This window comes from Puntigrus tetrazona, chromosome 14, assembly GCF_018831695.1.
Source record: "Puntigrus tetrazona isolate hp1 chromosome 14, ASM1883169v1, whole genome shotgun sequence".
Taxonomy (NCBI): domain Eukaryota; kingdom Metazoa; phylum Chordata; class Actinopteri; order Cypriniformes; family Cyprinidae; genus Puntigrus; species Puntigrus tetrazona.
Window position 1 is genome coordinate 11837080 of NC_056712.1, and position 288358 is coordinate 12125437.

Below are 288358 nucleotides of genomic sequence, written 5' to 3' on the forward strand. Positions count from 1 at the left end.
ATTTTATAGCTGTTAGAAATGAAGTAGATAAATAATGTTACCATAACACTGTATAAAAGATATGATTCATTTCAATAAAGTGTCTATAAAATTTCAATGGTAGCCTAAAAACACCTTCTTGACCTTGTTAAAATCAGCCGTTTTCATCAAACCATTCTAGTCCATGTTGCTTTAATGTTAATGAGCTCTGTGACCCCGCCCCTCTGTTCCGTGGAGTGACGAGGAGACTGTAAACTAGCTATCAAAGGTGATTTGCAAAGAATCATACAAAACCCTTTTACTCACTTCTCCTGTAGACACATTTATGTAGATCAGGGGCATCTAAGGTGGATTCCCATAAAAATAAAATTAATCCTCTGCATCTTCAGTGGCTCAGATGTTAGGAGTAAATGACGACTGGTATATTCATTATTACATCCAACTAAACTTTTCAATTTCTTAATTCAAGACAATTTCTTCCCCCCGTGCCGGAGTCAACACAAAAATGGAAAAATTCCAAATGGCTTTTTTTCTCCTTTCAAGGGCACTTCAGGAAGATGATGCCATTTGTAGGGATGTTTCAATTGAAAGTGAGCACCGGAATCCTAATTCTATATATCAATAAATGATTCATAACTTAATAGATTCTTCTTAATTCCTCTTTTTCATCTTTTACAAACTCCCTTGCATGTACTGAAACTCTTCCAGTTTTGAGGACGTTCACACAAAGACTTTTAGAAATGCATTGGTAATTAAGTACATTTGCATGTTAGAGGCTCCGACGTGGTCACATGACATGCAGGTAAAGACGAAAACATGACATTTTTCTGTAAAAATAATGTTATTTAATATTTATTCTTCTCAGGTAATGCTGGAATCAGTAACAGACTACAATACGTAAGTAATCAACACAGCTCAGTCAACAACAATTTCGACCGTTTTCCATGGATTTCCCCATGAAGATAATCTCTTTCTCTAATTTCTTTAGCTTACGGCCTGAAACAAAAAAAAAAGCTTAGCTCCGGCACTGTGATGACTGACTGTTTAAAGTCAACATGACAACCTTCACAAGCCATTCTTCTTCTGTAACCTGATGCATTTCTAAGTGAAAATAAAATAGGTTACTGACATCCAAAGAGGCTTATAATGCTAGAGAAAGCTATAACCATAATAAAGTTTTAGCAATTTACAATACATACGTTTCTTTTGAATAATGTGGACTGACTGACTGACTAGGAACATGTATCTTGTTGACTAACAAATCTTGCCGAGTTTAGTATTGCATTGCATTTAAATCTAATGATCTATAAACTGACATTCATTTTAATGTTGACATATTAAGAATAGATGAATGTTCAGTAATGTTGCTGGAAAGCGCATTAGCTGGAACTGTGGGTCACTTTGCTTTGAATACAAATAAAGAAGGAGAAATTAACACCACCCTCTATTCCGGATACTTCATTAGACTGCAGTTTTTCAAACGGTCAGAAGCGAAATGAGAAGGAATGAGGATATTACAGGCTCATTACCTCTGTATTTGAAACTCTGACCGCCACCTTACCAAATCTGTGGTGCTCTATTCTGTTCGTGCCGTGCATCTTGAGGCAGTAGGGTCGCCTCGTCACAGTTTCTTTAACATGGTAAAAAGGCCTCATTTCAATGAGTGTTCGCTTGGGAATTTACAAACAAAGAGTAAGGCAAAGCCATTATATTTGGTCACACCTCCGGGATTTCGGAACCGGTAGCTTTGTTGTTAATATCCTTTGTTGCTTTCCTTCATTCATTCAGAACAGCTTTATGGCATAAAATGGCAGAATAGAACTAAAGTCTAACCCACAAGATGTTGAATTGGAATCTGGATAGTAAATGACAGAATAGAAATGTACAGAAAAATAAAAAGTATAAAATATAAAAACTTCATGCACTATTTAGGACGATAGTAAATATGGTTTGTACAGTATAAAAACCATTACGACTATGGAGAGACCCGTAAACCACAAGTGTGTGCGTGTGTGTGTGTGCGTGCATTAAGCATATTACAGAGACATTACAAGACAGTTCATTCATATAATCATTCAATATGGCAGTTTTAAAATCTGTCAAAAAAAATTTGACCATTCATACATAGTACATAGAAGGAATACTTGCCTGGAATATTTAAACTCCTTAAAAAAGGACTCTAATTCTAATTTACCGTACTCCAATCTTTTCCTAACGTCACAAGCAGAAGACAAACGGACACACTTCTTTTTAAGGCATTTATTCATGAAATACACACTTTCAAAATTTCAACAAAAGCTTCCATAAAATTGTAAGAAACTCCAGCCCAGTTTAAACAAAACTCCTTTGTGTGACTATGGAAACCATGTGCAATAAATAATCATTATGCCAGAAAAATAAAAAAACAGACAAGGAAAAGGACACTATTAAATGTCAATATTTTACCACTAAAAGAAACATAGCTGTTACAAAAAGAAAAAAAAAAGTTGAGGAAAACAATGTGCTATGTATGGAACATTAGTGTGAATTGAGCCAAGCAGGCACCCGTAGAATCAGAGGGATGAGAACTGTATGGACTCTATCTGTGACCTGAGCACCTAACGAACAGATATAAATCGAATGAAGCTTCCAGAGCTGAAACCAAGAACCATCTGAGAGACATATATTGCACTTTTTTTTTTTCACGACCCAGTCTGAATGCTTTTTCCCAGTCCCACCACAACCTTAAAATGAATTTACAGCTTCTTTATACACAAAGCGCATACATGGATAAGACTATATGCTGAATGACAGGGAAGGAAAAGGGATATAATGCTTAAGTGACATGTTCAAATCCTGTATATATCAATCAGTCAATGTACAGATAAAGATATTGATGAGAGGCGGCAAATCTTGACACGTTATATATTTCAGATCACTTCAGTCTTTACAGTATAAATAAATAACATTTAAAGAGGGGGGGGGGGTGAGAAGTGTGATAAATATATATGGCTCATTTGGAGTTGCCACCTTGAAGGTTGGTTTCTTCAAATAAACCATATAAATACAATACACAGACTGCAAATAATATCGAAAAACGGCTGCCAAAACAAGCTCCTGCTGCCAATTAAGACAGTTATCTTACAGGGATGTTGCAATGCTTTTTACTGACAGCAAACAATACTTACAGTGACATACCTGGCAACCACTGGCCAAATCAAGCTCATAATCAATGGAACCCAAAAACTGACCAATCATAGTAGCTCAAATCAACACAACCTTAGAAAAGCCGAAACCCTATTAGGACAGGATTGCGGTTTCTGTGTGTCGGCCTCATAGTCTGATTTTACAGACTCTCAGACCTTAACGCAGAGTGCTCTTTAAACACACTGCTCTAGTGAGAATACAATCACGGCAGATGACTCAGAGGACAGGCAATCCAGAGAGTGACTGGAGAGAGATGATATACAGAATGAGAAATAAACCGAAATGGTGCCCTTTTAGGGCTGCTGTAAGCTTTTCAAAAGTCAATAAATAAGAAGTGCTTTCCAGCGCAGCTGAAATCTTGCACAATGAAGAAATGGGTAGTTTTTGTTTCATTGAAATATTTTCTGTTGTCACAAAAAGGTGAATCGTAAAAACTACATGTCTAGGTCACATTTCACCTCCAAAAAAAAAATGAACCCTATTCTTTGACCAAGGGATAGTTCACTAATTCACTAGAGTTTTTATTGGGGGGGGGGGGTGGGGGTGAACTCGGCTTAGCAAAACAATTAAGCAAATTTTTTTATTTAGGGTGAAATACAACACCGATGTGTTACAGATAATTTCCTGAGATTCACCCAAGAATCATTCTCCGATATCATCTACCAGATTTGTAGCTCAGTTTCGAATTTCAAAGTCAGTCATGGAGCACCATTGTCGCAGGGCCACACACAAAAAAAAAAACTAGCAAACGGAAATGATAAGACCACCAGCCTCCAGTCTTGGCAACTTCAGTCCGGACACAGTCCACAGCTTCAAAAGCAGTAAAGCAGGTCTCTAGTAAGCTTCTTACAACCTGCCTGTCAAGTGAAATAGCGCTGATGTCTCAATGCAAGCCTGATAACATGGCCCGAGCATCGATCCATCCAAATACTGCACAGTATAGCGAATCTAGCGCTAACACACCTCTCATACACAGTAAGGCCCTTGGAGAGTGGAACTGCGTGCCAATTTAAAAAATACTACAGCAAAACAAAATCAAACAAAAAACCTGTCTTCTGACTTTCCTTCTTTGCCAAAAATGGAACAACCGCATAGAGATTTGTGATAGAGGTTTACAGAGTACAGAGTAATGGCAAAACAATGTTCAAATGTTCCAATCCTGGGATGATCGAGCAAAGCTGTGGAAATGATGTACGGCAGGTCTTTACTCTAAATGCCAGTGTTCTTTAATCACAACGATGGTGTTATTTTGCCATTTGAGTAAAAGAAAATCCATGCATCTATAACCAACTTTCCTCAAAGACAAGTCTGTAAAAACAAGTTTTACAAGACCTGAGAGCACCAAACATTTTTTTAAAAAAAAGCTATACAGGTATTTTAAAACTCGGCCCGGGTCTGCACCATGTTAAGTTCGGTTTATTTTTAAAAGGTACAAAACATTAGCACCAGTTATTGGCTCAAATGGGAGAAACACCAGCGAACACCAGCCTTCAGCATGGCAATGACCTCAAAAAATGCATTAAACGCATTAAATTAAAAAAATAATAATAATTAAAAAAAAAAAAAAATCATGCATTTGTTGCATTTTCATTACTAGGAATAAACCTGCAGTCTGTGTTTGGAACGCTAGCCATTTCAATGTTTGCATGAAATGGCTGATACGTACAAGAATGCAATATCTAAACCATCATGACATCATCCTCTTTACAAGAGCGTATCGGTGATGCAATAAAGCCAAACAATATGCAGTGAAGCTGAAAACAGAACGCATACTGAGATAATTCACATTATAAGACAGCGAAACTCATGGGTAAAAATCTGTTGTGGAATAACTTCAAAATAAAATCCAGAGAGATTTGGTCAAGCTAGTCTGGCATTTACCCGTGTAAAAGTTGACCGCTATAGTGGATTGTTTTAAAGTAAAAACAGACCTTTTAAGTAAATATTTGGATATAAAAAGTCAATTCGCTCTTTAAGAAAGATTTCAAACACATTTACATTAGAAATCTAATAAGAGCCCTTTAATGTTTGATCTACTAGAAGCAGTTTGCCTGCCACAATGGAAATAAAAACGACCTTCATTGAGGGTTCACTAAAAAAATAAATTAATTCAACAATCGATTTCAAAAACCAGCCAATTTTTTACCAACCTATCCCAAAAAAATCATACTCTGATTTAAATTTGCCGTAATCCTCTATATTAAATCAGTTAAGGTCAAACGCTTTTCGTATTCTGCCATTCATGCAGCTTGCCATCCGTAGCAGAGTGAAGTCAGGAGGGAGTATGAAGCCTTTGGCACTAAAGACAGTGATAAAACAAATACCTGTACAATACATATGGACGGTTACTTCTGGGTTACATTCGTACTGCGGAGGAGCAGAGAACTGACATCACGTCATTGTAAGGACTGAATGTTTCATCTTCAATTAAATGGTAATGCATTGCATATATGACATTGAGGCTGTGGGATTATATGATGGGACGTACGTGTATAATAGGGGTTGGCTGTTTATGAGAGTAAGTTATGATATTAACATACTAAGGATTCATCCTCACGCATCCCTAATGATTCTAGAGCTGCAAATTAAAATTTGGGAGGATCAAATGATAAAAAGCACCTTTCCTGTTCGAAAAATCGATTTTAATCACCGATGCATTTAATTAGACACTTAAAAATCATCCTTAATTAAAGAGAACCGAAATATAAGCTTTTGCATCATAAAAAGTCTGCACCACTAAAAAGAGATGTACTGATTGAGTGAATTTCATAACTCTTGTCAAATTGCTTGGGTCATATTTTACCCCAAAATCTCATGGAAAAAAGAAGAAAAACTAAATGTATATATTGTTTGTAAAATAATTTAGAAAATAATAATTATAAAATTATTATAATTAATTTATTAAATTATTTTTTAAGAAAAAGTAGATTGCTTTCATGACAATTAAGACTTTTTTGCGTTGTGACATTATTTTCTTAATCTATAAAACTGCTCATATAGGAAAAAAAAAATGTATACATCAAAGATGTATATATTGTTCTGACTTAATGTTGTGCTGTAAATTATAAAAAGCTGTATTTATATATATTTATTTTTTTACTGTAATACACTTAATGTTTACTGTAATATACTTTTTACTGTATTGCAGTAATGCAAATCCGTATTAAGGAAAAAAACAAACAAAACAAACATAGAGATGCATTATGATAATGTCTGAATTCAGGCAGGTTATTTGAGTAAATGTCCAGAAAATCGTGGCAAAAACAAATCTTAATAGTCCCAAATCCAAGCTTCATTTCCTTAAGGCAAAATACAATTTCTTTTTTTTTTCCTTTTGATTTTGGGGTGGAAATATTAAGTGAGATTCACCCAATATGGAATCTGCCTTGAATTTAGCTGAATATTTAGGTCTTTTCCATGTATCCACATAAACACAGGCCAAAATACAGCATTTTTGGAAAACCACTCTAATCGTCTCTATTTTTCTAGCCTTTTAATCTTTCACACACACACACACACACACTTTCATTACATCTTTCATCCCTTCTCTCCACCAACAACTTTTATATACAATATTGGTAAATAGAACATAAATACTACACATAAATTTGCCTATTCACAATTCCACTTGTAGCGACGCCGAAAAGTAAAGAAAGAAACTGCTCTGAAATAATACACTCATATAAACTGCTTTATATAAGCTTAGAAAGGCTCTGCGCTCCCGAGAAGTGTTGGGTAAGACCTGAGAGAGAGCGGTCAGTTTGAGACGCCTCCTCTCTTCTGGTTAGCAGTGTAAAAGTAGACACTTCCACGGAGGACGGCAGACACCGAGCACCATCTTTTTGCCCATAATTGAAGCGGGAACAAAGTCCAATGGTACAAAAAAAAATGTTAAACCTTTTCTCATGGCCTTTTTTTTTTTTTTTTTTTTTTTTTTGTCTTTTTTTGTTTTAATAGTGTAAACAGCGCACCAATAGGGTCTTGGTTCCACTTCTCTCATCTATACAAAAGTATAAATATATGCTTTCTCTCAATTTTTCACATATCTAGGACATATAGCGGACGAACAAACAGAGAAAAGCGGTTGTTCCCAAAAGCCGCCAGTGTCGCAGTGGCTGTGCTGGTTTTGTTGTTTGCTGGCTCGTATTGTGTTGACGGGTGTTTGTTTGGTGTGGGCGTTGATGGTCTCTGCATATATAGCATGTAGCACAGTCCTCAGCCACTGGGCCAAAACAACCAAGCGTTTTTGTCCAACTACAGCAGATCCATTTTGGGTCTGTAATGAAGGAGGAGGGGGGATTTCTGGAACGCACACAAAACACACAAGCATTCATGTGACTGAAAGTCATAGAGCCACTAGAATGGGGACAAAGGCACAGAAAATCAAGTGCATCTATTGTTTTGCAATGGCAGAATTAGATTCAACTTCTAAAAAAAAACAACAAGAACATCTCTGCATCAACATGTCAATTTCTGTCTTGCTGGTGAATGAACATTACTTCAGATGGAAGAGATGAATATATAATACCGCTCAAGACAACACAAGGACAATTTCATATCTTCACATACAAAGTTTGATTCATGCATGCAAATTATGCAAATTACCCATGTATGTATAGAAATCAGTACTGCAAATGGGAAGAGTAAACCCAAGCTAATCTAAGACAAGCATACGTTCATACATGTTCATCTTTAATTACCTTAAATCTCCATCTTGTTACCACAACAAATTTCAAAGTATGGTCCTTGCCCAAGATTTCTTCATTGCATAAGATGTCCAGCTGAAAATAAGCACACAAATATAGCAAACAGGCCCCAAAAATACAGCACACGAGAAAAGACACAGGCTACACAGCTTACACAGGTTGCCAGAGGTTATAAGGAACAGGTCAACTAGCTAACGAGCCTTACGGTTTAATTTGATTATTTATTTTTATCTGCGTTTAATATTCTTTTTTTGCAATGGATGCAGAGGCTTTTTAGGTCAGGTGCAATCTGTGATCTCTGACCCAGTTCATTTGCTGGCTTCAATGGGTGCGATATGCTGAGTTTTTCACCAACTGGCAACCCGGGCTATCAAAACACTACTGGTTAAACTGGCAGTAGATTTCAAAGCAGTATAAAATCAATGCTGTTTTACGAACAAACAAATATGTGAACTGAGCATTTTTATTCATTATCTACAAACATTTTTATCGATTTATTTATTTGTTTTGTTTTTTTTACATGCAGCACCTTAAAATAAGTGAGCTGCTCATTGTTGCACAATAAAGTGAATGGGACTCTTATTGGGAATGGGCCAGGAATAGACTGCTGCTCGATGACTACTTAGCCATCTAAATGATTCCTAATGAGTTTATCTTGATTCATTTTAACATTTTTAGCAACCTCATACTTCATGGAGAAGGTTTCAGCATGCATGCAACTTCAGCACAACATTACGGCACTCAAATTGAATTGACATTTAGGCAATTACTCAATTTCTCTCTATACACATTATTTGTTACTCGCGAGTTTGTCGATTCAATATAAATATATTTAATTAACAGCTGTGTAGAACATAGTTAGGGCATTGCTCAAATGTACAGTTAATCGGCCATTATACAAAAATAGAACCAGAGAACGCTGCAACTGACCAATCAGAATAAAGTACTCCAGAGAGCCGCACAATCAAACGTGTACGAATGTCTCTGGGGACAGGTGGGATTTCATGGCGCTTTAAAGAAAAGTGACAGTCCTTTGTACACTCAAAACATTCAGTTCCACCTATTATCCAAGCCAAAACAAAGGACGCAAAACCTTTAATGCACAAGAGCAGCCATAATCGGCCGAAGGATTATACGTATCACAGTATAAGGGATGCCGCTCTCTCTGGAATAGTGTGCAGTGAAACACCAGTGCCGGTGTCTGTGTGTTTTAGCTCGCTGCGAGCCGAATAAGAGCAGCACGACCACAGCAACACCTGCTGGAGGCCATGAGCTCTCGGCTCTATTCAGCGTTTAAAGTCATCTCGGATGCGAGCCAGGGATGTTCAGAGACAGAAACGTCTGACAGTGAAACAATGAAACTTTTGATGCTTATTAGGATTTAGTTCTTCAAAGATTTTGCTTTCCTCCTGCACTTCAAAGCAGAGCCGCTACACAAACCGGTGCCATTTCGGAGTCATATTTTTTTATCTGGCTCGAAGCGGTATTGTGCTGTTGGCAGCTATAACTCTCGATACTCGCCGAGAACAACAGGCATCTGACAGTATTATTACGGGGGAAAGTTTTTGATGGATGTGTGCGGTGGACTAGCCCACACATTTCTAACACAAAGGAGGGAAAAAAGGGTGATGGAGCAGCAATAATTAGTCAAGTTTTGTGTTAAATTGTACTATGAGATGTTGGCAGGCTGCGAGATACATGACAGAGAGCAAATGATATTACAGGCTATTATTTGTCTCTGAAAATATGAGGCACGCTGAAAGCTTTGTGGGAATCGTGACAGCGCGGAGGAGCTTTGTCAAACGCTCGTGGTGACTCACGCAAGAGCCATTGTCGTGAAGGGAACGCCGATGCAGGCCGGCGCGGTGGCAAAGGTCTCAAACGAGTTAACTTCAACCGAGGGGGAAAAAAAAGAAGATAATGGCTTTCGCGCTTAGCATGAGGGAGCTGCAGGTCTGGCAGATCACATACCTCATTGAAAGATGTCAGGTTTAGCTTCTTCGCGATGAACTTCTTGAGATGGAGAACGGTCGCCTGAGCCGAACAACGAATCCACTTCCGCTTCAGTCCTCTGAGTTTACTGCTGTTACACTCCAGACAGATACTCACCTGAACAGACAAAAGCAAGAGGGACCATGATTTAGCTAACTACATAGTTTGAGCAAGAAAAGTACAAATTAACTTCAAGGCTCAAACTAAATATCAGATACCATGCAGAGCCTCACCAAATACTTGCACGTGTCAAAACACGATATTTAACTTACATACCATTGAAGAAAGTTTACATTTTGCATTATTCGTGAATATTTTTCTCTTTTTTAATCACTTTTCCTAGCATGTTTGAGAGAACACTGCTGGTCATTGTGCCAGTCACAACATCATATGCAAGATGAGTCATTCTCAGTCTCTGACAGCGCCTGTCGCAATAACAGCGCTTTTAGCTTGGTGGGTTATTGAGAGGAATACACAAGCAAACCAAGCTTTCTTGACGAACAGGGCATCCAAAATAAATGATCATGAGAGAAAATGTGAGCGAGGCATTTCTGTCTTTGATTTGAATCATTTTACAGTGCCATTCAAAGGTTTGGGGTTAAAATGAGATTCAGAAAGGAAACTAAAAATGACAGTAAAGAAGCTACTTTTAATAAATGCTGTACTTTTGAATTTTATAATGAAAGATACTTGAGGGGGGAAAAAGTATCTTTTTTGGCACAAAATATTAAAGCAGCACAGCAGTGTTTAACATTAACAACATTAAGAAATATTTCTTAAAATCAGTATATTAAAATTATTCTAAAGGAACATATTCTAAAGGGCTAATGATGCTGAATATTCAGCTTTGCCACCACATGAATAGAAAGTTATTACCGTACATTGTAAAAAGGTTTTAACAATATTACTGTATTTCTGTTCAAATAAATGCAGACTTGTTCATCTTAAGAAATGTCTTTGAAAAACTTTGAACTGTGCAATATAAAATTGTCACAAGTGTTACATTTAGGTCCTGGCTGTCAAGCAAGCAATTTTATGCTACTTTTTCCTCTGGATGCGTCACTCCTGTTAAAAGCATCTGCTAAATTAAATAATGTCACCACAAACCCAGACAGGTTGTCAAGAACAGAATAAAAGTTAAGCAACATAATTCGTATTCGAAAAAATGCATGGCCACCAACACAATTTCCACAACAAAGCAGCAGATGCCACTGAGAGCTCCGCCATCTTTCAAAACTGAGCTGAGGGTTGAGTCGCCAGTCGACTGCGGTGGCCTCGGGCTGCCCGGCAGGTGCAGTGGCAGAGTGAGGGCTTCAGAGAGTCAAGACGCATTAAGGATTTCATGCCTCTCTCTCTCCCCGTCCCTCTGTCCTTCTGCCGATAAGTGACTGAGCAGTGCAGAGTGGCACAGCGGCCCATTTGGACCAGGCCTCTCCAAGAACAGACAGTAATGGAGAAGGATGAGGAGGGGCAGCTGCGCCTGGCGGCTAAATGCTGGCCCATTTCAAGGGCAAACGGTGTTGGGAGAAAACTGAGGGTTTCTGAGGGCCACGTACAACCGCATTCTTTACAAGAACAGTTTGCTGTAAATCTGAGATTTCCTCGGTTATAGGCAGGTGGCGGTGAGCTGCAAGACAAACATGGGCGTACTATTAAACACAAGGAAGGAACTTCGCCATTAGCTGTGCCTGTGTGTGTGTGTGTGTGTGTGTGTGTGTGTGCGTGATTACTGGGTCATTACTGCACGGCCGGGGCTGCTACTCATACCGCAAACAGTCACACAAATGACTAATGGTGAACTCACTCAACCAATTAAACCTCCAGAACCCAGAACACCACATAAGAGGCCTTTTATTTGCTGCAGCCTTCCTCAAGATGCCATGAGCTGCTGATTATGGTGATTTAAAATCTAATTCTACATGGATAAATATTCTGGTTTGTGTGGGGAATCACCACAGGCTTGTATCTATCACATTCACGCCATGTTATTATAAAGAACATATTCAGGAACATATTTTTCCAACAGAGCTAATCAAGGTGCCTTGCACCAAAATTTTATTTTTAAACGTCCATTTTCTACACTTTCTCAAGGATTAAATTGGCTTTTTGTAATGTATTTTACAGGCAATTGGTGATCTTCAATGTGAACGAATCATTCTTATGAGTCCTATCTTTTCAGTGATTCCTGTAGTCTGAATTATACAAATTGTACTGATTTGGTCCTAGTGGTCCTTCAGAGACTCACTAGAATAATTTGAATATGTCAGACTTGCAGTGATTTGGCTTAGCAACCTGCAACATGTGGCGATGATTATGTGAGGACCAAATTTTTGATTTCGATTTTCTCTAAAACAAACTGCTTGACCCAGTTTGACTCCATTTGCAGAAACAAACTGATTTCTCATTCTGAAAAGTAATTTGATGAATGTAATGCAAGATAAATATGCCCCCCCAAAAATTAACAATAACTTTTATATAAATCTTTACTGTGAATTATTTGGTCTTAATGATTCTTTCACAGATTGGTCCCAGTGCTTCCGAACAACTTAGAATCACTAAACTGAATCTTTTGGACCATTCAGAATGAACCATGTGAAGATGATTGTCTGATGGCACAACTGAACCACCATGTTATCGATGTTAACAAAGCGCTGCTCAAAAGATTCAGTTTGCAAATTTCCCAATTACTGTACATAAAATCAATTGAGAATAATGTATTAAGCAAGATAAATATGCTTATAATTAATTAAAAGGAGAAAATAAGAACCGGTTTAATTTAAACCAGATGCAGACTGAATTTCACCCAACCATCAAATTGTATATTAGCAGAAGAGTTCAAATTTTCTGCACAAGTGCTACTAAATAAATTCATTTGCATTACCCACTTTTGGCATAAGCTGCTTCTTTTTGGCCTCATTTCTTCTCACAAAGTCACGTCGGACAGGTCTGACCACCAGACTCAGAAGTGTTTATCAGCCATCCGGGCGTAGCTGAACAAGCACTGTTGAAATTTTCATTTACTTTTTACATTATATATTAGGCCAAAGTGCCTGTCTCAGCTTTACTACAGCAGGCCGTATGAACAGGCAATCTGTCCTCACACTTTTGCAAGAAAGCTCATGACCACAGGACATCAGTAATTCTGAAATCTCCATCGATCTCTTCCTTCGACAAACAAGAACACACCCACACTTAAGCCATTTACACCATACCATCTCCATGCCTTGTTCTTTGTGCTTTCCGCTCTATAAATCTCGCTCACACATGCACGCACACACTGCACTTGGGAATCTTATATCACAGCGGGAGTTATTTTATGAGTTGCTTTTGCTGGAAATGCAATCATTGCAAAAAATGGTATACATTTTAATACTGCCAACCACGCAAATGTATCCAAGATGGTATATATGCAGCATAACAGACCTACACTCCACTTGGCATCAGAATCTATATAAGAAAGAGAATCTGTATTCCTAACACATAAGCAGGGAGTAGACAGCAGCCGCACAACCTTCTGTTATTACATTATTAAGAAGCTCAGAGGAGAGCGGGAAAACAAACTCTACCATATAGGAGTCTTTAATGAAACTACCAACCCTCTAAAACACTGAAATGGCTCTGCATTAATATCTGAACACGGACTGGATATTACAGACAGGAAGGGGCAGAGCATTTGACATATTGACATTTTTAAATGGAATACTAGAGTACTGCACTCTAGACTTTATTGCAGCATATTTTAATGCATTATGCAATGCTAACAGTAGACAGCATTATGCTACACTTGACCTCAATGCGTGCATGTTTAATTTAATATGGATCGGAAAAAAATAAATGTTAAGTTTATACAACATGGTACTATTTTAAATAAATATTTAATACAATATATTTAAAAATAAGACATCTTTATTTTCTTATAATATTTCACAATATTACTGCTTTGTATGATAGTTTTGGTTTTCCAGCTTTGGTGAACCATGTCTTAAATGAAAAAAGTAAAAGTTGACATAATTGGTTCATTCATCACTCTAAAAATAGAAACGGTTCATGTTGAGCACACTGCATTATGGGATTTGCTATTCTGTGCTGGGTCTGCTCTTGTAGAATGGGAAATGTGTGTCACCCATGTACTCCAAAGTACTGTACACTGCAGAAATAGACTAGTACAGTAGTATGATATTCCAAACATAGCCCTTACGTGTTCTTACTAACTAGGACACACTAACAGAATGTGAGGCTCCCTTCTGGGACATTAGTAAGGTCAGATGGGTATGGGGAAACCTACCTGCTCATCACTGCGATGGTAGTCATTGTCCTCCTCTGCTTTCTCATCTCCTGCTTCCTTATTGGCTGGATCTTCTGATTTTAGGTCACCTGGTGGGGTAAAATGTAAAAAAAAAAAAAATAAATAAACAAACAAGAGAGTCCCCAGACAACCATAAGAACCACGTTTTTGTTCGCATCCATCTCTCAACTATTCTTCTTTCAAAATACTGTAGCGCATGCATTTATCTTCCCAAACATCATCTTTGCATTATAAAACAATCAATGTTTAATCATAATTCGTATTAAGACTCCAAGAATTTGTAATTCATGGCTTCTCAGAGCTAGAATTATACTGAGAACAAGTTTGTGACTCTAGGAAGAGTTTCTTCATTACACAGTGAAGAGACATTTATCAAACACACACACACAAAAAAAGCAATTATCTCAACCTGCTCCCCCACGCATTTGCCAGTCTCCAAAACAAAGTCTGCACTTCATCAATGGAAACAGACTAATTTGTGATTCAACCTGCCCAAAAAACACTTCACACCTCAGACAGGCAGACAGCTGCCCACTGATCAGGTCAGAAACTAGGGCTACATCTCATTACGGTTTTATGGAAGCCTAAAAATACTCCCCTTTATTAATATTTATGAGAGGGATCCAGTGTAACCTACACTACCATTCAAAACGTTTGGGTCAATAAGATTTCTGGAATATAATATTAAAATAAAATCAATACTTTTAATGCAAAATACATTATTCAAAAGTGACAAAATAGAGATGTTTATAATGTTAAAAATAATTTATATTTCAGGCGCTTTTCATTCAGCAGAGAATCCTTTAAAAATGTATAAAAGTTTCTACAAAGGTATTATCAGCACATCTGTATTCAACACTGACTATAATAAAAATGTTTCTTGAGCACCAAATCAACATATTAGAATAATTTCTAAAAGATCATGTAAAAAAAAGACTTATATAGGCTTTATATTTTATATTTTACAATATTTATTTATAATATTTTACAATATTTATAAATTGTATAATATTATACAATATTTATAATAATAATATTTATTGTTTAGCAAAAACCAAAAAAGTTGACCAAAATATATTTTTTCTAAATTATATATAAAATCATACTGTAATTTTTTTTCTGTGGCTTTTTACAGCAAGCCACAGATGTTTAAGTTACATTTAACTATTAACACCCTCCGTTTAAAACCTTAAAACCAAATTTCATTAAATATCACCAAAACTGGATAAAGCAGGGAATTTGATACATGGGAGCAGTCCTGTCGAGTGTGGTTGACTTATTTTATTGAATTTCAAATGAACAACTGTCCACACACCCTCATGATTTTGTATGAGGGGCTGTCAAACATCACTATGACATTGTCATTGCATCACCAGAAATCTCAACCGCGGTAATGGGAAAGGGAAAGAGATTTCGTGCATCTGGACGAAATGCAGTCGTTCATAAGCCTCGACTGCTACAGCCATGACTTCTTCCCAGGACACTCAGAATATCCTTTTTCGATAGTTAAAATGTTCCCTGACTGGGAAAAAGTTCACGGACTCTGAGCTAATCTGCAGCAAGCAGACTGTGAAGGAGAGGAAAAAGCAGGACTTCCAGCGAAATAAGTTTCGTTAGGGTGTTTAATAGATGGGGTGTCTTCTATAAAGCTGTTCGAGAATGAGGTGCACAAGCTCAGGTAGCACTTTTACCATGCTTTCCGGAAGGGTGACTTCTTTTTCAAGCTCGGCAACAGTCTGGTTAATATCCACTGTGATGGGATTTGAAAAGCACCGTCAGGTACCCTACTGCGTAGATTCAGAGAAGGCCTCTCAAAAACCACCCTTATAAAAGCACACCTGTGACACCAGGTCAGAAAAGCAGTTTCAGTGCTCATAACACTCGTAAATAAAAGACCGCCGTGCTTATTTGTGGGCGGGTAATGTAATAATGCAGCCGGTTACGTCACTATTTCACCGCATGCTTCTCCCCTTGGTTCAGTTTGATGGTTCTGTGCTGTGCTTGAACACTGAAGACTTCAAATGAAGATTTATTCAGAAAAAAAACAGCTCCGTTAAACTAGCTGATAAAATTTGGAACAAGAGACCACTTACGTCTGAGCCTTGTTTACTACAATGCATGAATCCAGCCATTATGACTGCTGACTCAACCCGCCCGAGGGCCAGTATTTGCACAGGCTATCACTGAACATGCTACTGAAAGATGAAAAGAGCACGATACTGCCCGAGTTTAGATTACCGTTTCCTCAAACACAAGATAAAGGCCCGTTTACCACCGAATAAACCACGCTTTAGAGTCTAGAGGGTTTCAAACATTTTTTCCTTATTCTTCAGCTCCTTTAAACAATAATAATAAAAAGAAAAATACTGTGAAAACCATTATACATTTTTTTAAATTTCGCTGATGAAACATCAGAAGAACAGCATTCATTTGAAATAGAAGTGCATAATATTACCGCATAAATAAAATGATTCATATATTTTATATTTTAAGTGCAGCACTAAAAAATGAGGGGGAAATATGTTTAACTACCATGAAAAAATACCATGAAAAATTCAAATGGTCCTTTAATGTGCTTTTTTTGTCTTTATGCAAATTGTAAATTTTTTCAGGAATTTTTTCAATTTCTTAGGAAAAGAGTGCTGAAATGAAATAGACATTTTTTTTTTTTGAAAAGGCACACTGTCCCACTTCCACTGTGATTGAAGATGGACTGTTCCACCTACAACCGTTAACGAGAGCTGGGACGTACCATTGCGCTGCGAGTCCAGGTGGGTTTTCAGAGTACACAGCTCTCCTTTGATGTCTCCAGGCACCTCCATGCCTAACTTCTGATAAAATTCTCTCTGTTTCTTCATCTCCGCTGCACACAAGAAAGCAAAGAGGAAAAATTAAAGCATTTGCTTTTAAATCTTACATATCATTAGCTGCTTCATAAAATGTGCTTTACATAATAAAAACATAATCAGATAATGAGTTTTTTTTTGTCACCAGTTCACATAGATCTTATGGATTGTATTTTTAAAATGTTTAAAAAAAAATAAAATAAAAAAAATACGACAAACCTTCTTGCAGTCCTGGCACCAACTTATAGACAATATCTTGCATTGTTCGATCATGGCTGAGGGAATGGGAAAAACGGAAATTAATATAATTTATTCAAACACTATGCATTATTACACCAAGAAACACAGCTGAAGGACAAGAAAGAAATGCATAAAAATGAACACCAAGAAAATTGCAATTCCCATTTGCATTCAGCATGCACGTTCCCTCATAACTATGATTGTTAATTAGCATATAGTGTAGTTCTTCCTCATGTCTCTAATTCTCCTGTGACTGGCGGTTCCCAGGGCTCAGAGGTAAAACCTATTAAGCGTGTGTTGACATGTTCATCTCTGTGGCGCCTCCGGTACAGCTGCCCGCCTCAGAGAACATGTTACCATGCCACAAAACCCACGAGTGCCGGTTCCAAGCAGCCAACAGCCAAAACAGGCAGTTGCTTTGAGATTCCAAGCTTTTGTTGTGTAGCTTATACTTTCTGTGACACCGTAAATGAACTCTGAAAAAAAAGTGTGACACTTTACAGGCATTTAACTCATTTGAACCTTGTGAACTGTGTCAAAAAGATTTACATAAATACACATTTAAGTGAAAGTTCACCCTGAAGTGAGAATTCTGTCATTATTCACCCTCGTGCTGTTATTAATCTGCAAGACCTTTGTCCTTCTTCGGGACACAAATTAGGATGTTTTTGATAAAAACCAAGAGCTTTCTGACCCTTCATAGACAGCAACACAACTGACACATTCAAGTCAAAGAAACAAAAGTAAGGACATTGTTAAAATAGTTCATGTGACATTACTGGTTCAAGTGTAATTTTATGACGCAATGGGAATACATTTTGTGCGCAAAAAGCTCTCAGATTTCATCAAGAATATCATAATTTGTGTTGAGAGGATTAATGAGGGTCCTTGAGTGCCATGAAGGTGTGTAATTGATGACATGATTTTCATTTTTAGGTGAACTATCCCTTTAAATGAATTTGCCTGCAGTGTGACATTGTTTTAAACCTAAATCTCGGCAGTCATTACTCCAGTCTTCATCCAGAAATCATTCGAATATGCTGATTCGATGCTCAAGAAACATTTCTAATTATTATCGATGTTAAAAACTAATGCTAATAACTATTATTTTTTGGGATTCTTTGATTAAAAGCAAGTACAGTTAAAAACAGTAAAATGAATAAATGATGCGATGAAAATAAATGTCACAATGCAACAACAACAAATGTTTTCCTCAAGGTCTAGTTTAGTATGAGCCCCTGTGGCAGGTTGGTTCCTCTTAATAGTGCATAATGACTCAGACCAGTAGGAAAATAATCTTAGATATGCCCTCGTGCCACTTTGAGAATACAGGCCACATTCTGTGTCAGAGTCCAGCTCGTTGTTAGCTGATCTGCTCCCTGAGGGCACGATGAGAGAGCGAGAGAGAGAAAGAGAGAGAGAGGGAGATCAGGATTGGGAGGCAGCGGAGCACCTGTGTCCCTGGTGCACAGCCAGAGCCGCCACCTGTTCCCAAATCCCAGCAGCCTGGCGGGGAAGGTAGAGGTCCAATTAGCCGCCACCGAGCCTCCACACAGGGGGCCGGAAGGCCTGGTGGTGAGGGGGTGACTGGCATTTAGCTAGCTGATCAACAAAAGCTCCGTTTTGTGTGTGTGTGTGTGTGTGTGTGGGTGTATGTTTGCGCAAGTGCGAGAGAGAGCCGAGGATCAATGAGCTGCCACTGTTAATACAGACAAATCCAGTTTTCATTCACGATCAAACAGTGTGCCTCGTAAACACCAGGGTGTTAAACTAAGGTCAGATTAATCATGCGGAGAGGGAGGCGAGCTGGTTTGATGGCGTACGACGTAATGTAACTGACCCCGAACTCTTATATTGTCTCTTCCTCTCGTATCCCACACGGCTTTCATCTACCAGCAAGGCTGGGGCGACTCTTTTCTGCCCCATTCAGAAGGAAGCACTGGGACCGTGGTGAATATTTAATGTGTTTGGAAATTGTTTCTCATCAGCGAGCAACTGCAAGCTTCTACGCAGCTAAATGACAATTATGAAAGAGCTGGCATCCGGCCGAGAGCAACAGCGGATCCATCAGACGCAGAGGCACCGATGCTCAGGGGGCAGATGGACTCCACACCCAGACCGTTTACACACACCTACACACTGAGCACATCTGCGCTCGTCTCTCATCAGCGCTTTCTGCTCGCCGCATAAAAAGGTGAAGGCCTTTTCCTGTTGAAACAGGCTTGTTTGGTCAACTCTTAAGAGTACACATGCATACAGAGGACCTCAAAGCTTACATACGCTAAACAGACATGGGCTTTAGTTAACTTCCAGAATAACAAAAAAAGATCTTGACAATTTACTCGCCTCCATGTCACCCAAAATTATTCATGCATTTCTTTCTTTCGGCTGAAAAAAATATACGTTTTTGAGGAAAATTTTCTCCGTATAGTGTTCGGCTGCAAAGGGCCCTACATGATCCAATCTGAGGAATAAGTGTGGAAGAACATACACGGGGATCCAAAATGACTGGATCTTTAACTAAAAAAAGAAAAATGTATATACTTTTTAGCCACTAGCTTGACTTTACAATGTAATGTAGTCACATTTTAGGAAAGAGTAACAATGGCAGAAGTACCAACCCAGTTCACAAAGAGAACATGCAAAGAAAGTCAAAGAAATGCAAAAAATATCTTAATTTGTCCTACAGTTTGGAATAAGGCATTAATGACAGAAATTTCAGTTTTGAGGGAATTATCCCTTTGAAGAAATTTGTCTGCAGTGTGATATTATTTTCATGAAAACTGAGAATATAAAATGTTAAATCTCAGCAGTCATTACACGATCCTACAGAAATCCAAAAAGTAAGACCTTCGTTCATCTTTCGACTACAAATTAAGAAATTTTTAATACAATCTGAGAGCTGCATCTTCAAAATCATCTGATATTGCCGTTTTACCTTTTTTATAAATGGCATTTGATTTTATTTGATGTTTTTACTTCTACCTACATCACATGTGACCTTTCCAAGGTGACTATGTAATGCGTGAAGTCAAGCTTGTGTAAAACATGCATTCATTTTTTTACAGAGCAAACATGCAAAAAAAAAAAAAAAAAAAAAAATGTATCAGATGAAGTTGGACGAGAAACTAAGATGGAGTTTTTCCACCCTACTCTGTGTAGTACATAAAGGCACACGTGTGCATCGCAGTACAAGACAGGAACTTGTGGTTGAACAATTTTTTGGGTCCACCATTGACATTTATTCCTGAGCTGGGAGCATGTAGAGCCCTTTGAAGCTGAACTGAAACTGCAATTTGGACCTTCAAGCAGACGGATTCCTTTAAAGCCCACTATAGGAACAAAAATCCTGGAATGTTTTCCTCAAAAACCTTTTGTTTCAACTGAGGAAAGAAAGGCAAGAACATCTAGGATCACAAGATGTCTACCAGGCAAAAATCATCACTCATTAAAAGCCCAATAAAGTAAAAACTATCCTCAACAAGCGGTTTCAAAAAGTCAAAATTATGCTTTTGACTTCTGTTTTTGAAACAGAGTCTTCAAGACTATTTGATGCACCTCCATAATATTGGCTTCTTCACAACGTTTGGGGTCAGTGAGATTTTTACAGTCAGGGAAGTTTTTACAGCATTTTTAAACACACTGTGCTCCCAAGTGTGCATTTTCTATAATGTGCCCTCTTTAAAATTGCCTTGCATGCTTCAACTTCTTTTGCGTAGCGCTCCTAGAGGTCACTTCCTTTAAAACCAGAACAAAATGGTGCAAAATTCTACGCTGTTGTGGTAAATAAACACCCTGCAGTTTTAATCATGACTTTCCGTGTGGCAGTTCTACCCTGATTCTCAGCGTGGATTTGTAGTAAACCTGAAGCCGACGGTTTAGCACAGCTGCTGCCCTTAAAATGACATCATGTGGAGCGATTCAGTTCCAGAAGTGCGTAAAACTTTCAGGTCACATCAGCAGATGTTTTCTCTGGCATGCGTGTGCTGGAGAGCAACGCTCCACCCTGGACATCAATAATTCACCCTCCGACAAAGACTGCTGGAGGGAGCCATGTCGTCTTCAAATACCCATGTGGTTGCACGACACACAACGAACATAGCAAAGACTACGCTATTCACCGGCGTGCCTTGATGGACCCCTACTGGGCAGCACTGGGGTTTACATTGATCAAGACGTGTTTGTCTACTGCGGTAAACTCTTACCCGATGTACTGCAGTGGATGGCTCTGGTGAATGACAATCCGACATGTGGGACACGTGTTGTTCTCTTCTAGGTACTTCACCAAACAGCTCCTGCAGACTATATATACACACACACACACACAATTTATACACCTTTAGTATAACATTAGGCATCACATTATATGTCACAACGGTAATTCTATTGATTACCAATAGACTAGAATGACAAATTGAGGTGAATTTGTTCAAATGACTCAGCACAAACCTAGAGTCAAAACATAAAACTAATAATGCTTCTAGTTTTATGACTCAAACTACTGAAGTCCAATTTCAAAGGCTCTTGATCTGTGACACAATGACTCCCTCTTGTGTTCAATTCAAACACTACCTTGACATGCTGTACTTCATCTGAAAATCCTCGTTTATCTTTTTGCTGTTTAAACCACAGCGTTTTCAAAATCAGATTCTGAGTCAGATACTTTTAATAAATCAGCCAATCTGGTTCACAAAACATGTTGAACGTGAAACAGTCTGATTCATCAACGAATCATTGGGACTTGGTTTTGTGAACTGGAGAAGATCCGATTCCAGTGAGCAAATTTTTAACATCCCTACTTCTCATCTGAATGTGTCACTGAGACGCATCATGGAATCATGGCTTCATTACGCAGAAATATGGGTCTGTTGGTCACAAACTTCTCATTTGGTTTCAATGGAATTGGAATATAGTCGTTGGGACCACTTTTATGATACATTTCATGTCACTTCATGCTCTTTATAATGACAAGAGCGCACAGGATATTCTTTAAAATTTACCATTTATGGTCCCTAAAAATAACCCCCCCTCTTTTCACAAACAAGACTTTAGCCTAAAATGTACGTCCGAGCAGTTTCAGCTGAAAGAACTTGCACTAACTGATCTAAAAATACATTAGTGTTTTTTTTTTGTCTCAAGATGCACTTGTAGTATTTAATAAGGCACGTTTCTAAAAATAATACTTAAATGTCCTAATTCAACTATGGCATAATCCTGGCTCAGTCTAAGCTTTGTCTATGAAAGCAGGCCAAAGTGTCTAAAAAGTAAATATATATTTTTTCGGTAAAGCACCACTTCTGTACACAAGAGTATCTGTGAAAAAATATGGATTCAAAATGTCGTTCATAACTGAAATGAAGACTAGGTATTGGTATAATGACACTTACAGGTGTGTAAGCACTCAGTGACGGTGGTGGCGTCGATCAGGTACCCCTCGCACAGACGACAGGTGATGTGGGCGTTGATGTCCCACAGTTTAATCTTCCTGGTTAACATCTCGGGGTTCTGGATGAGGAAGAAAGTGAGGAAAAAGAGGTTAAAGTATTAAAGCCACAATCCAAACTTTAGGCTTGAAGAACAGGGGTCACTAGGGTCAACCTAGGTTGCCTTCATCCATCAAACAACAAGTATTAGTTTATTTTCATGTCTAAAGTGTAGTCATGTTTATCGTCTGGCTAAATCCTAGTTCCAATTTAAAAGACAATGCTGTTTGTTTAGGGACGCCCCACGTGAAGCAGCCAGACGACTGTATTGACTAGACATGTTATCCACTGAATTACAATCCGTGTCAGGACACATGCTGCTCATATTCAATACGCATTAAACACATTATTCACCACTCCAGCGGCCCACAGGAAAGAAAATAATTAGATCCGTTGCTTCAATATTTATGATTCAGCTTTTAAGAAGAATTTGTGTTAGAACCAAGTGGGAATTTGCACAGTATCATCCATTAAAATGTAATGTGGCGAACGGTCAGAGATTGTCTGAAACCCCTGTTTTAATATATGAAAGACTAGATATTACACAAATTTCCGCATTAAAAGGCAGCATACTCTATTTACCCAACATACCCCCGTCTCATACATTATACAGTGTACGTTATTCCAGGTTAATTTATATATTATATATATATATATATATATATATATATATATATATATATATATATATATATATATATATATATATATATATATATATATATATATATATATATATATAAAATTTTTGATAAAAACATTTATATTTTAAGTAGCAAAAATTACAAAGACTTTGTATAAAGTTCTAATTTAGATAATTACAAAACTCTGAATGGTATCTGCATGTTGGAGCTGATTGGTACTGAAGCAACTGCAAGAAAATGTGTAGAAGATGAACTGCAAGCATGTTTCCATCCACTTATTAGATATAATGCGGAATATATGCGCATCAAGTCATGTGACTTTGTACAACAGGACTGGAATTACTTGACTAACCAGTGGGCCGGTCTTGTTGCACAGCATCTGATTTGTTTTTTTGAAATGCCTAAGCAAAGTCTGTCATCAAAGTATTTCTGCGTAATTATCTTACATGACGGTGTTCCCAAGCAGCAGCCATCCACCAAAAGCAATGGCAGCATTTATTTTTGTGTCTGCAAGTGAAGATTTTGTTCTCTTCGACTCATTGGATAGAAACGGTGCAGCATTCGCAAATGTTTTATGCGATATACTCATTTTGTGCATAAGTTAAATTTGAATCTTTGGATGGAAACATGGCTAATGAGGCTAAATGCGATCAGTAAGGCATAACCACAGGTGTTTTATGTTATGGAACTTCCTAATAAAAGATTTTCAAGCCCCAGTCATGAATTCAGCCAACCAGCCAAGCTGCAATAACATCATCAGTACAGTCAAATGAGGACAGAGAACTGCCACGGGCTGCAGTGAATATTACACTCTCACATTAGTGGGCTTCAATAAAAGTTGGAGCTTCAAGCCATTAATTTACCCATGATTCTAAATGCATTATTCGGAGCGATGAAAAAAAAAAAAAAAAAAAAAAAAAGTTAAATCCAAGTATTAAGAAAGAATTACAAGGATCGTGGCTATCACATGGATATCAGATGTCACAACAGATCTTTTTGTTAACTTGCTTAGAATAGACAAATTGCTTTGAGCGCTGCACTTTTTGAATTAAACAAGCACAAATTAAGTTTGTGAGCTCAAGCATTTATTTTTATTTAGTGAATAAAGCCATACATTTCTAAATATAAAAGAATACGATCTTCACAACAAAAAAAACATATGATGAGTCATATGGATTACTATTAATGGAACATGAGAAGTAGAATAAATGTTTACTTTTGCTGTAAATAATAAGCTTAGACGTTCCGACAACAAAAATATGTGACCCTGGAACTGAAAAAGTCACAGGTGTCACTTTTTCGAAATTGAGTGAATAAATGAATAAATGATCTTTCTATCGATGCATGGTTTGGTAGGATAGGACGACATTTGTCCAGAGAACTATTTCAAAATAGAACCTGCGGGTGCAAAAAAAAATCTAAATACTGAGAAAATCACTTTTAAAGTTGTCCAAAGTTCTTAGCAATGCATATTACTAATCAAAAATGAGGTTTTAATATATTTACAATAGAACATTTACAAAATATCTTTATGGAACATGAGCTTTACTTAATATACTATTGGTTTTTTGCATTATTTTGACCCATACAATGCATTTTTGGCTATTGGTAAGGCCAGGACACATCACTTGTCGGTTTGATGTGTTCCACTCGTCGGCTCTCGTCTCGTGAGAACTCTGATTGAACGCATAGTTTCACAAATGTGTTAGTACCAGAGAATTAAAGAGAAAGCTATGAAAACAAGTAAATAAATGAAGGCAGCACAAACAGAAGACTGTTCTAATGTTAAGCGGTCTTACCCAAGCATGTATGAACATTATCGTAACAGCGTGAGCTACACGAAACAAAGAAAGTTACCAACATCACTGATACTCAAAATGGTACGTATGGGCCGCTTTGTTTGCGTTTCATATATCTGCATTTTTCTCGTATAACAACTATGTCAGTGAAGTCTGATGTGAGAGGACAACAGGGGATGATGGACTTAACGTGTATTACCCATTTAGATCAGAAGCATCAGTTTTAAGACAAAATATCTTAATAATGGACGTTTTTTATAAAAACAGCTTGTCACTTCACAAGACTTCAATTGATGGACTAGAGTCATGTAAATTACTTGTGGATTATTTGATGATTATCAGCCGCTCGCACTCTCATTCTGAAGACACCCATTCACTGCAGAGGATCCACTGATAAGGAAGTGATGTAATGCCACATTTCTTCAAATCTGCTCAATCAGTCCAATTAATCTACATTTTGGATGGCCTGAGGGTAAGTAAATTTTCAGCAAATTTGAATCTTTTTAAAACTATTTCTTCTAAGTGAGATTAAACATTGTGCAGAACAAGAGGACGTGATTCGCTTACCCCTAATGCCGCCATGTGTCTACTGCTGAGGGTCTGGCAGCCGGGCTTCTTCTGCGAGACACAGGGTGGTGTTAACTCTGCATCCTGTGCTCCACTTCACACAGCTGCAGAAAAAAAAAAACAACAACAACACAGGAATTTATTTATTTACACACATTTATACACAAAATGTTAGCAAGGAAATAGGCAATTTTCCCGTTTGCCTTTTCAGAACCTATTCAGTAAATGATATTTTCCGTTTTCAAGATTAAGCCAAACTGCAAATAGTACGGAGCGCCCCCACCCGCCCATCCCCCATGACTTTCCTACAACTGTACTATGAAGAGGGCAAAAAATGTATGCGGCAGCTTCAAGATAAAACTGTTTGTTGATTACACTAGAACTAGATATGCATGGTTATGTGGTTGGCTAATAGTAAATGTTTAATTGGATTGGCTGACGCTTCTCTAAGATGCCTGCACATAAGGTTGTTGCTGGCCTGCTTGAGTCCAGACAGAGAGACTCCCAATCTGGGGAGTTTCTGTCTGTTCACTAGCCTGTGAAATTAGTGCACTTAAACCAAAGACATGAATGTAGGCCATTTAAGGATATGAGTAAGTGTGTATCATCAGATTCACAGCAGAACATGTTAGAGTGTCAACTAACATTTTTCAATAACCAAACCATTCCCAATGGATCAAAGCTTGGCCCACATTTTTTTCAATGAATATCCTGTTTCACTCAGAAACACGTCGCATTATGAAAGTAAAAACGGCTTTGAATGTTTTTTTTTTTTTTTTTTTTGGAAACTTAGAATCTAGGCTTCCCAAATTCCAGTTTACGAACTAAACTTCCTGAACAAATCAACTGCAATTTAATCTACCATTGCTAAGGGCGCCACTTCACTTTCTTGTGGTAGTATAGTGACATAAAAGAAAACAGATCTCTTTACAGTACAGGAAACGGTGCCTATCAGAGCCTGCAGACTGGAGCCATGCGAATCTCAGTGGGTTTTAAAATAACATGACCAACAGTTAGATCATTGCCACACAGAGTGTCCAACATTTGCTTCCCACTTTTAAAGGATCAAATTGACATTGGTGTAAATTGAATCAGTTGTTGGTTTGCATTTGGAGCGAAACCATCATGCTGGGGGTTGTACAGCGCCTGAGCCGTGACTGAAAACTGTCTTATCACAGCTGTAGCACAAAATCAAACTGAATATACACAGACACACACAGACAGACACACACACACACACAAACACACACAGTAGAATGTGAAACACTTTTGAGACTTTGACCAGGGATGGTATGTTTTGTCATGTTCTTATCAGTATCACTGTACACAGACAACAAAAAGAACAAAACCAAACATGTGTTATCATGACAAACAAGAATTCCAGATAAGAAATTTCTATTAATTTGCAGTAAAGATGCAAATATTTCAAGAGGAAAAACTAGACCCAAGCTCTTCATTTAAAACACTCATTTAATCACAGGGCTATCAGTATGAATTTAAACATAAATATAGCACAAATTAAATTAAACATTTTTTGACAATTGTAATTTCACACTAATTGTATATTTTTCTGTGTAAATCGTTAGTAAAACATTGTAAAATTCCATGTAAAAAAAATACAGTGACAATATTACAGGTAACAACACAAAATTAGTGCAATAAACCTTCGAATAGAATATATTACGAAGCTCACTAGCTTCTGAAAACAAAAATATAGCAACGTAAATTATGTGTGATGTGCACTAGAATTTAAAAAAACATTTTTTTTTTAAATCATAAGCCAATTTATGTGGCAATTCATGTGTTTCTCCACCCCCCTCTCACAAAATCCATAGAGTAATAATAAAATTACATAATTTACTATATACGCTATGGTAACTTACAGTTGAGCAATTACAAGCTTTTACGGCATTTTCCTTTTTAAAAAGGTCAATTTAAAAGGGCAGTTCACCCAAAACAATTTAACACGCATGCCATTTCAAATGCATATTCTAATATTTTGAATACAAAAGGACAAATTTCGCACTTCTCTTTTTCTGTTCAACGACACTAACTGGACAAGGTCAGCATGTCTTGTGTTCTTATCATGATGAAAAACATTACGAAGCATTTTAAAGTAGCGTGACTAAAAACTAACTCGGGTTTACGCCAAAAAAATGTGTAATATAACTCAAGTAAAACACACACACACACACACACACACACACACCCAAATACAGTGCTGCAGAATAAACCTGTGGACAGTTAAGAACCTCTCCTACTCCAGACACAGCTCTCCATTACATATTCAGTCAAAGATTATCACAAATTCAATCTCAGCTCGAGCTTTCTAGAAAATAAAACCAAAATCCATGTTCGGGCCAGAAGCCCAGTTGGGTTTACGGAGAGAAAATGCCTTGACGAATGGACAGCACTCAAGCTAGTGGTCATATAGGCGATGCCATAATCTGACGCTATGAAAAGGTGTCTCATATGCCACAGGTGAATATGGTTTTCGTAACAGGGTGTGTCAATCGATTTTATAGAAAGCGTCCAGCAGTAACACCTTTCGCCCGGTTTCTCACACATTTGCTGCCACAAAGGATCCGCTGTTATCCGTCAGCGGCTATTGAAGTGCTCTGGGAGACGGCCGGGCACACAGACGCTGCCAGCTGTATGAAGCGCTCTGTGAGGAGCTAATGAGGCGCCACAGTATGACAGACTTACTAAGCGGAGCAGTTTTGTCTCTGGAAAAATAGGTTTGTGGGCGACCCCAACGCTTAAATGAACACGGTCCGGCAATCAGACAAAAATAGTGCTTCACGCTTGTTACAAACAGTCTTTTATGGCCTGGTGTAGAAAAAGAAAATCACCAATTGAGGAGTGCTGGGTCTGTTTGAGGAGCTGGGAGTGACTCTACGCCTATACAGGGCCGCGCTATAAGATTGCTGAACAATTGAGATTTACTGATGTCATTCAGCAACCTGATAATACTGCTTTTCAGAGTGCAGGAGCACCTGGCCTAATGAATTATTAAATGACAAATTCAATAAACCCTTACAGAAAAAAAACAACAAAGTATAATGTTGGTACCATGGAACAGCAATGATATCAGACTGAAAAAGCGTGGTATTTTGAAATGGTGAGTTACAGAATGCCTAAATTTGCACTGTAGTCCGAGGTGCATCCAAAAAATAGAGTTAAATGGACTTTTGTCTGTAAAGCATGAAGATTAAATTATTACCTAGTTTAAGTTCCTAGTGTTAAATAGTACACCTAATATATGCATCATTTGTAATAAAGTCACCTTACAGAGTTTTTGGAGCATCAGACACAAAAAATTGGAAACCACACCAAACATGTATATAAGATTAGAACTGACCCAAAGAGGCTTGTTGCATATCTCCGCCATCTTGGATTTCAGTAGAGAGCGTGTGCACTGATACTTCCGGTTGTGCTAAAAGCCAGTACAGAGAACCTGGAGAAATCCATTTATTACCTTCTATATCCGTTTAAAGTATTTATAATAACACTCCACAGCACTATTATTACATACTATGAATGCTAACTGAGCCAGTACATTTGAAACGCATGTTTGGGTCTGGTCAATTCATTAAATGCTAACGAACTCAGGCACAGCTAAACAATTATTTTCCTTATGAATTATGTACAATACTTTTTCCAAAAAAAAAAAAAAAAAAAAAAAAAAATGTTGTATTACATTGACTTGTTTTTATTTATGAAATAAGCTATTTACCTGCAAACTGATCTTTTACATTTCCATGTATTCATTGCACAAACGTCAGGTTTTTCACATATTTTACACATAGTTAACTAGGATCAAACATTTATTTGAAATTTAAAAAAATTTAAGGGTTGTAAAAAGGACACAACTAATAAATTACTAATTCAAAGATTTGTTTTATCTGAAAATGAATGCACAAGAAATCTAAAAATACATCCGCTGCTTATAGACACAATGCAACAGATATTTCACAAAACAGGAAAATATAATAAAAACACAGGTAATGCAAACACCGATAGTTTATTTAATGCCAACCTAACAATTACATTAGGTTCAATTTTACAGTTAGTTATGACTTGTTATCAGAGAATACATCAACGCAGAAATCTCTAAACATATCGTCTGACTGTCGCAAACCTTGCGATCTTATAAATACCAGTCAGAACCAAGATAACTCTATGAAAATGTACAGTATTGCAGATTTGAGTGGTTTGTGTTTGAAAGAAGAGATCCCTGTGTACTGGACTTAATTAATTTCCACATAGAGGTACGTCATAATATAAGAAGATTGTTTTCTATGTTTTAATATACAACTACGCGATTTTAATCTGAAAAATGGGCAAGTTTCCTATTAATTTTGTTTTTTTATGCAAAAAGACTCAAGACCGGAAGTAAGCGTGCACACACTCGCGCGCCATCTTGTGCACCGAGCCCATGACTTTATTGATACATTCCCGGTCTCATTCACATTACAGTAGTGTTGTCAGAAAACATGGTACTTCGGTAACAAGTCGGTACTGAAAACAATTAAAATGTCTCGGTTCTTGACGAGTACGGCCCCATTGTTTACGTGATACAGAAAACAATCTCTGAATACAGTTTAAAAACGGTGGATTAGTATCGGGAAATATTAAGCCGCAAAATCAATTCAATTATGAAGTAAGTGAATGAATGGCAAAGACGTTTTGTTTACTACATTGTTTACTTGCGTAAGGTATAGCGCAAGAATAGCGTAAGGTATTCACGGCAACCCGTCAAAATAAAAGTTCAGCTTAGACATTGTGCCAGAAATACATTACTATAATTTAGAATAATATGTGATAGGCTATTACTACCACTATAGTTTAGACAAATTACTTTTTAATAAATAAATCATGCAATATTTATTTTAAAATGACATTTATTTACCAAAAAATTTACGGTGTTTACATTTTCATTTAATTAAAAGACATTACATTTAGGTAAAACTTGTTTACCGTTTCTCATATTTTTATTACTTGTGGAAAAACTAAATATAACTAAAAACTTAAATATAGTAACAAAGTAATGAATTTTTGAATTTGTTTTTGTTAATTATTGTGTTTTTGTTTTCTTTCAGTACCAAAAGTGGTACAGAACACAGAAATGATGGTGCTGTGACAACACTACATTACAAATCAGTTTCCAAAGTTTATACAAAATTCATTTCATAACAAAAAAAAAAATGAGAAAAGGACAAAAAGACGATGGTCAAAGTTGAGTCAGACTGACAATTTTAAATATCTCCACAAACAGTATTTTTAAACTGCTTGATGAAAGTCCAGCTGAATATACTGTAAAAATGTATGTCTTATATAAACAAGACAGGAGGAGCCCAAGCCACAATCAGAATCCCACTACTTCATCAGAATCAATTTAATGGTGTGGAATGCATTTCAACACACAATTAAATTTATAAAAAAATAAATCAGTGTAGGCCTAGATGTTGTAACCATTTCATAAAAGCAATAACTGATGTGGCCCGTAACCACACATCAAGATGTGCATTAATTTTAAATAATTCAATAGTCTGTCAATTCTTTCTTAGCAGACAGTTTCTTATCAGGCTTATCTAGCTGTACATCTACTAAAGAAAAGTGACCTTTGTAATACTGACCCAGATCTGAAAGCACCACCACTGAAAAATTAATAAGTTCATCAGACAAGAAGGCACGACTTTATTAGTAAAATCCCGTATCTCTTAAATTCCAGTAGTTAACCTCATTAAAAACATCAAAATCACACTTAATCTGGGTTCATCGGCTTATTGGATGAAATCCTTTAACAAGGAATGCATTGTTCAGCTCTCTAAAAACCTTCAGCAGTTTTACAGGCTATAGGAGGAACTTTTACATCAACATGAATCGTGTTTGTTTCAGAATCTGTAATCACACAGAGAGAGAGAGAGAGACAGAGAGAAAGAGTTTGAAGGTTGTCTCCTTGAGATAAAAACACACACAATGCACCCAAGTAGCATGTTGATTCTTGTGTAATTCAGAGACTGCATCCTGAAAAACTGACAACATCATACAGGGGAACTTTGAGCCAATACTGAGATTCACTTCCCCCCACAGCGAGAAACAAAAAAACCAAGTGAGTTGTCACTTAAGGTTCATCCTTATGTCGTGGCAGTAGCACAACATTTACATGCCACTTTTTAAATCAGCTCTTGTTTAAAAAAAAAAGAAGAAAAAAAACACCCAAATCTGTTATCACTTACTATCATTTCTTTCTTTAAACAAAAAAAATAATAATCATTTCAGCATATTATTTATATGACACTTGTTTTCAGGACAATAAAAACGATCACGGATGTGCACCGTGACATAAAAGTGCTAAAAACACAGCCCATATGGCTTACATTTTAGTCCGTTTCTCAAACAAATGCAAGCATGTGGCTTCTGGAGACTTTTATGGCGCGTTTTTGTCATTTTTGGAACTTGACAGCATCCACCCATGCACACTTGCAGCAGCATAAACGTTATGTCTGTGATCTCACACAAGGAAGAAAACAAAAAAAAAAACCTCCAGCTAAGATGTATACAGAAAACATCACAAGCTCCGACACGACCCACATTTAACAGAAGTGGGGCTGAAGTGTATCAGCAAAATCCATCCACTACAACCCTGGATGCTTACGAAAGAGGAGTAGAAATTGCCGTTTACTTAGGTTATCTTAAGATCCATTGTTTTGGCCTGACAGCTTCAACAGCTAGATGACTTTAACGGAGTTATTAAGTACAGCTGCAATAAAAAAAAAAAAACTTGAAATAAACAACCCTAAAAACGACAAGGCCAATTAATCTGCCAATATCTGTACATTTTAATAATTGGATGATAACACCTGGCAGTTTCAAAATCTTCTGACGTTCCAAATTATGCCAAATATATATTTATTTAACCTCGCACGTGCCATTATTAAATGATATACGGTTTCCTCGCATCGCAAAGCACTGGACAAAAACAATCCAGCTTCACTGTAAAACGAGCATTTCTGTAAAATATAACATTGCTTCTTGCGCTCTCTCAAAGTGCAATGTCCTACGAGTGGAGTAAAAAAACAGGTTTTATCTGATCTAGACAAATTTGAAATTGGCCAAATGTTATTATGTTGGTTGCTATAGAAAGCAGTTCAGAAATTAAATGTACAGCGTTTGGAGCTAAAAAAAAAGGTCAAAACGTATCGCAATTTACCGGCAACACATCACTAAACCCCACCCTACATGTTTCATTTGACAACAGCATTGGTGTACTACAGCAAGTTTACTACAACCGTATGGAGCTGGTTATTTGTCGAAAAAGTATTAATTTCACAGTGTGACAACACATCTTCATCAATCAATAATCTGCCCCAACAATCATAATGTGCAAGAAAATTGCGTGCCAAATTAATTTTTTTGCAAACATTCTACATTTTAGCAGGAACAAAACAAGCTATACCAAGCAAAACTGAAGTACGGCATATTTTAACGGCGTACAAAGAGCTAAACCAACGCACTTGAGTCACATGCTACCTAGAACTGAAAGATCTTTTTGATATGATCCGCCTGATCTAATCTACATAATTGTAAACGCGCACCTACACCTCAGCAAAACCCGGGTTTACATTTCACCGCTCAATATTAAACTCATTTTGTTTAACGCGAGATAACTTCACATCAGTGTGAATAACTACCTGCACTGCTTAATGCCAGACCGCAAGCTTGACCGGTTTTAGAACTCGCTTTTCTGGGTATGCACTAAAAACACGGACAAACCGAAAGCCATTGTTTTCACCGAAAACCACTTAACTGTTGCTGGCACATTAGAGATGACCGTGCGAGAGCCATTGGCCACATGCTTTAGCTACTACTACAAAAAGACATAAAAGTGGTTTAAACTTATTAACATAGCACTCGTCTTGCGATGTTGTGTGTAGGCTTCCACGGCCTATCACACTGTTTTAACACTCACAAGAAAGCATCAGACGTGATATTGACTAAGCAATTAATCACGCGTTAATGAAACATCACATGAACGTTTGACTCACTAGTTATGTCAGTGACTATGGTTAGTGTCATAAAACCTGTCAAAAACAAGAAAATCAAAAAGTGGTTGATAGAATTATTTTTTTAGCTATAGCATAATGGCATTTTTATGAGTTTACTTGTCACTACTACAATGCATCTTTCTTTCTTTTCTTTAGATTACTCTCAGTGATGAATGTAAATATAAAATTGTGACAAGTTAAAAAAAGAAAAGAAAAGCGGTCTTCAAAATCAAGTTTATAAAACGATCATCTCTTACTTCATCGTTTGTATTGAAATGCAACCTGGACTCATTCTTGAAAGATTTTACCATAGTAAAAATGCTGAATTGTAAAAGGCCTCGCATTGCGATACTGTAAACACCATCACACGAAGGTGGTGTCTTCAGATCGGAAACACTGCGACACGTATTTAAGACAGCGCTCTAAAATCAACACACCGTACATAAGGACAAGTCCATTTTCTGGGGTCAGCATGGTTATTAGTAAGCCAGAACGTAAAAATTTAAAAGCAGATACTCAGGAGAAACTCGATCAATGTGATAATCAAGCAGTGCCCAGACCTGACAACTCAATACGTCCATCATGTAGGGGTGTAGCAGATCCCCATGGGACATAAGGGGGACACGACCCCCCAAACTTTAGGACAAGACTAAATTCTCTACGGTGCAATTAATGCTGTAACAATATCCTGTTCGCTGTGCCCCTAACTATAACGGAAAGCGCTCACAAAAGTGAATGTGTCCAGACACACGAAGCAGGACTTGTTGGTTGTTCCTGCTCCAGGAGTCTGGGGTGCAGGTTTGCACATGCTTCCCCAATAAACCCTCTGGGCTTTAACTTTTTCTCCGGCCCAGATTGCATTTTAGCTCGCGTGCAAACCTGCCAAAGCATCAAACCCCCCAACTTTCAACACACAAAACGGGCAGATGATGATTGTGATGGACAGGAAGCTCTCAAGAACATTCCAGGCAGGAGGAAGAAGAGGAGAACTGACCAGCACGAGAACTGTAACCAGACGCAGGAGCGCAGGCTTACGAAACTCCAGCTACACTAAATTACACTTTTTCCTTTCTTACAAAAGATGACCCCGGTTAGGAGCTGCAGGGCCCGGCGTCGCCGTACACACACACACACATTCACACACGTATACACACACATACAGCACGACCGCACATATAACAGCACGTATAGCCATGCAGAGCTGCCATCAAGCGGAAAAAACACAGCGAGAATAAATGAAAACTCCCCGTTTGCCGTCCGAAAGAAAGCTCGGGAAACGCATACGTGCAATGATCAGGGGGAATTGGTTCAAGTTTAAAGGAACAAACCTGTTTATGGCCGGAGCGGTCCGCTGGATATTGGGTTGAATCCGAGTTAAATCCACTATCAGTAAAACAAAGAGGCGAAAATGTCCGGCCAGTGCCGAAACAGGCCGAAACAGCGCACTGAAGAGCCCCGCTGCGCATGCGCAGATTTTGTGGAGGGGAGGAGGGGTGGATGAGAGATTAAAGCCATTGGATTATTCTTCATTTAACGTTTCATTCATTTGAAAAAAAAGTTACATGGATCTTGGTGAATTACATTTAGCGATTATGCTTAATAACGACTATTAAATTGTATTAGATGTGATTACGCATTTATGTATCGTAATAGATATTACCTACGCGACTTAATTAAAAATAAAATACGATAAAAACACATTCGCAGTACAACTAGCATGGTAGCCTACTTTTTTTAAAATTAGTTGTACGCTTTTAAAACACACATATCTTTTTTTAAATAATAAAGTCATAAATATCACATTTAATGACGTTAAAAGATGCGAGTAACTGATTGTCATACCAAACGTCTCATTATTTTGATCCGTCAGGTTTATATTTATTTGGTTATAAAATATTGTAATTATAAACAACATTATTATTAACTGCCCGTTTACAAAAAAAAGCCCAAAAAGATGTTTTCCTGAATTAAAACGTGCTTGCAAACCAGCCGACGGTGTTGATGATGATGGAGCGCCCCGCTTCTCTAACAATAGCCTTGCGTTTGTGTGACACGCAAAGGGATGTTGACATTTTGAAACGCTTTAAAGTGTTTGGAGCCGATGCTTGCCAAACTTATTGAGACGGAGAAGAGCGTGGGCTCTGCGGAAACCGGCCGGCGCTATGACAGCGCGTCCCGGGCTGAAGGGAGTGGTGGTGTGACTGTGGATTGGAGGAGTGCTGCGAGCTCGAAACCACTCATTCACCGGCATACGCGTGAAGTCAAAACCAAAACAATGGCATTTCGCGAAGACGCTGACAACCGTGCTCGCCATTTCTAGTCGTTCGCTTGTTTGGCGTTTTTCTGGAAATAGGGTTTTTTTTGCGTGCATCACTGGCAGATTTGTTGTTGGAGCTGAATGGATGCACCGCTGACGACGGGTTGAGTTTTTAAAACTCTTTAGAGGTGACCGTGTGATCCCGGTGGTGATGGTGGTTATGGATGATGGACGCGCGGAGACCGAAGCGCTCGTCCCGAGCTCCAGAGAAGATGTTCGGTCTCAGCGGGACTCGACAATCACGGACACAAAGTTCAAAGTTTACAAAAGGAGATGGTTCATCCTATTTGTGCTATGCCTGCTAAACTGTTCTAACGCGATGGTAGGATGCTGATTATATATAATACTCGCTCGTTTACGTGAATGCCGGGGGAGTGTCGCTATTTGAAGAAAAACGATACTTTTTTAATTTCTCAACCTGTACAATGACTTTTGTTTTCATTGACGTCACGAATCCGTCTTCCCAAGCCTGGGTTATGTTTACTTTACACATGCAGTTAACTCAAAATCAGCGTTTTATCGACTTAAAATGATAGTTCACCTTCAACTGGTTCTCGTTGACTTGCATAGAGATTTTATTTTTCTCCATAATATGGAAGTCAATGGGGACCGGCACGTGAGGGTGAACTGTCCCTTTAATAGTGACCTATGCCTGTTGGCTTTCAATAGCATGTCACACAAATTGACAAATTCTGTTGCAATTAATAGGCTAGGCCATATACAGCTATACAAGCTCAAAACGACTAAAAATGACTTGCGTGTTCATATTTTGTGTACTCCGCAGCATTTTACGAAGCGAAACAAGCTCATTGAAGGCCAGGGACAAGCTCTTGGATATGGATCCACGAACAATTATATTTGCGATTAACTGAATAATCAATCAGCACATAATGTATCGTGTGAATTAAAACATCTGTACTGATTTATTATTTGACTCAAAAACAAATCATTGGGTTAAAATGTGGGTTATTTTGGTAATATTGGGTTAAATATTTCGTCAGAGGGAGGGGGGTGTAGTTTTAATGGTCAGTGAGATAACCCGGCCACTAACCCAACAGCTGGGTAACACAAAAACTACCCAACAGTGGGAAAGTGACCCAACAGGCCATTTTTAGAGTGTCCTTTTGCTGACCAAGTCTATCCAGTGTTGAACAGATTTTTTTTTTTTTCACACTTTCTCTAGTGATGAGTCCGCTAGGGGCTTCAGTCTACAGGGTCATAGCAGGGTCTTCCTAATAGCCCAGCTGTAGCAGGACATGGATACGTCCCCCCGAGGCTATTATATGTGAAGAGGGCGTGTGCCAGAAAGGGGCTTGTCAATCTTAATTACGCACCCGTGCCTCCCGCGGGACCTGTCATTTGCACTGACACTATTGTATACGTGCTACGAGGCCGAGACGTCCAAAGCTGTTCATCTGAAACACGAGAAATCTACATCGTGTCTTGGCACACTGTGTTAAAGCTTAGCAGATGGTGTAATTCAGGGCTTATTTAAAGATTACAATCTCGAGGAAATCTGATGACGGCCCAAACCTGTCTGTGTGATTATGGATTGCAGGCGTGTGCTAGGAATTTTTAGGTGCAAAAATAATTTTAATAAGTGCAGTGCAACAACGTCTGTGAATCTGAATTAATGTGAAACGGCGTCCCAGTAAGTTGTGCAGCGGTGCATAAAAGGACTTGTATTGTGTTTTGGGATCAGCTGACTGCCATCTGTCACACTGCTGCATACATATAATATTCTTCATAGCAAACAAGTAAATGCTGTTTTGTGCAACACTGCAAATGGCCACTTCACTGTGAATGACGCTCAGAAGGGATATAGCTGTTCTTCGTCTCCGAGTGTTTGCTCTAATACCGCTGACATGAAATAATCACATTCCAGAGGAAAATAAAGTCATATATTTGCTTGACTCGTATAATTGCACACCCAGTTTAAATTCAAGCAATTTCTTAGTACGAACTTGCTGTTTATAAACTTGCATGTCACTCTGATTGTCATATTTAGCTCATGTGAGGGGCCTTCTGACCTGTGGTTTCTGTTTTTTGCAGCCTCAGCAGTTAAATGTTGAACTGAGACTCTGACTGTGTCACAGAGCAACTTCATGCACTTCGTGTATTTAATAAATGCCATATGACTAGATATCATAATGACGAAGCTTCATCTTCATTTTCATGTGTTCAATTCCTCCACAGTCGTGGCTGACTTTTGCTCCTGTGGCCGACCAGACAGCACAATATCTGCGAGTCTCTCTAAATCTGGTCAACTGGCTGTCCCTAGTCTATGTAGTGGTTGCTATCTTCTTCAGTCTGGTCACAACATGGGTGCTGGACACGCTGGGTCTGCGCTTCTCGGTATACACAAACATACTCTCAAATCTACCATATGCCAGCTGTTGTGAAAAAAGGAATAATTATGTTTTTTGCCTAATAATTGCCTAATATATATAAATATACATATACATACATACATTATATATATTAATTAATAATACATTAATCATTGATGCAATTTTTTGGCAATGATACTTTTATTGTAAACATAACTAACATTTGAGTTCATGGAGCCTACATAAAGGCCTATGTAAATGGAGAAGGTTTATATAGACTAAAGGTCAAATATCATCAACTGAAGTAACTGTACTTTTAGTTAAATTATAGCGTGTTTGTTGCAAATAACGTGAATGCCTACCAACCTGCAAACTCACATACTCCACTTAGTTCTTGACCTGCGAACCCTGTCGTTTGTAACGTTTTGTATTTATGGTAATTAGATTGACTTGTTGTAGACTGCCACCTAGTGGGAACCTCACTTCAGCTCGTTTGATTTATAGTAACGTAAACAATAAAAGACGACGAAACACATAAACCAAGTGGGAAAATAAATTAGGCTATGTATTACATTATACACATCATAAACATAACGTATGCACGCAAAAAAAAAACGTGCATCCAAACAAACCGTTTTGCCACAAATTCTTTATAAAAAATGAACGTACTTGTCATTTGCAATCAATAATAAAAAATTACCACAAATTACAAATAACAAGTACGTTAACTTTTGATATGTACTTAATATCATTTTAGATATAATTTGCGGTATTTAAAACGCTCGGCAAAAGAGTTACTAATTTTATTTTGTTTATTTACTTAACACATTTATCATTATTAAATGTTTGATAATAATTAATTCCTCAATAGTAATAAGTGAAATGTCGCTCACCACAGAAATGATCGAACGCAATGCACGACTTTGGTGAATATGTTTCAGTCCAAAGGTTCAAAAGAAACACTTACGCACTTTTCTTTCTTACTGTCTTCTGAAACAGCTTATCATGGGCTCGTGGCTGAACATGCTGGGTGCTATCCTGCGCGCCATTGGCCCGTTGAACTGCATCCCAGAGTGGGCCATGTTCCCTGTGGTCATGGGGGGACAGACACTGTGCGCCTTCGCCCAGCCTTTGGTCATCTTTGCCCCCACCAAGCTGGCAGCTCTCTGGTTCCCTGATCACCAGAGGGCCACGGCTAACATGATGGCTTCCATGGGTAACCTTTTTCGCTGCTCATATCGTATTCGAATGCCTTTAGCCTAACTTACTGTAAAATAGTAATATCCTTCTCTTTTGTTTTCCAGCAAATACTGTCGGGCTGCTCTTAGCCAATATCTTCTCTCCGATGATTATTAGTTACTCCAGTACTCTTTTCATGCTGGTAAGAAGTGAGTGACAAAATAATTGTATTTTTTTTGAACGATGCACACCCCAACAGTCCCGTTGTCTCTCTGTCTGTCTTGTAGCTCTTGATATACGCCATACCTGCCATCGTAGCCTGTTTCCTAGCAACAGTGGGGATCCGTGAACGCGTGCCCCGGACACCCCCCTCTGCCAGCGTGCTGACCTCCAGCACTGAACCTTTCCTACAGGGGGTGAAACTGGTACCGCACGATTTTAAACAAACCGACACGACAACTTATTGTGCCGTTAAGTGTGCCGTTTTTGAGAATTTCTGAAATACAGCAAAGCGTTCTGTCCCTCTTTCGTTTACAGCTGCTGACAAACAAAGCTTACATGGTCCTGCTGGTGTGTTTTGGTTCAGGAATAGGGATCTTCACTTGCTTCTCCACTTTGCTGGAGCAGATACTTTGCGTTAAGGGCTACTCAAATGTAAGAACCCTAAAATAACTTACCCACTTTTTTTGATCACTCACTTCTCAAACCAACCTGTGCCATGTGTTAAATAACTAGTAAAAAGTCAAGGCTAAAAGTTTAAACTCGGCTAACTCGAAAAACAGAGCTTGATTGCTTGAAATGCTGGATCGACAAACTCTTAAACATTAAAAAAAACCAAAAAAACGTGAGTGTAGCGCTAGATGATAGATAGAAGATTATATAAACAAATGTGTTGAGTTTGAGTTTTGTTAGCTTTGTCAAGTGAAAGTAACTTTGTCTCTACATGCTTAATGCGGCAGGACTTTGCAGGACTGTGCGGTGCTGTTGCTATTGTATTCGGTGTCCTGGGTGCTTTTCTCCTCGGCCTGTACGTGGATAAGACCAAGAAGTTTACAGAAGTCACTAAGATAAACATGTGTCTGACATCCCTGGGCTGCTCTGTTTTCGCTGTGGTGAGTAGAGTCGTGGTTTCTTGTTACTCGTGTGTGTTTGACCCGAGACGTTGTCCTCCTGCTGTCCTCAGGTCTCCCTGTTAAGCGAGCAGAAGGTCGTGATTGGCGCCGTATGTGCGTGGTTTGGGTTTTTTGGGTACTCTGTGTATCCCGTCGCAATGGAGCTTGGAGTTGAGTGCTCGTACCCTGTGGGTGAAGCAACGTCTTCTGGGTTGATCTTCGTGTCTGGGTAAGTGTTTTTAAACTAATTCTGTGTTCAGAGTCGCTTAAAGTCTTCTCTTAAAGGAAAATTTGACTCACCCTCGGGCCGTCCTTCATCGGTTTGCTTCTTCATCGAAACACATTTGGAGAAATGTAGCATTTCATCACTTCCTCACAAACGCGTCCTCTGCAGTGAACGGGGTCCAAACTGCTGATAAAATATAAATAAGTGATAAATGATAAATAAGTAAGACACATGGCTCATTATTTGTCATGTGAAAGAAAAAATCGTTCTGATGAAGTAACTCGTATACATCTCACATTGCCCGAGGGCGAGCGCATTCCTAGCTCATTTTCAGTTTTGGGTTTAATATTAATTTAAACTTACCAACATCATTTTCACGTGAAAATCATCACGTTTTTCATGCGATGTTAAATCAGACAAATTCAGGCCGCCCTTTATCTGCTCCTGCTGCAAGCTCTGGCTAAACCGATGGCAGATTCTCCATTATCTGTATGTGCTTCTGGAACAGATGCCAGTCTGAACTGGACAGGTTAGTGTTGCACTTATTTGAAATATTTATACATTATAGGTGTTAACTGGAAGATAGCGTGTAGTGCATGTGGTGAAAAGCATGGCTTTATTCTAGCGGCAATTAGTTTCCTCCTTTCACTGTGTCATGACTTCCACCATGCTTTGAAAATGTGACTGCTTATTTTCACATCCTCTTTCCACATAAACTGAATCCAATGTGGTTAGTGAAAATGTTTAAAATGGGAACACGTCCAAATTAATCCAGCCTTCCGGCTTTTCCTGGTCGCTTGATGGCTTGATGAGTTAATGATAGAGTTGGGCTGAGCTCCAGGCATTCATTTCTTTCTCTCTCTCTCTTGCTCTTTATCCTAAACGCACACACATACACACACAGTGCCAGTGCTGGTGATGGCAGGCCTGTGTACTCTGGGCACCTGCTGCTTTGTTGGCTTTTTCCACACGGATTACCGGAGACTCCGTGCGGAAGCCACAGCCTCACCAGATACGGTGACAGACCAGTCAACAGGAGGAGACACCTGGGCAAACAGCACTGATGCATAAAAGGAAGGACTGATCTAACAGCAAGAGAAACCACTGATGACCGTGTTTACACACACTTTAAGAAGCCTTTTACCTCATTAACATTGAAGATACGTGCCTTAAATGCTCAGAAGTGGTACTTAACCGCAATTAAATGCAATCTTGATCTCAAATTCTAAATGTTTTGATTGTAATACAGGGTACATGGATTTTTAGCTGTTGAACCTAATGCATATTTTTTTTTTTTTTTTTTTTTTTACAATGTCGTTTTTTATATGATGTTTATGTTTTTGGGTGTTCAAAGTTAGAAACTAACTTTAACTTTTTGAAATTATGAAAGAGAGATTTTAGTGCAATAAAATGATCACACGACTAACTTTCTACCTTAAAAAGGTACATAAAGAGTTGCTGGGTTAGAATGACTGGCGGTGGTTAAAAAACGTTTTACTTTTTTGCAAATCTTTTAGAGAATTTGCAAAAACAAATAAAATTGTGTTATTTTTTTAACCTAGTTAAAATAATCTTACTGCAGTTTGAGATTGGAATGCACAATGAAATCAATTTTTGAGAATTGTTAAAAACAGTTAAAAAAAACGAGTAAAAAAAACTAAATAAAATTTGCACAATTTACTTTATTCCTTACAGGTTTAAATGTAATTGTTTTTTTCCTCAGAGAATTGTGACTGTAAAAGTGACCATTAGTTTGTTTTATCGTGAAAAAAGCTTCCATACTCTATATAGCTATACTAGGATTTAAACTGTGGTATTGATTCAAAATATTGCAGTTTTGTGCAATACTTAATTCTGATCATTCACTGTGTGCTCAAAATGTTTTGAATGAGGGCTAAACTGTACTTTGAACTCTAAGAACTCTTATGGTCTCTTTCCTTTCATTTAATTGAAGTTCTGATCAGCATTTAATTTCCAGCTTTTTATTTATTTATTTAGCAAAGTAGCCATGCGATAAGTATGACTATATTCATATTGGCATTTACATTAACCCCAGGAGTACTCAGGGGCCATATGTATCACTATCTATACCTATTCCTAACTCGACCAAAACTTTTTATATGGTAATAAAATCAAATATACACTCAAAAACATTGTTTTTGGAAAGTCATTTTTCACTCAATATGTTCATCATCTACACATCTCATAAATTTTAATTGTATGAACAAATCAAAAGGAAAATTGTCAGTAATCCATAAATGATTGTGTTAGTCCAAATCCTCTTAAATGCATGCAAGAACAAGACATAAGCAGGGTGATTTTTTTTTTTTTTTTTTTTTTTTGGTTTTGTATTTTTGTAAAAAAAAAAAAAAAAAAAAAAGGAAGACATATCATCCCAAACATGGCATTACAGTGGCAAAAGAGCTCGGTCTGCTTTACATTAGGCACACCATTGAGAATGCAGAATTACCTGTAACCGAACTCTAAGTCGTTTTTTTTAATCAAAATGACATAAAACGCATAAAAACAAGTAGATTCACACCATGGTTGTTTGAGCAAAACAAAGCTCTTCATCATGGTTTGCTAAACACCAAGTATTTTAAAAAGACCTACACTTACCACAGAGCCTATGACAATGGGTTAAAAAAAAAAAAAAAAAAAAAAAAAAAAAAAAAAAACACTACACAAACATATCAAGGGCCCAAAAAAGGTCTGACATTTCCCAATATCACTACTTTGGATCCGGATGGATGTCACTAAACCTTGAAATGCCACATAAACAGGCAGGTGTGACAGTCTGAAGTGATGCATTGTGGGATTTCAGAGCTGAAGGGCACAGAACTGCTGATAAACAGCCAGGATATGATGGTCGAGCTCAGCAGTAAACAGCAGGTTCTCAAGAGTGCCCATATACTGCTGGATGATCACATGATGCTGTGGACGACAATGAAGATAATTAATAAGATGTTAAATGACCAACAAAACACAGTACAAACGTGGATCAGGACTACCATGAGGAAGATCTGCTGTAGCCTCTCGATGCAGTTCTTGTACCAGCTGGTGTTGATGTCTACTCCACTCGTTTCACAGCGAACCAGGTGCTCCGTCAGTAACATAATGAAGCGCTGAAAGAAAGAGAGAGATAACAACAGTTCTTTTGTCATCTCTTAGCTTCAGGCACTGTCTTCAAATATCATAATGAAACACAAAAGACACGGAGAGAGACAAAAAGACATGAAAAGAATGTAATGTTTATTCTTTCCTGACAAATAGGAACTAGGTGTAAAAAGGGTTGTGACAATAACAGGGGCACATCTTTTGCAGCTTTATTTTTTAGTCATAAACCCTGTATAAAATAAAAAAAACTCTTTATATTAGGATCTGCATTGTCATAGACGCACCTGAAATATAACAAGGAAAAGGTTCTTCTGTTCGCTCTGGGCTGACTCCACTTTCTCCTGCAGCCTCTCAATCTGTTCCTCCAACTGACCCTCCTCATCCTCACTGTTCTTCTCCATGTCTTCTTCATCACCACTGTCCCGCTGCTACAGGAAGAGAGAAACTTGTCAGATCTCAAACACATAAGGCCCGACACTCTTGGTAACTAATGGACAATACCCTGTATCATGCTTTATAATAATGGTTTAAAGTAAAGGTTTTAAAAGAACGTACATTACAACCAAATATTCTTTAAAAAAATATAAAAATAAATAAAATAATAATAAATAGTTATTTATAAGTTATTGGTTCAAAATTATGTCGCAATAATTATTGCATCATTAATTAATTGAAGACCTAGGGCCTCTTCCAAAAAACTTTAGCAAAACAAGGTTTACCAAATCAGCCAGGTTTATAACTTGTTTTCTGAAACAGGCCTTTGGAGAAAGCCAGTGTTTTCATTGACACATTAAAATAATCTTAATCTTAATAATCTTAAAGTTAATGTGCTTAACTGTGCTCATAGAGTGTATATATATTAGTGTAGAATATATATATATATATATATATATATATATATATATATAAACCACAATTTAAACTGTGTGTGTCAGATCTGCTTCATGTTAAACAGTGACAGCTCTTAAAGTAATAGCGGCCAAATAACCAAATCTCAAAGAACAAAAACAATTTCACTTTTGTAGCGTTAAGGATTAATCTATATTCAGTTTAGAATTCAGTGTTTGATAGCTTTTCATTTCATTAACATTTTTAGTGGATTAAGTTATTTTTAGTCTAATGAAAGCTAAAATTGATCTCTTTACACGGTAAATGTTAGTATAGTCAACATTACATTTAGAAAATAATTTCCTCCCTGACCCAATGATAGCAATTTTTGGTTGGTCAGATTTGCTTGAGTCACTCAGTCCAAAGGTACGGCCACCTATCCAATATGGCATTATTGTAGCTAAGAAAATTATTTTGCTTTTTTGGAAGAAAAATGTTAGGCCTCTCTTCTCCGACTGGTTAACCGGACTTACTTCTACTCTACATCTTGAAAGAATCTGATATTCTATCTCTGGGAATGCTGAAAAATTTGATAAAATGTGGGACCCAGTGTTTACTTTTCTTTTGAGCTACAAGGACCAATGATGTTTTCATTTTTTTAATTTTATGATTATTATTTTTTTAATATATGATTATTGTAATTTATTTTTGGTAGGATATGCTGGTCTTGTACACCGCCCATTCTCCCTTTTTGTCTTATTTTTGTGCTTCATTTTACATATTGCACCAATATTTCTCTTGTTTTGAAGCGTTTGTCTGTTTGTTATTCTTGTCTGCAAAAACCATAATAAAAATAATAATCTACAGAAAATAATTTCCTAGAGACATCTCTAGTATTGGCATCAGTGACATTGAGTCATAAAAAAAAAAAAAAAAAAAAAAAAAACCCAGGTCATTAAACACACTAAAAATTACATTGTATTTATGTTTTTTCCACATGAATTTCAAGACTGAATGCAAAATTATTGCAACAAAAGTATCATGATTATTTCACCAAAAAACTGTTTTTTTTAATCAATTGACAGTCCTACTTAAAAAAACAAAAAACAACAACAACAACAACAACAACAATAGGGAAAAGCTTTGCTCAGTAATTTAGATGAGTTTTTTTGTAGTAATCTGAATCACAATAAAGATACTGTGTGGTTTGAAATATATTTACTCTGTATAAGGAATCTATTCTCATCTGAATGAGAGTAGTTTTTGTAGTGTCTGGCTCTGGGCGGGATGTAAAAAAAGAATTCAGTAATCCCTCCTCAACAGAATATGTTGTCTCAGGCACCAATTCAACGCTCTGGCTAGACACTGACCAACCAGAAGCCAAATTTCCAGTTGTCCGTCTGGTCTATCCTCACTAGTTGCTGGATGAGAAAGTGTATTGGCGAAGGGCCGGCGTCTACATTATTACTACAGCAACCAATGTTGACATTTCAGATACTAACTGTCTACACTGCACAAACAAATGATGCAATGTAAGGCCCTACTAAAGTAACAGTGAAGAACAAGCAATCCCAAAGATCAGAACAGCAGAAAGAAAAAAAAAAAAAAAAAAAAAAAAAAAGTGTGCTGTGTGGTTTCAACAAAAGCCCACATGCAAATGTCTTAGCAGTCAAATGTTTTTGCTCTACCTTTTTGTTGTGTTGCTTCTCCAGCTTTTCTTTTGCCTCGTCCAGCTCTTTCTGAATCTTCTGCACGTGTTTGTTCATCTTCCGGATGGTGGAATGTAGAATCTCCCACACATAAAATCTGCATAGACCCGTTGAACCTAAATCAGTTACAGCTGCGGTGACCTCACCTTTACAAGCGAGTGTTTTCTAATGGTTTACCTGGTGAAATCATGAGCCATTTCCGGAGAAAATACCCAGTTGGCCACAGCTGCACAGTCCACAATCTGGGTCCGTATTAGCTTGTCCACTAACACCGAGATCATCTGAAAAAGTACATTGGCAGAAGGAGCTCTCATACACGCCGCGGCTGGCGTGCAATCGGATAAAAACATAAAATGACATCTGAATGATCTCACCTGAGGATGGTTTCTCCAGAACTCGTACAGAACCCTGAGGATGTGGAGTTTCCCCTCATCGCTGTCTGTAAGTGTCTTCAGAACCTCGTGGAACCTGACAGAGTAAAAGAACCGCACCTGAGCATTTTACAAGCTTTGATACGTTCTCAATGATCTGTGCTTTTAGCGATTAAAGGCGGTGTTTGTGAGCAGAAGGAGAGGGAGCACAGAGCCAGCCGCTGGCAGGCCTGTGTGGGGTTTGGCAGGAGATACTCACTTGGCCAGGGCACTGAAGGAATGACTGAAAGACTTTGCAGCCAAATGGAGCAGCGTCTGCAGGAACACTTCAATCTTTAGAGGGTTGAAGCCATCGCCCTCGTCTGGAGAGAAAGTAGAAGTGTAATTACAAACAGAAAACCACACATTTACATTCACTCACTTATGAGATGCTTTTATCCAAAGCGATATACAAATGAGGAACATCAAGCAATCTGTAATAAGATCCAAATATACTCAATACACAATGCCAAGCTATGATGTTAAACATTTACTTCTACCAGTTAATAATTTTTTTTTCCTAGTGCACTTTCCGATAATTGAGTATTTTAAGAAGGCCAACAATTTAGAAATATTAAAATGAATACAACTGAACATAAATCAATGGAAGCTAAATGCAAATTTTAAAACTTTAAAAGCTTTTGAAAAGAAAAGTTTCATGCTCATCAAGGCTGTTTATTTGCTCAAAAACAGTGTAGTTTACATTTTATGAACCATAACTACAGTTTTAAAGAACTGTTCACGTTTTTTTAGAAATACAAATCTATCCCGTCATGAAAAAGCTTTCAGAAATTATTCTGTGTCAATTTGCTGCTTGGGTTGTTTTTTTGTTTTTTCCACGATTACATAATGAAATGTATATACACATATATTATAAATTACGTAAATAATGTGTAGTTTGGTAATTATCTGAGTATTTCTGTATTTAAAACCAATAAAACATCCTTAATTGATAAGTTACTTTAAAATGGCATATCAGACCAAAAGGCAGACCCACCATCATCATCATCCTGGTTTGGATTAGGGACATCTTTCAGAACAATAAGAATTTCCTCATTAGACGCCCGGTTTTTGATAGCATTGCCCACTGTAGTTGCCATAGCTAATCCTGGTAATGTACCTGAAACAAATTTAGACAACAACAAGGCACATTACACATTTACACAAAAATACTAGTGTACTCGTCGAATCACAGATGTGTTCTTGAGCCTGAACATACTGTCAGCCTCGTCTCCGTATTTATAGGTGCACACAGGGTTAGCTGGGATCAGGGCAGAGAAACTCGGAGGAACAATGTCCACTATCCGCTGATGATACGACAACCTGCAGGTTTGTAATCAGGGCTCAGTGTAAATAAACCGAAAATAATCAACTGGGTACGATTAGCTATTATAAAAAAAAAAGAGATGTGAATTCTACCTCATACACTTTTCCAAAACCTCTTTAACAAACTTGGGTTTGGGCTTTTCAATGTCCTGAGTCAAGCAGTCAGCCCTGACGAGAAAATTCAATACTTTAAACATAAAAAACTATTTTTTTTTTAATACACAAGCAGACAATACATAGCCTGTACAAATGATTTCCAAAAGAAACCGCTCATCCTCACCAGTCATCCCAGCTCCATCTGAACTGGAAGTTACTTAGATGATGAGAGAACCAGTTGAGGAGCCTGAAACACAGAAAAATCCACCACATTAAAGAAACATTAAAGGGACAAAGCTTTGAAGACTCTAAAGCCTCTTTGAAGTCAATGCTGATAACATTTTATTACTGCAGTAAGAAAAGTTTTAATGAGGATTAAATTGAAAGTCTGTTATCAGAATTCAGCTGGGTAACTTTACATTTTCAGAATGAGATATATTATTTAAACCAATGCAGTTCACCCAAAAACTATAAAGAAAGTTTCTTTCTTATGCCGAACAGAAAACAAGATACTCTGAAGAATTTTGCTGATCCAAACAGTCGTTGGTCCCTACTAGCGTCTATGGTAATGCTGAGAAAGCAATACTGTTCAAGTCAACAGGGACAAATCAACTACCCCTTTTAACAAAAGAGAATGGCTTAGCAAACTACTCAACTTCAAATTGAAGACTCACCGGTCTATGCAGGTTGTGTTCATTGTGTCCAGCCTCATATACATCATTTCTGTAGCTTGAGCAAGCTGAATAACAGCAGGTTAAAGAAAACCACAACAGTAAAGGATGTTTATTTTAACTCTTATATTGTGGCACAAATGCTTAAGAGGACTCATCTAAAAACACATTCACATGGCTTTCAGTGGGTATGAAGGATACAACTTGTGGTAAAGAGCCTGGTTGCAGTTTGCAGAGCTCAATGAGTAATGCGGTATACATGACGTCAATGTGAGGAGGATTCGGCAGCTGGAATAACTCACCAAATATCACCTACAGATATAAAGACACAGCACTTCACTGAAATAACATATTTAAAGCCTTATTTGGACAGGAATAGTTTTTCAAATTACATTTGAGTTTTGATTCTTGTCACCTGATGTCTATGATTTTCGTGTACTAATTCAAAGGGGACCCATATCTTTGTATAATCAATTTTTTTTTTTTTTTTAAAAATAGGAGGGTCTGTTTACATCTAGGTGTTGCAGAGTATGAAGTACATTGCATATAGCTATTTGGATTGATTACTATTAGTTACTATAACCACAGTTTTACTAAAAAAGCCATGATGGTTCAGCTACAGCTATTATAGCTAAACCATGGTAAATTTGAGGCTAGTTCATCTATTCAATTTTATCTAGTAAACCCATGTTTCAGTTTCGTAAAAGTGCATACAGTATGTAATTAAAACATTATGTAACTGAATGCAGAAATGAAGGCAAGTAATCTTACCTGACCATGGTATTACAGTAGTGAGTCTAAGCAGTTACATGATTTAGCTCTTGATTTTATTTATTTATTTTTAATTCTTTACCAGGAGACAAACATATCAAAAATGTACACAGTAGTAAGAGCGGAGTAAATTTGTTGTAAAAAAATAACTTTTGGCAAATCAAACTTTTGCATTCGGACGGTTCGGATAGTATTTTGTTTTCTCAGAGGATCAAAGAGTTTGCCGGAAAAAAAATAATAATAATAATTTGCTCATAAATTATTAGAGGTTGTGAGAGAAAAACAGACGTGGCAGACTCAGAGGAAATTTAAACAGCAAAGTACATCCAAGAAACACAAATTTCTAAAACTAGTCATGTTTGAATAGAGCTTAACTGCCCATTTACTGCAATAACAGTAGCTAACATATTTTACCATATATTAAAAAAAAAAAAAAATGCTCACCTCCACAATATGGTAGTTAAGAGGAATTTTGTTTTTTCCAGGGTAGCTGAGCAATTGGGCAGCACTGTGAAAAAACAACAGAAAGAAAAAAAAGAAAGAAAAAAAAAAACACCACTGTTAAAGACCAAATATGTAAGCCAAGTTAAAAAAATAATAATACTAAAAGCAAAAAGGTAATGCTATAAGCATATGCAAAGGACTGACCAGGTCTTCCTCTCCCTCCAGTGGGACTTGATTATGCAGTGCAGGTTCTCCTCAATCACAAAACGCTCAACTGAATGACTTCCAGGCATCACTGGCCCCTGACAACAGACAGGAGAAACACACACACTTGCATTTATAAGCAGCATCCACAAGAACATGGACAACAAATTAAAAATCTAATAAACCTGAATACAATTACAGTTCAAATTTGTTTTTACAGAAAGGAATGGATTCATTTGAAGCGTCAGGAAAAGCATGTATACTGCAACAAATATTTTTATTTCAAATGTTTTTAAACTTTATGCTTATTATTTTTGTTTTTTTAGAATTCCTTGATAAGCAGAAACTTTTGATGCTGAAGAACTTTTACACGCTTTTGAACATTCTACTAATCTAAAGAATTTGTAAACTATGTGACTTTTTTTTGTTTGTTTTATTTTCAAAAAAATATGCAGCAAAACTATTGCCAACGTTGATGCTAAATAACTTAAAGATCATTAAAAGAATGCAGTTTCATGTTTTAAAGGATGATGCATTTTCCTCCAATGTCCCATTATAGATCCAGCTGAAAAATTAGGACTGGATTAGAAACATTGCTGCACCTCTGGGGCGTCAGTGTAGTCGAACATGCGGAAGACGACGTGGGGCATGGGATAGATGGCGTCATCAGAGTGGGCTGGAGGTGTGAAAGGGGGCAGGTTGTGCTGCAGGGCTTCACACAGCACGCTGTCAAATGCAATATAAGGCCGTAGGATGTGACGCTCCTGCCAGCGGTCCTTCTTCAGCTTCTGCACCTGAGCCCAAAGACAGTCCAGATACTACAGAGAGAGACACAGGAAATTAATTACAGTGAAGGGGGATTACGCAAATAAATATTTAGATATTACCACACATACATAGGAGGAATCAAATGTGAAAAGAAAGCACCTCCCATATAATTTCTTTGTTAATGTCGGGAAATATGTATCAATTAGTTGAAGAATCTAATCAAATTAGTGGGCATCCAAAATGGACCGGTTCCAAAACAAACCCATCCTAAAAAACTAATTCTAGAAAATACAACCCAAACTGCATTAACCACAGGTTATGGGTTTCTATTTGTTGTTTTTCCGTTTGCTGTCTGAAATTCTACAGCAAAGCAGTTGAGAACACTGATTGACATTTTGTCTAGATAAGGTGAGCCTGTCTGACTCTGACCTCTTCCTGTGGGTGGGGCTTCTCTGCGGTCCACACCTGCAGCATAGGAACATGAGTCTTCTGACGCCGCCTGCAACAAAACATCCTCTGTATTTTTGCTGTTTCTAATCTACTGGCGTAACAACATTTGAGCTGTAAAACACCATCATTTCAACATGATGAAATATTGTGTACAAGTTGTCGTTTTTAAACATTATCAAAAAACAAAACAAAGGGATATAGTTTTTTTTTTAACCATATAATGCTTACTGTGCAAGATTCAATTATTCGAAATACAAATGCCTATATATTTATAATTCTAAATGCGTCCAAATCAGGTTGTGGTTCACATGTCTTTTTGCTCTACAAATCTAAGATTTTTTTTATGTACAAAATATAGGAATAACTCTTAAGCTATTTCTGATTATATTGTCAGTAACTTTTCAAGACAAACATTGAGTACTTTATTATCCTTGTATAATTTTTTAGAAACCATGTAAAAAAAAATAAAAAAAAATATCTAATTTGATAGATCGTACATTTGATGAATATTTATTTGTGCATCCAAAATCCTCATTATATTGCATTGCATTTTACTGATCTTTAAAATATGAAATTAATAAGACATTGTTCCGAGAAATAGATTGACAACCAATATTTTATATGCATTTCATGAAGTTTTTTTTTTACGCTATCACTAACTTTTACATTAAATCTTGAAATTAAATTCTATAAATTTATTACACACCACATAAATTACATCTTATCTTTTGGTTATAAACATTAGAATAATTACAATATTAGAATAACGGCGCTTCATGTCAGGTTTTTGTGCAAATGATAGTAATTTCACAGCAGAAAGAGGAACCTACTTTAAATATCCCTCAACTTGGCTGAGCAAGCGATCCATTTCCACATCCTTCTTCTCATACAGTTCTTTGCCAACCCAAGGCAGGCTGGAGAGCACAGCGTACACGTACCAGTCAGACCGCACCTGTACAGACACACCTGTCAGCCTCACATCTAGGGACATAATCTGCTAGAGATGTTCGAGGTCATGTTTACCTGTGGTATGTCTTCTTCCTGCGTAACACTGACAAAGTTCTCAAACATAGCAACCATGGATGGAGCCGCAATCACGTGACAGTTCACCAGGTCACTGAGAAAGCGCACCTGCCGTTGACATGATGCATTAAACATCAGCAAAACGTACAATAAAGCCGCGATGCTTTGTTTCAAATAAATGCTAAAAAGCACAAACCAAGTACACAGCCTCAGAGTAAAGGTTTGATTTTAACGTCTCCTTAAGCTGTCGGATCATGGCCTCCACAAACTCCCCTCCAAAGTTGTAGTTGCGAGCGTTGAGAAGTCCCACCAGCGTTGTGTACACCGTTAACTTCTCCGGCAAAAGCCTTGCACTGCGCAAAAATAAACAAAGTGTTAAATGCAACATCCATTGCATAGCGAGACTCATTTTTAAAGCAAAAGGAAACGCTGCACGTTCGTTTATTTAAAGTGCAGGTCGCTTACACAGCACATAAGATGCGCAGGATTTTGCTTTTATAATTAGGAAGATCTGCCTCCAGGACACCAGCAAGACCCTCCAAATTGCTCTCTAAGGAGGACGTACTCTGCAAGAATATACATTAATCAGTTACGTCTGAAATTAAAAAAAACTACTTCTACATGAGCAGTAAGATGTGCGAGACTATACCTTCTCTCCCACTCGACATATCAGCGACTCCAAGCGGTCTTCGATCTCAATGGGTTCAGACGTTCTCCTCCGTTTGTGAGGCTGGGAACCGGCTGGAGTGAAAAAGTAAGTCTTAAGTAAGGTAAACTTTTAACTATCCATGTATATTATCCTTTAACAAGGCCGCATGTAGATTGTGATACTGACACAAAGGAGAACACTTCTTTTAATCAAAGTGGACAGTGTTATCAGCCAAAGTTGACAGCACAAAAACAGCCATACAATTAAAATAACTAAAAAAAACAAGCATAAAATTTGCCATCTCTAACATGAATTAACAATTAGCTGGATTCTGAAGTGTAACTGTGAAACAATAAAAGACAAATACTTAATGCTAAATAAAAGTACAATAATAGTTTAAAGAAAATGCAATTAAATATTATTAAATAGTGCAAATAGACAAAATCAAATTCAAAGCGTTTTATTCATCTGAAAGCGTCCTATTTCTTCGAAAAGTAACATTTAATTGGTTACTTAGATTTTTTTTTGATGATGCAAATGCATTTAATGTAAATGAACAGACTTCATATCCCAAAAACTGCACACTTCGGCTGTCATATTGTCGGAAAGTCTTTAATTCGCAACCTAAAGAGTAAACAATCACTCAATATGAAAATTACATAAACACATCTCTGTCAACGTGCATGCTAACATGCTAACTCACTCACCATCACTCTCATCGCTGTGCCTTCGCCTCGACATTTCTCAAGTAAAATATTCAGACCGCTAAAATAATACGGAAAAACCGTTGCGCATACACTTTTTGGAACTGTTTTATACCCGCTGAATTGCGTTCAGTAGAGCTTGCAGCTTTGAATGGTAGCAGCCCTTAGCCACACTAGAAAAATAAAAGCGGTTGATTTAAGGAGAGCACATCCGGGGTAGCAGCTGCGTCAACGGAAACACGTGTATTGTTGCGACTCGTGGTGAGAAGTCTGATTCATCACTGAGAGTCGGTTCTTTCGGTTCTTCCAAACAATACGAGAAAACCAATTCAGTGATTCTTTTACGCCGCTATTGTAGGCTATGCTCATTTATATGTTGTAAAATGTGTATTACTCAGCATCTTTTTGTTTATTTTACTTTTGTAGTTATTTTTACCTCCTTGTTTACTGTTTTACAAGTACATTACATTTAATGTTTGCATTTAAACACAAAGTGTATCACATTAATTGTTCTTGCAGCGTAAAAATACGCTTTAAACTTTTGTTTTAATAAGTGTGTTTAGTGCTCGTCTCAGTTCAGTGTTTGCAGCTATAAGTAACCCGATACACAGTCACTTAGAAACAATGAGCATTTAGATTCATTGTAAAGATTCGAGTCAGAATAATGATTCACTCGCGAATCGGTCACCGGTAGACTCGTTTTATCTGTAGTCATGAATGCACGTTTAGTTTTCATCTGTGTTTAGTTTTATTAACCTAGCTTTAGTATTTAATAAACCGGTCAAGGGTTACCGACACAAATTGCATTAAAAGAGGTTACGTTTCTTTTTATACCGGTTTTTAGGATGGTGTATTATTATTGTATTAGATTGTGAACTTAGGTAATAGTTGGTTTTCTCTCAGTACCACAATTATAATGGCAAGTATGCTGGTTGATTTGGACGTTGAAGGTCTTAGTGCAGAGGTCAACAAAGTGTACAAACCTGACTTCTCAACGACAAGAAAATTGTACTATCATGTGAAGAAAGTGGTGAGTACAGCGATCACGTTCAGTCACCCGTGTTGATGTGATGACTGTAGTGTTTAACAGCAGTACTTTCCCGTGCTGTTTAGACATTTGCAAAATTTGTGGCATCCAAGAAAGTTCCTCCAGCCTGTGAAAACAGCTCGCCGGCTCTTTGGCACTGCTGCGGACAGTCATTCAAAGAGTCAGCGTCGATCCACAGACACACCGCCAACAGCCATGCCGCTGAGATCCACCAGCTGACCACCGAGACCCTGGACGAGATGCTCCAGCAGGATCACAGCGAGGAAGCGTCCATCAACGAGGGATCAGCAGATGTATCATCCTGGATCCCTGATACCAGACACATCCCAGAGGATGATCTCGTCAAGTACGTGGGTTCATTTCTTCATCTGCTTTGCTGATTTGAAGATTTGTGGTTTTCATGGAGCTCCTCTGTTTTAGGGGTCCAGGTGAAGTTCTGCTGTATTACTGCTACTGTCGGTTAAATGACCCTCGGGTCATTTGTGAGTGGCAGAAAGAGCTTTGTTTAAAGCTTCAACTAACAGGCAAGGTAAATAAAAGCTACTGCGTGTCATTAGTGTTTCAGAAGTTATTGCCGCTTTACTGGATTGAGGTTCTTCTTCAGGTACGAGTGGCTACTGAAGGTATCAACGGGACAGTTGGTGGCACCAAAACAGCCACTGAACTTTACATCAAGGCAATGCTGTCACATCCAACCTTCAAAATAATGCAAGTTCAGGATTTCAAGGTAAAGCACCTGTGTCGCTGTGCAGAATAACAATAAGATGCACAAAATGAATTTAATCAAGGCTCATAGAGATGTCATCATATCGGTGCTTGGAGGTTATTGGGCAGACTGACAATTAAAGTGGCATATGTTTGTCAGGAAAAAAGAAATAATACAACTTTTGGCACTTCAGAAAAGCGAAGGAGGTGCAGCATGCTTTTCTGATATGAAGGTTGGCGCTTACAAAGAAATTGTCCCTATGGGTGTGGATCCAGACATCGTTTCCTACAGGCTGGCTGGTAAGAGAAACGCTACTTGATTGATATGTAGTGCAATTGTTCATTCAGTGTGCCTATTATGTGTTGTTTCAATTTCGAAAGCTGAAGGTTATGTGTTTCTTTGAAGAAGAAATTAATATTTAATAAAGATTCATGAAATGATGTAAAGGAGAATACATGCCATTTTCAAATGCTGTTCATTTGAACTTAAAGTCATATCAGCACAACTGTTTTAAACACTGATGATGATAATAAGAAATGTTTCTCGAGCACCACATCCACATATTATGACGATCATCTCAATAACAAATTATTTAGTCAAATGCATTCTAACAGAAAATATATATATATTAAATTGTAATAATATTTCACGACATTACAGTTTTACTTTTGATTTAAAAAATGCAGTCCTGGTGAGCAGTATTTCTTACAGACCCCAGACTTTTGAATGGTTGCGTATATTAATCTATCGTACTCATGCAAATTTTGTAATTCAAAAAGGAATACACTTGGAACCAGAGGAATTTCACAAAGAAGTGGAGGCCTTTGTGGAAAATCAGTCCTCGGGCAATGATACAATACTTCTGGACTGCAGAAACTTCTATGAGAGCAAAATTGTAAGCAGTTTAAAAGTCTATGATTTGAGAACGGCATGTGTGGCGCTAATAGTTCAGTGTGTTCTCAGGGTCAGTTCAGTCAGTGTTTGGCCCCCGACATCCGCAAATTCAGCTACTTCCCAGACTACGTGGATAAAAATCTGGATCTCTTCCGGGACAAAAAGGTTCTGATGTACTGTACAGGAGGCATCCGCTGTGAGCGAGGCTCGGCTTATCTCAAATCAAAAGTACGTCTGAAAGGGAAAAAAAAAGACTTTTCTTTGTAATGCAGTTCTCAAACATGAATATTGTTCTTCAGAACGTATGCAAGGAGGTGTACCAGCTGAAAGGAGGCATTCACAAGTACTTGGAGAAGTTCCCCGATGGCTTCTACCGTGGTAAACTCTTTGTGTTCGATGACCGTTATGCCATCGCTTTTAATCAGGACGTCATTTCAGGTACGTACTCGTGCAGGCTTTTCGAAAGCGATTGCGTGGAGTGACAAAACGTAACATTTACTTCTCCTTTCCCCAGAGTGCAGATACTGTAGTCGTCCGTGGGATCGATATCAGCTGTGCTCTACAGACGTCTGCTGCCAGCTGGTTCTGTCGTGCACCGCCTGCAGGGAGCGTGGCCTGACGGCCTGCTGTCACGCGTGCCAAGCCAAAGAGCAAAACCACAGCGACGTCTCCTTCGGTGGTCTTTCTCGCCGAGAGGAATGCGAATGCACAATGTCCCGTCCCAGAATCCCCAAAGACACGCTATGACCTTCTCAGACGGATCCTGCAACTTTGTGTGATTTTAAGACTTCTACAAAATGACTTTTAAAAACGGCTGTAGATATTCAGTCCTGATTTTAAGAAAACTGGACACAATGCGAGTCTTCATTCTCACTCTTAATTTTATTTGACATTCGAAATCATACATTTGAATGGGACTAGTTAATTTGTTCAACAATACTAGGTCATTCAACTCAAACTATACATAGGCAAAGATGATATACATACACACACACACAAAGACAAAAACACTATTTAATTGCATTTTTCCACAAAGATGAGATCAAATTAATAAAAACAACACAAACAGTCACTGTGGTCATTCTTTGAGTAAGAGAACAGCATGTAAAGCTTTAAATAGGGTTTCTTGAGGGTTTTGGCAATTTACAAATTTCCGGCATCTGCAAAGAAGTGAACAGAAAAACAAAAAAAAATTTAGATCATGTACAAAATGAAAGATGTCAGTGGGTTTTGCTTATCCACTTTATTCTATAACAAGAAACAATGCACAGTAAAAGTGTTAGCACTACAAACGTGTTTTTAATTAAAATAATACACTGAAGAATATGGTAAGACAAGCAGCAAGGCGACCTGTTAAGTACAGCTAAAAACATGGATGAGACCCATTAAATGAGACCCACACCTGCTCTTATGGGACAAATAAGGTGGAAATTTAAAAATGGATGATCTGCCAACCTGCTTTGTTCAACAATCGGACCCTACTGCCAGTGTTGGTTGAGGTACCAGATGGTATCGTTGGTCAGTATTGGTCCAAACAACGGATTCAGCTGTGACAGAATAGCAATCAGCCAGCTGAAACAAAAGCACAAAGTCAAGAGCATGACAGTCAAAAATACATATTGCCAAGGGAGACTGAACGCAAGAACAAATGTGGAAGCAAAAATATGGTCTGCACTGCCTCCTAGTGGCTGCTAGAGAACAAACACTATCGTGTTTCTTCAAAATAATAAATAATTCACATCAGAGTGGAACAGTTCAGACCTATTATGTGCTTAGTTTACACATTAGTAAAGTATTTTTTGTAAGTTTACTGTCTGAAACTGAAGTATGTTGCAAATGAAATGGCCTGGGTGTGCTTCTAATCAATAGTGGAGTTGCCCAAAGGCTGTGTTTGACTTTCAGCTGATGCACAATAGAACAGAACAAACTCTACATTTTACCATATTAAAAAAAACAGCTTTTACTCTCTTTAAACGAGTAACAAAGATAATTTAGGGACAATGTACTTACAAAAGGTAGCAACAGACTGCGGTTAGCACCAGCATTGTCACAATGACTCTGAAAATGGTGGAAAGAGATATTTAACACTTCCTATTAAAAGACATATTATAGATATGAACAACACGTATTATGAATGAAATAATTAAAATATCCATAAACATGTCAGATCACCGTTGAACGCTGGGCACGGTCACATGATCCACACATTCATATATTCATTGTGCAACTTAAATTGAACATATTTGCTTTTATTTGTACTGGATACGTTACGCTTTATTTTTAAGTGTGTCCTGTTGTCACACGAGTAAAATCACAAACTTTATTTTGATGTGAGGCTCACTTGTTGTCTTTGGTAATGTCTTCCTGAACGACAAAAACACGATAAACCGTATAAACCACTTTCGTTTTTGGGTTTTTTAACATAGAAGTCTTTGGGGTTTAACATTTTAAATATATCGACACACATGTCTCGCGCATATGTTTAAGTAAGTTACAGTAAACTTTAGTTTAAGGAAATGCTAATGTTGCTCACCCTCGATTCGGTCCTTTAGGGATAAACCAGGGAATAACTCCACCAATAAGACCCCAAAACAGAGTCATAACCGACACGGCTATCACAAACGATGTGGCCGCCATGATATTTCTTTGTAGGCCGAGGTTTAATAACTTATTTTCTATAAAACAAACTTCGTAGACTCCGCAGCGCTCGCGCTCCGCACTGCGTGGACGGCGGTGGTCATGTGACTCCTCGGGCGCTGAGCTGAACATATGACTGATGTCTCACCTCTTCCTCTGCGCTCACATCAAACTAAATATACCCTCGTTTGAGATCGCAAAACCTTACACGAAGTACACGAAGCGCATTTTGTAGGGTACGCGCCCTGCATGTGTTTAACCTAAAGTCCCATGACACCTTTTCACCAGCATTAATTATTTAAAATGTTATCCGCCGATTTCTTGCGTTGTTAAAATTTATGTAGCAATGCGATGCGAGGTTATTAGTTAACTAAAACCATAAAAACACTCGAGTTACCTAAAAATAAAAACTTAAAGCTCAAGTAAATTTTATTGCTGCATTATAAAAACGTTTAACCATTTAAACAGCTAATCATATTGAATTTTATTTTTTTACTTAAATTTAACAAAAATATAACAAAACACTCCCGTGAAACACTCAGAATATCCACTCTTTGGCACATGACCAGTCATTTTCAATTTTTTTTGGAAGTCACTATAAAACATATGCATGACTATATATACACTATATACGACACACACTGCTTTTTCTTCCCATGGCAAAAACACAACTGACAACACACTCCGTTAAACAAGTGGTTATATAGGAAGTAGTTTTGTCTTGTGTGCCTGCAAAACATAAGAATTTCCCCAGATCTCATTTTTCTGTTTAGAAACCAGTTATTGCTTAAACTCAGATTTTTAGATGTTACATAAATGAAAACACAGATACCACTAAAGCCGTGATTAAATTAAAATGTTTTCATTTCAGGTCTAATTTGGTAACAACACTGCTATTTCAAACCAAAGCATATATTTTTTTATATATAAAAAGAAAAACAAGTGTCAGATTTTTTACAGTCTTTTATTTTTAGCAAAAGAATCATTTCACTCCTGCATTTTCTCAATGGTCTCCTCCTTGTATTTGCCCTTCTCCTTTCCGTCCTGTCGGGACTTGGCCTTGCGCTCAAGGATCTTCTTGCGATCCTTGTCGAGCTTTAGCCTGGTGATCACCACCTGAACAACAAAAAGAAATTCATTAACATTTCCATCAACATGAAATGGCACAACATTTACCACTAATCGAAAATAAAAGTATCCTCTGCAGCAACATTTTAAATGTCTAAAAGCATTTAATTATTCAACGTCTAACTATTTCTTGGTCATTTAAAGCTAATAAGATTTAATTAGTGCTACACGACTAAGGAAAACAAAGGACTGTGGCATTCTCTGCCATTAAGCACTTTTGATTTTGGCAAGAATGAAGTTGCAGAGATTTAATAAAGTTTTCAAATCCTGAAAAGCACATAATCTGGCAGAGATTTGCTGAAAAACAGGGATATCTGCATGCAGTGGCGAAAGAGGACACTGTTCATTTACATTTACTACTGATACTGTAACAGTACAAAGCTAGTTGAAGAGCCTTTAACTACAAGTAACAAAATCCTTTATACACTTGCAAATAGGTGACACTGGCAAATCAAGATCAACAATGAAACCATTAATCTCAGACAAACGTCAAGAGTGTAGTCAATCCCAGAGAGGCATAATGCAGCGGCACAAAGTTTGTGATGCAATAAAATTAGATCCAGACGCCAAGGTCTACCTTCAAATTGGATTTACCTAAAGCTACATTGCTACCAATGTAAAGGTCAAGAGTTAAGTTTCCAGGGAGCATCTTACAATGCAAAAAAAAAAAAAAAAGCGCTTTAAAAAGCAGCACTATTGACAATGGACTATATATATATATATATATATATATATATATATATATATATATATATATATATAGTGATATATAAGTGACCAACATATTAAGTACTACTGACAACATACCTTATGCCTAGCTGGCGTAAAGTCTTTCCAAACAAAAACAGCACATCCACTAAAAACCTATTAAACTGCATCAAGATAAAGATTAGCCATTCTGCTTTCTAGATGTAGAACATCCACTAGTTATTTTTCCAGTGACACCAATCTCTCATGCTTTGCACGCAAGCAAAAAAAAAAAAAAAAAAAAAAAAAAAACTGTATATAAAGCATACCTTGCTGGGGTGGATGCCAACATGGACTGTGGTGCCGTTAGCCTTCTCACGCTGAACGCGCTCGATGTAAATAACATACTTCTTCCTGTAGACCTGGACAACTTTGCCGATCTGCTGGCCTTTGTAGTGTCCCCGGACAACCTGGGGATGAGAGGAAATAAAACAACGAATGTTATGCAAAGGTGACCGGTATTATACCGAACGTTTCTTTACACCAGACTGTAATAACCAGGTAGGAAAAACCAGGAATGTCCTCACCTGGACCTCATCGTCCTTACGGATGGGCATGGATCTCACATTGTACTTCTGGCGGAGCTCTTTGGACAGAGGAGAGGACATGATCTTCCTGCGGATGTGTGAAGGGGCATTGAAGTGCCTCTTGCGGTTCTTGCGCCGGGAGGAGGTCACAAATTTATTGAGCTTCATGATGGCTATTAAAGAGAGGAGAGTAACAGACCGTTATTAAAAATAAAGGCTTGTCACCTGCTAAATAAGTATAAAAGCAGCTGGGTTGCAAAAAGCCACATTCGACACACGACTAAGTTTGTAGAAGCGTGAGCCTGTCTCGAGCTTTCCTGGCACTTACTTTTAGTTTGATACACTTCGACAGGTCTCTCAACGAACAATTCTGCAGCGATTACAATATTACAAACAATACGCTCAAAGCTGTCTATATACGTCTGAATAACACACGGCGTACGTTATTTGAAAAGCATGTTCAAAAGCTCGTGGTAGTGCTGTAGCTAGTCATTTCATCTTGACATGCTAATATACGCGCGCAGAGCTTAAGTTTTCATATTTATAGTCTTTGGAGAGCGTTTATACGCAAGGCGATTGAAACAACATATAAACGCGCACATACAGAAAGCATGGCCTTATGTTTTGCTAAATTAGTTTTCCACACGGGAGGGAGCATAGCTCATATAGCAGCCACTGGCTGAGCTTTAGCGACCAAATCCACCGAGACGTCGCACCGTAAATATAAAATAACACATATAAAGTGAAAATAGGGATGTTATGTAACGATAATGTGTGTTTTAGACTTTGAGGACCTAAACTCCACGAGGATGGCAAAGGATGTTTAAGAAATGCCTTAGCAATCTTGGCTTACCCTGCCGACTTGTCGCTATGGCCGCCGGAAAAGAGACTCTAGAACTACTTCCGCCAGAATTAGTTGAAGCGCAAATCTCGCGAGATCATGAGTAGAACGGGACTTTAAAGTAGCTGTCAGTTTTACTGCAGGGTCACAGAGCAGCTTCAGACGACTGAACGTTTCGTTTATTGAATGAAGTAGGCTACAGTAGTTAGAAATACCCTCGAAAATAAAGGTTTACAATAGGATTCGCTTTAAACAATTATGTGAACGCGTTAATCTTTTACTTCAGGTTTTGAGTAAGTTCGTGTGCTGAAAAAATTCCTATCTTTAAAATGGGATTTAATCAAAAGAAAAGTATTAGTCGGTTACTATTCCTTTCTTGAATTATTTAGCAGGTTGCATGCTAACAAAAATAGCAAATATGTTAAATTCTCAGTATTTAAGCTGTGTTTTGGAAGGTAGCTGGGTAATCACTGGTCCAAACTGGATAATATCTAGTGTAAATATATTTATTTAGTTGATTAACTGGTTGACCACCATGCAAAAACCATGGTTCAAGATGATACCAGCTAGAAACCAGTTACCGTATTCCAAACAGAGCTTAAAGATGACTTTGTAGCACTTAACAATCTGAAGCTAGTCGCACACCGGACGCGGCGCTTTACGTTGTTTTGAGCCGTTGCTAGGCGACGCGGCACTTTCGTCCGGTGTGCGATGGACTTAAGAATTTCAGCGAGCAAAAAAATAAAACTCGTCATGAATTTCTATGCGCCAATAATATTGCAAACAAATAGTAGCATTTGACTCCTGACATTATTTACACTCACCCTCGTGTAATTTTAAACCTGTATGCATTTCATTCTTCTGGGAAACACAAAAGAATATATTGAAGAATGTTGGTTACCAAACAGTTTCGGTTCCCATTGACTTCCATTGTATTTTTTTCCCATACAATGAAAGTCAGTGGGAACCGAAACTTAATTACATTCCACTACATAATATTCCACTGCATAATATATATATATATATATATATATATATATATATATATATATATATATATATATATATATATATATATATATATATATATATGTGTGTGTGTGTATATATATATATATATATATATATATATATATATATATATATATATATATATATATATATACATATATATATATATATATATATATATATACACACACATATATACATACATATACATATATGTGTGTGTGTGTGTGTGTTTCAACGAAAAAGAAAGTTGTACAAGTTTGAAGTTGAGTAAATGACTGAATTTTCATTTTTTGTTTGGACAATCCATTTTTATAAACTTGCTGGCTTTTATTCACTCCAGTGCATCATAATTTCTTGTGAAGTTTCACAGGTGCTTTAGTTAAAAGAAAAATCCGTGGAACTTCCTTTGTCAAAAGGTTACACAGAAAAAGAAAGAAGGCACATCTGAGTCACTAATCATTTTATTAGAATGATATAATTGACAATGAATTTGAAAACAGTTTTTATTCAACACAATATTATGTGTCTGTTATTTTGGCTTTTATCCAACCAACCTTCAAAAATAGCAAAACACGGTTTGCCACAACTGTTCTCTTTGAAACTGCAGGTCTACTCCACTGCCCTGACATGTCATGCAAGCAGGTGTTCTTTTACACAACTCAATGGCGTCCATTGTGAAAATGAATATAGCATTGAATGAGCCAGATCAGGGGAAAACATGGATTGACCAAATCTGTAGCTGTAGACAGTGTTCTTTAGCCTGAAGTTTGGTTCACAGAATGGGTCTAAGGCGCATAAAGCTCTGTCTGGTCGTTTGTTCTCTCTGGGCTTTGGGACTTAAGAATAAAAAGGGTCTTTTGAGTGCATACATTGAATAGACACACATGCAAACAACAAAGGTACAAAGGTTAGTGTTCTGTGAAATTGGACAAAATTCTATTGAGAACCTCTCATGCACCTGTAAATTTGTAAAAATACACTCTTTTTAAACTAATGATTAACTTACTACCATTCTATCTATCTATCTATCTATCTATCTATCTATCTGTCTGTCCGTCTTGATTAGTTTTTCTCAGTCACTTTGGTGCATTTCTCAGATCAGAAATGAATTTTTTTACATCATCTAGTCACTTGTGCACATCATAAAAGACGTTTTGTTTAGTTTTTGTAACAAATTGCAATTGCTTTGCTACATCCCTTCAGCTAATTATGTGTGTTTGTCTGCGGTTTCCTGCATTTTCAGTTGCTGATATCACGTCGCTCAAAATCTATTATACAGTTCTCTGTGCGATAGCTGTACTCCTCAAAACATCTAGCCATTAGTTCAGCGTATGAGTCCTTAAATGCAAAATGGTTGATCTAGTTGTTATAAATTGTCAAGCATATTTACTACACATTTCTATTAGACTTTTTGTTAATTTGCAAGCAAGTTGTTTTTGTAAGGATTGACTTTCAATAAATAAGAGAATCTAAATCGACCAGTTTTCTGAAATAGCTCAAAGGTGCCTCTCATCACCGCAAAAAAAAAAAAAGTTTTTCAAGCCTAGATTTCTTGCTCAGAAAATCTTAATTTAAGAAATTTTGACCAAAATAACTTAACATCCAGAAAATGATCAGGTCACAGCCGAGAGCAAGAAGAGGAGTATGGATGCTTGGTGGAGGGTACGGAGGCGAAACAGCAAGAGAAGAAGAGGCCAAGGACAGAGGCACGTATCAGATTAGATAAGGGCTATTGTGGAGCATGCTGTCCATCATGGCTTACAATGGCTGAAGGGTGCAGCTAAACATTGGGGTATCCTCAATTCAAACATTTTGAATCATTTCAGCTCTTTCAATCAATATCCTACATACAGTAATGTGTAAATGTGTACTTTTAAAAGTACGTATGGCGTACATAAGAAGCAGTACAGTAACTCAGTGCCATAGTTAACATCAGGTAATACAAACAGTGTTATATTGACAACATGATTAAGCATCCTGTCGACACAATGACTTGTGACCGATATGTTCATTGACATAAATATTTCTGAGAGATGAACTAAAGATTCTGAGTACGTTACAGGTAGGAAATCCATTGTTGAGTTTTGAGAAAAGCACACGCTTCTTTGCTAATATTAAGGATGTATCAAGAAATGCATCAAAGCGACTGAGAAAACTGTAACTGTCTGTCTATTGTGTCAGAGAGGGCAACCGAATAGGATTATTTCTGTGTATAGTTATATGTCTTGATGTGGCCCCACCTTGAACTGTTTGGTTCAGGTGTGTTCCTGTAGGCTACTGTGTCAGTGTGAGGCGTGACACTTCAGTATGAGTAATCCCACGCTCCTTCCATTCAATACACACACAGCGAGGAGACAAATGTGACAACTTATTGCAGTCTTACTGAAAACAATGTGGAAAAACATATGGAATAAGGTGAGTCTCAGAACATGTAAATATTTGATTCATCAAAAAAAAAGCATTAAGAGAATATTCATTAAAACCAATGCTTGATGCTTCGTATTGCAGGTGTTCATGGTCCTGATGGTTGGGAATCTGTTTATGCCCACTGACACGAAGAACAATAGAGAAGGAAAGTCTCGGAGACGGAAACTGGAGTCTCATCCTCGCCGGAATGCCTCGTCTATCAGAATCTCCCCAGATCCCATGATGACAGGTCCGGAATCGGGAGTGATGCCCGGTGCGGTTGAAATTGACTTTGACAAGAGTATCGAGGACATGGTGTCTCAGGTCCGAAACAATCCCAACTTATCCATAAGCAAATGTGTGGTGGATCGCAAACTTTGGATGTCAAACAGTCGCAGCCTTTCTCCCTGGTCCTACAGGTGAGTGTATTATGAAGTTCAAGTTCAGTTTATAAATGAAAAAACATGCTTTGGTCTAATAGCTTAAAGAACAGCGTTTATTTGAACATTAAACGTTTTTATGCATTCTTTCTATTACTTTTTAAAAAAATACTGCTTCAATTTTTTTTTTAAATGGTTAGAATTTATTTTAATAGTCCACTTTAGACATTTTACTAACTATAAGTATTTCTGTAACTACATGTCAACTAGTTCTCATTCATTTGTAGCTAAATGTCTACTAACTCTCAGAGTTGACTGTTAGGGTAGGTTTAGGGTAAGTAGAAAAAGTTGACATTTGCTTGCAAAGTTTCTCATAGTCATTATGTTGTAGGCTATGTTGTGGACCCATCAAAATATAGATATTAAACACACAGTCTACTAATGCTCTAATGACTGCTGGTTGACATGTAGTTGCAAAGCTACTCACCCTTAGGAGAATGTTTAAAGTGGACTACCGAAATAAAGTGTTTTAATTGCAACAATGTTTAGTTCTACGTTGATTAAATAAATGCAGCAAAATAAGTGAGCAAATAAGAAAAAAGACAATCTCACCAAGACCAAACTTCCAAGCAGCGTGTACACAGGCCTCTTTTTTCAATGGCTTTTTATCGGATTTTGTTTGGACAGAATCAACCACGACGAGACCCGCAAGCCCGTGGATATCCCGGAGGCCGTGTGTTCGTGCGTGGGCTGCATCAATCCTTTCACCATGCAGGAGGACCGCACCATGACCAGCGCCCTCATCTACGCCAAGATCCCCGTGCGCAGGCTGCTGTGCCACCGGCCAACCCGCAAACCGACGAAGCAGAAGAAATGCGTTCCCCGTTACCGTTCGGTGGTGGAGAGCATCGCCGTGGGGTGCACGTGCATCGTGGGCTAGCCGCGCGGGACCGACGCATTTTAGCTGCTTTGCTGTAAATAAACCCGGATCCTAATTGTGCATATGCACTTCTGTAGGGCGAGCTGTGCAGGCGCGTTTTATATGATCATTTTTAAGATTCTGAACATTTCGTGTTAAGTATTAATATCCTGCATTGTGCATCCCAAATTAAAATATGTATAGTAGCAGGCTAGGTATAAGTCTATAATGGGGTTAACGCTGTGCTTTCAAAAACAGGTCGTTTTTAGTTGCTATACGTTATGGAACTAAAGTTTTTCATGAAAGAAAGAGAACTTAATGCTGATGATATGTGTTTTGATAAAAAATTCGTGGTAGTCATCTTTTTAAGATCGCCCTCTATTGACTAAAATATAAGAAACAGTGAAAGAGAGAGGAGACTCAAAGGCTACTTTTATGATGCTGTAATTTTCTTCTTCTTCTTCTTCTTAATGTTTTTCTTTAATGTGGGAATGGTAAGTGTATTTGTAATAAATATTGTATTTTCCCAAAACAGACTATATAGCCTTATTTTCAAGTTTTTCAGATACATGTATGCGAAACATAAATAGAAATAAATCGCAAAGCTGTGTTTTGTTTTCTCTCGGCATGTTAAGAAATGCCACATAGCCTAAATATTGTATCGTAGGCTACCAGCTCCTAAGAGGACTCAACGTTTAGTTTAAACATGCACGTTTTCATGATTCAGATGATTGTTATTAACGCGAGAAAGTGTATTGTGTTTGTTGCGTTTAAAATATTACAGACCTAATTAAAAACGACTCAAAGTGATCACTTGTGGTGTTCTTGCAAACAATCGCGCGTTAGATCGACAGCCCACATTAAAAAACGAGACATCTCGTCTCCTGGTCTCGTGTGCGCCATCAGCAGGACTCACAGAGCGGAGTCCCGCATCATCTCGATCATGTTAGTGATCAGCGAGGAACAGTGACAGAGAAAATACAGGAGGAGGACGCATCATGCCCGGTATGTGCTTGGCTGTTCAGGTGATGGATAACATTCGGCCGAAAAACTTTAAGTCTGATTATTACTGTTGTTTGATTACTTGCGAGAAGGACGCGGTCCAGGTGAGCGAATCTGGTGCTTTGTGCAGGTGAAGGGTCCATCGGAGGTGACGGCAGCAGAAGGTAGGAGCTGACAAGACATCTGGACAATGAACACTATCAGTGGGATACTTTTAATGTAGCCTACTGTCAGTCAGCCTATATAAATATATATATATAATAAAAAAAGAGAGGGGGGAAAAGGAAATATACAATTCTAAAGTGATACTATATTAAAATATCCTAAACGTATACACATTTTATAATGCTACTTTTTAAAAAAGACAGCAAATTATTCAAAGTATTAAATTATTGTCTAATTTTAATATTTCAATTGTGAAATATATACTCGCATAATTTCATAATTGCACATTTAGTTGTTTTATACCATACTGTTGCATTATTTTACGTAGCCACCCCAGTATATATATATAGACTTTATGCTTCAAATATAATCACTCCTCTTTTTGCATTCAAATGTATAAGAATTTTACTCTGATTTTACTCTGTCAAACTACCTGTTGTGTTCCCATAATTGTTTTTTTTTTGCTAGCGAAGCCGAAATAGCCTGCTTGCCAAGGTTTTATCATTCTGAGTATGAAATGACAATTTGAGCCAGAATATAAACTCAGAAATCAGGCCTAATCAATCAAAGAGCTACACTTATAATTTGAAGAATGTCTGTGAATTAGGCAAGGACTAATTTACAGTTATTGAGCGGCAAGCAGAACAATCCTTTCACCTATTCACTGAAACATTGCACAGAATTGCAAACTGCAGCTGGACTACGCGGCAAGTCCTTTTTAGAGCTCTGTACTATATACACAAATCTGTAGGCGACCACTATTTCAGCTTTTTTAGATTCAATATATCCAGGACTGTCAATCTATATTTAGAAGCTCTTGTGGCTCATAAATATTCATTGAGGTTTTAGTGCTTTCTTAAAAAAAGATGCCAGCGTGAGTTCCCAACAGTGAGTCAGGCAGCGTGTGTCAGAGAGTAGGAGGAGAGAGAGAGAGAGAGAGAGAGAGAGAGAGAGAGAGGGATGGTTGGTGAGACTGAACTCTTTGATATTTTGATATGCTGATACCCGGGGGACCAGCACAGATGGCACCTGTTCTCAGAGGCACTGGCCACTCTCGCTGACTACTCAGTGTGTGATTTCCGTCACCAAATATCATACATGAGTCTTCACATTTCCACTGGGGAGTTCGGGTGCCATTTGTCTAAATGAATAAATAAACAATTAGCTAAGTGTTTGTCCAGTATCAGAATTATGACATATGTTTCTGTTTAAGGTGTGAACAAGAGAACTGCATACTTTTATATTGAGTTAGATGAAGCAGATGGCCCCTGCATCGAAGCGTGACCTCTGTGCATATTCAACAAAATAGAAACAAATATGATACAATTAACTCGACAGCAGCAGTGCGCATACTTCAAAGCAAAATAATGGCAATAGTGAATTTAAACCAAAACGAAGTGCTGAAACATATGATCTACAAAAATTTGGGGCACTGGCCACCCAGATTTAATATATTTGAATATACCCTATTATATTTAACAAGACAGTACATGCATTTTACAGTGAAGCCTTTTAAGTTCTAAGTACACTCTCAGAAAAAAGGTACAAAAACTCATTGAGGAGGTACCTGTTTAAACAGCCTATTTAAACTTAAGACAACAATCTATATGTTAAGGTGCAAATATGCACCCTTTAGGGGTATAAAATTGTATCTTTTGCAAAGGTACTGCCCCAAAACAATAGAACCCTGCCCAAAAAACAAGAGAAAATGTTATAATGTTATAACATTTACAATGGGAATTATAAATGGGAATTGTATTGGTGTTAATGGAAACTATAGTGGTGATATAATAGTGGGATGTTAAATCACACCAAACCAAAACACACTAAAAAGGAATTTTGTAATGGTTTTACTGGAAAAAAGCAAGTGGGTCATAATGGTATTTAATTTTTTTTTAGCAGGGACATGTCATCTTTTGTACCTTTTAATTTATGGTGAAAACATAAATGGTGTTCCCAAAACGACATCACAGCTGATGTTTATAGTACTATTTTTATTATTATTATTTTGTTGTCAGTAAATTCAGGTATCTTTGTTACATTGTTATAGTGTGTTGAGTAGATTTTTGCTGTTTGCTGTTATGGTGGTGTTCTACATGCTAAGGCTAGTAGCGCTAAGACCACATCCCAGCTAACAGGAAACGTTCCCAAATGTCACTAACATTTTTGAAAAGTTATAAATGTGAGGACAAAACGTTTGTATAACGTGCTAATAGCCTATTGGTTCTCATTAAGTTGATAGAAAACATGAATATTCTCGGGACATGTTATTTACGATCGATTAACGTATCATAACAGGCCTGCTGCAAGAAAATGGTTTATAACCTTTAATAACGTTACAATCACGACACGACAACTATGACAACGAGTTAAAAACATTTAAAAAAAAAAAGTTATATATATATTTATAGCATCCAGACATAACCCAATGCGAAAAGCTGCGATGAATAGACTTCAGTCATTACAAATACAACACAATAATTTTCAAAAAAACTCGCAACTATTTTGAACTTGAATCTTTACAGACTGTCAAAAAAATTAAAATAAAATAAATGATAATACAGGCCTATTTGTAATAGTGGCTGTATACACGAGGACCATTAGACGGCGCTATTGGACAGCTTTAAATTTAGCAGAAAAAAAGTTTACAATCTCTCTTATAAACATGAGGATGATTTCATGTCCTGCTTCGCGCGTCTAAATACAGCCCCGTGATCATCCGGGCTGTGAGCAGCACATTCATGGTCAGAGGGTAAATGTCCATGTAACAACAGTGTAAGTGCCCTCATCACCGCCCCTCCCAACCGAAGCTCGGGAAAACAGCTCAGCCCTCCGTCCTTCTGGGAGGAAAACACGATGAACCGCGAGGATGCACAGCACGTCTTCGTGACACACGCGCGAGAAGTGTTTAGGATGCCGCTGTAAGTCCGCACGCATCCGGCGAGCAGCAGCAGCAGCAGCAGCGGCGGCGGCAGCATCCCTCCTCCGGCCCCGGGTCTGCTGTCAGCGCAGCGCGGATGGTGGGAAAAGACCCTCCCAAAGGAAAACAGACGAAAGAAAGATGAAATGTTTCTCCCGGTACCTGCCTTACCTCTTCCGACCCCCGAGCACCCTGCTCTCCTCGAGCTGTCACACGGAAGGTAAGAGCCGATCCGATCCGGTCCGGTCCGCGCACACAGCTGGACATCGATTCTGCTGGGTCACAGCGCGCTGAAGGATGCTGCGTAATCACAACTTTCTGTCTGGAAGTGCTAGGGATGTTTACCATAAGCGAGACTTATTTGGGCAACTCGGCGGGGTAGCATTTGAGCCAGAATGAGTGGGATTTTTTAAAATAGTTTATTAACAGAAAATAATATACACGCACGCATTCGTTTAATGCATTAACTTACATTTTTACTTTATTTATTTTCTGCCCCAACCTCCGCGATTGAACAGGAAATCTCGGTTTTTCAGTGTAGTCTCAGTAATTGCATATAACATACACGTTTTTACATTTATTATTTATTTCTTTTTAGGTTTTCCAGTGAAGTCTTAGGTTTAGAGTATAGCAGGTTTGGATATGTCAAGATAATTTGAGTCACTTAGATACAAGCCATGTGCGTTTTTTTTTTTTTTTTGTCCTAAGAAGTTGCATGTTAAGATCTAGATTAAAGGTGATGCTATATAATACTCACTGTTTTATATATATATATATATATATATATATATATATATATATATATATATATATATATATATATATATATATATATATGATATACATTTGTTGGATGTAAGATTTATTCTTTTAGAGAGCAGGGGAACATATTTTGAGATAAATACAGTTCTTAGGTTTCCAATACCTGAGCAAAAGTGTGACCTTTTCATTTCTGAATTCACGCTGTTTTTCTGCTTAAGCCGCCTTCTATATATTTGTGGCAGATTTGCTCAACCATAAAAGCAGATTTTATATTGTCTGGTTATGCGACTCCGTGTCCAACTGGCAAATGTGGTCAAATAAAACAGCCTGAGTTCATTTGTATAGAGGAAGCCTTATTATCTCTTCTCTATTCTCGTGAGTATTTGTATATGTGTGAATTTAACGTGGCGGTCAGGGTGCCCTACATCATGTTTACAGCTCGTCGACCATTAAAGTCTGATTTACTTTTGCCCTCTGTTGCTTTTTACCGTTAAACAGGAAAATGTGACCCTTCTCGCTTTTAAAACGATGATTTGCTATTCAAATAATACTGTATTATCTCCAGTACAAGCTGTTATTGATTTGCACTGTGTGAGAAAGAGAACAGGCTCAGCTCGTCAGGCTGCTCTTTCTCAGCATGATACTGTAAATCATTGTTAGATTATTTCTTTGGACTCTGTGGTCAGATTTAGGACAACAGAGGGCAAGAAAAACAAAACCGATGCTATTATTAAAGTCATCACCTTCATTGCCCTTATCTAACGTGAAACCTAGTTTCCTGTGAGCGAACGGCAATGTGGTGACTTCCCATCCTGGTGTGAATATAAAGATTAAAACTGGTCTTTGACGTCAGGAGTGCGGCATGTGCCCCGTGAGCCATAAAGAGTCGTTGTGTGTTTAAATCTAGCCTGCATCATGTCAAGATCCTGTTCTCCTTTTATTTCCTGTTTGTTCACCATTTTTAATACAATAAAAGGAAAAAAGCCAAAATTTGGACTGTAGCAAAGTGCATTCATCAAAACACCTGCTGTGTCAAAGTGCACCTTAAATATTAGCATGTTCCTAGTAGATGAAGCCTAAAACCAAGGGGCAAAGGGCAGTTATTTAGGTTTGGCCAGTTATTTATATATATATATAAAAAAAAAATATATATATATATATATATATTCAACCTCAGCTTGTTCTGTAAACAAACTTTTATCTTGAATGTGATTAATGATTTTTCTTTAAAGTAATATATACTCAATTTAATAAACTTTATGAATTTCATATATATATATTATCATGTATATTCTATTGATATTATTATTATTATATAATGTATAGAAGTATTTGTATTATAGAGTGTTGTCAATTAATTATACCAGCATATATAATAGCAATAAATAATTTTTATTAGGAGCTTTTTTTAAATTAAAGTAACATTCTCAATTGAATAAAGTGTATATTTATATTATTATTCATATTCTATGGAAATTATTAAACGTATCATTTACATATTATATATTTCTATTACATAAAGAACATTTTGTGTTCATTCACAAGCTGAGGTTGAATTTTCCCCGTTTGACCTCAGGACTGTGGCATTAGTCACATGACATTTACGGCTCAAATGGTTCACTCAAAAAGCTCAGTGTGCAAAAAGATGGCAGATTTCAAATCCAAGGGGTCCTCAGCTTACCAAATGCTAGCGAAATGAATAAATGCTAACAAAAATATAGACATGCCTATATAAAACCAGTCTTTTTTTTAAGTGTGAAGCTTTAACTATGGCACACTATGATACGTGGTGAATTAAACAAGCCACATTAAAGTGAGTCTTTTCAGTAATTGTGCAAGATTTAGCTATCATATGCCTCTGTTTAGAGCGATGACGGTCGTAAATTTATTGGACAGTTTTAATGATACAACAGTAGATGAATTATTCATCGCTGGCTGTCTTTGCTGGCAGCCGTAGCAGCGAGTCTGTTTTAGAGAAGGCTTGAGCGCCGGTCATTTCGAAACAGTTGTAACCTGTAACTCAGCATTTCGCAACAACGAATACGGTCACGTTGACTTCCCCGACCCTAGATGACAAAGTAATACAGCTGACAGACAGTTTGAAAGACGCTGTATGCTGACCAGCGTCAAAAGCTCAGCTGTAGCCACCAGCGAGCGTGCAGAAAAACTGATGAGTAAATGAGCGAGAGAGCTTGCGGTTGTGTAACAGAGGTCAGCGCCGACGACTCTGAGGACAGGAGCGTGAAACAGGGGTGTTATGGATCTCAAAAATGCTTCATCAGGCTAATGAAGTGCACTTTGGCCCTTCCCGAGCAAATAAATTGGGAAGGTTGCGAGCCGAACTGCGCACGGTTGGTCCGGCGCGGTCTGTCGATGCCCAGGGGGTCTGGCTGAGCTCTCAGCGTTCAATATCCGGTCGTTCATTAGTGAAATGACCCGGAGGCCCCGAAGTGAATTTTCCCAGTGGTCCGTCCAGCGCCACTGCGTGAACTTGTTTTGAGGATGCTTGTTTGGGTTTGTCGGAGGTATGGCTAACGTAATATCAGGGTGCTGGCCTAGAGGCCGGGCAGAAGATCGTTTATTTCAGCTTGAAGTGGCGAATGAACCAGAACCGCTGTTATAGCGCCCACCAGCAAGCCAGAGTGTGCGGCACTGACAAATTGGTTTTTCCGAACCCCCCCCCACCCGTTGACTTGAGGAAGAAGCGTGCTTAGTCACTGCATGTTTTCCGATGGGTTATTCATGTGCGATGTCTGAACGATCGGTAAAGATGGTGATGGATTAACATTTAAACACTGATGAATTCCATGTATTTTGCTTGTGTCGGGGAAAAACAAGTAGCGGCTTGCCATAAACACACGTTTGTGCGCACACACAAACTTAACGGGAATTATACAACATGAGAGCACGCGTCTGCGTGGCCTGAGCTATAAAGTAGATATCATGATACGAAAGGAAGAGTTGTGAGAGGTTAAGTGGGGGAGGAGAGACACCAGAATGAAAGAGCAGACTGCAGACACATTACACAGAGAGAACAGGTCGATCTTTCAAAGTGCTCGCATAACCTCTTAACTAAACAGATTGTAAGACTGTAAGATTATAAGAGAGGCAGAGTGTGTGTAAATGGCATTGCTCAGAGGATGCTTTTTCATCACTGAAGAGAGTGAAGTTATGTTTCAGCTTAATCTTTGCAGCTTTTCCTTAAAGGGGTCATATGATGCTATTTCAAGTTTTCCTTTCTCTTTGGAGTGTTACAAGCTGTTAGTGCAAAGATAAGATGTATAAAGTATAGATTATAGACTAAAGCGTCCGAACCTAAGAGATATTCTGTATAAGAATTACGACTTGTCCACATCCCTTTAAACCGCACTTTTCTATGTCACGGAGTGAGTTTATTTTCAAACACCGCCCAAATGTTTACGCAAATAAAGAGGTTAGAACTATTATTCTTACTGTAGTGTTGCTACGGGCGCCATGTTCAGGAGATGCTGTGTTAGAAACAGTAATACGGAAAATACTGTATTTTTCGCACCCTAAAACCCATAAACACATTCCATTACATACAAAAAATTCTGTTTTAAAATTCCTTTAAAATTCCTTGGCATAAGCATAAATGAGATGTGAGGTAATAAGAGTATAAAGATTGCACTGAATCACGATAGCATGAGATATTTAGGAGAAATGTGTGAACGCATATTGAGACTTTTAACACTTCAGTAACTTGGCAAATCTGTGCACGTCTGAGATGTGAAACTTCAAGGGAAAACAAAATTGATAACGCTTTACAATAAGGTTCCATTTGTTATAACTTATAAATGCATTATTTATTCATGTTTTGTTAACATTAGTTAATAAAATTACAACTATTAATTTCCAGTTGATGTAAGTTCAGATCACACACACATATATATATATATATATAAAGACATACAATGGAAACATAATTGATATAAAAAAGAATTTTTTTTTTGTGCTTTTGTTATTTTACAGTTTTTCTCAATTGCTTTGGCTCAATTCTCGAATGAAATTTTAATTTTTCAAAACAATAAGTTCAGATCTCTAAACAATTAGCTTCTTGTTCACATCAGATTAGAATTTCTTATTGATTTGAGCAAATTGCAAATGCTTTGGCACATGTATAAACAGTAAGTACAATTGTCTGCATTTTTGCACAAAAATTAATTGCATATGGCTTGTTGATCAAAACTGATCAGACGATTCTCACTTTAACTGTCAAACTCTTCATAACTTTTCAATTCTTTTTCATTGTGTGAGCCATCACACTCAAAACGATCCATTCAGTTATGAAAAGTTAGTATACATACATGTATATTCTATAAATATCTGTCATTGACATTGTTTGTAATGTCTGATATTTGGCTAATGACCTCTAATTGCAACACAATTTGAATCAACCAATCAACCAATGAATTCAACCATGTAACCCATCAAGTTTGGGAGCATATATATGTAGATTGCCTACAGCACAATCACTACCATTTTTTTTTTTTGGAAAATGGAGGACTTCCACCGTACTCTCCATTCCTAAATCCAATTTTTTTTCAGCATGGAGGTGGAAAGTATATGATCACAGACCACAAAATCAGATGTCTCTGTTGAATGCCATGAATGCTGCATGTGAGGACATCACAGCTGATCATTGCAGGGGATGGGTACGACATTCAAGGAGATTTTTTTTTTCATTGCAATGGAAAACATCAGATGTGATGTTGATGAAAATCTTTGGCCTGACCAACAAGAGCGACAGGATGTCCACCAAGAATAATTTTTTTTTCTTCTTCTCATGGGTGTTATTTTGCATTTGTGGTAACGTAAGACATCTGAAATGTACAGTAATTGGACGAGCAAGATTTCCGATTACATGTAGTGCATTACAAAAATAAATGTACTGTATAAATACAAATGTTCATATACTTTTTTTTTTTCTATGTACTATTGACTGTTCTCAACAAATATCAGTTTTGTTTTGTTTTTTGTTTGTTTTACTAAAACCTTAATTTCCATGGTTGAGTGCCATGGTGAAAAAACAGCTAAACATTTTGACCAGCGTGGCTCACACAATGACAAAAATACTTTATATTTTGGTGGCCTTGGCCAAATGACTGACAAGATAACTAGGTTTTGAAGCATGAATGAAAAGTTTTGGGTGACTAACTACATTTTGCAGACATGCAATAGAGTTCTGAAGTTCCAGCAAACAGTTTTGACATTTGCACTAACAGTTTAGAGAAAGTTAAGACTGTTTTGAAAAATGTGCCAAAGCAATTGAGAAAAACTGTAATTATTATGTTATTTTAATTAGTTTGTTTTATATTTAAAATTTGATTTTATGTTAAAGTAATATGATTTTATTTTATGATTGATTTTATGTTAAAGTTAGTTTTCAATTCTTTTATTCTGGTTAGACGAAAAGACTATTTTGTTCTTTTTCAGATTCATTTAAATTAATGAAATTTTATTTTACCAATCTCATTGCTGACTTTTCTAAGGGTGTGTGCCTATTCTTGACAGATATAAGACATGTACCAGGCGCCCCAGACAGACCTTGACTCACCCATAGCCTCATGGGAAATGTAGTAAAGTTGAACTATGAGTCCCCAGAGAGAACGGGGTGATCTGTTCAACAGCTGAGGCCCTGTCTGCTTCGTTCATTCTGGCTAGCTTTTCTTGTTCCAAAAAAAAGTGCTAGCACGTTATACTGTTATATAACAATATCAATGTCACAGTGTCACATTTATAATAAAGAAAGGGAGCACAAGCTAACCATTCAGCACAGAACAGTTACCTTCTGTCATTTGATTAATAGTTTATTTTTAGCATGTACAAGGCCATTATTATAACTGTCCAACCTCATGTTTCATATGTCTTGATGTGAAATCTTTCAAACTTAAACTGAACAGTTAATTTTATATAATAATTATTTAAAGATGAATGGTTACTGGGCTGAAGCAAATAATATTTACTTGATTTTATACATCATTTTTAAAAAATCATGTGAAAATTAAGTATCATACATGATCCTTTTAAAGTAAGTTTACTGCTTCTTCTCTCAATTATCATTGCATCACATTGCATTATACGTTTTTGCCAACACAATAAAAACTACAATCATAAAACTACACATTTAAACATCATATTGGACATATTATTAGAGAGTTATTATATGGATTTTATGTAGGCCATCTGGTATACCGTTATAAAGATACCTTTAATTTGCGTACAAGTTATCAGAATTGTACACATTTTTTTTGGCCATATAATCATGCGACTGCATGAATGATTTCATCTATTTTATGTTATACCAGCAATAAAAGCCTAATCAAATGTGATTTTCAACAAAAAAACATACGCAACCTTTTTTTGGTTTAACAAAATGTTCGAAATGTATATGTCAGGATTTACAGAGGTCAACAATAAAACAATATACTTTTTATTTTAAAAAGACAAATTGCTAAAGATAAGGGTAACATAATTTTTGGTTACACCTATTAGTTGTTTATTAGCATACATATTTCTAGAATATTAGCTATTTATTAGTGCTAATAAAGTATACATTAGTGCCTTATTCTACATCCCTAATCCTACCCGTTACCTAAACTTAACATTTTCCTCACTAACAATTAATAAGCAGCAAATTAAGAATTTACTGAAGAAAAATTAGTTAATAGTTAACAAGTGTTACTATGAAAGTGTGGTCTACCTGTTCAAATATGTCTGATCGCATTGTGAACGAAACTCTCTCTTAGTAGGCCGAGATTCATCAGCTCAAAGCTTTCAAATTCTCAGAGCCAGGTGTTTGTGCATTCACACACATACTCACACACTTTGCCTTTGTCTAAATCCTGCATCAGTTTCCTTTCTAAAGCGGTGGATGCATTAGTCTTCCGTCCACTCTTTCAGCAAGAGAGACGAGAAACCACAGCAGCACAAATCCTGCTTTGTGTTCTGCAGACTGAGGGCAGGTCAGCTGATTCAGATCTGTGAAGAGACTCCAGGAAGAAAGAAAGAGACCGAGTGAGGAGAGTGAGAGAAAGAGAGACTCCTCAATGCGCGGTACCTATATTTCTGCTCGTTTTTGGGGCTGCAGTTTTGCAGTGTTCTCAGATAAGGAGCTCTATTGTCTTGGCTATATTCTGCACGTCCAGGAAAGACAGAGCAGAAGGGAAGTGCAGCTTTAAAAAGAAACCTGCTGGATCAATTACCTTTTTTTTCCTTCTGGCACATGACTAAGCAAGGAGAAACAGACATGGGACAAATGAATCAGCACTGTTTCTATATATTTCCTCCTCACTTGTTCTGCTGTGTTATGTTGTTGTGCAGCTTAACACATGCACATTTTTGCCTGCTCTTGCTTTCATCAGGAAGGCAATGGCATAAACGCTGGTATTTGTGTTAATTATTGATGTAACATACTGTAGGTGAGCGTACGTGCAAGTTGTGTTATTGCATAATGCTGTGTCTGTTCATGCGCACATACTTGACTAAGTAGGCCAGGAAGATCCATTAGTATGCTATGCAAATAAACATACTTACTCGCTTCCCTCCATCCCTGCTTAAAATTATTTATACCCGGGATAGCCATACCGGAGTATGCTGTTCTTCACGGTTAATGAAAGTTCTCGGAGAGACGCCAGGCCCGTTGCAGATAATGAATCACGAGGCCGTGCAGTTCGGAGAGAACAGCGATACCAACCTCCCACACCATTGGAAGTGACAGACTTTAAGGTCATCTCGCTGTACCACCGATCAAGACACAGGAACACAGGAAATCTGTCATACACGCCCCTTCAAAAAGGGCTAATACTCTTGCAGTTCACTAATAAGTATAGTCAAGCCTGTATATATATATATACACAGTATATCTATCTATCTATCTATCTATCTATCTATCTATATATATATATATTTATATTTAATTGAAATAGAAATGTCTTAACTATTACTTTTGATCAGTTCAATGTGTTCCTCCTGATTAAAAATATTAATAGTCAAAAAAATATAATACTGACCCCAAATGTTTAACATAATATAAATTAGAAATACAGGTGCATATCAAAAAAATATATCATGAAAAATTTAATCTTACAGCTCACGAAATGGAAAAATCCAGTATCTCAAAATATTATAACATTTACATTTGAGTTTCATTAAATGAAGAGCCGTACAGTATAAATTCCATGTAACTGTTGTTTGATAACACAGTAATAAGGAAGGCTGCTGTCTTGGCAGTGGTCCAAAGTCCTCTTTTGCAAGTCTTGAGAAAAACTGGAAAGGCACAAAATCCAAACTCCTTAAAGTCTAGAGTCAGAGATGCTTTAGGCCGTCGTGACGACTTCTGGTGTCTGCCCATTGTGTTTTGTCAAATCCAAAGTGAATGCAGCCATCTACCAGTAGATTTTAGAGAACATTTATGCTTCCATCTGCTGACAAGCTTTATGAAGATGCTGATTTGCTTCTCCAGCAGGACTTTAGAACTATCCCACAGTAACAAAACCACTTCCAAGTGCTTTGCTGACAATGATATTAGTGTGCTTGATTAGTCAGCCAACATGCTTGACCTGAACCCCATGTGGGATCTATAGGATATTTTCAAGAGAAAGATGAAAAAAAAGTGGATCCAACAATCCAGACGAGCCGAAGGCTCAATATTGCCTTAGCAGTGCCGCAGGCTGATTGCTTCCATGCCACTCCTCACTGATGCTGGAGCCCTGAATATTGAAATAAGAAATATTGAGTGCATAAATAAATATACTTTAAAGAACTTGAATTTTTCTGTTTTGCACATCCTTTTTTGATTGATCTTGAATTATTCAACTATTTTGAAATACTAGATTTTTTTGTCTTTTATGAGCATGTTTTTGAGAATTGTATGCATTTTATGAGGGAATGTTTGCTATGGTGTAGCATCTCCTCTTCTTTTCAAAACAGTTTGAAGATGTCTGGGCATGGAGGTTATGAGTTTCTGGAGATTTGGTGTTGGAATTTACTCCCATTCTTGCTTGATGTAGGTTTCCAGCTGCTGAAGTTTGTGGTTGTTTTTGACATATTTTTCATTTAATAATGCACCAAATGTTCTCTATAGGTGAAAGATCTGGACTGTATGCAGCACCCAGACCCTTCTATTACGAGGCCATGCTGTTGTAATTGCTGCAATATGTAGTTTGAATTGTCCTGCTGAAATACCATTAAAAAATAAAAAGTCGTCTAAAATAGAAGTCATCTGGAGGGGAGCATAAGTTGCTCTAAAACATTTATATACCTTTCAGTATTCATAGTGCCTTTCAAAACATGCAAGCTGCACATAAAATCTGTACTTATGCTACCCAATGGCATCAGAGATGCTGTCTTTTGAACTGAATGCTGGTAACGCACTGGAAGATGTCCAGTAATTTTTTTCACTTTGAAACAATTTTAAATTAGCCTTGGCCCACAAGACATGACAGCGCTTCTGGACAGTGTTCACATATGGCTTCCTTTTTGCATGATAGAGCTTTAGTTGGTATCTGCAGGTAGCACAGCGGATTGTGTTTACAGACAGTGGTTTCTGGAAGTATTCCTGAGCCCATTCAGTCATGTCAATCTGAGGCCTGAAGATCATGGACATTCGACAAAGATCTTCTGCCTTGTTTCTTACTCTTCAGTTTCTCTTCAGAATTCTTTGATGATGTTATGTACTTTAGATGATGAGATTAGCAAAGCCTTTGCAATTTGCTGTTGAGGAACAAGTTTTCCACAATCTTTTTAAGCACTCTTTCACAGATTGGAGAACCTCTGCCTATCTTTACTTCTAAGATACTCAAGCATTCCAATCATCATAACATAACAATGTGAGCTGCTTAAAATGCTGGAAATGATCAACATTACTGATATTCAAAATGGTACGCAAGTGCTGCTTTGTTTACGTTTCATGTATTTGTGCTTGTATATCTTTGACATACTGTTGGTTGGTCGGCTTAAGACATCCCTTTTATAGCTAATCATGTTACAGACCTGATGTCATCAACTTAAGGTGCAGTGTGTAATATTTAGGATGATCTATTGATAGAAATGTAATATAATATATGTAACTATGTTTTCAGAGGTGTACAAAGACCTTACACAATGAACAGGTATGTTTTTCTTAACTTATAATGGGCTATTTATTATAATTTTTTGAGATGCACCTGTATTTACATGAATAATTATATTAATCATTTTAAATCAAAACAGGTTTATCAATTCACTGAATTATACATATAGCGTTACTTCTGAAGTCAAGCTTGTAACAGCTTATAGCATCTACCTATAGAAATACAACACTTATCATGGCATTATTATCCATGGGGAATTACCCTCCTCCATCCCCAACTCCTCCTTCCCCTCCTTCCTCCATCCCCAACTCCCCCAAAGCCACGTTCAGGTTGATATTCCTTGTTAAATCAGACTCCTTTATTTTTAATAATGCGCTACACTTTCATTAAGTACATTAATAATATCAGCTTTGTTTTGTTATGTTTACCTCGGGGGTGTTATTGTTGCTGCTCTCCCTGCTCATTCATGACAGGCTGTATGGATGTGCAGGGACTTTTTGCCCAGAACAGAACTAAAGCACCAAACTAAACTGTATGATAAGTACCTATCATTTACATATAACTGGCTAACATCTTTCACAAAGGGCAGTCATGTGTTAATGTAAATGTAGTGGCATCACTATTATTTTGTAATGACCCTAAACGTTTTTAAAAAGTGTCAGATTTATGTTTTTTTTTGCCTGATAAATCAGAACCAAATACTACATTTATAGCTCAAGCTTGTTGAAACCAGATGCAGAAAGGTGACAAATATATCAGCACATGTTGCTCATTTAAGGCGTCGTACATTGGGAGAGCTGATCACACACCTGCTTTTTCATGTCCAGTTCATTTGACTAATTGAGCAATGCCATGCAAAAACCTCCATCCGCTCTTTTTATCTGACACATTTTATGCTAATGACCTTTGGACTAGAGGGCTCAGAATAGATCTAACAGGGCCGTGATGAGAGACCCTCCTCTTCTCTCTCTATCTGTGTGTTTGTGCTGTATGAGTCATAGCTGGGCTGCCGGGGCTAACACACACGCAAGCACACACACACACAAGGGAAGCAAACGCAGCCATGCAGGAACAGATGATTGACAGCCGCATGCAGACAGTTCTCAGAGGAGGTTTGCTTTCGCTTTTGGCTTTCTTTTAAATCAACAATTTAAATTTTAGTAGCATGGATTTGTAGACGTACTGTAATGCTCACAAAGTTCACCCCAAACATTTCTAGAAATGAAATTGCGCAAAGCACTGAAAGCATTAGCTTACAGCCACCCACACTTACATTCAAACATCTATTCATTATTAGGCAAATTTGCCCACCCTGATGGATGTTTATTATAAACACAACCATTCAAAGGTTTTGGGTCAGTAAGATTTTTTATTTATTTATTTTTTCAAAAAGTATGTATTAAGTTTAAATAATTTATTACCTTGCATATGACTATTTGTGTGGTTTACAGTCTTAAATAAACTGAAATTTTATAAAAATGTATGCATTTAAATGTTATTCTTTGTATTGAAATTATTATTATTATTATTCAATTTCATATTTTAATATAGTTTGATATAATGCAACATTTACTTTTGGTCCACAGCCCTTAGTCAAGTTTGATTTTTGTCCATTAATATTAAAACAAGTATTTTTAATAATTTAATTGTAATAACATTTCTATTCCTACAGTACGTTTGTATGTAGCCTTTTAATAATATTTCACAATATTTTTTTTATTTCTGCAAGCCTTTTTTAAATGTAGCCTTGCTGAGCATAAGAGACTTCTACCAAAAACATAAAAACAAAATCATCTTCATCCACAAACATTTGAACATTAGTAAACATAGAGTCTAATCATAGAGTATATCAAATTGGATTCAAGAAAAATATTGCCACATCATATCATGCACTGTAGCTTATCATGCATCATATATAGTGGTGCATATCATATCTTATCACATATTATATCATGTTTTACACCATGTATTGTAGAATATCATATCATCATATAAGATGTAAATAAATGGCTAAAATAAGGTTATTTGCATTAAGTAACAGCCATATGTATGACCACACAACTCATTTCGATTTTTTTTAGCTCGTTTCCACTGGGTCAGGCAGAGCCGTTTGTCTATTAAATTGATTTCAGTGCATGTCAACACAAATATACAAGTCTGTGTACTGAGGTCACTTCTTTCCTACAGAGATTACATCTGCTTGGAAAAAGTCAATGTGTGTGTTTTGATAGGGAAATCTGGGTTTGGGTGTTTTACATGCGTCTGATAATCCCCCTTTGACTCACCACTTTGCGTGATTTCCCTTCGGCGGGTGGGATTAGGGACTTGAGGATTGTCCTCGCATGATTGAATGGAATCTCTGGGATCAGGAAGAAATGCACATCTGGGTCATGCACTTCCAGGTCAAAGAGCCTAAAGCGTTTACACACACGTACAGAGATAAACAGAGACGTGATGAATCGAGGCAGTGCTAGCAACATTCTGAGTTTATATATGAGCTTATATATGATATTCATCTCTGCGAACATTGCTTTGTCTCCTTCAGTGTGCTTGTCAAGTTAATATTTTGGTGTGGTTACGTTGTACAGAAGCAGAAATGAGATGAAATGCAAAGGGAGCCGAGTAGAGCTTTAAAAAGAGGACTAAGCTGGGACCTTTTATATAAAAAAAGGAAAAGGGTATAAAAGAAAAAAAAGAATACTTTTCTGCTCATAAATCTCTATACATTTGGGATTTATTTATAATTTCTGCGATAAACTTTATAAAATTATTTTTCAAAATGTCTCAATCAGACGTAATTTGCATGAGTAATATTTTATTAGCCTGTCTAAAATGTCATCAAGACTTGCAAAGACACATCCATCATATGTGCCACAATTTTTCTTCCATAAGCGATGCATTTCGTAACGAAAATGCAGAAACGAAAATTGATTTTATCAGAAAATTGACTGAGATGAGAAAATTGGGCGTTTCATACTAGAATGAATCTAGTCCCGACTGTAAGTTTGCAGTAGATCAAAATGTTGCCCCAGAAATCAGGCCATGTTTATTTGAGCCTCCACCTGCTGATGGAGACCAGGACACAGAAGTCAAGTTTACTCACTAGAGCATCCCCAAACAATAAAACTTCATTTTCTAATCAAACGTTATTATTGCTGTAATTTCTAGCTTTACATTACGGTTAATTCATATTATTACTCTTGTAGCCTGTGCTTTATTCTGATTGGTTCTTCACAGCGTTCAGTGGTCAGGTGCTTGCAGAGGTGGTTAGTAATCTGGGTTGCGTAATCAGATTCCAGAAATAAAGTTCCTGTAATTTGATTAAAATGCCCTTATTATGGGCTATGAAAGGTTCATATTTTGGACGTGAATGCAAGGTCAAAAAACACTTTAGTTTTCTTATAATATGCGTTTATTTGACCTGATTTGTATAACCACTCCGAAATGATTTGTTCAACTATTAATTTTTCAAACCTCTTCTGATGATTAATTTTATTGGAAATAGTGTTTTTAAACCTAGTCACAAGGAATACATTTGCACTTTTTTTCAGACAGACAAAGTGCAAGAAGTGGGCAGACAATACGATAATGTTTCATTTGGACAACAGACAATACGATAATGTTTCATTTTGACAACAGCGCTATACTTGGGACTAATTTGAAAAATGACTAATAACTTGTTATGCCATCTCAATGCATTCACTTATATTAAAAACTTTATTAATTACTAAAAGGAAATTAAATTTTATGACATTGCATTCACTTATATTACAATCCTACATATGAAATATGTTTTCTTACTATTTGTATTTTCACATCAGTATGGTAGAAAATGTATCTATTTAAATATATGTGATAAAAGAGTTAGATCATATGTAATCCAATTAAAAATATGTAATGGAATTCTTTGCTAACTACAATTTTTGTCAGAATTTTTTCACTTTGTCAGAATTGTTCACACAGCTGTAGACTACTGGCTACTTTGGGTAACTAAAACAGACGCTGAGTAAAAGGGACCTCAAGAACATCACAATAATGCAGCATTATTATAGATTTTGAACTCTTATTTTGTCTAGAAGTGGGGGTTCACAGTTAAAATGCATTAATAAAGTAGTTTCTTACAAAGAAGCAACTTTTTGCTTCACAAGAACTAGCTGATGGACCGGATTCTTGTGATTTGCTTGTGCATTATAGTTTTCATGAGCTGTTTCGACCCTCATTCTGATGGCACCCGTTATTCCAAATCTGGGCGAACTATTTTTTTAAGAAAGTAACCAGTGTCTGATTTAATTTCATCTTGACTTTAAGAGACGTGTTTCTCTCTGAAGCAGCCCAGGTTGTCATAGAGACACTGTGATTCTGCTGGTATTGATCAAAGCAGAACAAAATGCCCTTGCCCCATTAGTGCTTATTTACACAGCTAATGAGCACTTTTCCTCTTTTAACCTCGATAACGCACCGTATCTGCTCCAGTCTGGGCTTTTGTTCTCAGATTAATACACCCGATATATCTCATCAACAGCGCAAGAGTTATGGACCACTTCTAATGTCATGAACTCTGTGAGAGGGCTCTAATTTTAAGGTAATTACCTCTCACATTTGGTTTTGGTTCAGGCAGGTAATTGGACTGAGGTATCTGAGCTCGAGTCCTGCTGTTTCAGTTTATAAAAAAAGTCCTTTTAGATAAAGAGCTCTCTCTTTTAGCTCTCCATCAAAGGCTGAACATCAAAACTCTCAAGGCTGGAGGAGGTTGGTTTTGATATATGTGTGGTTCTTTCTTCTGATGTATGGAAAAGAGTTATTCAGACAGCAAATGTTATAAATGATATGTAAGCTTCATGAAAGTTCAACTTCATAAACCTTCATTGAAAGACTATATGCGAGAGGAGCTAAAGAACTCGGTGTGAGCAACAGAAGACTAGAATCAATACATGAAGCTTTTTAAAGAACATCACAACTACCTGGTTTGTTCCCTTAAAGGAGTCACTCAACTTCAGTCTATAAAGAGCTCAACACTTCCTCCACAGTTCAAAAAGACCATCTACTCAAAAATAAGGTGCAGAAACACCTCACTGACTATCTGATAATACACAGCTGAACTCATTAACACATGACTGCCCGTATTTACATGTCAGCGATGCCTGTTCGCTAAGGCATGGTTGAAAACATGTTATTGCAGATTTAAGCTCATAGCTTTAGGTGAAGCACTGATAAAATGAAAGAGTTCCAGCAACAGTTAGCAAATGGATGGATTTGCTGGTGGAAAGTCTGTCGGGCATATTTTTTGAAAGGAAACGAACTAAAAGAGGAAATGTTTATTTAGATGGGAATGTACCATCTATACCAAAACCAAACCTTAATAAGGAACCATCTGTGTTGGACTCGCACACTGTTCCTCCACATGCCAACTGGCTTTTATCGGCAAAACAAAAGGGATTCATTGTCATCTCTGACGTTTCTGGGTATCTCCGGTACAGACAGTTTTTGATGTAGCTCTGATGCCGTTTAGTGTGGAACAGTTGGAGCCTCAGGACTGCAAACAGTCCTAGAGCAGAGCATTGATCCGGCTCTGTTTCCTCTCAAAAGCTCAGGCTCCAGGCAGTCATGGGTAGACTGGGGACGCAGTCATTTTGTATAATATGACTGAATTGTACTTCAGCACGCTATAGTGTGCATATGAGAGTTTGTGTCTCAAAGGGTGAAAGATTGTTGGTTCGTGTGGGCTTTTTCCGGACAGTGAAACACAACTTTTCCACGAGAACGAATGAGATTAAAACCATCAGTGGCCATGTGAGGAGTATGAGCTCTTAACATCTTAATTGTTTCCTCTAGAAAGACTCAATGAAAATCAAATAGAGGCTTTCTCCTGAGAACAAAATCTCCCACATTTGTCTTATGTGCTTGGACTTTCCAAAATGCCATTTTTTCCCACCAAAATCTCACTGATGTCCATATTTATTTAATAGCGCTGCGCTCTTACTCTGTCAGGAGCTGTCCAATCTGTAGCTATTTTATTTTTATGAAGAATAATTGAGAACTCAACTGAGTGTCTCGAGTCAAGAAAGAGATAGATTTACTTAATAAGTTTACCCTCTGGCTTTTTCATGCGTTTGTGTCTTAGCACAGATATAGTACAGTAAATGTGTTTTGTCGACATGTAGGCTGGTGTATTGACCTTTGACTCAGACTTTGAGAGAGTACCAGCAGATCGTGGAGACAGAGTAAATATAGCAGCACTCTTTGAACTCTATTTGTGTGTGCTCTTAAAATGAAGTGACTGTAGTGGGCTAGTTTTATTTTGTGTTATAGCACTCTCTGCTGCTCAGTCTGGAGAATTACTTCATTTTTATTTCCAGAGAAGTAGATGCTCCACTAAAAAAGGGTACTTTGTTTTTGTTTTGTTTTGTTTTCAGTTGTTGTTTTGCAGACGGTAATACAATGGGTTTTTAAATTGGTACCACTGCAATACCATTATTTTCTACATCCACAAGGTTAGCGCTATAGTATTTTTTTTTAAATGCCTTGGCATATTTAAATGCCATATCATGTAACATGAATGTAGAGGAAAAAAATAAATAAAAAAATGAAATAAAAATGAAAATCTACTGCCATCACTGAACCCTGGAGTCTCCACAGTATTGTTTTGTGGAGATCAAACCAGCAGATGGTGCTGTGACATTATATCATCAACCAGGATGCATTAACTAGCTGAAAAAATATCACAAATTAGCAAATAAAATTACATTAAATTTGAAATTTAACATATTTTGCCCCTGTCTACATATTTTTATGTGATTGCATTTTTTTATAGTCCTTGCAGTCATTCTTGACATCACATTCAACCATTTGAAATGAATCACGTGAGCATTTTATTATCTGTCACACTGCTTATAAAAATCATAGTAGAGAGTTATACTTCACAACTGTTCGTACGTGGTGAGTTGCACACCAGAGTTTACTAAGCATGGGTTTATTGAAATGTCTCTCTAGTGAATATAAAGTCATACAATGGTAATTTATTTAAATGCAATATGTTTAAAATAGGCTTGAATCTCTCTCCCGCTCAGGTCTGTCTCAGTATAAATGACAGGATTGTGTCTCTGACTGCCACATGGCCATCACCATATGTTACCGGCCCATCCTATCAGCCAGACTCGCTGTAGCGTGCAAAGCCTGCTTTCCCTGGAGCACCTGTATCCTCATGCTCTACTGTCACAAGCAGCTCAATGTGTCTCACAACTGATAAATTACACACAGTCTGGGTGTGATCAAAACCATGCAACATACACTGAGCAGATTACTGGGTCACTGTATTGATGTGACCTTCAGAGTAATCAATAACAGCTTGCTCGAATTACTTCAAATGTGCTCTGCAAAGGAACTATTATTATTATTATTATTATTGTTGTTATTGCTGTTAGCACATAAAAATGTTATTTGCACATATTATTAATGTTGTTAGGACACAAAATTATTCCAATTTTACAATAAGGTGTCATTTGTTACCATTCATTAATGTATCAACTAACATGAACAAACAATGAACAATACATTTATTACAGTATTTACTCATCTTTGTTAAAGTTAGTTAATAAAAATAGAAAAATCATTGTCAGTTCATGTTAGTCCACAACACCAATAGTGATTTTAATAATGCATTAGCAAAAGCTGAAATTAACATTAACTAATACTGATAAATGCTGTAGAAGTATTGTTTATTGTTTTTAAAGCAATTAAATATAATATAACTTATAGAGTTTTACAAAAAATATATAATTTACACACACACACATGCGAAAAAATTGTATATATTAAAAAAATAAGCATGTGATAGTAGTCCAACCTGACATATGGTTACATTTAGATTAAGACACGTGCACACACAATGAAGAGAAATTCTATAAATGATTAGATATAAATACATACATAGATATATATATATATATATATATATATATATATATATATATATATATATATATATATATATATATATATATATATATATATGCTGATAAATATGTTTTTGTCTATATAATATATGCATATGTACTAATTATGTATATATAAATATACACAAATACATGTATTTATTTAAGAAAAATGTGTTATGTTTATATATAAATTCTTTGAATATAATACATTACATATAAATGTAAATACATTTCAAGGCATGATGTGTGTGTATTTATATAAATAATAAATATACACAACACACAAACTATACACACACACACACACACATATATATATATATATATATATATATATATATATATTATATATATATACATATACACACAAACATACACAGTCAGTGTTCTCTGCCTATAATAGTTCTGTCATCACACTATCAGATGCTAACCCTAGATCTGTGCCAGAGCGCAGGGACAGTAAGAAAGCCTACAGTCCTAAAGCGCCCCTGGGCACAGAAGCATGAAAGGGGGGAAGGAGGCGTGAATACGTGAGAGTGAGAGATTTGAAGACTGAGAGAGTGAGAGAGGACAGAGTGATTGAAGAAGACAGGCAGAGAAAGAGTGGGAAAACAGAGCGGGTGGCCCGTGTCGATCTCTCCGTGGACAGCTTGGCATCCCCGCGGGGGAAGACTGCTGCAGCCTGCCTGTGATCAGACCTGGCAGCTGCTCGGCCAAATGGGATTGTCCTGCAGATTAAGGGTCTGTGTTGGGGCAAAGAAGAGGGGAGGGGCCCGGAAGGGAGGGGCTCTGGGCTGGGCCAGGCAGGGCTCTGTAAAAACCCGCCGCTAACTCTAGAGGGGCTTGTTAGGGCTCTGGCAGAGCAGGCTTGTTGAGACAGACTCGAGAGATCTAAACCCCTGTTCTCTCCCGGTCCCTATTAAAATATTCATCATTGGAGTAGAGTTATTCCAGTCATGCCAGACAGAAGACCCTGGAGACTGACTGCCAACATGAAGAGCTATGCTTTTTATACCATAATTGGCTGACCAGAAAATAGATCTTGTTGGTATTGAGCAGAGAAACACTGGGTGATGGTGCAGCCATTGTAGATAATTACTACAGGCCACAATTAAATGATTACACATAATTACTATAATGGTACAAATTTGGACATCATTCAGACATGTTCTGACCTATAAGCCTAGTTTAATCTCTTGTCTCAGCTCAAGGCTATTTTTGCTATTATTTTTTATTTCTTTTTTTTTTCCAGCAGTACAGATTTGCAACAGTCACCGCGGACCAATTACAAGTATAGATGACAATATAAGAGAGCGATTTCCAGGTTTGTATCTCCCTGTAGCTTTAAATAACAGATTCAGTTTCTGTGCATGGAACTAGTCAAGACTAATCCTTAATGTGATTAGCAAAATCATATTAAAATACTATTACTCTACATATACTGTAGTAAATCGGTTCTTCACCTAAAACAGGTAATTTTAGCGCTCATTCTTGTTTGGGCGATTAACCTTCATGTTAGGTGTGCTTGAACTGCATTAGAGCAGCTATGGTTTAAATTATGACGTTTAGGATTTTTAATGATCCAATTATACAGACAGCTGTTGTGCTGCATAGCAATGTTTTGTTCCATAAGCAGTTTCCTAGCAACCGGTATGATAGTAAAGGATTGAACAGCTATGCTTTTCCTCTTTTCAGTCTCAAACAACTGGGAATGGCTGTGAAATGCTGTGTTTTCTGTATTCACATACTGGGATTTACAGTAATGCATTCTCTTGGAAACGAGTGGAAATGTCTGCTTGGGTTGTGGAGACACAAACACACAATATTTGCACATGTCTTTTGAGATCAGCGCACATGCTTGTTTGTATTTGCTCTCTTCCTTCTTCTCTTTTACTTTCGTTCTTTCATCCATGTGTATATGTATATATATGAATATAAATAGTAAAGCACCCCTATTATAGATTTTTTATTATAGTAACAGAGCTCTAAATAAATGAAAAAAATGCAAAGTTTTAAATCTGAAAGTGCACTGTGAATGAAGTTATTGTCTGTCAAATAAAAAGAGTCGACTCTGAATCAAGTTTATTAAAACGAGTAGCAAGCCATTTCATGTTGATGTCAAAATGAAATATTAGCATATTGTTTGCCCACTTGTTGGTCTTTTCGCGTTTGTCTGAAGGAAAATGCGGATTCCTTCTTTGCCACTAGGTCCCGCCTTTTTGTAAAAAAAAAAACAGCTTTCAATGAAATCGAGAAATGAATCGTTGAGTCACTGAACAAATAAGGTAAAAAATAAACGCATATTATGAGAAAACAAAAGTGTTTTTGTTTTACCTTGCATGCATGTCAACGTGTTATTGGGGACTCCCAAAACCAAAATATAAACCTTTCACAACCCATAATCGGGGCTTTTTAAGCTGCACAAATATTGTCAACGTTGATAATAATAAGATATGTTTTTGAGTAGCAAATCAGCAGAATGATTTCTGAAGGATCGTATGACACAAAAGATTGCATGCAAGAATAGCCAAGTTCGAATGAATAAGTTGAGTAAATGAGTCACTGATTCATTTACACCTTATGGAAAGAGAAAATAAAAAGATTGAACAATCTTTCTCTTATTTATTTAATAAAATTGTATGCATATGTAAATATTGTTGATAAGTTACTGACTTGCCTGTTTTCTAAATGCTCTACCCGCTATGCAAGTCTTTGTGTCAGTGTATTGCACGCAGTGATGTAGTGAGCTGCTCAGTCTTTTAATTGGAATGACTTCACATGTAAACTGGCCTGACGAAGGCGCTTGCCTCTGGGCTGGGTTTAAAACGTTCAGACTGAACTATGCATCCATCTGGCTGTCTCTCCCAACCCCCTCTTTTTCTCTCGCTCTGTCTCTTTCGCTCTCTTTTCATTCATTTCTAATGATGATCTTATTTTCTTTGTTTACAACATTTGTCGCTTCTGCTTATGTTGATAAATTTTACAGCTGGTTTACGCTTATTAAACTGTGTGCTCAAATAGAGGGATATATAGAGGGAGCACGTATTAGATAATGAGTCAGCTATATGGATCTCAGTCAGTATTGGTCAGTCCGGACAAACACCTTTAACTGATGGAGACATTAAAGGGATAGTTCACTCAAAAAAAAAAAAATCAATCGTTTATTAGTCACCCCTATGCCGTTCCAAACCAAGTCCTTTATTCATCTTCCAAACATAAGTTAAAGGGTTAGTTCACCCCAGAATTAAAATTCTGTCATTAATTACTAACCTCACGTTGTTCCAAACCCATAAACGCTTATTTGCTCCAAAAAAAGGATTCTCATAGCATCACAAAACCGAAGTTGAGCCACTTATGTGACATGGGTTGATTTACCAGTGTATTTACTTCGTTTCTGGACCAGGGATCTTTCAGTTTTATTGCTGTCTATGGAGGGTCAGAAAGCTCTCAGATATTTTAATTTACGTGTTAGGAAGATGAACGAAGGTCTTAGAACGACATGAGGGTGAGTAATTATTTACGAAATTTTCTTTTTGGGTTGAACTAACCCTTTAAAATATTTCTGATTAAATCCGAGAGCTTTCTTTCCCTCCATAGAAAGCAACACAACTGACTCATTTAAGACCCAGAAATGTAGTGAGGACATTGTAAAAAAATAGTCCATGTGACATCAGTGGTTCAAACTTCATTTTATGAAACTATGAGAATGCTTTTTTGTGCATCATTTATTCTATTACTACTCTTTAATAGTGTCTTTTTTACTATACCATCTGTTTTATACTTTAATCAGAACCCATAAATAATCTGGAATAATTTCTTTATGATGCACGGTCGAAGATTAAGGATCAATAGCGATGTATTAATCAACCATTGTGAAATTACTAATTTAGTGATTGGTCTGTAGGGCTGCAGGCATTTAAGGACCCGCATCCTCAGGCCAACACAATTACTGCACATCAGTGCGAGCAATTGGCCATGAAGATATCAAAGCATTGTAATTATCTTCATGTTTTGTGTTGTAGCCTTGATGCACACCATTGCATGGGCTAAGCTGCAAGAGAAAGCCTCAGGCCTTGAGTGCTTTAAATAGCTGTTCATACGTCTCTTTGAGACTAAAGGTTTTCCACAGGCACAGAAAGTTCATTTCTGAGAGAACATATTGATCTTATCTACTACTGTTGTAACTGTGACGTGCATCTCAGGAAGCAAAGACCAAAACTGACTTTATTTATAAATGCGGGGTGGAAGAGAGTCTCAAGTGGCATTGAAGAGACATGCACAGACAGGCAATACAGATTTTCTTAAAGGAATATTAACACAAAAATGTTGATTTTGATTTAGTTGATCATTTTACGCGCCGTCATGTTATTTTAAAGCTAATATTTAACGTAAGAGCAAGTGCTGCCATGCGCAAGGCCCCCGATGTTATCCGCATCCAGTTATTTTACTGATATAAAAATCTAAATGTTATGCCGCGTGATATTGCAAGCTTGAATTTAGATTATTATAATGTATTGTCATAATTACAAACATATATTGATACGTAGAACAAACAGTTCTATTTTTAACACGGCAACTAATGAACCAACTATAAACAAAAATTCTACATTACAAAACAAAGTGAATATGTATTTTTACACTTTTCCATACAATAACATTTAGTGGCCATGTCTGTCTGGATCTAAAAGGGATAAACATATGGTAAAATAATTTTATTGAAAAGTTGTCCATACAATGTGCGTTATATTGAAAATGACAATATGTGTAAGACAACCTAAATTTGAATATGTTCATTTCATAAATCTACCATATGTTTTCATAATACTTGAAATGTAGTGCATGAGTCGCTTTCATTATAGGTTAAAATAGCTAAAAGTGCATTTTAAACCATTAAAAAAGGTATTACTTGAAATAAATAAAAATACTCCTTTTAGCTTGTTTATTTTTGTTGATGTACTAAAATAGGTAAACTGAATAAAAATGTATATCAACTCTCTCTCTTCATTACAAATATATGCACTTGGCGAGAATGTAACGTTAACGAGTTTAATTACATATACAGAAACAATACCACATAAAACAACGACGAGATCGGACAAACAGAACTGAAACCACAAGACTTAAATACACCACGTAAATACTTAATAAATGAGACACAGATGAGGACGATAAGACAATTAACAGGAACGGAAGGTCGGGCACACAGAGCACAAGACAAAAACAACTACAACAGTCCATGTGTGTGACATATATATACATATATAACAAAATTTGTATAACTGTAACTACGTTAAAATGTTCAATTAAAACTAATTTAAAAATAAAAACTGATTTAAAATGTAAATAGTATATATGACAATATCGTAATATTAAAATAACATACACTACACACACACACACACACACACACACACACACATATATATATATATATATATATATATATATATATACATACTACATTTATTTAATATTTTGTCCTTTTTGCCTTTGTATAGTAAACGGCTTTATAATGAAGCTTAAAAATCCTCCACATTAAAAACAAAATACGGGTTTGCAACAAAGAGGGTGAGTAAATAGAATAATAATTTTTTGTCAGCACTGTCTCTTTAAGTCAGTGATATACAGAGGAATGGAAAGTCAGAACTGCAAGACTTTAATTAAAGCACCACCATTGATCTTAAAGCAGACTGCTGATGCTGCTGGCAATGTGCGGCTCTCACTCTAATTATACTGTAAAACAGTCTGTCCCACTCCACTGTCTCCCTCTTTTTTTATTAATGCATCTCTGCATCTCTGTCTTTCCTATCCCTCCACATCTCGCGCCCCCTCGCTCCCTCTGACTGACAGACAGCCGCTCTCCTTGTTGATCTTTAAAAGATGCCAACTGGAATTTGTCATCGTCCTGGTCCTCCCTCTCCCCTGACAGAAAATCATTGATTTTTGTCGCCCTGTTGGAATAATGATAAGGATTGTTGTCAGGGGAGAGGAACGGCATGCGGGTTTTGGGCTTAGATGCTTCAGATACGTTCAGTGAGGTGGAAAGATTTCAAAATCGCACGAAAAACAGGTGCAATGCAATATGCCTGATTACAGCTCGTCCAGACATGCATTCTAATGGAAACTAATGGGTCATTAAGTGGAAAATGGCATGTGATGATGGACTATATTTATGAAATCGTCTGAAAGGACCAATAGACCGATTTTATCCACGGATTGGCTTTTGGAATTAAATGCCTTATGCATTTAGGATCCTTGGCACATTTATTATGCCTATGTCTTGGTTTTGAATTTCAAAGCAGATTTGTGTTAGACTGGCATCAGGTAGATTACAGTGGAAAATATGCTTAAAGACAGAATGAGAGTAGCAGGGGAAAGTCCCCGCAGAGCTTCATATTAAAATCAGCATGTAAATCAAATCTATCCAAAATGAACGAGCCAGCGGCTAGACTCTAATCGAATTAATCATCATCTGGTCTGCACACTTAAGGAGCATGAGACCCTAAAGGGATCTGACTAGAATCCAGTGTGACAGATTTGCGAATCCTCTGTGCACGTATCACTTATCCAAATCAAGAGGCTTGTTTTCACATTTCAAAATGAACTAGATTTGCATCTCCTCAAGGAAATAGCGGTGATTCAAGAAGAGCGTTAAAAGTAACTGTTCAAATCAAGAAAGCAAGAGAGAGAAAGGAGAGAATAGTAAAATGCTGTAGATGCTGTCAATATCTATGGATTTCTATGTTCTTTAACATCAAAATTTGAACTTTAAATGCTAAGTGTATGGGCCTGTTTTACATTCTGTTGTCACCTCTACTTTACTTTCTGTTCTGTTCTGTTTTAACATATTTTCCCATCACTGGTTCATTTTAAATGCTCTTGTTGTGTAACATAATTTATTAAAGCAATATTCCATGTAGTTTTTCGAATCGAGGCATTCAACTTGTGCAAGCATGAGAACTGTAAAGTAGTCAGCAAAATGCTGTTTTTGGTGTAGTATAGCTTGTCAAGCCACAGAATATATCAATATATCCAAGACTCTCTGGGGGGTGATTGTTTGTGGAATTTCGGAAAGAGAGACGGCTTTAAAAGAGAGACGGTTTTCTTGTTTTCTTGACTGTAGGTTTCTTGAAGCATCTTAAGACCACAATATTTCTGGATTTAGTCCGTCTCAGTCTGTTCTGTTTCTTCATGTCATTCCACATAGACTGGAAGATGATCAGATCAGATCTCTGTTTGGAGCACTGGCTGTTGTCTGACCTCCTTGTGCAATGAAAAAATCCCACTGGATTATTACAATTAATGAACGGTTGCAAATGAAAACTCATATTTACCATTGAGAAATGACAGCAAAAGAGAAAAATAACTGATTTAAAATCATTTTAACTTTTGGAAATACTAGCGTTCTAATCATTTTTGTCCACCAATGAGTTTTTGTGAAATAAAATTATAAATGTTGACACGACTTTGTCCATGTGCTGCCCGACAGAGAGCCAACAAAAAACGCTACGACTATCCTTATATGCGCATGCGCCGCCTGTTCACGCGCGTCAGTCAAGACATCATGCAGTTTTTAAAGAAATGATGTGTTGAAAAATCTGTTCAAACGTATATATTTCATGTAAAACAATAATTTCTAACCAAAATTCGCGCTCTGCGATAACCCACCAAGGTATTATCTAATCTAGTTTCAAGCTGAATCAACAATAAAACAAACAAGGTCAACTTAATTCGTTGAGCATTTACGTTTCGGTGGCTGCAAAACAATGCAACCCCATTCGACATCTGCGTATACGATATTTACGATATTTGTTCGCGGTCATTCGCGCCGGCACGTGCTGTGATTTCAGCACCGGACAGCGCCTGTGTGAAGGGGAGGAGCTCAGGCACAACTTCCAGAACCATATGAAACTACGAAACAGACTGTGTCCTCAGCAGCAAACCAAGATCGAGAGAGAGAGGGAGAGAGAGCGAGAAAGAGAGAGAGAGGGAGACGTGGACGGATCCAGCGCTTGACGCATAACCCCGCCTCCTCGGCTCAGAAGGTGGAAATCCTGCCCTAGTTTACCACATTCACTGCACTTCGTTTACCAGGGTACTAGGGCTCCTTATCTCTACGCATTCGCTCTCCATTCAGCCTTTCGAGACAGGAGGTCTTCTAACCGGATTCGCTCGTGCACCTGTTTAAGAAGTGCGTCTCAAGTATGAATTGCTGAGGAATTTTTTTCTTGCCAGTCGAGCTCCAGCTGTATCACCCCGGGCGTCAGATCATCCGTCACGTTCACGAGAGAGGCGACAGACACCGCGATGGATCCGCGAACCGCCTGCTGATGTTCAGGGTCCACGATGGATTCCTGCGTGTCTACTTCAACAATCCCATATAACGGAATCATAAATGGAGGAGGAGAGTGACAGCCGCAAAATTAACAACAGCTTCCTTCGGGACCACAACTATGCAACCGAAGGTATTTGGAAAATCGAATTGAATTCGATTCTCACTTATATTAATGACGGTGGGGCCGGGGGGCTGCTCTTCAGGACCCCTCCTGTTTGTGAATGTGCATTGGGCGTTAGTGCTTGTTGGTGCATTGAGGATTGTCAGACTTGGTGATCTGAAGTCTTACATTCACGCAGTGTGCACTGGGTCACTGGCATTATGTGATGTGCATTGTGCTTTAGATCACATGCTTTTGCGAGGCACCTTGATAAAAGATGAGTGTCATGTTTTATAGGCTTAGGACTATATATAGATCATGCATTAGCCTGAGCTCAGGTTTTAGGTGTTACTATGGGGCAGTGGCCATTGAGGTATGACGTGTACAATGAGTCAGATATGACTGGCATAACAGAACTGTAGACATTTTTTTGAGCGATTATTAAAAGGCAATTCAGAACAGTGCAGTTTAACAATGTCGGCATTTAAATAATACTTTTAAAAGCGTTTCATGTAGGATAAATAATCATAACTAAAAATTCAATACACTAGAAAGTAATTAATAAGTCCCGTTAGCATTGTTTTCCATTACTTTATCTCATGAAAATAATTTAATTCAGTTATACAAGATTCAATTTCATATAATTTGCTGAATTATTACCTGTACATCCAATTTGATTATACTTTCATTTTAATACTTTAAGCTTGATTTAAATCACTATACTGAAGATTTAAAATCGAAGTGATTTGATTTGAACAATGTATAACCAGGTTTACATTTGATGTTGCTTTTAGGCAAGTAAATATAATACTGTATTCATAATCATAATTATGTCAGGTTTTTGAAGAATATAATCATCAATTATTGTTAGGTTGCCAACTAATAATTCAAACCTGTAGTATATTAGCAATGATACGGGGAAGTTATGGTTTGGAAAGTGAGGGTGTGTCTGAAAAGAGCTTTGTAATATATAATATAATCTACAGTAGCACTGTAAAATCAATGAAAGCAGCAACGGAGGGAGTTCAACTAACCGACAGTGAAAGAAGGAAGCCTTTACAATGCACTGGAAGTACACGCATACTCAGAAGTTTTCATAAAGTAGTTTGTACATTAAATGACTCCATTTACCAAACGCATGTTTAAAATGCAGGTGCAGTTACCTGTGATAAAGCATGCAAATGCACTCCAGCAAAGGTTTCGGGTGAACAATCTCCTGTCATGTTAGGAGAGTGGATCAGTGGAAAAGCAAGCTCTGGGTGTGGCAGCGGTGGGCATCTTTCTGGGCGGTGATTAATGGCTGTGGGAGGTTTTGCAAAACAGATCTAATGAGCAAAATCAATCTGTAGCTGTTGGACTCAAATGCCTCTGGTCTCCTTGGTTTATGATCTGTCTTATGCCCACCCTTGCTTCTCAGTAAATCACACAGCAGTGAAGCATTTGCTCTCTTTCACACACACACACACACAGACACACACACACACACACACCATAAGCTGCAGAGCATCTTTCACTGGCAAATTTGGCCCTCGATGGCACATATACTGTGACTGACTGCATTCTGCTTGCATTCAGGTACCTGCAATCATAAGTAGTCTAGCTTAATCATAAGCAATTTGCCATTTGTCTCACACAATATGGTTTTAAAATGCTCAAAGCATGCACTGCAGACATTGCCAGGTAATGAAGAGGAAAGAGCTGTTTGAGAAAAGAGCTATTTAATGAATTTTATATCTGTCCCAATTACACAAACTCACAGTTGTCTCTTTAGACCTGCAAGACTATGGGTTTAAGCAAAGATATAACCAAATATTCAAGAATGGGAGGGGCTAAAGGTTCTTGCCATTGAAAAACTCAGATCAACCTTTATTCCGATTAAATGAAAAGATGTTTCTATAATATAATGACTGCATTCATATGCACATGGATGTTAATTAGAATTTAGTCATATTCCAATTATGTGAGTGTCATTTAAACACCTACTCATTTAAATGAGATTCCGGGAAATTTTAGATTCAGACAGATAAGTCAAGCATATTTTGGAGTCATGCATTTTGCAAATTGTTCTTGTGTTTTTCTATTAAGGTAAATGATAAGTTAACTGATGAAGTTATTGACAACGATTACAAAAACGCATCTGTATTCCACAAGTATTCCACCTTTTATCACTTCAAAGCACTTGATGTCGTTTTTTAAAAGGCATTCGTTCAAAATATATTCATTTTAAAATGCCGATAGGATGCACGAGTTTAAGTGTTACAGTCTAGGTTGCTCTAGTCTAGACTGAATGAATGTGTGCCATTCACCCCGCCCCCTCTCCGCATACCCATACTGCCTTGCTCACGTGATGCAGTAGATGATGGTGGTATTTCCCCACTGCAGACATCCTCAGAGGCGTAATTGAGGTCCAGGGTTACTCTCGCTCTGTGTTTCTCTCCCGCAGGCTGTGGTAGCTGATAGACAGAGTTTAATAACACAGCACTATAACCCTTATGTGCATCGTCTATATACACATAGAAAACAGGCATCTGAGTTCAGAGTGGTTGGAATTCTCCATTGGGAGCACTTACATCAGAGACTAATGTGTGTTGATTCACGTTCCAGGCCTGGTTTGATTTTGATTATCGAGTGTACTCTTTTCTGAAACAACCGATGCTATCTGACCTATGACCCCAAAAACGTGACCTACCAAAGCACCTCTTCTTTTTCCCAATTTGTCTAATTTACTAAAGTGCCATGGCCGTCGTAATTGGATTTCGCAGGGGTAACTTTGTAGTCCCTGTAGTGGTTTGCTGGGTCCCAAACCTAATAAAGCCCTGACAGATAGGTGATAGAGGGCTGCTTCAGAAACACCCAATATTGCAATCCCTTTTCTTAAGCTAAAGAAAAATATCAAATCGTGCCATGAGGGTTCATAAAGACCTTTTAGACACAGAGTTAATATTTCAGGAATGCAATAAAAACGCTGTTGATTCATGCATAGCTGACCTGGATATTAGTTTTTTAATGGCTTCTTGTATATTACGTCTTTTCAAATGATATCCGTGGGAGTCGTGTTCGTGCACACTTGGGGAACATTCACGCTATTCTCCCGCATTTCATTTGCACAGGGAATCCCGGCATTTCACGCCTTTCCTGTGCTAAAATACAAGTTATGCTGTGATAGACGTCTTCTCTTGTGGAATAAAACGCAGAGAAACAAATGAAATTTAGTTTCATTAGCATAACACAGATGCTTTCGGCTTGACAGCACTAATAGCTGGAGGATGGATGCGACCACGCTGAGACAGAGAAAGAGATTCGGTTTTTGTCTTCATTTGTGTTGCATGGGTGTAATTGACCAGAACGCTCCCCCTGCATGCTTACACATCAGTCCATTCCACCACCCACGCTACGCAACACACTAATGAATGAGAAAACGCCCTGAAACACTGACAAGATCATCAATCGCTGCAAGCTAGGAAAGTAGCTGAGCTCTAAAACTCATAGGGAGAGAGAAAGATAAAATATTGCCTGGCAGAGAAAAAGCTTTGCGGTACTCCAATCTGCACTGCAGGGCTCGAAGCCAGCAGAACTTAGCCTGGATAGACAGTAATGGTCTCACGGTATTGCGCAGGCAGCTGGCCCGGGCTCAGTTACATTACTGCTTATGTAGGCACTAGTGCACTAAAAGGAGAAGATTGCAGCATCAAGATTTAAGGTTACCTCATTCTAGGCCAATCTTCTCTTAGTCTAATATAGTCTAACCTCACCACAGTCTTACCTCATTCTTACCTCACCGCCAGAAGAGCTCGCCGCATTTTAATACAAGATTACCTCAGAGTTGAGGGTGCATCAAATAACGTGCACTGCTCACAGTGAGCTGTTTTCAAAAAATATTGTTCAAGGGACTGGATTTGTTGGAGAAGCACCGCTTTGGAGGCTGTAGTGGTGATGCTTGACAAGGGGTTTGTGTACTAAAATGAAAATTCTATCATTAATTACTCACCGTCATGTCGTTCCAAACTCACAAATTAAGAGATTTGGGATGAAATCCAAGAGCTTTTGTCTCTTGGAATACAGCTGAAATGTTCTCAGGTCCAGAAATGTAGCAAGGACTCCGGTAAAATAGTCTGTGAAATACTCTCCACAAATAATCATTTTTTGAAGCATGTATAAAACAAAATTAAAATAATGACTTAATAAAGACTGGGAGCGCTCAATAAATTAAATTAATCTCTCACGCTTCTCTCTTCACAACAAATAATTGACCTCAGTCCTGTCAAAACAGGACAAACAAGCTGTCTGATTAAACAGATAACAAGCTACTTGGTGAGACTGATTTGACCAACAACACTGTTTCATTTTAGAAAGCAAGTCATTGTAATTTGATTAGTCTTTTTAATAATATTAGTAAACTGAATCCAGATTAGAGTACGGCACTACGATTCCCAGCACAAACTGATGAAATAACGTTAGACGAAAGCGTCCACCACATGTATTAATGTAAATGCATGAATCAGTAAAGGATCACATTCGCTGTTGAAGTTTTGAACCTTATGATGCAGATAAGACAAAACAACGTTGCGAAACACAGCGCTTTTAAGAAGGTGAATTAGGAACGATTTATCTATTTAGCTTTTCCATGCTACCAGTTAGAAGCATCCTGTCAGCACACCAAAACCATTTCTTAAAGCAGCATCCGTCTGTAATGTATAAGCATAAAAAATCCACTAAAAACCTCAATGCAATCTCCCCACACCACCATACAGCTAATGAAACTGTTGTGTGTTGAAATTGGTGTGAACAGTATATATTTGCCACACCTCAGCAAGGAAATGAAATGGTCAAAAAAACTATAATCTTCATAACTTCTACCTTGAGGGCATCTAATCCCATTTCGTTTTCTATGTGTTATCAAATCTTTGTTTCTACATCGTACCACGTGTTATTTTTTTTCCACAAAGGGCTCACAGACCTCTCTGCTCCTTGTTTAAAATAGCTGTGCAGTTCATCAGTAAGGAGGATGCAGCATAGAGCGGCCCAGCGGGGGTGACCCTGCCACTCTAACCCCTACAACACAATTTACACCCCCATGCTCTCACATCAGGGATAATGACATGCACCACCCCACATGGGCCTGCTGCTATTATTCAAGAGACAGAGAGAGAGTGACAGACAGACAGACAGACTGCATCAGTAGTGCTTGCCAACATAAACGGCCCCAGGCTACACTTTAAGACTTTAATCATAAAGAGAAATATTTCTCCAGCCCAAAGGGCCCCATTTATAATTCAGAGGGAAACAGTGAGGCACTAATGTTGTTCCCCGGCGTCAGGCTGAGTGCAAGAGGAGGACAAACAGCGAGGGGCCGGTCGCATTAAACATTCAACTGCTGTCAAACTCAGATTGAGGTTTTTATTGAGGGATGTAGTCAATGAAACATGAGGAGAAATTTAAACTCATCAATTAAAGAATGATCTGAAGAAAAGCATCAATCAGGATCTTAACAGCAGGAACAACATTCATATTCAAGCAAACACAATGGCTGTGTTTCAAAACCTAGTCGGCTAACTTATTCTCTACTATTACTAACTGAAATAGAACTTCTTAAATGACTGATTTGGAACATCCTACATAGGCAGCAATTATAACACAAACGTGAGACTTGACTCATGTTGTATTTCATTTGCTAAGATAACGGCACAATATTAAAATTTGCTTAAATGTACGGCACACACAAATACTGGATGTATTAATAATTTTTTTCCTGGAATTTATTTTGATTTAACTTTGAATCAATACTTTTCAGTACAGAATGTATAAGCATAATACATATAAGCATAAATAGTCGACATTTACAGCCACCACTTTGACTAACTATATAAGTTCATTGAATACACTGAAAGGGATGTATGATGCAATTTAGAACTTTTCCAAAAATAAAAATTCAGCTTGGCCAAAATTAGCTATCCTAAAAAGCTAAATATGATTGCTTCCTAGGGTTGCATGTAGGTACCCTACCGTTTACAATTTCTGAAACAAATTAAAATTTTTATCAAGCAAGGATAACATCAACAACATATCATGTTACAAAAAGATTTCAAGCAACTGCTGTTAGTTTAAATGTCCTGAAAAATCACTGTCTCCACAAACGCTAAATACAACTGTTTCTCTATACACAATAATAAAAATGTTTTTGAGCAGCAAATCAGTATTTTAGAATGATTTCTATAGGATCATGTGACACTGAAGACTCGAGTAATTATGCTCAAAAATCTGATTAACAAAATGTCAGATCACATAAATTACATTTTACAATATACTAACATAGAAAATAGTTTCAAAAGCTGTCACTGGGGCAGTACCTTTTCAAAAGGTTTTTTATCCCTACCTTTTATACCTATTAGGTTCAAATATGTACACTTTAAGTACTAATATATATCTTTAAAGTACCAAAATTTATCCTTTTGGTACAAACATGTTCCATTTGAAAAGGTACCACCCCAGTGACAGCTTTTGTACCTTTATTCCTAAGAGATATTCCCTAATATTTGATTACTATTGTCTCTTTTTTGATCAAATAAATGCAGCCATTGCGAGTCTTCTACCTTTATATTTTACTATCCAAATGTACTTCTTTTTAGTACCCAGTCAATGGGATGCACTAAATTTAAATGTGGTGCTATAAACACACACAGCCTGTCTCTTTTCTTATGTTCTCTGTGGTGTCCTACAGCTTCGGTTCTCCACATCTGTAGTTAAATTATGTATTTGTTAATGATGTGTGAAATTCAAACCAGTTTTCCCTGCTCGAAGTTCAGCCCCCTACATGCGCCCTTTCTCTCTGCTCTTTCTCTTAGACACACGCACAACACATATTCACCCTCCCTTTCCATTCCCTAGAGGCCTGCACCACCTCTCTCTCCCATTTCCACAGGGCATTTTTCCAAGAAATAAGGTTAATTAGCTTTTTTTTTTTGCTCTCAGTCTCTCTCTCAGCGCTGTGGCTGGATGCAGGCAGCACCGTGACTGTGTGTATCAGAGAGTCACTGACATTGTTGTCGATCAGCAGGTGGTCAAGCTTATTATAACCAGCTCAAATCACACCCATGTCTGGTGAAATTGGTCCAGACCGGCATCATTCAGCAGCGGGCCAAAGGCAAGTCTTTATTCCATTGCCTTTAAAACCACCAGACATTGGAATCGTCTATCGATACAATCCAGAGACGTTAACAAAACAGCAGGTGTTGTCTACCTCGTGTTGTTTTGTTTGCTGTTCTGGCTGTAAAGTATAGATTCTTCAATCAATATCAAAAGAAAAAGAAGGAACATCAAAAGCATCATGTGTTTCCTTTCTGATATTAATTTAACAGTAAAACTAAGCTATTGTACAGTATATGGTTATCACAACAGGACCCTGTTGGATTCATTCACCATAGCTTTTGGCCAGCAGTTTAATCTACAGTCTAAATAACACGGCAGCAACGCATTGAGAGTGAATATGGGGAATTTTCTGGACACAGATCCATGAAAATTTAATTATAAAGACAGATCTGGGCACACTTGAGCGATCTCGCATGCAGTCTTTAATTTGCGGGGGAAGTTCAGTGTGTATGTTATACAGTGTAGAAGAAATTTAAAGGAACAGTGCATCCAAAAATGAAAATTCTGTAATGGCTTACTTTGCTTACTACAATCTTACATGGTTTTTCTCCTTATATAAAGGCAAAAATGTAAGTGAATGATAATCTTGATTAAAAAACTACATGAAAGCATCTTAAATAAATACCACATGTGAATAATAAATGAGTGATTACATGAATGATCATAAATATATTATTTAATTTATAAAAACACACACATAAAAAAAAAAAAAAATCCTATTATTCAATCTTGTGAACAGTATTTTTTCTAGAAATTATGACCGATTGTTTATATATATATATATATATATATATATATATATATATATATATATATATATATATATATATATATATATATATATATATTAAAATATATTTAGCCTTTCCATCGTTGTCTATATGTAGAAAAATAAGATGTTTTTAGACTCTGTTTCTCTAAAATCTATTCTATGTACATGTATGAAATACCTGATAGCGTTTTTTGAGTCTGATGTCTGTCCTCATTCAATTTTATTTAATAAAAAAAAACATGAACATCTCATAAAAAGAAAGTCATATATGTTGGTGATTAAATGAAAACAGAATTTCTATTTTTTTGGCCGATCTAACCCTATAATCTGTCCCATACAATGTTGTTGAACACTGTTTGCTCACCAAAGCAATCTAGCAGTCTGAATAGATGTAAAACATTTCTGCGAACAGATACGTTAAGGCAGCTGTAATCTTCTTTTACGGGTTGATCCTTTAAGGTGCTGAACTCAGCAAAAGGGCTCTAATCTCACAGACAACGTAACTGTGCATTACAACACAGTGCTCTATCAGGTCTGTTATAACGGCAGATTCCATGCAGACATGTTTCCACACAGGATTTACACACAATCATTTCATTTGGCTTAAGTTCAAAACAAGCATTGATTTTGTGTTTTGGAAATGATTGGATGTTCTTTAGTTTGAGACTGGCTCAGCAGACTCCGACTGACCTACTTTTCCACAAACCAGCCTCTCTCTTGTGTTTCAGACAGCTGTGCTATGCTGAAACCTCAATAAGATCTTGACTGTTTGTGAGGGCTACACTTCAGAGTGCATTCCACTTGTTTTTTCCCAATCTTTGCTGACCTGCTGTCCCCTTTCACTACATAGTGCCATTTAACGTCTTGATATGGTGCATCAGCTTAATCTCATTCTCATTTTGGCTTTGTGAAGGTAAAAAAAATCAATGTGTAAATCAATATAAGCTATGTGTGACTATATTAGACTTACACACCAGCTGTGTTCAGAATGGAATACTAGCATTATGCAGAGAGCTTACTTTTTGTTGGAAATGTATGTGTATGTATTGTATAATGCTAAACATTTCAAATATGCTACACTGGAAAAAATATTTTGCAAGATTACAAGATTTCACAAATAATAAAAAAAAATGTTACTCTTTGTGAAATTTAACAGGTTTTGAGGGGAGTGAAAAATCTTCCGAAACCAATTATTTCAGTTCAGTGCACATCTTTGATTATTTTGTTCATACATAGAATATATGTATATATGTATATATATATGTTGCAGTTAAATTAGCTAATATGCAATTCTGATCATTATAATTTTGGTATTTCCCATGATGCCTTTGTACTAGGGAAACCATGATCATACATGCTCAGGAGCTGCCGGGGCTGCTGGGATTAGACAGGTTGGCACGGTAACCCACTTTATGGCGTGTGAGTAATGAGAGCGGCTGCAAATTACAGCACGAGAGAGATCGTTCTTTCCCAGAAGCACTCTGGGTATATGAGACCCTGACCTTTGACCCTGCTGTTGCAGACATGGGTGCCCGCAGGATTTATTGACTGCACTCTGCAATGCATTGCCCACTTTATTTGTCATAGGCAGCTAAGCATAAAGACATTCAAAATAGATGACTAACCTGTAGGACGTCAGACGTAACATCTGATTCCCTCTGAATCCCACAAAACCAAAAACATGCCTGCATCATGTTTCACCCCTAAAGGAAGAAATAAGAAATGATATTTTGTTTAAGAAATGAAGCCCACTTTAGAATAATTAATTTGTTTTACTTATTTAATTTATTTTCGGTAACACATAAGTATTGGGACCAGTTCACTCTATTAATTGAATTTATTAGCATTATTAACCGATATTACCGATATACTAATAAAATTCTGCATGATCATATTCTACATCCCTGATCCTACCTAAACAACTGCCTTACTAAATATTAATGAGCAGCAAAGTAGCAGTTTATTAAAGCAAAACACATAGATAATATTTTGTCAATAGCGAGAACTGGACATTAAAATAAATACCAGATTTTCCTTAAAGATTCACATTATGAATGCATCCAGACATTGTGGGGATATTAGATTTTAAGTTGGAAAGAAAAACTGATTAAATTATATTATTATATTAGCATAAATTAATTTAAATAGAATTTGCATAAATTAAATATGAACAGGCATACATATTAAAGCTGTTAAACTATTATTCACTTCACAGTAAAGAGAACAAGTTATTTATGGTCTTGCGAATTTTTCATGAAAATAATAATAATTTACTACCCTAAAATACCCTAAGACTTTTTTTGTGTGATATTCACCCACACCCCTACTGTTCTTCTGAGTCACTGAAGTAAGTCAAATAGGGATATCGTATCGAGAACTACCCTTTTCCCGGATATTTTCTTGTCAAACAGTAACACTGGACTACAGGGCCTTGAAATTGCTTTTATGAAATCACTCTCTCTTTCCGAGTCAACAGATGCTTTGATTATAGGACACCCCCCACTCTCCACACATTTCCCTTTCCTTCTCTGCTGTCCCATTTATCCTTGAGTGTAAGATGAGGAATAACATGTCTGTAATTGAGCAAACTCATTAAAACATTGTCATCAGTTTTCTCCCTGTCTCAGACTGCAGTGTGCTAATGTGTTTATAATGAGAAAAGGCCTGCGTTATTGCCAAGCAGAGGGTCTACGGTCAGGTGCACCTCAACGATTGATGAAACGTTGCCTCATCCAAGAGCTGTTTCGGTATCATCTCCTTACGTGACATCCAGCTCTTTGAAAGCGCCTCACTGTTGAGAAACAAAGGACAGAACGATAATGAGTTAACAAATGTGCTGTGTGGTCTGGACTATAGCGATTTTATTCTATAACTCACCCTCCCTCAAGAAGCAGGGGGTTTCATAGTCTTGTTCTGTGCACACAAAGATAAGAAATACAGTGTCCAGATCAATGGGCTTAGACATTGAAAATCTGCTTCATTTAGGCAAGGGAATAACGGATGTTTATGCCGACTACAGGACAATGCAGCAATCATTTAGTAACATGCCTGTAAAATAATAGGACCCCCATGTCCGAATCCACCCATTTAGAGTCCTTTATTGTACTTCAGTAGGACAGCAAAGTTTCTTCTCATGTCTCATTCTTTGATTCCTCTGTTCATCAATAGTAGAATTTAAAGGGACACTTTACCCAAAAAATGAAATTCTGTCATTAATTATTCTCCCTCATGTCATTTGAGACCAATAAGACATTATTCATCACGTATTTTTTTATGAAATCCAAGCACATAGAAAGCTACACTACTCACATTTTCAAGGTTCAGAAAGGTATTAAAAACTTCATTAAAATAGTCCATGCGACATCAGTGCTTCAACTGTAATGTTATAAAGCTTTTTTTTGCACAAAGAATTTTTTTTGCACAAAGAAAACTACTTTTTTTTGCACAAAGAAAACAAAAATAACAATTTCTTTCCATTTCTGTCAGTCTTCAACACACATTCAGAACTCTCGGATTTCAAAAATATATCTTAATTTGTTTTCTGAAGTGTTTATCATAATTGTATAATATATAGCATCTACATATTCTTTTTTATGCTGTGTTTATGATTTATTTTATAGTAATATCTTAAATAAATGTACTTAAATTAAATAAAATTAAATAACTAAAAATGCTTATATAAAACATATTTAGATTTTACATTAAAATAAAAAAATTACACTAAAATTGCATTAAATAAACAGCAAGCATCATAACGTACAGTAGGAATTAATGTGCTGCTGTGCACAAATCATCCAGTTCCTCAGCTATTTGTGACCATATTTCAGGACTGTTTATTGCAGCATTCAGTAAAAACGGTCAAAAATAGCCTACATTTTCTCTGTCTCTCCCCCACTGTGCTATTGACCGGCATCAGACGTTGTAAACCACGCGTTCAGTCTGGTTAACATATGCAGCAAAGTCTTTCAGTCAAATGTAGCACTAGAGTAATGGAAGGGGTCTCCATGGCAACCATTTCCTCCCATTTTCAATTCAGCAAGCAATAAATCCATTGAGGGTGTGTGGGTTCTCAAAAAAAAAAAAAAAAATGAAGCACGCTTTCCTACTTGTTACATCTCAACCCCTCCGTCTTTCATAAGCGGATTCCACTAAAGACACAACATCTACGAAAGCAAGTCTGTACAATTTCTACTGTAAGCAGAACAATACAGAATAATGTGATCTGCTGTTTTGAGCTCACCAGCCTTCAAACAAATGCATCTTTTTGAGGAGGATAAAAGACGATTTCTTAAAGGTAGGAAACCCTCCTACAGATGCAGTTAGCCTAGAATCTAGAGGTTCGGTAAGATTTGGATGAACAGAATCAATCACAACATTTGTGGCGTTTTGCTCCCTATTGCTCGTTTTTATCGTATGCCTGGAAAAGATGAAAGATGTTTTTTGATAGATGAATTTGCTTCTCTTTCTCTGTGTACCAGCGTTATAATCAGTCTTTCTAGTCTGATTTATTAGATGTCTCGAGCTAATCCTGTCGTATGTAAATTGTGTGGCAGTTTCTGTCCTCGGTGGTGAATCCCGTGGATTTAGTGTTGAACGTGAAGGATGTTGTGTATTTCTGTGTCAGATGATAATGAATGGAAGGAGAATCATAGTCGGAGGAGGGGAGCGTCGGCTCTCTCTGGAGGGGCGGAGAATTCAGAGCTGTTCATGCTGAGGGAATGGCAGCTCGTGCTCTCTTTATCTGTTTAAGTGCATTGAATATTTTTTTCAGCCTTCTTGTTTGATCCAGGCTACCATAAAATGATTTTGAGGGATTATTTGTGTGTTTGTATTATTTATGTGCCCAAAAAGTTCAGTTCTTTTTCCTAAGTCTCTTTTAACCTATTTTCTCACAAATGTGGGGCACTAGAACACCTTTTTTCTCCGATCGGTATTGACAGCTAAAAGAGGCAGATAATAACCATGCGCTTGCTTTTAACATAAGCATGCAGATGGAGGACTAATTGCTGTTTTCCTGCAAATCACATGTTGTTTGACAAACAAATGCACGTATGGAAGCTTTTAATTCTGCTGTGATTACTAGATTAAACAAAGCTTATTATTTATTGCGTTCTGGTATTGCAGAATACAATGGCCCTGTCTGAATATTTTATAACACATTCCCAGCACTATCGTGTTATAAAAATAGTCTGGAGCAGACGTGAGAATAACTGTCCTATGAGTTAATATTCTTCTGGCAAAATGCATTATTCCGATGTAAAATTAAAAAAATTGTTCAATGAAAAAATTATTCACCTGTATGTCTTTCCAAACCTGCATGAATGAAGCTGTCAGGGACCACATAATAGCTTTGTGGAGAAGAAAACAAAAGAGAAACCGAGCACTTTTTTGTCATTGTGACTTTCAGATGTCATATTCAGTCTTGTATTCAGTTTGTATTTTTCAGTTTTTTCACATATCATTGTCTAATATCAGTGATAGCAAACGGTCACACTTTATTTTAAGGTCCAGTTCTCACTATTAGCAAACCATCAGTTATGACTATCCCTCAATCCACTCCTAAATTGCTGATTATTAAGTTATTAAAATAGTTGTTAAGTTTAGGTATTAGGATTAGGGATTTATAATATGCAATGCAGAATATGTGCTTCACTAATAAAAAGCCAATAACAGTCATACTTATCAGAAACTAGTGCTAATAAGTGTGAATTGGTCCTATATTAAAGTGTTGCACACTATTTTTTATGATGCTGTGTAATTAACCAATTACCTATCACTAGTCTTTTATATTACTTCAGTCTTTTTCCTGTTATATAATAAAATCAAATCAATATTTCATGTCCATTTATGTGTGTGGTAAGTAGATGTGTAATTAACCGCCATTAACCTCCAAATAAACCTCTTCAGAGATATACAAGGTCAACTTCTTGTGGTTTATTTTACGATAATGACCAGCTGACCCAACATTATCATTTAGAGAGAGTGGTAAGTCTTGTATACATAAAGGCTCTCTTGTGATCTCTTGCAGCTGACATCATCTCTACTGTGGAGTTTAACTCTACTGGAGAGCTCTTGGCCACAGGAGACAAGGGAGGAAGAGTTGTGGTTTTCCAAAGGGAGCAAGAGGTAAGATAAAACCATAAAATATTTCACATGCATTCATTCATGTAAATAAGAGCGCTGTATAGCAAGATAGCAAGTCAATAAAATCAGTGCTTTCATTACTGTGTGAGCAAAAACCACAGAGCCACACCCAGTAACAACTTCCTTTGGCCTTTAACAGGGTTTCAATAGACACACAATACTAACACAGGTGAGGTCTCTGTGAAGCTGAGGTGCACATGCTCGGACGTGAAGCTTTTATTTTTCAGGTGTTTGGTCATTAAAAAGGGAAGATTTGAAGTTAGCTAGACTAAAGTAAATTAAAGGGATAGTTCACCGAACATTTACTTCAGTTAGGAAGACAGCATCTTAAACAGCATAAAGAGCAGATTTAAAAATATAGTAGCAATAAACAGCAGCATTTAAAGTCATCCTAAATTAGTATAGTTACAGATGTAGCCATTTTGTATAGAATTTGAATCGGGTCCTGCACGCACCAGAAATACTCTGCTTTTAGAGGTATAAATGGCATGTAGAATTTCAAATCAGTGAATCCTTTTTTGATTCTATTCATTTATACGTAAAAACCCTAGAAGGAACCAGATTCATTAAAATTAACTAGAGACAGAGAGAGAGAGAGAGAACCATTTAGTAAAGCTGTGAGCAATAAAATGTTTTGATGTCTGGTCACGCTACACTGCTACTCGTTGGAAAAATAGCTTGTAACTCGGAAAACTGTCACTTCTGAACTACTGTAACGCCACAAATTGTAGATACTTATTTTTTTGTTAAATTCAGTTTATTCTTCCATTAAATTAGATGCTATGCTGTTAGCCAATATAGTCAAGTGCATATGCCTTCTTCTTTGCAATGCCCTAAACACTACTTCCCACACATGGGTGGATTCTTACAGCCCCCTCTAGAGAGGGACTCCTTCTCTGTTTACTTTAATTTAACTGCATGAGTGGTTTACACAGTTATTGATTTTGATGGTTCCCAACTTGAAAACTTCCTTATTTCCAGTCTGCCATTGATTGCGAATGCATTAATGTAATAGTCCAACTGTGACCGGGAAACCTGCAATTAGCCATTAACAGAATCAGCAGCACATTATGCGATATTCACAGGCAGCTCTGCAGATTTCCATTGACCTCAGTGCTCATTATTTACCAAGTTCTACACATACTCTGTCCTGTGCGTGTTCATTTATTACATATTTTTGACTAATGTGATTATGCTTTCCATTACCAATAACAAAGTTATTTTGCCACAGATCCCCCCATATAGTAGCTATATGCAAGCACAACACAACATATGTTACTAATGAGCTACACAGCTCAACTTAGATGATTTCTCTCCTTTCGCCCCCAGAGCAAGAACCAGCCTCACAGACGTGGGGAGTATAATGTTTACAGCACGTTTCAGAGTCACGAGCCGGAGTTTGACTACCTGAAGAGTTTAGAGATTGAGGAAAAGATCAATAAGATACGCTGGCTGCCTCAGCAGAATGCTGCCTACTTCCTGCTCTCCACCAATGGTGAGTCTATGTTTGAGATCTTTCTCATCTTCGCATTGCTCCCAATGTGTATGACTGACTTTCTTTCATGGAGCACAAAAGAAAATAACCAGTGAGGTCCGAGCTAAATTAGAATAACAAATGCGTTTGACAGCAAACTAGGATCTCATTCTTAATATGAGCTGTTATTTATAAGTGATAGCCGCTGTGATTTTAACAAAAGATTGTTGGAGCAGTAGGGAACAGTCAAGCCTTCCAATGACATCATACATCTCCCCACGTTCAGATGGTATGGCTACGGTTTACATTCTCTGTTGGTGCTGGATCTTTTCCAGCCGTGTGCCAGATTGTGTTCCACAGACTGCAAAATTTCCCACTGCCCACCTTCTTATTTTTTTCTTTCTCTCAATTTTTCTTTTTATCATGCTTTGCTTGCTTCCAAATGATATACTTAGGCTGCTCTGTGTGTAATGGTTTATTTCAGATAAAACTGTGAAACTGTGGAAGATCAGTGAGAGGGATAAGAGACCGGAGGGATATAACCTGAAGGATGAAGATGGAAGAATCAGAGACCCAGCCACCATCACAACATTACGGGTTAGCATGCTAGTCTTATCACCACATGCAAGCCCAAAAAATGTTTATATGGATACTTAATATTTATATCTGTTCGCTGGATATTTTAGAACATGACTCTGACAGAGAACAAAAGAAAATAAAAACATTATATTTTGCATAAAGTAAATGAAGCCTATATCTAAGAGCATTAATAACGCTTGCTTTGTGACATTATTTTCATGACAATTAATTACCAATTATCATTAAAATCTCATTAGGGTATATAATGTTTTTATTCAAATTTGCATAAATGAAAATTTGTAAAACTACAATGATTTGTGATTACATTACCCATTCAAGTAATTATTATTTTTTACTTCATCACAGTAATAAGAATGATACAGGAAATAGGAATATCCTTTAAAACATGCTTCTCTTTCTTCAACATAATTTAAATTCTTGTGATTTTACAAGTCCTTCCAAGGTTTTGTCTACATTTTCAGTGGTTCAGCTGAAAATAATGCATTCTGAAATATGTAGTTAGCTTTAGGAAAAAGCTGAAATGGCAGACAGTTATACTTCATCCTCCACTGAAGAACATCTATTTCAATCTCATACCTGGAAGTCAGAGGTTTATTATAAATCTGCTGGTGCGTGTTCTCATTAATGCTTTGAGAAGTTGCTTCTGTTCTCTCGCATTCTCACATGAAAATCTCATTCTCTGTGTTCAGCACCAATGCTGACAAATGATGAGCTGTCAGCGACCAAAAGGCATTCATTCATAATCAAACAGCAAGGACAAAGACAGACGATAATGTGCAGTGAAGGGGCTCCCAATCATTCCTCCCTCTGCTCTCCTTCTCACTCGTTCTCCACTCATCCCTCCAAATTGAATACAGATACAAAGAGGGCGCGACTCCGAGTACCCATTAATGTTTGGTGCGGTGTCTGTTTTCTGCTCCACGGCCTAATGGATTAAAGCACTCCACTCCTTCACCATTGTCTGTCCGGGCAGAAGATTAGCCTGACACCGAGGTGATGGCACGGAGCGGACGGCAATCCCATTTGGACCGTGAAATGTATGTGTGGTGGAGATGCAGAGACGGGTTTATCGTGGAGCTCCGGTAGTGAGGGAGGAGGGGAGAGATGAGACACACGTCATGTGTTCTGGCAGTCTCTAGTGCCAGCGCTGTGATCTTACTCTTGTCTCAGTATGCAGTTTTACCCCTAAGGTTTGCAATGGTCTAGTTTCTGCAGTCTATGAGCTGACGTGATACAAGATCTGACCGGTGTGCCATTTAAAGCCAGCGATACCTGACCTTTTATAACAATACAGCGAATCAAACTGGATTCTTATGATATTTGACCTACTAATGCTGTCTGTGCCATAAAATCTGAAAGCAAAGGTGTTGGCCAGTCCCCCATCCCCCTGCTCGTCTCAGTGGTAGATAATAAATGCATTTTCTTATCTGTTCCATAGTTTTTTGCGCTCTGCTTTCCTCCTGTGTGATCTGTTTGCTCTTTGAACTAATGTGAGACAGTAAATTTGGCACAGGAGGTTATTTTCTCTCAATAGACATTAGAAACAGGGGGACCTCCTTAGATGTTAGTGTGAGGAGAAGACAGACATCTGAGTACACTCTTAAAAAAGGCTCTGATGGTACCACAAAGAATCTTTAACATTAATTAAAACTTTCTAATGCATGATAAATTATTTATTTTATTAAAATGGTCTTCACACTAGGTGAAAAAATATAAGAATTTAATTAGGGAGCCCAAAATTTGTCCTTCTATAGACTTTATTTTTAAAAGTGTATCAACATAATGTTTCCAGCTTATTCTAAAAATAACTGAAAGCTAATGACAGTTAATGCTGTTTTAAAGCAATGATTTTCAGCCAGGAGGCAAGGGTCCAGTATTTGTCCTCAGCAAACTTAAAATTATTTTAATTATTGGTATTATCGGTACAATTAGGTGTCAATTGTTAACATTAGATAATGTATTAACTAATAGGAACAAACAATGAACAATACATTTATTACAGTATTTGTTCATCTTAACATTGGTTAATAAAAATATGGTTAGTTCATGGTAGCTCACAGTGCACTAACTAATGTTAACAGACACCTAACTTGTGATTTTAATAATGTTGAAATTAGCATTAAGTAAGATTAATGCAGCATTGTTCATTACTAGTTCATGCTAATTAATGTTGTTAACTAATTAGCCTTATTTTAAAGTGTTTGTTAAATTTGTATTATTAATATAATTCCTATACAGCTATTTAAACACAATTAAATTGCTGAAAAACATAACTAATGCAAAAATAAATTCATGTCTTTTGTCACTCAATAACTATTGAAAGCATACAGTTCTTGAAACTTCTGTAATCACAACTAAATAGAGTTAAGTATATTCCTCAATTTTCTTCCTAAAAGCCATATATTGCACCCATATGAAAATAATATCAGATGCTTATGAAAGCATCAGATGGTCAGTGAATAAACTGTGGGTGGTCCATGGGTGTGCCATCTTATGCAGAGAATAATAAAAGGATGACATATAAATCTGTCGGCACGATAAACAAACAGCACATGAAATTCTAATGTGTGCACTTGAGCGTGCACAGCTAAACTGAAACAACCCTAATATGCATATTCAACTTTAAGAGCTCACTACAGTCATCCCCTAGCACTGAATCATTTACGCTTGTTATCTGGATGCAGCTAAAATATTACAATAGTGTTTAAAAGCCTAAAGGCAGTTTTGAATGCCTCTCACATAAGGCAGAGGTGCTTCTGTGATGTGGTAATGAGTGACCCTCTTTTTGGAACGACATGCGCTGCATCAGTTAAACAGGCCGCATCTGCATACTGCAATTAGGACCTGCGGGTGAAGCATTGGTGCTGTTCTGGGCACCAGCTCATAGCAAAAAGTGCAGTTCAGTGGACTTTTATAAAATGTGTCCCGCTGGATGGTCCCAGCCCACAAAATGCCAAAAGCACATCGAGCACCATCATAATGGTCATTAGCTCCAATTAGATGTGAGGTACCAAATATAGAACTCTACAAAAAAAAAGTTTAATCGTGCATTTTTAATCAGTTCTACTAATTATTAAAGACCCCATGATATGGTTTGAGTAGCTTAGTTTTCCTCCTTGTGTTAATTAAAGTAGGTAGTTAATAGTCTTCAGTTTGCATTAAAGTCCAGAATATCATACTTGATGGCTGAAAATACTTTTAAAATAAAAAAAAAAATTAATACAAAAATAAACAAAACTGTCTGTTCTGACCTGCTGCTTAATTCAGCATTCTTTAAATAGAGTTGTGCTGTATTATGTATGTCCCAGTTCCTGCTGATGAACGACAAGAGAGTCCCTAGTGGTGATGTGACCAACAATTTCTGGATAAGGGATGACTGTGTTGTGGCTGTTGTGATTGTTACAGCAGATTCAAACCTTTTTTCCTCTTGTCTTCTCTCAGGTGCCAGTGTTGCGGCCCATGGACCTCATGGTTGAGGCAACACCTCGGAGAGTGTTTTCCAATGCACACACATACCACATCAACTCCATCTCTGTCAACAGCGACTATGAGACCTTTATGTCCACCGATGACTTGAGGATCAACTTGTGGAACCTGGAGATCACAAACAGAAGCTTCAGTATCCTTTCGTGTCATTTAATTTGACAGTAAGCTGCTTTTGTAATAGAAAGTTTAGTAGTGGGCCCATCTACTGTGCTAAACCGACAAGTTGATGGGTTTTCCTGAGCTGCTTTTTTTAGACATTGTAGACATTAAACCAACGAACATGGAAGAGCTGACGGAGGTGATAACGGCAGCAGAGTTTCACCCTCACCAGTGCAACACCTTTGTCTACAGTAGCAGTAAAGGCTCCATACGGCTGTGTGACATGAGGGCATCAGCGCTCTGTGACAACCACTCAAAATGTAAGTCAGTGCAAGCCTAGAAGAAAAAAATTGTCATACATGAGACTACCACACACTGTTGTTCAAAGGTTTGGTGTCATATTTATAAAAGAATCCTAAGAAAACTTATTTTCACAAAAATATTGAGAAGCAGTATCAGGTGTTTTCTACAAAACCAGATCAGCTTAGAAAGATTCTTGAAGAACACTGAAGGCTAGAGTAAATTCAGTTTTTTCATCACAGAAATAAATTGTGTTTTATATTAAAAATACATAAAAAATACATAGTTTGTTTAAATTGTAATATTTTACATTATTAGTGTTTCTTACTTAATACTTATTCTAATAAATGCAATCGTGGTGAAATGTCTTTTAAAAACATTTTAAAAGAAATACAAACTGAAAACCAGAAAATAACAACAACAACAAAAAAATTAAAATCACAACATATGCTGGTTAGGTATGTTTTGAAGAATAACTGCTGGTTTAGGCTGGTCGTGTGCTGGTTTAAGATGGTTCTTAGCTGGTCATGAGTTGATCCTGCTCATGACCATCTTAAACCAACTCAAACCAGCAGCTGTGCTTCAAAACATACCTAACCAACACATGCAGTTTTGTATCTTAACTCAGATAACTTTGATTATGGAACAATTTAATGAGAAAGGCATGAGATCATTTTAAAATCTCAGGCTTTGAGATAAACAGATTTGCGACGTTTCGTTATTCTCGGTTGTTTCAGCCTGATTGTGATAATCTGCTGAAATGCAGCAGAAAGAAACAAAAGGCTGATTGCTTAGAAAAATAATAGCACAGCATCTCCTGACCAAACTGTAGGATTTGACTTATTATTCATGTCTCTAGCACAAATTCTGCAGGTTGAGTTATTATGCATCAACGTTTAATACTTAGGATTAGGGATTTGAACAAAGCCACAATAATAGCAATAGTAATGCTTGCCTTAGCAAACACCACTAATAAAGCTTCTTTAAAATCGTTAACATATTTTAGACCATTTTAAATTAAATCCAAATGCAAGGGCCAGTACGGTTCCAGAAAGACTCCGGTCTCTAGAGAACACAGCCACTGCATACGGCATGTCAGGGATTAGCCTCTCTTCCACCTAGGGCGAGGGCATTGGAGGTGAGGATTATGCTAATTTTTAATATGATTGTGTCTTCTTGAGCTTAACTGGCTAATTTCATTTGGGGATTGGACACAATGCAGACTGATGAACCTGTACGGGTGGAATACAGTGGCATCTCCTTTGGCTGCACATGGCTGAATTGATAACCACAAATTGACACATTTCCATTTCCTACGGCGTAGGCGGCTCTGGTCTCCACTTTACGGTGGGAGGCTTTCATGTGCATTTGATGATCAGATTGAATGCATTGACATTTAAGCTTGGCATAAAAATCAATGCTCGAGGGCAGATAGCTGTGCCTATAGTTTTCACACCGCTCAAAGTATTTGGTCATTTCCTTCGTTTTATCGACGTGCTCACTGGTCCATGTGTTCACATCCTGTTGAATAGATATTTACATACTGCTGCTGAATTTTAAAAGGCCAGATTTGCTGGAGGGGGTAACAACTGTGAGGGCTTCGTTTTTAGCCTTGGTTTGCATCTCCAGCACCGCACTGACCTAAATTATACACACATCTGTCAATTTTTCCTTGGTACATGATCTCACAGCAGGCGGATGTGCCAGTCTGCCTCAGGAAAGGCCTCCTCAATGTCTTCTCCATTGCATGGTGTGTGCGTGTGTGTTGCTCCTTCCATCCACACTAATAAATCTTCCAGGCATCCTAGAGAATATTCTTAAAAATCAATCTGTGGTGTCAGGCGGGGGAGGCTAACCAAGCCCAGCAGGGCTCCAAGCAGCAGCGGAGTGCAGACGGAGGACCGTAGTCCCTAGTATTTCTCCCCAGAGGACTCATTAGCCCCATCTGAATGACACCCAGCAAGACTGCAGGTGGACAGGCTCACAATGTGACACAATGGCATGCTCATGACAAACACCTGCAGTCCACCAGTGCCCAGATTTCCCTGCAAGCATTGATCTGTTTCCTCCCCCTGCCATGTTTTTTCGGACGCCTGCAGAGACATCACAGGATAATCCGCAACTGAGTCAACAAAACAGTGAGAGGATAATCGATAGTAGATGATAAATATCTGTTTCTCTGCTCTGACAGGTGTATTATTTCCCTGGCGAGCCAGGCAGATTTGGGAAGCAAGCAGTGAAAGTGATTCAGGAAGACTTTTTTTAAAGCTTCTTTCTTGTTTTTAAAGCTAACATGAAAATACACTCGCAATCCATTTTACTTCTGTAATGTGACTTTTCGTGGGATATGCGATGAGGACTGGACATGTGTTAAGCTTATTTTAACGTTTCATTTCTTATTTTCTTCTAGTTTTCGAGGAGCCAGAAGACCCAAGCAATCGCTCCTTTTTCTCTGAAATCATCTCCTCTATTTCTGACGTAAAGTTCAGCCACAGTGGGCGGTACCTGATGACACGTGACTACCTGACAGTGAAGGTCTGGGATCTCAACATGGAGAGCAAACCACTGGAAACCTATCAGGTACGACATTGAGTCATTTCATTGCGTTTAAAAATGCATTAAAGACTAATTGGGCTTTTGATAATGATACTTGTTTTTTTTGGACTTAAAGCACACATGCACATGTATAAATTCATAATCTTTGTATTTCAGGAATCAGGCCATAAACATTGCACTACACATTAAATAAAAAGCTCTACTGAGAACATCCCCTGTCCTGAATCATAAACATCACCTACCTCATCAATCATAGTTGATATCTTACACAGATATCTCTGATTTCTCAAATAGTCATACTTTACTTCATCCCACCAATATGCTAGAAAATCCGACAACACAGGAATTGTTCATAAAGTAATTCAATGGGGTATTTAGGGATCACAATGTCTAAAAAGAGAGGAATTATTAGAGATGCCAAAACCAGTGTTTACTCAAATAAACAATCACCATTTAATTCACCAGGTACATGATTACCTAAGAAGTAAGCTGTGCTCGCTGTACGAGAACGATTGCATCTTCGACAAATTTGAATGTGTTTGGAATGGATCAGACAGGTCAGTGTTTTGCACGTCTGTATTGCATATTTGTTATAATAAACATACGGGTCCAGTTGCGAAAAATAAATAAATGCACAGTTATTCAAAAGCAAAATAATGCTTTAATAATGAATATTGTTGATGTTTCGCTTCGTTCTGTTTCCAGTGTGATTATGACTGGTTCTTACAACAACTTCTTCCGAATGTTCGACCGTAACACGAAGCGTGACGTGACTCTGGAGGCGTCCCGGGAGAACAGCAAGCCTCGGGCGATCCTGAAACCGCGCAAGGTGTGTGTGGGCGGAAAGCGTCGCAAAGATGAAATCAGTGTGGACAGCCTGGACTTTAGCAAGAAAATTCTCCACACTGCCTGGCATCCTTCTGAGAACATCATCGCTGTGGCAGCCACCAATAACCTTTACATATTCCAAGATAAGGTCAACTAGCACAACTGTACCACCTCCTCATAAAAAGAGAGAGAAAGAGGAACAAGACGCTGCAGCTCAGCGGGAGATAGCAAGGTGTCTTGTGTGATGAGAAACAGGAAGTTACCTACGATGCTGGCCATGTGCAAGGATGCTGCAAAGACATTCACAAACAAGTAGCATCCTGCCCTGCACAATCATTCTTCCTCTATTAAGTATCTGCATTTCCTCTTCCTTGAACTTGTTTATTTATCGTATTTATTCATTTCTCTAGTGGAAGGAAATGCCTGACTCTTTAAATCCGGACAGATGTGCATTTTCACTGCAGTGATACGAAGAATTTTTAATAAGGCAAATAGACAGGCCTTCACTGACATCCTGGCATCGGAAGCAAAGGGGTGCCTTTACTAAAAAACAAAACAAAATGGATTTCCATTCCCTTTGAAACACAACGCCCTCCAACTTCCTCCGAAATGTCTGACTGATTCGTAATAGACTTAGAATGTGATCTGCGCTGATTGTAATGTTGAAACAATCTGTGGATGGAATCACAGTCCCTTGCGACCTGATTATTCGTCTTGAAAGGAGCTCTGAAGTAAAAGTCAATCCCACTGGTCATGTTTTGTCATTTCATGTTGTCCTCTTACGTTGATGTATCCATTAATAAGCTGTGGTGCCTTCTTTTCGTATGTGGGTACTTGGGCGGCAGACGGGGCGGAGGGTGGGTGGGTTTTTCGGAAAGGGTGGTATTTGGTTTGTGAAGTGTGAATGTTTTTACAAGAAATGTGAAAAATAGCTTTGTGTAAGAAGGGAAGAGAATTGCAGCGACACGGATTTTCAGTACACAGAATTGAAGTACTTGAATTTTGCATTATACTCCCCACTTTATCTCAGTATGCTCATAACTTTACAGTATACCCTGACCTTTTTTTTTTTTCTTCAGTGCCGTGCTGGGTGAAAAAGTATTATTGCATGCAACATGTCATCTATATTGAGCCAATGAAGAAAATGTCTGTTCCGTACCATCAAATGAAACTGCAACAATCAGACATCCATCTTTTTTTTCATTGTTTCCGCTGCATTCGTCTGAGACTGTTAAAACGTCATCGTTCAGTTGTGTCACTTTGGCCTGAGGATGACAGAAATACCGGTATCATGATGTAGCCTATACGTGACGTGAAGGTTAAATGATATCAGGGAATTTTATTATGTACAAACGAACCAGTAATGTTCTCTTCTGAAAAAAAAAAAAAACTTCAGATGTAAACTTCTTAATGAAACAAAGTTTTATAGCTCAGAATGTATCTACATGCAATTATTTGCCATGCAGTCTTTATGCTTAATGGAATTCGTTGAAAATAAAAAGAAACGAAAATGAAGTTGAAATTAAATTGCATCTGTGTCTTGCTCTTTTTCGCTGAACTTAAACTAGACGATGTCGCCCTCGTGTGGCAGTTAAAGAGACACACACACTGTTTGTGTTACTCTTAAATTCAAAGAATTTAAACGCTGTAATGTCCTCATATCGTTTCTTTCCAAAGGAGATGTTTGACGGAATATTAGGGACTTACAACTTCAACCCACTTCAGTTCACATAAATGTTCAAAATTGCTATTTCTATTAAACTGTTACATTTAAAAGAATACAATAGGCCTACATTGTGCCCTATTTTAAGGATTGTTTAAAGAGTATAGCGCAAGATAGCGAAAGAATAGTGATAACTTTCTTTAATAACAAAATTAACGCTATTATATTATTCATCGTACACTCGTTAACTTGCATACAAATAATTAAAAATGAAATTACACTTATTTGTAAGGGATTACGGCTAGCCATGTAAGTCTCCATACAAAAGCTAATTGAGCTAATTCTTGTTTTAAATTAGCCTGTTATAATTCTCCTAAATTCTTTAAAATTATATGTTTGCTATAGGTGTTGGATAAAAAGACAAATAGCCTAATTCACGTCTAAATACAGTTAAAATACATATAGACTAATGTATAATGCTCATAGTGTGACGACACTTCCCGTTAATGGGACCTATATAACCTATTTATTTTTCATGTTAAAAAAGGTTTACGCTTCAATTCAAATGTACAACAAACCTACCATAAGGGAAAAAAGTAGACTAGTAAAACTATCTCCTATTTAAATATGGCAAACATTATAAAAGGTGTTACCATAACATTAAATGTGGCTAACATAGCGACATTATTACAGCTAGATGAAAACGTCAGTGCTAAAATCTCTAATAAAAATTAATTCACATGCCTACTCCGTATTTCCATTCGCAATCATCAAGCCTTTGTCTTCGGCAGGAAATAAAAAATCCATCATTTCCAGTGACAATAGAAGCAATAAGTGTAACTCGGTGTGTAGCAGTCGGTGCTTAATACCCGAAATCATTTTAATTGGCCTCGGGAGCATCGCGGCAGGCGAAATTAAACGCTGTCAGTCAGCTGGGGACGGCACCTGTCAATCAAAACGTCCGTTATAAAGTCGCTCGGCTTTCGCGCCGTCTAGTCAAAGGCGGGAGAAGAGCGCGGGGACTGATCAATTCCACGCGCGCGGGGTTTACTCGCGTATAAACACCGTTTTGAGAGAACCGAGTCCTCTCTGCACGTATTGCCAAGTTTATTTCCCTTCACCAATCCATCACATCGGAAATGGATAAATTACCTGCTATGAATATCAGCGGCGGGAACAGTTCGGTGGATAGACGCTCATTCCTGGAGAGAAGTGGATATCAGCACCTGGACCACGGAGATCTGAGAGTTTTGATTCCGGTGGTGCTGGGAGTAATCTGCGTCCTGGGTTTCACCGGGAATGTAACGGCTATTGGAGTCCTGATCACCAACGCGCGTAAAAGTAAGCTGTCGTTGATCAACGCACTCATCCTCAACCTCATGCTAGCTGATGGTCTGGTCCTGGCATTTGCTGTTCCCTTCAAAGCCACTGCTTATTCCCGTGCCAGCTGGACCCTGGGATTGTTTGTCTGCAAGACCTGTGACTGGTTCTTGCACTCATGTATGGCTGCAAAAAGCTTTACCGTGGCCATCATGGCCAAAGCTTGCTACAGGTATGTCAGTAACCCCACCAAGCAGGTAAGCATCCGTTCAAAGACTATCCTGGTAGTCCTACTCTTTACTTGGCTCTTGGCGTGTGTGGTCCCCATTCCCCAATGGCTTTTTTCTACCCTGCAAAGAGAAGCAAGTGGAATGATTTGTGTTCAAGCAGTGCCAGCCGATGCCCATGATTTCATGTCCGTGTACGTCAAGGCATACCCTCTCCTGGCCTACTGCACGCCTTTAAGTTTCGCTCTGCTTTATTTTTGGAAAGCATATGGACGATGCCAGCGCAGGTCCAGCAAGACCCAGAACCTACGGACGCAAATCCGATCCCGCAAGCTCACCCTGATGCTGTTCAGCCTGACGGTGGCCATGGCCACCATGTGGCTCCCACAATGGGTGTCCTGGGTTTGGATGCGGCACGCCCTAGAGACCGACGGTGCCTTCCCTCCGGTCCTCTTCACTCTTTCCGCCCAGCTCCTCATGTTCTCAATCTCTCTAGTCAACCCTCTCATAGTTCTTGCCCTCTCCGAGGAGTTCAGAGAAGGTTACATTGACTTGTGGCGAAGGCTCACCCTCCGCAAACAACCGCCAAAACAACACAAGCCAGGACCACACACCCCAACTGCCCCAAAGTCACCCACCCCAAGACCCGAAAGGTCAGCCCACCTCCCTCCACAACGGCCTGGAAGAACAGAAGAGCAAAAGCCTGAGAAGCAACCAGACCAGAGTGAAGGACAGCAAGAGAGCCCGACCAACAAGGATGGAATAGTACTGCAAGATGTAGAGCAGTTCTGGCAAGAGAGGGAGACTGGCTCCCAGACACATGAAAATGACCCTGTGCCCTGGGAACATCAGGATCCCAAGGAAGGAAAACAGTAAGAAAGTTGGAATCTCTGTTCTTTTAAATTTTGTCAACAAAAAAGGATGAAACGACAAACAAAAGATCAGACCTCACCTGAAGTTGGCTCCCCAATTGTGACTAATCATAAGAGTTATGGATTTGTTTTTGTGTTTACCTTCGGAATAAGATAAAAGTGATCAAACTGGCTTGATATGATCTATGAGTATTTTGAAATTACTGTATTATTTGTATTGTATTATGTTGTTAAAAAAACCAAAAACAAAACAATGTATTATATTAAAATGGGTAGCAATTTCACTAAAGAAACCAGTGTGTGGTGATGTCTTGTGCGCACAGGTCCACTAAGACGATAAAAATGCCGAAAAGCTGTGGATAGCTCTCTCCTGCCTATGGTGTTGTTAAAAATAGATGTTGAAATTTTACTTTTATTGATATCTGCAATTTGCCCCGTTTTATTGAGAGTGTTTACACAGATTGAAGTGAAAATGTCTACAGAATGAATATGCTATAAATAAAGTATCTAGGGGATTAAATAGTGTAAAATAAATTTATATATAACCTACCAACCATAAGTTGTTTTTGTTGTTTTTGTGGTCTGCTTTGAGCTGTTCTACATATACTGCACACCCGGGCAAAATGTAAAATCCAGTCACAGAAATAAAAAAAAAAAAGTTGTTTTTATTCAACTTCAACTGTACATAAAGCAAGAAACAAGATCTTTTTTTTAAGAAACATCTGGACAATTAAATTAAACCGTAAGACCAGTTGACATGGCCAACTGCCAGTGTTCATACGGTCAGTCTTAACACATTGTAAACAAACTAATGAATACATATTATCCATATATATATTCATCATCTAGAAACATCTTACATGTTAACCCAACAGTCGGTTAAAAGTACATATACACAGAGAGGCTTTCTTGAATATCCCTGTGGGTGACGAAAGTCACCAAAAATGTTCACAAAACTGGGAGGTTCTCCCAATTTCAGCAAAATCACAGTTTGGAGAAAAAGATGGGATACATGAAACGGAATTTATGTTCGCAATTTGAGATTGCAGAGGCTAGAGCGGAAAAAAAGGACGGCAGGCACCAGGTGGTCATACCTCCAGATGATGTTCAGGACAATTACCCAAACACATGACAGACTCTCTACAATCACCAATGAGCATCTAATGTGGCTTTAACCCTTGAATGGACGGATAAAGAGTTTGTGCAAGAACATGAAAAACCTGGCTCCTTACAGAGATGACCTAAAAACGTATCAAAAAAAACAAAAACCTTCCAGTTGGTCCAAATACTTATTCCGTGTCTTATGCTCAGCTAAACTGATTGGTCATTAACCCATGATGTTCTCAGTCACATGAGCGTGGTGGGCAAGTGGGTATGTACCATTGTCTTTGAAAGGTTTGTCAAAAAACCTTTGAGCTGGAGTGATTTACAATTTCTGCGAGTCTATTATGTGAAAGGTGGTAGTGTAGGCTCAAGGAGTGGAAAAAATATCTTGGAGGTGTGGGTTATCATTTAGTGGAGCGTCGAGCAGGTTCAAAGGCAGTGGGAGGCGGAGGTGGTCCTCTGCGGTCCAGCTCCTCCACATATGCCATGAGGAGTTTGTGTCTCTCTTCTGACATACAGTCCAGAACCAGGTACCTTTTATCCTTTTGCAAGATCTTCTCTATGTCCGACAAGTGCTGTTCTGACTCCTGCATCAACTTGCGTGATCTAGAGACACAAAAAAGGGCATGCATTGAGTCTAAAATTGAACTATAACTATATTAATAGCACAGCTGTTACTGCTTTTGCTGTTGCTATTTTGTATATCTATATAATTGTTTTATATAGGGTACAATTAGGATCTAGAGTTTTATAAATCAAAGATTTGAAGCTTCTCACTTGTAGGTGATAAACTTGGTCTCTTTCAGTAGAGTTCGGAAATCTGCTTTGGCTGTGATGTACTTGTCTTTGATGTAATCCCCAAACTCCCTCTGCCTTTTCTACGGTGAAAATGTGAACAGCAGGAACAAAGACTTAGAACAAAGATATAGCTTTTTGACTACAACACGTTCTTGTTTTTTTTAAAAATCTGTCAAGGGGCAAAGACGGGCCTTACTCTGTCACTGCTGGAAAACTTGATGCATCTTGGATCTTCTTTAATAAGTTTCTTCACTTCCTTCCAAGATGTCATCAAATTGATCTGATGGAGAGGAAGGAATTTGAGATTAATTGACAACCAACAGAGTAACACATATGACCCTAGTAATGGTGTCAGGGCCCTACGCACAGAAGTTGTCTCGTCCAGAAGTTGGCGAAACTGTTCCTTTTTCTTCTTTGCGAGAGCCTCAATGTGCTCATTAAAGAGCCTCTCTTTCTCATCCCTCTCCAGCAGTGAGGATGACTCCCAGCGGTGATCCTTCCTCAGGGTCCGACGTGTTTCTGACCAGTTGGCATCAGATGACTTTACCTGTCACATGCAGAAAGCAATTTTTAATGACAATTTTACATCGTTAGAGTTAAGATTAAGCTTGAAGACTGAGATGTTCAATCTGGCATGATAAAGTCATACCAAAACGTGTATTACCATATCAGACATGAGCGCTTTAAAGTTCTGGACGGCTTCCTCCCTCTTGTGCTGTTCTCTCTCACGGTCAATTTCTTTGGTCTGCTCTGAACGGAATCTCTGCACCATGCGCTCTCTTTCCCTTAGACTGGCCTCTATGCGGGCCTGTTTCTCTAGCTCCTTCTCCTTCTCAGAATTTGGATTCTGCAGGAGCATTAAGATCATTTAACAGAAAAGGTTAAGTTGTCAATACATGTTTTCTTTACATTTTTGTATTGTCAATTATGTAAAAATATGAATTATTTCTAAAGCCTTATATTTTAATGCATTTCTAAAATGGTACTTCTCAATTTGTTGGATTTGGCACCATGTATAGTGTAAAGTGTAAAATTAACCTTGGCAAGACGCTCCACATAGTTCTTAAACAGTTCTTCACGAGCTGCAGAGGTTTCCACAGCCTTGTAGCGAGGGTCAGTCTCCATCTTTTCCTTCACTTTGCTCCATCGCTGCTGACCATCAACATGATAATCTGACAGGAGCTCAAAAAAGTCTTGTTTGACCTTTAAAAATAAACAAACAAACAAAAAACAACAGAAACATAAATCTATAGGGAGTTGGGGCATTAAGTCCTTGCACAGTCTGAAATCTGTGCAAACTGTGGACGCTACTCTGTGTCAGCTAAAAAACACATACGTTTTTTATGCTTTGATTTGAACGGAAACAGCGTGTTATACAGCTGATACAGAACAAGGTACGTAGTTTGCAGCCAGCGGATACTCCCCAATTGTTGAATAAAGTAGTTATTTTTATTTTCTTTGGGTACAAAAAGTACCGTAAATTCTGGACTATAAGCCGCTACTTTTTTCATAGGTTTTGAACCATGCGGCTTATACAAAGGTGCGGCTTGTTTATTTATTTATTTTTTTTTTTAAATAGAGCGGATGCGGCTTATATGCAGGTGCGCTTTATAGTCCAGAATTTACAGTATTCTCGTTGCTTCATAAAGTTAAGGGCACTGCACACAATTTTTGTACCAAATTTTAATGTATGTTGAAAAATTAATTTGACCTTTGTGTGTGTGTGTATATATATGTTACGAAGATGGTTTTATATGTTTGCTAAGACCTGACAGGATGAACTCTCCCTTTAATGGTTTATAGTTTTAAAGCACAAGAAAGGGAATCCATGAAGTTTCAACATAGTCACCAAATAATATGAAGCTGACATGTTTACATGTTAACAATGTAGATCTTGGCTGCTGGATGATGGTTCAAATCTCACGTGCAATTACTCACTGCCCACCACTACTGCACATTTGAGCAAAGGCAAGTTAAATTAGTCACTTATATTGTTGGATTCTATGACAATGTTTCTTCACTTCTGAACTATACATTTGCAGTAACATACTGTACGTCTAAATCCACGTTAACGAGTCACTACTGCCAATGGCCACTGCAAGCGTTTAAAAATGTGGCTGAAACGCCTGAACATTGTTAATATGTTTTGATTATCACTGAATTAGATGGGCATCCTCTGGCGAACCCCACCTGGTGAACACTCCCTCCTAACCTATGGCCCCCCCACAAAGGTGACATTTCGCTGGCATTAATGTTTGATTGCTGACCTTTAGCTGCCAAAGCCAATCAGCCCAGACGCTCTGCACTTAACCCTAGCCACAAAGACAGCAAGTGTGCGGACCAAACACCAGGGCAGATTACAGCTCATGAACAACTAACAGACAGTCACAAGTCTCTCTGTCTCAGTCTACAAGTATATTCGTCTGTAAAGAGGTAGTGTATTTCATGACAATGAATGTAAAGCATTTTAAGAAGTCACCAATAGATATCCAGTGTATAATAATGTCTGGGTAGGGGGTCCTGGTTCTTCTGTGTGCACCCATTGAGCAGTTGCTGCTATTGTATTAAATGTCAGTTAAATAACAAGCACCACTTCCGAAAGTTTAATAGGACTGACATCTTTACTTGGGGTAAAATAAGGTAACAACTCTTTATAAACTTATTTTCCTCACCTTTTCTCCGCGATTCTTTGAGTTCTCTTTCTCCTTCTTTCTGAAGGCTGTCATGTATTCATTAAAAATGGCTTCTCTGTCTTTCATCTTTTCAACAGCCTTAAAGCGTGAATCCTTGGCGTGTTTGGCAGCAAACTCACTGAATGTTGTTCTGTGAAGACAGCAAATTCCTTGTCGTTAGATTATGCATTTAGCATATTTACATTCTCTCAAAGTCTTTTTTTTCTATCCACTACCTATACATCTTACAGATTTTTTTCTTGGCACAGTCACCAATTTCTCAACAAGGTCTTTAGGATATGTTGCTTTGCCCAAGTTGCTTTGAAATATCATAGCTTTTAAAAAGAACTTCAGAAATAAAAAGTATGTACCAGGGAGGTACACGTACTGTAGAATAAAGTGCTACAAATAAAGCATGTCATTAAAAATTGAGCATATCAGGTTACCATTGAATTAGTGGCGCCAATCAGTGAAATATTTTAATACAATTAATTACACTGCTGTTGAAAAGTTTAGGGTCATCAAGATTTCTTTTAAATAAATTAAATTGTATCATTGTATTAAATGGATCAGAGACATTTAAAGATTTCTATATCAACTTGGAAAAAAAAATATTTTCTGCTATATTTCAGTTATTTTCATTAATTACTCAGACATGTTAATATCTGTTAACAGTGTAATGTTTTTGAATTAACTGAATTAGTGGTCTGTTACAGCAGACAAAAACATTAAATAAAAAAAAAACTTAGAGGTTGTTCATGCAGTATATGTGGGTTTTTTTTGTTTTGTTTTTTATAAACTGTCAGCATGCAGAGATAGATGGCCATAGATCTGCACATTTTTCAAGGCACGTTTCAACCTACTTGATTTATTTCTGATAAACGTATTTAAGCCAGTCAACACCAGCATTAACAATCAGAACTGATTCATTACTGATTTAAGCGTTTACCTGACACCCAGTTTAGCTTCCTCCATCATTTTCCTGAAGTCATCTTTGACCTGCATGATTTTATTCTTCTTCTCTTTCCTCTCCTCCTCAGCACGTGTCTTCACATACTGATCAAACACCTGCAGAGTGGACAGTGCCGTGAGATGAGTGGGCACATTGACACTGTATTTGGAGACTGATATCAACTTGTTAGACATGGTAGAGACATGATACCCTGTGTGTGTGTGTGTGTGTGTGTGTGTACCTGTTTTCTCTCTTTGGGATTAAGCAGCAGATAACGTGGATCAAATACAATCTTATGAAGCTCCTTCTCCCATGTAGAGAATGCAGAAACCTGTTTAAAAAAAATAAATAAAGATGTTAAGAGATGGATAAAGAGAGTCACAGAGCCATTTCAACCCCCCTTCCTCTTAATTAGGGCCATTATAACGAGAAGAGAGTGTTTGGTAGGTGAGCCCCTCTGAGCGTGTCCCCCTCCTGTGGCGCTGGAGTCAGGGTGTGTGAGCCCACTGCTTTTCATCCTCCATCCCACCATCCCTAATGAATGACACACACCAACAGGTGGTCCTCAGCTTCTATCTCTCAGTCTCCAACTCTTTCTTTTCCCACCATGCTAATTGGCGCAACGAGAGAGGTGTAATTAGATGGGGATGAACAGCAGCTCGTCTGCTCGACTGTATGCTGCTGTACGGCACCTCTCAGACATGTGGGGGTCCGAGGATGAGGAGGAGGACGGAGGAAGGGGTCTTGCCTTGATGATGAGACCCTTTGACTGCAAATGTGCCTTTCATCTTTGGCATTGGACGGCATGGCAAAGGGCAGATAGTGCTCTACTACAGACTTGAAGGGATCTCCATCACATAAGCGACATATGCGTTTATCCATATTTCATAGTAGAAACATCAAATCTGTTGCCAAGAGGGGGGGAGATGTGAGACTCCACTGATCAGTGGCTCTTTGATCACCTGAAAATGTCAGGTGAGTATTTTAATGAGAAGCGTAGCTTAAACAAATGATGGGTTTAACCTTTCAGACCAGAAAATAAATATATAAACTGCACTGCAGGAACATGCCAAGCAAAATCTCTCTGCCATTTTGTTATGAAATAAACAGTCTGATTTTGTGTTGACTTTGTAATTAGCACATAAGCACATTACATAAGTATATTAACTACTAACTAGAAAACCTGAGGAATAAATATAGTGCTGTCTTGACATCATCATTCAAAGCAAATTAGTTTCTCTGTCAGACAATTCAAAGAGTACTAATTAAAATACACAAAAACAGACATACACTTTCTCTCAAATGTTTGGGGTCAGTAAGATCTTTTTATTATTATTTATTTTATTCTTTTGCAATGAATTGATTAAAAAAAGTGTTTAAAAACCAAATGAAAAAAATCTAACAGAAAACAGTTTTCCTAATTGTAATATTTTACTTTATTCCTTTGATGGCAAATATGAAATTTCAGCAGTCATTTCTCAAGATTTTAGTGTCACATGACTTTTTAGAAATCCTTTATCTGATATGGCACCAAATCAAAACATTTATTATCATTAAGGAGTCATGACATGAACTGAGAAATCTAAATTCCCTTGATCGCTTGATATACATGAGGTCATTGTACTATAAAAGAACTTGTAAGTTTCCAAACTCAAAACCATCTCATTAGTCTAAAAACAGCTTATATTAAAGCCAGACGGCCAAAACGACAGCTTGCAGAATGTTCTACTCTGTGATGTAAAAATATGAAAGCACCACCTCCACAGATGATCAACATCTGCTTGTACATCATTGCCTGTTTAGTGCAAATAATGAGAGAGCAAATGAAGGGCTATGTAAAATAAAGATGCTCCAAAAACAAGTCACTTTCCTCCTCATCCTAATGTTCGGTAAAAAAATCAAAATCAAATCAAAAATAGCTTACTTATGATACTTATGATGTTTTTGGATATAATAATTTTAATAACAAGTGGACCTCAGAAAAAACATAAAAATAAAAAAGGCAGTTTATGACTCCTTTAATGTTGAAAACAGTTGCTTAATATTTGAGAAAACCATAATTTTTTTTCAATACTTCAGATGAACAAAGCATTGATTTAAAATAGAAATATTCTGTATTAATTTAACACGTCTTTGCTGAATAACTGCTCATTTAAAAAATATATATCTTTTGCAAGGTAGTTTGTGCGTGTATGAATCTATTTACTTATTAAACAATTGCCTTACCCCTCGCTCAAGCAGCATGTCTTTAAACTGACTCATCCGAGCTTCCTGAGGTACCACGGCTCTCTCGCGTGCTGCCTTCAGCTCTGCCTCCATAGCTGCCTCCTTTTCTGTATCGGCCTCCTTCTTCTCCTCTATCCTAATGCACAAGACACGAGGCTAAGCTTAAACCAGCCTATTTACATCCAAGTATAAAAACGCACAAGATACAAATGTCTTTGACGTCCTTCATATAAAATAAAGATGCTCCAAGCTGTGGCTTCTTGTATTGCCTTCCTTCTGATCCCAATGTTAGTAGATGAACTTTTAATCTTTTTTAACAAAGTACCAGATCGTGTCAGTAACAGAAGTTTAAATCTATTTACATCAATTCCAAACTTTAATTATAAAAACGCACAAGATAACAAAAAAATGTCTTTGACTTTCTTTCCAATAGAATAAAGACAGCCTACAATATCATAATTTGCTGTCATTTTTAACTGTTCAGATTGAATTTATTCTGGCATCCAAAAATGAGTGAAAAGTAAGAAAATTTATATATTTTATACTTTCATTTAATTTGCATTTGACTGTGTAAACTGTTCACATGCTGGAAGATAGTATATTTTTATTTTAACTTGCTCTGAGAATTCTGAAAATAACTTTTTACTTTCTTAATACAGCTTTAGGAAAAATTCTCACTTTCGTCTCTTTGCCTTGCTGGGTTCATCATCAGGTGTGTCTTCTGCTACAGCAAACTCCTGCTCCTCTTTAGCTAGCACTGTGTCCCAGGAAACACAAACACACAACAGACGGTTTGGACAGTTATTAACAATCTGTTGAAGGTCTGACATGGATAGAGAATGCTTCATGCTCACAGCTGACATGCATTCCACACTTTTAGAACAGTATAAAAATCGACAAATTTAGAACAATATAAAAACATTACAGATTTGTTCTTATTGCAGGGCTCCAGGTTGCACCTAAAGTAGCTACATTTGTGATCAGAAATATTCATTTGCAAGTTATCTCTTGAATGAGATCGCCACTGGCATCAACGTAAATGTACACGCTATGATTTAGAAAAAGAACAACTAGGAGACATAATGCAGATGCTGTAAAAGTTGGACAGACTTACGGTATACACATGGCAGGATGACTACAAGTACTCTACCAGTCAAAAGTTTTTGAACAGTAAGATTCATGTTTTATAAAGTCTCTTCTGCTCACCAAGGCTTTGTTTATTTGATCCAAAGTACAGGAAAAACCTTACATTTTTATTTTCTTTGATGAATAGAAAGTTCAGAGGAACAACATTTATCTCATCCAGATATCATTTGTGACATTATAAAAGTCTTTATCATTACTTTATGAATTGAAAGTATCCTAAGTAAAAGTATTAATTTCTATAATTTCCTCTGCCCCAAAAATGTTGCGGTATAATGTTACAAAAACATTTAATTTGAGATAAATGCTGATCTTTTGGATGTTTCTATTTAAAGAATTGTGAAAAAAAAACTCAATTGTTTTATATATTGATAGTAATAGTAAAAAAAATGTTTCTTGAAATGCAAATCAGCATATTATTATAGAAAAATGTCATGAATCATCACAATCATGTGATTGTAGTAATAGTGCTGAAAATTTAGGGTATATTCACACCTGTCTTGTTTTGTACGGTTCAAATGTACAATATTAATATAATCCAACCTTGATCTGACCAATAGCAAAAAGTCCAACTCCTGTGCACTGACGCTCTCAGGACGCCATGTAGCTATGAGAGCATGCTCTCTTCGTTGTAGTAGATTATAACAAAACAATTTGTAAAATAACTATAAAAAAAACTCTCCATGACTAGGCTGTTTTCAAACTGCTTTAGAATTTTGGTTCAATTAATGGATGACCTGGATGTGGTTTTGTTGACAATTTCTGATTCAAAAAAAGCGTGTGAAAGCGAACTGCACCAAAAAAAAAAAAAAAAAAACATAGTATTTGGTCCGGACCAAAGCAAATGAACTAGCAGACTAGTTTTGATCACAGGAAAATATATTAAAAATATATTTAAATAGAATGCATTTATTTTAAAAGATTTCACAATTTTGCTACATTTTGGATCAGATAACAGTTTTTTTTTTTTTTTTTTTTTTTTTACACTGGAAGTACGTTTAAAATTCAAATGAAAAAAAAAAAAATACTACATTGCACATGGTTTGGATACAGCATTATTCAATCCTTTCTAAATATTTGTTGAAAAGTACATACGAGAAGTATTAAATGCAACAGATGCATTTCTATGGAGATGAATTTTACCCAATTTGTTGCTGTTGTCATGGCCTCTTTTGTGGGGAGGTTCCTGAATGGCTTTATCAACATCAACCCGTCCCACCAGCTCCTCCGGCCGCTCCCACATGGACAGGCGAGTGGTTGGGTTATAAAAGAACACTCGCTCATCACCAGTCCACACCACACACCTGACACATACATACAAGCATTGCAAACAGGTAAATCCAATACAAAAAGCAACATTCAAAACCTCCAAATAGTTTTTACACTTTATTTATAAATCAATTATTTGATCTGATTTGTGCAGATCAAATGAATCCGTGTAAACAGCAGTTGCCTACCATGGTGTGCCAGGGATAGGTGTGGTTGCAACCGGCTTTGCCTTTTTCGCTGCCTTCTGCTCCTCGGTCATCTCTTCCTCCTTTAGCTCCTAGGAATAACACAAATATGATGTCGGTTATGAAGCGGTCGTTTGTGCACAACAATTTCGAAAAACTAGATGAACTACCAACCTCTCTCTTCTCTTTTGGTGGATCAATTTTTGGGCTTCCATCTTCCATGTCCATGATTTCAGCATCAATCATGTCAAGGGCTGCATCCTTGATCCTCTCGCTCTCTTTTTCTATCATGGAGACATGGAGAAGTACTGTAAAATCAGGAAATATTGAAGACAGCTGAAAAACTAAATTAATGGTTTCTAGTCAGTATTATAATCAATGAACATATTACAATAATTAATTATAATACTGCCTATAAATAAGGTGTTATAATCGTCTTAGGAAACATTTCAGCACCCATCTTAAACTGTAACATTAAAAAAAACTAACAGAATTAGCTCAATACCACAATTAGCACAATAAACAATTATTAATATTTCATTAACTTTTTATAATTTTTTTTTTTTTTTTTTTTTTTTTTTGCAAGTCACACCAAGGGTAACTGCCCTTGTCTCCAAGTTTCTAACCTGTCTCTTTGAGTTCTTCTGGTTTGTCCCAAGTGGTCTCCTGTGTGTGTTTATTGTAGTAGTAGGACTTTCCTTCTGGGGTTTTAAACTCAGTCCATTCAGATGTACCCATAGCTCCAGGAAGTCCTGAGGGCCCAGCCATTGCCATTTGAGGAGGCATCATGGGTACCAAAGGTGGTGCCATGCCAGGGAGCATACCTTGATATAACATACACAAAATCAAAACCGGTTCAAGACAGGTACTTCTTCTCTCACATAAAAATAATGATGGAATAATAATTTTACGGAATTATATTAGTCACACAGAGAATTACAATGCAATATGAAAAAAATTCAGAATTTCTACCAGCAGAAAAAAAAAACACATTGTAAAATCTTTGTTGGATGATTTAACTACAGCACAAAACATCATAAAAACCTAAACATTCAATTAAACATGGGACTAATGCATGCAAAGACAATAGCACCACAATATCACATTAAAAACAGTAGAAAAAAGGGACACAAGGTAGGAACACAGTTACGACAAATTACAACAGTGTGTTATTTGAATTTCTATTGCAGTTGATTATCTGGGTTACTGCCTACAACTCAACTGTTACAAGTTTTCAGTGGGGAAAAAGACAGATCTATTTTAAGCAAAATGTTAAGTCAAAATAACAAAAAGTGAAGTGAGCCAGCCTATGTCTCATTTGTAAGAAACAGGGGCCTCTAATTGGAAATGATTACATTGAAAAAAAGCATAAAGGTGCACAACATTTACTAACATGCCATAACGGGGAAGGGAATTACCGTTTTTGGTAGGAGAGATAGTCTTTACATAGGGACAGCTGACTATCTGCATCATTGCTACACCTGAAAGAGCGTATAAGCAAGCAAAGAGTGTTGGAAAAGACACAAACATACGTCAGCTACTGCTTCCAGGTGTAAGGAAATTAAAAACTACATCAATTACACTACAGTATTCTCCTACAGTGCTAGCTGATCTATATATAACTGAAAAAAGGCAATAATGTTGCTTGACAACAAGTGCACGTGAAAATGGCGGATTACTGCCATCTATAGAACACTGAATGTCATTTCTGCAACACCACCACATTAATGCAGCAGTTAACACTGCATTTATCACTTAATATATTACAATAAAGCTTGCTTTGCTTTCTGGAATCATGCTCCGTCACACCATTTCATTACAGATGTTTGGTAACTAAGCAGTGAAGAAAAACAAGGGCATCTTTTAAAGCCTACAGGTTCCAGTCAAACTACAGACATGCATTGGATATTGTGAAAAAGACAGAAAGACAAGGAACAGAGGAGAGAAAGGCAGTCGCATACTAGAGCAGTAGAATTCTTAACGCGGGCGGTACAGATGACTCAAGTTCAAAGGTCAAACATACCGGGCAGTGGAATGGGCATGCCAGGCAGGGGCACTCTGAAGGGTGGCACCATAACAGGAGGGAAGCCTGGCATTGGAGCAGCGGGCTGTGGCACAGTATGGGGCAATGCCACCGAGAGAGGTGGCGGTCCTGTAGTCATGGCCACTGTAACCGTTGGAGGATTGACAGCTGCTATTGGGGTTGCCATTGCACTGGGGGTTGGGGATGTGGTTACAACTGATGGCATCTCCACGACATCATGGGCTACAGGTCATACAATTGGGTATAGAATAAACAGTGATTAACTTCTGGCACCCACACAAAATAAACAAATAGCAAACAACAACCCAAAACAACATCTGAAACATTCAGACAAAATAAACACTCAGAGAAAAAAAAAAAAAAAAAAAAAAGGGTTAACAATAATTAAGCCCACTTCTGGGAGAGCAAAAAAAAAGGGGGAACAAAAACTTCTGCAGAATGTCTTTCTAATATGACTTTTGACACCCCACCCAAAATAGATAAAATATAGGGAACAAATATTTTTTTCCCCAGATGAGTGTAAAACAACAACCAACACACAAACAAAAAAAACAAGGAACAAACATAATCCCAGAATGTATTTCTGACTGAAAACAACATTTGTTTTGTTTTTTTGTTTAGGTATAATGCCATTATTTTTATGGCAAGAAATATTCTAACTGAATTATATCATGTTTTTATAAAAAACATGTTTTTTTTTTTTTTTTTACTCAAACTGTATTTGGCTTAACTCTGTTAAAAATCTCTTCAAAAGAGTTACCTGGATAATAAAATTTCCTCAATGTGTTAAAATCAGCACAGTCCAGAAAAATATGCTTAATAGATAAAAGGTATTTCCCTTAGTATTTACAGTAGTATACACATCTTACACCCAGACTAAATAAATAAAGAAATGGGTAACAAACATTGAGGTCAATTCCTGATCCAAAACTATTTCTGACACTTACAAAAATCAAAAATAAAATAAATGGGAACAAAAACATCTCCAGAATGTTTCTGATGTCAACTTCTGACACCCAAACAGTCCAAGAGCCCACATCAATCAGGGTGCTCCACCAGACATTTAAAAAAAAAAAAAAGTAGGCAAACCATAGCTCCAATACTAGAAGATTATTTAATTATGTTCTCTCACTGTGATGCATTGTAATAAGGCACCTAAGTAATAATGAAACGCAAACAGATGAGGAGATGAGATCAAGCTGTTTGCACTGTAAGGAAAGCAAATATTTGTATTATCATCTAATCATACCAAGCAAGAAGTGTAACAACCAGACAAAACAAATAAATGCAAATATGGGGAACGAAAAGATTTTTTCTGACCCAAAACAACACAGAGACAAAATGAACAAACACACTTATGGGGAATGAAACGAGCATCCAGAATGCTATTTCTAACCCAAAAAGCTTATAAATTATAGGTCAACAGAGGAAACCTGAAGCTGTTGCTGAGAAGTCTCATTGGAATGACATTCACCTGACACAGGTGTTGGGAGGAGAGGTGAGGCTGCGGTGATGCTGGGAGAAGATGTGGAGCTCATGCCCGTGGAGGGGCTCTGGGAGGTGTGTGTGGTTGTAGTGCTGTTGACCGCAGCTGGGATGCTGACAGATGGACCAGGACCAGGACCGCTGACCGCTGCCACCGCCTGGCTCAGCATCATTGGACCCAGATCAGCCTGCTGGATCACCTTCACTCCTTCAGGCTTCGTCCAGGATGACTCCCTTGTACGTGCGTTGTAATAATACACCTAAATAATAAGGAAATGCAAACAGATGAGCTCGTGAGATCAAGCTGTTTGCACTGTAAAGAAAGCAAATATTTACGTTGTCATCTAATTGCATCAAGCAAGAAGTGCAACAATGCACGGTGTACAACGCAAGGTGAACTTCAGAAAAACACAGTATGCAATGGATTATGTTTTTATGTCTTATACAAAAAAAAAGAATGCAATGCGTTTTCAACTGCCTGTGCAGTATATTTATGAAAACATAATTTCATAGTATGAAATTGTATAATATACACTAGTGACTAAAGTTAGGTTTTTCTGAAGAAAACAGTACTTTCGTTTAGAAGAGATTCATTAAATAGTTTGTAAGTGACAGTAAAAACATTTATAATATTACAAATGTTTTTTTCAATTCCAACTGAAGTAGTTCCTTTGCACACTGCATTCAAAGAATTCCAAAAAACCCAATGCAATGTGAACGCTCCATGTGAAGTGACATGAACATAACAAAAAACAAAAAACACATTGCCGTAAGTAACCAGCTAGGCTTTCAATCCACAAAGAATCAGAAGACTTACCTTTCCCTCAGGACTCTTGTTCTCCACCCAGATCTCTTCTGCAGAGGGCAGGGAAGGAGGAGGGGGGGCTGGTGAAGGGGAGGCTGTAGGTGGTATTCCTGGAGGGAAAATCATGCCAGGTGGAGGCGGCATGGATCCTCCGGGAGGAGGCATAAACGGGGGTCTCTTAAAGTGAAGAGGAAGTCACAGGCGTCAATGAAACATTCCTAACCTCTTCTTTAATCGCCAAATAAAACAAAGTTGAGGAATCACATAATAAATGGCATCTGATGTAATACTCATACCTGTAAAGGTGGGGCACCCATGGGAGGGGGCACACTGGGGTCAAAGGGAATGCGTCCGAAGGGCGGCCGGGCAGGAGGTGGAGGTCCCCTCATCATAGGAAAGGGAGGCACGGGGGTGCTCAGTAAAGGCTGCCTGCGGGTGGAGGGGTTGGCGGGTGGAGGGGCAGCGGCAGGAAAACGGAGGGCTGGCTGCTGAGCCATGCTTTTGGAGCGAAAACAAACTTATTAACCAACAGCGTCCGTACAGCACACAACGACTGCTGCAGAAAGTCACCAAATAGCAAAACAACACAGCATAACTCAATCCTCCGAAGCATAACGCCCAATAAACTTTCCTGAGATTTCACACTAGACTTTATATGTCGCAGTTATGTCTAAAAACCTGAAGTGTAACTTGAAGCGCGCTAAAAACTCAGCACATAACGATGTAAAAACATTCAGCCGTGTGCTGTTGTGATGCTTTCATTGTCCACGAACCGACAGGCCACACGAGGCTTAAAATAGATTCAAGTTGGCCACATGCGAAACGTTATTAAGCGTACTGATAAAGAAAAACTAAAGCTAACTACAGTTGGTCGCTTGTGTTAGGCGGTGTAAGAAAAATAATTCAAAATCCACACCTGTTAGCGGCCAGGCCAATGCCTTCTGCCTCTGTGTGCTCCGCCATAACGGGAATAAGATACAACAAAAGTCCCCTCGACGCATTTCCGGTGAAGTCTGGTGTGCAGCCGTCGTATGGTTTTATCAAATTATTTACACGTAGAAAAATACCTTTTAATTTCACACAGTTTCGAATTATCAATATTTCAGAATTGGTCCTAAATATATTTTTCCAAACTGATTTCATCAGGGCATTGACAAGGGGGCTGTAATCAATATATTTTGTGTCAAATAGGTTATAGGACTCCCTAAAATATAAAACTTATCATTTTTGCTTGTGTTAGTAAAATCCCGGTTGTTGGGTTAACACTTTCTTAATATCTGAAAAATCGTAATATATTTATTATATAATATAGCGTTATTTATTTGTTTACACTTTTTAATGGTTGTGTGGATTACTTAATTGCCAACTGATTTAAATTAACATACTTTTTAATTTTATATCCAGGCCCTTATTTTGAAAATAAGAGCTTTTCTCGGTTCCGGAAGTACACAAACGCAGGGCGCTCACGTTGCTTTTTAGGAATGGACACCATACATGCTTGTTTCAAAGAGAAAATCGGTGAAGTGCTTTTACCGGGAGATGTGTTCTCGTTCAGATTGCCCGAATCTGGAGATGGTAGTATCAAACCCGAAAAGATAATATGTGGTCCGGGGCTCCGGAGAAACGGAGAGGAAGTTCAAGTTTGTAAAAGTGGAATTTTGCGCCATAAACAGCCTAATATGTACTGGATAGACTCTCAGCAGAGACGGGTGAGGAGCTGTTCTCACAGCAGTACATTAATAGTTTATGTTCACTTGTTTTAGCTAATGTTTGTTCCGTTGGAAACTGCATTTTATAATTGTATTTATTTATTTTTAAATGCATGCTTAATGAATGACCTATATCACCTTATGTTTGATCTTATCGCATCACTTTTCTAAATACGGTTTAACAATAAGTCTAAAAAATAAAGTTCACTCCGTAAAGCTAAATAGTTACGTTAATCCTTATTTCTTCAAGTATGTACCAGCCAAAGGTGAAAGCGTGATCGGCATTGTGACAGCAAAGTCTGGAGATATCTTTAAAGTGGACGTGGGAGGAAGTGAACAGGCATCTCTTTCATACCTGGCTTTTGAGGGAGCAACCAAGAGGAACAGACCTAATGTGCAGGTACTTTCTCGTATATTTTGAACGCTATCAGACCCCGCTTTGTGTTGCTGTTTCTTTAAGAGCACTGTTTATGTTGCATTATGAATGATAGAGCCTGGTTTTGTTCTGCAGGTTGGAGATCTGGTGTACGGTCAGTTCACAATTGCCAATAAAGATATGGAACCCGAGTTGGTTTGTATAGACAGCTGTGGCAGGGCCAATGGGATGGGGGTGTTTGGAGCTGATGGGCTGCTCTTTAAAGTATCACTGGGACTTGTGCGAAGGTTTGTGGTTTGTTCAAGTAATACAGCTTAGAAAGCGATATGATTCCTAGTTTAACTTAAAATAAAATTTAACTAATGTATTAGAATACCATGCTAGTTACAGGTCACGATTGCTATTTTTTTGTACTACAAGTTTCTGAAGTGTTGTTTAAATGTGCTAATTTGCATAAATCTAAACACTTAATAAAGCTAAGTTTAAAATTCTTAATTCCTTTTTATTCACATGTTAGAGTAAAGGGGTTTTTGTAAAAAAAAAAAAAAATTAACCTCAACAAATCAGAAACAAAAAATATTTTTACCCTGTTTGTAGGAGAGTAATTTAATAAAAAAAGTTTTCTTTTTAAGCGCTACTGAAGTGAAAGTGTTTTGAGAAAACAACTGTTGTAATTCCAATTACAGATGTGCAGTGTGTTTTGCAAAAATCTCAAAATTGTCCGATGCATGAAATATCTTCGCCTGTAGTATCTTGCCTGCAAAGCTAAAGTAAAAAAATATGTTGTTGTTTTTTTCCATCAGACTTCTGGCTCCTCAGAGTGAAATAATAAAGGACCTGGAGAAGATTTTCCCCTTTGAGCTGGTTGTTGGGATGAATGGCAGAGTGTGGGTGAAAGCAAAGACTGTTCAGCAGACGCTGATAGTGACCAATCTTCTGGAGACATGTGAGAACATGACCTCGCAACAGAGACAGACGCTGTTTAAGAGAGTGGCAGAAGGCTCCTTCTAGAGGACATTTCAGATACCAATTTTCCCACAATACCCCTGGTGGTCGGACAAGCCAAAATGATACGTAATTCAGATTTTCAAATCCTCTGGAAAAAGTTGAGAAATAACTGAAGCTACAAAGGACATCACTTCCTTTTGTATTTCCAGATTGGAAAACAATGTGGCAGCGAAGAAAAGCAGTCGCCATTTCTCTTTAAAGGAGTATGTTTTTTTTTTTTTTTTTTAAATGCACTTTTGTATGAGTACATCTGTATGAATAAAATCCTTGTGAAACTAATTTTTGTTGTGATTATTATATCAATTACTTTGTGTTTGCTGTGTTGGTCATGTCCAGAAGGGGGCGCTTGTCTCCAGTGTCTTTCACCAGATTGTGGTTTTGAAAGTTGTTGCTATACTAGTTGCAGGAAACGATTTAAGATGTTTGGATAAGAAAAATGCAGTGTATGTAATTTAACCAGCGTCATATCCAGTTATTGAGAAATACTTTTCCCTTCTATTTTTAAAAGCAGGTGGAGCATTAATCACTGTTACGTGTCACTGTTAATTCAGTACTAAATGTGTGTAGATGGTTGTAAAGTTGCTTATTAGTCCACGATCTATAACATATATACGAAGCATTTTAAATAACCTGTTCTCTGCAACTTTTTGCAATACCTCTCAAAAGTTAGGGTTCAGGATTAAACATTTTTGTTGAAAAAGGCATCTTGTGGTCATCAGGGATGCATCAATTTGATCAAAAATATAGTTAAAAGCAGTAACGTGAAATATTAAATATATTCCTATATTAATAAAATGTCATTTGTTTCAGTGGTGACAGCTACATTTTCAGCAGCTGTTACTCAAGCCTTCAGTGTCATGTGACTCCACAGAAATCATTCTCATGTGATGATTTGTTGCTATCATTACTTATGAACGTGAAAACAATATATTACTGCCATTACGTGATTGACTGAACAGAGCACCAAGCATTTTAGATATATAAATAAATGGACATATTGACATCAGTTGAAATTATGTGTCGATTGTCAGCAGTTTAGTGGTTATTATACAAAAATACTGAAAGCCATGACCAATCAAATGAAGTTTAGCAGAGAGCCGTTTAATAATACTGTTTATTTAGACTAAGCAATTATAGCTTGATTAGTTGATGAAGCTCCTCAGCCAGATGATTCTAGCCGAGTTAACATTGAGTTCCCATGGGCTCTGACTTGGAGTTCTTGTAAATTAAAGTGAAATTTGCATGAAGATGCTGATCAACATGGAAAGATGTGTCTGGGCACGTTTTCCTCATTGAATGACTGATGTATGCAGACAAGTGTCCAAGACAATACCAGGGGCATGGAAGATTTGAGTCACCGCAAGAACGATGTATTTGAGCTCCTATTCTACTCAGACCAAACCTGCCTCGCATTAGACGTGCAAACCACAAAGCCTGTAGCCCTTTTTCAATAGTAATTAAGGAGCTAAGCTATTAACGTTGCAGGAGACGTATGATTTCTGCATTTTCTGCAACTGTTTTGTAAGTCATACCACTATGATGCATATTCATGTCTTGACCGAAATGCAAATCTATAATGATAGCTAATGATTTCTCCACAGACTAACATGGAGTCTAACATGGAGTCTAACGAGATGGGCCCTTGCCCAACAAAATGCTTACAAGCGTTTGTGAGTTTGTTATTGACAAGAAGCATGGCCTCATGTGAACCAAGCCTCAAACAAAAGGGATCTCATAACAGCTAAAAATTAAGAATTGTTGCATAAAGCTGGGAAGGATTATAAAAGTATTTCTGAAAGTAAGACAAATATGTCTATAAATGGAGAAAGTTCAGCACAGTTTCTACTCCCTGAGTGGGCGTTCTGCACGAAGACTGAAAGAGCACGGCACCGAATGCTCAGTGACGTTAGCTGAAGTCAGAAATACTTTGATCTGTTTTATTGTAGATGAAACGCTTAAAGAGATAGCACATCCCAAAAATGACTAACCCTAAAGATGAGTTTCTTTCTTCTGTCGAACACATAAGATATGTTATAGAACACTGGTAACTAAACATTATGGAGAAAAAAAACACGAAGCTGTCGGAAAAAACATGAAAACATGAAGAATTTTACACTTGTAACATTTTTGTTTTTGAGTTATTTAAACAGACTACAACTTCTTTTTTGTTGCAGATTGAAAAGTACCTAATTGTATGACAAATTAATATGGGTGTTTTTGCCAAAACCAGGGCTATATATATGTATATAGATATATATGTTTTGAATACAGGTTCTACGCGTTCTGTCCCACGCTGTTAAGTCTTTATTAAGTGTGCCTGAAAATGAACCTGTTCAGACAAGCACTTCTGAATTTTTCTCCCTTCATTATTTACACCACTGCAACATGCCGGGTGTGCCAGATGGCCATTCCTCTCTTTTAAATCTAATGAGAGACATTGAAACATATTCACCTGACAACCAAATTAAAGGTCACATATATACATTGAGGTTTTAATAATCCCAAAATTTTGGGAATCCTTATTATGACAAATGTTGTCAAGCACATAAAAATTAGTAAGACAAATGTTTAACCGTCTGCGCCTCTGGGGCTGACAATAGTCAACCGTCTTTTGTACAATGTTGACTGGGCCAATTGGTTGGCCCGGTCAACATTATACAAAAGTTGGTGGGCGGAGTTAGTGTAAATAGCCTCTACCAACAACTTTACTCAGTGTAAATAGACACTCCGTTAAGTAGCAAATAAGGATAATGACGGTCTATTGACTAACCAATTAAAAAGTATTGAAATGATTACATGTCGTAACTCTATATAGAATAGACAATATCGTGAATGCTTTGCACATAAAATGTGTCATGTGTTTTTAGGTTTTGATTTTCTTCTACAGTAAATAACCTTCATGGTCCACGGGAAAAAAAAACAGCGTTCAAGTTTCAAACGATATAAAGGTAAGTATAGCAGATGACAAAACATAAATTTTTGGGTGCAATATCCTTTCAAAATGATTCTTTGCTCTCATCTTGTATCACTGAATATCACAGTGATTATTTCAGGGAAAGAGTTAGATGAGCAGCGCACATCAGACTAGGTGAGAGACTGCGAATGTTTCGCTCTTTCCCCGTCTGCCACTGTCTTCTGTGTCTGCATATTCCATGAATGTGCGTTTAATGCTTCTCCCGGGGCCTGAGCCCGTGAGCAGCACTGAATCATGGGCCGTGCATTCAGTGCCAACAAAAATAATCCCTGCCGAGGAAGGAGCATTAGCCAAGCGCTCTCTCGCAAGAAGAGAAAACTCTGCTAAGTCTTAAATAACAAACACAAGCTTGACACCGACGACCCCGTTGTCTGAATGGACGCTGGCTTTCGTGACTCGGGTTCTGAATACTGACCTTCAGTACATCGCAATCACAGTTCATCATCATTAGCTTGACATCATTTAATGGCAGGAAACCTCCCTGTTCCCTTAAAACCGCTTACATTCGGCGGATATATGCGATATGTACCGTAAGAGCCAGAGGAGCACTAATACCTGCAGAAAATCCTCCCTCTGCTCTGAAAAGCTGCTGTCATGCTTCAGCTGGACGTCCGCCTGCTCAAGCTGCAGCTGCACAGCCTCAGTTGTGGTCAGTGGTCATACGCTTTCCAGAATCCTCTTCTTCCACTTTCTCAAAGCCGTTTTTTGTTCATCGTCCTCTTCACCCTCCTCCTCCTCCTCCTCCTCGCCTAGCTCCCAGCTTGCCGTAGTCTTCCACATTCGTCTGTAAAGTTAGCGAAAAGCACAAACAGATGTCCCTCAACAAATTGGACACATCTCTGCTTCTCATTAGCTCTTACAAGGTTGGCCGGATCAAAGTCGGTTTGGCCTCTGCATTTACTGTTCTGCCAAACACAGGAGGAGCAAACTGATGTGGATCGTGCGGTTGATACACAAACCCTAGAATTTTCAATAATTATCTTTACATACCGTAATACAGGATTTTGTCGATAGGTTTTTTCTAAAGTTTTTGAAGAACCTGACAAACTTAGCGAGCTTGAATAACGTAAACGAGCTGGTTTATTTATGCCTTACCTTATACTTATTGGGAAATAACACAAGAGAGTATATGTTTCAGTGAATACTGTAATATTTAAGTTTATTCAGTAGAGGAGATGAGGATCGGAGTCAACCCTACATATAGAAGAAATATTTCGCATAAATGCTGATCGTGGCTTATGAAAGTTTGTTGTTTGTCGAATTTTGTCAGACGTAATTTAACCAAATCTCAATGGCCATTAACTGGCTGTTGGTGAACATGACAAACTAACGATGGAGGATTATAGGAATCTTAGGATTTTTACTATTTGTCTGAGACAGTCGATCATGGCTGAACTGCTTTAGCAAAATAATATTAGATAAAAACCATCAAAATTAAAGTTACCCAACTCTTTCCTGATCTAAAAATGGGCGTGCAAATTCTCTTTTATGAACACACTTTCTAATGCAAACAGTGTTATACTCTACTGCATGTTCCCTACCAACAATTCTTGGTTCCCAGAAGGTTAGTTTTTGGTTTTTGTTAGTAAATCTTAAAAAGTTCTGGAAACCCAAAACAAACATACCCAGAACTTTTTTAAGTTTTAGTATTTGGTTATCTAGGAAAGTTTTCTTTACAGAAATAGAAGATTAGTTTCCGCTTTGTAGAACTATATTGTAACGGTAGAATAATGCTCCCCTAACATTTTCATAACGTTATTCTAACATTAGCTAATGTCTTTCCCCTAGCGTTATTCTAACCTCTGCTTTAATGACCCCGCTGTGTGTTATGTATTATAAAAACATATCTTGTTTTTATCTATCGTTTAATGAATAAAAATACTCTGAGCACCTTCTTGGTTTTTAAAAAAATAACCAAAAACAAATGTTAGGAGAGCGTTATGTGGCAAATCTGTGACTTATCATTAGAGGCAAAGCCTACTGTTTTTCTGTTGACTGATTTGAATGTTTTGATGTTTAAAAGTCTCTTGTGGTCAGGAAGGGTGTTACGTACATAAAACGTTACTGCTGGTCAGGTTCGTCGGTTTCTGTGTTGACAGAGGTGACAGAGGTTCCCCTCCTAGTGTTCTGCAACCCAGTCTTCGTTGCTTGCGCTTCTCTGTTGCATTTTTGTTCCCTGTATCAGGACTCAGCCTGCCTGGAATTCAGACAGGACATGCGAGTCTCGGAGGCCTCTGTATTTTAGGTCACGACAGCCAGGTGGGTCTTAGTTTCCTGCAGCAGACATTCAAGGTCGACTCACTTCCACACAGGAAAAAGAAATGCCTACTCATGGTCTGTTTATACCAGCATTAATATTGCTGGCATCATTGTAAATTTTAGGGTCTCGTCAACACTTTTGTCAGATTACTTGATCATCATATTCGATCCTCTGTCATGCAAACTTTTTAGGTTGGCCGTTTGGAAAAAAAATAAAGAGATGGAATCAGTGATTAGACATTTAAAATGATAAAAATAAAAACGGTATACTTGTGTGCGATGTGTGACAGAGCAACAGTCTGTCATTGTTATTACATGTTATAAAAGACAATTGTGTAAGAATGCTCATGCAGAGACACCATCACTTATATTTTCTCTTCATACCTTCTCTTCAACACAGCTGCTCGTAAAATTCACCAGACCCGTCCGGTCCAGAGTGAAAAATGTGCGTGTGTTTGTGTGAAGGTGATTCTTGAGTGGTGTCTGTCAGAATTTTAAGACACCTTGACAGGATAATGATCTCAAACAGGGGTGGGGAGCGTTGATCCCGGAGGGCCACTCTCCTGCAGAGTTTAGCTCCATTTCTAACTGCATCCTGAAGACCCTGATAAGCTGGTTTAGGTGTGTTTTATTAGGGTTGGAGCAAAAAACTCTGCAGGAACACCGGCCCTCCAGGATCAACGTTATCTAAAACAAATTTGTTTAAATCTTTGAGGTAAAAACTAATATATTTACGCAAACATTTTGCCTCCCACACACCTAAATTCGAACTCTAGATGTATAATCAGTCTATAACGTTTTTTATTACTGTTACAAATAAATACATTCTATAAATAGCGAGCTGCAATAGTGCCATGTGGCTTATGTGTTAGATTACAATTAAATTTTACAATAATAAAGCAAATGTTAATAATCAAAATGCGTTATCAGTGCTTTTATTATCATTACTGTAATTAACCTAAACTTAAAGCGGCATACCATCGTGCAAAAAGTGCTTCCATTTAAATATCTTTATTTATCAGCCCAACAGTAATAAGAATTCATAAAGTAATGCAAAATTGGAAAAAATGTGCTTAATTGCCTTTTAGCAAATTCTTCAGATTTTACGGTGAAATACGAGCCACGTGTGTTTTCGACGGGTCAGACACAGGCCACACTGAGGCTGTTAAAAACACGGATCATTAATCTGGTCTTGCTGGTTTCTCTGCACGGAGGTGATCTGAAAGGCGTCTCTGGCCAGTTTGTTCACTAGGAAACAAGTTTGTCTCTCCAGGGCAGGACAGGCCTTGTGCAAACAGCGCTCTAATTCCCACTTCATTCATCCCGAGTCCTTAAAAATCCCACAGTTCATTTACCTTGAATAGTTAACCAGACCAGCTGGGGATTTCACCTGGAACTGTACAGAAAAGTTCTACACCTGTGATCATCGTTAAGCCAGAACAACCTGGAAATAAACACCCTAATGAAAGGGATGTCTATTACTGTAATAAACACCTAAAGATGCAAAAATGCGTGTATAGTGACTAGAATAGTACGCAAACAGAGGCAGAATCCAACGGATACACTCCACTCGAAGAAAGAGTGGCGGCTAATGACATTGTCGTTGGTGATAGCTCAAGCTCACCATGAGAAAACCAAAGCATGGCTATTGTTTATCTTGACTTCCTGAAAATGTTTTTTTTTTTTCCCCTGGCACTGCTTCAATGTCAGTTATAAACAACATGTCAATAAACAGCAAATTGGTGGGTTATCTGATTCAGAGATAATAAAAAATATATAGTCTATTTATATTTCCATTCATTCTTTTATGTTATACCTAGAAAAAAAAAACATCAGCCTTGGGGTAAGACTGCAAGATTTACTGGTTTGAGTTTGAGTATGGAAAGTTACAATAACCCCTCTAAGCTATACTCTGCTGAAAAAGCAATAATGGCTGCCTCTGGCCAAACACGTCATGCTACTGTCTTTTACGTCAGGTCACAACACACAAGCAGAGTTAAATCAAACACAATTTAATTATATAATTTCCACAATTCCAAAATTCCATTCACTGTTCACTGCATTACACTTAAGTAAGAGGAACATCAAAATAGAAAACGAATAATCAAAAAAGAAAATTAAAACATGAAAATAAATTGAATTATGTGCTGGCTCTCAAACAAAGACCATTGTCTAAAAAGATTTAAACCTCGCTTTAAGAGGAAAAAAAAGCTACAATTATTTGCCAAAGCATTTGGTTTGAGAGACAGCATTAGCCGCTTCTGCTTGCGAGTGCTGTGCCGTGTGGAGAGGTAGTTTTCTTTCCTGGTGCGAAGGGCTTTTTATAAAGCATTGGAGAGTTTTTAAGCAGGAAAGAAAATCTATGGGTCTTCTGGGGTGCTCGGCACTGAGGAAAAAATTTGGCTGTGCAACTTAAACATTCTGTACATTGTGTACGGGCTGTTAGTCGCCATCTTGAAAAGCACTCGAGCAAAACAGCTGACATACATTCATTTGCTTCGTCTGCTTTTTGTCCCCTGACGGAGTTGAAAGGCATTTTTGGTTTCCACGATGACAGGTTTTAAAATAAAACACCGTTTGCTTTGTTCAAAAGGAGACCAGCACATAGGAGAAAGAAAAAAAAAAAAACACACAAGTATCAACAGGTCAATTCAGCAAAGTTCTCAATGGCTTCATGTTTTCATTACAGTAGAGAGCTTGAATATTCTTGTGCCCTTAATAACAGCATAGATCTGAGAAATTCACAATGCAATAAAGGACCGAGCAAATCTGAAAGCATGACCTGATAATGCTGCATTTGACTGGATAGATCAGCTATTCAAAAAAAATAAAATAAAAATAAAAAATCAAATACAGCAAAGAAAATGCACCAAATGGAAGGGAGTAAATTCATGTCTTTTAAGATGCAAGGTTACCACTTTGGTGTTCCAGCAAGCATAATAATGGTCCGATACGCATTAAGCACTTCATAATAAAAACCAGTACATTCAGACATCTCACCCCTACAGGGTGACATATTATAACAAAGGCTCTGTAAAGTACAAATAACCTGGTACAGCAACAAGATAATGAGATGCAAGTCGCAATAAAAGTAAACAAAAATGTGACAGCCCAAAAATGCCAGTTTGCTGGTATATGATTAAAATATCCACAGCCCTTGATTGGTTTATCCCCGATATTTTTGCATTGCTTAGCTTGCTGATTAACAAATCGATCCTTTAAATATTCACTTTCAGACACACCAACTTAAAAATCCCACACACAGCAACTCACATACTGTCCCACCACAAGGACGTTTTCATCGATCACTTTTAAGATGCTGCTCCCATCGAATGGCTCAAAATATAGTCTTTTTTTCCTCAGCAGAAGTGTCCGAGACAGAACAAGTTTGGCTCGTTGTCTCGAGGACAACCTGAAACTCTTGCGTGTCTCCTTTAGCAGCCGATCAGTTCTGATTCACTGGGCAAAAGGAGTCCAGGCCCCCCGTGTTCACCATCACATGTGCAAAGATGGCAAAACAGTACTTACAAGTCTTTTTTTTTAATAAAATATAGAATCCACTTTGAAAATGATCCATTTTGACTTGATATATCAAGGCACGTTTGGTTTTTCCACAGCCATTTCTGTGGTTTCATTTAGTTTTTATGGTTGGTCTCTATGCTCGACTCATGGTTTTCCCACATCCACTGTGATTTTGGTGAATAGTTGGTCTTTCTCAATTTGAACAATGTTATATGTTAACGAATTGATTCCATCGCTTGCCATCGTTTCCCTCGTGTGGGCTATTCGATCAAACCTGTGACAGGAAATGACATAATTAACATTACTCAAGGCATTTTACATATCGTAAACCAACTTAAGAGTTTTTTTTATTGTTAAACAAATCTGATATATAAATCTGATACCAGTGGGTATCTGTCGATTTCAGTTCAGTGCACAGTAGGTAACAAATGTACTTTTTCATCCTCGTAAAATTTTATCTTTTAAATAAGGCAACGTACGGAGATCCTAAAGCTATAATATATTCAATTACCTCTGTGGATTGGGGTCGTTTTGTTTGTCTCGATCATGGCGGATCATTCTGCATTTTCCAATGATGCTGTCAGGCCTTGATATAGACATCCCTTTGGAGGTAACCCTGTGAAAAAAAAAAAAAAAAAGAGAGAGAGACATTTAATTTTTAGGAAAACTGTCCCTTTGAAAGAATCAATAACATGATGGATACAGATTTTTCCTAAATCATGTAGATATGCTCTTGCTCGACTTGCTAAGGTCTTTTTGAGTTTATAAAGTGTGACTGAAAATGACGTTCATTTTCTAAAGCAATCAATTTGCATTATTTCAACTTATGTTTTAAATAATTATTTAACAGCAGAATCCCTGGTGAAAAACTACATTACCCATGATGCTCTAAAGACAGGGCGCACATTTTTTTTTTTTTTCCTCAAGAGCATTTCTAATTAACTGGTTCATGGATTGTAACAATTTGACAAAGACTTAAAAAAAAAAAACAACAACCTGGAAGCAGAGTCACTGAAAAAGAGGGACAGGCACCTGTTACGCTCTATTCAGCACATTGTTCTGCAGTTGCCATGGCATTATGCTAATGCCTTCTTTCACCTGTTGTTTTAACTGCTAGTCAAAAGTCTTAAAGTGGCAGTTCACACAAAAATGCAAGTTCTGTCATTTAAAGTTATTCATGTCTGTAGCACACACAGTGCAAAAGCCATTTTAGTGCCAAAGTTTAACGTTTAAACGTAGGGGTTAGTTGTTTGCTGTATCCCGCAGTACTCTTTGACATTTTGAATATGAAAAGCAGTTTCCTGCTCTGTAAGTTTCTTCTCTTTCCTGAGTGTTCGACAGGAAAAACAATGCTGTAGCTGAGCAGCTGACAGATGCAGGTGTTCATGTGGATGATGCAAGATCACAATATTTCTCAATCAAGTGTAACTCTCCACTACCCTCTAAATAACAGTCGTGTAAGTCCCCTCACTAAAAAAACACAACAACGCGAGAAATGAGACCGCTTTGGGAAATAATCTGCGACATGCAACAAGACGTTAAACAGCTATTGCCTTCCTGATGATAAGAGGTTTTATCTGCCATGTCCTGCTGTTGGCAGAATGCTGTTTATACCCAAACTGTTTGAAGACAGAACCAGGGCATTTCAGTAATACTACGCTATTAAACCCAACTACACTGCAGTTCAAATGTTTGAGTTAAAAGAGGTCTCTTCTGCTCGTCAAAGCTGCGTTTATTTAAGAATACACTAAAAATACATCTGACTATTTTGCACTTCATTTTTTAGTGTTGTTAAAGATGAATTTTCAGCATTATTACTCTAGTCTTCAGAGTCACATGATCAAGAGAGCTTTTTTTCACATTTTGCCCCCAAACTCTACCGTTCGGGGTTCAGAAACACTCTCTTCATTTAAACCTAGATTAAACCTAAAACAAATAGTTCTTTCTTTGATGGAACAGCAGCTATGCTGACTTTGTCTTTACTTGTGTCTCTGTTTCTGTAACTAGGAATTACACAAGCTTCGGTCTTGATCCAGACCTTAAATGATCTGAGATGACCAAACACATGACAAGACATTTATACAACATTTACGTATATAGTAGAAACTTCATTTCCTGTAGAGTTGCTTTGCAATGATGTAAAAGAGCATTATGTAAAAAGCACTATACAAATAAACTTGAATTGAATTTTAATAATGGTGCTTGTCGTCATTAACACTGAAAACAATTGTTCTCAATATTGTTGTTAAAACCATAATTTTTTTCCAGGTTTCTCCGACCAATAGTAAGAAATTGTATTTATTTGAAATTGTCAACGGGGCTGTCAAACAATTAACCACATTCAAAATAAAAGTGTTTGTACTGTGTATATGCGTCATGAATATATAAATACACACACACAGAACCATATATATCTCCACAGTACACACATACAGCATACAGTACAAATTATATAAACACAAACTAATAAATAAATCATGATGATTAATCATCTGACAGCCCTATAGCAAAAATCCAAGCTCAATAAAATTTCTTTCAAAAAGAACAAAACCTCACCGAGCCCAATCTTTTGAGAGTGTGTGTGTGTGTGTGTGTATGTGCGCTATATCACATGCTTGAGATGATTTTCTGATTTTACAGTGCTGACAGTGCAGCAACAGGAAGTGCGAAGCTTAAAATGGAACCTTTCAGCTGAGTAAACGTTTCCGGTTTTTGCTGGATCAGAGGTTTCCTCTGTTAACATAGCTGTGTAGGATGAAAACACATTAAAGGCCCATATCGTGCGCCTTTTTGGAGATTTATTTTAATATCGATGTCCTCGAGAATATATATGTGCAGTATTAGTATCAGTATTATAACAATCTCAATATGTTTTTACAGCTTTTTTAAAAACAGCTAGATCTTGGCCCGTCTATTCACTCTTCACGAGTCGTTGTTGTGATTAGCCGGGCTAATGACTAGTTGTAGTTAGAACAATAACGTAGCTGTAAAAATAGCTGCAAGCTGAGAATGAAATGTATACATCTTCATCGCGATCATATCGACACTGTGAGCTTGTCCTTACTGTACACGTGAGATCATATTCACCTCACAGTAACGATCCGGTCAGATCTTTGGAGTAAGCTACAAGCAGATCTGACGTCAAAAAGGCCTGTTCAGGGTTTAATATAAGAGAAGAAAGTCTGAATTGTGAGAAATGTCACAATAACCTTTTTATTTGTTTTTCTGAATCCATGGTAGAAATGGTTTATAAAGAACTATAAACTTGTCGTATGCTATAAATCTGTGAGGGTGAAGCATTCTCTTAAAAGGTCTCTGACCTGTTAAATATGTCATCATCTTCTCCTCCCCAGCCCCAGTAGTTGTTTGGAAAGCCGTTGATCTTCAGATACTGCTCCTTGCTCAGGGATGACACGCCACCGAAGTACTGTACGTATGGTAACCTGTTAGAAAAGGACAGAGAGAGAGAAAGAGAAAAACACTTAGGAACAGTTGCGTGGCAGTTGCTACGTGTGGTGCAGAAGAAGTGCAGCATATAGCTTGATTTTTCTCTGCTGGGAAATGACTGTTTCAATGACGGTGCACTAATGAGAACTGGCAGGGGGCTGAACTTAAACCTATAAACATCTCCTGCCTCTGTGTTTTGCTTTAAGCCGACTAACCCAAATGTGTGATGGTTGACATAGTGATAACCACAGCAATAGCTGGCCGTCAGGAAACTAGCAGATTAACCCATTCGGTGCCAGATACTTTTTACCAAACTAAGAACATCACAGATTGTTTTGTAGGATTATGTATAAAAAGAAATACATTTCTTAATAACAAAACAATTAATTAATAATAAATTGAAGTGTATGGTGTTACATAATAAAATAATAATAATAAAAAAAACAAAATACCAAAATGTATTGTACTTCTAAATATTATGTTGTTAAACAGCAGTAACATTTCAAAAATAGGCAAGATTGTAAAATATGTCTTAGACTATATTGTATTTATTTTGTATTATTTTACAATAATACACACTCACAAAGAGTTGATTTTAGTCAAATAAATACTTAAAATCTAAGCATAACTACAGTTTGAAATGTTTTTAAGGTTTTAAGGTTTTTCATTACTGGGAGAAGCTACGATATTACTGTTGAACTGAAATGGACTTAGCTGTTGTTACTGGCTACTAATCCACAGTTAAATCCGTTTTGGTGCTGGCATTGAGGAGAAGCATTTTTGCAGTTCTGACAACTTTTCAGTTTTAGTTTTCTTGAAACGGCCATTCAGCAGTTTTAGAAATTTCAACATGACATGAACAGCATTACATACATTTTTTTGCTAAACCTCACGTCAGCATATAACAACACAACCACTTGAAGCGCTGTTATTTGTTTCTCTGGCAACTCTTTATCATGCTAAAACAGCTCTGCTGTTAAAACCTACTCTGAATCACTTCACCATTTCAGCGAAAGAGCAAAGGGTCAATTGACAAAAAGATAATATTTAATTAAATTAGAAAAATATCAATTTAAAATGAAATTTTTTACCTGTGAAATGTTTTATTTGTTAACCTGCAAGTCACTGTGACCATTAACCGGCATTATACAAACATCCGAATGTGTCGTTCAATTATTAAAACATTAATACATAACTGACTGAGAGGATCTTTTGTCCCCAGGCACTGAAGCATCACAAATTCATAAACATGCCATTTACATGGCCATTTGATATCGCGAGTATTCAAAGTATGGCATACATTAGAAAATAAAGAATTAGAGAGAATCAATGAATTATGTATAACTTACTGCCACTGTGTAATTCATTTGTAATCATGTAATCTATAAAAAGCAACAGTACTCAGAACATTTTAAAATGTGATATAAATCTAATTACAAGTACTACACGTTTGCAGTCCGATTACGTAATTCAGATTACATACGATCAGTAGTAAAACAGCACTGGTAAATAAAAAAAAAAAATATAATATATATATATATATATATATATATATCATTTTGGGAGGACTGTCCTGACCTTTAGAAATGGCAAAGTCACAGCCAAGGGAAAAGTGAGCGTGCTTTCAAAATAACATTCAGTGACACAAAAGAGGAAAGCAAGTGTATCTAAATACAATTCAAATTCAGACACAGGGAAATTATAGAGGGAAGCATGCAAAAGCACACTTTTTCCAATCGTCACAACATTAGCACCATCATTTGATTGCTATTTTGCTTCAACATGCATTTCGGTTTCTAAATAATCGTCTCTCCACAAAGGTGTCTCTGTTTGAAATTAATGAGCAAACACCATCCTGCATCAGGTTCTGGCCCGCTCTCGTCTGACGTTCTTCCGCATGGTAACTCTCGAAAATTACAAATTACATCCAGATGCTTTTGAAGTTTTGTGGGAAAAAAAAGCCGCCCAGCTTTTGCGGCCCATGCTAGCAGTGAACGGCGTAAAGACCTTATATAAAAAATAAAAAAAAACGTACAAGAGAGCAACGCAACTGCTTCAGTGTGGGAGTTTAAAAACTAAACCTTTATCGTTTCCTCATTGCTCACTGTAAATACAAAAGGACGCACGTGAACGCACACACGGCTTCGCATACATCATACTCATGTTACACAGAGCTTCTGCTGAAGGTCACTGGTACAAGTCTCCAACAAGCTATGGTTTCATTTCAGACAGATAGTTCAGCTCCTAACAGGCCCTAACGGGAATCATGTGTGGCGTTACTAGAATATTCCCATCTAAATACTGCTACTTTATCATTCGTCTGACTGATTTTTAGTTAAAGCGATTTACTTATCACAGGTCAAAGTCCTGCTGGAGTAACCTAAAGTTTAAGGATATTCTGGATTAAATGTGACCGGGTTAAATCAACAGCATTCTAAGGCCTGTTGTGGATTACCAGTGAAAATAAAGCCGACTTGTTCCTCCGTAAACATTAATGAAAAACACATTTACAGCAACGTAACCCGAAATATTCAAAACAAAAGTCATAGACCAACCACTGAGGGTCTGCTCCTACAGAATTTGGATTCTAGTTTTACATGTACATTTAGTTTTACACGGAGAGGTGGGGTGAAAGTAATTATTACCAGAGCTTCTCCATCTCAGTAATCACTACGGACAACGTCAGTAAAGATTACGGCGATTTTTCTCTTCCGTAAAAAGCATTCGGAGAAATGGCCTTGGGTAATGCTAATCCCTTTCCGAATAGACCAGCTGTAAATATGTACTTAAATACTCCGCCATTTTCACACACCACGCAGAAAGGAAGGTTGAAGGTTTTGGTTGTAGGTAAGTGTCACTTTTGATCATCCTAATGCCGATTGAAACTAACTAATTAACTTCTTTAAAAAACAATTCCTGCCCCCAAACTTTCAACCCGAAATGCAAGACAATAAAATACTTTTTTCCAGAAAAAGAAAGTGATTTTCCACGCCACAAAAATGAAATAACTAACTTTATCTACGCTTTGCATCAGTACAAACAAATGGCTTCGCTAAGGGCCTGTTTACACCTGGTCACCCGTTTTCTCTGATCAGTTATTTATCAGATTTGTTAAAAATGTTCCATTTACACCTGGCCACATAAATGCGTCTCTGCATATAAATGTGACTGTGATATACATCCTATTTTAAAATGCGCACAATAAACAAATTCAACAAAAGTTCACGTCGACGAAAGCATCCCAGTCCACCTTCTTAAGTGATCTGAGTGATAAGTGAAGTGGTTTATAGTACATTTACACAAGTAAATCTCATGCAAATACTGTAATGCAGTCCCGTCCGCTGATATTCATGTAAATGCACTGGAGTGTATAAATTTGCACAATTTTACTCCAAGGTAATTTAGAAGATACCCTGTCCAAACAAATCATGTTTGGTCTATGCTGGCCTGTGTATTTGTTATCCGTAGAAATATAAATACATTTTGGCTGCATGGTGGCTGAAAATACAACATTAAGCCACGGCATGAGATAACAGTCAACAAAGACCAGAAATACCTGAATCCAAACTTGTCCATAGATACAGACAGATGCCTGGGCTGATTATAGCACTTGTAGAAGTTGCGGTCATCCATTGGAATGAGGTCCACGTCGCTGAAGACAAAACAATTGTAGTCATACTCCTTCAGAGCCTCAGCGTAACCAATGTTGAGGAGTTTGGCGCGGTTGAACGTATCCTCACCATCCTGTCATTAAGGAGAGAGAGAGACAATGAGAAGATGATACAAAACTGAAAAATACACATTCTATAAAAATGAAACTGAAACTTACGAAAGGATGGTGAAAGAGATGAGTTAAAATGTTTAGAAAACAGCGTGATGTTTAGCATTACATTTTGTGGCATAAAAAGGATTTTTTAAAAAATGATTAAAAAAAGGATTTTTTTAGAGCTGGCGGTATGTTTAAACTGATCAAATCAGAGCACTTGTGCTTGCTTTATGAGAGAATGTAACTGCTATCCGTTCAATCTTTCACAGCATGGTTGGCAGGTAGCAGGAGACAAATATGAGACAACACAGGACATCTGTGACACACGCTTTTACAAGGAAATACAAAAATACATGACCTTTAACATTCAGATTGTTGTCTCCTATTAATATCAGCCCAAAGAAAATTATTCATTACCATATACACTTCCTTGTGGTTGTTTTTAATTAAAGTAAGCCATTTTTTCTAGCCTAATACAAAAAAACATTTTTAATATGAATGAGGCTTAAAATACAAAAACATTTATTAAGCATTTATTTATTAAGAAATACAACAAAAATTATTATTAAGCAAATGTAATTTCCCATTATTAGTATTTGGCCAGAAAGTTTTATATTTGTCCATTCTAATATTTATATTTAATCTAATTTGTATGAAACATCCCACTAGTTTAACAAGAATAAAAACTTTCCATACATATACATATATACGTGTATATATATATATATATATATATATATATATATATATATATATATATATATATATATATATATATATATATATATATCTGATCTGGATCTGTTATTATATATATATATATATTTTTTTTTTTTTTTTTGTGGAAGCTGACATTATTTTTCCCCCTTTTTACAAAAAGGGACCATGGTAATTATTAATTATAGTGTCTTGCAAAATATGCAAATTATTGTTACTACAATAAAGCTAATGTGGTATTGTGCGCTATTTCCCAAAGAAAGAAAGAAAGAAAGAAAGAAAAAGAAAGAAAGAAAGAAAGCTATCCATTTTACAGGAGGGTTTGCAAAACGGTGACAAAAAGCCCTGACTGTGTAAATGTTCTAAATTACTGAAATATTAACTAAATAATTATGGTTAAAAGGGTTTGGCTTTCCCACAAAACTACTGTTTCACAGTAATAAAATGTTTCTTTGTTTCTTCAATGGCAGAATCTATGGTTACCATGGTACATTTTTGCAAAGGTGATCCTGGAAAGCCAAAATTTGACATTTCCAACTGTCATTCAAACTTCCTGCTGGCATTGGGCCTTTGACTCATGATTAATGGACGCGCTCCCTGTCTGGAGCCCACCTTTTCTCACTCCGAAGAGCATCATGGCTGCACTTGAGCTTGCGTGAAGAAATCTAATGACGGCGGAGCCTCAGGAGCCCAAAGCTACCCGTTAACCCCTTTGCACCCGATAGAGAGTAGCATTCCTCTCTTTTATAACACAAAGCAACTCAAACGAGCTACTCTGAAAGAACTGAGGTGTGTTTGTTCCAGTGGAGCAGACGACATTCGTGATTGATTTAGAGGACGTGGTCTTCACATTCAGAGCGAGACTTGGCTTTGAAGAACCAGATTGTCCTGTTCTAAAGTCATCTTTTGACTTGACATAAAGCAGAGTTCTCGCATGTCAACAACCAGATCTGATCGTTGGCCTGCAATGTGTCACTGGAGGATTCATTCACATTTTAGGGAGTTAAAAAAAAAAAATAGACAAAAGGATTGAGACCCTAGAGAAATCAAGACACAAAGAACTGAAAGTGAAGAAGAGCTTCAGTGTTCGTATATTACAGGACAGACGTCAGCACAGCACGGATAGATGCAAACTTCAGAAAATAGGACATTAGAGAAAAATAAATACAGGCTAATCAATTTAAAAGAGACTAACCCTCATTATATGTACTTTTATTTAATAGTTTCCTTGTGTTCAGCAGAAAGATTAGCAGAATATGTCATAAGTGCGAGTAAAGGGTGGATTACTTTTCACCGGTAAATAAACAAATAACTTTTAAAAAGTCACAAGTTTTAAAAGATTAGATGAAGTGATCAAATTACACTTTTGCAAAACAAAACATAGCTATTTTTGGCAAAGGACTGCCATCCCTGGGAAAATGAGGAACTTAAGAGAGTGAGAGATAGAGGGCAGAGAGAACGACAGAGAAAATAAGGAAGGAATTATTAGCCGAAGACAGAAAAGACAGAAAACAGATAATCAAGAAGCCAACATTACCATTCGTCAGACGCAGCCAGTGAAGTGTAGTGTGATTGGCCAGAGAAAGAGCAAGCAGGCGTCTCACCTTTTCCCAAGAGCAAGGGCCTCTGATGCGCATTAAAAGGGGTTCGGTTTGAAAGGGGAGAAGGGAAGGAATGTAGGATGGAAGGGTGAAAAAATAAATGCGAGGTGCAGAGAAAAGAAGGGGGTGGCAAAGAGAGCAAGAGAACAATTAGTAAGAACAATCAAGTGACACTTTAGAGAAGACACAATCAGAGAAGACAGGTCCAAGACCTTCTTGGCAGGCTCATTTGGATGCTTTTAGTGCAAAGCTGCACAGAACGATACACATTAGTCTTTTCGTTTACTTGAAAAATTCCCAAACCACTGATAACTGGCTGTTTGAAATGGATTGGATGAAAACATCTGTTCTCTAAGAGCCCCAAATAAAGGAGAGACAAGGACTGCAGCACTGTCTCTCACCTCATTCCAGTCTGTAATGTCATGGGCATGTACTGAATGATGACAACAGGCCTTTTTTTTTTGAAAGGATGCCCAACCACAAACAGCAGCTGTCTCTACCACAGCCTAAGGAAACTACTGTGTAATGTACCTTGGTTTAGAACTGATTAACTGTACTTTTTTTCTGATGGAGAGGAATAGCTGAAGAATTCCCAAACTTAAAGTCAATTTTGAGAACTGTTTATGAACGCATTATAAATCTTAGAAATGCATTGCTGAAATAAGTTACAAAGGCTGAACTATATAAAACTTAATGGAGGAGTTTCACCATTCACGTGATATATTGGGCGAGTCTAAATGCTACCAAGCACTGCCCCTCCCGCGAAACTAGAAGACTTGATGCAGCACTGATTTTTTTTTTTACGATTTTGATACCTTATTCAAATGTACTTGCTGGGTGGTCAATGACACATTTTTCTTTGGTGTGACAAACTCAGAACACACATTAGATACTGACTTTACACGGATTTTAAGGAAGGTACACAAATTAAAATGAAAAATTTGGCATTAATGTGCATTCAATTATAGCACATTAGCGTTTTCTGTAGGACTGAAATTGATGTTGAGAATCATCTATGGATATATGTAGATTTAAATAAACATTTATTTAATGTAAAGATAGCGCTTAAGATAAAAGGCTTTCAGTTGGATATTACTTTTTTTTGCTGTGGATTTCTAAAATCTAAAAATTTTTTACAAAATAATAATACTAAAAACATAATTCAGGAATTTAAGAGGTGTTCGGCTGGATTATAGTTTTAATGAGGTAAGAATATAGAAGTAACACTAAATAACACCATTCATTCATATTCGATAATCTGCATACTAGTACTTCTAATTCAGCTTTTGTTCTACTCTTTCCCATGAAGTTTTCATGCTATGTTCCTCCTTTGTAAGTTGCTTTAGATAAAAGTGTCTGCCACAATAATAAACGTAAATGGAAAGTCATGCTAAATGTAGAGATGCCAAAAATACAGTATCAGTTAACCAGTGTTAATAGATTTTAATTCCAAGCATGTTTGTAATTGTAAACGAGCGTTTTTTTGTGAGCTACATCACTCAAAATGGTCAATGAAAGAGAAAAGAGGACTTTGAGAAAAAGAGCTCGCTTAGCAAAACACATGCCAAACTTCATGCCCCAGCACGCCCCGGGTAACAGAGAGTTTACATTCCAGATAACAAAAGGGAGCAGACAATGTATTAAAAGACGTAGGATATTACAAAACTCGGCTTTTAAGCGGAACTCATCCTCACTGATAGCAAACGCTGAGCTCAAATGTTTCAAGATACAGCAAACTTCAAAACCGACAAGAGGATTTAAATAAAGTCGAGCTGCCTCTGATGTTTGCCTTGCTTTATCTGAACCATTAAATGACATTTCTAAACAAAGCTCTCCACATGGTTACGTTAACCCCATCTACTTCAGAAAGAGAGCTATGGGCGAAGCCACATTATTCACTTGCATCTAATCGGACTTTAATTTGAGAGGAAACAAATACCTATGTTAACAGGCAAGCAGATATTTAACCTCCGACTCAATGATAACATCAAAGTGCACCACAGGCCTTTGAACCCTTCTGCAATTGCAGATTGAGAACTGGCGGGTCAAAGATTGCGAAAGTTTTATTGCTCTGACAAACCTGGTTGATGACATAGATGCCGTAGTCCAGCTGTTGGCGCTGTAGGATGGGGTGTAGATAATACAGCCAGTATTTGAGGTGCTCATCCCGGTGTCTGAAGGGGATGATGATGGCCACTTTCTGCTGGCAATGCATTCTGTGGGTTTAAAGCGTCCGCCGGGCTGCAAACCTGGGTTCTCAGTCCTCACCAGGTCTAAGGTGACCGGGTCAGAAAACTCAACCCGAAGCGGACCCACTAAAAGAACCAAAACACAAATGACGTGCTTTATTATGGAGGCATGAAATGCATTTTTAAACAGCAAAATAAGCAACCAGGTGCTACTTTGCATCTTGAAGTAAACCATATCTCCTTAGAGATCTCATTATTATTCAACGCGCTAAGGTGTATCCAATTACATTATCATACTACTGTTGCCACAAGCAGCAGTGTCAATGTTGTCTGACAAAAGAGAAAGATAGCCGAGACAAAATAACCGTGTAACACAAAGCTTCTTGGCCAATTTTTCCATTACGACACAGGGTTTCAGTGAAGCTAATGAATCAGCAGATAAGGTGAAAACTTCCATATAACGCTCGCGCAAGAGAGATGAATTTGTTGTGTTTTCAACAGAAGGTTAGAGAGAGGGGTAACATCTAGAGTCACGGCAGCTGTAAAAACACGCTTTTGTTTTTGGAATCTGGACAGAGGGAACACAAAGTGACAGGTCACATCATTTATAACAACCAGGAATTTCTCAGAAATACTACACGGCGCTGAATCACAATACATTGGCAGAATGTAAACCTGCATGTGGATTTATTATACAAAGGCTTTTTTATTTAAAAACAACCGATCTAGAACAGACAAGACGGACAAAAACGGGTGAATTTAAAAACGTCCAGAACATAACCAATATCAATTGGAAAAATGTGCATATTTTGAATAAAGAGTAATGTTCCTTTACATATACCTAATTTTCTTGATGTCTACTTTTGTGATACTCGCCAACTAAATAGACAAGCGCATAAAAAGAGGGGGAAGAAACCCATCGGTCGAATGGATGTTTAAATAGTTAAACTAAAAATTGTGCATACCTGTCAAAAGTTTTTTTAAAAATGTATTTAGATTTCATGTTTAATGCTTTTTCAAAACTACTCAAAAGAACAATATTTGAAACAGAAACCTATGTCTTACAATATTACTGTTTACTACATTTTTGATCAAGTGAATGCAGTCTTGGTTTTCACACTGTAATACAAAAAAAAAAAAACTTCACAGTGCATGCATGCATGTATGTATGTATGTGTGTGTGTGTGTGTGTGTGTGTGTGTGTGTGTGTGTTTAACAAGCATGTAACTAATCTAAAATGATTAAATTATACTCTCTCTCCCTCTGAAGCAAGGTCTCAGAGATAAAAACAGCAGCTCACCCAGTTGAGGAGGATTGTCAGGGCACGTTTCTAGCTTTCTCTCCGTCTCTGAGACATTAGACACAGACGGTAGTCTCTGTGGTGGCTCCTCTGTAGAGACTCTCTGTTCGGCCAGTTTCCTGTGGATCTGAGGGCTTTGCTGATTTTGTACGAAGGTTTGCCTTGAATCCGAATTTCTCATATAGTATATGACAGTGACAGAGATGTGAAGGAAACATAGCAGCACAACTAGAGAGCAAGTCCTGTGTAGGAGATTGAAATTCCCGGGGGCATCCCGCATTGTAGAAATCCTGGAGACAGCTATAGATACTCTTTTGAAAAATGGTCTCTATTTACACTCTAACCCTATTAATCACGTCCTATGTACTTTCTGTTTCCTGGGGTTTTGAGGAACTTCTAATATTTTGATGTTCATTTACAAGTCAAGAACTAAGTCAAACACTGTTTTATCTATATATAAAAATACATATAATTTTATATAAATATATATATATGACTTACATAAACGTTTTAGCCAATTCAGCTACAATTTTGAATAATTCAACAGCTTAGCTCAGTCCTCAGCTAATAACAGGCGGTCGACTAACTTACATTTCCTTCAATTAAAACTACAGCGTTATTACAAGCAAAGCTACCGAAAAGCCGAGGTCTGAAGCTCAACGCCGATCATGACTGACGTCTAAACGTGCGTGAACGCAACCGTTAAGTTCGTTATAAGAGTTTATAGGAGTAACGTGTCTTCACGGCACGAAATCAGACGTAAAACTCTTTCTGGTCCAGATGAAGTTTAACGTCGAAATAATCTTCTCAAAATCCCGCCGCGTCTCCAAATCCCCGATGTTTTAACATGACAAATGTCCGTCCGCGACAACGGTATCGAAAGGGAGATGGCGATAGGTTTCCGGACAGACCCCAAACCAGACTTCACAGTTACGCGTAGAGCTTTCCGATCGGTTCATACGCGCTGGGGAAGAGCCGAGGCGAGCTCGTAAAAGTCCTGATCTGTGAGCGCTCCGCGGGCGGATCCGCTGCCGAGCAGCGCTTGACGATAGGCCGACGAGCTGGTTGCGTCATCACGTGAGGTCAGCGAGAGGAAGCGCGGCTTCAAAATAAAAGCTTCCTGGAGCGTTCGTCTACAAACCGGGCGCTTTCGGGAAGTCGCTCTCAGCACGTGTTTTGCTTTTGCACAGTGAGTTGTTTGCGAAACCGGCAGCAAACTGCATGTATACGTTTAATTTCACTAATATATTAGTTTTGTTTATTTAACATTACTTGAAAGCTGTGTAACCGGTGCTAATATAGTATTTTTCTCTCTCTCTCTCTCTCTCTCTCTCTCTCTCTCTATATCTATATATATATATATATATATATATATATATATATATATATATATATATATATATATATATATATATATATATATATATATATATATATATATATATATATATGTATATATATATATATATATATATATGTATATAAGCTAATTTAGTACATAAAATGAAGGAAAAAAAAGAGATAAAAAATAAAATATTTCAGTTTTTTGTTTTAATTTTTGTTGAACTTTTTAGGTTCAGTTAACTATTCTTAAGACCCTTTGAATTTTACATATAAAGTACAAAAATGCTTCATTTGAGAGACACAGATATTATATTTCAGAAAGACTGAATTTAACAGCTCACAGCCACGATTATTTACGATGTATTTACACCACCCAGATTTTTTTTTACTTTTGGTATCTCTTCAATCGCAGAAGAGTTGGTCACAAAATTAATAATAAACAGTATGAGTATTTCAATTAAATAAAACAATGACAAAACAGTCAACAGATTAGTGTATAGATGTATTGCTCATGAAATACTTTGTTACTTCAGACTGTAAAAAGGAATCATTTTTTCATTCTTTCCTGCGGAATGGCCTTCTCTTCTCACGTTGTCTGTCGCCTCCTTGTGGCCTCATAAAATATAACACTATGTTCGTAAAATAGATTTGTTTAAATGATGTTTCAGATAGGATTGGGAAAGGTCCTCAAGCTGAGATCCAAACCTACTAATTTCCATTGATGAATATATATATAATTTTTAATAAGCTATTTAAAAAAGCCATTATATTTAACAAAATGTTTTGGTGTTTAATCATTTTTATATATTTTGCAAAGCTATATATGATAATTGATTCAAATTATATCACGTCTTTGTCTTATACACTGTCCGCTATGTAAAATCCGACTAAAGACCACACAGGGTCTGGGTTAAATTAAAATATAGTGCAATATATTGTTCAGCTAATTGTACATTTTATAAAATACATCGCGTTATGCATTAAAGATAACAATATTATGAATCGGGGAATTATTGAACCAGGAAAATGTAACATTTTAAATGATTAATTTTTCTAAAACTAAAATTCTGTTATTATTCGATCACTTTTAGCAATTTTTTTCTACCACAAGCCCATGATTTTTTAAAAATTGTCCAAAGCACCAGATGCCTTTTGGGGGAAAAAAATGGACGGATAAAGGGGAAAAGGGGGGAAACAGACACCAGGTAAAGGAAACTAAACAGACTCCTCTGTCTTCACTAGATGTTTGCCTAACACCTGTGTTGATCCTGTGAGTTCAGCTGCCCAAGATCTCCTTGTAAAAGTATTCCTTAACACAGCTTGCCACGTGTAGCTTAAGGATTTAACGAGCGCAAAACAACGAGCGCAAACTTGCGCAAACCTGGCTACCGCTAAACCCGCAGCGCCCTTTTAAAGCAGCGTCGGGACGAGTCCGCGTCGTTCGCCACGCCACGCCACGCCAAAACAAAACAAAACGCACAATAGTGAACTTTGAGAGCGCGAGAACGCTGGCGTGCGCGCTGACGTCACGCCTCCCAGCGAGGGCTGGCTGCGCGAGAGCTGTGTGCTGGAATGCGTGCGTGTCGCGTACTTCCTCGGACGAGCTGAGAGTTTGGAAATAACTTCTTCCGAGACTCGTTTCTACGACGACGTCGCCAAACGACGCGCGAACACCGTCGGTGAGTTCGAGGCTGCGGTTCCGCGGGGTTTGGAGTTGACCGGGGCGCGGTTTTGCGTCGTTTTGCGTCGCGTACGAGCTCAACTAAGTTTGAGTAAGTGGAGTGAAAATGGAGGGTTGCGTTGAAAGGGAGAGGCGCTGTCCAGGGCTGATTTCAGCACGGAGAGAGATCAGATCAGGACCACGGCTAACACACGCGCCGACCGATTTAAAAGTTCAAAAAGTGCATAAAATCGACGAGAAAATAAACCATAAAATCCTCTCCGCGGTCTTCGATCGACTGTGTTGAATAAAAAGTGTAACTTTGTTGGGTTGACGTGCGTAGTGTGTGTGTGTGTGTGTTGTTGCATGCTTGCAGTTTCCGGAAAAGTAGTTTTTTCAGCTTGGTGAAGGTTCGCAACGCAACTTTTAATGTCATGTTCACTGGAATTGTTTTTTTTACGATTACTCAGCTGGTTACGATCACTTTACATTAGCTCTTAAGACAAATCACATCCCTTTTTGGTGTCTTTTGAGCTTTTGTTTATTCGGAAATCGCCGAGATCCGCGAGGTACAGTTCAATCGCTTTTAGTCGCGTTAAACTCCGCGTGGTGATTTTTTTTTTTTCTGGTTGTTATACTTTTTAATATTTCGTTTAATGTGTAGCTCGCTCTTCGTCTGGTTCAGATGGGTCGTGTTTGGAGCTGTCCAACAAGGTCAAAGTTTTTCACTCCTTGTTTTGACAACTTTGATTTAAAGCAAACCTGTTTTCACGCGAAGCCTTTTTAGCACAAAATGTTATTGATTTGCCGATTGAATGAGTTAATCCAAATAATCGTTCGTGTCGCGCTGCTGGAGTTCACACATCGGCAATATTTTTTCCTCCGCTGGTAGAAGTTGGTGGTGCTGTTTTAAAATGGCCGAACACATTTCAGAGCATGCAAACTCGCAGGCCTTTACCCTCATCACACACATGCACCGTTCTGTTTGCCATGATCGTACTTCTTACAACGTTTAATTTAATCTTTTCCAGTGTAACTCCCACTAAACAAGCAAAATACAAACAGATTAATTGTAGCATTTTTGGGTGTGCATTTAGAAATATTAAACTATTGTGTAAATTGTTATAGATTTCGAATTGAAAGTTATTTGGTATCTTTAAATATGATGTGTCGTTGTATTCATAAATGATATCAAACTTTAAGGAATATGGATATTACATATAGGCCTAGTATTTATAGTATGCAAGTATTTTGAGCTGAAATGCCGAAAAGGTTTAATCTGAATTGCATACATTTTAATAATTTAATAGTTTCTAAAAGTACAAACATCCAAAGTGATTTTTTCTTTTTAAGTAGAAAATTATGATTGTTTTGAATAGAAAAAGTGCTCCACAAAGCTTTGGCTGAAATAACACCGCTTGGTAAACATTGACTGTGTTTTGTTTTTGTTGCTCTGAATATATTTCATGCTTGTCTTTGGTTAGATTGCATCTTAAACAAATCATTACTTTTGAGGGAAATTGCCATACATGGTTGGGAAAACCCAGAGTTTAAGCTGCTTATTCAGATTTAATGGACTTCATACGCCAAAGAACAGGGTCATTTTTGGCTCTATAAAGATGTATTGGTTTAGGCTTTGTTTCTTTTTCTTTTTTTTGTTAAGATTGTGTTTGGGAGTGGTAACCTGCATTATCCTTTTTAGAGTTAATCAATTAGACATTGGCTCAGCAAAGACTGCTTATCTCAGAAAATGATGAGTTTTGATTTGGCTAATCATTCATTTACGTGGAACTCTTTGTTTTGTCCTAGTCAGGTGACTTGCTCTGAGAAGATGTCACAGTTCTCACTTCCCTTCAGTCTTATTTTTCCAAACTTAATACAGTTAAGTTGCCAGGTATATTTTCAGTGTCACTAAAATCGGTGTTTCTGTTTTGATTTGCAGCTGGTTGAGCATGTCTGCTCAGACTGTGTATCCAGCTGCTGCTGGAATCTTCATGCCACTGCCAGAGGTGGGCCACGACCTGCCCGAGCTGCCTCGCAATGATGTGGTGGCCCCTCAGCTAGTGATGCTCGCTAATGTGGTGGTATCTTCAGAGGCGTCTTCCTCGGACTACAATGCAGAGGAGAAACAAATGGTGGAGCTCAAGACCGTTGGATGCAACAACTACTCTGACAGCGAGGAAGAGGGTGTTGTCAGATACAGTCTTGACAGTTCAGAGATGTCTGAGAACACGTACGCTGAACATGCCACACGTGTTGAGCCAGAGGTGACGGAAAGAGTGATAGAGCAGGCTGAAATTGAGCGAGCAGAAGACCTCTCAAACGCATCTGAAAAGACTCCATCTGAATCTTCACCGGTGGAAAAACGTAAGCGCACCCCGGTTGTTATCTTCGAATCCAACAAAAAGAAGAAGAAGCCTTTCTTTTGTAAGCCCTGCCAGTACCAGGCTGAAAATGAGCAGGACTTCATTCACCATATCCGTGTTCACGGCGCCAAGAAAATGACGGTGGTAAATGGCGCGGCTGACTCTGACGACGATCTGGCCAGTGAGTCAGGTCAATCTCAGACACCAAACCAAGAGAATAGTGAAAGTTTGAGTAACTCCAAAGGCGTGATCCGCTGTGAGCGCTGTGGATACAACACCAACCGTTATGACCACTACATGGCACACCTTAAACATCATACTAAAGAGGGTGAAGACCAGAGAGTATTCAGATGCACCATTTGTGCTTATACCACCATCAGTCAGTATCACTGGAAGAAACATCTGAGGAATCATTTTCCCAGCAAGCTTTTTACTTGCAACCAGTGCTCATATTTTTCTGACCGCAAAAACAACTACATACAGCACATCCGGACCCACACTGGTATATCTAAAATTTTCAATTAACTCTCAACTCATTATAAAATCCCACTGATATAAGTTTAAGACTCTTATGTAATCAGAAATGTATTTGAAAAATGAAATTATTTTATTTTATTCTTCTTTTAGGTGAGCGTCCGTTCCAGTGCATATATTGTGACTACTCCAGTTCTCAAAAAACTCATCTTACCAGACACATGCGAACCCATTCAGGTGAGTTTCTTGTCACTCTGTTGAAATATTCATATGATGCATATAGTTATATATTAGGATTTAAAATTAAGTTTGTTACATTTCACTCTAGGTTCTGATTTAATAAATCTGTTCCAAAACCTACTGAGCTGCCTTGTTCCAAAACTTGCACAATTTCAATAGATTTAGCCAATAACTAAGCTATGATAATTACATGATATTTTATAAAGAATAGAAAAACCTAGCAGGTAAGGAATTTCTTACATTTTTCCTTAAACCTGTTGCAGTGTATTCTGGAATATATGCTTTGTAAAATACCTCTGATGGTGCATCAAGTTTAAAGGAATATTGCACCTAAAAATAAAAATAAATTACTTGCCCACATGTTGTTACAAACCTGTAAGAATGTCATTCATTTTTGTAACCAAAATTTTTTTTTGATGAAATCTGAGAGCATTGTGACCCTGCATAATAATGCAAATGATACCTTTCTGCATGGCCCAGAAAGGTATTAAGAAAATCATTCAATTAGTCCTTTGACGTCAATGAACTGTAATTTTATGAAGCTATGAAAATACTTTGTGTGCAAAGAAAACAAAACATTTGACTGCATCATCGTAGACTGATATGGTAAAGAATAAATTGTTGAAAAAAGTACTTTTTGTTTTCCTTGTGCACAAAAAGCTATTTTTCATTTCTTAATTTGAACTACAAATCTCACATGGACTATTTTATTGATGTCCATACTACATTTCTGGGTCTTGAATGTGGTAGTTCCGTCACTCTCTATGTAGGGTAAGAAAGCTCTCGGTTTTCATCAGAAATATCTTAAAATGTGTTCCGAAGATGAACGAGTGTTACGAGTTTGTAACAAAACGAGGGTGAGTAATTCATGACAATGTTCATTTTTGGGTGGACTATCCCTAGTAATTTATTTGAGGTTTGGGAAAAGTCATAGGAATTAATTAAATCTGAAAGTTATATAATGTGATTGCTAATTTTTCAAGGCAACTACTTTGACTCTGTAAGTGAGCTCTCTGGGTTTTGGGACACACCAAATGTGCTCAAGGCCTCTGTTTTCATCTTGTCAATGATGTTTCTCTCTTTTGTTGCACTCCGTGGAGCCAGATGGCTTTGGATAAAGTGGTACACGGTTTGTGGTATACAGAGTGAATTAGAATGTGATTCTGTATTGTATGTGTCTTTTATCTGTGTCCCCTGCATGAGACTTGCATCTGTGTTTCTCTCAAAATGTTAAAATAAAAGATTCATTGTTCAGCCTTGACCTTCTCCTTATGGTCTGTCTGGAATAGGTGAGAGGCCTTTCAAATGTGACAACTGCAGCTACCTGGCAGCCAACCAGCACGAGGTGACCCGCCATGCCAGACAGGTCCACAATGGACCCAAGCCCCTAAGCTGCCCTTACTGCCAATACAAGACAGCTGACCGCAGCAACTTTAAAAAGCATGTTGAGCTCCATGTCAACCCTCGCCAGTTTCTTTGCCCGGTTTGCAAATACGCTGCATCCAAGAAGTGTAACTTGCAGTATCACATCAAGTCAAGACACCCAGGATGCACTGATATATCGATGGATGTCTCAAAGGTAAGGCTTCGTGTGAAGAGAACCGACACGGATGACGTTTCACCAAATAAGCTTGTGACAGACCAGTGTGGATCAAAGCAAAGCGAGGACAAGCAGCTTGGAGAATTGGATGATGTTGAATCAGGTCCCATTAACCTCTCCATTAAGAAACCCACTAAAGCCACCCTTGCTGTGGATTCTGAGCTGACTGACAAGACCGCAAAGAAAAACCCAGATGTCATTGTGAAAGAAAAATCTGGAAAGCCAACCCAGCAACTCAATGAAAAAACTGAGAAAAAGACTATGCCTAAAAATGAGGGAAAAGAGAAAAACGGTAAGAAGGTTAAAGGAAAGACTTTGGTGAAAGCTGTGGATGTTGCTGTGGCACAAACAGAGGGCTGCACTGACAAACAAAACAATAAAAAAGAAATGAAGAAGGTCGAGAAATCACGTAAATCTGTGGAGAAAGTAACAAAAGGTCGTTCTAAGAAAGAGAAGCCACTAAAGGAGACCGCCAATGAAGTTATCGTGAAACATCAGCCCATTGTTGAGGAGCAAAGATTAGATTTGGATAAAGAAAGACCAGAGAAAGACCTTCTAGATAAACGGCAGAAGCAAAATGAGAAAGAGGAAAGAGAGCGGCTAGAAAAGGAAAACAGTTTGCTTAATGCGAAAGCAAAGGAGAATGTAGGGAAAGAAAGTGTAAAAGATAGCAAGAAACCTCAACCCAAGAAATCATACAAGAGGCAGACAAAATTGTCAAAGGTCAACAGTGAAAAGGATACCCAGAGTACAGCAGCAACGCAAGAAGCCAGGACTAAACCTGTCAAAAGAAAAGCAGAGAACATGAAAGTACCAGCGAGTGAAAAAAATTGTTCAAAGCGGGTCAAGCGCGCAATGAAAGATACAGCCAAGCCATCAACAAGTTCTTGTGCTCCAGAGAGAAATCGGACCATACCTGAGTTTCTGCAGGCCGTAAAGAGTAAAACCAAGAATGCTCAGGCAAGTGCAAACAAACCTGAGATTTGTGTCATTGAGCCTGAGAAGACCAATCAAGTCCGGGAGAAGATAAACACTGTAGAAAAGGAAAAACAGTCCACCACAGAAACACCAAAGGTACTTGACCAACCAGATGTGCAGACACCTACAGTAGTGACCTGCCAAGATGAGAGAAATCGCAAGAAGACTTCTTCTGTTGTGGAGGAATTCGCAGTTCCATGCCAACCCCAAGGTCCAGACTCTGAACAACCTAAAGAAAGTGAGAACAAGGCCTCACACGAACCAAAAGAAATTCCAGATGTAGACAGTGGAAGTGAGATGCCTTCACCTACTGACAGCGAGACCTCTCCAGGTTTCAGCCCAACTCTCGAACTTCCTGGTCCACCTGGTCACAAATCTACCGACGCAGAGGATGACGAGGGTATACACAGTAATGATGGGGGAAGTGACATCAGTGATAGTGCCTCTGAAGGAAGCTACGACTCTGGTCTGAACGGACTGGCTGCTGCCACCGAGGGTGGAGTGAAACTTCCAGAGACTCCGACAGAAGAACTTCCTTCTCCAACCAAACTGCTCAGTCACACGTGTATCTTCTGTGACCGTACCTTCTCTCTGGAGATGGACTACCGTCGCCACTTGAACCGGCATTTAGTAAATGTGTATTACCTAGAAGGGGCAGCTCAAGGTGACAAGTAAGGAGCATCTTGAACGGAAAAAGGCAGCGATTTTGTGTTTTGAAACAGTTAATGAGGTTCTCATAGACTTGAACAAAGCTTGTTCAAGCTAAAAATAAGATTCTTGTTGTTCTTGATGGCTTTACAGCTAATGACAGATGACCACATCTATTCCAGTTTGCCATGACTCAACATGATACATTAAAATTACAGTATTTTTTCAATTCTAAAATGAAATCCATTGTCACCTTGGGGATCCCATTGTTTAACCTAAACTAACGGAATCGTTTTTTAGTCCTGTGCTCCATGTCGAAATGATCATCTGGGTTTTCTTGTGTTTGTTACACTACTCGGAAGAAACAAAAAGAAGAACTGCTCTGAAAGCAAGTACACTTTCTCTCTGTCCCTGCGGAGAGCTCAGATTAGCCAGACCCAGGTGGTCCAGCGCTGAATAGCCCTGAAGATAATGGGGCTTTCAGTGTCTTTGTGCTGTTCCACTCCACTGAAGCGCCTCCATCTCTGGTCAGCAAGAGGAGGAGTGTGTGTTTAAAGCTGGCTAATGTCATTGTATTCAACTGCTTCTTTGTTCCTTTTTACAGTTTAGAGAGCACTTGACAACTAACCATAATCTTACCTTTGAGGCTCTGTTTCACGTAAGCTAAACATTTCATTTTAACACAAAAAGATTCATGTACACTTCCTAGAGGTCTTTCTTTGATTACACTTGTTCTGCCTTTAAGGAAAGAAGCATGTAGTTTTGTAATGTTTGTGGAATAGTGGCTTTTTTGTTTACACTTCAAATTGTATCTCACTTCTTGAGTTTGTAGATTTTGTCTGTCAATTTTTTGGTAATACTTCAATTTCATGCTCAGTCCAAAGATTTTGTTTTTGCTTTTGTTTGTATATAAACTGTACATATTTTTCTTTCTTATTGCTCTTCAGTGCCTTGGACAATCAGTTTGAGCATTTTAATCAGTGTCTCAGATGTTTAGATCTCATTTAGCTTCAAATGAAAGAATGGCTTGTCTTTTCTGTGTATTTTACCCAACCAACATTCCTTTATACATATCAAATTGGTTATCTGCATTGAAAATCTGTTTATCCAAAGTTTGTCTGATCATATTGAACTTTTTTTTTTTGTATGAGTGTGAATGTGTTGTTGCCACAACCCTTGTATATCCGTAAATGTCATTTTATTGTCTACAAAAAAGGAGGAAACAAAATACTGCAAGAGAAAATATATAGAAATAATTTGCGTTTAGTGCATTAAGTGCAATATTGAATTTTTGGGTTTATTACCAAAGCAAGATGTAGTTGGTAAAGTCTGTAGGAGCAAAACCACAGGCCTCAGATGGAAAACTAGAAAACATACTGTTCACAGGTACCCCAGTGCACCTGAAAAACTGCACTCTTAGACGGTTGGATACTTTATCACTGTAAATTTGTCCTTTTATTAATTTGTGTATTAAGCACTGCTTTTTTGCTTTTGTTCTTTAGAAAGGCATTTTGCCAATTCACACATCAGATTGTGCCATTTCTCCATCTTTGTAATCAAGTGCGTGACTTTTTTTTTTTTCCATTTTCGAGTAAAAGTAGTCAAATTATATCAGTTGAACTGTTATTGTGTTATCCCCTTGATGTCTTTTTATGAATAATCTGAAAAACAGTTTACTATGTGACCTGTATGTTTAGCTCTAGATGTTTCAATAAACAATCTTGCCACAGATTGTGTTTTTTATTTTTTTTATTCAAAAGGCATTTAAAATGTCTTTAATTATTAGGTAAATTCATAATTTATACTTTTTTCTGTATATAAAAAAAAAACTCTTTTGAAGACCTAAAGCCTCAAAAATATTAAGACAAACAGCCAAAACTCTTCAGTTTTTCCTTCTCACGTTGAGCCTCACAGCAGCTTTGGCAGACAGGCCGGTGTCTACCAAAACCTGTGGCTTTCTCATCTTGTAGGAGGGAGTTTTGTTGATTCTCTGTCCTTTCAGATTCACGACGTGGGGCAGTAAAGGTGGGGTGCGCAAACATAGTCCTGCTGCTTCAGGGGCGTGAGTCCTCAACAACAGTGGATCTCCTTCAGCTGCTGTCACAGCAACCCAGCCTGAAAAACAAGAATAAGTAACGGTTTCTGTAAATATACTTAACATTTTTTAATTATGAGTCTTGGCTGGCCAAATGTTTATGACATGGTCATGAAATTCACTATAAAACCTTACAAAAGACAAAATAACCCAAATAAATTACCAGCTGATGAGATCTTGATGTCAGTGATTGCAGAGTTACAGCCCTGTCCCTGGAGTTCAAAGTCTTGAGCAACAAGTGGTGGGAAAGTTTTCATGCGTTCCTCCCCACCAGATGGGACCTTGCCACACAACAATGTAGAACAACTGTTTTCAACACTGATAATAATAAGAAAATGTTTTTTTTGAATGCCAAATTAGCATATTAGTCTAATTTCTGCAGGACCATGTCACACTGAAGACTACAGTATGAATGACTGCTGTTAAAGATACAAATTCATTTATTTATACGTACAGCAAGAAGGCTACTCCCAGCATGTTTCTGATAGATTGCATCCGCCTTGTTCAAACAGGTGATATGAACTGGGATGCATTTTGAAGAAACAACTGTGAACCAGCATGGGCTTTTTCCCTAGAGAGAGTAAAAGAGCCATCTTGGTGTAGGGCAGATACAGCTAAAAAACTCAGTTATCATGTGTCAAATTGAATCTTACCTCCAAATAATCAATGCGTGCCAAAGCCCCCAAAAATAAAACCATACCAGGATTCATTATAAACGTTCTTGGCGTAATGGCATGCTTAGGAACCACCAGCTTCACTTCCTGCTCATTCAAAAGACTGAGAACCTGAAAAGTTACATATTGACGAAATCATTAATGGTGCATGATTCATAAATGATGGACTTTTTAAAATATGGGTAGACAGAAATGATAGTAATTATGAACAGAATTGTATCACATTATGTTAGTACAGTTTGAATAGGGAGACTCACGTCATGTTCTTTCATGATGCCTGGGGTGTCATGGAACCAGTGTGCATCTTTGATTTCATTGTAGCTGAGCTCTGCATCTGTGGAGGATGGATCTTTTTTAACCTCTTCCTCCAGGTCTTCTCCAAAGCTCAGACTATCAGGATCAAATTCCACAAGTGTTTTCTTTGGCTGCTTTGATATGAATGTCCTCCCAATGTGACCTAAAATAAATGAATAAGTAAGTAAATAAATGAATGGATAAAGAAATTAAATAAAGTTGAAGTCTGTACCTTTTCTAGTTAAAAATGACCCAAAAACCAATATTTGATAAAGTAAATAACCAGCCAGTGTTCAAAACGATACATACTTTAACCTGATTCACAACAGTTTGCTTCTAATGATGTTTTTAATTTGAGGAGTATGAGTATGTTTTTGCAGGATGTATTGCAGTTGGCGCATTATTTAATTATAGCCTATTTTCACAGCAGCTAGAATAATAAAATGTCAAAAAATAATTTTGATGGCAGATTGTAATCCAGAGGGATTATATGAAACACATATGAATTAAATTATATTCCCGTTTTAAATGTGCTTCTGATTACAGATAATTTGGGATTACACAATATTTGTATTTTAAAGACAACCAGTTTGAATAAATCATCGTTCGCTTTTTAGGTTGAAAGAATTTCTTAATATGAAGTTTGAATGATGTGACAGTTAGAGATCAGACTGTACATAAAGTGAAATATTCACGCTAATACACACTACACTCATAGTCACGCAAAGGTTATGGTAACATTAATACATTTGAAAATAAAGTATAATAATGATGATGATGATGACTAACTAAAAATCAGGCACGTCTTTAGGGCAGCCCAGTGTTATTGGTGCGGTGGAAAGGACCCCATGTCAAAACCTGTGGAAGATTCAACTGTCCTGGAAGATAAAGTCTTATGGCCGTATATTTATAATATATTACTAGTGAACTATGAAGTGTTGCTTCACTTAGTGAAAGAAAAAATGAATAGCACTGAACCGTCAGGAACTGGCATGCTACAGCTGGTTCGTTTACTTGCAGTTAACCTTAAAGACTGTAATTGAAATCCTTAAGATTAACAAGTAAGAAAAACAAGTACTTACTTCCAATGTTCATTATTTTTTATTAAATTTAATTTATATGGTCCACAATGCGTTTACTGCTATTGCTTTGTATTAACAGTTATAAAACAAGAATCAGACAAGTAACAATTATACTGACGATTTTAAAATAAATCTGTAAATCGGAATAAAGTTCCATGTCTTGATGTGTTCCTTAAATCTTGAATAAAATGTTTTGCCAATTAACTATTAAATAGCAATGAAGTTATGATAAATGATGATATTAAGTTTAGAAATATTGTGCATCCACTTATTAGTGTGGCATTTTAGCATGCAAATGAAGGACAAAATTAGCTAAATAAAACAGCAGAACCCTGACCTCTTAACGACAGCATCGGCTATAGAAAAACCCATATCGGTCAATCTCTAAAAATGACAGATCGTTAGATTTAATCACCATTGGAAGCACGATTTATTGTAATGTAAATAATGTAAATTTATTGTAATACCTTTTTACTTGCTTATTCAAATGATAATATAGGGTAAAAATTCTTATTTGGGTTATATATTCCAAGACGCAGGTTTGAATCTGTGATTGCTAAGTACATGAGTCACACGGGTGAGGTGACTGAATGCTACACAAAATCCTTAAATATAATTAAATATTAATATAGATTAAATATCTAAATATTAAAATAGAAAACACTTATTTTATATTGTAAAACAATTCAGAATAGAGTTTTTGTGCTGTATTTTCAATCACATAAATGCTGATTTTTTTTGTGAGCATAAAAGACTTATTTCAATAATATAAAAACCGAATTATTGCAAACATTTGACTGGTTCTTAAATATAAAGAATATATGACAATTTGTGAAAATTGCATCATCGAGAATCACATTTACATAGTCAATATCTGCAGTTACAGAAATTAAAAATGTCTCATTTCTTCTAATAACCAATAGGAACAGATATAGTGTGGGTTCTTAAAACAATCAAACAAACTCACCGACCAAGTATCCCTGCTTGCTGAAATGAATGATTCTCTTCAGCTCTCCGGGATTCATGTCATCTTCGGTCAAATGAGACGCCTGCTTCAGTCGCTCTGCCCGTCTAAACATCCGGTATGGGGTCGGGTTGATGATCGGGAACTTCAGCAGATTTAATGTTGTTCCTGACAGTGGACAGATAAATGTGTTCAATACGTGATCTTTTATCCTCACAAAGAATGTGATTATTTGCTAACAATACTGTAAAAAACAATAGCACTGTGAAATAATATTGCAAATTGATACATTTACATTTGAATATATTGCCAAATGTAATTTATATAAAATGATAACTGAAAGATTTTCTGAATAAAAACCTCTCTTCCTTCCAGACTTTTCACTGGCAGTGTATTTGTAAAAAGGACTGAAAAAAAAAGTGTTAATCTGCATAACGCATACCATATATAAATTATATTTACTGAATAATGCTAATATTTAGCTTAATTCCTGACCAGTTATCTTGAATGCAATAACTCACCAGGCCACGGAGATATAGTAGCTTTATGAATCACATCTGAAGCTCTGGATTTGCAATAATCAGATTCCATTAAAGTATTAAACAATGTAGATTTGCCAGCATTTGCTGTCCCGACCAAATACACATCTCCCTTGTACTTCCAGGTCGACTGCAGTCTCGTTATAAGGTTTTCTATACCGTATCCTGTTTTGGCACTGATGAGGTGGATGTCTTTGTTATCAATAGGAGAAATGTCCATGCTTTCACAATATGCCTTAAGCTGACGTTTGATACGCTGCATGTAATTCTCAGCATCTCCGGGCAGCAAGTCTATTTTATTTCCTAAAATCACAATGTGCTTATTCTTCCCAACCAGCTCTGGAAGGTCTGGGATGATGGAGTCAGGGAGATCCAGAAGATCCACTATCAGCAACACCAAAGCCTTCTCTGATTTAATTCTCTTGACGATCGACCTGTATTCCTCCTTGGACATGGTGACGTTCAAAGCCTTCTGGTGGTAATTGATTAAAAAGCATCTCTGACATATTGCCTTCTTCAGTTGGTCCTCTTGAACCAACGCTTTGAATTTCTCACTTGGCAGGTAACCTGGGATTTCGGGGTCTGTACAATGCATGAGGGCCCCGCAGCCGGAGCAACAGCTATCGCTGACTGCCACGTCCATATCAGGAGTCCCATAGATCTTTTGCTGCTTTTTAACCTTCTTTGATTTGGTGCCTGTGTCCAGCGGGAATCCTTTGTCGTGGAAGTCAATAAATGAGTTTTCCTCCACTTCAGACTTTGCTGGGCCTTTTAAATATTTCATTTGCATTTCCAGTCCTTTAAGGTGCGCGCAATTGCCCTTCTTCTCATGTACTGGCTTCGCTTCTGCATTACTTGTGACATTATGCAAAAGAAGGTGATCTGGTAGTTCATCATTTTCATTGTCCACAGGTTCATCAAAGTCCGGAAACACAAACTGTTCTTGTTTCTGTGGCTCCACTAAAGTGCATGATTCCTGAAGTGGGTCTGACGCTGGTTTTCTATCTCCTCTTTGTGTTCTGTAACATCTCAGACTTCTGAACGAGCTGCACCTCTGTTTTGTGCCCAAATGAGTTGCCCAGTCCTTTGATATTATGCTGGAAACAAATGACCGTCGGAGCTGCAAAAATCCATCATGTTCCATTGACAGCCGCGGGCTTGAAACATGTTTTAAGCACACACGAGTGTAGAATTGGAACGCCGATGTTCCTAAAAACTTGTACATTATTAGAGCCAACCGCAAAGTATGTTAAAGGAACAGCACAATCGCTACAATTTATACAACCTTGAAAAACAATGAACACACGTGAGTGAATAGAGAGAGCCACTCGCCATATCTACGGCTTGTATAATGTACGTCACCGGAAACATAAAAAAAAAAAAAAAAAAACCATATATGTAAAACATTTATTTTTATTTAACGTATGTTATTTAACACCCATACCACGAATTACTAAATAATAAATGAGTACACGTGAATAAATACATAAATAACGCTTGGTTCGGAAGTGACGTATAATTCCGGAGCCGTTTGTGTTGTTCTGAGCCGCTCAGACAGAAAGCGCCGAGGAGTGAGGCGCGCATAGAGTCTCCTTTTTGTTTGATCAGAACTAACGGTATTCATTAGAAAGATCATGTACGATCAAGACGAAGGTATGTGAGATAAAACATGAGCGAGAGTTGTATTTCTTTATAGTTTATTGAAGTGAAATTTGCAGTTAAATACTGTAGATGTAAGCGTTGACACAACGTAACTGGCTAACAGGCTAAAGCTAGCATTGTCGCAAATAGAGTTATGCCAAGCCAAACAACTTTTATCATGATAAGTTTAGAGTTTATATTTATTGATATATCGATAGAAGGACGTCTAAAGTAATTACTTTGACAGTAAGCATGTTTTGTCAGCTACAGTGTTGTTGCACTATTTTGTCCAAGATCAAATGTTTGTACGAGTAAATAATTACGTTTCGTAATTGTCGTAGATATCCAGTATGATGAAGATGATGATGAAATCACCCCTGATCTTTGGCAGGAGGCCTGTTGGATTGTCATCAGGTAATCGATAAATAAATAAATCGCATTTGTGCTAGATATTGTATAACTTTATTACAGCAAATATAGAGGAAACATACATAGCGTTGCTTGTTTCTTGTCTCGCTTCTATGTCCAGCTCATACTTTGATGAAAAAGGTTTGGTGCGACAGCAGCTGGACTCATTCGATGAGTTCATCCAGATGTCTGTGCAGAGGATTGTGGAGGATGCGCCACCCATTGACCTGCAGGCTGAGGCCCAACACACATCTGGAGAGGTGGAGGAACCGGTGAGTAGCAGGAATCAATGCTCTTTTTCTATATGTGCACATGGTGCTTTCTAAAATAAGTTGACTGTTTCTCATTTGATTTTTTTTTTTCTGTAGCCCCGTTACCTCTTGAAATTTGAGCAAATCTACCTGTCCAAACCCACTCACTGGGAAAGAGATGGTGCTCCATCGCCTATGATGCCAAACGAAGCCAGACTCCGAAATCTCACGTGTGTTTTGAACCTTTAGACAAAATATTAACAGCTTGCTAATTAGTTTTTGATTATTGTATTTGATACATTTATGGCGCATATAGTATGAAATAGACGAATATAGAACTCATATTTGAAGAGAACAAAAAACTTAAAATAAAATGTTTATTTATTTAGAGGCCTAAAATGATATTCTGATAGCTTGTAATGCAAACCATTAAGACCTCTATAACAGTATATGTACCGTTACTGTAAATGACAGTAAGAGATGACCTACATAAAATGAACATCATTTGTCACTCTATATCTCCCGATAATGTGTTGCAATTTCTTAAGTTGTTTACACGCACTTAAAATGTATTAATATTTATCAGCGATGATTTAGAGATGCACACAAGGCTAATGTATCATTATTGATACTCCTATTTTAACTATATTTTACTTGAATAGATAAATGAATAATCAAGTAGACATAAGTTGTTTTAGTCTAGCATGTCTTCATCTTAAAATGTTACTAACAACAAAGATATTTTTAATAAAAATTATTGTAAAAGATGTTACATATTAAAAAACTGTAAACAAATGACAAACTTGGATAATGTTGATAATTTGCAGACCGTAGAAATTTGCATAAAAGGCTAAAGAGAATTAAATTCCATAATTCGGTGTGAACCTCGTATTTATTCTACATATTTGACAGAGGCAGGCAGAGCTTTTATCACATGTTGTATCTGAATGCATGCTGTGACTTGCAGGTATTCTGCCCCTCTGTATGTGGATATCACAAAGACCATCATAAAAGATGGGGAAGAGCAACAGCAGACACAGCATCAGAAAACCTTCATCGGCAAAATTCCCATCATGCTCCGTTCCACGTACTGTCTTTTAAGCGGCCTGACAGATCGTGATCTTTGTGAGTTGAATGAGTGCCCATTGGACCCTGGAGGCTATTTCATCATCAATGGTTCAGAGAAGGTCTGTTTTTTTTTTTTTTTCTTCATAATACAGCATTTAAGACATCATTGCATTTTGTTAATAAAGTTGTACGAGATAGTTTGTTGACATTCAAAAGTCTGTTTTAGATTAAACGTAATGTTCTGTTATTTCCCCAGGTCCTGATTGCTCAAGAGAAGATGGCCACTAACACAGTGTATGTGTTTGCCAAGAAAGACTCCAAGTATGCTTACACGGGAGAGTGCAGGTCATGTCTGGAGAACTCCTCCAGACCCACCAGCACCATCTGGGTCAGCATGATGGCCCGTGGAGGACAGGTCAGTATCTGTAGACTCTGTAAGCAAGTACTCTGTTTACAGATTAAGCCAGATTGAGTTGTTTTTTAATTAGTTCTTTGGCAAACAATCTTATTCAAATATTTCTTCTACATTCAGGGAGTAAAGAAAAGTGCCATCGGTCAGAGAATTGTTTCTACTTTGCCGTATATTCGGCAGGAAGTACCCATTATCATAGTATTCCGTGCATTGGGATTTGTGTCTGATAGAGACATCCTGGAACATATTATCTATGACTTTGATGATCCTGAGATGATGGAAATGGTATGTCCCTTTTTTTCTTTTTTTTTTTTTAAATTACGCAATCTTTTGTTTAGTAGAGGTTTGTTTTATTTATGATTCAGGTCCAGACTTATAACAGCATTCTTTGTTTGTTTGTTTTTTTTCCTCAGGTAAAGCCATCTTTGGATGAGGCCTTCGTGATTCAGGAACAGAATGTGGCTCTGAATTTCATTGGCTCCAGAGGGGCCAAACCTGGTGTCACCAAAGAGAGAAGAATCAAATATGCTAAAGAGGTTTTGCAGAAGGAGGTGCTGCCACATGTTGGTGTATCTGATTTCTGCGAGACCAAGAAAGCATATTTTCTAGGGTAAAATGGCATGATTTTTATCCTGTTGATTGTAGCTTTTTTGGTATGACATATTGTAATTTAAAGCAGCTGTTTTAATGCATTTTTGAATTTACTTTATTAGTGTGATGGCAAAGCTGAATTTTCAGTGCTCATTACTCAGTGTCATAATATCCTTCAAAAATCATACAAATTTTTGTATCTTATACTATTGATACTATTGTATCTAATACAGATTTTTTGTGTGTGTGAAAACTGAACTTTTTGTTCAAAAGATTTAAAGTATTTAAAGTTTTTTGTAACAATGTTTATTTTGCGTAATATTAAATACTGTGCTTTCTCTGTCTAGTTATATGGTTCACAGATTATTGTTGGCTGCTCTGGGCAGACGAGAGCTGGATGACAGAGATCACTATGGCAACAAGAGGCTTGATCTCGCTGGACCCCTGCTTGCGTTCCTTTTCAGAGGGTAAGCATCAGACGTTCATTATACATTCAAAATGGTTTAATTGGATAGTGCTTATGATTGAAATGAAAATTACATCCCGAGTTGAAGTCTATTTAATCTGTCTGGTTTTTTTTTCCAGAATGTTCAAGAATCTGCTGAAGGAGATCAGGATCTATGCACAGAAGTTTATTGACAGGGGCAAAGACTTTAATCTCGAGCTGGCCATCAAGACTCGCATCATTTCAGATGGGCTCAAGTACTCTCTGGCAACAGGAAACTGGGGGGATGTAAAGAAAGCTCATCAGGCCAGAGCTGGGGTATCTCAGGTGAGCTCAGATATGTTTGCAAATGTTTTTTCCATTGCTGTATCATTTTTAATGAATAATTTTTAATTTCAAGGTTCTCATTTGTTTTCTCCTTGACTTTTTTTTTTATGCAAAGGTGTTGAACAGATTGACTTTCGCTTCTACTCTTTCCCACCTGCGCCGAGTTAACTCACCTATAGGACGAGATGGCAAGCTGGCCAAACCCAGGCAGCTTCATAACACTCTGTGGGGTATGGTGTGCCCTGCTGAGACCCCAGAGGTAGGATACTGTGACGCTAGTCTGTATGTGACCTTCAATCCTAACTTACGTTTTCAAAGTGATCGAGGGAAATTTTGTTGCAGGGCCATGCTGTAGGTTTGGTGAAGAATCTAGCGCTCATGGCCTACATTTCTGTGGGATCTCAGCCGTCCCCCATCCTGGAGTTCTTGGAAGAGTGGAGCATGGAGAATTTGGAGGAAATTTCACCTGCTGCCATTGCAGAGTGAGTGTCATCCTGTTCTATAGGGGGCAGCAGCTTACCACTGGAATCAACAAGTGAAACATTTTGATTTCACAATGTTGTTCCTAGTCATATAATTGACTTTCTTCAATTAAATCGATCAATTATTTAATTAAATTTTGATAGGATAATGCCATATAATTCATTCCTTCCTTTAGTGCAACTAAGATTTTTGTGAATGGTTGCTGGGTGGGTATTCATAAAGATCCAGAGCAACTGATGAACACACTGCGGAAACTGAGGAGACAAATGGACATCATTGTGTCTGAGGTAAAAGATCACTTGTGCACCACTCAGTTTTATTTAGTGTACAGTACCTAACCGTGATCTTGTCTTCGTTGTGGTATAGGTGTCAATGATCAGAGATATTCGTGAGAGGGAGATCAGGATCTACACAGACGCTGGCAGGATCTGCCGTCCGCTGCTTATTGTAGAAAAGCAGAAACTTCTTTTAAAGAGACGACACATCGACCAGCTCAAAGAGAGAGAGTACAACAACTACAGGTACATGCCTTTTTGAAAAATGTCAGGTTTTAGAATCTGCCTGTTCCTCAATAACAGAATATCTGTCTCTTGTGTAGTTGGCAGGACCTTGTAGCCAGTGGTGTTGTTGAATATATCGACACACTAGAGGAGGAGACCGTGATGTTGGCCATGACCCCAGATGACCTTCAAGAGAAGGGAGTGGCTTATTGCTCCACCTACACACATTGTGAGATCCACCCCTCCATGATTTTGGGTGTCTGTGCGTCTATTATTCCCTTCCCTGATCACAACCAGGTACCTACATATTACCTGTATGCTACTGTGGATTTACTAACATTTTAGAGTATTTTAACATCTACAAACCCAAATATTAAATTTAGTTTGAGAGTTCTCTAATGCAGTGGTTTCCAACCACGTTCCTTGAGGCCCCCTCTCCTTTGTCTAACACACCTATTTCAGGTCTTGGAGTCTATACTAATGAGCTGATTATCTGAATCAGGTGTGTTTGATTTAAGAAGACATAAAATGTGGTTGGGAATCGCTGCAGTAGAGAACCGTCTAAATATGAGATTTGGGTTTGCAGATGTTACTTAAGCTGTTGTAACTTAGGAACTTGCATAACGTAGTCTAAATGACATCTCCTGTCTACAGTCTCCCAGAAACACGTACCAATCTGCTATGGGTAAGCAAGCCATGGGAGTTTACATCACCAATTTCCATGTCCGTATGGATACCCTGGCACATGTGCTGTACTACCCCCAGAAACCCCTAGTTACGACTCGTTCCATGGAGTACCTCCGCTTTAGAGAGCTGCCAGCAGGTAGTTATTTCATTCATTGAACAGTAGTACTGCATATGTTTCTACACTATTTTTAAAGGTCCCAGTAATCAATTTTTCTTAAAGGTATTAATTCCATTGTGGCTATTGCATCATATACTGGATACAACCAGGAAGATTCTGTCATCATGAACCGTTCGGCCGTGGATCGTGGATTCTTCAGGTATTGGATCCTAGTTTTAACTAGTAAAACTGCAATATGAAACACTTTCACAGAGTTCCTGTATTGATTTAAAATGTCTATGATCTCAGGTCTGTGTTCTACCGCTCATACAAGGAACAGGAATCTAAGAAAGGCTTTGACCAGGAAGAGATCTTTGAGAAACCCACCAGAGAGACCTGTCAAGGTGTGTTTCTGTTCTTGTTTGTATCCTAACCAGTCACAAAACAGCATCTTTGCGGTATCATATAATTATTCTGTCCTTACTATTGTAAGAAGAAAAAATCAATCAGAAAATGTTATATATTTGCCTACATGTGTGGTCCAAGTAGTTTATGTGGTCCAGTGTTTATTGAGATTGACAGTAAACCTTAAGATAAACTTGGGATGGGATGCGTTGCTTGATGCTTTATCACTTCAAGTTTGGCTAGAACATGGTGTTACAGAGGCGTTCTGCATGGCATGCATTATCATTGCCATTTCTTTTTTCTCTAAAGGCATGCGACATGCCATCTATGACAAGTTGGATGACGATGGTTTGATTGCTCCTGGTGTACGTGTGTCTGGCGAGGACGTCATCATTGGTAAAACCGTAACGCTTCCCGAGAATGACGATGAGCTGGATAGCACCAACCGTCGCTACACTAAGAGAGACTGCAGCACATTCCTGCGTACCAGCGAAACTGGAATTGTTGATCAAGTCATGGTCACTCTAAACCAAGAGGGCTACAAGTTCTGCAAAATTAGGGTATGCATTGATTTGACTCTTAGGTTTGTTTTGCCTTTAAACATCTTTAAACGCTGTTAGTGTCAAATGCATAACTGCAAATTTTGCTAACTTTGCAGGTCCGTTCAGTTCGTATACCACAAATTGGAGACAAGTTTGCCAGTCGTCATGGTCAGAAGGGTACCTGCGGTATCCAGTACAGACAAGAGGTAAGCGTGTGCAAAAATTGGAGGCTAGTACAACTTTGTTTTTGAAAAAAAGTTTCTTTCAGGCTGCATTTATTAGGAAAAAGAGTAGTGGTGGTAGTGGAGCAATTTAAAATACCTTTTCTATTTAATTACATTTTAAAATGTATTATATTTCTGTGATGCAAAGCTACATTTTCAGCATTATTATGCCAGTCTTCAGTGACTCATGAGCTTTCAGAAATCATTATAGTGATTTGATTTATCAAATTTGGTTGTGCTAATATTTTTGTAGAAACACTTTTTTTGCTAGTTCAAAAGAACAGCATTTATTTAAAAAATGTGTTTTGTGATGTTTCTTTACTGTCACCTTTTTAATCAGTGTAATGTATCTTTGTTTTACAGAAGTAATAATTTAATAGGGAAAAACTCTAATTTATTGACGTCAAACTTGTTGTACTGCTCATTTTAATGTCAGCGTGACTAAACTTGTATGCCAGCTTTGTTTAGACTAGCCTGTAGTTGAAGGTCTGTACACAGGATGTGGCTCTTAAGCAGTTCCTGATAGCAGAGAGGCTCAGTGCTGAAGGCCTTGTAAACAGTCACCTAAAAACTTGAAAACAGAAAGTGTGCGTCTGGCCTGATATGTGAATTTCTCTCATTAGGACATGCCGTTCACATGTGAAGGAATCACTCCAGATATCATCATCAACCCTCATGCCATCCCCTCCAGAATGACAGTCGGCCATTTGATCGAGTGCCTGCAGGGCAAGGTGCTTTGGTTCTCTGCTCCTCGTACTACATATCATGCTTGTCTTTCAACTCGTTGTCTTTATTAGCGACAGATGCTTATCCTGGGAGCATGTGTTTGCACGTGCACAACAAAAATTCTCCTGCTGAGAATATTGCCATGTTTGGTAGCTTGTAAGAAACAATATTTTTACAGAATTGAAAAATTTTTTGTAATGATTGTACATTCTAATTTATAAATATGTAATGTTATTACATTATAATATTATGAGCAGCCAGTTAGTAATTACACTGATTTAACTCATTAGCCTCTATTGTGTATTAAATATACAGCAGTTCTGAATTTGTCTTTTATTTCCTCTTCTGTCCAGGTGTCTGCTAACAAAGGTGAGATTGGTGATGCCACGCCTTTCAATGATGCTGTGAACGTCCAAAAGGTCTCCAACCTTCTGTCAGAATACGGTTACCATCTGAGAGGCAATGAGGTGAACACCTTCTACCTGTTAATGTGGCGACACTGTTAAAGCGAAAATCCTCCCAGAAATGAAAAGCATACAATTTTATGCATCCTGAACTTGTATAAATTTCTGTCTTTTGTGGGTAAAATATAAAGATATTTAGAAGAATGTTGATAACTAAAGCACTTTGCCACTAGCTGAGTTTCCGTTTGTAGATTTTTATATATGTGGGAACTTTTTAAAACTGTTTGAACAGTAGTGGATGCCAATGGGAGCAAAACAGTTTGTTCATCAGAAATCTTCTTTAGTGTTATAGTGCTATAGGAAAAAGTCATAAATGACCATTTTGGGAACTCTTATTCACTATACCTTTGCCTCAAATTCCCAACTTGCCGCTTATTATTAGTAAGAAAGGTATTTGTTTAGATATTGGGTAGGCTTTTGGATGTAGAATAAAAACATTAATATGAACTTAATTACTACAAATAAATGGCTAATGTTGTAGTAATATTAATGCTAATAAGCAACTTGAAGTAAAGTTGTTACCCAATTTTAATTTTGATTGGACTGTCCCTTTTTAAGGATGTATTTAAATATGTTGAAACATGTTTCTAATGATAATGTTTTTTTTGCAGGTTCTGTATAATGGCTTCACCGGCCGTAAGCTCACCTCTCAGATTTTTATCGGACCCACATACTACCAGCGTCTGAAGCACATGGTGGATGATAAGATCCACTCCAGAGCCCGTGGTCCGGTCCAAATCCTCAACAGACAGCCCATGGAGGGTAGATCACGGTGAGACAGCATTATCATACTTTAAGGTTTTTTTTACCATGCATATTATATAAAACCTAAGATTTTAAAACCGTTTTTTTCCTCTCTCTCTTTCAGTGACGGTGGTCTGCGTTTCGGAGAGATGGAACGTGACTGTCAGATCGCTCACGGCGCTGCACAGTTCTTAAAAGAGAGGCTTTTTGAGGCCTCTGACCCATACCAGGTCCATGTCTGCAATCTATGTGGCCTCATGGCGATCGCAAACACCCGCACACACACATACGAGTGCAGGGGCTGCCGCAACAAGACGCAGGTGAGCAAGCGCTCATATGCTGACCGGATCAGGCGGTCATTAACACACGATCAGATTTCTAAATGCATCTTATAGTCGATTCATTCAGTGCGTGCATATAATAGGGAATGGGTATTGGTTCAGCAAGAAATGACCGATTACCAGGGTCTAGTGAACATATTTAAGATGAATGGGCTCTTCCATGACTCTTCCCATCCTCTGCTTTGCTCTTTTAGATCTCTTTGGTGAGGATGCCATATGCCTGCAAGCTCTTATTCCAGGAGCTGATGTCTATGAGCATTGCGCCGCGGATGATGACCAGCTAAACAACACACTGAATGAAGGACTGCAAACAGGATATACAGAATAATGGAAAAAATCACAGAGCAAATGATTTTGAATGGATCCCGACAGCACTTCTTGCAGTAACTGCTGGGCTTGAGAATTTCTACAGTTTTTGTTGTTTTCCTGTGTTATTGTTATTGTTCAACCTAAAATAAAGTTTCTTTTTAAAAAAAAAAAAAAAAAGTTTTGATTGCTTAGTTTTTCTGCACAGACAACACACTGCATGCCGTTTCAAGTACTTTCTTTCTTTTATTCATTAGTGTTATACAAATATCAAGACATATAAATGGATGCATTAGATGCTCAGACCTTTAGAGGACAACACTTAATTCTACCGTAATTTGGGAACCAACAGAAAGTATTCATTCTTAACACCCAGGAAAATAAAGTAAACCTCTTCTCTTATTCATGGCATTAACAAAAAATGGTCTTACTGGCTTCCTTTTACGTCAATACACATGGCTTGCAAGGCAAAGAGAAAAAAACTTTCATTTTTTATAAATATTTATCATATATGTATTGTTCTTTATATTTAAAAATTAATATCTAGTTGAATATAATTTAACAGTTGGCCCATGGTTCTCAATTATGTTTTTTTTTGTTCCATCATACTAGAACATTTGAGAAACCCTGATTTAAATGAAGTACTCGAAGTCTTAGAAATTGTGCACATGTAATTGAGGTTTAAAATAATAGTTTTTCAGCACCATAGACATCAACCAAACGAAAAAAAACCTAAAAGAATGAGTACAATCTGTATCATCAAAAACATCTTGAAAAATAAAGAGAAGCAAAACATGCTTATGATAAGTAAAGACAAGATATTTGAGTGCCTTCGCATGCATGCGAGCGTGAATGATATGATGTGCTGTATGAAATGTTTGTGTTCTCGGGTATAAGTACGTGTAGCTTTTAAAAGATCAAGCCGATGGTTGTCTTGGTTGGCGCTTTACGGTATCGAAGTTGTTCTGCAGGCAGACACATTGTAGAGTGAGGTAAAGCGTAGGAATCAAGAAATGTTGGTGTCTGGATTTTTGTGACTCTGAACAACTTCTATAAAATAAAGTGTCCATGTGCAAGCTGCTGTTTGCAGTTCAGGCGGAGTGCGTGAGCAGTGACTGCGCTAAATGCTTGTCATCAGTGCACAGGCGTAGTGTTTCAACATCTCAGTCAGAGGCCACGTCCTCCTACAGCTCACCATCCTTCCCTGCATACAAACAGACAAACAGGCACCGATGACAATAAAGTCTTGGATTTCAAGTTGGCTGGGAAAAAAAATTATATTGTGTTATACAGCAAAACAGAATTGGGATTAAATGTAAAACTTCCCTAATAGCTAATATTATGCTCCAAGATCACAATAAACACAGTTTCAAATTTTAAAAGGATAGTTCACCCAATAATGAATCAAGTGATTGATAAAAGGGGGGGGGGGTAAAATATGCCTTTTGAACAGTGTTAATTAATAGTATCTATTTATATTTAGAATGAGCTTTATTTTGTATGTTTTCAGTCTTCATTTTTTTGTAAAATGTTTGCGATTTAATAATTTACATTTTTTATATATATTTTTTTAGCAGTCCTAAAAGATATATTTCAATATCTTCGTTTTGAAATTGTGTTTAGAAATTGCCGATTGGACATTGTGCTATACATAGAAAAAAAAAAGTCATACGGGTTTGAAACAACAATGATTAGCTAGCAGGCTTTTTTTTCAATCTCATCTGGAATTTAAAAGCATGCCTTAGTGAAGCAAAATTTTGATTGATTGAATCCAGGGCATATTCATCACCGAGTTGCTTTATGGGCTGTCAACATTCAACGCTAGAAACTCGTCACTGCATGATGGGACACGTTCCATACAGCATGTACTGCACACAAGTTTCTACTACATTCTCTACTAATGTCTTTTATGCATCCTGAAGCGTGAAGTAGGTGCGAATGGACTGATTTACTGTATCAGTCGACCACCGTTCAACTGCACTCGCTCACCCTTCTTGGGAGGAATGTCATTGATGGAGTCCACCACATGAATGGTGCCCACGGCTGACGCTTCTCCCTGGATGTTGCTGGCGTGACACTCATAGGAGCCGTCCTCGTCCTTGGTAAGTGGAGATATCTGCAACAGATGGCCATCAGCTGTAGTTTTCACCCTATCTGTTCTCAATGTTTCGATAAGTGCAGAGAACTCCAAACAAATGTAACCTGAGATGAGCCAGAGTGCGTTCAGAAAAAAGCGCTGTAACAGCTTTGCGTTGCGCAACAAATAACTTGCTTGTAGCAGTGTTTATGCACGAAGAGATAAACGAACATGAGTTTATATTTAGTTAAAACACACTTACTAGCACCCAGCCAGTGACCTCGTGCTTCTCCGGGCCTCCTCGGGTCTGGACGGCCAGGTTGTCTTTGTCTCCAGGGAGTGGAAGAGTCCGGTCTTTGCTCTTAGATACCTATCAGAATCACAACAGTCGTAAAGATACGTACTCTCTGGGCTAATTCAAAATCTGAAAATGGCTAAGCACATGAAGTTGCAGCACATACAGCATGTTTGTTCTGTGGTGATTTTGGTTATGCATGATTAAGATTCACTAGACTCTACAGGAAGTGCTTTATTCACACAGATTAGCAAAGATTTTATATTATTATTTTTTTCCTCTAAAGTATAACCACAATAGGTCTTAAACTAGTAAATAATGTGTTGCATTTTTGTATTTGTTAAACGGCCATCTGAACTCCTTTGAGTTCATGGAAATGTTTAACTAAAATGCGGTATTATGATGAATGTTTCTGTATTGTTTTTCCACTGGTATTTCCTGTATGTTAAATTTAATCCATGTTTTAGGGTTAAATGAAATGTCCACAAAATGTCCAGCACCTTTTGTTTTTCTATGTATGTGTTCGTGAGATAAAGTATATTACTGAGAATACAGTACGGCTATGAATTTTTTTTTACAAGGAAATACACGTTTGCATTGGATATTATCTGCATATCACTTAGAAAAACAATGTGCGATAAAGTTGGAAAGTAAAGTGAGTTTGGCACTTTTTTCTAGAGCTATCAACAAATTATATGAACAATAATAATATTTACAGTTTATTTAATAATTCTTTTTGATTTATCAATTATATTTATAATTTTCTTTTATTGTTGTTGCTGGTATTATTATTATTATTTCATGTAAAGGTACATATTAATTCAATCAAAAGAAATGCAAATTTCCCCTCACTATTTCTCAAGTCTAACTTTGACATTTTTTTTTTTTTTTTTTTTTTACAGAGGACTTTTTAATCTCCTCCTCTGATCTCAAGAGAGGCCAAAAGTAGTTATTAAGCGACTCAGGGTATGCATCTCTGTAATAAAAATATCCCGGGCCCCTCAAACTGAGGCAAGGGTGAAATTCAGCATCCAGGACATAATCTACTTTCCACCATTTACGAAGCATGACTAACTTGATCAACTAAAACTGCAAAAGCCAATAAAAACCATGTTACCTCATGCTTGAATAAGTCTTAAGCTAATATACAGATATTAAAAAAAAAGAGCGTTAGAGCACAAACATATTTTAAACACCAATATTTCCCAGGGTTTCAGATTTCCTCAGAGAGGTTAACAAGGAGGGTTTTCTTTTTTTTGCCGTCATGGGAAATCACCGTTAGTCATTTTTGTATCCGGTCAACCGCTGTGGCTTTTCATATTAGTGACCTTCTCCAAAGCCAGTACAAAGCACTGCCCAGTGCCACGGAATTCTTTGATCCTATCTTTAAGGAGAAAGCCCGTCTCCTTCAGTTCTAGAATGGAAAAATGTGATAGCTGATGACATGCTTGATAAACCGCTTCCTGCTCTGATCCCTCCCTTGTTTGCGGCGCTATTGTTTCTCTGCTGTGTTATTCATAGAAGTGGACATCCTTTGACATAGCTGGAACCATACTGTACGCACAAACACGTCCTTCCTCTTTTCCGTACGGGTTTTGTGTTAGCGCTATAGAATCCGATACATGATACGCATCAGCTCAGAAGTTACCTACTTGCAAAAGCAATATTGAGATTAACAACAAAAAATAATTAAAAATCATCTCTTTTACTTTTCTCCAGGTGAGCACAGGTGTTGGTATCCCGGTGGCTTCGCAGCTCAGGAAGACCTGTGAGCCAGTCACGTTCCATACCTCTCCTGGAGGTGTTACAATAACCGGTGCTGCAGAGGACACAAAAGACACAAAATGATCTCGAGGCTGCGTTCTCGTTGCATGTTATATAACAAGCGTGTCTTGCTGAAGTTATCAGCATGTGGGTTTTCCTCGTGCCTGATTTGAGTAAGGGATTCTGGGACTGAGTTTGTACTGATGGACAGATTGGAATACAAACAACAGCTGCTTCGTTGCTTCTAGTGTAAGCAAGTCGCTTGGATAGTTCACTCAAAAGGCTACTTCCAAAACTGACGTTTTCTTCAGCTAAACACAATTTATGAATTAACTATTCATTCAGTACCCTAACAGTTTTCTAGTCATTTACATTGAATGGTGACTAGCACATCTAGGGGTCAAGCAAACATCATTAAAGGGGTCATCACATGCAAAATTCACTGAAGTGCGTCTTGGCAGTGTGTGCACATAATCACCCTATAATAATAAAAATCTACCCAATGTTTTTTTTTTTAAAAATTAAATATTGATAAATCATACTCATACTCTTAGCTGTGTGACGTCGCACAGGCCAAAGCCCCTCCCATGATTGTTGATTGACACTGTGTTTTACTTTAGACCCGCCCTAAATCATCTGTCATCAGTCTGCCATTGATTAGACGCTGGAGCAAAATGGCTCCTAAACAAACGAGGTGTTTCGTTGTTATATGTAATAATAAACACAGCAGTCGTCACACGTGCACCGATCTGTCTATGCGTTTATGTTCGTGCAGATCATTTGAGATCCAGCTTCGCCTCCAGAAGAAACTAATGCATTTTTTCAATGAATTTTGTAACTCGTACAAAGCCCTGCACATGACATGCAAGTAAAAAAAATTGCGTACACTATTACTTATTCGTTTTATCATTTATAAAATCATATTTTATTATTAGCAAATCAAGGGAACGAATTAGTAAATTAGTTAAATAGTAATTTGTGCTTACGATTCAGTCTATTTTTTTTATTTTATGTCATGCATGGGGCTCTGTAAAATCACTTTTCATAATAATGTGCCAATTAGTTTACAGTCTCTCAGAGAACTGAGTGTCGGCCCATGGAAGAGAGGGGCGGGGTGAGAGGAGCTCATTAGCATTTAAAGGGAAACGCACCATAACGACTTGCTGTAAACAGAGCTGATTTTGACAGGGTAAAGAGGGTTGCTTTGCATTACCATTAAGAAATTTTAACCAAAGTATGTGATAGACTTTTCATTAAGACCCAAAAGAATCATATCAACTTGAGAAACATAGGCATCCGACGACCCCTTTAAAAATAGTCCATAAGACATCAAAGTTGTTTTGAATGGGAAACTTTACTCAACTACATTCAACCAACTTGTTTAACTGAATCTAATTAGTTAAATTTATGAATGATTCACTTAAAACGTTTTGTGAACTAAAGCAAACTATTAATTGAAAACGTCCGATACAAATAAATGGTTTCTTTACAAATCGGACATCGCTTGTTTCGTGAACTTGCGCAGATGTGGATTTTCTAGTAGCTACTGTAGGGAGTCAAACGATTTGAAAAATAATACATGTACCACTTTTACGAAAGGTTCCTCAGTCACTCCTGCATTTTCATGGCGTTGGCTAATGGTCAGGATTCTCCAGAAGTTCATGTTTTGTTTTCCACGCATGAAACAACAAGAGGGGGAGCAGTCTAAATGATAACTACATTTTCATTTTCTCCTATTGCAACCTCTGCCTTGTTGCTGTCTAATAACTAATCTACTAAATGTCTTAGCGGAGCATTTCTTTCCAGTCATCTCAGTGGTAAAAAGCGTCCCGATCTATCCAAATTCACCTGTTCTATTGTGGAAACCCACATGCGCTCGGGCTGCTTTAGCAAAGATAATAGCGGACAATATGTTTTTACAACCTGCTGGCTGATACCCTGTAGTTGAGGAGTATTTCAAACGAGGTAATGCAAAACACTCCTGAGTTCAGTCGTACTGTCAGTCGGGTTGATTAGGAGAAGCCAGTGGTCGGAGAAAGCTCTGCTGGACAGGCTTTTTTTCATATACAGAATCCTCTAGCTCTTTTAATCCCAAGCCAGAACGCTGTTAAAATGAATTATACGCAGGTTCACTGATTCAAGCAGTCTGACTTTGCTTTAAAACAACAGTATGCCTGCGTGTTTTGCCAAACGAGACATTGCTATTTGATCAGGCCTGATCTCCCTATTCAAAATTGAAAATCCACCCGAGGGTTTGGAATTTCAGACATGTCTGTTCAGGGATAGCAGAACGTTACCACCCTTGTATGAAAACAATGGCCTCTGGCCTGTTCCGTTGTTGCCTTAACACACTGTCAATGTATCTGTGTGTGCACTGTTCATTTGTCCGCGGGGGCAAAGTACAGGACGGGTCAAGCGCTCCTGGTAGAAAAGAAACTTGAACACAAGCACATGACAGCTGAATCATGTGAGCAACTGGATCATGTAGGGCATTAACAAAGCAATAATAATAATAATAATAATAATAAATCTAAAGTAGAAAAGTAGGCCTAGTTGTTGACGCAGCTTTAGATACAAGTTCAATTCTTTTAAGATTTTCAAATTTTACACTGGATAAAAAAAAATAAGCAAAAACTGACCTTTAAATAGCTATGGGTGATTAGGGATACTTAACATGAAATGTTCTTTCAACATAAACAGTCAATCTAAATTCACACAGTGAACCATTGTAAATATTAAAACTGCAGGCACGTGATGTTTTGAGCCTGGTTTGGAGACCTAGAGGTACAGAACAATAATTCAGCTTTTAGTTAGTCAAAGATGAACCAGCATATTGTGCTCACAATAATAATGCATTTACCCCAAAACGTTCTGGACAGGCTCCTTTGTGACAAATTTACCCCTTTAGTGTGATGGCTATTGGGGCATGTTGTCACAAAATATTTTTTATCTAAATCTTTTTTTTCCCTAGGCAATTAGAAAATGTACAAAAACAAAGTAACCGACAAATTACAGGGCTTTTTTTATTGCGTTAAGTCGTCTCACCTTGAGCGCATTTGCCCTTGTTTCGAATCTTAATTTCGGGTTTGCTGTCCTTCACTGCTTTCCCGCTTGCAGCTTTCAGCTCACAGCCGTTGTTGTAGTTGACGCCGTCAGTGCCGCACACGGGATAGTTGCTCTTGCACACGCAGACCCCCGATTTACTCTTCTTGTCTTTGTCGCCCTTGACGCACTCGAGTCCGGACGCGCAGCGCTTGGCCGAGGCTCCGCGTCCCCCGCACGGCTCTCCAACTCCAGACGCGCAGAGCTCGCAGCAGCCGCACGCATCCAGCAGCGTCCCGGAGGAGCAGCCCTCGGCCGGCAGCGGAGCGCACTTACTCGGCTCGCAGGTGCCGCAGCTGCGGGGCAGCCGGTCCGCCGACACCACAGCGAGCAGTGTTAAGAGCAGAACGCGGATCATGGTGAGGTGTGAACGGTCTCCGGCTGGTTCAGAGTCTGCTGCTTCTTTCTGCTTTGGGATGGAGGTAGTAGACCCCGCCCAGCAGGACAACAAACTTACAATAGCACAAGTAAACATATCCTACTTTCATGGCATAGTTCTGTTGTTATTTAGTATTATTTATGATACCATGGACTACCAATGTGTTCTGATGGATTATAAGGTTTTGTGGCTATAAGAGTAAGTCTCATGTGACAGGGATTCCTACACTTTTTTTGCCAAACATTTCCAAATCTGATGATCCCCTTTCATAATTAATAAGGGCAGAGACAACATACTTTTTCGCAACATTAAACAACTCTTTTTGGCTTCAAGGGTGGTTAAATATTGTATGGAAAATATTATCTCTTACAGATAAGAGTATACTGCTCTTACTGTAGTATATTAAATGTATTTTTATTAAATAAATTCAACCATACAATCCACGAGAGACTAAAATGAAGAGATTATTTATGAGATTAAAAAAAAACAAGAATCGCCATCCATACTGTTGCTACTACTCATTAAAATCTCTCGTTCCTAAAGCAGTTTTTTGATGGATGAAAACATCAAATCAAAACATATTTGATGGATGAATCCACCACTACATACACGGGCATCCACATGTTCAGTTCACATTTTCGGCAGCTGATGCTCTAATGTACAACATCCACATCCACCTATTTGATGTATTTGGCTACAAATGCAGCTGCAATGTCCTTGTATGGTGTTTCAGAGTCTGAACGTGTTGGAGGGATCCGAGAGACGGCCCGGAAGCGGGGGGATTTCAGGAGCAGGTTGTGTGCCAGACCAACACAACTGGAGCTGAGCCAGTACAGAGCCATGGACTACGAATTAAGGAAAAACAAAGAATGAAAAATCACCAGTCATATAGAATTCGAATTTCTATTTGAATTTTTGAATTCAGCATTGTTTTTGTGCAGCATTCTTAAACTTGAGAAACATCTTAGTAATGCTTCTACGCAAGACGGACTGTAGACACAACACAAATATGTCTTTGATGAGTAGATAAGCGCAAGACATCGATTTCTACATCTGAAGATATCACAGCAAGGTTGTACAGCTTCCCGGCCCTTTGTAACTATTCTCAGGTGGGCTTCAAAAACACAACCCTTCATATGCCCCCCCTTTTGCCACAAGATTAAAAACCTCAGAGGTCTGGGCAATAAGGGACATATCTGTGCAGCGACAAAAGACATCATGTACCACTGCTGTCTTTTTTTTTTGGAAAAACATCACTGGAAATCGCGAGTGATATTTATTCATGCCATTCAAGTTGAAACCTGTCCAGACCTTCGCTTAACGTAAAGTTACTGTACACAGATAGAGCAGATAGTGTTTGAATGCAGTTGCTGATTGCCAGGACACTTACTGATGGGACTGTGGCAGCTACAGGAATCATCACCAGAGATATTCCTCTTATGAAGTAAGTCATGCATTTTTGGAACTTCGAAGGCTCTAGCTGTCTGAGGGCGAATATCTGGAAAACAGATTGGAGGGAAAAAACCAAACCAAAACAACAACAACAAAAAAAACATTTATTAGTGAATAATGCAATCTCTTAAAATCTATTAAGAAAAAAATCTATTATCTAATTAAAAATTGTAAATTGTTACATTTAATTTATATATTTATTATTTTTTATTTTTATGTTTTAACATTAACATTATTACAGATTAGAGACAGATCATTTGATGTTATATTAATAATGTTATTCAAAAGTTTAAGTTTAATTGCTAGGAGTAATTAAACATTAAAATGAATGTTAGATTTTAAATTATTAATATGATGTAGCAAGTCTATCTTATCTAGAGAGCCGCCTCACCTCTGTGATGAGCAAGTTGATGAGGCCAAGAGAAACTGGCATGATCCAGGTAGAGTCTGGAAGAGTGAGGTCAGGGAACCACAGAGCGCCACCTGTTGCTAAACCTGCTTCTGATGCTGACGAATGAACAGAAATATATATGTAAGCATTTCAAAGGATAAATTCAAACAACAGAACATGTGGAACAACTGACTGATGGAATGTGGCTCACCAAGGGGGACATGTCCCATTCCCAGGCTGAGATTACGCAAGGCCAGAGACAGACAAACCCACATGGGCAGCTGGACCCAGATAAGCAAACTGGCCTTGAATGGGTGGCAGTTATCTCGAACATAAAGCTCAGACACGATTCGTTTCAGATTCTTCTTGAAATAAAACCTGTGGATGTAATTACGGTCATTAAGCGGCTAACTAACTTTTTGGTGTGAATGGCAAAGTGTATATTATGCTGTCTTTGTCAGACCATGCCAGAGTGAGGAAAATAAATCTAATATAATATCTAAACATAAAAAAAAGTTTAATATTTCAATTATAAATGTAATTTTATTTAGGTTTAAAATAAATTTTTATAACATGTACTTAAAATGTAATATAAAAAAATATATATTCACTATTTAAAATGTTCTTACTTCTATAGTAAATAAATTTTTCTTTTACTCCAAAAAAATCTTAATTTTAGAAATTAAAAAGGTAAAAAAAAAAAACAACAACAACAACTACAACAAAGAAACCCCATCTCTTTAGTAAAGATCTATTTTCTAAAACCAATTTGATTCTTTTGTGAGACTTCATATGGACTTTTTAAGACTTTATCCCAAGACAGTGCATGGCTTTAAAACAATTCTCTCCTACCTGCACATTTTCTCTGACCAGCCCTTCTCTTTGGCTTGTACAGAGATCTCAAAGCTTAAATGGTGGGCCAACTCTGCTATCTCCTTCTGCAGAGCTTCAACCTAGCTGGGGCAAAAGGGCACAAGGGTTACTCTTTTCCAGCCAAAACTCTTTCCAACAGATACAAAGTCCGGGGCCTATGAAAGCATGAACTGACTTGCCACTGGGACTTATAACATAAATACGGCCTGGATGAACCAGTGTTTTGACTCCATTAAAAAATTACTAAATTCTTCAGATACAGGCGGCCGCATGCGTATTTTCATGTGCGTTTGCATTTCATATATTAAAAGCACAACTGATTTGGCATCTCTGATCATCAGTTTAATGTTCTCACACTGTGGGACATCAGTAGGGGAGGAAAAAAAAGGGGAGGCACATTCTTTTTCTGTTTCAATCCTCTTCCTTGGCAAGAGAAACATCCCACAGCTGGGAGACAGTGGGCGAGAGAGAGACTCTTAATAAGGCACAGTGTTTACTCTGTGATCTCTGCTGACCTCCAAAATACTGTACTGTGTGTAAATAAACAAACAAATTCACATGAAAAAGGGCTGTTTACTCAATCAATCACGTTAAGCCTAGCCAGAAACCAAAACTCTCATGTTGCAACCTTAAATCATATAAATCATATTTTTTGTCCCCTTGTGATTTTGATGTTTGATGTGCCAGTAATTCAAAAGCCAAAGCTGAGCGTCAAACAACACTGAAGAGATGCCAATTGTAGGAATAATTGGAAATGAAATTTCAAAACAAAAAAGGGAATTAATGACATTCCAAAAATATATATAATAATAAATTTAAAAAATTGGCCAGTGATTTACCAAAAATAAGTGAAAAGTATGCTATATAATAAAATATCTCAATACTGGCTACCACTCCAAAATTTGTGGGCAGTGAATTAATACTTTTATTCAGTGACCATGCATTGAATTGATTAAAAACGTCACTAAACGTTAATTTTTAAAGATTCCCATTTTAAATAAATAAGGTTCTTATGTAGCTTTTTATTATCAAAAGAACCTTAGAGATATTAGAATGATCTAATTAGAAAGATCATGTGATACTGAAGACGGGAGTAACGGCTGCTGAGAATTTAGATTTGCCATCACAGGAATAAATTAAAAAAAATGTTTAATTGTAATAATGTTTAATAATATAACTGTATTTCTAATTAAATAAATCCTGCCTTCGTGAGCATAAGAAATTTCTTTCAAAAACACTGACCCCAAACTTTTGAATGATTGTATATAGCTACAAAAACCAACAACCACACCAAAGCTAACAGGATTTTACACAACAGATTATATATACACATGTACAACAATGCATCTATAAGCAAGACCTTTGCGACGATGATGGACTGATAGATTCCCAGGGGAAGAGTGATGGCGGTACGCAGGGCAAGCGTCGTGCACATGATGCTGGCCCACCACGGAAGTCCGGTCATCTGTTGAGCGGAAACGATGAGCTGCTCTGTGAGGTATACAGGGGTAGAGTTTGCAATGCTCTCATACCAGCTCGGCTGGTGTGTGGTTATAGCTCTTCTGGGCTGAAGCCCCACGCTCAGTGTGATGGAGGCATGGCCAGCTAAGAGGGGTGACCTGCAGCGGAGAGGCTGGATGCTGTGAGTTCTGGAGTCCAGACAGGAGGAGACCTGAGATACGCTTCTGATGTGAGGCCTCAGATTTGCATAGTGACATATCCGTAGAGTCATAAAGGTCGTAGACCTGGTAAACTTCGTCCATATCATTATGGGTGAAGCTTTGAAGAAAACAACAGCAGCGACGAATCAAGGACGTGTCTCGACAATTATTGTTGATCACATTCAGCTATTCTAAACCACATATCATATTGACAAAATGATATTAACATGCAAGCACTTATTACTCATTCGGTGCTTATGATTAAAGGTTAGATTTTTGTGTCCTTTATTAATTATACTGGATAACGACATCCTGTTATTACCTACACACTTTACCTCTCTTTTGCTCATGACACACAAATTAAATGCCATGTAAGTTACATTTCATTTTTTCCTGTTATGGATATTCTGCAAATCTCTTTAAAACACTAACTATTCGTATTATAGCAATTTACCACAAAATAAATGGACAATGTTGTCGGAAAAGATCAATTTTAAATGCGTATCGAACACCAATCAATAGTAATAAAAATAAATAAATAAAATATGTCAAAGATAGCTCATTTAACCTGGTAAGACTATTACACTAAAGTTAACTAGAAGAAACGTAACAAAATCATTACCTTCGTTTGCTGTTCCAAACCTAAGATACACAAGTTGTTTACCATGTCATTTGCGCGCTGAATATGTACCGAAACATTTTATTTTCCTCGTATGTGTATCCTTTTCATTTGTAATGTCAAAATGAGCAAGGCATGACAAGTCGCGTGAATATGACGTCATGCACGTCGCAAAACAACTACGTCACGGAATCGCTCATTTTTTATATTCAAAATAAGTCATTACGAACGTGTCACAGGTATTACAAAACACGCAGTAGATTCAATGCATTTTTAAAAGCGTTTTAATTTATTTTTTCACAATTATGTACATTGTTCAAATCTCCCGAAGCACCTTAGCGCCACCTGTTGACAGCCACAGGTCAAACAGAGACTTACAAAACCGGGCCAAGTTCATCCATCACGTTACGACGCTACAAACGTTTATTTGCAAATATTCCCGTTTCGTCTGGATCTCTGTAACTACTCGTATTTGGACAATACGAAAGCTTGTTATGTGAGGTACGCTGATCTTTGTATTGTTTATCTTGACACATGTGTTGCTAATTATCGTGACAATATTTCCTGCAAAACAGTAATTAATCAAACTTAATTTCAGGGAAATTGATAGCGCTTTAAAGAACTCTTCAGGGTATATTTAATCTGATATGAGCCCTTTTCAGGGTCAAACTGTTAAATATAGCAGACAAAATATAAACATAATAAAAACATTAGACAAAACTTCAGTTCCAGACTGAGATGTTGTGTTTGCTCTTCTATGCACACACATGAGCACATATTAACACTGATATACTGTTATTTTTAATAGTTTTATCAATAACTGTTTAGTTTGAAACATTTCTGTGTAATATTTACAGTACGCTGCATACAGTATCTGCTCTAAATGTAAAAAAAAACGTGTTACCACAGGTAAGAGCAACTTTTAAGCCCTCTAAACGGCATTTGCTTGTGAGATTGATCGTTTAATCCTGTACTTGGCCGGCAAAACAGGTCAAAGGTTAAAGGTCAGTCTAGTTGAGGGCCCCCCTAGCCCTGCGTTGCTGTGATGCCCTGCGTTGATTAATAAGCTTAGTGCTGGCACGCAGTTTTCGTATGCGCAGCTGGCGCAGTCGGAGCTGTAGGTCTTTGGGAATCTTGCCTCCCTTGGCCAGGATCTCTCTCAGACGCTGTTTTGGCGTCTTGGTGAGGTGGAAGTCACATATAGTCGGATAATGCTCATACTCGACCCTGCAGCTTCGCGTTGCTGGGAAATATCCCTCTGCGGTCACCGTTACATCATAGTCGCCCGGGTTCAACAGACGCCAAAAGTCCCCATCAAAAGCTGAAATAGGATAGGAGTACATTTTATGGATTGTGTTTGAATGATTGTGTGTTTTAATCATTCCGAACAGCCAGATGTTACCTGATCTTATGTGGTGGTCTATGTCATCTACTTTGATGATGGCATCGGCGATGCCGGTTTCAGTGTCTTTGTCCTTAACTACTCCTTTGATTCCTCGGTGCACCTGTCATATGGACAAAAAAAGGGTTTGCATTGCTTTTTCTGACACTTTCCGGCGCTTAGGCATTTTGTACGTAATATGTTGTACCTGCTCCATGTACACAAGGAGAGATTCTTTATTGTTCTCCCATTCTATGGGCAGCTCATCGGCATGAGGAAACTTGTCACAGGACAGCTCAACTGTCACCTCAAAACAGTTTGTGTGCAGGTAGCTAAAGTCATTCATACCTGAACACAGATGAACACACACACAGGCAGAGTGATGCAATCAGGGTTAATATTCTCTTACCTTTCAAAGGTTTGGGGCCAGTAAGATTTTTAAACGTTTTAAAGAAGTCTCTACGATCTATGCCACAGTTAAAACGGTAATATTGTGAAATATTATTACAAGTTTTCTATTTTAATATACTGTCAAGCCAAAAGTTATTCAGACACCAGATCGTTGGTTTAACTGTAATTCGTTTGTGAATACAAAGATGCAATTTTTCTCATAATTTTTCTAAATTTAAACTAATTTTCTAAACACTTTTCTAAACTATAGTGAATAAACCGTGATAATGTGAGAAATGTTGGAGATGTCTGAATAAATTTCGATGTGATTTATACTATGATGCAAAGCTGAATTTTTTAACATCAATAATCCAGTCTTTAGTGACATATGATCCATCAGAAATCTAATATGCTGATTTAGTCCTCAAGAAATATATATTTTTTAGGTTGAAAAAAGATTAACTGAAACACGTTTATCCTTAACCAAATTATTTTGTAACATTATAAATGTCTTTGCTGTCACTTTTGAGTTTAACCCTTTCAGACATAACACAGAGAGCCTTTAAGGCAAACTCTCTTCTTTTTCACATTTATATATATATATATATATATATATATATATATATATATATAATCAAATATATTTTTTTACACATTTTATATTTAGTTTATGATCTCAAAAGCAGCAGCAGCACTTACTGCCTGGCACCGTATGCCAGTTTGCTCCATTGATAATGTTATTGTAGCGAAGGAAGTCCTCATTGTGACAAGGCCTTCGGTCTGGATTGGACATCACATGGTTGGTGCTCGCATAAACCGTGGCCAGCCAGCGGAAGAAGCTTTCATCGGGGGTGGGAGTGTGCTCTTTGGGAGCCCAGTCTTTGGTCATATCAAACGGGTATGTGACCACCAGCTCTCCTCCATGGAGGTTAGCGCTGAGAACAAAAGGTATATTTTGCATCCAACTGATGACAGCTCTCGTTTCCGAAGCCACCTTAAATATAAGACCAAAACAATGGTTTATTTAAAATCTCGGGAGAACGAAAATTTGAAGATGGGAGGGGCGCTTGTTTTTAGACCTCATACCATAGCATCTTCTGAAGTATAGTACTCTGGAATGGGAAAGTAGTGATTGATTAGTTTAGATTTGTCTGTTTCCAGCTCAATGGCGTCCCACATCACCGTGTTCAGATCTGCAAAGTTGTGATTCATGTCAATGCCCTCGTAGCTGTAGCGACCCAGTGCCCAGCCGGCCAGCTCTGAACCCTGTCAAACAAAGCATGTTCACAAAACACAGGCGTTACGAAGTCACTGACTAAACCAGCTTGTTTGTGATTGACAAAAAATGCAAAACGAACAAAGATCATTTCTAAAGGTCGTATCGTAAGCAACAAATGCTATGATTTGAATCATCTTGTGTATCAAAGTTTGGGGTCATGAAGATGACCTTTGAAGGGTATTTGTGTTGAAGAAAAGTGATTTTGGAAACAGCTGAATCTGTAGCTTTCCCCACTTTACCTTCTTGTAAGCCATTTCGTAGCCATCAGGGTTCATCGAGGGCAGCAGATGGATGCGTGTCTCTTTGACTAGCTGAACAATGCGCTGATTTCCACGTTTGTACTCCTGGCATATGTACTCCATCAAGTTGAGCAGTAGTTCCCTCCCGAGCACTTCGTTCCCATGCATACCGGCCACATAACGAAACTCAGGTTCACCTGCAGGGGGAGCCGTAATGCGTTCAGATTATCATGCTCCTTTAAGGAAAATAGATTAATTGTGTGCAGCTTTTAGGAGCGTTATGGTATACAGATGCACAGATTGGGGGCTCTGTTTTGAAAAGTAACTCCATGCTTTGCACAGATGCCTTTCCACCTCCCTTATAGAGTGTGTTAACAGAGGGGTCTGAAATCTGGCACCCTCTCTCTAGCAGCTCTGAAAGCTCTGCTTGTCTGTTAAATGCTTTATTGTAATTCAATAAAGTGGTTTTTAAAATTGTAACTTGTCATGTCTAATGTGTGTGGCCAACATTTGTTTAATTCAATCAGTGCTCTCTAGGGGGAGGAACAAAACAGACATAATAAAGAATGTCTTAAATGTTAGAAAAGTGTCAAGATTTTAAATATTGCCCTTTACATTAATGCAAACAATAAACATAATATATGTAGCATTTGTAGCTTGCAATTGGATATGCACTTTTGTATTTCCTTTATTGGCAGTAGTATTGAAATCACGTCTGATTGTCTTTCTGATCATATTGTAGAAATAGTCAATATGACTGCAGTCCTGATCTCATGTGTGTTTAGGCCACTTTAAACATTTGTGTCATGCATTTTAGTGCAAAATTGGAAATGAGGGGAAAATGTTATATCGTAAAATGTTACACATCGTTGAGAAATGTTAATAAATTATTGGCTTGGTAATATTACTGCATTTAAATTGATCTGTAGTCAGAAATAGATTATATAAAATGGCCTTTTCCCCTTATAATGAAATTTAGATGATTTAAACACAATGATTTATTCCCTCTAAAAACAGGTACATTTTTATTGGCCTCTAAATTTTTTAGCAAAAACAGGAAATATATGCAACTGAGCTGCATCTGTGCATATCTGACCAAGCTTGGCTGATTTATTTCTATAAATATTGATTTGGCTTGCAGCTTGCTGCCTCTTTGTTAGCCAAGTCGCGGCTGTTTTGACAGTGAAACTGGGCGTCTTTAGGTTTAGGTCCTCTGCAAGGTTAAACCCCCTCCTCTCTTTCTGCACTATTTGGCAAACAGTTGACCCATTCAGTTTCAACAATCTGGCTCTCGTTAGCCTTGCTGAGAAAACATCATCCACCCTGCCAGAGAGGAGGAATTTCCAGAGGAGCAGCTAACTGAACTTTGACCCCCACGTGGAGACCACATCATTGATATGCCATTGATTTAAACGCAGACAGGAAAACCCCTGAAACAACAACGCTCTTGAAAATGAAGGTTTCAAAAGGTGGTTTTTGCAGCGATTAACTTTTTTTTCCTGCAAAGAACCTTTCAGTAAACAGTTTTCAAAAGATCCTTTTTTTTGTGCATGAAGACTATTTAATTATCCGTATATCATTTTTCTACTGTAAAGAAACCTTTGAGCAACAGAAAGGTGCAATGGATGGATGTTAAAATGTCTGTGGAACTTGAAGAGAGAATAATATGATTTACATGAACCGTACAAACAAAAAGGGGTGATATACTAGGGGTGTAATGGCACGCAAACATAAAGCTTTACATCACAATCCAGTATGGTTTTGGTACAGCAGGGGGAAAAAATAAATGTAAGTGGTTTACAGTGGTTTACAGAACAAATTGCAATTTTGTTTGAATACGTTCAATTATAATTGAACCTTTCTTAGGCTTTTTTTTTTTTTTTAAATCAACACTCAAACTAAAAAAAGTATGTGTAATGTATATTGTATAAAATATATTTACACTGGCTTTCACATAACTGTTTTTGTAATTTATTTAAACATAACATAAATAAAACATCACTAACAAGTAAAATATAAGTATGTAGCCTAATATTCCTCTATAGGACATATTATATAAAGTATTCTTCTATAGGATATTGATGACTTGCCTGAGGTAAATGCTATGTGACATTTAGTTTAAAAGCTGTTTTATTGATGTCTTTCTTTAGTTTAAACCCTGATTGAGTGATTACACAAGGCATGGGATGTTCATTCATGTTAAAAATAGTAAAAAGCAAGCGCTTTCCAATCAAGTTAAACTCGGTGGTTAAAACAATGCTTTGTTTGTACACATGCGTATCGAACCAAAAGACACATACCTGAAAACAGAGCGTAGCAGTGTGGGATTTTTAGAAACTGAATATGAAAGGACTGTTTATGTGTTGAGAAAAAGTGGTTAAGTTACGTTATGTTATTTGGCCTCAGAGTTGATGCGTGTGATTTGTAATACTAGAGCGCATAAATGCACTTTCATATATTTTTCATTTTATTAACATAGCTGAGATAAAGCTAATCTATTTCCAAAGAAGCCGTAACTCGTGGAGTCTTGTAGGCGGGCATTTCTCCACTCTGCCTGGTGTTTCTCACATTAATTGGGTCAAATTTCCTCCTAAACAGAATCGCCACATGCTTTGATCTACTTGTGAAATGCTCTATGATTTTCTAACACACCGGGTGAGGTTATTTCTTCCCACTTTCATCCTCTAGACACTTTCTGAGGTCTGCCGCCATGGCTTTCTGCGTTTGCATCCCTGGCTCCAGCTTGCATTATGAGTGCTGGCAGGAGATGCGAAAACCACTGCCAGAGCTGGCAACCCCTCTCACCGAGAAACCAATCTCTAACCCACAGGCCAATGTAAACACTAGAGTTAGAGCCCAGTATATAAATGGACAGGGCAAATCAGAGTGAATGAGAGTGAGAGAGAGAGAGGGAGAGAGAGGGGGGCAGAGGGTTTTTTGGGCTTTAATCCAATTGCTCTCATTCCAGCTAAAAAACTGAACTTGCATGGAATTTGTGCCAGAAAACTCTACTGAAATTCCACAAAATTTGAACTCCAGTTAATTACAAAATTATATATTTCTGTAGACTAACACAATTTGCCCAGATTGAATTTCAAAGTCTGCATTAAAAATTCAAAGTTTGCATATTCTGCAAAAGCAAATTGTGCTTGCATACATGTTTGCATTAGTCAGGTTTTTTCATAATTACACAGAATACAGTTAGTGGTAGTTTAACTTGTGTTGGGACTCAAACTCACCCAGCTCATGTTTGCCTGGATTGTCAGAGATTTCCATCACATACAGTTTAAGGCCCATGTAGCTTTTGCCAATGCTGTAAATGCGGGTGATATCAGGACACATCTCGTTCACAGATTTCATGAGCTGAAACACAAATGATTATGCACCTTTTTACAGCTTATTCTTACTTGATGTACTCTAAGGACACATCACGTAAAGTGACAGTAAAAGTGACTTGATCAAACATGGTTTTCTTAAAGCATATGCATATAAGCAGCATATCATAATGATACTTTACTTTCAATATAATTTTAAACTATATTAGCAAATGCTTAGCGTAAATGCTAATAGTTTTCCACAATATCACTTTTTTCTGTGTTTTTTTTATTAAATAAAGCAGCATCGGTAAGCATAAGATATTTATTTAAAACACTTTTACAAAAATTGCACTGGCCTTTGCACAGTAGTGTATGACGAAGCACATATTTTCCTTCAGTTCAGTGATCATGGAGAATATACTAAAAAAACATTCCTTTCATTTATCTTTCTGTGTGTATATAAATGTGGTTTTTGTTACCTGCCCGCAGGGTTGTGTTAATGTAGACACTGTTGCATAATGGTGGTCAGACTGACCACAAGTGATCCGCAAGGCAGTGCTCACATCCTGACGTGACAATCTGGAAAAATGTTTGTTTTCTCACCAGGGCTGGTTATTAGATCATGGGGCCTGACTGAAAGACCAGCTTTATCAATCTGAAGTGCACTCTAATTGCATGTAGGCCCGCTGGCTTTAAGTAGCAATTGTTTTTTATGATTGACAGTGTTTATTTATTAAATTTTATTATGTATGTGTAGGAATTTCATAGGCTTTTAATCTGCTATGTTGCTTAGTCAATTTTCATACCGACTAAGCAACAACAAAACAAGGTTGGAAAATGTTCAGTTCTTCTTACCTTCCTCATCTCTTTGTAGTTATGATGTCTGAAGTCCAGTTTGTCCTTGGTGCCTTCCTCAGCTTGCCATGGGTAGATATTGTTTGGATCTTAAAACAGCGTACAATTTAAATATATTACTGCGCCCGCGTTTAATTCACAGTACTATATCGTTAATTATGCGCTTATCCATTTGACACATTTGAATAATGCATTGTTTTCCTTAGACCTGTGATCTCCATGATGTGTCAAAGAAAGATCTTCCATATGTGAGATGAATGAAATGTTTGTGCTTGGCGTACCTGGCAGCTCACAGCCCATAATTTCAGCTCTCAGACAGATGGTCCCATTCTTAAACCAGGTCTGAGGGTTAATGCGTATGTATTGTGCCACCGCCGGCTTGGGCAAAATGGCCAAGACTGGCGTTTCGCTGTCCTTGTTCCCCTCAAACACCTGTTAGCATACAAGATCACTTCTGGTGAGTGATCCTATTGATGCGATCCAAATGACATTTGCCAGTGGCAGCTGGCACCGTACCTCATTCTAGTCTGTGCCCAAGGAGGGCACACGAGAGGCTGGCACAGCGCAGTCCGCAGTGGGCAGGCTATTCTTTTCAAAAGAGCCGCTTAACCCTGCCAACTACTGCCAGCGCCTGCCTCCAACCTCTGTTAGTACAAACCACCCTGTGCCAGCTGGAAACGCTGAATGGATATAATGATGTCACAAAGATACTGAGGCTAATATACACCAGCAGCAGTCAATGGCACGACCTACTGTCTGGAAAACAGGCCTTATTTTAGATTACCTGTTAAATGTGTTAAATGAAAGGAAAACTGTAATTCAGCCTCTTAACTTATGCTTAATTATTTTTAAATTATGATTATTAGAAATACTGTTGTCTTGATTTTTTTTTCTTTGTAAAGTGTACAAAGTGGCAACATACAATACCGTACCTTAAAACATGATTTTCTACATGATTCTGGTATGAAATTGGGCATTTAGGTTGATATTGGCTCTTACTGATATTGGCACCCTTGGTAAATATGACTCACGGAGGATGTGAAAATTAATCTGCATTGTTAATCCTTTTGATCTTTTATTTTAAAAATCCGCAAAAATCGAACCTTTCAGTGGATAATAAGAATTTAAAATGGGGGAAAATATCATTATGAAATAAAAGTTTTCCTCAAATACACATTGGGCACAGTCAGTGGCCAAGTTCCTGAACCCTGAAATATAAACAGGAGGGAAAACAAAGCCCAGATTCCCTTAATCATCTATCACAATGAGTAAAAAGATTTCTAATGCAGAACAGGGTGAAGAACATGCGATTATCCAGCATGGCTTCCTGTTTCAAAGACTGATCATCTATGAACTGAAGATTTAGCTTCAAAAATTATTGAAGTGGCTTTAAGAAAAGAGCTAGAGCAGTGAAAATGACCATTTCCATCATCAGGGCAATAATTAAGAATTTCATGTGTCTATATGGCTTCTAAAATCAGATGAAACTAAAAAAACAGAATCAAATATAATTTGTGGTCCATTTTGCTGGATGACATCTTGTTTGGAGCGTCATGATTCTATCAATGACCAGAGATAAAAAAATCAATAAGTGACTGGCTCTGTTAGAAATCTTATAATAGGCTTTGTTTGGATCTTCCAACCATATAATAATCCAAACACAACTCTCAGAAAACAACAGCTGGCCATTACAGTTCTCTGACCTGAAAAGTATGACTGAGGTGAATTAAAAGAAGCCCCAACATGAAGCAAGAATCTAAAGGGTCCATTCAATGTCTTAATTTCAGAAAATATTAGGAGGTTTTTATTAAATTAAAGGGTGTCAAGAACTGTGACCAATGTTTATTTGAGAAAACACTTATTTTATATTTATTTTGACTTGATAACTGTTAATTTAGATGATACTGTTAAGTCTATTGTACAAGTCTCAGAACTCAAATGCAATTAATTTATTTTTACTGTATTTACAATAATATTTATGTAATATTTATGTAATATACAATAATATTATGTAATAATACTGTTTGCACTTTGGTGTATTTACTACTGCTTAAAAATAAAAAGACTGGAGAAGGACTGTTGACAATTTCACTTTGCATCACAGAAAAAATAAAAAAATTCTAAAATAGAAAATATTTAAATATTTCTAATATTTAAAAATATTTCTAACTTGGAATAATATTTCGCAATATTATTGTTTTATTGTATTTTTCATCAAATAAAGGATTGGTGACATCTCATTCAAATACATAAATGTTGGTATTACTTTTATTACATAGTTATTAGACGTGTAAGTAGTATGTAACCACAGTGTAAGTGCCCTTTGGTACATACTATCTAGAGCTATATAAGTATCTGTAGCTACACACATGTTTAAGTGCAAATGTGTAACAGGACATTGTAACAACACTTTTTTTCACTTCTGTAAGTACTTGTGTAACAGGAATTCTACAACTACATTTTGCAACAACAGTATGTATTAGAGTATTTGAAGCAATTTAATCCAGAGGGTGGAAATGGGTAGGTTTAGGAAAATGTAAAGTGGCAGAAGTTGAATCTGGAGCAGTGCAACAGTACAATACCATACTTAATGTACACTGTAACATTCTGGACACCAACCATAATTTATATATAAAGTCTTACTGGCCACTGATGTGTAACATTAGAGTAATTACATGGTAAATCTGTAGGAACTGTCTATTTAATATAAAATGTAACACTTTCTTTAACAATTCTTTTAATCCTGTTACACATTTGTACATACTCATAAAAAGTGGGTTGTTACTTAATGCTGTGTAGTTACATAATACTATGTACCAATGCATTGTATATGTACCGTGCATCTGTTATTACATACTATGTACACATTTAGTTACTATGTAAGTACACAGATATTAGCCACTTGATATAAAGTGGGATCAAAATCTTTATAATTTGCTTTTACGGGTAGAAAGCATAAAAAAGACACTTGATAATAGAGACCAACATACTGTTTCTTCTGTTCCATTCATGCATGGCTTCCATTTAATGGTGTCGTTGCTAACTTGAACCTTAAAGGTTTCCACATAGTCCAAGCTGCAGAGTAAAATGACATACTGTTATTATAGGAATATGGTATTTGCTTTAATAATTGCATTGTGTTAAAGAAATATATTATGAACTGAAGTACCTCCATATAGAGCTGCGACCCTGTAGTATCACTGCTGTGAACCGCGTAAGCTTCTTGGCATCTATCTGCAACCACTGGTTCTGGTCTTTATACCGGGCGCACCAAGCTCCATCATATATATCACCATCCTCAACACCAGACTGCAAAAAAACAAAGAAACAATCAATACTGTGGTTTGTGTTAATCTGAAAACCACCAATGTGCGGATGATAATGGTTACTGCATTTATACGTTGATACATTGAATAGAACAGCATTTACTTAGAAATCGTAACTTTATATTCACTTTTGATCAATTTAATGGTAATAATTTTTTTTTTTTAAATGCTGACTTTATAGGATGTTAAGGTGTATGTATGTAATGAAGGTTTGTTGTGTAGTGTGTGGCCCACCTGTATGTTGAGTCGGCCCCTGTGTGGCCCCAGGCCCATACGCTTGTAAGAAGAGGCCTGAATCTGCGAGTCTTTAACTTTCAGAGACTCCAGACCCAAAGGGGGACATTCTGAGAAAACAAAAGAGATGATTTAAAGTGAATAGAGAAAAAGAAACATTTTGCGCTCCTTAGATTTTTGAGCCAAGTAGATTTTCAATGCTATTTCTAAAAGAACTGTTTAGTAATCAGTACAATAAGACATCGGGTGCAGCTGCAGGACAGACAGGAAACTGTTGTTTTGAGGAGCCCAGCATGGCCCATCCGTTTTTTCAAATACTTTCTCTATTCTCTACCAGGCTGTTTGGTAGTGTGTCTTTTAAAGTGTTCCTATCTGAAACCTTTAGGATCTATTCTGGAAATATTGATACAACTACGTGGAAAAACAAATATTCACTGTTGCAGGAACACCCAAATGTTTTCTGTCAGCTGAACCCATTTGACCTGAAATGAAAAAAGTGAATATTTTCAATAATTACACAACACAAAACATTTTTTTTTTAAAAATAAAAATGTGTACATTTTGTAAAAGCTGCAATTCCTGCTTCTGAGTTTGGAGTTCATCGTAAACATCACACGTTTAAGTCAGTAAAAACAAAAAGGAAGTGGCCTAAATCAAACATATCTTGTTTTTAACAATTCTCAGAAATCTGTTTTTTTATTGTACATTTCTCAATCAAACTGCAATTGGGTTATTTCGACTGAAAATGTACTTTTAAAAACAGCTAACTGACAAAATGCAACACAATAAAAACAAGATCACATCATAAAAAACATGATTAAAAAAAAAGTTATCCATTTTTGCATTAAATTATATTACAAACAATAAACCTGAATAACTAACATGGATCCAAAATGATTCAAAATATATATTTCTGTAACTTATACATGATTTTGTAACCGCATGTCAAGCAAACTGTAATACTGGACTGATTAACACAACACTAGTTTATAATAACTGTCTTGTAAACAAAACGCTGTTCAAAAGCAATACTTGCTGCGTTTGAATAACATCCTGCCATAATGTTTAGTTTATAGTATTTATTATAAACAAACTTCACTACACAAGTGCCTTAACACAGAGATAAAATCATTTACGGTATGCATTGTATAATCTTTCATGCTCCGAATCCTGCTCACTTTGTATATACATATTTTCCACATGCATTAACTGCTGCTGGTTGGAACTTTTTGCACTTTTTAGGCAAGTTTAAGTGAAGATTTTAGGTTTCTCTTCGTTTACTTGACCTTCCAGTTAAACTTGTGAACTTCTTAATAAGAAATGGCTCATATAACATTGCCAGAAATGTCCTGTTTGTTACTGGCTAGCATTATTGTAGTTGATTGAGCCCGTAGCATTTGAACTTTTTTATAAATGGACATCATGTAAAAGTGGCTAGTGATTAGACTCTCAGTGAGAAACAAGCACATCTGGTTCTCGTGCATGAGTCAGTCGGATGGTTTGTGGAGTCAGCGTTCCTCACCAATTCATCAGAAAATGGGAAGATTTCCTGGCACTGCTGGTGTTTAGACGACCCAACTACTTTGACCGGCGCTATTGTCTTGCTGTACTTTACGCTGTTTTATTGAAAGACAGCAGGGCTGTGAGATGCCGCCGGGTTTGTCTTTAAGAGGTGTTGGAGAGGTCTGGATGTAATTGGGCTTCAAGAGAACAAGAGCTGTTGCTTGTGAAGTTTCATTCTGATGACTGCTTCTTGAATGGGTCCTTTGTCTCGGTCTTCATCACAACGAAGACTTCAACTAGCTTTACAATCCTAGCAAAGGTTCTGTACATGTGCTTATTTTAATTCACTTCTTACAAGATGCATGACGGAAACACCCCCTCCCCCTTCTTGTGGCCGTAGAATTCCTGCAGTTGAATATAATCTATGGAAAAATATGCTTTTCGTCTCTGTGGCTTGTTTGGCTAGTGGAGAAAACCAGTTCACTGACGTGTGACCCAATTGGCCTTTGAAACAGGGAAGATGACTATTAGTGCAGAGTTTGAATGTGGCTGGAGTTATGTAACAATGCTTGCTTGCACATTTATGAACTGATAACCTGGGATGCATGCATAAATATATAAATGAAAGCATTTATACATGTACGCATAGAACGTTATTCAGACAATTAGTCTACATGTTACATTATTACTCTGGTTCTTAATTTTTGCCCTTTTTTTGTTTATTGTTGTAATTTATAGCAGCATTTGTGAAAAATACAATGGCAATTAACAATGCACTGCAGTTGTAATTGTGTAAATATTAGCATTATAAAGCAATAGTTTCTTTTTTTATATTTTATTTAAAAGTAGCCTATACAATTTTATCCACGACTAAACATTAATTTCCAAAAGTGTAAACAAGTGTCACATTTGCTTACCAAATACCGGCGGTTCTCCACTTTCTTTCGTGCTCCAGACCCTCCTCTCCACGTTTTTATCAATGCTCTCATTCAGGTCCTCTGTGTTGAAGCGCACCGGGGCGGTCGTGGTTTTTGTGGCCGGGAGTGTTGGCTTCACTGTTGTCGGTTTCGAGCCTTTCGTGCTCACCTCGGTCCGTTTCACAGTGGGCTTTACAGTTTTGGTGGCACCCTTGGTTGACTCGAATGGCTTCCCCGTCGCGCGTCTGGGGGCCCCGGGGGCCGGGGTGGGCTTGGCGCCTGCCACGGTGGGCTTCGGAGCTCTGCTGGTCGCCTCGGAGGCTTTGACCGACTTGGAGAATCTGCTTACCTTAGTAGGCGAGATGTTTCCGTAAGTGCTGGTGGTCCTCTGTTTGATACGGGCTCTCCCGCTTCCAGTTGCAGGTGATGCTTGAGTGTGATTTAAAGTATACGATGCGGCCGTAGGTGATTTTTTAAGAGAAGGTGAAGTAGATACTCCTCCAACTAAAACGGCGATGAAAGTTAGCAAAGGTAAAAGTATAACGGTTGGTGCCATGGTCCCCTATTTAGTGCCTACTGTAAACCTCAACCCAGATATGTTGCTCTATCTGCACATATAAACCCCGTAATGATGCAAAATCACGCGCCACTGGTGCTGCAAAGCAAACATGAAACCATATTACTGTGAATAGAGGGAGAGAGGGAATCTGAGGGGAACATGTGTGCCACACACTTTTTTCTTTACTCATTTTTAGGTTTTCTCTTCCCATGTTTTTGTTAAAAATATGCTTTTTTGAGCATCGTGATATTATCGTTTTGACGGTGTTACTTGTGTTATTTTTTCCGCTCAAAAGATAAAAGTGGAGTATTTAGTCACAGTTATTGAGAGCAGGGCGCCATCTAGTGGCGATGACCGGCTAGACCTTGTTTTCTTGACTGGAATAGTTGATTAACAAAGACTAACTGTTACTAAGTGCTATTATCTAACATAAAATTAATGTGGCGTATTTAAGGTAGGCTTACAACATATACTTGTTTTAAAATATGAGACGAAATATAATATAATAATAATAATATGATAGCAACAATTTAGGAATCTGTTTTACATTTATATCACAGTTTAATTGTTACATTTGACAGTGACACATAAAACCACCCGTGCAACTAAAAATGCAGCTCTACTGAGGAAACTAAAATATTATTAAATAATTTTTATTGTTTAAAAAGAAGGATAGATATAGAATAATTGTAGTTAGTTGATTATTTCCCTGTTATTGTTTGTTGCTGTTCAAGTTGGTCTTAGCAACCTCCTGACTTTCTTGGCTGTATTCAACAAAATCACAACATGAATGACATAATCTGTTGAATTAACATTCAGTTTTTTTCTAGTAGCTATTTTTAAGCAGCTTATTTCAATTACCAACAGCATAATATCTGGCTGCGTCACATTTTGCATGCCACCGAGTTATAAAGAGTAAGTTTACATAATTGTAAAACATTTGTGACATCAAACAAGTAAACCTTTTTTGTTGCACGGAAGGAATTCAATTATTTTAATATACATTTAATTTTGATATTTTTTACTTCAAACCCCACATTGAAACTTCCATATAAAAATGTGTGGAGTGAGGAGAACTGTGTGTGTGTGTGTGATCATCCTGAGTATAAAAACAACGAAAAGCAACTCCAAATCCAAGCAATCCAAAACCGACTTTGAATCCATTGATCATTTGTTAATAAGAACCTTCCACTAGATGGCGACAAAACACTGTGCATTTTTTTTTGCGTAACGTTTGATTCAGAAGTTTGAGCGTTTAAAACACGACTCGTATGTGGAAGAGTTCATTCTTGCTAGTAGTATTTTTTGAGCAAAACTAAATGAAACCCTCAGTCCTGATCAAATGCATTAAATAAGATATTGTGGAAAGATGGACTTGAAATATTATTTGCACCGCTGACAGTCTTTCATGTCCAATCTGAGCTCCTGCTGAGCTTTACTATAGTAACGAGATTAGAGACCCCATTACCATCAATTATTAATGCATCACGCGCTTCAATAAACTTCATACAACCTTTTCAGAAATGTGAAAAACAGACAAACAATTCTGGGCATTTAAAGCAGTTTATCATTTTATGTTCTATCAATTATTGAATGATGAGTGGTGTTTTCTTCTTTTCTGTTCTTAAGTAATGCTCGGTCTAGTTTCCCTTTCTCATATAAATATTTCAGCGTGTCTTTTGACATCATAAATTAGTTTAGCGCCACTATGCATTGAATGTTAATGCAGGTAAACCTCAGGTAATGGAAATGTATTATTTGATTTTATGTGATATAGGGTGCTCGTAAGTCGTTTTAATTTTGAACACATATATTAGTGTCTTGATGAGAACAAAGCTAAGCAAAGTAAACTTCGTATTTGAGATCTTTGCGCTGGAGGGTGTAGTTACCTACAAAAATGAAATCTACTCATTTCTCTCTCTTTTTCTTGCACACCGGATGCGAGAAAAAACATGGAAGTTTGCATGGAAATTCCTTTCCTCAAGCTGTCAGTTTTTTTTTCCAGTACCACCTACAGTGAGGAGTGAAATGTCAACGCTCAATAGAAAACTTAACACTGCAAAATATTCATAACCTGCTCTAATTAAATATATATGTGCTATATAGAGACTGTTATGCTGTTATGTTGTCTGCATGGGTATTAACGTGACTTTATTGTACACTGTCTGGGGTCATCTTTACTGGAGAACTAAGTGGCTACTAACTATGCTTGTCAAACCGTAAATGAATAATTTGTCAGGTGGCTGGTGTTGTCACGTAGCGTATGAAATTGGGGGGACCGGTGCTAGGAACTGCAATGAAACTAGAAGAAAACATGCTTATTGCTCCCAGCGGTCCGCTTGGGCATAATAGTTGTTATGATTATAGCTCTATAAATTGAGTTACTAATTAGGCTTTGATTGTACAGATCAATTAAATATAGCCTCCTGATTTTTATATCAGATTGTAAACATGTTTAGGGGTCTAAGCAATTATTCAGAGTTCCCTTTCTGTATAAAAACGAATTTTAAAATATCGTATTCATGCACATATATTCTTAAAAACGTATATATGGCAAGAAAAACAGACATCGGGTGTTGCAATTTATTATTTATCATTAAATAATTTATATCTGTATAGAGAAATAAATAATTAAATTAAAATTGCGTTGATTTGGTAGGCACATATACATTTCATATGCATTTTTTATGTGTGTGTCTTTGTTCACATTATGTTATGTTTAAAATATAGAACTAGATTTAGTCTTTTTGTAATCCACCACACACACACACACACACACACACACAAACACACACACACAGTTTTCAAAATTATGTCTGGTTCCCTGCATTCTTCAGCTGGTCTGTTTTGTAAGTTCTGAAGTCATGAGAGTTTCATTAGGAGCAAGTCTAAGTAATGTGTGTGTGTGTGTGTGTGTGTGTGTCCTGTACAGTGACCCAGCAGCAGTGCTATGAGAGCTAGCAGCATGCCGCTCCTTTAATGACCTATGAGAGCTGTGGACCCAGGCCATACACGGGGAACCTGAGAACCTGCTGAGCAACTTCTGTTGATCTAAGCCAGGTGAGGGGCCACAATTCTGTGAGACAGACAGAGAGAGAGAGAGAGAGAGGGCTGGGGACAAGACTTTGAGTGTGTGTGTGTATGGGGAGTTTTATGGCACAATTGTTGTTTGAATTATTGATAGCTTGGTATGCTGCTCTCTAATCAGTTCTTGTACATTTTGCGATTCACTGTATGCGGATTTATTTCCCAAAGACTTCCTATTCATTTCTGTGTGCTTGATGTTTCTGAACGTAGTAATGTGTGAAGTTTTTTTCTAATAAGACTACACACTGCACAAAAAAGAGAGAGCGAGAGAGTGATTTTAATGTAACACACTGACTCTGTTCTCTCGTTCTAAGCTCACTCGAATAAACCACAGTATCGCTCACAGAGCAGGTGAGCTGCACCAATTCACAGGAGTCCGCCATAGACCTCCACAGCCTGAGAAACTTAACCTTCCAATGAAAACCACAATGTCCTGACCTAAAACAAGAGATGTGAACAACAGCAAATAAAACACTGGATATACTCGGTGAGTAAAGTGCCTTCAGATGTTTCTTTCATGTTCTTGTATAGCTTGATTATTTTTTTTCAAGCTCCGCTCGGTGTGTCCTCTCATTACCACGGTGTACTACCTGAACGCTACAGGACTTCAGAATTATAAATATTCATTCTTCCCCTCGCCCGAAAATCTAACAGCATGCTATACCTCACTGCTCAATTATTGATTTCCAGCAGGCTTATAAAAGTATCGAAACTCTGGATTGTTCAGAAGAATTTGGAGAACAACTGGTGAGTAGATTCTATGAAACGTCTTGTAGTTTAATTGCAATATGTTTATTCATTATGAATTTACATTGGTTGTTTAAAATGCTTTTGTCATTGTCAGTGATTCCGCAATAGAAATAATGTAATATTTTAGTACAATTTGTAATGCTGTTTTACAGACAGACAGATAAATATTTCTCGTAAAATATTGAAGGGTTCTGTGTGTGTGTGTGTGTGTGTGTATTTATGCTATTTGGTGTTATTCACATGTAAAGCTTTTGAGGTAAAGTCTGGCTAGATTTTGCATTGCATAATCGAGATTAATAGGGAAAATACATCTGGTGTGCTTTAGCGAAACGGAAACTGTGATCAGCAGGTGGCGAAATCTTCCCAAGACATCTCTGTACATCGTCAACATGCTGCAGTTTCGACTTTTAAAAAAAAAGCTGTATTATTATATCTAGCAGAGCCATCCTGCTAAATGTCAGCCATGTATGCGTAAAAACTCACTAGAAAAAAGTTTATCCTTCCATAAAACTTTTCCTCCCTTGACTTCTTCTGATTCATCCGAAAAGAATACATGGATGAAACCCCCTCCCAAGACATTCCCTCTTCCATGAACAATAAATGTGGAAGCGTCATGTAATATTGATGGGCTCAGCTGATGATCTCCTGACGACCCCAGTTTGGTCCCTCTCATGTTCTATAAAATATTCATGATCCTTGTCCCCTTCCTGCACCGGCCCCCTCAACATCCCATAATGCATGTGTGATGTTCTGCTGGGCCTCTCGCACAAAAACACACACCTGGCTGCAGGAGCAAAGAATGATGGGATATATAAGCGTGATCTCCAGTGGTGAAACCAGCTTTGAGTTTTCTAAACTTGAAAAACAACACCGGTCTTCCCTGATTTGTGGAAATTTTTCCTCCACTGCGCACCCGACGTTCCCCACCCCGCACTTTGAGTAATCTCACAACTATCATTAATGTCATTCAACTTTTCTTCTCCTCCTCCTCCTCCCGCTCTCCCTCTACCTGTTCACTTGCATCTGTTCTTTTGTCATTTTTATCAATGCGTCCTTCTTCTCCTCCCTCCCTTGCGTTCCTCCTTCCGTGGTTCTCATTAACACCCCGGCCCTGATGGATGTAGAGAAGTGGCCTACTGCTCCTCGAGAGGCTCTCCCGGGTGTCCCGTGCAGCCCTGGCACCCCGTGTTCCTCTCCTTAGACCCGGGCCTGTGCCATCTGCCTTTGTCACTGCCACCGCTGGGCACTGGGAGTCAGCGTGCACGAGGCAGCACGAGATCAACACACACTGTGGCTGCTGCAGCTTTTCAGCCAGTAGGTAGACTGGAAGTTTACTTTTATGTGAAGTTTTATTAAACAGCCTTACGTTTAAACAGGAGATGCGTGAATTCAAATAGATTTTGTTGTCTCTTTGGTATGTTTTTTTGTGTGGTTTAATCCATACTGTTTTTTTTTTTAGTTTTCCGTTCAGTGTTGTGATTTTATTTTATGTAACTATACACTATCGTTCAAAAGTTCAGGGTCTGCAGGATATTTTAAAACAAAAAAAAGAATGCTTTATTCAACAATGATGCAATAAATTGACTAAAAGTCACACTAAAGACTTTTTGCATTGTTAGAAATGTGTCAAATAAATGCAAAAACTATTTATTTTAAACATTACTATTGTAATCAATACCCCCCCAAAAAGAAACACTATATTAAAACAAACAACAAAAAAGACTAGAGGTAATATAATCTTGAGTCAAAAAGCACAAGAATAAGGTGTCCCCACAGTTTACACTAAAATACCAGCTCCAATTTTTCAACATTGATCTTAAGAAATGTTTCTTAAACGGCCAATCACATTAGATTGATTACATAAAATATATGAAAGTACAAAAAAGTTATTTTAAATATTTTATGATATTACTATTTTACTAAAATATATATAAAATTGAATTTGTGCTGTCAAATTATTATTTGTGGTTAACTGAATTCAAAATAAAAGTTTGTTAATGTAATGTGTTTACTGTATAAATTATGTATTTATAAATACACACAGTATATATTTTGAAAATATTTACATGTATTTACATGTTTATATTGAAATTATATCACACATATATTATATAAACAACGGAATTTTGCATGCATGTGTGTGTATTTATATATACATAATTAATACACACAGCACACACACTATGTAAGCAAAAAAATATGTTTATTTTGGATGCGATTAATCATTTGACAGCAGTTTTGACAACTAATTTTAATACGTGAAAATTACCAAAAAGATCAAAGTAAGCACAGCACAGCTCAAAAAATATAGAATGATTGAATGATGTTCTTATCACAGGTGATGCTTTGAGCTTATAGGCTTTTCATCAGACTGATGTCATTTGACAACGGTTATTTGTCAGTATGTGCAATTGAACAATGTAACGCTAAATATTCACAGGCTTTCTAAGTGAAAACTACCATTGGTTAGATGAACAAATAACCACGCCCCCAACCCGTAGTTGAGCCAGTGTTGCTGTGTCGTGCCGTTCAGAAAGCAAACATGTTTTAAAAGCACCACAAATACTTTTCAGCTAAAACAACCTACAGATGGCTCACTTACCGTATAGTCGTCTTTGCATTAACCCAGGAAACTAGGAAGTATTTTAACATTTAGCAGTAATTAATGATTAAAAACTGCTGTTGTGATACAAAAATATTTGTTTTTGTTCACAAATCGTACACAAAATGTGCGCCTTACTTTGAATGTTTGTCTGGCATGGAAAATGTAATTAACAAACCATGTTTGTGCCAACTTGAGCAGGCAATATGCTGTTTACCTAAACCACTATCTGAGCAGAGAAAACAAATATTTCTAGTTGAGAGAGGCGCTGAAAGTCCCACGGGGGCAGACTGGAGCTGTGTTCTCTCCAGCACCGTACCTCTGCACCTACCTCTGCTCGAGAGCGTTGGCAGACGCAGTCACCCAAGAAGGCGGGATACTTTTCCGCGTGGAGGACAGGAGAATGCGCGTTACCTGCCAGTGACTGTCGCGCGGCCAAAAGACGAAACCAGGATGGGGCAAAACAGACACATGCATGCAAGCAAACATTTTCTGCGCGCTCGCAGCCACCCCGTTCCCAGCTTTCCCTACTTGCTGGCTGAGTCTAATTCAGTGTCATGTTCCGGGGAAGCCCAGATTGTGAACTAGCTCCTTCCCGGTGTGTTATTTATTGGGTGGGCAGTGAGTCGCTGTCTCCTTATTTACACCAGATTGCTTCTCCAGATGTTTTTTTGGGAAGAAATCCCCCACCCCTCCCAATGCCTCCCTCCCACCGCCCGCCACTTCTCTTTGTCCAGATGGAAATGATTTTTTTTTTTTTTTTTTTGTAAGGCTTTCTAATCCCTTTCTTTCCTGGGCTATTTTCCACCGCATTGTGATAGGAAACTTACAACGAGCAGAAGAGAAAGGCACAGGGTTAAGGCCAAGTCTTGTCACCGAGAAACAATTCCTTCCTTTGGTTGTTAAATAAAACCTACGTGCAGTTTTTTTTTGCTTGGTGTGTGACCCAGCGAAAGCCGCTCGGCCTGGTGTAGATGTATAATGAGCTTTTGTGCTCAGTGGTTCTCCCTCACTTTCACATTAGTTCCTCTCAGCCGGTGTTGTGGAGAGCGCAGCACGGGGAAATGGACTGTGAGAACGCTAACCAGATGGCTTAGATCCCAAAACCCCAGGGGAGAGAGGCGTAGTTCCGGACTAAGCTAAATCAGTGTACCTAGACTTCTACAGCAGATACACGTAATAAGGAAACTGTCTGAGCAAAATAATAAGGGATTGTGGTGGTTAAGAGAATGAATTTGAATAAATCACAGGAAGTTCAAGTAATATGCGAAATGCAGTAACTAGCACTTTTTAAGTAATGACAGAAAATTTCTATAAAATATGATCATTCGGTAATAGAATAGGTAACACTTGTTAACTGGTAACTATGACTTGTGCCTCAGTAAACTCTTAATTTGCTGCTTATTAATAGCTTTTTTGTACTTTCTTTTGAGGTGACATTTTATTATTTATGCACTTATAAAATAAATGTTGTATTACTAATAATTATTAAAGTCATTTTCTATTTATTCTTTTGTTATTTTTCTTGATTTCTGACCAGTGTTTGAAAACTCTGTAAATTCTGTTAATACTGTGAATCATTTGACTTATTTTTATATAATAAAATATTATTATATAAAGCTACTAAACTACTATATTATATAAAGCTATAAAAAATACTATTATTATAAAATGTTTTTTTTAGTGTGTATAATTTTAAATGTTTATTCATGTGTGTGTGTGTATATATATATATACACACACACACACACACATGTTTGTATTAAATATACACAGCACACATAAATGTATTGTTTAAAAAAAATGGGATTAATCGTGATTAGTCATTTTCTGAACTTTTACACAGCCTCTCTGGCACCCCGTGTGGATCCCCTTGAAAACCTGTCTTAGTCCATGCTCAGATTCTGAGAAAACAAAGTTAATGAAAATATCAAAACATAGAAGAACATTTGTATACAGTCTAAATACTCCTAAGACATTTTTTTCTGTACTTTGACTCTCTAGAGTAGTGTAAGAGGTGAAATGATCCATTTTTATGCTTTCACATGCTCATTTTTTTGGTTGCCCACTTTGCATTTTGTGCTACCTTTGATAAATACAGTAACACCTTGCACAGCTAAAATGAAAATGGTGGGTTTTGTTTGATGGAAACATCAATCAAACTCTCAAAATCATAGTCTTTTTAAAATCCGAGATGTTCTTTTTGTCTTTCTTCAAGAGTAGTCAATTGGCACTAAAACTTTCCAATTTTATACCGCAGATAAAAGATCATTTACTTCTCCTGAAATCAAATAGGACATTTCTCTGGTGAGCAGTAAGGAGCATTTTTCTAAAACGATAAGGCACAGATTCGTCTGTAGATCTCCGGCGAGGTCCGTGGGGGTGGGAGGAAGAGGGATGGGGGGGAACGGCAGATTGATGAAGAGCTGAAGTGGGTCCCTGGGTGACACACGCTCCACTCCACAATATTAAAAACTCCCACACGTTTTTGGGGAGGCAAAATTGCCCTTGCTGGAACGCTGGTGTATTTTTTTCCCAGTAATGAGCAGCATTTGTTTTATCTTGATAGATGGGACGTTGAGGAGAATTCATATCATCGCAAAACTCCGAAACTGCCTTCCATTTATGCCTGGGTGCCCCATTGATCGCTGCTGAAGGACATCTTGACAATTACGCAAGGGACGCCTTCAAGAGAACGATTCAAAGCCGACTGCGACACAATGAGGATCTTGCGTGTTTTTTGGGGGAGGGGGGGCTACAAAGAAAATTTCGCAGATCAGTTTTGCAACCTGTTACTTTCGCCGCTGCTTTCTCATTGGCGTCTCACACAGCCAGATTTTTGGCTTCTAAAGGTCTTCTGCGCAAGGAAAAGCAGATGCTTCTGAATATTCAAAAGGTGTGGTTTTATGAAAAACGCCTACTCACACTTATGTCACTTTTGATCGCTGTTTAAAAGGTTAGTTTGCCCCAAAATGAAAACTCCGTCATTAATTACTCACCCTCATTTTGTTCCAAACCCCTAAGACATTCGTTCATCTCACAAATTAAAATATTGTTGATAAAATCTGAGAGCTGTCTGACTCTCCATAGACAGGTCCAGAAACAGGAACGTAATCTGCGGTTGTTTACGCCTAGGGAAGAGCGCACGTATGCCTTGTGATACTCTCTAAAATGGCAGAAGGCGTAACTCGGGAGAGAAGAATGGTTGAGTAAATTGTTAGTTTTTGTTTTCTTTGTATTCATGTAGTGTCGCAAAACTGAAGTTGCGCCACCGATGTCACATGCACTGTTTTAAAGAAGTATTTATTACGTTTCTGGGATCATTTCAGTTGTACTGAACTGCTATGCAGGGTTAGATAGCTCTCCGATTTCATCTAATATGTATTCATTTGTATTCAGAAGATGAACAAAGGTCTTACTGGTTTGGAATGGCATGAACTAGCCCTTTAAGTTTTCCAGGCGCAGTCCGCTCCGTCTTCAGAGTTATCAGAGAAGCTGGACCTGGCCCAATGTGTCAAAGTGACCCTATTACAATGACTGCGAGACTAGATCCCTCTCGTGGCCTGCACTCACACCCGCCTGCCTCTCCACAGGATGTAAATGGCCGTTTAAATGAATTAATGTAAGGTTTCTTTCATACATGCCCCAGTAATATTGAAGCCATTACGGTCCTCTCCGGAGTTGGCATGGTCAGAGCTTAGTGCTTAATGTCTTCCACGTTGAGCTTATTAATCTAAACAGTGCGGCCCAGCTGCTCTGAATCGGCCGTTCCTGAGCAGCGGCGGCGGTCTCGCATCTGAACAGCTGCCATGTGTGGCTGTGGAAAAGCTAACTGGCTTGTGTCATTTTCTTCACTTAATTCTGACCACTCTTGGTGAGTAGGTTTTCACAGGGGCCTTCATTGAGACCGCTTCCAACTGTAAAGCCCCACTCGGATACGCCGTTCCTCCCTGAGGTCTCGCCAAAAAAAAGAAACCACAGAGCCACTGATTTACATGGCTTTGACTCCCACTACCAACCACCTCAAACTGCTTTGGGCTGCGGAGCTGAGCCCGAACCGTTTAAAGCCTTATAAATGTGTTCGTGTATTACAGGGAGATGATTAATCAGAAATGACTTGTTTATGGAGTGTATGACAATGTGTTGATTTTCAACACGGTCGTGACATGTGGCGAACATCAGCGCTGCTTTTCTCTGACTGTGCGAGTTGGAAAGATCATTTACGAGAGTGGACTGAAATTACGGTTTGGCTGCTCTTGTGGCTTATCATTTTTATTGTCAAATTAAAAACAGTGAAACATTTGAGCGCTGCTTGATTCAAGCAGGGACGGGTTTATGGTTGTCAATGAGATTGGTAAGTAGTTTTCTCCACTTCCTAAAGGTTTCGCATCTTTTTAACCAACAGATGAGTTGATTAGAAATTATGATTAGAGATGGGGAAAGCCACAAACTGGATTCGATCTCTCATTAAGTCCATGTGCAATAACCGCTAGGCCACAGCATCGCCTCTTTTTTCTCTTAGAGATGTAGTTAAATTCTCCTAACAAAGAAACTCCTCTTTGGATTCATCCAAAACGTATTAAAAAAAAAGTACAGGTTTTGGTAACTCTTTATTTTACGGTTACACCTATTAGTTGCTTATTAGCATGCATATTACCAGAATGTTTATTACACATTTATTAGTGCTAATTAAGCAAATATTAATGCCTTATTCTACGTTACCTTATTCTTCCCGATTCCTTCTCAATACCTAAACTGAACAACTACCTTACTAACTATTAATAAGCATCAAATGAAGAATTTATTGAGTGCTACCTATTCTAAAGAGTTACCAGTTTTTACCTTATTTTAAAGTGTTATCGAAAAAAAATAATAAAACAAAATACAAAAAGCCCATAAAGATTCATACACGTTTCTAATTCATATTGCATCTTATTCTTATTGCATCCACCATGAATATGAGTGTGAGAGATATACTGTATAAAACAACAAACCACAGTTCACATGGTTTATAGTTAGAGGTTGAAATCTCAGCAAGTAAAGCTGCATCTTTGATATTGATTGAAAGATACAAAATGCACTGCATTTTACCTTGCTTTGTCTATTCAAGTCCACGTCATACTAACAAGGAACTTATGTTCTCCGTTGGTTTACAATTACATTATGTTTGCAATGTGTTACACAAAAAACATAAAGATTCATACTTCCAGTAATTGCAACATAACATATTTAATACTTTGACTTTATAGTTTACAATGTGAAGGATTATAGGTTACAATGCCAAAGTATATTTCAACCTGTGACTTTATATTTTGGCCTCGTAGTCCACAATAGTTATGTTTCACAGTTGTGTATTTATTTTTTAAAAGTTGCTCCATTTTTTAATATTAATGTTACTATTTGTGTATTTTATAAAACTGATCTGTATAAATTTTTATTTGAGATGGAAATAATATTTATTAATTAGTACATAAACTACTGTTCTTTAATGTTTTGTGTAATTCTATCCATTGGAATATATTTTAAAATGTAATTTATTCCTTTGATGACAAAGCTGAATTTTCATGGTCACGATCTTTCAGAAATCTCACTAATATGCTTTAATTTGCTGCTCAAGAATTCTCAATGATCAAAACGGTTAGACCGCGTAATTTGTTTAAGCATGACACCATGGAAAGGTCCAAAGAAGGGTTTATTTCAAATGAAAATGTTTTGTAACATTACAAAAATATTTTAATAATTTATAAATATAAAAAAAGTAATTTCTTATCTCAAACTTTTGAACAGTTGTGTAAATAGTAAAATACAAAACTAAGGAAGGAGTAAACTAATTCAATTGCCAGAGTAAAGCGATCAAATATTGAAAGATGTGCTGTTTGAAATAAATAGGGAACAGCATGGAAACAGTGACTAAAGACTGATTCATGCATTTTTTATAATGCATGTTTATAAAAGAAACCGAGACATTATATTCATTTTATATCTGTTTGTCTGTTGCTGTGAAAAGTTTCCTTTAATACAGCTAGAAATCCTAATTTAAGAGAATATGTGGACACATGTGAACAGACTCGCTACGTTCCCATATTCACTTCAGTTTAACCTGTCAGACAGAGACAAAAGAGCTGAGAGGCATTAACAAAGTCTCTTTCCCTGTCACGGTAAGGTTACTAACAGGTCGATGTACTAGTGCAGAAAGGTAATGAAACAGGGTTCACCTCGGCGTTCTCACCTGGGAGGGTCCTCTTCGCCTGCTGTCTGCACAGATGAGAGCTTTAGGCTAAATCTCTGCTCCGGAGGGTGACACCCTTCAGCTCTTTGCCACCTTAATGGCAGGACTCAAGCCAGATAATGATGCTGACAGCCCAACTGTCAGTCTGCCTCTTCCTGCAGCAGCCCCTTAAGAGATCAACGTGGGGCACTGGCCATGAATCCGTGAGACTGCTGCATTTTCAAAAGTCATTAATCTAAACAAAGACACCCCGGAGTCTCCCGCGACTCCCTCCGCTCGGCCTCATCCTCGTCCTCTGCTCAGGATGGAGGAGACGAAGAGTGAGTGCAAAAGAGGCAGCTCAAAGTTGTGCAGGGCTGTGACGGCCTGACATGGAGTCAGTGGGCCTCGCAGGTAAAAGGAAGTGGCCTTTTCAGCACCTTGGAGAGCTCTTGAAAACAGTGCAGCGAGGGCAGCTTTGATGGAGGCTGTGAGTGATGGTTATGCTGGACAAATCAGAGTTCAGAATTCAGTTGAGAATGCATTCTGTGTTTCTGTTAAGCTCCTGATTTAATGTACAGTTTGAAATAACATGCAGGATTGTCATTTAAATTTCACTATGCATGCACAAGATGCCAATATATTTTTATCATTAGGATATTAAGTAAAGGCCATGTTCAATGAAAATATGTCCTACAGTAAATATATCAAAACTTTATTTCTGATTAGCCATTTGCATTGCTAAAAACTTCATTTGAATAACTATGCAGTATTTAGATTTTTTTATTTATTTTTTTTTTGCACCCTTAGATTCCAGATTTTCCAAAATTATCCTACCATAATAGAAAGCTTATTTCTTCAGGTTTCAGATGATAAATCTGGCTGATTTTGGGGTCCTGGGTCACATATGATACTAATAATGTTTGAAATGCCACAATCATCAACATTTGAGGTAAATAAGGAAAATAAAATGTCATTGTTACTTAATATTTCACGATTGTGCATTTATTTTTTATTATTATTATTATTATTATTATTATATTTTTTAAAATGTCTTACTGTTTATCTGTATAGTGATTTTTTGTTTTATTTATTTATTCATTTATATATATTCTACATTGAGGTAAAAATTTACTTAAACATGCTCTACCATGCTAATATATATAAAAGTGATATAAGTATCTTACATCAAGGCTGCATTTATTTAATTAATCAAAAGTACTGTATACATAAAATAAGAAATCATATGTATGTGTGTGTGTTTGTATATGTATATGAATTACAATGTAGTCAATTGTTCTTTTTTAAATCTCCAATTCAGCATTCTATGGGGTGTGACTAATCAATTCTAATCGAAAGAAACTGAAACTCATTTTTATATTCTAAATTTTGCACAAACCTTTCAGTCTCGCTATTGTAAATGAATAAAGTCTGTCTAGGCAACTCTGTTTGGGTGGCATTAAAACAAAGAATCTGGGCTGCGGACTGGACTGTGCCTCATAATGTTTTATGTCTTTTTGATTCGTTTAATTTAATTTTGGAGGTCATAAGTCAGTTTTCCCACCCTCAAGTAATGCGTGAGCTCTGTCAGTGTGTTATATCTCTTCCTCCATCACTATTTCAGCGAGCCCTCAGACTGACACACATGCTGCTTACCACATCCAACCAGCTCCTCCAAAGACCCCTAAATCTGCAAACATGTTGAAGATGAGAGAATGCGAAAGGTGTAGCCCTCAGAATGAAGCCAAAACTGCTTAACAGCAAAGACACCTGGGCCAGAAGAGAGCTGTGGTTACAAAACAGTGACTCCACAGTTGCCGAATGCTAACGCAGATGTTTGGATCCTTATTTTTCTCAGAGATTAACTGGCCAAAACCGAGCTATGATTTAATCTCTGCTCAGATGATCATCAAACGTGAGAGTTACATTACCGCGGAAGATGCATCAGCAAAAGATGATTTTTGCATTTAGGACATTTAGGATCTTTTGAATTGTTGTTAATGAAATGTTTAATGTTTCTCTTCAAGACTGCTTCACAAATGACTAAAACTTATTTAAACAGTTTGTTCTACATCATGATTTTTGCTGCATGCTGAATGCTCAGTTAGACATTGCTGTCAATTGATCAACCTCACCTAACAGTTCATTTATATTAGTTTTGTTTTTGACATGATAGCTAGTTAATTATCCTTTATTGTAAAATGTTACACATTTATCAGTTTATTTGTGTTTTTTGAAAAAGGCAACAGTGAGAAGGTCTGGAAATTAATAATATAGCATAAATAATATTAAAGAACCTATAATAGTGTTTCGCTCAACTTAATTACATGGATTAATTAATTTGTGTAATATTTATTTAAAGCAGATTTTTTTAAGGAAAAAAAAAATTTTTTTGATTGTATGATTGTATCATATTACACAGTTGCTGTATGGCTATGTATGTTTTTTTTTATTAGTGCTATTTTGTTTTGTTTAAAATGTATTTATTTATTATTGCTATCTGATATTAATATCGCTGCATGATACCAAAATGATTTTCATTTAGAAATTGCAAGTGAATTTCACAAGCAATTACACAGAAATAGCAAGTAAAAATTTAAAGTAGAAAATTTGAAATGGTATATTTCTTTATTATTTTTTAAAGAAAAATTATAATGTACCATACGGACTTGTAGTCACACCTATTTGAAAAAAATATTATCAATGTCAGTTTTATTCACACCATCCGCACCTAGCAGCAGGATCAGGAAGCTTAGTGGGGTGTGAAATATCAGCCTAATTTAAAAGTGATTTCTCCCTTATATCTCCTTCAGCTGTGTTCTTCTGACTGCTGTGTTCTTACTACTTTTACTCTAGAAAAAAAATTGAGACACACTATGCCTATCCAACTAGGTCCTTACACATCACAGGCAGGGCCGTAATCAGGCGCCGCATTTGTTGAAACATCATTTTCACTTAAAACAAGGATTCAATATATAACGCAGGCTTCCCACAGTGCTTCGAGATCCCTGGGGCCGCGTAAAGAATCACCACTCGCAAGATTCATCGTAGAGAAACCGTAAATAACTCTAAAAGGCCTGGGCTGGATTTGTTCGTTTGCCTGTGCTCAAGTCTGACATCATCTGGAAAGCATTCCAAGCAAACCTGTCCCGTGTCGTCGCATTTGTCTGAATTCTGCCGGATGAAGCCGATTTTTGGCTCTTGCCTCTGTGTTGCGTGCTGGCTTTTCTCTTAAGAGCAGAAGATGGATCAGAACATCAGCTTTCTTTCAGTAGTAGTGGAGAGCGAGAGAAAGATGAGCCCTTGTAGTGTCTTCCATCTCCTTCTTCTTACCTGTAGTTGGTTCGATCATTAGCAGTCTGCTCGTTCTAGATTAATCTCTGCTGCTTCAGCTGTCGGTGACATGTCAAATCCCTGTGTAAGGAAGAGGAATTTGCCCTCCGCAATGCATTTGCAGAAATTAAAATAGGTACAGGAAGTGAGCAGCATTATGGTCTCTTGAGAGTAGACTGTAACTGAGAGATAAGGGTTGAATGCTGCCAGGCAAAAAGAAAAGGGGGGAAAAAAGAGCTCTCATTCTTTTCCTCATGATAAATGGTTAGGGTTTTTTTTTTGTCTTTTGAGTATTTTATGTAATAACAGCAATAAGTTAGTACAAATTCTGTGTGGCAATACTTTTTGTAACTCTACAACTGTTGGCAGAACAACTGTTGGCAATTGGGGCAATCACACAGGACTTATGTTTCATCTGTGCTATTTTTTGTTGTTGTTGTTGTTGTTTTGGCTTGCATCATGCTAAATTGTTTTTTGTCTGCCAGTTCAATGCAGTTATTATTACATTTTATTTTTACTCCATTCATTTTACATAGACAAAATATTTTCAATATTTTCCCTAAATTACAGTTTAAAATTCTCTCTATATATATTCATTCATTTTCAAAACCACTCGTTTTGGTTGCTGTATATATAATATACACTGCCATTCACAAGTTTAGGGTCAAAACCTTATTTTTAATTGACTATATATTAATATATTACTATTAATATTAACAGTAATATTATTACAATTTAAAATATCTGTTTTCTGTATGTTTTTCAATTTAAAATAGCTTTTTTCTGTATTATGAACCGTGATCTTCCCCCAGGACCTTTTCCAGGAAAGTTACAAGAAATTGTTATTGCTATTATTAATAATAATATTATAAATATACACACACTCTCAGAAATAAAGGTACAAAAGCTGTCACCAGGGCGTTACCTTTTTCAAAGGTACACTTTTGTACCTATTAGGTTCAAAACACTTTAAGTACTAATATGTACCTTTAAGATACCAAAATGAACTCTTTAGGTACAAACATGTGCATTTTGAAAAGGTACCACCCCAGTGATAGCTGTTATACCTTCATTTCTGAGAGTGCATTATATATTAAATACATGTTATTTTCTGTCAATTTAACAAAAACTTTTTTAAGAAGAATTTTTTATGATTATTATAAATAATAAATATAAATAATGGCCACACTTCTTTTTAAAATTCGCGCTATTAACAAACCATTAACTATGACTTTTGCCTCAATAAACTCCTAATTAGCTGCTAATTAATATGGGCTTAGAGATGTAAAATATGGTCATGCAGAACCCATGCTATGGTCATGCTTTGTAAGCACTAATAAACAGCCAATATGTTAAAAATAGGCATACTAATAAACAGCTAGATAATAGTATTGGTCCCTGCTAAAGAGTTACAGAAAAATCTAAATTATATATACGTACCCAACCACAACGGAGGGTCTGTATGTTTCCTTGCCTACATGTAATGTCAGGTTAAAAAGTATTTCTTTTCATTTTTCTTTTTTTATTTCATCTTGGCACCCATTTTCGGTTCCCCATCATGCAAGAGCATTTTTACAGGTAGCATTGCACTCATTTCTGTCTTCCTCGGGCACGTCACCTCTAAAGTGACCACTTCCTGTTCCGCTTCATCTCGGACAGCAGTACGGAGGTATTTAGTCGTCCGAGACGAGGGTTGTCTGTTTTCCTGCGGTTGCTTCACCCGATTCCCCTCCACTGCACACCAGATGTAACCAAAGCAGAGGACAAAACAAGTGCATTATTTTTTCAGAGGCATGTCTAGTATGAGACAGTGATGCGCGCTGACAGGGCCTGCTAATTGGAGTAAATTAATTTACCTCGGGCGCCATGTTCTCACAAAGTGCCGCGCTCCATGTGAATAAGTGATGATCGGCAGGGCTCGTATAAGCCCCGAGTTTTTAAATCATTTAGCAGCGCATTCTGCTAATTAGCACAGAGAAAGCCGGCTTTCAGCTACAATTAAGACGGGCCTCTGTCAGTCAGGGGACCGCAGCCGGGAAGAAGCACTGATTTATTCATCCTGCAAGCAGATGCTGAGTGCATTGGGGGTTTGGATGGAGGGACTTGGAGATGAAGCAAGCAAGGGGATCTGAGAGATGAAGGCAGTGAGGGAGAGGACTGCAGTATGTGTGTGGGTTGTTATTAGTGTGCTGGTGCAGAAATTTTGTTTTATTATTTTTTTCTCCGCAAGAAAAGGCCCAAACAAAGCAATGAGGTAGCGCAGACGAGCTGGTGCAGCACAGTGAGTCTGGCCGTGAGGTAACTTGTGACTGGTCACCTATGGTCTTCACTACCCACGCTTAGATGACAAAACTCTTTCTAGAACTGTAGCAAGGTCGTTACTGTTACGTTTGAGTTAAGATTGAGACTTAATATTATTTCATTTAAGAGTACAGTTCACCCAGAAATGAAAATGATGTCATACACTTACCCTTATGTCATTTCAAATAGACGTTCTCTCAGTTTCTGAACACAAATTAGCATACTTATAATGAAACCTGAGATTTCGGTCTATGCTTCAAAAATGTCATAAAATGTTTGTAAAACGAATCTGTACGAATTGAGTGGTTTATTCCATATTTTCTGCTCTTTTTAGATGATGAACAGATTCATAAACGAATTCAGACTTTTATTCACATTAGTTATGACAAATGGATACGCAAGCATGCTTGCTTGAAGTGTGAGAACCAGTGAGGTTCATTCTTGTACGTTACGCAGCACATTCGACATCCGCAGCTTCCCTAAAAATCATTAGGCAGGTTTGGTTGAGCTTCTGTTTCTGTTTGCTGATCATATGAATAAAAATTAAATCTGTTATTAAGTCTCTTGAGAAGTGTTTCAGCAGTTGTCATCAAAAAAGCAGCTTTAAATGCTCCCCAAAAGTGTCTGCTAAAATAAAATCTTGACATTAAATAACCTGAAAATGAACAAACTAAAATGGCCATAAATATTGTAATATCACAGTTGTACTGTGATTTAAATTATTGTTGTTATTTATTTTATTTAATGTTGTTATTTATTTATTAATGTATATTTTATTTATGCATTTTTTATATATATGATAACCAAATTTTGGACAGACCTATATCTTTTTCTAAATTTGCATTTTAAAAAAATATAACAGTTTTACTTCTCATGTTAATGTTTGCTAAATGTTTGCTAAAACTAAATTAGTAAAATAATTTTAAATAAGCTATTACGAATTTAGCATTTTATCCACAATATGGCAACACTGAGTTGTGACCCTATAAAGTGCATCTCGACTCCAAAGGCAGAGCTCCAACTTTAATAGCTCTAAAATACACACTTTGACGCATAACGTTAACTCATCTGTTTTGAAAGGAGGAAATGCTCTATAGCTTAAGGAAAATATATTTCTGGACCTTCGAGCCAAACGTCCATTATTTTCAGCGATCACTCAACAGTCTACACAGAACATTTCGAGTTTGTCTTGGCTCGGTAAAATCACTAGAACAGTCTGGCAGACCCTTTTAAACAAATTTACAAGGTGCTTGACGCGTAATGAGAGAATGCTTTTCATTCTCGCGTCCAAATATTTGACGGCAACGTGGCGGAAGGTCTGGGTTTTGACGCTGACTAACATCTCTGCCTTCAGGAACGACGCCAGCGGATCCATGTAAGTACATTTTATCGGGCTGTTGAGATAAACAAGGTAGATTTGGCTCCTTTTTTTCTTTCTTTCAGGTGCTTGACGTATCTGTGCGTTTGGCTGTGCCCTCTGCTTTACAGGATCCCTCCTGACCTCCGCTCTGTTTTGCATCTCGAAACACGTCCCGTCGGGCTAATCTCCAACAGATACGAGCCATACATTTTAGATCAGAGGATTAAGCCCATGGTAAAATGCAATGAATCAGTAAAAAGCTACAGTTCTTCCTGCTCGGCCTTGCACATGCGATCTGACGGATGACTCCTAGGGTTCATCTGTAACTCCGACAGCTTCAGTCTATAAACAAAGCCTCATTTCAATTCCGACACCGAGATGTGACACTCGTGCGTCGAACGCTCACCCGAAGCTCCTCCAGCCCTACCGATTTATTCAAGGTCAGGCCCGCGTCTTCGTTTGTCTTATCGCATAATGGCTCGCAGGCTTCTGCAACTTGGAAATTTGCGTCTGGCAGTGAATAATAAATGTCGTTCAGATGAAGCCTCTATAGATTTAGGACCCTGAAATTGTTTGCATGGCGCTGCTTTTTTTCCCTTGGCTAAACTTTGTTGACCAGTATTTATTTGTCAGGTATTCCTGATGCGCTTTTCCTTGGTTATAATTACTTGATTTGGCCGTCTCTCACCAGTGCTAAAAGTCTTTCACTTTGATCTGAAAGTCTTTGCAGGCTCATTGACTGTAATGAGATCTGGAGAATCCATAAAGACGGCTGGGATTTGACTGGGAGCCGAAAACGCGGAGCTGGGAATCAGCAGCATTTCACGGACGGAGCAAACAAAATAAAAAAAAAAGCAGATCTCAGATGACTTGGCAGCGCTTTGCCTTACCCTCCTCTACGCCAGATCCGAACATTAATTTCCCCACAGTCTGGAATTCCTGTGTGGAGCGGGGGGGAATTCACAGGAGAAGGAGGATTGGCATGGAGGCTTCTAGATGTTTCTGTTTGCGGCCCAAAAGGGGCGTCCCGTGATGAGAGCCAGGGTTTCTATAATCTCAAGCGTTGACAAGCGTCCAGTCCATCAATCAGGGGCTCCAGGGTTTCGTTCCTTTGCTTTATCCAGGCCAACTTTCACACAGTCACCGCCGATGTCTGATAAAGCTGCTTTATTGGGTCAAGGAGAGATGGAGAGAGGGCTGCCCTAGCGCTAAGCAAAGGGTTCCTCTGAACGCCGCCCAGACGGCCTTGCCAGTCGTTCGGATGTGTTTCTCCATCAGATAAACATCAGGGAAGCTTTTCCTTCTTAATCTGTCAAAAGGGTTCAGACAGGATCTAAAAATACCCTGTCGGTGTCTGCTCATGATGTCCAACTAAATTAGGGGAGGAGCAGGGCTAAACAGAATTTGCCTCAGACAACTCAAATGAGTCCAGGGTTTTTATTAGATTATACGTCCATAATTACGTTAGGTTTTAAAGTGATAGAGAATAACTCTGACAAAACATGTTGCTGAGTAACGAGATACAATATGCTATTGAAATATAGCTATTTTCAATGATAATTTGTTGTTTTGTATGTTGTCGAGTTATGCTTTTAATATGCAAATTTATGTTTTTCTTCGTTTTTTGTCCCAGGGTTATAATTGAAAGTTAAATGAAAGTCATATTTAAAAATATTTAAAAAATTTTATATATATATATATATATATATATATATATATATATATATATATATATATATATATATATATAGTAAAAATTATACATAGTGCAAAAAAAAAAAAAAGATTTCTACAGTGAAACACTTATAGTGTTTTTTTTTAAGTTGAGGAAACACTGTATATTTATTAATCAAAAGCTTTGAAACTTTCAACAAATGTTTCAACAGCATATTTTATTATTTAAAAGTATCAACAAATGCGAATTGCATATGCAAATGAGATTTGTACATACAGTAACGAGAAATCAGCTTTTGTGCCTGACAATCTGCAAAACCCTTTATAGATGAATCCTTTATTTGTAAGGGAAGGCACGAGGATGTTGATATAGAAATTGCTGCATTACTCACACCTTTAACACAGACAATCTGAGTAAACACCTGCTGTTAACAAACACACATATATGTGGGGCTTAAAGGTTAACACATATCATCAGTATGATTTCACACACCACACACCCCCTTACACAGCTCCATATTTCATGCCAGTCTATCCTATTTATTATTAATGAGCATGTAAATAATCTTTCGCCGACCTGAGGTCTCAGGCTCAATTATTTTGATTGTGTTTTTTCCTCTAGTGTCCCAGCTGAGCTGTGTGGCCCGGCCTGAGAGAGAATCTGAGTCCTATCAGCATAACATATGATTTCATGCTCTCTGCCCTTCTGCTGTAACCTGCTGGAGTACTGCTGACCTTCAAACTTCAATCTCTTTTTCTCAGTTCCTCTTCGCAACCTTCCTTGGCTCGCATTTTATGCTTCTCCTCTCACTTTCTCACTTCTGATTTCATAAATGGTTTGTTTTTTGGAAAACATTCACTTGAACTGATTCACGCATTTATTTAAAACATAGTTTTTGTAATCGCTATTGTTCTCTGCTTGTATGCGATTAGTTGTTTTACTAAAGAGAATATTTCTCAGGCGAGGTTTATTATTTAAAAAAGATAATTCCATGACAAAGTAACAAAAGCTTTTCGAACATTTCTACTGTTAGTGCTTTGGCGAAGTTAATTTTAGCTTATTTATCTTAAAATCTTGCCGTTTCATAATTGTTATATTGGTAGATTGGTAGACTGTTGGTGACAACATGATTCTAGTGTTCACAAATATAAAATACTGTATAGAATTATTACATATTTTGGCTTTCTACTGCTGTAAGAAAGAGAAAATATACTGTAGCAATTATAAACATGGATTTGTAGTATTTAAAACAATAATAGTTCAGTTTAATTCAGTTTAAAATTCAGTTTAATGATAATAAAAGTGTTTTTGTCACATGTTCGTACTCTTTTGTTGTTGTTTTCGTGTGCCATGTGCTCTGTGTGCCCTACTTTCTGTTCTCTGTTAATTATCTTATTGTGTTCAGGTGTGTCTCATTAATTTAGTCATTTACTTTGTGTATTTAAGTCCAGTTTGTTTCGGGTTAGTTTGCCCAATTGTCGTCATGGTGTTGTTCTGTCTGCCTGCAGCTATATTGTTTATTTCGTGTGTAGAAGGTTGAAAGGCTATTTATGTTATATTCTCGTCTAGCGCTCCTACAACCACACCGTGACAGTTTTACATGCAATCAAATATTTTTCTAATGATATATCCAATTTCATAGAATTTAGTCTATTTATATCACAGCTGTATTGGCTATATTTAAGTTTTAACAATGTACTTCGGTATTTCTCTCTACTATAGAGTGCTGAAGGGCCTGTTTGTTGAGTCAAGGCTGAACGTGTTTATTTCTGCTAGACTGGTGGTTAGAGGCCGTGTCCCGTATCACCACAGCGAGTCACTCATTTACACATACACACACACACACACTCTCTCTGTTTGTTCTCCAGTCCATCATTAATGTCCAAATCAAGCCACAAACAAAGGCTCCTTCCCCCCGCGCCTGGCACTTGCTTGCTAATAATTAGCCCGGGGTCATTGTTTTTTGATATCGCGGCGCGAAGGGTAGGTGCATAGAGGAAAGGAGAGAAGAACGAGGTTTCATTTGCATAGCTGTGCTACACTGAAAATTAGCCACTTATTACAAGTGCAGGTCAGCCAGTCGCTCGCACTGTTCAAAAATAATTACCCCAATTCCCGTCACACATTTGTTTTCATTCAACTCCCCGAAGCTCTTGAAAGTCTGAACCTGTGCCCCACAGTGCATTTCTTTGGTCCTAGAGTCATGCATGCTTTTTATACATGCTTGTTTTGTTAGATATTGCGGATGCCGTATCAGACCAAACACGCTGTTATGGGGCTCGGCAGCTCTGCTGAATAGAAATGAGTCATGTGGCTCCCAGTGCTGGCGATACAAGTGATCAATATGAGGAAATGACCCCAAAAACAAACAGAAAAACCCACTCAAACCGCTCTTACGCTCGGGAAATATCTTCGACGCAGTGCAAACAGTAACATAGTAAAAACCAATCGATACATTGATGTGTAAACACATGGCGGCTTGAATGTGTGGAACGTGCGCAGTTCTACCAAAAGGCCTTTATTTTTTCACCGTGTTTTTTTTTGCACGTAAATCTCACGAGTGCTATTTTGAAAAATCTTGTCAGGCTGTCGAAATGAAGTTTGCATGGTGAATGACCACGAGCGAAAGCGGCGGAATCATGCTAAACGTAATCATGCCGCTAATGCGCGCGCATTATTTCCTCTTGTCATCGCCGCACGTGGTTTTCACAGAATTAGTGACATCTCGCATTATTTCGCTGTGATTAATTTGTGTTGGGGGCGTCTAGATGCAAGCGTAACTGCCGCGTGGCAAAGCAAATGATAGCACAACAGCGATTAGCTGTCATTTCCCCAGAGGAGAGGAATATAATATTAAACTAATTCTCCTGTTGAAGTAATCATGTTGTCTGTTCAAGGTGATGGACAACTAAATTAGGAGAACAAGTACTCTACAATTTTATATCTGTGAGTGTTCTGTTTATCTTTGTAATGATAGCACATCACAGACGATTCTTTACAAGCCCCAAAATGACTGATAAAAAGCTGCCTCATTTCCGCAATCAGGGTAAAAAACATACGACAAACATCATAAATCAATAAGCATGTGAGTACTGAGTATTGTAACAGTATAATTATACATTTAGGTACTAAGTAATTATGCACAATTGTTATAATGGACATGTAACATGGACACTGTAAAATAAAATGTGTTGCCAGAAATTCTACATATACCCTCAAATTTTTCCCAAAACACAATTTCGACTGTTTCACATTCATTCTTTATTTTGCACTTTATTTGATATAATTGCGACTTTATATCTCACAATTCGACTTCTTGCTAACAATTTCAGCTTTATTGCTTTTTTTGACTTGATTTCTTATTTTGACTTTTTCTCATATTCTTCCTTTCAAAATTTCATGGTGTGAGCTAATAATTTCTTCAAATTGTAATTGTATCTCATAATAATTTGACTTGGTTAAAATAATTGTGGCTTGGTCTCACAAAGTGGCTTTATTTTTTAAAGTTACACACTGTATCTCAAAATGTGACTATATCTTATGTGGATTTAATTTATTTAAAAAATGTACTGTGGTTTTTGTAACTTTATAATTAAAATATATTTTTTGGTTAATAAACATATGCATACAAGCATGCATGTTTCTTTGCGATGAGGAAACACACACAGACAAGTATACTAATGAAAACCCAAACCTCAGATGTTAAAACTTGTAATGGCCAGTCTCTGGGGTGAATCTCCCGTCTGTCAGAGGAGTGTGGGAGTGGACCTTAAGTCCTAGAAGGGTGGGAGAGAGAAATAGAGAGGAAGAGTGAGACGGAGAAGTGTTTCAGCCCTCCATCTGGGCTCAACAAGAGTCTGACTCTTGCTTCAACTCCTGACCCAATCCCACAGGACCAGCATCCATAGCAACCATTCACTCATTTTGTGGCTTCTCAAATGCATTCCATATGAACAGCGATTAACCCTTCCATTTAAAACAAGTATAGACAGAAGAGAAAGTAGCAAGAATGATAATAGGAAACAGATGGTTAAAACAACAGGTCAAACGTTACACACCTATTCCATACTATATACAAACATTTATATAGTTCCATATATATATATATATATATATATATATATATATATATATATATATATATATATATATATATATTATATTATTTAATTATTACACAGCCTAGTTGTTAAAAGTTTTTAGTTTTTTTACCCTTGGTTAATGTTATGTCACTAGTTCCCCTTGAAAGAAAAAAATAGCTTCACGAAGGCCCTGAACGAGAATCCCTAATGTTAAATTTCTTGGGAAACCCCGAGACCGAGTGCTCGCTGAAAAACTCTCCATGATGAAATGAGCTGCTCCATTTTTCTGGAAATAAGGAAATAAATTGGTGCACCTTACTCCATATGGTGACTTTTAGGACCGTTCATATATAGTTCTTTTGACGTGTACTATTAAAAACTAACATATTACCCACCGCTGGCACCGCACCAGTGCTCTCACATGTAATTAGATTTGATTGCACAATCAACTGGGACCAAATGAACCGTCATATGTTTAGAAGCATAACTCCTGCAGCACAATAGCGAGCTGTCAAAAGACGCAGAGGCCTCGTCCAAGAACATGTAGGAGAGTTTTAAAGCGAGTCACAGCCGTTCTCCTGCGGAGAGTCATTCATTACGGGAGAAACTCCAATTACTCAGCGCTAGAGTTTCTGGCAGGCTGGAGAGAGAGGTGTTCTGTCTGTTTCCTGCCAAAGCCTGTATAGAAATGTTTGTTTGGCCTCCTGTCAGATAATCGTATTTTCATGTACTCAGGCTGTTACCTCTGCTATGAAATGGATTTAAAGCACTCTTAATTCTGAAATGTTATGTATTTGTTTGAGTAATGTGGAAAACCTGCTGTTTACGCATTCAAATACTGAAGGCAGGTGTTTGGAAATGCAGCTAACTTGTTTTAAAGGAATGTTTTGGGTTCGATGCAACAGCGTCTACTTGCAGGAATAGTGGCGTGATGTAAAGTTTGAATAGAAAAATGTGAAAACAGATAACAAAAGTACAAAATGATGTGTTTTGATGACGTAACTTGTGTATGTTAGCTTATATATCAACATACTAACCAGATAATGCAATTCTGACAAGCTAATCAGCAGTTAGCATTCAAATGGACTATATATATATATATATATATATATATATATATATATATATATATATATATATATATATATATGTCAAATTTGTGAAAAGATTATTCCTTTGTTTTATTCTATTGTGTGTTGTGACTAATAAATATATTTTTAAATGTAAAGTTATTTTTATTTCCTATTTAAATTTGATTGTTGTATTTAATACTAAAGTTATACTTTTTATTACATTTTATGTTACCAGTGGTTATTCATTTATTGTACTGAATCCAGAAAATTTCTGTAAGGTGTTTTTTTGCTATTAATAAAAAAACTTGACTAGTCTACTTTCATTTTATGTTACTGTAACCATTATTTTAATTAATTTTTCTTTTTCGATTTATTCTTCCTTATTTTTTTGTTTTTATTTTACTTTTATTTTTTTATAAAACTTTTTTATGAAACTTTATCAATAGTACGTAATGTTTAGCATCCAATCCATAGAATTTCTTTAAGAAATCCAAAATTGTTAATAAAAAGAAATCTAAAGAAGTATTTTACAATAACATAAATAGTTCTTTGTTACACAATTACCGTGTATGAATGGCAGAGTGTTGCTGTGGTCACAGTGATGGTGACTGTTTGTTTTGCCATCATGTCCATCGAGGTGTATTTATCTGGTGACCACAATTTCTCACACATCAGACTGATGAGAAAACAAACAGAGACGGATCCTTCCTCTCTTTCTCACCATCCACTCACTCGTTATATGTAATGGGCAAAACACATAGGGCTTGGGGCTGTGTGTGTGTGTGTGTTTCTCTCATGGCACCGCAGGTATCAGAGAGCGTGAGTGATGTGTATTGTGTTGTGTTGTGTTTGTGTGTGTTTGTGTGTTCTTGTCCCTTGTGTCTTAGTCTGTGAAGATGGACTCCCCCTCGCAGATGGGGCTTTAATTAACACATGGGCTCTCTCATCACAACACCATGGCCAGGTGTCGCCCAGGAAACCGTCTCAGGACCAGGCGCCTGGGACCTGTGCTCAGGGAGAGGAGAGCAGCCAATAACATGCAGACTACACACTAGTCTTCAACATAACACAGCCTTCACAATTAAGAGACCTGATTAGAGTAAAGGTAGGAAATGCGAAATATCAAAACCAAAACTATTGTATTTGTCCTCTAATTATTGTAATTGTTTTAAATAAATAATTATTATAACATTTTAACTGCACACTGCACACAACTAACTTCACTTATATTTACATTTATTTTACATTAAATAATAATAATTTTATTATAATAATGATTTATTTAAATATATTTCATATATATATATATATATATATATATATATATATATATATATATATATATATATATATATAACGTTAATATAGGTGTATAATGCTTTGTTTTTATTACATTATTTCAGGTAAGTATTACGGAGGTTCATAATTAAAAAATCCGAGGAGTTACAAAAAGTTAAAGGGATAGTTCACTGAAAAAGAAAAATTCTGTCATGTCATTCCAAACCCTAAAGACCTTTGTTCATCTTTGGACCACAAATTAATATATTTTTGATGCATTCTGAGAACTCTCTGACCCTCCCTCCTGGACATTGATCATGTTAATTACATTGCTGTCTGCGGGAGGGTCAGAGAAGTTCATGTCCATTTTTGGGTGAACTGTCCTTCTTTCATGATCAATTGTGATCATGTACAAATATATACAAATCCTACCCTACTTGATATGTATATTTTAACTTGTTCATGCAATTGAATTTATGGCGACAATGCTCAAATGCACAAGTTTTAAGATCTTGCAGCATGTTAAAATTGTTTTGAATTAATAACATAATATTCTGCAGGTTAATATGCAAAAATTAGACTTTATTAATCAAAACTGTGCACCAGCAAATCAAGTTTTGAGATTTTTACTGCCTCTAGTGTTCATTTCGACTGGAAGTGCAGCAATAATTATGTATAAGTAGGTTTTTTTGAGTTTTTAGGAAAAGTAGGTAGAGGCACGTATTTTAAGTGAGCCTATGTTGGAAAGTTAAGCATAATTTGCTTGCAAATGCCAGTTGGTTTGTTGTTTTTACTGTATGTAATGCAATTCAATTTCATATTTTAAGCATAAAGTGTCAAAGTTCCTTTTGGGACGACCAAACGTCTTGAAGTAAATTACTTTTGATCCTTTGCAGCTAAACATACTTTCACTTCACATTTTCTCTGTAATGCCACGTCTCATGCAACTCGCAGCGCCCGTCGTTCCCGCAGACCTCGGAAGTGAAGCTGCCGTTGACATGTTCTCAATTCCACCAGCATCTGGCCCCAAACAAGTACATCAAATCCCACCCAACGGCTTGCCGGAGCGTGCCAACTGACACTCTCCATTACGTGTCGCGCCCACAAAGAGCCGTGGCCCGCGGAGTGGCAGGACGGAGCACTTCCCATTAGAACCCTAAAGAGGAGGACATCAAACAATCTGGGGAGCAGACACAACCTCGGGAGGGCCACACATCATCATATTTTAATAGAACATGTGGCTTCTTTGCTGTTGTCTTGTGTCCAAATTGCAATAGTGAATTCTGTCCAGCTGTCGATCTACAAATGGGGCTCAATTACCCAGGCACTAGCTGTAGCGTATGTACGAGAGCGCCGTCTCTCTCTCCTCGCTCTGCCAGACTCCTGGCTCTAATTGTTGAACAAAGTGAGACAGAGTAGTTTGAGTCGCCTTTGGTCAAGCTTCCATGTGGGTGACAGGTGACATCATCCAGGCTGACATTGTTTTCTTGGCCCCCCACTTCAGCAACCCTCTGCGCTTCTGTGTATAAACGCTGGGAAGCGTTGGATCCTAACACAGCGAAACTGCAAAATTGACTTCGCCACCTTCATAATGGAGCTGTTGGCACGTGACGCTTGTGCCACACATCACGCCGGTCCTTTACAAGCCAGTTTGAGCATGCTTTTTTAATGATTGGGGTTACGGCATCTGCGTTACACTTCCTGTGTGTAGCCGCTGTGCTTTTTGGAGGCATAATTCATTTTGATATCATTAAAAAAAATATATGCATGATGCTTTTGCTATTAAATATGATTGTTTGCATGCATGCATTCGAATAATATGATAGTGTTATAACAAGTTCATTTAGCTGTGTATTTAGTATGTATTGATTAAATTTTTATTTTAATTTCTTTCAAAATGGCTTTTCATGAAACAGTTTCATTTATTAATTGAGTGAAGTTCATAGTTGATGTCACAGGCAGAGATACAGTATCACACTACAGGGCTTTGTGAGCTTTTGGATGTCCTTTGGGAACATTTTGACTTTGCAGTCCCAGATTTCATCAGATTATGATCATCGGCAGACTAAATGAAATACTGCGATGCCTTGAGCGGATACATTTGGTAAAAACAGCAACTTTGTAGCCTACCTTTTTCTTGCTTCCAGTTGAAAATAGTCAAGCATCCTTAAAACAAGTTAGTAAGATAAGATTTATTTTAGATTACATCTCGGTATATCCTGTTGGTAACTAATTAATACTGCAATAATTTGATAAAATTAAAATTATTTGGTCAAACTAATAATGTGAAATATTATTCAAATATAAAATAGCAGTGTCACATGATCCTTCAGATGTCAAAGTATGCTGATTTTGTCATTAAGAAACATTCTTGATTACCAGCGTTGCCAACAGTTATTTGAACAAAAGGATAATGAAATAGAAATGTAACATTTGTAACATTTTACATTTTGTCGCTTTTTGGTATGTGTTCTTAATTTCTAGTGTACATATATTTTAAACAAACCTCACACCTCACAATGTTTTGTTACATTTATGCTTGGAACCAGAACGATTATACTGTTTTGTTTCTTAGCCTACTTATTTTCATGCCTGGCAATGTCTTTTATCTCTTTACTGTGGTAGAACCCTGTTAATACAGTGCTAAGTAAGCCAGTTTAGTTGTGCCTTCAGCCTTATTAACATCTCTCGAGACCCCTGCACACTTCATAGTAGGACCCCGCAACCAGTTAGCATTACCCATGCCCTCGGAGTGTAGTCCAAAATAACATTACCTCAACTCCCAACATAACTTCCCACAGTAGCCGTGGCTCCCCACGGAGCGCGTATTACCCAGGCAATGAGGCGGCGTCGCGCCTTTTGCACTTCACTAGAGAACAATACCTGCTTTTTCTGTCACAGCGCCTGTATCGCTTCGCTTAGTTTAGGTAAACAATCGTGCTCTATGACATCCTAAATACCTCCGAGCCCTCTGCGACTTCCCCTCGATGCAGAACGCCATAATAATCTTCATCATCACCGCCATATATTACCGAGGCCGCCTTCTAATGCCTGCGAGGCAGCGGCCTCTCCCATCCCCGGCAGCCCTCGCCTCTCGCCGCATTTTCGTTTCATCATTTCGTTTCACTCTCTCTCTCTCACTTTTTATTTCCCTTTGGCTTCTGCCGCGGCTCTCTTTACAAAGCCCGGGAGCATTATCAAAACATTACGGTGCGCAGCATGTGTTTGATTAAAAAAGTGTAAAGTTACAAATTAGTTAATAAAATCATTTAGGCCGATCGCTGCAAATGGTGATAAATGCGTTCCATATGTTCCCAATAAAAAAAAGAAAGAAAGAACGAAAAAAAAAAACTGAGTGCCATGTGCCCGTCCCCCTCTGTCTTTGCCATAAACAAATAAATTAAAACAATTACCGTGGCGCACGCCCTCCCAGTCTTTAATGAGAGTGCCGCCATATAAAAGATGTGACAGCTTTCATATCCTCAAAATGGTGTGCGTCTCTATCTGGAGAGGCTGGAAAGTTCCAGATGTTCCCGGTGAAAGGGCTTCTCTCCCCCTCTGTCTGTCCCTCTATCTGCCCTGCGAAACTTTATATCGCAGCGATTTATGTGGCTTTGGGTTCTTTAACTCCTGCTGGTTAATGAGAGGTGGTGACTGCAGGCGCTGTCAGTCCTCTATTAACCCAGAGCCTCTTGATCAGCGTTTTGTTGTAGATTATGGAAAATTTGCTCCCGTCCATCTGTACACTATGTATTTAATCTCTAATTTTGCGCTGCCCTCACTTTGTCCTTTTGCAGTGATTGTCTTTCTTTAAAAAAGTGGTGGAAAGTAATTAGCTAAATGCAGCAATGCAATATTTTCTGTCTCATTTTTTTAAGTGGCCAAGCTAACGGAACTTTGAATAACGTTTTGGAAAGTCAAAATGTTCGCACGAAAAAAATATTTGTAAATTGTTTATGGAACGTTTTAGTTGGCTGTTTATTTGGATTTAACTTAAATATCAGTTTGTTTCAGAATTTTTATTTTTATACAGAATTTAATTCAAAGTAAAATTCTGTTTACAAAATGATAAAAAATGTAACGTTCCGTTACTGTTTGCATAACCAATTAAAACACACACACACACACACACACACACACACACACACACACACACACACACACACACACATTTTAAAAACTGGATATTTTGAACATTTGAAGCCAACATTCAGAAATAACAATTTCATAATCAAAACACTAGCAAAACATTCCCTGAACATTTTTTTAAATTGATGGCAGCGTGTGGTAATGTGATTTCATAAAATGAATGAATGAATCTGTTTGTTTATTTTTCATGCATACATATGTTTATTATATATATATATATATTAATTTTAATATCACATTACAAGCAGTGTTTTTAATTTTTAATTAACATTAGAAGCTATTTTAGCCTGAGTGAAACTGAAAAAGTTAATGAATATGACATGATGAAATATATAGGTAATATTTTCGCCAAAACCCCTGAAAAAATAATATTGCTTACATGTGGCAGTGTGCAATTTAATTAATTAATTAAGCAGTTTTATTTCCTCGGCTGGCAATTGTTTTACTTATATTGCTTCTGCAGCTGCTCATCTCAATTAAATATAAGCATATATTAACAGTACACATGTTCCTTGAGTTTCTCATGTGAGCCATTATGCTGAATCAGCTTTCACCATGCAATAACTTGGCACTTTTGATAGGATAAATCTTCACGCAGCTGATAACGCCAGTGTCTCCACCTCGGTTTGGCCCTTGTCTGTAGAGCTTGGCCACCGCATTCCTCCATTACTCTTCATATAAAGAGCATGACAGCGGCTGGTCTGGGGAGATGCAACACTGGACGTCTGTGTGAAACAAATTGTTTTCGGGGGTCCTCACCAATCAGGCCATCTCACACCTGCTGTAAAGCCCCCGTGCAGATCACCCCTCGCGCACACCCCGAATCAACCCATACCGATTATTAGCCCTGATGTCTGTTTTTATTTGCTCTATTATTAAGTTTTTGTTCAGCCATGGCCAGGCCTCCATTTTTAATTGCGCCTCCTGGGGACGCAGCGATGATGGATGTTGAGCAGAATAGCTGAATAGGACTGACCGCTATTGTAAACCGAAGGGTTTTGTCAGTGTGCATCTAGTGCGGTCTCAAACTTAAAATGTTTTTTTTGGTGTGTGTGTGATGCAAAATCTCCTAAGAAAAAGTTACATAACCCTGAACAGTATTTTTTATTATTTGCTGAGGTTTAGTGTATTGGGACTCTTTGCCCCTTTAGCTGTATATGGCTCTTGATTTAATATAAAATAAGGAATTACATTTTATCCAGCTTTCTGAGTCAAAGATAAACAAGTTATACCAACAATATTCCCCCCAAATGTGTCTAAACTAGCCTAACAGAGTTGAACAAATAGTTCATTTGAGCTATTGAGTAATGTTGCAATTTTTTTAAGCTCCCAGCAAGTATTACAGCATCAATAAATTATACAGTCACTTCTTTGCTAGAGCTTTGAAAACTAAGCAAGCAATTTATTTGATAAAAAACAGTAAAAATAGCAGTTTCACATAACTATTTTCTATTTTAATACATTAAAAAAACTAATTTATTCCTGTGATGCATAGCAGAATTTTCACCTTCAGTACTCCAGTCTTCAATGTCACACGATCCTTTAGAAATCATTCTATGCTGATTTAGTGCTCAATAAATATTTCTCAAGAGAAAAATATCTCATGAGATAATTCTATTATCACTGTCTATTTTCATTGTGTAGAGAAAGAGAGAAGAGAGACAGTGGGGGCAAATTTCTGTGAACATTTGTTGCCGTCTGTAATTGACCTTCACAGTCACACACACTCCAGCCACTAACCCTCAGTACAGCCCGGGAGCTTGAACCATGTCCATTTAGACTCAGCAGATAAAAACACACAGGAAGCAGATGAGGGGAAATGAGCCCTTTAATAGAGAGCCTTATAAAACGGGAAAAAACTCGAGAGAAACTCAATCACTCAAAGTCTTATTTAGATGATTTTGGTGGGATTTCAAACTCCGCCTGTGGCTTAAATTAGACGTGTGAAATATAGTTTAGAGAAGAGCTGAATTGCAGTATACCTGTTAAATATAAAGTTATGGAAGAGAATAAAATACGCAAAGGATTTTAGAAATTGTTTGAAATTGACGTTTCAGATCCAGGTTGGTGATTGGTCAGTAAATTATTAACTTAAATTTTTTGCTTAATTATAAAACCGAAAACACTGTTTCATTTGTTTAAATTAGTTAACATGAACTAACAATAAAATATTTAAAACGCATTTTAGTTAATGTTAATTTCAACATTTACTGCTACATTATTAATATCCAAAGATGTATCTGTTAATATTATTTTATGGACCTGTGCTATATTGCTCATTTTGTAGTTAATTCAAATTGTAAAGTGTTACCATAAAATAAATCACATTTAGCCTCCTTGAATAATTAGCATAGACTTACATTTTTTTTATTTTTATTTTTTTTTATAACTTTGACAGTGTCACAGAGTGTGCTAATGCAGGCTGAAGAAATTTGTCATCTGTCATATTCATCATTCTTATGAATAGGTGATTGGATATGTGAAAGCTATTTTCATGATTTCATGTAAATGATCTAACAGGGCCACAAAGTGTTATCTACAAGTTAAATGTGCTATGTTTTGCATAAAGTATGAGTCCTTTTAAACTTAATAAAAGCACATCGGCGTGTATGGATTCTAATGCATCCGCAAAGAGTTTTAATATCAACTGTGATATTCTGAAGTTCACCCGCATTAATCTGGCAGCGAGAATGCCCGCGTGCATTAGTCAAACAATGACCTTTATTCCGGTTTATAAACCGTGATCAGTGTCTGATCTCAGTTCCCCCAACTTCAACAAAAGCCATACCTCTGAAGGCCTCGGCGCTGAAAGACAGAGTGCCAGGGTAGAGGGAGTGAGCGAGCGAGCGAGTTAGTGAGAGTGAAAAAGAGAACCACGCTCTCTTGTCTTTTCCAGTTTAGGGAGTCCAGATGGGAAGTCATTTTTTATTCGTCTTGAGGCAGCACTTCACATCTGCTGGCCCAGATGCCTAATGAATACGGAAGCAGGGCCGTGCTGTCGCCTCATTAATACTGCACTCGCACAGGGAACGGGGCCGGCCTGCACCCGCCATCCACCGCCGCCCCCCTCCCACACTCCTCCCGGCCCCGCAGCCCGCTGGTGCAGAACCGCCGGCTCCCCGCTGGCTCCTCCGGGCCCGTGGCCGGCAGCTGGCGCCTCGCTGTAACAAAGCTGCCGTGCTTTGTTGGGCCTAATGTGTCTCTGTGTTGTCACTTAAGGTCTTTATTGGTATTAATTGATAGGATCGACCCAAGTTTGTCTTTTCTGGTGCTACTTCTCTTCGTGGCGGTCGCATGCATGTGCCTTGGAGTGTAGGAATCCATTCAAACAGGTGTCACCGTGAGGAGCTGAGGAGCTCAAAACACACGTCTGTCAGATTTGACCGATTTTGCATTTTCCTCAGTGAATTAGAGATGTGTGTGTTAGACAGACGCAGAGGCTGGTTCTGTGACCTTTGCTTAATACGCCTGTTCAGTACTCTGGCTGTCGTTCAAGCCTGGGTGGGCAGAACACAAGAGATCAGAGTTAGTTACATATTCACTGGAACTCAAATGAGATGCCTTGACACCTCCAGTTCGTTTGGCACTAAAGTTCGGAGGCAAAATGGACTCTGCTCTCTCCAAGTGCTATCAATCATGTAACATTCTTTAGAAAATACTGGATTGGCACTCTATAAAGGCACATATTAGAATGGGATCCGAGACTGAGCTGAAAAAAAAAAACTAAACTGAATAAAATAAATAAATAAATAAAATAGTGCTTTGGAAAACATACTTGACCAAGGCATTTGATTTGATAAAAATACAGTAAAAAAGTAGTAATACTGTGAAATATTATTACGATTTCATGTAACTATTTTCTATTTTAATATTTAAAAAAAATATATATATTCCTGTGATGCAAAGCTGAATTTTCATATAGATATAGGCTAGCCTATACAATTACACACACTAGGGACAATGCACAATAGGCCCATATTAAAAAGATATGTTTTGCACAGACGTTGCATTGTGCTGTACTGTACAAAAGAGTGGCTAATGTTCTTGGCAGGACACAAATCATTAAAATCGACCAATCAGAATCAGGTATTCCAGAACTCCGTATACTAACAATTTTTATTTCCCACAAGTTTATACCATATAGAATATTCATGAAGAGCACCTACAACAAAACGCATTGTTGCAATTTTGCTTTTGACCAGAGAATTATTTCTTCTTCTTTTTCTGGTATGTTAGGAGTATGTTTAACCTAAAGTAATTGAACATCCCAAATCAACATGATTAAAAGAGGTCTTGGCAAGCACACTGTCATATACTATAATTCTGACAGCATCCTCATATTACACTCCTCTAATATGCACACTGTGGGTAAACCAGCCCAACAGCAAGATATACAGTGACAGAGGCGCTAATGTATGAGAAAAATATACCCAGGTCTTTAAAGAATTGTCCCAAGCTTACTCAGAGGGCAATTAAATTCCGTCTAAACAACAAAATGAACAAAACAAGCAAAGAACTAAACAAAAGGAAAGTTTATGTGGCTGTGTTAGCATCTAATAAAGAGACAAGGGCTCGAGGGAGAGGCTGAGCCCTGCCAAAATGTACCACGGCGGCCACCGCCCCGCCTCTTCCTGTCCTTCGTTCTGATGGAATGCCTGGCACGCTTCGCATTATGGCTGCAGAATGGAGGAGCGATGAGCGAGAGAGATACAGACGCTCTGCCCATGAGACGCACAGCCGAGCTTACTGCTGGATGCTTGTGGGGCCTGTCAGAACCAACCAGCCACCTGCCAGCCTGCGAGCGCCAGGCTACAAAACCTTGAGAATGTGGCAGAGAACTAATCCATGGCTCTTCATTAGCGCGAATGGGCTTGTATCAAAATAACCTCTGCAAGACAGAAAAAAAGACAGGCCGAGTGGATTTTGTCATTTGTTTAGGCAAGGGTCTTCAGTAAGGGGTCCGCAGAAGTACTGCGGGGAATTATTGTTTGCTGTTAACTGATTAAAAGACAATTTATATTTAGTAATATTATTGATTTAACTGCATTGAGACTATGAAACGAGAACAAAATTTGAACTGAATTGAGCTGGGTAATAACACTAACATGACAACATCGACACGGCTCTGAATTGAATCAACACTGAACAGACTTAAGGCGATTAATGGCACTGTTATCTTCTGTAGAGCTGCATTAAACTGAACTGAGCTCTTAATTGATGAAATTTGCAGTATTTTCTCCATTAAAGATATTACAAATAGAGAATAATGTATTAAGAAGATTTTTACAGGCATTTTACAGGAAATTTAAATTTTGCACTGCTTTGTGTTGTGTTTTAGAGTAAATGGAAATGTTAATGAACCATGGCAGAAAACTGTGTTTTTGTTTAGAGTTATTGAACTGAATTAAAACAACACTGAACAAATAATTATACTACTATTGTATTTTCTGTAAAGCTTTTTATATCTGAAATTGCATTTGTTTCACAATTGATTACATCTTCAACATTACCATTCCATGTTTATTTACTGTGAAGCATGCTTTCCAAACAATATGCATTGTATCAAGCACTATATAAATAAATGTGATGACTATTTTTATAAATAGGAAAAGGAAACGCTTTAAACAAAAATTCAATATTACTTTAACTTTATCAAGCTAAAGTTCAGCAAAATGTTTCAATTTCACATAAAATGCACAACTAACACAATAATGTATTAGTAATATTATAAACATATGTAAACATATGCATCTAAAAATGTATTATATTAATGGCTCAGCAATATTTAGCAGCATTACAAAGTATGTGTCTTCTAAGTGCTGAAAGCAGACCTTTTGGAAAGTCATTCGGTAGATATTTCTTTTAATTCAGGGGTGTTAAGAGCAAATAATTGGACTAAATGAAAACATATGACAGGTTGTTATTGTCATGTTTTGTGTTTGTGGTACTGAAAGTGTGCATGTGTCTCATTCCTGCTGCAAATCAAGTGTTTGTGAGTGTGTGTCCGACACAGGGCAACACAGCAACCTCTGCTGGCTAAAGACTAAAACTGATATGTGTGTGCAGGTGTGTGTTTTGCCATTTTGTGTGCATAAATCTGAATAAGCCAGCTGGAAGGAGAACAAGCAGATCTTTCATTTATAATGAAGTGAATCAGAGTGAAGCCTTAATCTCAAATTCATATAACTCTCATGTTAAATGCACCAGTTTAACATATGATGCCAAAATCTTTTCAGTCCTTTATATTTTTTGATACTATTGAATTATATCCAGATAAAGCCTTCAGATTTGCTTATTTTATCTCATTTATTCTTAAGATCAGATATAAAAACGTTCCACATTAAGCTCTGTATCTGTATTTTCTCATAATTTTCCTCTCTATTATGTTCCATTTGAAATGGTTAAATAAACATTAAGCAGGCAGTTTTGTACTTGAAATCCTGCCCATGACCTTGCTGCAGCCAAAGTCAAATTGTGGATATTCCCTCTTGCTTCCCATTATAAAATTATATTTAGATCTTTTAGAAATAACGCTTTCAGTGGGAAGAAGATGAACTTTAGATACAAGAATACAATTCAGTAGATTAGATCTCATCTTACATTACAACGTAATGTTAACTGCCAAAGGAATTGCATTACATCTATGAGTGCTCAAGGTCCATAAGAGGTTTATTAAAGGTAAAATGCATTATAAATGTCTACGTCTCTCTGTCCTTTTGAATTGGGCCACTTGAGTTGGATTGTGTTAATGGAGTAATGTATATAGACAGCACATTACCGTTATTATTCAATTGAGAGTGAAGGCTGCACGCTGTCACCTTCAGTTAGCTTCCTTTAAAATCAACAAATGAGAAATATTACAATGGCCGTATTAATACTGCTCGCATGAAACCACTTACAGAAGGATCTGAGCTCACTGTCACAGTTGGGAATGAGTTTGAATGGAATAACTGTTGTATCGTCTGTCAAAAGCACTGTGTGTTGAGTTATGAGAAACTCTAGAATAGCGTGTTTACTTGTTGTTGAGAATCTTGTTTGATTTGCTCACTAGGCAACGCTTTGAATTCAATCCATCACCAGATGCATCCGGATGTCACTGTGCGAACATCTCAGCGTGTTTGTCTTCTTGTTCATATGCTGTAAATACAAACATTGTGCACTTTGATTCATTGCACTTTGATTCTGCGCTCATTCAAGTAATAAGAGGGTTTTTGAAGCAATGTTTTGAAGAACCATTTTGGGCTCCCCAAAGAACCCTCTAATGATCAGCTCTTAAAAAAAATGCACTTTTTTTTTTGCTTCATTTGTCAAAACTTTAATAATATTAATATTCAATATAAAGAACCTAAAATGTCTTAATATAATGAACATTACAATTAAAAAGGTTCCATAATATTTTTCTCGTATGGTCAAGGACTTTTTACTTGTTTGGTTAACCACATTATTATATATATATATATATATATATATATATATATATATATATATATATATATATATATATATATATATATATATATATATATACACGTATATATGTATATATATATATATATATATATATATATATATATATATATATATATATATATATATATATATATATATTCTTCTGTAGTTTTTTTATGGTTATTTATTTATATACAAAACAATGGTAGAGGTAAATATCTATTTTAAGTGTGAGAAGAGTTAAATAAGCCCTACTTCCTGCACTGGTCATTGTCAGTCTGTCATTAAACATGATGAACTTCCTGAGTAAGGGGGTCTTTTTTGTTAAGCATTTGACAATTTTCCATGAGTCTATGCCAAAAATCATATTCGTACTCAGAGACAAGTTTCTTTCTGAAATCCCTGATGCCTGTTTGAGGGAAAAAAGACAGAAAGAGAGAGAGCAAGAGTGAGAGCGAGAGATCGGAGAACATGTTTTTGTCATTTGCATGAACCCAGGAAACACAGTGTTGTCCAGAGTGGGGTTATAACTCATTGCAGATCTGCAGTGAGGCGAGGCTGGGCTCTCTCTGTCCAGGCTGGCTTCAGTGTGATGTGAACTCTCCCAGCATTCCTCACCCAGGACCTCAGCGCTGTACAGGACTCCTGGATTACATATATGTACACACGTACACCTGCAAACACAGCAGGACAGAAGGAATGTGAAGAAGAGAAATGAATATGTGGAAACCTGTTGTGATTTGTATATATTCCCCTCTGGCGCTTAAGTCATCTTTCTCTCAGCAATGTTGCAAGAAAGATCATTTTTTAAAATATCTTAAAAAAATAGAACTATATATATATATATATATATATATATATATATATATATATATATATATATATATAACATTCTATAGTGTTTTAAATTTAAACAATTTTAAAACAGAAGCTTGCAATTTTCTTGATGTTAAAATACTTGCTTAATGTGACAACTCTAAGTAATTCATGTGCACAGTAAGAAGGAAAACCAAGCATTTGTGGTTTAAACAGTTGTTTTAACCCTAAAGCCTGATACATAGTCAAAAAAATCCCATTTTGTGAAATGTAACAGTTACATTTTTACAAGAACAAGAAGATTTAGGTTTAGGTTAAATGTTTTTGTGTCTGTCATATTTGAGGCATCAAGTTTCTATGTCTCATATAGCATAATAGGAGAAAGGAGAAGGAAAAATGTAGTTCATAGAATTTGCACTTTGGTGCAGTCAGGGATGTGAATATGGCCAAAAAGTAAAATTAAATTGAGATAAAAATGGTAATATACATGTTTTCCAAATATCATATATTTCCTCAAAGGAAAGGATCAAAGGAAAAACATAAAAACATATAATGCATTGCAATGATAAACAAGAGATCAGTTTGAGATACAAATAAATAATCCTCATGAAAAATAAATAAATATAGATATATGGAAAGTCAAATGAATATACATTATGCATATTTATTTATTTATATTTAAGTTTTAAAAGTTTAAGTTTTTCTAAACTACAAAAAAAAAGCGTGCAACAGGTTTTTCAAATTTGATACAGTAATCTATAAAGGTTTAAAATACTGCAGAAAGAGAAAACACTGATTCTCTGAGTGTTTGGTGAACACAAATGTGTCTCGGGATGCTCTTGGAAGCATTAAAGAAAATATAAATGAAAAGAATTTATTTTTCAATTCATTTTTCAATTTTGTTTTTAGGCAAAAGCATGTGTAAAATCATTGCAAAGCTATTGCATATATCATGCGAATCATTCAGTGATGTCCAAAATGGGTTCATTGTTAAAATAGTTTGATTCATGCTACGTGTAATAGGTCTTTAATACAGACCAGGAGGTCTTTTTTTATTATTATGAAAACGTACAGTATATGTGCAGTATAGGTACATGATGAAGTTTGGGTGTTAGATTAGATGGCATCAGTCAGAGCAGCGCCTCAGGCCTCCTAGAAGATAATGATAATTGCAACACAGCTCGGCCCTTGAAACCAGGCTTTCCATTATTTGCCTGTCTGAACACTGCTTTTTTTGCTGACAGGAGGCCCATCAGGTACCAGAGAGAAGGAACGTCAGTGTTTATAAGGATGGAGAAGATTTCACCGAACGTGGTAAATCACGAGGGACACAGAAGCACCAGCACATGTTCTTGTCCTCGGGTTAAAAAAATATGAATCCAGGTTTCTGTAAGCCTGTGGCGTTTGGACCGTGTTCAACATCTGCCTTCAACTGGTGCTTTTCTACCTTTGTGTGTAGAACAGAAACTTGAAATGTGTCAAGAACAGTGTCTTATTAAACTTCAGCTCACTCTTTGTTGTTGTTCTGAAGAAGATGGGGGGAAAAAAATCACGTTGGACTCCTCTTGTATCAACACGGTGATTTTAGTAGCTCCCAGTCAGAACGGAGTCTGTCACAGGGTTGTTTTTTTTGTCCTCCACTTCTCAAGGGATTCAAATCACCCAGAGCATTTTCTCTCGTCTCTCCCTCACATCTCTACCTCTCTCCCACGAGGGAGTGTCGACACAAAGCAGATCTTTTCACGTTAATAACAAAGCCGAGACGAAGTGTGTTATGGTTATTGTTTCATCCGAGAACCATGTTGTTTAATTTGAAATGCCTTTTGGGTTTCGCTGGAAAAGAACGTTTCAGAAGGACAAAGAAAAAGTTAAGAAAAACAGAGTCTGCATAATTCATCAGCCATACATGTAGAAATCTTTTATTTATTCTGCATTTACCTTTGACATGATTTATTGATGTCAGATACTTGGAGGCACTGCAGGTGCAGGGCCCAGAAAGAGAAACAATTTAAGCAACTTTTGAAATGACAAAATGTCAGAATCTACATTTGGTTAGAAGCAAAAAATAATTACTTGAGTCTACGCTGCATATTAAAAGCCTGATTATCCTCTTTGATAAAATCAACTTTTATATACACCAACAGAAACTTAAAAACTAATAAAAAGCATTACATTATATTAAATTAGAAATGTACTGTGTATCTTTTGACTATCAACCGTCAAAAATATGTCCACATCACTAAGAAAGATGTGAAATGCAACATTAATAACACTAATATCATAAAAATATATATACATTTTCATTCTGATATGTAATCTTAACGGTCATATAATATAATATAATTAGAGCTGTTGAATGATTCATTGTGATTAATTATGTCCAAAAAATTATTATTTTTTGTTAAAATAATACATGTGTGTATGCTAAGTATATTTAGTATGTAAAAGAAACACATACACATGAATTTATACATTAAAAATTATGTTACATTTATATATTACATATTTTATATAATATAAAGAATATAAAAGAATTTAAATACAAAAATGTCTAAATATAAATATATTCCAAATATTTTGTGTGTGTGTGTGTTTTGTGCTTATATTTTTTATTTGAGATAACTACAATGAATTACAAACCTACAGCATCTCTGTTTACTGTAGAGAAATATAATACGAACAGCCGTACAGATCATGTCCACAAATTGACAGATAAATTAACAAGTATTCAGTTTATAAGCAAAAACTTTGAACGAACTAGCATAGCAAAAGTGATGCAACACAAGCCATTTCAAATTCACAGCTCTCAGCTAATGCACAGAAAGATCCCTGTCCTTTCTTTGTCTTTATTAACCTCAGTTTCCAGTCCCGGGCCTCTGCGCTCAGAGCCTGTGGGAGACCTAGACATCCATCCCGGATCTCCCCAGAGCCAGAATGTGCTGGACCTGATCGATTCTGACTTACAGCTCTATAGATCAGACCTGCTTTTGGCTCCCCTATGCAGCACCTCTACCTAAACACACTAAACACACCAAACGCTGTCTCGCTCACAGCATATACCGTCTCCATGAACATACAGTGTGTTGCAAAAGCACCCGAACTGTCTGAGGATTTAGTTTTATTGTGGAAGTACAGTGTTGTGTTTTTTTGGCTTTGTTCGAATTGCTGAGATGCAATTCATCATCAAGGACTATAAAAATTATTACTGACATGGCTCTTGGATGGAATGTAGCTCTTGGATATCTTTTGCTAAAACTTTATTTAAGATTAGCCATGAATCAGCGTGAAATATTCGGGCTGAAATGGACTGTGACGGTGTGTTTTCCTGGAGTGATATTTACTAAGAGACTGTTTGTGATGGCAACATGCCTCCACAGGGGGGCCGGAGATGACACCATTTACTTTCGAACAAACATCTCTCTCTGTCACCGGCTGCATCTGCGCCTCTTCCATCTCAAGGATTCGTCTTGATAGGGGTAGGGTAGAGGCTTTAGAGGCCAAAAACACACCTGTCTTCATAATTGCTGGGCTTAGAAGGTGGAGGATTCTCACAAAGCATTAGAAATGGAGGGGTGAAAGCACAGATGTGTTTATCTATTCACGGCTGTGCAGTGCTGCTAATTGGGAAGGCTTGCCATTTGGAAATGGGCAATAGCCTGTGGGCATGTTCAGCAGGCTGCATCAGTGTGGACTATTTCAAACAATCCACCGCAGTGTGTCGTTCAAGCATGGCTCCCCTTTGCCCTGTGGAACCTTCCTTCACATTCACATTTCCTTCACCATTCTTCTGGTATAAAATCTCAGTCTCATAAGGGAAACAGCATTCTAGCAACTTCTGCATCGAAAAACAAAAACAAACAAATTACAACAAAATCCTCGCTCTGACATTCTCACATCATTTCGAAAGGGACCTCTTTAAAGCAAATGTGATTGCAGTTCATATTAATACTTTAATAAGTAATATTTTAATACTTTTAAGTTGACATTTTCTGAAGTATTAGTATTATGTCTTATTTTCGTTTTTCATTTTAATAATTTTATATTATGCTCATTTAATGATAATTATAATAATTATATTATTATTATTATTATTATTATTATTATTTTATAGTCATATTAATATATAATAAAAACATTTTGGTTAAATTGTTAAACATGGCAGTCATATTTAAAACTGCTATCAGATTTTTTATGAGAAAATAACAACAATTTTATCCCCAAATTGTGCACCCCTAGTTTTAAGTCATAAAAATAGTTTTTTATTTGCATAAACGTTTGATTGAAAAAAAAAAAAATAAATTATGGAGTGAAAGTCTAAGTAATGACATTAAAACTAATGGCTTGTTTTAAACACCAAATTAGTTTTTTTGCTGATATTACATTTATTGAAGGTTTCTGTGGACAAAGGACAAAGTATAAGGACAATATATAATTTCTTAAAAAAAAATCCAAGACCAACAAGCACTTTCAGTCTGTAAAAGTCTGTCCCCGTGAAAAGAAACCGCTTGATGTCCACATATGGCAACGTGTTCTGTATCTAATCGTTTTTCGTTGATGTTCATAACAGCTCAAGAGTGTCTCTCTGTTTTTATGAATGAAACACATCTAGGCAACATGTTTACATAATGTACCGAACATTTCCGGATTATTGAGAGGAATATGGACGTAAACAATTATTAAGTAAATATTATACTTCGTAATATAACAGGTCAATGTATTGCTGTATTACATCTTCAAATAAATACTGAAGCTGGATTTTAGAAACAAAGCTTTTCGAAGCTCTGAATCATATGAACCAATTACTTCATATAACTATTCACTGTGCTCACACCTTTGGTGTCTTCTGGTTTAACCAAGTTTAACCAACCAACTATAGTCTACAAATAATTAAATACCATGTTCAAGCTCCAAACCGCTAATTCAAAACAAAAGATTAAGGTCTGAACAAAATCTGAAGATTATGAAATGTTTCGAATCTTCATGAAGCAGTGTTGTGAAAGTGACCTTCAGTAACTGAGGTTTTGTAACCTTTATTTTGTATTGTCTATTGTATATTAGAAGTCTGATGGTTTTTGACAGCATATCATGCAACAAACACAGATAAATGCAAACAAACAGACAATTGAAAAAAGGTTGGAGTTCATTTTAGTAGTGCTAAAGTAATGCAATCCTTTGAGACGAGGTGATAACGTTTAAAATATGAAAAGTCGCTAGTTTAAGAAATGGAAGTTGATGCAAAAAACCGTCGACTCTTTGATTTTAAGGCATAGCTCGAGGGGTTGGATTGAAATCGACTACACCAAATGGAAATCGAAGCATGCAGTTATTTTGATTCACCCCAATGATTTGAATCTTTTGATTCTATTTCGACTTTTCATGAGTCATCACTGACTCGTTCACACACACCAAGCACTAATTTAAATGCAGATTTTATGTAGAATAGAATCCTTTAATTTAGTTATATCTTATCACTCAGTACCATTCATAATAGTAAATAGCACATAACTATGCTTTTATATTACAGAAAACTATATTACAAAAACCTAGCTAGAGTTTTCTTGTGGTAGTGTGTTTAATCGTATCTGATATCAGCCAATCAGACTTCTTGTCCAGCGGTCATGTGACACAGTTCTTGCCTCTTCCCGGGGCATGGAGTCTGACACAACACCTCATCTGCTCTCAGCTCCACAGCGGTGCTCGCAGTGAATATTTAACCCTGCATTATCGCCTCTGTAGAGATGCCCTAATTGCAAAAGAGGTGAGGCCTGTGTCACCCCACCACACCAGCGGCGCTGCTTTGATAACACTCTTGCTTGGTTGCAGACACAGTCAGGCTAATTAACCTCTCTTGATTAGGGCAATTATCTCCCACACTTTACGGATAATCCCAGCGCAGTGCGGAATAACTTCCTTTAACCACGGATCCCTTATTGCTCCCACAATGCTCTGGAAAAACAGAGGCATGTGGAGGAGAATGGAAAGTTTATGTTTTACTGAATACCAAAGATGCAGAAAGTCTGCAGTTTCAATGCACTATAGTATTTTTTTTTCAGAAATACAGCATAAATTAGGAATATTGATGTGAGAAATGATTATTTTTCATGTTTTTTTGTCTTATCCCAGCTGGTCAGATTATATCAGATTATAATGTACATGATTCTTTTGGCCTGGAAATTTAAGGCATGACACTGCTGACAAAAACATTGATTGTTCATGTATTGCGCATCATATGCTCACCAATAAATTTTGCATCATATGTATGCAAAACCTACGTATTATATACACACCAAACACGTGCATAGCATAGTCCATTTTTGCGTATCAGTACAAGAATTCATGATTATTTGGTATACTATTTATACGCATTTTCTTGAGACTGGGCTCCTTATCGCACGTTATTCCTCATCAGAAAAAACTTTGTCACATTTAGTGTTAGCCGCTGAATATGGACAGTAGTATTTTCTAGCAGTTTTGACTGATTGCATGCCAACCTAGCCTTAAAAGCGAAAAAGCGATGGTTTAAAGCCAAATCGTCTTCTTTATTGCACTGCAGACGCTTGCATGCTTTCCTTCACATTTTATGAAAGGGAATACACAAACCAACGAAAAATGACACCTTTGCTAAAGCAGAAGTGAAACATTTCCCAATTAGAGCAAGTGTTTCCAGCACAGAGGGAACTGAAGCATATCACTTGATCAAACAATAAGATGAAAAGGGGCGAGAGAAAGTGAATAAAGAAAAGAGCAGTGCAGAGGTAAAGAAAACAAGTGCGAGCTGGTGTAAATGAGTGCCGACAGAAAGCGAGGGCCTGCTGTAAACGGGAGGAGACAAAGCGCTTTGCATTAATATTCATGGGCCAGAAGAGGCAGATGCGTCTGACATCTGTGTGATGTCAGCGTGTTGTCAACACATTGTTAGCGCCACAAATGTGCAAACAGATTAACAGCCCGCCGAGCCACGCTGCAATGCATTCATGGAGTGCGAAAACGCTCAGCCCCCTTGTTTTAGAGCAGAGGAAGCGTCATCTCGTATGCCGCTCCATCCTGTCTTTTGCAGAATTCGTCTACCGCCGAAGGTGCTCGATTTGCCAAGGTGGCACCTCACAGTGGCCCTATACCACCAGAGTGTGTCCTTGTGGCTACACACTCCAGAACAGCAGTGAAAGTTTGAAAAGTTGATTGCTATGTGTTTAATTTATGGCAGAAATGTTTTACGCACATACTTTGCATGTCGCTTCATCAAAATAATCATAATTCTGTGTCTTATCCCGTATAATGTGCAAAGATATTCGTTGATTGATTTTGTGGTGCTTTTGTTTGTTTGGTTTGTGGCCTGACATGAAAATATTGGCTCAAATAATGGAACGAGTCAAATGTGAGATTATTGGTTTATTCAAGTCAAATAGTACAGCTTTTGTTGGCCATATTGACAGTCATTCAAACATATGTTTATTCAACCTTTTTTTTTTTGCCAACATTCAAACTGCAAATATTACACAAAAAATATTGGAGGAAAATAAAACAAATATTATTAGAGCATGTCGTAAAAAAGAAAATACTATTTTTAATTTAATTTTATAATTTTATATTTCATTTCATTATATTTACATTTTATTTTATTTTCAAAATTAGAACCTACACCATCTTTTTTTCTACTAAACACACACCAAATTTCTTAAAGTGATCTAGATGATACAAATATATAATTACAGACTAGTTTTATTTAAAGTACTTTTTATGAGGAAATTCTATTTCAGTTTTTTTTACACTTTAAAATGTCTTTTTTAAACTCTGCGCATAACTTGTTTCTTAAAAATTGTTTGTTAAATCTATCAGCAATATTGAATCTAAACTGAGCAAAAGTTTTTTCAACACAACATTTTTTTTAAATGAGATTTTCTCTGCTGATTTTCTCTGCTGACACATTTACGTGTATATATGTATATTTGCAAACAACCATTCCTGATTTGATTGTATTTTTATGACTTTGTTTTATGTAAACGTTTGCATTTTAGCAAATATTGTAGTCATAAAGTCCTAAGCCATTCGATTAAATTCAAGTCATTGGATCAGAACAACATGGCAGCAGAACAAGTCCTGCTCCAGCCAAGCAAGTGCCATTGATATTAGGAATTCTAACATATATCTTTCTCCAAATAGTATTGACCCTTTGGGTATAAAGCACAAGCGTTCAGAAAGAATATGATGAAAAATACTAAAAAGGGGGTTTTCTGAGAGATTCAGCAGCTGTTGACGCAATGTGTTTTTGATAGATTCACTGGACTGAGGTTGGGTCAGTGGTATTGAGGTGTGTCTCAGCATAGGGAGTGCACTTGAACAGACAATGCAGGCCTGTACGTGTGTTTGTATGTTTGTGTGTGTGTGTTGAGCGCAAATGCACTCAAAGGAGCATGTGTGGGTTTGGCGAACACTAGCCAGACAAACCTCTCTTCATTCAACCCACGCTAAAAAAACAAGGACATTCCAGCCACTCCTTGCTCTTGGCAGATATGCTTTTGTCTATTTTGGAGACCCTCTCTTGTTCAAAACATATTTCCGAAACCATAAACTCATTTTTCAGCCCTTAAAACCTTTGGCATGAGGACACAGCTACCCAGGCCGGGAGAGCTTTCCTTTTTCTGATAAGTTGCACCGTGAGAATTGCTCTTTAAATAAAGTAGCCCTAATGTGTCCTCAGGGTTTTGGGTAACGACTCAAACTACTGATCTGAATCGGGAATTGGGGACCTGCGAGAATCAATGATTTCTGTTGATTTAGAGACTCGTGATGGAGTATCGGATATAGCCGAGTGGACAAGTACATGTTGGTAATTGAGTTCAAGTCGTTAGGAGTGTCCTCTCAGCACAGTTTAACAATGACAATACGAATCCACTGACTCATGTACTGTAATTTTGTTAAATAAAACCTCTCTCCTCAGGGTCTCGGACTTCACCAGAAAGCCACTGACCTCTATCGCCCTGAACGTGGGCCGCAACAATAAGTCTTTGAGTGCGCGCGGCCGGCTGCGTGTAAAGGGTCCCTCAAGGCAGCCTTCTCAATATGTCAACACAGAGCACACCAGGATCTTCAAACAAACATGTACCAAACATAATAACAACATTAATGAGCCCCCCTCCCTCGCAGCACCTAATCCAGCTCCCCATTTCCCAAGCCTCTCCGCTGAGCCGCCAACTTAATGTGTTTTAAAAGAAATACAATTAAGTGCATGAGCTCTAGCCGCCTTTTCTCCGCTCTTAATCTTTCTCTCAGTGTGTTTTAATCACGAACCCTCGTTCCTGGCTCTGTCAGAATCGCCTGGCTGAAGACGTCTTTCTCAATACGTTGGCTGTCTTCTGATGTATTTTTTAAACATGCTCCTCAGGGAAAAAATATTTGAGCTTCTCCAAAATCCTCATGAGGAGGAGACCTTTAACCGCACCCGGACTGTGGGTCTCGGGCTGCAGGGACGTGAAAGGATGTTACAGGAACGCTACTGATTAGTAAATTGCTTTGCAGTCTCATGTGGCCTTCTCTTGGAAGTTTTGAAATAACTTCTGAGTTGAATGTCAGATGTTCAAGAAACATCTATAGCTTACATTCTTTGGAATAAATAAGGATGCAGGCATTACTTTAGGACTGTTTCCCATGTTTAGAGACTAAGGATACTCATAATATTTGATTACTATTATTATTAATAGTCAGTTTATTCTTCATAGATAGTTGTGCTGTCAAAACATTGCTTCCCATTCTTCATACATGAATTACTGGGTCTTGATGTAATTGTTAATTTTGGAGTTCTCATAGTAGCTTGCTCAGGTGCAGGTTTACCATGCAGTAAACTGGATTAGAGTGATGCTTTTAGGCAGAAATTAGGCTTACTGGATGTCTGCCCTACTTACTGCAACGAGTTGAATTAATACTTTTATATTGTAAAAATATTTTACATTCTGCATTGGTCTGCTTTAGCTGTATCAGGTCTTCTATACAAATATGAGAAATCATGATTTTCATTGTTTTCTGGCAACATACAATTATAATTTGTATACCATCAACTGAATATTCAAACTATTTTTCTTTAGTTTTTTTGTGAAGTTTAGGTACAGTAGCAGCTCTGATGTTAAAAGAAAATATTGTAAAACCAAGAGCAAAGACAATCTGTAATCCAACTGCCTTATGAGATTATTGTTTATATTTTGACCACTTTTGCTTTTTATTGCTATTTAAATTCAGTTAAGAGTTAAAGAATATGGTGACTTTTTTTATATATTTATATAAATTGTAACCATAAGATAATATAAGTGAAAAACACAAATAGAAAACTTTGACTGTTATTGACTAATCATAAATAATGGAAAATAGTACTGAAATATTCATACAAAGTCAGTTCTTTTATCAAATTAAAATCTTTTTGGTTTTATTTTGAAAAGTCTTGGGATCTTCTTAAAAGAGCAGAAACAGTATATCCCAATGTCAAAGATACAAAAATAATTCCAGTTTGACAGGTCTACTGATTTACAGTTAATTTTATCAGTTTGAAATGGCCAAGAAACTTTTTAAAATTCATGGCACCTCCGAACAGTTGAAAATGACGATTGTCATTAGGAAGGGAAAGAATATGTAGACGCAGATGTTATGTTTAAATCTGTTCCTCAAATGCCTGTAAATATATATAAAATTCAAGCGATTGTGTTGTAATGATGGTCGATGCTGAGTACGGCATGATTTGCGGTAATGACACTGATGTCTGCATTTCTACAGCTCCTCCAGCATGATTAAAAGCACATCCCATTCTCAGCCCATAAGTTTCAAATGTATATCTTGGCAGCGTTGCGTGTTCATGCAGAAGAAATTAGCAATGTAGTGGCAATTGTTCATCTTGATTGTAAAAACAGCACATAAAGATTTTAAGGAATAGTTCAGCCAGATGTGATAGCACCGGCGAGCCAATTTGCATTTAATTTGGCGCTGTCTCGAAATTCCTGATGCCTTTGCAATATTGAAATGCAGCGAGGAAAAAACTGTGACTTCTCGGGCAGGCGGCTCGTTTTGCCGGCGAAAGCGAGACACGAGGCCGGGCTCCTCCTGAAGCAATTAACTGTGAGGCTTGTAACATGCCAGAATCACTCTCACTAAGTGATTTCATCTCTGTCAAAAAGCCCAGATTAATCTGAGTGATACTTTTCATTTAGTTAGCATCAAAACAGCATTTTCTTTAGCATTCCATATGGGGGCCTGATGCAAGGTATGTCATTAAACTGCTGGAACCAGATGTTTCCTACAGCCACGCTATTATCTATGCAAATTTATTCATTAAACAATTTAATTGTGCCGATGATTGACAGCCGGCGGCGTTATTACAAGGGAATGTTATGGAGCCGGGCTAATAATGCTTTAGTCTTATTAACTCCGAGTATAAGCAGTGCATGTGGTGGATCTTGTGTAGATTAACCCCTCCTAATGTTGTAGCGCTGAGGGCTAGAAGAAGATGCCCACCCTTATGACAGGTAGGGAGGGTATCGCTTTATTTGGATATGAGGAGCGATTACAAAGCACAAATTAGGGAGTTTACGAGGAGGATGCTAATGATTACAGTGCGCCGGCGAGACTTGACCTCAAACTAGTAAAGTATAAGAGTGAATTGGGAGAAGGGAGAGAAACTATAGCTTAAATAGTGATATACAACACAAACAGATCTGTTTCAATTAAAAGTTCTGTCATAAACCAATTTGGGCCTTAAAGCTTTGCTATCCCTCTTCACAGCCGTTAGTAGAACGAAATTACATATTGTTAGTACATATTAGACAATACCTAGGGCCACAATAATCTACTTTTTGACACCGACATAATGACTTCTACCTGGGTGGGCATCATTAACCTTCTTTTGGTTGATTTTGGAAGTTCGTAGGATTATTTAAAAGTCAGCGGCCATCAGGAGGGGCGTTTCACCCGCGGTCCTTCCGTCTGTTCTTATTAACGCAGCCTTGACAAGCGCTCCCCAGACGTCAAACCCTGCTGGCTTTAAGGCCCGGTAACCTCCTCCTTCAGGATGTTGTTTTAGCTCCGTAAGTGTCCCAGTGCAGCGCGGCTCTGCCACCCTCTGTGTGAGAAATGTGTGCAGGCAGGAAATGGAGAGTGTGTCATACAGGAAGTTAAGGCTTTCCGGGCTCTCTTTCATAACAGCAGTCGGGCCATCAACATGATTCATCCGCACCTCCCCTGGACTACACTATATCATTCATACAGATCAGCAAAGTAAACAGGGGCTCCTTCGTGCTCGCTCCCAAAGTTTTGCCGGTTGAATGCAAATTACAACATGGCCCTGTACAGAGGGCACATTTCTTTCTTTTTTTCATAGCTTATTCCAACCAGCAGCACATTTATTTTAGCATACTATATCACTTAGTCCCTTATGTAATATCCCTCTTTTGGCACACTTAATACTACCTTGCTTAGTTGCTGACTTTTTATCTGTAACAATGATGCAACAATTTCACACGCTATACTTTATTTACAAGCTTAGTAACTAAATTCTATCTATATGTAGTGTTGGTGGAATATACAATATAGATAGAATCTACAAATAGATCAACACCAATTCTAATTAATATTAACTAAGCCCACATTTGCATTCTCGTTGATTTTCTTGAGTAAAATCTGCAATTGATTCAAATATGGTAAAGTGTGCTGAATGGAGCTTAATGTAAAACATATTTTTTTGGTATCTCAAAGTATATTCAGCTTAGAATTTTGTACAATGGACCCTTTAAGCTTCACCCTCCTTGGTTACTGTTGCCAAATCAGACACATTTAGACCACATTATTGATGAATAGGAGATTTCAGCAAATATTATAGAATATTGCTTTTTATTTGGATTGAAATGTGCTGAAAGTTAGTTGTTAGTTGTCTTTTTCTTGGGCTGAAATGAGTATTTGAGTATTTCATTAATCAACATCTTCACCTTGTAATTGGGTCGATTTAACATTTGTAAAAATGGTGCATTTTGCAAAAACGTGATTTAAACTTCAAACCAGAGTAACATTTCTGCAACAGACTCCTTATGAACACTGAAATTACTACTACAATAATTAGTATGTGTATGCAAGGTCATACAGTATCTAGTAATATTGATTTTTCCTGGAGCAGATGCAGGTGTTAGTTTGGAAAACGAAGGTTAAAACATAGTTTAAAATGGCAAATGGCAACACTTGCCAATATACAACTGGTCAGCAACAGGCAAGGTTTAACAGAGTGTCAATTCTGTGAGTCCAGATTCTGTGTGAATCTGCTAATAAGTCTTTTTGTTGATTTGCCTTTATCTAAAGTGACTTCCAGTGCCGTGAATACAGTGCCATTTCCCCCGGAGTGACCTGAATTTAAGCGTCTTGATGCATGCTCGGATTGAAAATCTGTGTCTGTTCTGCATTTTATGCCATTTATCACAATTATCATACATAATTCTCTCTGTTTTTTTGGTAGTGCATTCTGTTGTTGGTCATCCTAGAGGAAAATTAAGGCATTAATAGCTCCCACTTTATATTAGGTGTCACTAATACATGTGAACTAACATAGTAACTAGATGTGTAAGTAGTATGTGACCACAGTGTAAGTACAGTATAATACTTCTGTAGCTACACGCATGTAACAATCCTCAGAATGGTACGTTTAAGTGCAAATGTGTAACAGGACATTTTTTCACTTTGCTAAGAAAAAATATGTAACTACATTTTGTAACCACATAAGTAATTGGAACAATTTGATCCAGGGGTTGGAGATGGGTAAGTTTAGGAGTGGAATGGGATCCAGGGGATGGACACAGGGAGGTTTAGGGATATGTAAAGTGGGAAGAATTAGATCTGGTGTTGGTGAAGTTGGTGCACCACTGTAATACCAGTGTACTTACATGGTAACACCTCAGGAACTGTCCACTTAATACCTATGTGTATTAAAACAGACATTACAACTATATATGTTATGTACTTACACTGTGGTTACATACTACGCACACATCTAGTTACTATGTAAGTGCACTGGTATTAGGGCCCCTTAATATAAAGTCGGACCCTATTTGTATTATTTCACAATATATTGAATTAACTATCATCCAGTGCAATGCATCTCTAAAAAGACAGATATCTCTGAAAGCAAGCCTTGTCCCATACAGTCTCTTGAAATACGGTATTCCCCGACACTACGCACAAGCAATAAAAGCTTAATTTCATATCCAGATGCTAGCCATCCTCTGATACTTTATGCTGCTGTCATGCCCAGAGATAATATTGCATGTCACTTCCTGTGATGGGAACCTCTCTGAGGCCATTCGCCAGTGCTATGCAATAAAACACAGAACGATCGTTCCATCAAAATGGATTTGAATGTCGCATATCATTCGGTTTGGATGTTTTTCACAATGCTTGTTTTGAAATAAAGCCGTACACAACAAGGAATGATAATCTTCTTATTTGCACCAATGATACATGCCAGTCGTTTCAGATTAATCCAACACGCTCCAACCTCCTGAGTTCAGATTGCTTCATGCACAGGTGACATGGTGGAGTGTTTCAAGATGAGGGGGTGCTCGGAGGCCTTTGGGCAGCTTTGTATTTGCTTTGTTACACATGCTCCTCTCCCTCAGGCTGGAGACTGGTTTGTTCCAGTTCAGTACACCCCACTTCCTTCAGGGTGTTTTGGAGCTAATCCACCTCTTTCTCTCTCTCTCTCTCTCTCTCTCTCTCTCTCTCTCTCATGCAGATTTCATATCCCATGTTCGTATGCAGTCGAATTAATGAAAAGACTCTATTCATAATCAGCAGACTTGGTGCATAAGCTTCAAAACTCTCAAGCATGTAAGATTTCATCAGCTTCTTGCAGTTACATGTTTTCTGTGCAACACTCATGTCGGTTGCAATGCCCAAGGCCTCATTCTCTCACTGCTATAACCAGTAAAACAACGTACCCCGTGGGACGTTGTGCGAGAGAGAAGGGGGCCCGACTGTTGCGTTCAGTGCTCAGGGGCCCAGGTAACAGCGTTTGCTTGCTTTTCTCTGAGAGGTTGTGCTTTTTTTCCAGTAACGTCCCAGAAAAACCTGTGGCAGAATTGAGGTGTTGGAAAATGCCTCGGCCTTTGTCAATATTAACATTCATATCTGGGACCAGAGGCCAGAAAAACAAAGAGCTGTATGTTGAATATTCAGAATATCACTTGTCAAAGACAATAGAAGCGAATAGCCTTACTTATGCATAAGGGGTATGTCAGAGCGAGTCAGGGTCTGTGGTGTGTTTGTTTTGTTTGAGCTTTTTGCTGCTGCTTCACAATCTGTATTCTCCGGAGTGAGTGGAAAAGTGTGTGTGTGAGAGAGAGAGAAAGAGATAGAGAGAGAGTAAATCCAAATAGAGAATCACCGATGTCTTAATTAAATGCCTGGCCAGCAAGGTGACTGACATCTGACGTCTTAATTGTCTAGAAAGGATGTTACATACTGCAGGACCAAAGACGGCTGGACCTTTTTGTTAAAGGTTTTAATATTCTTTTTTCCATTTTATTTTTAATAGCCGTTATATATGATTTGTTTTTTTAGTTATTTTTTGTCCTACTTTTTTAGTTCTACTTTCCTTTTCGTTTAGGTCCCATACTGTGGCCCTGATACCTGTGTACTTACATAGTAGCTCAATGTGTACTAGTATATAACCACAGTGTAAGTACACATTGTTTTAGTAGTACCTACAGCTTTAATGTTTGTGTAACTACACATTTGTAACAACCCACTGAATAGATGTGTGAGGACAAATATATATTAAAAGATATTGGTAACAACACTTACAACAAAACATAACAGCGGTTTCTGGTAAAGAAACACTTTATTAAGTTAACATAGTTTTGGCAAATACCGTATTTCAAGAGACTGTGGGACAAGGGATTGCTTTCAGAAATATCTGTCTTTTTATAGATGTACAACCAGTTTCTGCACTCTATGATAGTCAATTCCATATATTGTGAAATAATATCAATAAAGTCCCACTTTATATCAAGGGGACATAATACCAGTGTACTTACATAGTAACTAGATGTGTACTTAAAGAAAGTGTTACACTTATTAATATATTAAGTAGACAATTCCTATGGCTTTACCATGTAATTGTTCTAATATTAGAAACAGCATCTGTCAGTATGTTAGACTTTACATATAAATTGTGTCCAGAATATGCATTTTATATTAAGTGAACAGTTCCTGAGGAGTTACCATGTAAGTACACTGGTATTACAGTGGTGCATCACTTCAGACCTAACCTCTTCCACTTCATATATCCCTAAACCTACCTGGATCTAACTGATCCAATTACTCTCATACACATTGCTGTTACAAAATGTAGTTATTTAATTCCATGTAGTTCCAAATAGTTTCCAAACAGTTACACCAGTACTTAGTGAAGTGAAAAAGTGTTGTTAACCAATGTGCTGTTACATATTTGTACTTACACATATCATTCTGAGGGTTGTTACATGATGTGTAGTTAAACAAACATTAGAGCTGAAGATATTATATACCAGTGTGTACTTACACTGTTACATACTATCTAGTTACTGTGTTATCAGGCAGGTATTAGAGCCGCCTAATATACCTGTGTTTAAAAATGTATGTTATTTAGTTTAATTTTGTAGCCCTAAAGTAGTTAAATAACTAAAATTAAATTAAATCAAGTGAAGCTAGAAAAAAAAAAACAAGCAAACTAAAAACTTAAAATCTACTAGTGAAAACTGGATAGAAAATAAAATGTACATAAAAGCTTTTTTTAAATTTGCAAGGTTAGCATTAGTTTGTAACTACCTTTCTAGTGTTTAGTGGTATATAATAAAATATAATTTTATTATATACCATGCACAAAAAGCAAAAACTAAAAATAGTTTATGGCCATTTTTATTTTATTTTTAGATGCTAGTGATGAAAAAGATTTTTTACTGTAAGTTTTTCCCAGATAATTTTTATTTTTTAGTTTAGCCTTCCTTTTAGCTTTCATTAATCTAAACAACACTGTCCCTTGATTCCCCTCTCTCTCTCTGGCTAAAGAACAAGGACAAGGGTCGTATTTGATTTGGAGAGAAGTACGTTCAAAAATGCTGCTGGCTAAGTGTCAAAGCTAGGTTATGTTACCCATAGGCCATGCACCCTTATGAAAACGAGGTGTCCTTGTCCATCGATGAGAAATCCTGTCGACTGCTGGAGTACATCTGTTTCTTCAGTACGTATTCCCATGGACCAATCAGCGCATTAATGCACTTGCTGTGCTATATACTGCCTGCGTAGTGTTTTCAGGGACTGTGTGGAAAGTTTGACAGCCACCCGAGCCTCTCTAAGATACTCAAGGCCATAGTAGTAATCCCGCAGACCTCTCTGCGGATTCCTGGAATACTAAATCAAAATTATGGAATAATAACTCCAGGGGGCCTTTGGCTTTATGCTGCACTGCGTACTGTTTCACCACAAATTATGATCCATGCTGGACCCAGGTAATAATTCCATTAAAGAAATTTGGATGATTGTTCAGTGGATTATGTTTTTAAGAGTCACTTTTTTGAAAAAGTGCACATACGTTATGTACTGTACACATACGGTATAGCTGTGCATTGCAGGTTATATTTGTGCTTAAAGGTATAGTTCTCCGAAAAAAAATAATTCTGTCATTAATTATTCACCCTCTTATCAAACACATGAGAGCTTCATTCACCTTCGGAACACAAATATAAACTAACAAATAACAGAAAAATAAAGATATTTCTGATGAAATCCGCAAACTCTCTGACCCCCCATAGATAGTAACAGAACTGTTCAAGGCCCAGAAATGTGAGGATATTGTTAAAATAGTCCACATGACATCAGTGGGACAATTTTAGTTTTATGAAGCTACAAGAACACTTTTTGTGCACAAAAAAACCAATATAATGACTTTATTCTACAATTTATTCTTTTCTGTGTCAGTCTTTGCTACCTTTACTACCTCTCTGGACCGTGAACATGGTAGTTGTGTTGCTGTGTATGCAGGGTGAAAAAGCTCTTGGATTTTATCAAAACATCTTCATTTGTGTTCAGAAGATGAACAAAGGTCTAATGGGGTTGGAACAACATGAAGGTCAGTAATTAATGACAGAATTTCAGGGATGAATTTTAGAATTTAATGTTATTAGCAAAACTTTATAAAATCTGCTTGGGATTAAAACAACCATCAGTTTTTCAAATGGCTAATACCTGTTTGAACATCATTCTTAAAGTGAATGGGACATTTTGAATATTGGAACTTGACTCTAGTCGATATTTGACTAGTCCTAGCTGATCATTAGCATAGATTTCCTATTTTGTGTGTATTTTTTATTTAATTTGTTATTTCTATTTTGCTTATTTGTCTTCTTAATTGTGTCTGACTTCTAGTTTTAGTGCTCTGCCCAAACTGGTATAATTTAAAAATCTTGTATGATGTCTTGGAATCCTCTAAATGTATTTTGGTTTAGTTTCAGTGTTCCCCAGTTGTTTTCATTTTAGTAGGACGGTTTTTGTTACATACTAGCTGGTCAACAAGCTTAGACCAGCTAACAAACATCTGTTAACCAGCTACCATATTTCAAGACCCACCTTCTCAGTTTAATCTGGGTTTTGTAACAGGGTCTGCTTTCAGCTCTCAATCAGAGCATATACTTTCAGCTCCAATTTTTTCATTCTTTCTAAATATATTCCATACATTTTCTCTTACAATCAACAGAAAACACCATGTGAAAAAATCCAGATTCTGCTTTGACCTAGTCATGCACCATTGAGCAATTGAGGAAGGCACTTAACCTCAGGTTGCTCCAGTGGGATTGACCCTGTGATAAGTGTACTGTATGTCGCTTTGAATAAAAGTGTCTGCTGACTGACTACTTACTGTGCTAGCATGGCTTCCAATTTTTTTTTTTTTACAAATACAAGAAGCATGGAAGGGTCACCTCAGTATATTTATTGCCATAAGTCAAAGAGAAGCCATAGGGATTGGCGAGTTGGGCTATTTTAGTTTCTCTAATCATTGATGAATATGGAAAACTCTAGCACTGAGGGCCCTATTGTGTCATTGATCCAGGAAGGATGTTGGAAGCGTGGGATAATGGAAGACTGCAGAACCATAGAGGAGCAGTGCTTAGTGCAGGCGACTCCCCATAAACCGTTAGGGGCCACCGAGGAGGAGTTAGCCCTGTGCCACCCGGCAAACTGGCCTGATGGACTGGAGACACACTATTAACTCCAGCCAACACCAGCCAGAACTGATGCCTACTAATGACTCTGGGTCCCTTCCAACCGGGCATGGGCGGAAAGGGAGAGAGAAAGATTTAGCACTTTTACGACATTTCACTCTATCTCACTAAGTTTCACAGATTTTTTCCAGCGTTACCTCGAAATTCGAGGTGGACGAACTCCAAGTTTACCCTCATTATCTCTAATGTCTTTTTGCTTTCTCAGTCCCGGACTGGATTCAGAATTAATTTGGGCTTTGAAACGAAGGAAAAATAAACACGGGGTGGGATGCGAGCGTGAACGAAAACTGAGGTTTCTCTTTTTATTCAGGAAAGGCGAATGAAATCCCTCTTAATTAGAGGAAACATACGAGTCGTATTGGATCAAAGTGGGAAACTTGGGGGAAGCAGTCGCACACATCCGCCAGTCCAGATTTTCCCAGAACGGAACAAGAGGGGGAGTAGGAATGCAATCAGCATGTGAAAAACCAGTAAGCTGCTGGAAGAATAAGAAAAGGCCTCTGCTAGCGATTAGTGTGGGCTTGCGATGAACTAAAGCTGGCCAGGTGACTGAATCAAAACCAGAGTCAGAGCTTCAGGGTGTGCTGAGGGTTGGGCCTCCTCTTGGTGATCGGCTGCCACAACAACCACACAAAGAGGCGGAGAGAACGGGTCCCATGGCTATGACCTACTGATGCTCAAACTGCACTTTGTATTAAATGTTAGAGATTACATCAGCGCATAGCAGTAACTTTTTGTGCATTTTTTTTCATTTTAGAATGATTAAAATATACTCGAATATTTAAAACAATTTAATTATAATAATAATTTAATTTTAAAATAATGTATTAATTCACGTTTTAATTTGAAATATTGATAAATATACATAAAAATAAGTGTGTATCACTATAAATCTATTAATGATAATACTAATCATTATTATTACTAATATATTTTATTATATGTAATTATATGTTAAAATATAATTTAATATCGACATTATATTTATCACCTCACAGTTTAAGTGTGTGCATTTTATATATAAATATGTGTATTCACAAAGCTACAAATATTTAGAAATAATTTATTTTTATTTTTTTTATTATTATTTACTGATCAGGACTAGTAACAAGTTTAGTAGGCCACAGATGTTTTAGGACAGTTGTAATAATTATTTATTGGCTAACACTTTACAATGAGGTGTCATATGTTAACATTAGTTAATGTATTAACTAAAATGAACAAACAATAAACAATGCATTTATCACAGTATTTATTCAATTTTGTCAATGTTAGTTCATAAAATACAATAATTCATTTTAAGTTCATGTTAGATCAGTGTATTAACTAATGTTAACTAAAATAAGCATTAAATAAGATTAATAAATGCTGTAGAAGTATTGTTCATTCTTAGCTTATGTTAACTAATGATGTCAACTAATGAATCATAAAGTGTTACCATTTATTGTTATCTATATGAAAAAATAATAAAAAGTTTATTAATAATCAGTTTAATTGGTCCATAGCTCCTTCTGCTTTCCTTTTTAACATTAAATTTAAAAGAAAATAATTATTGCTTGTTAGATGTCCAAAAATAAACCCATTTTTGCACACAGGCAGGAATGGGCTCCGTCTCTGCAACAACGCGTCGTCGTCCCTGCACCTGTTCAGTCTCGCCCATACAAATCTGTTCAGCACGCTGCAGCATCACAAGAATCGAGACAACAAACTGATTTTCTTTTATCAGCTGCTGGGCCTTTACAGCGGGTTTCTGGACGACTGCGTGCTTGACTGTAAATCCACAGCTGGCGTTCCCCAGGCATCTTTTACACCAGACACACGGCACCCACAGCCCTGCCTTGTTTAGGAGGAAACAAATGGCAAATGAAAAGACATTAAGTTCCACATGTTACGCACAGGTGTCAGTGTAATAATGTGTGTCAGAGAGAAAAGGAGAGATCAGCAGAGCATTTTGTTTACTCTTCTTTAATCTCTGTCACAGAGGACTGCTGGGAATGCTGGGTAACACTCACTGGTACCCTACGATGCTCCCTGTGGAGAACATTAGGTTAAAGATATCGAATATCCGGTAATGTTCAGCCTTACCGGCTGCTATATTTTTTGCCATGAAGGCCATTGTGATGAGTACTACATGATGTTAAATGTCATCTTTTGTCTTTTTCTGACTTTATAAACCCTGTTTACGCAACATGTGTCTCAACACTGGTTCTTTACTTTAAACTCAGTAACTTCTGAAAGTATTTACAATTTTATCCCATCTAGAAAATGTAAAAAAAAAAGGTAGAGGTCAGTTGAATCCCATAATATTCTACTATAACCTTAAAAGAAAACAAAGCTAAACAACAACAACTATATTTAATAAATGCTTTTTGTTTCTGACATTATTTTCAAGTCCTTTTCATGTCCTTTAAGCAAGCCCAACCTTACATTAGAATAGAATAGAATGGAAAAAATCTAATTGGCCTTACTGCATTTCAAGAAATTATTTATATTTATAAAATCTGTAACATCAAAAGAAAGACAAAGCAATTTTAGCTGAATTTTTATGACTATATTTTTACCATTTCATTTTTGTACTTTATTTTCATGTCATTTAAACAAACCCAGCTTTTGCAATAGAATTCAAATTCAAACTGAATGCAAAACAAATAAATAAATAAAAAAATCTCATTGGGATTTTCGCAATTCAATAAAACATTAATATGTATAAAATGTATTTTATTAAAAAGTTATTGCACCTAATAATTTAAAATCATTGCCTTACTATGATATGATTATTTAAAGTATTGAAATGAGAATTATTCAAAAATAAACAAATAATAATAATAAAATGTAAAATATTGTGGCTAAAATTCTCTCTCTCTCTCTCTGTCACTCTCTCTCACTCGATATTAATAATTTTAGGATTGAACTGTGATCTACAGTAGAGATTTCGTTTGACTTTGACATTACATTTAACATTAACAGTAAGGAGATCCGATTTTGGTTAGTAAAAAAAATGCAGATGCAGAATGCTTTACCTGATTCTACGTTCTCCCCTAAGGAGGAGAAGATAGGGTTTTGTCATTGTCCTGCTGGTAAAGTGCACAAAAATCTGCCTCATGTTTATTTACGGCTGCAGTCTAATTGCATGGATAAACTGCGCTGTGAGGAGCAGGGCCAGTGACATGTTTACTGTGCACCGGATGGCTCGTCTCAGATCAGACCCCGTGGCCAGTCACAGGTGCAGAGTTTTACATGAGCGCAGATTTATTAGTAACCTGCTGGATAAACCTGTGGAAGCTACGCTGCCCTCTGCTGGCCATCGGTTCGGCTTTAGTTCAAGAAGGCCGTTGGGCTTCTCATGCAGGTTCTGGATGAAGAACCAGTCTCAACAGGTTCAACTCGCCAGATATTTCCTTTGACAAGTGGTTCTCAAGCCTGCTGGGAAGCAGGGAATTTTGGCAAAGACCATTGTGAATAAAATGTGCCTCTATTCGAGTTTTATCTTCTCTGCTTTCTTTCCTCAGCCTCCGTCGATCATGTTCTCATTCCTTCGCCAAAATGCAAGCCTGTCTTCGAGTGAATAAATCTGATGGCAGTCACACTGTAACGGCCGTGGTTTTCCCTGCCAGTGCACGAGTGTGAGTCGAAGAGTCCTGTTGTGACCTGGCGAGAGACAGAGTGGGATATTGAAATCTGGAGACAGGTCAGGGATTTCCCTTACCATTCTTTTCAGGTCTTCATTTTAGAAGCATCGTAAATTCCGCTCGCAAACATTATCAAGAACAGGACGGGACATTAATCTAGTGCAGCGCCTCACCCGCGGCCCGCTTACATGTGTACCGAGGTGCGTTTTCATATCAGCTGTGACGCTGGCCACCGCAGGAGGCCCGTGAAATGTGGCCGTGGTTCTCGGTGGCTTTAATGCCGTTACGAGGAGGCAGAAACAGGGCCGCCCCCGGGGCCTCCAGGGCCCAGTAAGCCGGTGGCAGGTCCACTTCATCACCTCTCCTCCGAATGAACTCTGGCTGAACCCCTCCGCCGCGGTTATTTTCGCTGGCATCTGCCGCTCCACGGCCGCCGACATGAGGTGAGTGGCTTCTTTTGTTTTCCTCGCCTCTCAGCATCTGTCAGTCCATCTTTAGGACTTTAATAAGACCCCTTACCCCCTGCCTGCCTGTCCGCCTACCCCCAAACACACACACACACACATAAGGTGTACACACACTCCCGTGCCGCACGGTAGGTCGGCAGCCACGGCTATGACGCCCGTGAGAGAACCGGTAAGTGAGACCACAGGGGTGGGCAGCCAGTTTAAAGTAGGGGTGGAAAAATGCGCGTCTACTTTCATTTCATCCCAACGCTTTCCCTCGCCGTTGTCTTATTTCATTTTTCTGACTGCTCCCTATCTCATTCGCTCTCTCTCTCTCTTTCTCTCTCTCTTTCTCTCGCTCTTCACAAACACGCCTGCAACCATGCCCTTTCCTCTTCAAACTAATTACCTCGGCTACCTTGTACCCACAACCCCCTGGGACACTAACAACTGTCAGACCAGTATTATTTTTGAAATTTAAACAATCATCTTACGTGCTTTGCTGCTAAGATCCTGGCCTTTACTGCAGCTTCGACCTTCAGTAATTAATACCCCAGGGCCCATTATTGGCAAAGCCTTTATCCTTTGGGCCAAGAAGCCTCTAACCCGCTAATTACGGGCAAGCAGCTAATCTTCCAGCCCCCGTGATTGACAGGTACACCTATTCTACTAATTGCCTGTTGCAGACAACACCTGGTGAACTGAATCGTCAGGGGAGACAGGATAGTACTGAGAACTCCTATGGGCCTCCTGGGAGACTGCTGGAGTTTTTGTGTGTTTTGTGTGTGCGTGGATGTTTGTGTGCTTGCGTTTGGACGCGCTTTATGATTTGTGAGTGGAAGATGGAGCCTGGACGTCTCGGCGACGTGCGTCCATGATGTACACGCATCGACTCATTGCGCTTTCATTAGAAAATGCGGAGCGTTCTTCTCGCCGTCCTGCTTTTAGCCCTGTAGAGCATGAAAAATAGGGTCTAGCTGTTCTAAATTGCTGACACCTGTCTAAGTGACCAGGTCCATATGTTACGCGTTGTGTATTAATGCCTGTAATTCTAACACCATTAGCTACCGTGAAATCAATTCCTATGTGTGGCTTTTGTGAGAAACTGGAGGCTTTTAGTGCTTATGACAAATTGAAGTTAATAATAAAAAAGTTGTTTTTTCCACACAAATTATTTATCACACTATGCTAATGTTAGCAGATGATACTAGAGTACTTCACAGCTAATGAATATTGATTGTAATACTGTAACGCAGATCCAATCTTATGTGGAGAGTCATTATATGTGAGTCTCTAAGTTGCTAATTATACTTTAACACTGTAATGAAGTATTTTACCCAGAGCAGGTAGAGCTAAACCTAGTTTAGTAAACTGCTTTTCTTGAAAATGTTTTCTTTCTCATTTTTTACATATTCTAATCAATTATTGCAGTTCATTTAGCAGATTGTTACAATAATTATTATTACAACAATTCATAATACATATTATTTTTTATTGTCATCCAGTGTCTTATATAGGTGTGATAGTTTATTTCAGTTATATCACTCACAAATCAAAAATTATTTATTTTTATTTATTTTTCATTCTTTTTAATTTAATAAATTAAATTAAAATAATATATTTTTTATTTGTCAAGTAGCTGTATAATACATATAAAAAAGTATATCAATTATATATATATATATATATATATATATATATATATATATATATATATAAATATATATATATATATATATATATATATATATATATATATATATATATATATATATATATATATATATAAACACACAAGTGTATGTGTGTATGCTTATATATATGCTTATATATATATATATATTATAGATATCATTTTATAAACTTGTAAGTAATTTATAACAACAATAACAACACTAATAAAAAAAAATTAATAATAATAAAGACTAGTTTGTTTTATTAATTTTAAAAATACTCTTTTATGCATGTATGAACAAAAAAACTACCCGTTGTTTTGTGGGCCATTCTACATGTGAAATATCCCTTCAGATGTTTATTTGCTGTTATATTTACATTTGATCCCAGACACAGACATACTGTAAAAGCTGGTAGTCAGTGAATGTGAGCTGGGCACTCTGAGCTCCCATCAGGCCTAGCTCTAGTCAAGTGTGTCAGTGGTCACTGTGATCCCAGCAGGGTCTGTGGGAGAGATGACATTGCCTTCTGATTTGATGTGGAGGGACAGAGGGGTAAAGGCCAGTCTTGCAAAGAGACACGGACAGAGTGAGCAAGTGCTAGAAAGACAGACAGATAAAGAGAGAGTCAAACTGAGAAAGTCTGCTTCTCTTGGGGGCTGCTTAGCGTTGTAGCGATGTTGTGCAAATTCAACTCCCCCCTGCTGTTCTTGACCTTAGCGCCACAGATCCAGTCATGCAGCGGGCTCATGAGGATTGATTGATCTAAATAACATTATGATGCCATTAGCATATAGTGTAGGACAACAAACCACAGGCCTCTGGTGGAGGCAGTTTACACAGACTGCTCACTCTGCACTCCAATACAAGTATGCTTACTGTCACAGACCGGCCAGACGTCTGCACTCAGTGGGCCGAAACCGCTGTTCTGTGGGGGAAACTGATAAAATACATTTATCAGATTTATACGAAGGCTTTTGACAGAGTTTTGTTTCTTGAATTGAGAATGTTAAAAGTAATTTCATTCACATTTATGGGAGAAATTATACATCTGACAGTAGCTATGAAAAAAACGAATTAGCTGAATTTTTAGTTACCGGCATGCTTTATCTACACACTACATGCTGTATCAAACATAAAATGTTTTGAATTAAAAGTCCACTTTTTGGTTTCTGTCCTCCAAAATATCATAATTTTGTAACATGGCTGGATGAATAAGTTATCATAATAAAATCACTCTGGAATAGATTAAGACAGCTGTCAACTAATGAAGGGTGATTTTAACCAAAAGGTTGGACGTGACGTAAAATTAATTGTTGTTGTTTTTTTTTCTTCTTTTAAATAAATCACAGGATTGGGCAAGTTGTCAAATTAAAGTTGTTAAAAACGGCACACAATTAATTATACTCTTTGCTTTTTTTGCCGTTTCATGAATTGTTTTACCATTTATATCTAATGATTCCCAATGTGACATCGAACTTATACCGTAGAGTATAAATGTGTTGAACTTTTTTCCTGGCAAATAATGGTGGAAACTGTGCATTTTTTACAGCCAAGTACATGGACATTGATTTTCAAAAGTAAGCATATCCTGGGAATAATTCTCAGGAATAAGAAGAGTGACAATTAGCTCCAGTCTTTCCTAAGAAACCTAAATTCTAATTTATTTATTCAGAATTTAGCAGCTAAGGTACATTGAGATTTATGACTACCTGGCTAAATACAGGTTTTAAAAATCTCACCCGATTTTTTTTTTTACATAATCAAAATGAATTGCTTTAAATGCTTTAAAACACAACCGAGTGTTCTACATACTGAATGGAGTCTAAGCATTATTTTTTTGTAGTGCCCTGCACAGGACAAAAAAGCGGCATGTTGATCGTATCAAACACTTCAGGACATGAAATCGATCTTCCACACAGACACCAAATATACAGCACGTCTTTTACACGGATTTTACAAAAAAAAAAAATCAATCTTGTTTAATTTGTGGTACAGTGCTTCTCGACTTTAAGTGCAGTACTTAATGATTTATTCCATTAACAATGACTAATAAAAATTGTAAACCATAATGTAATGGTTATGGTTAATTAGATATTTGTTTGATTTTATTACATCAAAGATACCTCATTAATTCCCTCAAGCGCGAAGCCTAATTTATTTTATGATTGTTATATTGTGCCGGATAATTGAACTGGTGAAGAAAAGCAGTAATTTAAAATGCATAAGTGTGCCATCAACTTCATTAAATCACTGCGCTGGCTGCTTTCTTCCTCCAAAGGCCCGACAAACTTTTTAGACAGAATTTTTCTGCATTTTCTTTGTTTGTTGGCTAATATCTTTTTCTTAAGGTTGTAGAAGATGATTGAAACAATTAATGTATACTGAAATGCATTTTCAGATGTTTATGACTGTGATTTAGTGCTTAATGAGGTTGTCAATTGAATGAATAATGAAAGGCGAGTTATCATTGTCAGCCTTTTTTTATATATTTCTTTGTACTTTGCACAAAAGTTACAGAGCACAGTATCAACTTAACATGGACTGAAAGTAACAAAAATGCCCCCTTTTTGTTGTCAAATATTTCTGATATTTGAGTATAGTTTATATTTATATATAGTTTATATTTATTTCTATATTAGTTAAGTACAGGTGTAATTGCAAAATAAATAATTAAAATTAAGTTGATTTAAGTGAAGTGGAGACATAACGTGGTTTACATGTTAGAAAAGAAAACATCCCTGAAAATCAATTCCAGATAGTTAAGAAAAAAGGCAATTTCTAAGACTGGTACAAATGTAACGTGAATAAATTTGAAATTGAAATTTTTAATTTTAAACGAGCTTCTCTAAAATTGACAATCCCTTGGAAATGAAAATAATATGGATATGTAATGCATTCATACACAGAATATTAAAAGATTTTTGTATCATAAGTCATGTATTTTTGTTATTTCATCATTACACTGTTTCTTACAATTCACAATTTTCTTTCTACATAGGGGAGCCAGAGGCTTGTTGTCTCTCTTTAAGCTCCAGTGTTTTTTTTTTTCAAAGTCTATTTATGTAGTCTATTATATGTTCTGTTTCAGCTAAATGTAAGAAAAAGAGGTTTGGATTGCAGAAATTGTAATTTTGAATTATAATAAAAACGACAACCTATAAAACAACTTTTAACCTGATATTTTTGGGGGGTTTTTTGAGGGAGGGGTGTAGGTTAAAATCAATCTTTGTTATATATTTGACAGGGTTAATGGATCCCAAAGTGGTTTCACTATGTTCCTTGTTTACCTATTAAAAAATATGATGATATTGTAATAAGCGAATAAATCCAACATAGCGCTGTTAAAGAAAACACACGGTTGTGTAGACTTTTGACTCCTTATAGTTAAAATATAGCCCTGGTGACCACTTCCTAGTGTGGTAACTAACCCCAGTCTCCCCGATGTGTTAATTTATGTCTAAATTAGGTTGTTAATGTTAACTGGAAGTATTACTTGCCAAATAATGCAATGCTTGCCTCAAAACATTTCCTTATTTAAAGCTCTTTCCAACTTCCTCTACCTTTGCTGTTGGCAGGAGGTGGTTTTGGCATGTGTGTGTATGTGTGTGTGTGTGTGTGTGTGTGTGTGTGTGTGTGTGTGTATACATGGGTTTAAAATAAGCCTGCAGCATGTTGGAAACAGAGACCGTGGACCACTGGGGTAAAGGAGCGCAGAAGCACAGGCACTCCAAAGCGAACAGCTCATTTATCAAAATTGTTCTGCAAAAATGATTTATCTGCTCATCGCCTATGCACAGATGTCTTTAATGGGAGGCTGTGCCCAAGAGGTGCTGTTGATTTTGGGGGGTGCCCGGCAGAGACGTACGGAGGGCATGATGGGAGACAGGTGGGCGGTCGGAAGGGGGCGAGGGCAAAAGGCATGACAAGAGGACCACCGGTCCACTGGATGGGCCTGAGCACGGTCGTCCTGCAGGTGTGGGTCGTTCTCTCCTCTCTTTCTCTCCCTTCACTCTTCACGTGACCCCTGGGAGCCCTTTTTCACAACCCATTTCCAGCGGCCTCCCATGCTCCCGCCTCACGCGGAGAGGGCCGTGTTCGGAAGAGGATGTGGAGGCAGGGTGCGTATGGAGAGCGGCTGTAACAAGCTCAATGGAGTGGAAAAAGAGACAGAGAGGCCGCGGCGTGACATCTGTGGCCATCCCGGTCCTGCGCCGCTCCTTTACCCGAAGCCCAGCCTGCACATTCCTGGGGCCCTCCACTGTGGAAAAGCCATTAAGCGCCTGTCAAAACTGCTGTACGAGGAGAAAAGAAAGCAGAGAGGAGCTCTTATTTGCTCTACTTTTTTTATGTGACTGTTGATTCTGTGAGGGACTCTTTATTTCAGTCCTTTATGAGCTCGTCACACTTTCGTTCATGCTACAAGGGTTATGCTATATTCATAACAGAAGAACTCATTTTGTGAGCTTGGATTTGAATTGAATTTGCTGCCGCACAGGAAGTTAGTTAATTAGAATAAAAGGAAGTGGAATGATGAATAGATATGTAAGATAGATAGATAAATAGATAGATTTTTTTTTTTACATTTATTGCAATTCATTGTAAACATTCAAAATATGAATTGCAGTTTTGCATCCTGTTTGCCAGCACAACTCAAATTCAATTCAAATTTTGAAAATCATTTGAAATTTAAGACAAACTCAGTTTAATTCTGATGGTGCAATACTCTGATGGTGTAGTTGACATTAAGGTTTTGCCTCTTTGTCGCTACCTATGTTTGAAAACCTGGAATTGGAGCTCCTTGAGGAACTATGTCCCATGCGTGGGTTGTAATCCGGAGAGGCTCCAACGCAAATTAATCTAATGTTTTGAGGTCAATGTGTAGCTGTCAGTCAACACATAGTAACCACAGATTCAAGCCTATGTCTTGGACCCAAATTTCACTGGATATTTCACTGCCATGTTCTGACCACCTGCAAAAAGCATTACAATAAATCGCACAACCAGTGGCGAATGTATAGTGTTTATTAGCATAGTGTTTATGTCTAATCTCTATGTCTAATCTCTAATTGTCACATCATTCGAATTTCATAAAAAAAAAAAAACCTCAAAAGCAAATTATGCTCCCTTCGAACGCGTTGCCTTTAAAACACAAATTGTGTTTAATCCAAGGCTGTCTATAATCAGAAGCACATTTAAAGCTGGAATATAAT

The 288358-nt window shown here is 37.5% G+C and overlaps 18 protein-coding genes and 1 long non-coding RNA gene across 28 annotated transcripts; 9 read left to right on the forward strand and 10 right to left on the reverse strand.

The window, feature by feature from the left end:
* Positions 1–2223: 2223 nt before the first annotated feature.
* LOC122358072 (polycomb group RING finger protein 3) lies at positions 2224–35260 on the reverse strand. The gene is made up of 10 exons (XM_043257836.1): positions 35128–35260; positions 25749–25852; positions 22643–22760; positions 21461–21557; positions 17235–17290; positions 16922–17032; positions 14149–14237; positions 9843–9980; positions 7866–7946; positions 2224–7467 (listed from the first exon to the last, which is right to left on the reverse strand). Exons 2-10 carry the CDS (start codon positions 25761–25763, stop codon positions 7420–7422), a joined length of 753 nt encoding a protein of 250 aa, XP_043113771.1. The 5' UTR covers positions 25764–25852; positions 35128–35260; the 3' UTR covers positions 2224–7419.
* Positions 35261–35922: 662 nt separating this feature from the next.
* On the forward strand, positions 35923–43114 carry slc49a3 (solute carrier family 49 member 3). The gene is made up of 10 exons (XM_043257415.1): positions 35923–36438; positions 38313–38471; positions 39446–39662; positions 39751–39827; positions 39913–40050; positions 40163–40279; positions 40585–40737; positions 40809–40966; positions 41380–41492; positions 41868–43114. The coding sequence occupies exons 1-10, from the start codon at positions 36268–36270 to the stop codon at positions 42032–42034; spliced, it is 1470 nt and encodes a 489-aa protein (XP_043113350.1). The 5' UTR covers positions 35923–36267; the 3' UTR covers positions 42035–43114.
* A 194-nt stretch (positions 43115–43308) lies between these two features.
* LOC122357822 (nuclear cap-binding protein subunit 1) lies at positions 43309–54347 on the reverse strand. The gene is made up of 23 exons (XM_043257414.1): positions 54137–54347; positions 53430–53521; positions 53246–53346; positions 52977–53133; positions 52781–52888; positions 52588–52709; positions 51737–51806; positions 51142–51357; positions 50540–50637; positions 50336–50399; positions 49322–49432; positions 49124–49188; positions 48634–48696; positions 48447–48521; positions 48247–48350; positions 48025–48147; positions 47248–47350; positions 46992–47085; positions 46795–46898; positions 46597–46714; positions 44365–44508; positions 43975–44088; positions 43309–43897 (listed from the first exon to the last, which is right to left on the reverse strand). Exons 1-23 carry the CDS (start codon positions 54168–54170, stop codon positions 43784–43786), a joined length of 2394 nt encoding a protein of 797 aa, XP_043113349.1. The 5' UTR covers positions 54171–54347; the 3' UTR covers positions 43309–43783.
* A 461-nt stretch (positions 54348–54808) lies between these two features.
* Positions 54809–57853, forward strand: LOC122357871 (thiosulfate sulfurtransferase/rhodanese-like domain-containing protein 2). Its single transcript, XM_043257505.1, has 9 exons — positions 54809–55163; positions 55247–55527; positions 55602–55710; positions 55786–55908; positions 56081–56186; positions 56667–56782; positions 56851–57009; positions 57081–57219; positions 57296–57853. The coding sequence occupies exons 1-9, from the start codon at positions 55050–55052 to the stop codon at positions 57526–57528; spliced, it is 1380 nt and encodes a 459-aa protein (XP_043113440.1). The 5' UTR covers positions 54809–55049; the 3' UTR covers positions 57529–57853.
* atp6v0e1 (ATPase H+ transporting V0 subunit e1) lies at positions 57645–59553 on the reverse strand. The gene is made up of 4 exons (XM_043257507.1): positions 59315–59553; positions 58792–58839; positions 58237–58353; positions 57645–57941 (listed from the first exon to the last, which is right to left on the reverse strand). The coding sequence occupies exons 1-3, from the start codon at positions 59548–59550 to the stop codon at positions 58260–58262; spliced, it is 378 nt and encodes a 125-aa protein (XP_043113442.1). The 5' UTR covers positions 59551–59553; the 3' UTR covers positions 57645–57941; positions 58237–58259.
* Positions 59554–60366: 813 nt separating this feature from the next.
* On the reverse strand, positions 60367–62748 carry rpl26 (ribosomal protein L26). Its single transcript, XM_043257506.1, has 4 exons — positions 62674–62748; positions 61821–61993; positions 61563–61703; positions 60367–60534 (listed from the first exon to the last, which is right to left on the reverse strand). The coding sequence occupies exons 2-4, from the start codon at positions 61986–61988 to the stop codon at positions 60406–60408; spliced, it is 438 nt and encodes a 145-aa protein (XP_043113441.1). The 5' UTR covers positions 61989–61993; positions 62674–62748; the 3' UTR covers positions 60367–60405.
* Positions 62749–64133: 1385 nt separating this feature from the next.
* LOC122357402 (interleukin-17B-like) lies at positions 64134–68063 on the forward strand. The gene is made up of 3 exons (XM_043256780.1): positions 64134–66090; positions 66184–66500; positions 67149–68063. Exons 1-3 carry the CDS (start codon positions 66067–66069, stop codon positions 67399–67401), a joined length of 594 nt encoding a protein of 197 aa, XP_043112715.1. The 5' UTR covers positions 64134–66066; the 3' UTR covers positions 67402–68063.
* A 2706-nt stretch (positions 68064–70769) lies between these two features.
* Positions 70770–123621, forward strand: ppp2r2ba (protein phosphatase 2, regulatory subunit B, beta a). 3 transcript variants are annotated; one of them, XM_043257876.1, is made up of 9 exons: positions 70770–71687; positions 112636–112733; positions 114081–114246; positions 114710–114822; positions 118267–118444; positions 118566–118730; positions 121121–121290; positions 121732–121823; positions 121972–123621. In XM_043257876.1, exons 1-9 carry the CDS (start codon positions 71609–71611, stop codon positions 122249–122251), a joined length of 1341 nt encoding a protein of 446 aa, XP_043113811.1. In that variant the 5' UTR covers positions 70770–71608; the 3' UTR covers positions 122252–123621. The 3 variants fall into 3 exon arrangements, with proteins under 3 accessions (XP_043113811.1, XP_043113812.1, XP_043113813.1); XM_043257877.1 differs by lacking the exon at positions 70770–71687 and adding an exon at positions 98185–98719; XM_043257878.1 differs by lacking the exon at positions 70770–71687 and adding an exon at positions 110755–110901.
* Positions 123622–124766: 1145 nt separating this feature from the next.
* Positions 124767–126730, forward strand: gpr151 (G protein-coupled receptor 151). The gene has a single exon (XM_043257730.1). It carries the CDS (start codon positions 124897–124899, stop codon positions 126178–126180), a length of 1284 nt encoding a protein of 427 aa, XP_043113665.1. The 5' UTR covers positions 124767–124896; the 3' UTR covers positions 126181–126730.
* Positions 126731–126821: 91 nt separating this feature from the next.
* On the reverse strand, positions 126822–141855 carry tcerg1a (transcription elongation regulator 1a (CA150)). 5 transcript variants are annotated; one of them, XM_043257727.1, is made up of 21 exons: positions 141776–141855; positions 141156–141357; positions 140872–141036; positions 140044–140314; positions 138549–138791; positions 137944–138006; positions 137152–137349; positions 136700–136809; positions 136529–136617; positions 136215–136375; positions 134607–134685; positions 133929–134064; positions 131944–132033; positions 131700–131818; positions 130751–130901; positions 129117–129281; positions 128743–128925; positions 128446–128625; positions 128275–128358; positions 128058–128158; positions 126822–127886 (listed from the first exon to the last, which is right to left on the reverse strand). In XM_043257727.1, exons 1-21 carry the CDS (start codon positions 141820–141822, stop codon positions 127685–127687), a joined length of 3039 nt encoding a protein of 1012 aa, XP_043113662.1. In that variant the 5' UTR covers positions 141823–141855; the 3' UTR covers positions 126822–127684. The 5 variants fall into 5 exon arrangements, with proteins under 5 accessions (XP_043113662.1, XP_043113661.1, XP_043113664.1 ...); XM_043257726.1 differs by having other exon boundaries at positions 136700–136833; XM_043257729.1 differs by lacking the exon at positions 137944–138006.
* A 443-nt stretch (positions 141856–142298) lies between these two features.
* Positions 142299–144231, forward strand: exosc3 (exosome component 3). Its single transcript, XM_043256697.1, has 4 exons — positions 142299–142568; positions 142819–142968; positions 143080–143231; positions 143748–144231. The coding sequence occupies exons 1-4, from the start codon at positions 142341–142343 to the stop codon at positions 143953–143955; spliced, it is 738 nt and encodes a 245-aa protein (XP_043112632.1). The 5' UTR covers positions 142299–142340; the 3' UTR covers positions 143956–144231.
* A 6950-nt stretch (positions 144232–151181) lies between these two features.
* Positions 151182–166747, reverse strand: b4galt1l (DP-Gal:betaGlcNAc beta 1,4- galactosyltransferase, polypeptide 1, like). The gene is given in 7 exon segments (XM_043257145.1): positions 151182–152981; positions 153219–153323; positions 156028–156150; positions 159711–159898; positions 164319–164443; positions 164446–164553; positions 165728–166747. Coding segments are annotated over 7 exon segments (1059 nt in total). The 5' UTR covers positions 166008–166747; the 3' UTR covers positions 151182–152851.
* Positions 166748–168585: 1838 nt separating this feature from the next.
* Positions 168586–176766, forward strand: rest (RE1-silencing transcription factor). The gene is made up of 4 exons (XM_043256896.1): positions 168586–168750; positions 170674–171599; positions 171725–171808; positions 173101–176766. Exons 2-4 carry the CDS (start codon positions 170684–170686, stop codon positions 175062–175064), a joined length of 2964 nt encoding a protein of 987 aa, XP_043112831.1. The 5' UTR covers positions 168586–168750; positions 170674–170683; the 3' UTR covers positions 175065–176766.
* Positions 176574–182023, reverse strand: noa1 (nitric oxide associated 1). Its single transcript, XM_043256897.1, has 7 exons — positions 180668–182023; positions 180150–180314; positions 178064–178263; positions 177786–177917; positions 177587–177703; positions 177296–177413; positions 176574–177152 (listed from the first exon to the last, which is right to left on the reverse strand). The coding sequence occupies exons 1-7, from the start codon at positions 181908–181910 to the stop codon at positions 176920–176922; spliced, it is 2208 nt and encodes a 735-aa protein (XP_043112832.1). The 5' UTR covers positions 181911–182023; the 3' UTR covers positions 176574–176919.
* A 188-nt stretch (positions 182024–182211) lies between these two features.
* Positions 182212–191514, forward strand: polr2b (RNA polymerase II subunit B). Its single transcript, XM_043257557.1, has 25 exons — positions 182212–182338; positions 182668–182740; positions 182856–183006; positions 183103–183215; positions 183953–184172; positions 184310–184468; positions 184586–184750; positions 184879–185075; positions 185404–185523; positions 185642–185828; positions 185944–186087; positions 186171–186310; positions 186487–186598; positions 186678–186832; positions 186910–187108; positions 187466–187634; positions 187719–187815; positions 187905–187999; positions 188310–188560; positions 188659–188748; positions 189390–189497; positions 189846–189959; positions 190568–190728; positions 190825–191020; positions 191236–191514. The coding sequence occupies exons 1-25, from the start codon at positions 182320–182322 to the stop codon at positions 191323–191325; spliced, it is 3525 nt and encodes a 1174-aa protein (XP_043113492.1). The 5' UTR covers positions 182212–182319; the 3' UTR covers positions 191326–191514.
* A 59-nt stretch (positions 191515–191573) lies between these two features.
* Positions 191574–199075, reverse strand: igfbp7 (insulin-like growth factor binding protein 7). Of its 2 annotated transcripts, XM_043257256.1 has the most exons (5): positions 198529–199075; positions 195429–195538; positions 193687–193794; positions 193337–193463; positions 191574–192551 (listed from the first exon to the last, which is right to left on the reverse strand). In XM_043257256.1, the coding sequence occupies exons 1-5, from the start codon at positions 199058–199060 to the stop codon at positions 192532–192534; spliced, it is 897 nt and encodes a 298-aa protein (XP_043113191.1). In that variant the 5' UTR covers positions 199061–199075; the 3' UTR covers positions 191574–192531. The 2 variants fall into 2 exon arrangements, with proteins under 2 accessions (XP_043113191.1, XP_043113193.1); XM_043257258.1 differs by lacking the exon at positions 193337–193463.
* Positions 199076–199357: 282 nt separating this feature from the next.
* On the reverse strand, positions 199358–204112 carry LOC122357722 (cytochrome c oxidase assembly protein COX18, mitochondrial). 2 transcript variants are annotated; one of them, XM_043257254.1, is made up of 7 exons: positions 203964–204112; positions 203041–203459; positions 201660–201760; positions 201019–201185; positions 200808–200923; positions 200355–200462; positions 199358–199809 (listed from the first exon to the last, which is right to left on the reverse strand). In XM_043257254.1, the coding sequence occupies exons 2-7, from the start codon at positions 203446–203448 to the stop codon at positions 199642–199644; spliced, it is 1068 nt and encodes a 355-aa protein (XP_043113189.1). In that variant the 5' UTR covers positions 203449–203459; positions 203964–204112; the 3' UTR covers positions 199358–199641. The 2 variants fall into 2 exon arrangements, with proteins under 2 accessions (XP_043113189.1, XP_043113190.1); XM_043257255.1 differs by lacking the exon at positions 203964–204112 and having other exon boundaries at positions 201660–201764; positions 203041–203175.
* Positions 204113–204228: 116 nt separating this feature from the next.
* cpxm1b (carboxypeptidase X (M14 family), member 1b) lies at positions 204229–218015 on the reverse strand. The gene is made up of 13 exons (XM_043256568.1): positions 217402–218015; positions 214982–215091; positions 214591–214730; positions 214412–214496; positions 211703–211853; positions 211422–211510; positions 210489–210612; positions 207250–207446; positions 206818–206997; positions 206431–206725; positions 205550–205689; positions 205363–205465; positions 204229–205281 (listed from the first exon to the last, which is right to left on the reverse strand). Exons 1-13 carry the CDS (start codon positions 217955–217957, stop codon positions 204971–204973), a joined length of 2481 nt encoding a protein of 826 aa, XP_043112503.1. The 5' UTR covers positions 217958–218015; the 3' UTR covers positions 204229–204970.
* LOC122357263 lies at positions 204246–229583 on the forward strand. 2 transcript variants are annotated; one of them, XR_006252443.1, is made up of 5 exons: positions 204246–204461; positions 220893–221020; positions 221362–221534; positions 221738–221794; positions 226969–229583. It is a non-coding gene; the product is annotated as an uncharacterized LOC122357263 (long non-coding RNA). The 2 variants fall into 2 exon arrangements; XR_006252442.1 differs by lacking the exon at positions 226969–229583 and adding an exon at positions 222922–223627.
* The last annotated feature ends 58775 nt before the right edge of the window (positions 229584–288358 follow it).

Coding starts and splice junctions, on each gene's coding strand:
- gpr151 (XM_043257730.1), top strand. CDS start 124,897: ATGGATAAATTACCTGCTATGAATATCAGCGGCGGGAACAGTTCGGTG.
- slc49a3 (XM_043257415.1), top strand. CDS start 36,268: ATGGTGGTTATGGATGATGGACGCGCGGAGACCGAAGCGCTCGTCCCG. Junction 39,828..39,912: donor CCAGTACTCTTTTCATGCTG/GTAAGAAGTGAG, acceptor TCTGTCTTGTAG/CTCTTGATATACGCCATACC. Junction 40,738..40,808: donor GCTGCTCTGTTTTCGCTGTG/GTGAGTAGAGTC, acceptor TGCTGTCCTCAG/GTCTCCCTGTTAAGCGAGCA.
- polr2b (XM_043257557.1), top strand. Junction 185,829..185,943: donor CCAGAGCTGGGGTATCTCAG/GTGAGCTCAGAT, acceptor TTTTATGCAAAG/GTGTTGAACAGATTGACTTT. Junction 187,816..187,904: donor GTGGATCGTGGATTCTTCAG/GTATTGGATCCT, acceptor CTATGATCTCAG/GTCTGTGTTCTACCGCTCAT.
- exosc3 (XM_043256697.1), top strand. CDS start 142,341: ATGGACACCATACATGCTTGTTTCAAAGAGAAAATCGGTGAAGTGCTT. Junction 142,569..142,818: donor TAGACTCTCAGCAGAGACGG/GTGAGGAGCTGT, acceptor TATTTCTTCAAG/TATGTACCAGCCAAAGGTGA. Junction 142,969..143,079: donor GGAACAGACCTAATGTGCAG/GTACTTTCTCGT, acceptor TTTGTTCTGCAG/GTTGGAGATCTGGTGTACGG.
- rpl26 (XM_043257506.1), bottom strand. CDS start 61,988: ATGAAGCTCAATAAATTTGTGACCTCCTCCCGGCGCAAGAACCGCAAG. Junction 61,704..61,820: donor GTAAGGACGATGAGGTCCAG/GTGAGGACATTC, acceptor TCTCATCCCCAG/GTTGTCCGGGGACACTACAA. Junction 60,535..61,562: donor TTGGCATCCACCCCAGCAAG/GTATGCTTTATA, acceptor TTTGTTGTTCAG/GTGGTGATCACCAGGCTAAA.
- cpxm1b (XM_043256568.1), bottom strand. CDS start 217,957: ATGGCACCAACCGTTATACTTTTACCTTTGCTAACTTTCATCGCCGTT. Junction 207,447..210,488: donor TCCAGGCAAACATGAGCTGG/GTGAGTTTGAGT, acceptor CTCCCCCTGCAG/GTGAACCTGAGTTTCGTTAT. Junction 206,998..207,249: donor ACGAAATGGCTTACAAGAAG/GTAAAGTGGGGA, acceptor TTTGTTTGACAG/GGTTCAGAGCTGGCCGGCTG.
- LOC122358072 (XM_043257836.1), bottom strand. Junction 21,558..22,642: donor CACTGAGTGCTTACACACCT/GTAAGTGTCATT, acceptor GTGTATATATAG/TCTGCAGGAGCTGTTTGGTG. Junction 7,947..9,842: donor ACCTGACATCTTTCAATGAG/GTATGTGATCTG, acceptor GCTTATTTTCAG/CTGGACATCTTATGCAATGA.
- igfbp7 (XM_043257256.1), bottom strand. CDS start 199,060: ATGTTTACTTGTGCTATTGTAAGTTTGTTGTCCTGCTGGGCGGGGTCT. Junction 195,539..198,528: donor CAAGGGCAAATGCGCTCAAG/GTGAGACGACTT, acceptor TGTCCTCTGCAG/CACCGGTTATTGTAACACCT. Junction 193,795..195,428: donor CTGTGCTCACCTGGAGAAAA/GTAAAAGAGATG, acceptor TGATTCTGATAG/GTATCTAAGAGCAAAGACCG.
- ppp2r2ba (XM_043257876.1), top strand. CDS start 71,609: ATGAAATGTTTCTCCCGGTACCTGCCTTACCTCTTCCGACCCCCGAGC. Junction 112,734..114,080: donor TTTTCCAAAGGGAGCAAGAG/GTAAGATAAAAC, acceptor TTTCGCCCCCAG/AGCAAGAACCAGCCTCACAG. Junction 114,247..114,709: donor CTTCCTGCTCTCCACCAATG/GTGAGTCTATGT, acceptor GGTTTATTTCAG/ATAAAACTGTGAAACTGTGG.
- LOC122357402 (XM_043256780.1), top strand. CDS start 66,067: ATGTGGAAAAACATATGGAATAAG. Junction 66,091..66,183: donor GGAAAAACATATGGAATAAG/GTGAGTCTCAGA, acceptor TTCGTATTGCAG/GTGTTCATGGTCCTGATGGT. Junction 66,501..67,148: donor CTTTCTCCCTGGTCCTACAG/GTGAGTGTATTA, acceptor TTGTTTGGACAG/AATCAACCACGACGAGACCC.
- LOC122357822 (XM_043257414.1), bottom strand. CDS start 54,170: ATGTCGAGGCGAAGGCACAGCGATGAGAGTGATG. Junction 53,347..53,429: donor TATGTCGAGTGGGAGAGAAG/GTATAGTCTCGC, acceptor ATATTCTTGCAG/AGTACGTCCTCCTTAGAGAG. Junction 52,710..52,780: donor AGGAAGAAGACATACCACAG/GTAAACATGACC, acceptor GTGTCTGTACAG/GTGCGGTCTGACTGGTACGT.
- LOC122357722 (XM_043257254.1), bottom strand. CDS start 203,448: ATGATATGGACGAAGTTTACCAGGTCTACGACCTTTATGACTCTACGG. Junction 201,761..203,040: donor AGTCCATCATCGTCGCAAAG/GTCTTGCTTATA, acceptor TGCCCCAGCTAG/GTTGAAGCTCTGCAGAAGGA. Junction 200,463..200,807: donor TCAACTTGCTCATCACAGAG/GTGAGGCGGCTC, acceptor TCTGTTTTCCAG/ATATTCGCCCTCAGACAGCT.
- noa1 (XM_043256897.1), bottom strand. CDS start 181,910: ATGTACAAGTTTTTAGGAACATCGGCGTTCCAATTCTACACTCGTGTG. Junction 180,315..180,667: donor TACTATATCTCCGTGGCCTG/GTGAGTTATTGC, acceptor GTCCACTGTCAG/GAACAACATTAAATCTGCTG. Junction 177,918..178,063: donor GCATCATGAAAGAACATGAC/GTGAGTCTCCCT, acceptor GTAACTTTTCAG/GTTCTCAGTCTTTTGAATGA.
- LOC122357871 (XM_043257505.1), top strand. CDS start 55,050: ATGGCAAGTATGCTGGTTGATTTGGACGTTGAAGGTCTTAGTGCAGAG. Junction 55,528..55,601: donor CCAGAGGATGATCTCGTCAA/GTACGTGGGTTC, acceptor CCTCTGTTTTAG/GGGTCCAGGTGAAGTTCTGC. Junction 56,783..56,850: donor ACTTCTATGAGAGCAAAATT/GTAAGCAGTTTA, acceptor GTGTGTTCTCAG/GGTCAGTTCAGTCAGTGTTT.
- rest (XM_043256896.1), top strand. CDS start 170,684: ATGTCTGCTCAGACTGTGTATCCAGCTGCTGCTGGAATCTTCATGCCA. Junction 171,600..171,724: donor GCACATCCGGACCCACACTG/GTATATCTAAAA, acceptor TTCTTCTTTTAG/GTGAGCGTCCGTTCCAGTGC. Junction 171,809..173,100: donor ACACATGCGAACCCATTCAG/GTGAGTTTCTTG, acceptor TGTCTGGAATAG/GTGAGAGGCCTTTCAAATGT.
- tcerg1a (XM_043257725.1), bottom strand. CDS start 141,822: ATGGCGGAGCACACAGAGGCAGAAGGCATTGGCCTGGCCGCTAACAG. Junction 130,902..131,699: donor GAAGCTAAACTGGGTGTCAG/GTAAACGCTTAA, acceptor CTGTCTTCACAG/AACAACATTCAGTGAGTTTG. Junction 127,887..128,057: donor ACCAAGTTTATCACCTACAA/GTGAGAAGCTTC, acceptor TTGTGTCTCTAG/ATCACGCAAGTTGATGCAGG.
- atp6v0e1 (XM_043257507.1), bottom strand. CDS start 59,550: ATGTTCAGCTCAGCGCCCGAGGAGTCACATGACCACCGCCGTCCACGC. Junction 58,840..59,314: donor CCTAAAGGACCGAATCGAGG/GTGAGCAACATT, acceptor CACCATTTTCAG/AGTCATTGTGACAATGCTGG. Junction 58,354..58,791: donor GCAGTCTGTTGCTACCTTTT/GTAAGTACATTG, acceptor CTTTTGTTTCAG/CTGGCTGATTGCTATTCTGT.